This window comes from Sebastes fasciatus, chromosome 11 (genome assembly GCF_043250625.1).
Source record: "Sebastes fasciatus isolate fSebFas1 chromosome 11, fSebFas1.pri, whole genome shotgun sequence".
Lineage (NCBI taxonomy): Eukaryota > Metazoa > Chordata > Actinopteri > Perciformes > Sebastidae > Sebastes > Sebastes fasciatus.
In genome coordinates, this window is record NC_133805.1 from 8,706,793 (window position 1) to 8,994,806 (window position 288,014).

General features: G+C 42.8%; 11 protein-coding genes across 20 annotated transcripts; 6 read left to right on the forward strand and 5 right to left on the reverse strand.

Annotated features, from left to right (window-relative positions):
- Positions 1-8,151: 8,151 nt before the first annotated feature.
- Positions 8,152-163,419, reverse strand: cdh24b (cadherin 24, type 2b). Of its 5 annotated transcripts, none has more exons than XM_074650329.1 (15): positions 163,133-163,419; positions 148,260-148,339; positions 104,803-106,635; positions 86,071-86,365; positions 75,306-75,425; positions 70,928-71,095; positions 44,483-44,664; positions 32,029-32,285; positions 30,139-30,275; positions 26,503-26,624; positions 23,967-24,084; positions 21,255-21,575; positions 18,353-18,560; positions 15,968-16,463; positions 8,152-14,379 (listed from the first exon to the last, which is right to left on the reverse strand). In XM_074650329.1, the coding sequence occupies exons 3-15, from the start codon at positions 106,330-106,332 to the stop codon at positions 13,330-13,332; spliced, it is 5,004 nt and encodes a 1,667-aa protein (XP_074506430.1). In that variant the 5' UTR covers positions 106,333-106,635; positions 148,260-148,339; positions 163,133-163,419; the 3' UTR covers positions 8,152-13,329. The 5 variants fall into 5 exon arrangements, with proteins under 5 accessions (XP_074506430.1, XP_074506429.1, XP_074506427.1 ...); XM_074650328.1 differs by lacking the exon at positions 148,260-148,339 and adding an exon at positions 162,907-163,041; XM_074650326.1 differs by lacking the exon at positions 148,260-148,339.
- Positions 163,420-208,590: 45,171 nt separating this feature from the next.
- Positions 208,591-217,040, reverse strand: psmb5 (proteasome 20S subunit beta 5). Its single transcript, XM_074650332.1, has 3 exons — positions 216,724-217,040; positions 213,757-214,063; positions 208,591-209,273 (listed from the first exon to the last, which is right to left on the reverse strand). The coding sequence occupies exons 1-3, from the start codon at positions 217,003-217,005 to the stop codon at positions 208,990-208,992; spliced, it is 873 nt and encodes a 290-aa protein (XP_074506433.1). The 5' UTR covers positions 217,006-217,040; the 3' UTR covers positions 208,591-208,989.
- Positions 217,041-217,801: 761 nt separating this feature from the next.
- Positions 217,802-218,842, reverse strand: psmb11a (proteasome 20S subunit beta 11a). Its single transcript, XM_074650765.1, has 2 exons — positions 218,214-218,842; positions 217,802-218,144 (listed from the first exon to the last, which is right to left on the reverse strand). Exons 1-2 carry the CDS (start codon positions 218,840-218,842, stop codon positions 217,802-217,804), a joined length of 972 nt encoding a protein of 323 aa, XP_074506866.1.
- A 1,627-nt stretch (positions 218,843-220,469) lies between these two features.
- Positions 220,470-229,119, forward strand: prmt5 (protein arginine methyltransferase 5). The gene is made up of 16 exons (XM_074650333.1): positions 220,470-220,650; positions 220,964-221,082; positions 222,734-222,819; positions 222,981-223,115; positions 223,200-223,309; positions 223,433-223,482; positions 223,597-223,760; positions 223,847-224,008; positions 224,107-224,184; positions 224,616-224,674; positions 225,469-225,591; positions 225,720-225,895; positions 226,117-226,320; positions 226,412-226,522; positions 226,608-226,672; positions 227,712-229,119. Exons 1-16 carry the CDS (start codon positions 220,553-220,555, stop codon positions 227,862-227,864), a joined length of 1,893 nt encoding a protein of 630 aa, XP_074506434.1. The 5' UTR covers positions 220,470-220,552; the 3' UTR covers positions 227,865-229,119.
- Positions 229,120-230,779: 1,660 nt separating this feature from the next.
- slc7a8b (solute carrier family 7 member 8b) lies at positions 230,780-240,480 on the forward strand. The gene is made up of 12 exons (XM_074650360.1): positions 230,780-230,922; positions 232,330-232,532; positions 232,934-233,138; positions 233,703-233,854; positions 234,962-235,087; positions 236,185-236,338; positions 237,407-237,530; positions 237,811-237,914; positions 238,389-238,485; positions 238,589-238,738; positions 239,092-239,269; positions 240,015-240,480. Exons 2-12 carry the CDS (start codon positions 232,364-232,366, stop codon positions 240,122-240,124), a joined length of 1,569 nt encoding a protein of 522 aa, XP_074506461.1. The 5' UTR covers positions 230,780-230,922; positions 232,330-232,363; the 3' UTR covers positions 240,125-240,480.
- Positions 240,481-244,202: 3,722 nt separating this feature from the next.
- Positions 244,203-262,240, forward strand: ap1g2 (adaptor related protein complex 1 subunit gamma 2). Its single transcript, XM_074650334.1, has 22 exons — positions 244,203-244,370; positions 245,265-245,467; positions 246,654-246,778; positions 247,439-247,580; positions 247,878-247,974; positions 248,065-248,141; positions 248,228-248,323; positions 248,782-248,862; positions 249,306-249,404; positions 250,364-250,419; positions 251,193-251,306; positions 252,024-252,164; positions 252,544-252,598; positions 253,203-253,325; positions 254,413-254,502; positions 254,869-254,996; positions 255,348-255,452; positions 255,672-255,819; positions 257,078-257,240; positions 257,614-257,765; positions 258,080-258,178; positions 259,869-262,240. The coding sequence occupies exons 2-22, from the start codon at positions 245,267-245,269 to the stop codon at positions 259,974-259,976; spliced, it is 2,400 nt and encodes a 799-aa protein (XP_074506435.1). The 5' UTR covers positions 244,203-244,370; positions 245,265-245,266; the 3' UTR covers positions 259,977-262,240.
- A 79-nt stretch (positions 262,241-262,319) lies between these two features.
- nedd8l (NEDD8 ubiquitin like modifier, like) lies at positions 262,320-265,798 on the reverse strand. The gene is made up of 4 exons (XM_074650338.1): positions 265,630-265,798; positions 263,057-263,104; positions 262,858-262,940; positions 262,320-262,758 (listed from the first exon to the last, which is right to left on the reverse strand). The coding sequence occupies exons 1-4, from the start codon at positions 265,645-265,647 to the stop codon at positions 262,635-262,637; spliced, it is 273 nt and encodes a 90-aa protein (XP_074506439.1). The 5' UTR covers positions 265,648-265,798; the 3' UTR covers positions 262,320-262,634.
- An 895-nt stretch (positions 265,799-266,693) lies between these two features.
- On the forward strand, positions 266,694-269,991 carry LOC141776622 (zona pellucida sperm-binding protein 3-like). Of its 5 annotated transcripts, none has more exons than XM_074650337.1 (10): positions 266,694-266,819; positions 266,953-267,137; positions 267,955-268,061; positions 268,145-268,236; positions 268,310-268,490; positions 268,566-268,671; positions 268,750-268,838; positions 269,448-269,536; positions 269,634-269,748; positions 269,826-269,991. In XM_074650337.1, exons 1-9 carry the CDS (start codon positions 266,798-266,800, stop codon positions 269,741-269,743), a joined length of 981 nt encoding a protein of 326 aa, XP_074506438.1. In that variant the 5' UTR covers positions 266,694-266,797; the 3' UTR covers positions 269,744-269,748; positions 269,826-269,991. The 5 variants fall into 5 exon arrangements, 3 of the variants coding, with proteins under 3 accessions (XP_074506438.1, XP_074506436.1, XP_074506437.1); XR_012595788.1 differs by lacking the exon at positions 269,826-269,991 and adding an exon at positions 269,055-269,133 and having other exon boundaries at positions 266,708-266,864; positions 269,634-269,743; XR_012595789.1 differs by lacking the exon at positions 269,826-269,991 and adding an exon at positions 269,058-269,133 and having other exon boundaries at positions 266,708-266,864; positions 269,634-269,743.
- Positions 269,992-271,500: 1,509 nt separating this feature from the next.
- On the forward strand, positions 271,501-273,909 carry zp3f.1 (zona pellucida glycoprotein 3f, tandem duplicate 1). Its single transcript, XM_074650339.1, has 10 exons — positions 271,501-271,659; positions 271,756-271,922; positions 271,994-272,097; positions 272,456-272,544; positions 272,630-272,810; positions 272,913-273,018; positions 273,159-273,244; positions 273,451-273,542; positions 273,616-273,691; positions 273,775-273,909. The coding sequence occupies exons 1-9, from the start codon at positions 271,593-271,595 to the stop codon at positions 273,678-273,680; spliced, it is 957 nt and encodes a 318-aa protein (XP_074506440.1). The 5' UTR covers positions 271,501-271,592; the 3' UTR covers positions 273,681-273,691; positions 273,775-273,909.
- Positions 273,910-275,730: 1,821 nt separating this feature from the next.
- LOC141776627 (uncharacterized) lies at positions 275,731-281,023 on the forward strand. 2 transcript variants are annotated; one of them, XM_074650343.1, is made up of 13 exons: positions 275,731-275,856; positions 277,437-277,549; positions 277,677-277,729; positions 277,836-277,910; positions 278,199-278,305; positions 278,397-278,499; positions 278,614-278,642; positions 278,726-278,766; positions 278,864-278,888; positions 279,011-279,077; positions 280,199-280,256; positions 280,378-280,408; positions 280,593-281,023. In XM_074650343.1, exons 1-13 carry the CDS (start codon positions 275,846-275,848, stop codon positions 280,666-280,668), a joined length of 789 nt encoding a protein of 262 aa, XP_074506444.1. In that variant the 5' UTR covers positions 275,731-275,845; the 3' UTR covers positions 280,669-281,023. The 2 variants fall into 2 exon arrangements, with proteins under 2 accessions (XP_074506444.1, XP_074506445.1); XM_074650344.1 differs by having other exon boundaries at positions 275,738-275,842.
- Positions 281,024-281,080: 57 nt separating this feature from the next.
- homeza (homeobox and leucine zipper encoding a) lies at positions 281,081-286,405 on the reverse strand. The gene is made up of 3 exons (XM_074650340.1): positions 285,902-286,405; positions 284,921-285,008; positions 281,081-284,515 (listed from the first exon to the last, which is right to left on the reverse strand). The coding sequence occupies exon 3, from the start codon at positions 284,486-284,488 to the stop codon at positions 282,491-282,493; it is 1,998 nt and encodes a 665-aa protein (XP_074506441.1). The 5' UTR covers positions 284,489-284,515; positions 284,921-285,008; positions 285,902-286,405; the 3' UTR covers positions 281,081-282,490.
- Positions 286,406-288,014: the final 1,609 nt, after the last annotated feature.

Below are 288,014 nucleotides of genomic sequence, written 5' to 3' on the forward strand. Positions count from 1 at the left end.
GCGGTGTGTTAATCTCCCAACAAGAAGGTTTGATTTCTCGGCCCAGCATTTTCTCTGTGGGATTACATTCCCCCCCTCCTCCTCCTCCCCACAATCCAAAGACGTGCAGGTCAACCTGACTGGAGGATTTTAATTGACCTAAAGGTGTGAACGTGAATGATAGTCTGCGCAAGTGAGTTATAGCTCTGTAATGAACAGATGATCTGTGAAGGGTGTTCCCTCTGTGCATGCTGGGAGAGGCTCCAGACACAGCCTCTGAATGAATATAAGCAAGGAGAGAAGTTTTTTTTTTAGAGGTTTATTATTCCAGCAGGTGGCAGCAGACACACATCAGTGTATGTAGCTGGCTGGCTGGCTGGGCCGGTTTATGTAAGCCTGGCTGGACATGCTGCGGTTTCAGTTTCAGTGGAACTGTCGATGCTTTAATAAAGTGCCCTACATTTACCACATCATGGAAGATCAGAGTTGGTCCATTATAGTAATTGTAATCATGAATATCAGGAACAGTGTGCTGCTGGAGGAGCCTTCACTCCTGCACGAATACACGCAGCTAAGCTTTATTCAACACTAACTTACAGTGATACCAGGCTGAGAAGTGCTGTTTCAAAAGCCCTATCTGATTGAAATGTTCAAGTCTGTTGCACCTTTGACCTTACCCAACTTCACTGATGGGTCAAGTTCAACAAAAACAAGATTTGATGAGGTGTTAAGTTGCTCCAGCTGTATATATGCCTTTCAAATTGTATCTTTGAATGGATTCAAGGTAGATTTTGACATTAAATCTTTGTTTTATAATGTCTAAATCCTGTCTGTCTTTTTTATTTATTTATTGTAATTGTCATTAAATGTTTTTTTTATAATGTCTAAATCTTGTCCGTCTCTTTTATTTATTTATTTATTTATTTATTGTAATTGTCATTAAATCTTTTTTTTATGTCTAAATCTTGTCTGTCTTTTTTTTATTTATTTATTTATTGTAATTTTCAAAACCCTGTGATAGTCTGGGGACCTGTCCAATGATATGCTTATTTACTTTATATTTTAATGATGACACTTGAAATTCGGTTCAGTCCATATGAATTAATTGAGACCCGATAGTGCTGTATATTATTTATAAGAATGGCAAAGTATGCTAAAGTCCTGTAGTCTCACCTCACTGTTAGACGTTACAATTCAGTCAGTTATTAGAGGAAAACAAAGTCACTAAAACAGCGACATCCTCACAGCTGCATGATCAGCACCATGGACAGCTCTCCACACCAGACAAGCAAGACTACGACAGCGTGCAGCTCAGGGGTCTTTTTATTCAACTCCCTCACACATCTATTAGTCCATATTGGCAAAAAAGACCCCAAATTTATAACCATCTAAAGGCTGGAATTCCAAATTAAATAAGCGGATCATAAAAATCAGATCTCATTGGAGCATCCGAAAGACAAAGAAGAAGGAGAAAGCACTTCTGAAGGTAAGACAATAGCCAGTTTTATGCCATTTCTTCTCAACGGGTTCTTTGCTGATGTGATGTTTGCAGATTTTTAATTGAAAAGTCTGATCTTTTTGTGTTGCCGCTGTGCACACAGGCGTACTTGGCTCAATAACCTAGCTTTGTCTTGACTTCTTGTTGATGTACTGTGTTATAATGATGAGTTACATATCCTGTTTACTGATTAGGAGTGCACTCTATTTACTGTTTGTTGCTGTCCATTGACGGGGGCTTCTGAATTAAAGTTGCCGTGGCATATTGTGAAGGGAGGGAACGTCCATAGCTCCAGGGCCTTATGTAATATTAAGGCGCTTCTGTTTGTACGAACTCACACTGTGCAGCAAATTACTGTAAGTTTTAATTCTAGTGGAGATCCAAAAGTTTACAAAGAAGTCGCATAAGTCGAGTTGAATTTGAGGGAAATTAGTATAAATGATTGATTCCTTTTGATAAATGCTGTAGGCATTAACATCATGGAGGCTGGGGAGGAAATATTTTTCTTAGCAAGATGGATTTATTATATTATATTTTATGAAATATGTCATGTGGTGTTTGGATGTTTGTTGTAAAATATATCAGCACAATGATTTGAGAATTATTGGTAATACCGGTGAAGTAATGGGCAGCATATTACATCACCACCAGAGAGGTCATGACTCTAGGAGCCATAATTTCAAAGGAGTCTACATCATTACAGCCTCTGAGCATTAAAAAGTCAGGATAGAAGGAGAGAAGAAATACAGAGGGAAAATAAATGGAAAATGTTGACAGTAATATATAAATTAAATAGACAGAAGTTGGATGCAATGGACAAAACAGCAAGATGTCTAGCCCTTACACCAAACCACTGTTTCATTTTTGATCATTCTAACTTTATGGAAGTACAATAATATATTGCTGGAGTGCCCTTTAAATGTCACATTGTACTGCACTCAATACATCAATTCAGAGTGAGGGCCTTTTTTTGACTTCCTTTTTTATTGTTACTATTTATTGTACTACAGACAATATATTTCAAGCTCAACCAGTACTGTGTTCACTCAGATATAATGTATCCTCATACAACAGTTCGTATGACGAAAGGTTATGTTGTTATTTTTCGTGCGTTTCTCTGTAAATGTCCAGCAACACGAGCGATCAGTGCACCTGCGCAAGTCCCTGCGGTGTTTAGGCAAAAAGAAATGACTTGGTCAGGTTGAGGAAAAAATAGTGGTTTAGTTAGGTTTAGGTAATTTGGGTTAAAATAAGTACATTTGAAATACTTGGCTGAGTTATGGCAAAAAATCTACTTGGTTAGGTTTAGGAAAATATTGTGGTTTGAGATAAATTAAATACGTTTGACATACTTGGTTGAGTGAGGGGGGAAAAAACTGCTTGGTTAGGTTTAGGAAAAGATCGTAAAATAAGTATGTTTAAAATATTTGGTTAAAGGCAGGGTTGACGATGTTATCCAGTATACACTATTTGTTATATTGGTTGAAATGGTTTTTACACCCCGACAGCGATCCATTACTGATGAGCTCTGAAAAAGGACCAGAATAGAGCCGTCATCTGTAGCTGCTGTAATCCTGTAAAAACGTCTACCAATCGCTGCCTCGCGGTCCGCTTGGAAAGAACCAATCAGATGCCTCCCTGCTCGTCCTATACCCTTGGCGTGCACCAACCTGAACTCAAAATACGACGCCGCCGCAAGTTTACTGGAGAATGGAAGAGAAAACAGCCAAATTTGCACTGCCGCGGTTACTTGTCATGAGGTAGCGTTGTTGAGTTGAGGTCCTCTCTCCACTCTGTGTCTGTGAAGTAGTTACGATGCGGCGGTGCTCGTGCATGTGTGTGGGGGGGCGTTGCCTTGGAAGGAGCCCTGAGGGGAGGGGTTGGGTTTAGACGGAGCTCCTGAGGCAAAGCTACTTTCAAATTATGCTAGTATTCCAACATCGTCGACCCTATCTATCAGTTTAGGCAAAAAAATGACTTGTTTAGGTTTAGGAAAAGATTGTGGGTTGTGTTAAAATAAGAACGTTTGAAATACTTGGTTGAGTTAGGGGAAAAAAACACATGGTTAGGTTTAGGAAAAGATCACAGTTTGGGTTAAAACAACTACGAAGTGGCATTACTTAAGTACGGAAGTTACGCGACAAATAAGTCAACGTTGACTTCTGGTTTACACGGGACAGAAACAGCGGTCTCCAGAGTGAAAGTCCAGTGTTTTTAGACCCTCCTGTCTACCCCGACCTCCTCCCTATACAGACTTTGTCGCTCTTTATACTACGTCACACTTCCTAGCTCATGATTGCGTAGGTTATATACGAAATATAGTGCATTTCTTTTCATAGGCATAGCTATGAACAGTGTATGAGCTCAGCCTCCAGATGGACAGATATGGTTTATTTGGCGAGGCTCTAGAGCTACATAGAAAAATTCAGCCGGATGACAGGGGAATTCTTAATGGTCAGACACACAGTTTGAGTGTCTGTTAGTATTTAATGAGTGGGCAGTTGATCAAACACTGGCTCTGCCTTTTCTGCAGCACTAAGCTGTTAACTTCCCTCCATGATCTATGTAGGACAATAAGAGGCACAGCTGATGAGAATAAATCCCCATGAACATTCCTCTAACGGCATAACATCCCCCTCAACTTATTATTCCACTCACTTCATTGAACAATTAACCAATCTGACACAGAGGGCTAATGAACGCACTTAACTCTCTCTCACCCTCTCTGTGTGTGTTTGTGTGTCTGTAATTGGTTATCATGTTCTATTTTTCTTTTTCCGCCTCTAATGTTCAGTTGTGTAAATGGAGTCTGTCACCTCCCAACACACGCACGCACTCACACATCCACAGACTTCTCTCCAGAGTCTTGAGCCGCCACAACAACATTACGGCAGATATGATCACCCTGCTCGGAGCAGTCGACCAGCTCAGCTCCCAGGAAACGGCGCGGAGCAGATAAATAAAACGAAGGTCCAGACACTATCTCCTGCCCTCGCCGTTTAGAAATATTCCGCGGCCACGTGTATCTGTATGTCCTCTGCAAATAAGGCAGCAGCTGGACAGCTGAACAAATAATCTATTCTGCAGGGGGGAAAAATACAGTTTCACTTATAGGCCAGGCTGCTTTTGTGGGCTTCCTGTCACAGGATTAGGTCCTGGGCTAGTCCTGGTTTCCCTTTGGGCAAAAAAAAAACCCTCTTCTCTTCAGCTCATTGCTTCCACAAAGAGGACTGCAGGAGGATTTTGATGGTTTCTGATAGGACAGCTAACTACAATAGAGCTACAGCGAGACAAGACATCAGTCACTGGAAGAATTGAAAAGAAGCGCTGCAAGAGACGTGAGTTCCCTGCATTCATTTTTATGAGTGGTATGCATATTTTAACTGTGCTGGAACATGATTGTTTTATTTACCACCCAATCCTTCCTCACAGAGGCTAAATAGTGTGTTATAGTATGCAAATGTGGATGAGAGAGGAAGCGTTGGCTGCATGCTTAGCAATGTCTTTGAATGATTACTGTCTGGTATTAGGCAAATGCTCTATGCTTATGGGAGCATGATAAGGGATTATGTCGCCTCATGTAACACCATGTCACCAAAAAGCAAGACAAGAAGCAAAGATTTCGGACTAATAATGGCCCCTTTAACCCCCGCTGCCCTCCCCCCATCCACTCCCGCTGAGCCCCGGTTTGCCAGCAATGCAGAAACGAGAACTGCACGGTCACCAACACCTCACACATGTTGGACTTTCATTCCAGCGTCTGCCAGCAGGCCGCTTAAATTATCCGCCTCCTCCATCCGTTCCCCCTGCCTCTGAAGTGTAAATACCTCTTGTGTAATTTACCCTGAAGTTCCCATTCACTAATTACCCCCTCTAATCCTCCCCCCACCTTGCCGAAACCAACTCCTGCTCCAGGTCTCCCCCTGTTACACTATGGATTCCCTGTCGGCTTGCTATGGGGAGATCGAACTCTAATTAAGATTGTTAATGAAGATTTAATTTTCCACTTCAAATGAGCCAGTGAACTCTCTGGGAGCGTCCCGAGCGAAACGCTTGAGCGAGAGAGCGCGAGACGAGAAAGACAAGAGGAAATGAAGAGGAGGAATGGGGACAGTATAAAAACCGCAGGGACAGGTGGAGTTAAATATTACTTAAACACATTTTCAAAAACCCACTAACACCCACTAACATCTGGCTTTTGTCTCTAGTGGGAAAGGTTACAATTCAGCGTTAATTCCCGAGACAAATGGCTCTGCAGTAGTGGTGGGTATTTATCGGCTCCAGCTCCGATTGGCAGTGATGGAAACATGAAACCCAGGTGGACAGGGATTTGGACAATTATTATAATGTATTAACGTACAAAACATACAGTTAATATGCTCTCCTCAAAGCCACCAGACTCCATTGACAGAAACAGTAATTTGACCTCACTGATCGTTGTAAAACACTCCTCAATCAAACTCGACAGAAACAAAATAAAACCATCTTTGTTAGTCTTTCCACTGTTCCAACATTCACCAACTCTGTTTTGGTTGAAATAAACCCATAATTCACTACGTTAGATGTGAAAAGAAACAGTTGTTATTATGCGCTCCTCAAAGCCACCAGACTCCATTGACAGAAACAGTAATTGTACCTCTCTGATTGCATAAAACAGACTTCATTCAAACCTCGACAGAAACTGAATAAAACCATCTTTGTTAGTCTTTCCACTGTTCCAACAATCACCAACTCTTGTGTAAGAGTTTGAAAGAGAGACTGAGTAAGTAACAGATATTTTCACTGTTTAATAACACCTTTTTCCGACGCGTTCGTGACATTGAGCGTGACACACCAGAAAAAAAATGAAAGGCACACTTGTCTACTGGCAATGGAAAGGTGTCTACTGCATATTTTTAGCAGGTTGTTTAAAAAAACCTGCTTATACAAGCACTAATTTTGGTAGAAAAGAGGTATTAGGAGGCTGTTAGACGTTTAACTAGGGGGCGGGAATTCGTCACGTCCACAAAGTTATACTTGCCTAGAGTTCCGCGGCTGTTGAAATTCACCTTCCCTTACACCTTTCTTCTGTTTCCGAGCTGCCTTTAAAGCCTATAGCGTATGCACTTGAAATGCAAAGATGCGCGAGCACGAGCTCACACACACACTGTGTGCACACACACACACACACACACACACACACACCTACCAACTTGTGTGTCCTGTGCACTCACACTGTGCTGAATCGCCAGAGGGATTCTGTGTCAGTAAGGTTCAAACAGAATGAGGAATCTCCATGAATTCACACACACTCACACACACACACACACACACACACACACACACACCAACTAGTGTGTCTCGTGATGCAATCCTGCAGCACACCGAGTGTGTATGTGACTCTCCAGTACAGTGCAGTTAGTCATTCCCCGGTGTACGGCGCTGAGAGCTCATTTTATCTCCAGCTCCGCCATTATACTATGATCAATTATGCATGCCGTAATTATTGACAGTGCCATGACAGCAGCAACTCACCTAGAATGCTGCATTGCGGTGTTGATGCTCAAGGCAGACTGATAAACGCACATATAGGAGTCGTAAATCGATAAGAATGTTGTGTCGGTTACAAGTTGATGTGTTTTATCAGCGTGTTGGCGGAGGGGTTAAAGCCAGTCAAAGCTGTTTTGCCTCCAACTGACTCCACATCCTCTTTAGATACAGGATGTTAGCTTCCGTAGGGGGCAAGTCAGCTCCATGAGTCTCATAATTATGAGTGCACACACACATACACACAAACAAGAAGAGACGGCGAGGGCTTTTTCCTCAGCGCTCAGCAGAATCGTCTCTAACCCAATCACAAATACAGATTCATATAATGCAACAGACTTGCATATTAACTGCTAATACGGTTCCCTCTCCCTCTCCTGACTTGAGGCGGGTATTATCATTGTAATCAAGCGGGGACCCGGCTAACACGATCATTCTCTAAACCATCGTGTAGAAATAATCCGTCTCCTTCATATTTGATTATTGTAATAAATCTTTTTAACCAGCTATTCAGTCACACAGCGACGGCGCGCGTCGCCCCGATCCCATCATTCAGCCGGGGCCGACGAAGGCTGCACACAATACGGGAGAGCTGCAAGGATCGGCGAAGGGGCCTCGTGTAATTTGGTCGCAGCTGTCAGGTCTGCTCTATTCGCCGCTGCTCTTGAGTTCAATATGTCCTTTTTCTTGCCTTTTCTCTTTTGCCGGCTAACAAACAGAGAACCCCCCTCCACCCCCAGCCCCCCTTCTCTGTCTGAGAGCGTGATTGCTCTGCAGAATTCTCCGTCTGTCCTCTATTACTGACCTCACATCCCCCCACCGGGCTGGATCCGACCAGACAAGGTGTTCCTTCATCCTGCAGTCAGACACACACACACACACACACACACACACACACACTGTCTGTGGTTTGGAAATTTCAAGGGGCCAATTTGACGAGGTACACCCACCTACTCACAACAAGACACATGCTCACAAGTTGTGCACACATTTGTATGCACCGCACAGAATATCTCTCAATCGCTCTCTCCCTCGGTCTCTTCCTCTCCCAGACACACACACACACTCACACACACACACGCAGCAGAAGTCTGATTATCCAGAAAGTCGGGAGACTGCAGGAAGGAGCACAGAGTAGGTCTGACTCATCTCTTTGAAATAGTTCCTTTTTTATTCAAATTTACAAAAAGAAAAAGTACAACAGAAATAAATACACTTTGTTCAGCACGCAATTGTGGAATTGTATCAACATCGTGCAGGAGCAATGAAGTCCTCGGAGAGGGGAGGTGGGCACAGAACCGATGGGGTCTATGGGTCAAGAGGACTCTTGGGGCCAGAGGTCATGACCTTCAACCTAAGCTATATATCTAAACGCTAAGATACCTGCTCTTATCCTTTGAGTGTGACTTTAGTATATAGTTTTTTTTTTTTTTTAGGACAGAGGACTTGACTAATGGCCTGACAGGACCACTTTCTTCCCTCGCTGTGGGTTGGTGCATCTGAGCTGGCTTTAAAGCGTGAAAAGAAGAGCTGTGAAGTGCTGCAGGGACTCGCAGGCTTTTATTTCTATTTAAAACAACTGATTCAACTAATCGCGCTGTTGATTGAACCGATTTGCCGGGGCTCAGGAGGTGGCATAATCAGCTCCGTCAAGTGGTTTAGTCGGCGCGGCACTCCAGAACTGAGGAATAAGACAAATCAGGAGAATCATCACTTTGATTTTGACCAATCAGCCGGAGACGAACTTTGAATTAGACCAATCAGCGGAGATGAAACACCTGGAGCCAATCAAGACGGTGGAATAAACCATATCATTGGCAAAGCAAGAGAGAGGTCACTTTTGGGTATACCGTGCTAATTGCTTTCGTGATTGGCTGCCCCAGAATTGGCGATACTGTTATGGAAATGAGGATAGTTTTGTTTTGTGTGTGTGTTGTTGAGAAACAGAGGGGCTCAGAGAGTTGGCACGTTCCATGTATATGCTAAAGAAAGCGTTGGCCAGATGATGCGTTGGCAAAGCAACACATTAGTGCTCTTTACAACGAGACTCATCTCATAACAAATTGGTTCCAAGCTCTTTGGCAGTCATTTCAGGTGTACCAGTGAAATTATCATTCCACACATCAATTCACTCTGTCTATTCTAAATCGTTTGACATTCTGGTCCGATAATATGAGGTTTAAAGGATCATTCTGGTTTCTTACAACTTTTGTCTTGTTTTTTTTGTGGTTTTGACCATCAATTCCATCAGTTATGATACACAGCTGCTGAGACTAAGGAACATGGCAACGTTGCTACAACAAAGTGAGATAAGGCAAGAAAGACAAGCGGTCAGACAAGCAGTTTATGAGATCTAAACCAGTTTATATGGAGGTAAACCAAAAGGGAACGCACCCCAAGTGTGTCAATTCGGTGGTTTTCAAAGTGGGGTCCGGGGACCCCGAGGGGTCCTTGAGGGAGTTCCAGGAGGTCCCCAGCAAAAAGGGGAATAATTTATTTTCACTATAATTCCATCCATATGATATTACTACACATATCATGTGCAATAATACTTTTAGTTTATATTTTTTCTAAATGTATCTTACTTTTATTGTTATTCTATTAGGGACTGGTGTTAATATTGCTTATATACACTATATTTATTACTCTGTTGTGCTTTTTACTGTTATGTTGTTCTAATTTTTGAGCAATCTCTGGCAAAAAATGTTTCCTCTGTATTAATAAAGTTCTATCTTATCTTACTGTGACTATTACTTACTTACTGTTATGACTATTCTGGTCATGGTTTCATTCACTTTCTGTAATAAAACATCTTAAAAGCAAAAATCTTATCAAATGGGGGTCCGTGGTCTAAGTTGTGTCAGTTTAGGGGTCCTTGATGTGAAAAGGTTTGGGAATAACTGGTCTAGAATACAAATCTGATAGCAATCCGTTTTGGTTAGGCTACAGGTCGGTCCTACTCCAGCACAGAAGGTGGTAGTGATGCAGATCATTTAAAGATTGAACTGATCAGGAATCAGATAAACACACTTTAATGTGACAGGGAAAACAATGGCTAATATCAGTTTAATACCAGAGTCAGAGGACAGACCCTGCAGAGGTTTTTTCCACAGACGGCTTAAAGAGAAGTAAAGATAACGTATGTGTCTTAAAGAGGCGAATATAAATAATGTAAGTAATTGCACCCTTTCAACATCTAGTTAGAATGTGGAGCAATGGGATTTCAGTCCATCTTGGATGCATTACTTATCTTTTTTGATATCCAATGGCTATCCAATTTCGCCCAAGACACATGAAATGACTCTGTGTAAATGGGGCCAAAGTGTTTGTAAAAATCCTGGAACACTACAGCAAGTACGGCAGATCAAATTTGAACCAGTAAGTTGTAAACTGTAAATAAGTTTGGGGTTTGTTATAGACCTGTAAGCTTGTGTTTCTTGCCCTATTGGACTTGAAACTATGAAAATAAGACACAAGTTGTAACAAACCAGAATGATCCTTTAAGGTTGGCACACAGTAAGTGTCTAATAGGCCATTCGCCTTGTCACTCTGGATTTAGATATCTGATGAAAGCTTTAAGTAGCTTTAGGGTGTTGAGGTAAAAATAACTTATAACTAGCTCAGATCCCCCGCTGAGGTTCTGCACCCCCACCCCCTCCACTCTTCTCCGGTTATTGTGCAGTATTTGTACATTGGACTCCTGACACCATCCAGTCTGCACAGTGGCACTGTATGGACAAAGCCTGTGGCTCAGGTAAAGGGTACAGAGGTGTATATGGGTTTCATTTCGGTCAGGCGTGTAGCCCGACTTCCTGATTGGTTAACTAGGTGTCGACAGAAGCAGACCTCGACAACAAGATTATGGGCGGACCAAACTGGCGGACAATAGCAAAGCTGGTTGACTCCATGTGGGTGGCTTTACAATGAACCAGTGACATTATGGCGACATTTCTGCGACGGCACACCAAAGACGTCCACATTCAGGTTTAGGTTATGTGGCAAAATTCCCCACGGGACTTCCAGAAAAGTCTGTTCCACAAAATGAGAGAATTTGCTTGACGTTCGCTCTATTCATTGGTCAAGGCAAAGCAAAATGCAATATTAATACGGAGTACGGAATACATTGGAGTTGCATTGCCTGAAATGCATCAAAGATGACATTTGATGGACAGTCACTCTCCCGTACTTTTATTAAAAACTCTTAAATGTACAGTTTATTATATTTCTAGAGATAAGTTAACTATCCATAAAACTTTGTTTCATATCTCTCGGGCAGTGCAACACTAATGACAGAGCTGTCCTCGAAAACTTATTACAAATTCCTTTTTTAGTGTTTCGTTCTACTTTTGCAGAATCCAGATTTTAGGGGATTTGTTTTGTTGTATGCCCGTTGGGGGAATTTCCCCTCATTCTATTGGATGTTCATCCTGCTGGGCTCCTCGCTGGGTCCAGCTAGTTCTGGGGCTTCCTGTTGCTAATATTTTGCACAACAAACTTCTGCCAGAGGCCACATGTATAATTAAATCCGCTGCTTGTCCATCTCAGACGAGACCTACCGCAAGCCAAACCTGTTTACTTATTACACAGGCGTAGAGTACATGGTGTTGTTTTCAGTCCAGGAGGCTGTTAAATCCAACTCAGTTAATCCATTTCTAATCTACAGTACATACAGATAGTCCCGACAGTGCTCCGTTTGGATTTTTTTTTTTCACTCATTTTTCATTTTATATACTCTCTTTTAGCAATACTATTCAGTGGTATTTACATTTGAAATGCTTTTACATACAGTCAAACATTGTATCTTTTTTTTTGTTTAATTGACATCTTATAAAACAACTGTAATCTTAGACATAATTCGTTATCTATTGATGAACATCACACAGTATAAAAGTGCATTCCAGCTGAAAACTCCAGCTCATTTGCATCCTGACCTTTAACAAGAACAAAAAGCCTGTCGCGGGAGTCTCTGCGGTGTTGTTCCCCCTATAATTTCATTACAGATCTATGGAAATTTTCATTTGGGGGAGTACGAGTGTTCAAAATGGAATTGATTGCCTTTTTAAGGTTCGTACATACAATCATGCATACTTTGTCCTAGAAGACGTGTCAATTGAGACTACAGTGGGGGATAAAAAATAGGAGACTTTCTTCCATAAAAAAACATTAAACAGATGAATAATAGAGTCGTCGTTACTCCACGTAGTAGATTTAATACTCGTGGATGGTTTTGCTTTTATAATTTACTGTAGTACAATCAAAGCCTTATGGTGTTTCTTTTGTGTCTGTGTGTGTGTGTTTGTGTGTGTGAATCTTTGTAAACATACCAACACTCGACTACAAAAAGCTGGAGGGATGAGAGGGGTGGTGGTGGCGGTGGTAGGGGAGTTTGGGGGGATCACATCCTTAAATCACTTAAATTTTTCACAATGTCTGTTTTCCTTGTGGGCTGAGAGGAGGGAGAATCTTTTGCAGGATTTAAATGATTCATCATTTTCATTTGGAATGAAGTAGTGAGCTGAATAATTCACTTTTTCTGCCACTGCAGATGGAATAAAAAGTAACAGTTTCTGTACAATCGTCTCACTTCCCTCCCCGACCGTTTCTCTCTCTATACATCCATCCCCTGTCCCGCTCACTTTATATTCAGACACATATATCATTCCCCCCGCGTGTTATCCCAGTTCCTAAACTTCCTCGTTAAATGTTTCTTCTTGCACATTGTCCCGGAAACTAATGCTGCAGCACATCAGTCTCATCTTTAAATTGTCTCTGGGTATCATGATTTTCTCCCTGCCGCTATTGCACCGTCTTTTGTTAAATATGCACAGGTATGCACTCACACGTACCAGCCCGCGCATCCCTCCCCTCACACAAACACACACACATGCGGACACAAAGAGCAGACCGACCGACACACACGACGAGAAAACGTCTTTCTTCTTGTTTCCCGCTGTTTCTCATTCCATACGTGAGAGTTGAATTAAATCGAGTCTTGGATGTTTGGGTTGTTTTTCTTTGTCCAAAGCGTTTAACAAATTGTTGCTGCCCCGAGCAGAAGCAGCCTCTGCATTGTCTCAGTATCTGTGCTCAACCATATCAGCGTTTCAACACTTATTGCTTTAAATTACATCAATCACTCCCTCCCCTGCCCTCGCACTCTCCGCCCTCCCTAGGCTCATTTTTCTCTGTCTCTTTTTATTACTTTGCCTCTTCATCTTTCTCTCCTTTAACTTCTCTTCACATTATTCTAGCTCTGGTTGCCTTTTCATCATCCTCCTATTCCCTCTTACCCCCTATGCCCCTATTTGTTTCATTTTTATCATTCCTCAGTCTTTCCCCTCTTCCCCAGCCTGCTCCCCTCCCTCTTTTTTCTCCGGCTTCACTGGCTCGACTTTCTTCTCATTCTCATTTTTGGCACCCGCTTCGTCTATTTCCTTCTCTTCCCTTTCTTTCTCCCTGTCTTTGAAGAGTTGAGCTAATTTATGGAACTGGGGACCCCACTCTTCCAGCCCCACTCCCCACTCTTCCTTCTCCGCATCCTTCTCTCCTTCGCTCTCCAGCGAGCTGAGGGATCCCGCCCGGGACCCTGTGCCCTCCAGGCCGTACACCTGCACAGAGTCGTACGGTGGCTGCGACGGATCAAAAGTGACCTGGGCGAGACGCAGGCGTAGGAACTCGCCGACCCTCAGCGCCAGGGAGGGACCCCCGGGCCCCGGAACTCCTCTCGCTGCCTCCATTCCTGGAACCCAGCCGCCCCCGAAGCCCATCACTCCGCTGTACGCTCCCCGAGGCTGCCCTGGGAAGGGAAAAAGCTGGGGGGATATATCCCTCCTACCTAAAACATACCCCCCCAGGCCCATCCGATCACGCCAGTCCCCAATGAAGCCAGCTGCTTCTGGGTAGACAGATGATATCCCTCTGCCCTCCCTGTCTGGCCTCGCCACCACAAAGTTGCTCCCCATCTCTAGTCCTCCTCTCCCCAAGCTGCCGGGGTAGTCCCTCTGTCCAGATATCTCCCCCTGCAGGACAGTAGCGTAGTTGCGTCCACTGGCATGTTGCTGTTGTCCATCTGTGGAGTTGCCCCCACTTCCATTTCCACTTCCCCCTCCTCCCCCTCCCCCTCCGCTGGAGTCAGATTCGGCCTGACCAGAGCCTGTGCGTTTTGGGGACAAGCCCGTGCGGGATGCCCTGCGTCCCGCCAGGGGGAGGGTAGCCGAGTCGCAAACCCAGGGTCCCGTGCCGTGACCCTGGCCCATCACGGAACCCGATCGGGTCATGACGAGGTGATGCTCCCGGGGTAACGTCTCCGACTGCACCTGGAGGGAACGTAGGCGAGCACGAGTGGTTTCAGTTCGGGGCTGGGGTAGGGTGTGGTACTGTTAGGTCGGGTTACAGTAACGTGAAATGGGATGAGGGGGATCGTTCAATGAGGGGCATAATAAAAGCAGAAAGATGGGGAGAGTGTGATGACGTAGTGCCCCAATGGAGGAACAGCAGGAGATGGCGATGATAAAAGAAAAAAAATGATTGAGATGAAGAAGAGACAGAATAGAGTGGAAGAAAGGCAGAGTTGGAAGAAGCCATAGATATTAATTGAACACTAGAATGAGCTAACACTGCACTGTGAGAGGGAGATGGAGAGGGAAGTGATCGAGAGATAAAATATTTGAAAATTAAATAAAGGCAGGGCCAGACAGCCTTTCTATGGCCTAATAAATAAAACAAAACACAGAAAAGATAATGAACATCAGGACATAAATGTGCTGATATGTCTGAATCATCGCGTTGTCCTAGACATTTCTGCTATCGTACAGAGATGAAATATATTAATATAGCCTTGCAATCATTACAATAAGATAGTTTATCAGGTTGACTGCAAGCTTAATAATTATTTTATATTTGCTTAATTACTTTCTTACTTACTCGTTTGCTTATTTCATTTAATAATGAAGCCATTCATTCAACTTTAATGCTTCTCAAACGCAGCCATCTATCATTAATCAAGTAATTCATTCAATTTGAATTCATTATTCAATGCGACGTCTATCACCTTTCCTCCTTCCTGAAACATCCATCCATCCATCCATCAAACTGTGCTTCGGTAAAGAATCCATTCATGTGCCAGTTCTACACCAAACGCGCATGTATGTATCGTTACCATTTAATATTTTCTTAATTACTTTCCTACTTACTTGTTTGCTTATTCAAATTAATAACTAAGTAGTTCATTTCACTTTAATGCTTTCTCCAATGGCGCCATCTATCATTAATCAAGTCATTTATTCAAGTTTAATTCATTATTCAATGCGACGTCTATCACCTTTTTCTCCTTCCTGAAACATCCATCCATCCATGTATTAAACTGTGTTGCAGTAACTAATCCAGTCATATGCCAGTTTCACACCAAACATGCATCAATGCATCAATGTTTGTACAATGTAGAATAAAGAACGTCATTACTTAAAGCATTACATCCTACTAAATAGTTAACTTGGATGCTACGGACAACATTGCTATGTAGACAATAACAATATAAAACAGTGTTGTCCTGAGTTCCCTGTTAAGACCTTCTGGGGCATTTATTTTGAAAAACTAGGTCCATCCCTAGTTTCCTGTTAACATACAGTGAGACTTGGGGGCTTTATTTTGAAAAAAACAAGCCTCTTGCTGAGCTTCTTTTTCAGATACAGTTACGCTATGGAGCCTTTATTTTGAAAAACAAGCCTCATCCTGAGCTTCCTGTTGAGATACATTAACTCTATGGGGTTTTTATTTTGAAGAGGGGGGATGGAGACATAATCGGATTGTCTGATGTCCGTAAGGAGGTTACTCCATAAGTGGAAACTGATATGTAATGTTTATATACATTTCTAATGCCTGCATTTGACTACATTTGACTACATTTGACTACATTTGACTACATTTGCACGTTTAGTGTGAAAGTGGAGTCACGGTGATCCTTACCCAGTCCACATCTTGATTGTGGTTCACTTTGTCCTCACAGCTCCCCTCTGTACAGTTGCTGGCGGTTCCTGTTCCTCCTCCTCTCTCCTGGCTGTCACTGGTCCTCGGTGTCCCTCCATCCGACGTGCTTACCCCACTTTGGGGCGCGGTCCCGTCACGGCTTCCCGTGCGACTCCCCGTCCGGCTTCCATTGCTGAGGTCTGTTGGAGCGATGTACACCGCCCCGGACTCCATGGCCCCCACCATGGCCCCCTGGTTCTGGATGACCAGAGAGTGGTCCGGCGGGCCTCCAGGATAGCGGTATCCCAGCTCTGCCAGGCCCGGCTCAAATACCTGTCCTCCGCCTGGTGCGCGGCGGAGGACAGGTAACGTGTGGCTGCTGTAACAGAGGCGACCATAGAGAGGGCCTCCTGGTCCTGAGTAGTTGTGCTCCACGCCTGGATTCTGAGCCCAGCTATAGGTGCGAGCTTTGTCTTGGTTTTGATGGGCGTAACGTCTGTAAGACAAAAGGCAAAGTCTCCAGTTAATTTATTATATTATTATTTGGTAAGTCGGGTGCCTTTTTTTACTTTATTTGACAGCAAACAATAGAGAGGGACAGGACATGAAGGTCTGTGGTGTGAATCAGACTGGGACATTGTACATAACTGGCATATATGTCTTAACTTTCTGGCTCACTAGGACACACCATCTCTGGTGATTTTGAGACCATGGTTTGTGGTGTGGTACGATATAGTACTATATCCAATAGCACCCTGCTGCAGAGCTCCAGGCTCGAGCACCTCCGGCGCTGGCACCTATCTCCATCGCCAGGACCCATTGGGAAAAATCACGTGCGTTTTCTTGTGTGTTAAACTGGAAATCAAGTGTGTTTATCACGCTTCCTTATCAATAAGGAATATAACTGTATTATATTGCGTAGTGTATTTTTTATTTTTTTTATTGGCCTTATCGTTAATAAATAAAGTCAAGTAGCAAAATAACTTGTACTAACATTAGCTAGCTGTGCTAATGTCGTTAGCAAACTAACGTTAAAGTTAGAACAAAAACAACAGGCATCATTTAATCATTTAATCATTTAATCATTTCAGCAAACAGTTTGCTAACAACATTAGCATAGTTAACAAACTCATAAAGTTAGTATGTAGTTATTTGCTGCTTAATGTTACATTAACTTTATAAGTTAGTCATTTCGAAATATTAAGGTTGTATTGTTTACGTTGGTATTATTGGTGGCTTATTCAAACTCATGAAGGCGTGCTATCGTATCCTGACGATCGTCTCTGGCGTACACAATTTCAGAATCACGTCCTTCTCCAAGCTCGGGACCAAAAAGGGTCTGCCGTAGGAGGTGGGCCTGAGCCTGGAGCTCTGCAGCTGGACCCTTCTCATTATGTCAACCTTGTAGGGTATTTGTCCACATTGGGGGAAAATATCTGGGAGGGAAAAATCTAATTCAAGGGGTACTACAGTGATTTAGTTTTCACTTTTGTTGTGGCACTTTTTTTTAAATGGTCAAAATCGATGCAGGCAAGGCCAAGATATCCTGACTTTTATCCTCTAGTATGAAGACAGAATTATACACAAGCATTCTGTTAAAAATTGTCGCCACTAAACCCAATCCAAGACAACATCATCAGGGTTACTTTCTCAAACTTAACAAAAGTTCCCTCCAGAGCCACAGTAAGCTCCGTAAGAGCTCGCATACAACACAACCACAATCTTCAAAGTTACCATAAAATTTAACTATCCGCCCCTCTGTGACACAGAGTCAAGAAAAATGAAACATTAAAAACATCACAAAGGTGGTGTTTATTGCGGGGATATTGCAACGGATTGCATTAGATTTAAAGGGCTTTTTCATGTTGTTGTGTCCACCTCCATGAATTGCGAGGAGCTATTTTTCGATAAACTAAATGCAGCCTTTGTACTTGTTTATGGCCTCTCCATATGGCTCGCCTGAATTCATCGGAGCTAATTATTAGTCCAAAGGCAATAACAATGTTTCGCAGAGACATCAAAGTGGGTGCAAACAACTCTCTGATGTAGCGGAACATAAACGAGCTTTAACAAAATGAGCACAACAAAGTGGTCTCTCAGGACTGCAGAGCTTGATAGCCTTCTGTCTCAGCATTTTGATCGGTGACTGATTTTGATCTGGGAGTTACGGCTCGATCAGTTACTTAAGTGGATCAATTAAGTGCTGGACTGAGATTAAAGCTTTTACTCTGAAGGGGGGTAAATTCGTTTCCTCCCTAAATTCCTTTCAGCATAAAATAAAAGGCCAGACGTGAGGTCTGATGTCATTAAACAACAAGAGTTAAATATGTGTTCATGTAAACACACACACACACACACACACACATACTCCCCCAGCCTACTTACACATTCCTGCTGTCAAGCGTGCGGTAGCCACGTGAGCGTGAGCTGTGCGGGGCGCTCTGGAGCGCGGCAATGTCAAAGGCAGCCGTGTCGGCCTCGCCCCCGCCCTCGTCGTCATACGTTATGATGTTCTCACGTACGTCGTCCTCCTCCAGCGGTGACAGGGAGTCGCGCTTCTGACGGCGCAGGGACAATGACAGGGCACTCACCGCTGCAGAGGGGTGGCGGTGTGGGAATAAAGGATATTGAGGCATAGGAGAGAAATTGGAAACAGAATGATTAACAAGGGAGGAGGGGGCAGAAGTCACAGGGGAAATAAAGGGAAGGAGGAAGAGGAGGGAGCGAGCAAGGGAGACATATTCAGACAGACAAAGAGTTGAGACACAGAGAGACAAAACAAATACAGAAGTGACCTTGGGTTAGAGGGCTGGTATATCATATCAGCAGGCTACATGCCTCCACTGTGTAATTGACTTTAAGCTCCAGTCAGGCAAATGGATGCTTTATTCCCCCCCCGACTCCATAGTCCCAAAAGCAGAGATCTCCATTTGACCCAGGGCTGTGGGCAAAGAACCAAGCTAGGGAAGCTCCTGTCCAACACCTGTGATAAAAGATGGATTTGTTCTGCTAGTCATGCACTAGTTGACAAGATTTTTTTTGTTAAACTCAATAAGTTCATCATGTAGAAAATTAAGGAAATATTATACTTGTATATATTCAATATAGGGAATACTTGTATAAAGACTCTCAGTCATCATGAATCCCGAATTTCGGACTCAGGACCTACCCGAATGTGACTTGCATAAATCCTTTTTTTAAAAAGACACCAGATCAAAAAGGGACCCTGAGGCCAAAAGACCTGAGAATAACTGACTGATCCCAGAGTTTCACTACACCCCAAATTTCTCAATTTGCAGTGCTTTTTCAAACAATGAGTCTTTGATTTGACACAAAAGTTAACAGCAGGCTGCTCATTTCCAGTCGTGGATTTTATCGGCTGAAAAGATGACTGGCGCTAGCAGATTTTATCAGCTGTAGCTAGAAAGGGTAAGTTGGCAATTTTATATATTTTTTTCACTTATTTCATCCTATTCTTTTATGTTTTTATGATCCGTTTGTATTTTATTTTATTGTTGTTTTTGTTTTTTACCTGCTGTATTTTTTCTGAAAACACTTACTATAGTACTATATAAATAAAATATAGTATATATAAGTTAATGCCAATGCTAAAAACTGTTGGGATACTGAGTAAGCCTTTCTCTCTTATTAGAGCTCCATGTAAACTTGATTGATTTCATTATGTAAAGCTTGTGTTTAAACGTTTAAATGGACTTGCTCCTCAGTCTTTCTGCAAATACATCAAGAGATTACAGAGCTTTAGCAGATCCACCGGAGCAGCTTCAAGTGGCAACTGTAAAGTTCCATTACGGAAAACCTCTTTTACTCAGACAGGTTTTTCTGTGAAAGGGATTACAGTCCTATATATACTGTATGTAAACCATAAATAAATATATAAACTGTTACATCATGTGGAGAAATCCAAACCTAGACAGGTCTATTGCTCTTAGTTACGGTTGCTAAGATATAATTGGACAATCGTTGTTTGGAGGAGGGGTTTAGCAAACAGTCAATAACAATGGATCCAGTTTGAAAGCCCTCTAGTTATATGTCTTTGTGTATGTGCATACTGTGCACACTATGTTCTTGTGTCTCTTATGTGGATGTACCCCAGGTGGTTAAGCTGCAGCAGTAAATACATTTACAGCCTTAATATTGTTGGATTTGCATGAAACTAATCTAATGATCCCTGAAAGAAGTGGGAAATCTCTAATCTTTCATAATAATTTGAGGGATCACCTTCATGCCATGACTAACATGTATTTCTGTCTTCATAGGAGCCACGGAGAGTGGTTACCAAATGGCTTCATATCCACCTTATGTATGCCAAGCCCCTTTTTTTAATCACCAGATGGGATCCTGATGGAGCTGTTGTCTGAGCTTCTGTAAGAACATTTGGCATTTTGTGGAGGGCCCAGTTATACTGTTCGGGATTAGCATGAACCTCTAATAGACAAGAAAAACCAAATTGTGCTGGCACAAAGCTCTCGCTCTATTTTAAGGCTACAAAACTTGAGGCTATAAAGTTGTGTGTGTATTTCCTGCTATAGTTTATGCCCTTGTTTCCACTTAGAGAACTGATTTCTAAACTCCACCAAAAGCCACTCTGCATGATCACCTTCACGCCATGTTGCGCTTCCTTCTTGATTGAACTGGTCTCTTCCAGAATGATAATGCCCCTATCAACAAGGCATGAGTAGTGATCCAACAGACTGAATAGAAATGACAATGATGCTGGCCACGTGCCAAAGCCTTCTCAGCACCTCCACATTATCCAATTGAGCATTTGAGAGATTCTGCAAAGGTGGCAGTGACATTTTATTATGCCGCTATCAAAAACCGGAGGGCCCAGATAATCACTCAGAATTGTTTTTTTTTAGCAGTGATTAGTGCTGACCTTGCCAGGGGAGATAACTGGACCAAAATTGCAAGGAAGAGTAAACCCCACTGTTGAGCAGCTGTGACTAAGAAAAATATTTACGCTGCTGCCTACATTATTTTTATATGCAGATTAAACATCCAGGGATGTAGTGGAGGGTAAACAGCCCTAAACACTATTTACTCTTCTTTTTTATTAGTAGATTAGCATTAAACTCCTTTATAGGCAGTAAATCTTAATGATACAACTTCATAAATAATGCTAAGTGCTGTAGTAAAAACATGAGGTTATATAAGTGAGGGTCTTTCCCCCACAAAAAAATATTCATGTTACACTTTTTTATCTTCACTGTTGTTATTGTCTTATGGTGATCTCATCACTATGTATCTGTATGTATAAACTATTTACCCAGCAGCGTGGCGACACAAGCCAGGATAGCCAGCAGGGCGGCGGTGCTGAGCCCAGGGGACGGTAGCGTGGACTGCTGAGGGAGACACACCGCCTCTCTCTCCCAGTCCCACTCGCCCTCCGTCTGTTTGTCCTTCTCTTTCTCCCCGGCCCGCGCCCCGCCTCTCAGGCAGGGACAGACGGACACTGTGACCGTCCCGGTGCTGGTGAGGCCCGACGTCCCGTCCCTCAGGACCAGCGGCACGTGGAGCGTCAGGGTGGAGGATGAGGAGCGGGACAGCGGCTGGATCTGGGACAGCAGCACCAGGCTCGCTGTGGGGCCTGGAGGAAGAGGATTCATCCATTGTTAACGGCATGGTTTTAATGAGATTTCATCAATAACGACGGGCTCACATGAAAAACGCTTTAGAAGGACAGACAGCAGCGACAACAAAAGAGCTCTGGCCTCTACTGGTCTGACTCCGACTGCGAGAGAGAGAGATTTCTAAATTAAATGTAAAAGACTACAAAAAAATAAAGGCCACAGATAAGAGAGCACACAAACATAGTAGTGTGGAGGATATTCAATCAGCATGAAAGGCGCTGCAAAGTCGTATAAACATGGCTCAATTATCAACCCAATCTTCTGCGAATCACAGATCGGAATCATTAGTGTTTTTTAACAAAGCAAATGCTGCAGCATGCCTTTGTCAGACAAGCTGTCCATATGGGAACAGAACATGTTCTTCTTTTTTCTCTGTTCTACGGTTGGGTGACGCATCAAAGAATCCTTTGATTCCACATGTCAGTGAGTTTATCCTCCAGATCCACAGTCTAGCAGGTTCACTCGTCGTGGTTTTGCCAAGATTAAGAACAATTAGCAGGCCGATGGTGCAAATGGTAGCCAATGAGTCCTTAGATCATCAGCTAGTGGAATTACGAATCACACCATGAATGTGACAGTGCTATCAGACGTTAGATATCAGATTTAAGACAAACTAGAATTGCCGCCTCGCAGTTGAATGCCTCCGCCAACCAGTCAAGTTGCAGTTTACATCCATGTCTGTCCAAAATGTCATCACTTCATCAGTTTATCCTGTTAGACATCTGTGTGAAATTGTCATAATTAGCAGTTGAATTCTTGAGTAATGGCTAAAAGCATGTTTTGTGAGGTCACAGTGACCTTTGACCACCAAATTATATTCAGTTCATTCTTGAGTCCAAGTGGATGTTTGTGCCAAATTTGAAGAAATTGTGCAGACAATGGACAGAATAGACATATCACGATACCTTGATTATCAACTTTTTCACCATTCATAAATAGTACAATTGGCTTAAACTTGCACTAGTCAATACTTTTATCTCAACAATAGGTCAAATAAGTGTTTGTAAAGTGAAAGGGGTCGCTCGTATTGCTTTTCAAACTGATAATGTGTCAATATTTTGTTTTGAAAAACATTGTATGAGAATTAAATATATATGGAACAAATAGACTTGCTACAAGCTTGATAGACATCTGACATCTCTACGCAAACATGAATTAAACCAACCAGATTAGACCACCGCTGGAGCAATGTCCTGATATGTAAAGTATTTCTGCCAGTAACGCAAATGTGACGTGCATGTGAGCCGTAAACCTCCGTCAGTTTCACTCTATTCCACTAAATGTGAGTCCTGTAATGCATCAAAAAGTGTAGCAAAACAGCAAAAAGGTGAAAAAAGGTGAGGACTGCTAGCTGATGTAATAAGAGAGGAACTGCACATTAAATGGTGCAGGTTTCAAAATATTCAAAAAACTTCAGCTTTGCAAATGTTTTATGTTTTATTCAAAATGTTTGTTCGGCCTCAAGGATATTAACAATGTGTTTTGGTGTGAAACACTGCAAACATTCCTCTGTTTGTTTACAAGGAAATTCCACGGGCAATATTGGTGGACAAATAATTTTTTCTTTGTGTACGAAAAAATTGAATGTGAATGCAAAATGGTTGTGAATGTAGCAGAGCGCATATTTGTTGGTGAATTCAGAAACTTTAATTACATTTTTGTATTTATTCAGCAAAAAATAACCACTAACGTCTATGATTTGATGCAAATAATCAGTAGTACATTACTTTCCTGACTAAACAAGCCAAAACATGTGTGAACGTGTATGTTTACATATATACGTCTATGTTAGTGTGTACTTGCGCTGGTTGTGTGTGTATTTGTGCAGGAAAATGGGCCAGAGAAAGCGGTACACACAGAGAGATTGTACTAGAAACAAATACTAAGTAGCTAAATTCGATTGAGCTGACGTGAATTAAATGAAGCAGCTCTGATTTCTTCAAAAGCTTTTCGTTGGAAACAGCGAGTATATGTGGTTGTGGGGAGGGGAAGATGGATGTAGAGGATATGGGAAGGCAAACAAGAGGGGCCGAATAAAAGAGAGGAGCATAACAAAGCAAAACAATGGGGCCACCGGAGTTGGGAGATGGATGGTAGAAGAGAGAGGCAGAGACAGAAAAAAAGGGAAGGGGGAGGTAGAGAGAGGAGGAAGAGGCAGAGGGCTTGAGAGGAGGGTAAAAGAAAGACAGAATCGGGGAAAAGACGAAGATGGAAAGAGAAAGGCGGAAAGAAAATGTGGGATTAAGAGCCTTAAAAAAAGTGGGGAAAAAAACAGTGTTTGTCTGCCAAGGGAACAGAAAAAAGGGAATTAAGAGATATACAGAGAGAAGAAAAGATTGAGTGCCTACCACCACTGTCCCTGACGCTGAAGTTGAGGGCAGCGCTGGACTCCGGAGGGATGCTGAAATACACAGTGCTGTCATTCCCTCCCTCATCTCTATCAATCGCCCGCAACACCTGCACCACCTGAAACCCAGAGATAGAGAGAGCAGAGGAGATTGGGTGAGGGGAGGGTGTGAGTATGTGTGTGTATGTTAGGAGGGGGGAGGAGGCACACTGGGGGGAGAAACAGTTACACAGAGAGTGCTTTTAGCCACAAACCATTAGCCGACGTCAGCAGGAACCAGCCAAACAATTAGTATAGAGACACAAGCGAACTGTGTCTGATACTCGCACCCAATAAATAACCTCGTCTGACGTGAATCGCCTTTCACAAATACAGTGCAGAGTGGCTTTCAATTTAGTAATAGCATATGCACCGAGCCTACAGTGGTAACGAAATTAATCTAAGAAAAAAAAAAAAAAAGAATCTCCCGCAGCCTAAGCTGATGGGTAATTTATTTTGAATGAAAAACTCTGGTCGTCATTATGCGAGACGTCCTCTTAGAGACGCTTTCGAGTGCTAGTTACGAGACTGGAATGCGCGGATGAAGGGGTGCCGCATGCTCTCTGAGTTAGTCAGTGTCTGCAGGCCTGGAGAACATTTGTTATGTACAGTCGCATTATGTTATCAGTTGCAGGGTGTGAATATTCAAACGCGTTTTGGCTAATGACTTGTCATGCAGAGAGAGAGAGAGACATACACACAACCCCAACACATTCGACGATATCATCATCTTTTCTTTCTTGAACCGTCTCCCCGCTCACTCACATAACGGCGTACACAAACACAAATACGAACATCACAAGGCAAAAACAAATCAACGTCGCCGCCACGGAATCACAGATTTTAGTGGCGAAAACAACAAAGGCACAAGCGGAGCGATGAAAAACACCAGCGAAAAACAACAGATGGGCCAAGACACCAAATTATGGCGACGGAGCCAGCGTGGAATACTGACGATGGAGGAGGGAAAAGAAGAGAGCAAAAGGGATGGTTTCCAGGGAGAGATTGAGGGGCACGGAGATGATTTCTATAATTGAGATAAGATCAAGTAAAGAACACCATGATGCAGAAAAATAGAAAAACAAATAAAGCAAGACGGATGGCAGGAAGGAAGGAGACAGTTTAAGAGCATACTCCAGTTTAATTACAATGTGAATAGCTGCTGCGCTCAGATAACAGGCCATGGAGGATTCACCTGCTTCCATGGTGAATGGGCACACTGTAGCTGTATGCTGCCATATCTGAATAGATATAGCTTAGTACTACTTAACTCTGTATGCTCCTACACTTGAATAGACATGGCTTTGTATGATATGCTTCCTTATATAAATGGAAACTGCTTTGAAGTGCTGAATATTTCTTTATAGGAGATTCACTGTGTGAGTTCACAGATTGGCCATGTTGTATTTATATGATTTGTTCAGGCTAGCAAGCTGATGTTTAGCATGTTAGCATGCACACAAAGTGCGTCCTAAAACCCAGAAATGATTTAGCATTTTAGCACTTCCGGCTCCCTTGTTTGGAAGTTTTGACTGTGTTTTTAGTTAGATGCCTGAAATAAGGTCTGTGGTCAATACAAGCTTAAAGGATTTTAACATTTTGTTCTACAACATAAAATACATCAATAAATACCCCACTTGTGAATTATGAAGCCTTTATCTGTCTTAAAAAAAGCAGTTTTGAGAAAATGAGACTACTAAACGTCATCACGTGTGCATAGTGTTTACTCGGCTACATTGTCATGTTATCGGTGCGCTGCACATAGCGTTGTTCATTATGTCATTCTTGTTTAGTTTCACCATGGCATCTCCCTGTTGCACTGTGGTTTGATGCGTTCCGTGATTTTTTTTCTCCCCCCGAGCCGCCGGATCAGCAGCCTCCCTGATTTACAAATTAAGCACTGGATGGACATATTGATTCACCCCACAACCCAATCCCCTCCACCCTGGATCCAACCTGGGGACACTGACATGAACGGCCTGAAAGCAACACATTCAGCCCTTTTCCAATTCAGGAACTTGACAACATGGGACTGCCCATAACCTGAACTTTTTAAAGAACCCTGTTAGGCTTTGTTTCTAGGTTCTTTTGTGCCTTCTTTTGAAATCACAATCTTCGGCACTACCGACCACTTGAAAGAACCTGGAACTTGCATTTAGTATCACCACATGAGCAGTGCCAAAATACAGTTCCAGGGACTTGTGCCCCCCCCACCCCCCGAAAGGCAGGTTGAGAACAAAAGCAGAACCCGTGACAATGGCTATACGTCAGATTAAGTTTTGTTATGTTCCTGCAGAGGAAAAAGGACGAATAGACTGCTCCAATGTTCACTGGGATTGTCCCATTTTCATACGAACAAAAGCTTGTTCCGACAGAAAATGAAAGATGCTATTAAAATTAAGTTTTACACACAGGGGCTTTAAAATGAGGTTATGGAACAGAACATCTTCATGCAGACAAATACGTTGACATCAGAGGTCACTTATACACATACTGACCTGCCCGATGGAGGATGAGTCGCACATGGCCGTCATGTATTGCCGGTCCAGCTCGGGCGCGTTGTCATTCAGGTCTAATGTCTCTATTGCGATCAGAACTCTGGACACCTGGCTGGGATTGTCTGAAAGAGCCAATCAGAAACAGGCAGCTTAAAATACAGCACTCTAAGATACCTGCAGACAGCTGTATTTGGAAAAAAAACATATGAATACAATTCCCCGATGCAACAAACACCAGTGTGTGCACACGTTTGCACTCTATTAAATCCATTCAATTGTCCTCATAGGCAAAGTCGAGCTTTTCTGTCTTTGTCCAGAAACTTCAACAGCACTCAGATCACATTAGCGAGCACACAATTGGCTAAATATACAGTAGTACATTCGCTTTCATTTGGCTTGTGTTACAGCTCACAGGCTCCCAGCTGGAGTACGACTGATGCTTCCATAACAGTCAAATAACTCCATTCTGAGCCAAAGCATCTCACAGCGTCAAGTGTGTGTTTCTAAGAAAGAGAGAGAGAGAGGGAGCCGAGGAGGGATGTAGAAAGCAGTCAATCTGCATGCAGTTACACAAGGGCGCAGTTTAAATGGATTGGCAGAGGGTCTCCCACACCCCATTCACTTGGATATATGCACACACTCGAACATGAAGTTCTCGCGGCCACGCTTGGAACGTCACACTCCGAGCTGAACATCCGCCGTAACATTTTGGGCTGCTCTTGTGTAGGGACACACAACCCGGGCTCACCAGCACACATCTTCACCAATTTATCTAAGCAGTGAACCCTGCAACACGGTGGGCCACACTTTCTGTAAATTAACACAAACACACACACACACGCACATATACTCCCACACGTCTCAAACCAGAGCAGTAACACTGTGTCACGGATGACAGCGACTGCTTCCCATCGCTGAAAAGCTGAAAATGAGCTCTTGCTGTAATGCCACTGGGTGAGCTGGCCTGCCCGTGGCCATGGCAGGGCTCCTACTGTGGTTTGTGTCAACACAGCCTCCGACAGTCTGTTTATTAGATAGAGCTCATTATTCAAGACAGGCACTCGCTGTGCTGCCTTCGCAGTCCTACCAACACTGCTGCCACAAGGAGCCCTGAGTAGATTTTAAGTAAAGATTAACTTTGTCCAGAGCAAGACTTGGCAGGAAAAACAACTTCCTCTCCTCGAACACAGCGGCCACTGGACAGCCTTCTCTTTCACTTTTACACCAACTAGTATGATTGAGTTTTTTTAAGGGCTGAGAAAGAGATAAAAATAATGGCTTGGTACCGGCCAAGAATGACTATTGGAAGGATTTAGCAGGTGTTAACAAGAAAAGAGGTTTGTCAATGCCATCCAAAATTACCCATACATGTATGAGCATTTGCTGATTTGGACCCACTATCAGAAGAAAGACATCATTTGTCAGTGCTTTCCTAAAACGCACATTACCCATTAAGATAATTCATAGGACGGTCAGCTCTGCTGCCACTATGATTAAGGTTTGGTTTGGTTTAGGATTGATTAAAGGCACAGTGTGTAGGATATGGTGGCATCTAGTGGTGTGATTGCAGGGAACTGAGAACCCCTCTGCTCACTCCTCCCTTTCTAAGACGGTAACGTGAGCCGCTGAGAGCAAAACTAGTAACGCCGTTCGCCTCGCTCAGAGGTCATCCTTAGCACGGCTGTAGCAGGGAGATGCAGCTCAAGTTACTGCAAGTGTGTCAGAGAACTACGGTGGCCTTCAGGTAACGTAAAAACGTGAAAGGTTCTCTCTAGTGCCAGTGTTTGGTTTGTCCGTTCTGGGCTACTGTAGCGTTGAGAGGACTTGCTCCCTTTGTATATATAAACGGCTCATTCTAAGCTAACGAAAACGAAAACAATTCTTAGTTTCAGGCGATTATACACTAATGAAAACATAGTTATGAATATTATATTCCATTTCTGCTAAATAGAGCCCCCCAAATGTTACACACTGTCCCTTTAAGGAAAGGTCATGGTTTGGATTAAATGAAAATAACTTAAAAATGTGATGCATACAGCAGTCCTCTGTGTCAAATTCAGATACTAAATCACTGCTAAGTGACACATTTCCACCTTCCGCTTTTAAGAGTCAACAGTCAGAATTTGCTGAGCCATGAGAAGTGTCTGTCAGGTAAACTGAAACATAGATTGTTTTAGAAACTTGAATTGACCAAGGCCTTCCTTGTCATCCAATGATTATCATAGCTGACTGACATTTTAGGGATATGTGATGGGGTGATATTATGTATCTTTTCTTGTTGTCAACAAACCATGAAAAGACCATAATTAACAATGAATTGATCCTGTTAATAAGTATTGTCCGTCTATCCATAGAGCTCCATTGTTGTACAAAAACTATTAAACATCAATGAGGCTGTGGTTTTTCAGTGGGTGATCTTTCCATATCATGAATATGGATCCTTTAGTGTATTCTGAGTCAGTCCCACATACACCTGCTGCCATGAATACTCACTAGAGCACCACATGTGTGTTAATCCGCAGCTGAAAAATAGCCCCCAACAAATGCACTATTTCTTGTTTGAGTGATGTTTGCTCAAAACTATATTTCCCAACTGTTTGAGGAGATTATTTAGCCATTTAAAAACAATGGGTTCGGGAATGAGTGCCACAGACAGATTAGGGAAATCGAAAAAGTATTGAGAGATGCACCTCCGCAGTTTTGCTCTTTTCATGGCATTTGTAGACAATAACAAAAATATACAATATTGCCGCCAGCTTTATCCTTTAAACCGAACCACATTATGTGTTTTGTTTCTCATGCTGTCACTGTAGAACTGTGCTCTCTGCCAACCCCCCGCTGTCAAGGCCACAGTTATAGGTCTCGAGGGGGATCTCCAAATGGCTTATAGGGTTTCACCGCGATGAATTGATGTACTTGACAGGGTCAACACCAACGCTTCTTGATTTATTAATATAAAGCATCTCTTTGTTTCAAAGTTCATTCTTGACCCTGGAAAACAGCAGCTGACAAAACAACATCACCTTGATGAATGGTTGAAAGCTCCAGAAGAGCTACTAAATGGACCTTGTGAATGTCCTTTCTAGCATCTTTGTTCATGTGTGGTGTCTTTCCCGATTGAAACACAGCCTGTGAAGTGCCTCACTGTTTGTCGAAATGGCTTGCTTGGAAACTCAAAGGGTGTTTACCGCTCTCCTTTTGCAGCCGCGGCACGCCTGTAAAGCACTGGTTGTGTTCGATTTGTTGCTTTAATTCTTTGTTTCCAGTTGAATCCTTATGAGAACAGATCTATCGCAGCATCAGATAACTCGCACAGTATAGATCAATTGATCCTCAGGCAGGCTGTAACAAACAATTTGCGGCGCCAAACAGCATTCCCCTCATGGCTTGATGATTCGAGTGCTAAGCCGCTTAGTGAACTGCATCACACTCTGGATACTGTGCTTTTCAGATACCGTACCATTTACGGTTTACGCTTCCTTAAACCTCTTACACCCTCATGCTCATCAGCGGGTGCAGGTGTCAGCGGTGGTAAAATGTTGGGTTTCATTGAAGAGTTTTAGCTCTAAATAGAAGAAATGATCCGATGTACAAGCTCTAATGATGTTAGGCGGTGAACAAAGAGTAATCTCTGACCTCTCTGGGTGGCGATGACAGTAATATTGTGCCAGTGGTCGCGTTCCCGGTCCAGCTCCATGGCTGTGGTGATGAGGCCGGTGTCTGGGGTGATACGAAACAGAGATTCTGGGTCTGACTGAGGATCAATGGAGAACCTGGAGAAGAGAAAGTAGGGTGGGAGGAGGGAGATAGTTGTGTTGAGAATAGGAAGTTGAATGAAAGTGAAATGAGGGAAGTGGCAGAGAGAAATAAGAATAAGTGAAGGGAAGAAGCAAGCCGAGATGGCAGCGGGGTGCAGAGTGAAAGAAGCACACAGGGCAAGTGTGTGAGGGAGCGATAAGGAAGTCTGCATTCAAATGGCCAAAGAATTAATATAGGGAGATTATCGCAGCTGATAGGAGCTCTTTTGAAGTGCCACCGATTATCTAAATATCTCTATGAATATACCAACTATCATTCCTCCCCACACGCTCACTCTTAGCCCTTTCGCCGGTGCTAATTGGGACACGGTTTTCTGTGGTTGTTAACAGGCAAATCACTCGCCTCCCAGACAAAACCTACTGCAAACACAAGTGAAAGGATTGGACCTGAAAAAACGTATGTGGTTACTGTCGGCTCAGGGGAACACTAAGTGGGCATTTGGTAGGCTTATATTTATTTGGTTAGCTTTTTACTCTTGTGTTTTTGTTTGTTTTAGTTGAAGAGTTTGAATTTCGATCAAAAAAACTGTGTACCCCTCTCTTAAAACAATCAATATTAAAAAAACAAACCCAAATCCTAGCCTCTTAAAACATTAAATAAACTAAGAAAATACATCTCTCAGCACCAGCGTGTGCTTGATTCTTCAATTAGCAGTGAAGCTCCTCTGTTGTATAAAAAAACAGTATTGAGTGTTTGATTTACTTAAAAGAATATCTGGGGAATTGTGCTTCTTTGCCTTCTCCCTCAGAGTTAGATGAGAAGATTGATACCACTCTCATGTTCAATGTAAAGCTACAGCCAGCAGCCGGTTAGCTTAGCTTAGCAGAAAGACTGGGAGCAGGGGAAGCAGCTAGCCTAGCTCTGTCCAAAGGTAATAAAATCCACCTACAGTGCCTCTAAAGCTCACTAATTCTCACATTGTCTCATTGTTTAGCATGTACAAAAAGAGCCAGCTAACTAGCTAGCTAACTCTCAGCAAGAAAACTAATTAGCATATTTTCCTAAAGTATTTGATTAATACATACAGGACTGTACATAAACCTCAATAAAGAGTATAATTAAGGACACAAAGGTCGACCAGCTTTATCTGTGTTCACCCTCATACATGTTAGCTACATTTATTAGAAAAAAAACATTGGTTTGTAGACTACAGTTCTGAAGCCTTGAGTTGGGCATTTTGGCCGTCGCCATGTTGGTTTTTTGCAACCAGAAGTGACGCGAGAGGGTGGAGCTAAGTACAAGCGAACGTTGAATCATGGCGAACTCAAAACTCACTGTGAAAGGGTTAAAAGTTCTACGACAAAAACAGACCGGACAACCCCCAGACCAGACAACACCGTGGTAACGGCCTGTCAATCACAAGGTAGCCACGCCCTAAAGCATCCCCTGCTTTATGGTCTATTTGACTCTAACTGGGACCATAATTTACTAAATGAACATCATGCTGTATTGAAGAAGACTTGAAACTAGCGATTGAGACCATAAACTCATGTTTACAATGTTTACTGAGGTAATAAATCGAGAGAGAAGTAGGCTCATTTTCTCATAGACCTCTATACAATCAGACTTCTTTTTGCAACCAGAGGAGTCGCCCCCTGCTGGATATTGGAAAGCATGCAAGTTTAAGGCTCTTCAGCATTGGCTTCACTTTTCAGAAGCAGAGGTCGCCACCTGATGCTATATGAGGACAGAGACCTGTTACTCTACCTGATATTATTGGTAAGACCAGTATCCGGGTCTACAGCGCTGACCCTGCCCACAGTGCATGCCGGCGGGCAGTTTTCAGATACGTCCATGTGATATCGGGCTCGGGAGAACCTCGGAGGCTCGTCTGCATCCAGCACCGCTACTCTGATGGAGGCCCGGTCCTTGAAGGGGCCTCGACGTAAGAAGCGAGGGTCCACTATGGGGTTGAGGACCTCCACAGAGAAGGAGTAGGAGCTCCGGCTCTCATAGTCGACCGCCTGCAGAAACACAACAGAGAGGGGTTAGTTGGTAGGGTTAAACACATTTAATGTAGAAGCATATAATCATCCAAGGTTTAGATGTGCACTTACTGTGAAATGAGTAATGGTGACACAGTTTAGTAGCAAGAAATTATGCAAATGTCAGTGTTACTGTCTTGTGCTTTCATTTGGTCCAATTCTCACACTAAATTTTCCCACAGATGACTGATAAATTACATATCAAAAGCGGAGAGATGGCAAATAATGAATTATTCCAACAGATAACAGCTCGCAGAGGCTAGAGAATGGTCACATCCAAAATCAGTTAAGAACGATTTGGAGTAAATATTACCATGGATACCTTGTATGGTGTGGCGTTTGGAGTTTTTTAAGTGAAACTTTGAAGGTTGTTGTGGGTGGATGCTTAGATGGTGGGTTTGTGTGAAGTAGGAAAAGGCATTCATGAGGTGTTGATGTTACAGCATTGCCAATGAGATTCCCGCCGCTCAAAGAGTTGAAAGGATTCGTGAGCGCTCTGAGATTGAAGTAACTACATGTTTGGATGTCGGTTTGATATTGCTTCGAGTTGATGTCGGGATATTCTTGACATGCGAAGACTAGCGGATATATAGCTGTAGGGTTCGCTGCCAGGGAGTTGAATGTTGCTGCCGTATTCGTAGGAGTTGTGTAAGATTAGTGCTGCTATCTACATGCAGCACAGATGGATGTAAGCATGAGGTACTTGGGATACATTTTTATCCAGCTCCAGCATTGTTTGGTTGCTGCGTTTGTTGGCAACACACTTGGAACTGTGTTGGTGGATACCTGGCAGGTAGTGTGTTTTGTTAGAATGTTACAAACATGTTGGTAGGAGTAGTTTCAGACCCTGTGAAAACATTGTGGGTGTGAAACTTGGGCAAACTTGTATTTTGTGAACAGAATGGATTTGGGAGTTCAGGCAAGAGCTGCCGTGTCGACAAAATTGCTGCCGTGAGCAATAGATTTTCCTACGTTGAAATTGAAAACAGAAACACACATAAAAACGCCCTTGTTTAGAGGATCATCTCCATCACCATGGCGACTCTACTATCACCATGGAGACTCGTACCTGGCTATGAGAAGCGTGGAAAAATTCCTTTGTATCCCCGCATCTACACAGGTAGAAGAGATTTCATTTGGGATAAAGGCTTGGGCTCTAGTGATTGTTTGTTACGGGGAAGTTATGAAGCCTATTTGTCTGAGGTGTCCGTGTGATTATGCGCCGCACTCCCACCAGCGGGGCCGCCTCTGAAGCGAAGAGATAGCCTCTGATTGGGTTTGCAGAGTTGATTGTTAGCGAGGGCAGAGCCACACACAGGTAATCACATACATCCACTGTCTCACACACATCCTAACGTACACCTGCTGTTGATTACATTTCAGAAGTGCAACATGTTTGGGCCTGGGTTCATAATACCTGTTTGGTGCGTGGGCTTGTGTGCAAGTACAAGTGGTTCTCTTTTGAGCCGGCGTGTCCTCAGATCCTCTGTCAGTATGCGGGTGTCCTTAAATTAAGTGTGCATATGAATCCTCTCAGTGTGATTGGCACAGAGAACCATGTTGGACAGAGGATAAATGGGCTCCCTGGCTATGCAGAATATTCGCTGTCAGATTCAAACAGGAGAAAAAAAAAAAAATCATTCTGAGGATCCCAGCGGCGGTGGGAATATTGATATCCTCTCGCTCGCGCTCTCTCCTTCCGTTCTGATCTCTCTTTTTCTATTTCTCCGTCTCTTTACTTCAATTCTCTGAGCTGTAAACCAGAGTAAACTGCTTTGCAGAAAATCAGCAGTTTTAGAAGATTGATTAAAGATTATGCAGAGAAAAGGGCGAATTGAAAGACAGCAAAATGTAGGCAATTTAGGGGGAATATCTCTGCAGAAAAGATAAATAAACAAGAAGAATTGTCTGCGGAGACGAAGATGTGTGTGTGCAGACGGGGTTTAGGTGGGTAGACGGAGGGAAAAGGTTCTTTAACGGGGTCCCCATTACGGGGGAGAGAGAGACAATCTGTCTGAGGAGGAGAGGTGTCACTTACACCGTGAGCACACACTCATCACCACCCGCCCTCCCTCCCTCCTGCACTCCATCACTGCGCTCCCCCTCCCTTCGCCACCTCACACACTCCATCACCCACCCCGCTACGCACCACCCACCCCGCTACGCACCACCCACCCCCCCTACGCCCCTTTTTTCCCCCTCTAGTGTGTGCGACAGAGGCCAGCTCTGACAAACCGCAAAGCACACACTCATCCTTCTCTCTCATTCGCGCGTACAGGAAGCACTTATCACACAGCGACCCGACTGTTTTTCTATGTTTTGGTGTTTTTTCTGTCTGCCGCACACGTGTGAACAGATGTGGACGTTCCTCACCAATGTTTGCACACACACAAGTGCTGCAGAATGAGTAGGATTTGTCAGTTGCGGTTTGTAAACACAACAGCTCCGCCTCCCCGGCTCAACAACACCAGAAGCGGACCCCCCTGACCACGGTGCACGCCAGCGGGTGAAAGCCGACCCTAGATTCACTCATTTTCTAACCATCTTTTCCGCTTGGCGTTTTGCCTCGATATTTGCCTGTGTCCACCAATTTTGTAGCTTCGGCCAGCTTTGGATGCGTGCTTACGATCTGGCACCTGGTCACTACGTTTTTATGGAGGTTAACGCCCAGAAGAGTCCTGAACACAACAAAATGAACAGACAAGAGGGTAGGGGCTCTGCCGATACAGACACCGCCACACACTTCCAGTGGGTCACACGTGATGACTGAGAGGGATTTGTTTTTTAGGAAAATCCTACTCCTTCTGCCTTTAAAGGCGCAGTGTGTAGGATTTAGGACATGTAGGATGTTGGACATCTAGCTGTGAAGTTGCAGATTGCAACCAACTGAAACTCCAATGTGCCAAGCGTGTAGTAGAACTACAGTGGCCGATGCAAAAACATGAATGGCCCTATCTAAAGCCAGTGTTTGGTTTGTCCGTTCTGGGCTACTGTAGAAACATGGCAGCCGGCTCTGTGAAGAGGACCCGCTGCGTATGTAATAAAAACAGCTTATTCTAAGCTAACGAAAACACAAGGATTCTTATTTTTATACACATACTAAAACATACTTATCAATATTATATTCCATTTTTGCCAATAGATCCCCCCAATAGTTACACACTGGTCCTTTTAAAAGAACTTAACACCCTGTTTTAGCTTGAACAGGCTCTCTCACAAACTCTTAAAATGCATTTGAACCCTGACAAACACACCACCACCCACATCACCCCGTGATGGCTGACACTCCTAGCCCCCTTATACCTCTGTCATATCATCGCTCTCGTCTGCTGTCTAACCGCAGAGTTTTAGCCATTTTAATGCCTAGATATTATATCTGATGGTCGAGAATTTATAGAATGGTGGATAGATATATAACTCTCATTATAACGGCTCACATTTTAATAGCGTAACCCAATGTGTCTTTCTTACCGGCTGAAATTGACGGTGACAGTGACCTCAGTCCTCCACCTGCACTAACAGCCAAGACTGTGGTTCAGAGCCGTTTGAACTGCTAGTTAACTTAGCAAGGCTTCAGCAGAGGTAGCAGAGGCAGTGGAGGGTGACAGTAAAGTGGATGTGAATGAGTGGTCGGGTCTGGAGGGTGTAAATTTACCACAAACATGGTAACACAGGTCAACACTGTATACGAGAGGGAGAGGCAGTATTTCTACTACTGTTCTATTCTCAGTTGCAGCTCTCAATCTTTCATACTCCACACTATACAAACTGCTGAGAGTTGACTGCTGTATTTATGTCGGGGTGGAGAGTGTGAGGAGAATGTGATGTTGCCTTATAATACGGGGGCGGAGTGTCCCAGGGGACGTCATAGATTTTTCACAAAGTTTAGTGTAGAGGACAGAATTACTGGATTTTTCTATGGAAAAGGGAAAATAACTTCCATTGTGCTGAACACTATAAAACAGGGTCAGGAAAGTGAAAGATGGTGCAATAAAGTGACTCTAAAAAGTTAACAAGTGTTAAGTTACTTTTTCTCTTCTTGTGACATCTTCCACCTCTTTTACACGTTTTCAAATGCTGAAGATATGTGTACATGTAAGTCCTGAAAGTGGCAGTAGGCAGAATGTTTTTGGCATCATTTGGCAAAAAATCCATAATGACCTTTCAGCATATTGTAATTGAGGCGTAACACCCAGGCCGCAACAGCGCTGTAGGTCGGGGTGGCGTTATCAGCTGTAACTGCCGAATGAGCGCAGTGCGGAGTGGCGGCCGTGAGCTAGCCAGTGGGGCACGCTCACATGGACTCACATGCACACACGGTTAGCTACGTAAACAAAGCACAGAGAAGCTCGGATTACAGCACACACAGAGGGAGAGTGACTTCATTCTCTGCTCAGGTAGACATTACTCCTCTATATCTTTACATAGACATAGTTGTTTGCTGCGATATTAATGCATTAGATATCGAATTTAGCATCTTTGAATGACAGCTGATTATTTGTTTGGTTCGTTAACAGAAAATTAATCAACAACAACTTTTAGATTTGATTAAACATTTAAATGATTAAGCAAAAATGCCAAAAATTCACTGGTTCCAGCTTCTCAAATTGCTGATTTTCTCAGTTTTATGTCATTGTATATTGAATATCTTTCTGTTGTCTTTCTGACAAAATGAGCAATTTGAAGACTTAATTTTGTGCTCTAGAAAATTGTGACGGGCATTTTTTAAACTATTATCTGACCTATTACACTGAAAACAAGATAGTTTCACCCGTATAATACATACTGACACACTCCCTTATCTCTAGTTAATGTTGCCTTCCTCTTACACACCCACACGCTCTACAAGTGTAACCTTCTCTTGTCCTGCGAAGCTCCAGATGTCCTTTTTTGAAATTCTAATTTTCTCTGCACAATTTCCCTTTCAAATTTGCTTCACAGTTAGCAGAAATTAATTAGCTAACCTGCATGCTAGACTGGCGATACATAATACATCTCTTCCCAGAGAGGCCGACCCATGGGCATGCATGCATGCTGTGGCGGAGTGCATGCATTACAATAAATGTTCATTACCGCAGGGCGAGGCTTCAAATCTCAGAGGTGGTGCCTCTCCCTGACTCTTCAATACATGATGTAAAATAAGAAGATTGCACACTTGGAGTGTGTGTGTGTGTGTGTGTGTGTGCGCTGGAGTGGTGTGTGTTCAGCACCCTGCTGTCCCTGGCAGCTTGAGTTCTTTCTTGATTTTGTGCATTCTAAATCAAGATCACACATCACATTTGTCTGATGACAAACGCAGCTTTGGACATTTCTGCCAACAATCACAACTGCAGAGTTGAGGGAACAAAGGCTCTTCTAAATCTCCCTTTTGACTTTGTTCTTCCTCTGCCGCCATCCCTTCCCTCTGTCACTCGTCTCTTGTCTTCTGTCTTATTTCACTCTCAGATGTCCCATGTCTTCTTCTTTTTTGTTGTTGTACAATTTATGAGCAATACATTGGTCTCTCTGTTTCTCTCTCTCTCTCCTTTTTTCCCTCCGAGGAGATTAACACAATCTCTCCTCGGCGTGAGAAAACAAACACAGATAATCCTGGGCGCGCTGCTGGCGTGTGACCGAGGATTAGCCAGCCGTTTTTAAGTGAGAGCATATGGAAATAATAACGGCGAACTGACACATTCGCGAGCTCCCTTGTCCCCCAGGTAAGGGGAATGAAAGGCGCACAAATAGCAGGCTTACACAGCTCGCAGCACCCCGAAAAACAGACCTCAAAAGGGAACCTCCTGTATTGGGATACTGCTGGATTTCGTATTAATGATGTTGTGAAATGCCTTGTGCCGCGTCTGGTGATCCCACGTTATTATATCCACGCTGTTAAATTCAGTGTACATGTGTAATGAGGTGTTGTGAGATCGGGGCATTATGTTTGTTTCTAAAGTTTCTGTGATGCATCGGTGCCTACAAACGCTCTCACAATCACGCTGAGCCTTTATTAAATCATCACATGTCTGATTTGCATGTTAAATACCTGCGTCCATCACCTAGACTACAAGACTTTCTGTGTCTTTCCCTTTTCTTCTAATTGCCCCTTCATTGTAGCAGCTGATTAGCTTTTGATTAGCCGATTGATTTCAGGGAAACCTCACACCATCAGCCACCAGTTGAGGCTTCCATGAGTGTTAGCCTCTGGCCATTAGGGGGCACTGCAGCAGAGCAATGTCAAGGAGCTACTGTACTGGAGAGTGTTATGCAAATTCTTCAATTACCTGCTACTTACACTGTGGCCTTGCTCACATGCTGTATCAAAAATCTATTAGCGGCAATATGTACGTTCATTATGAGCAATATGTCGCGAGTAAATAACAGAGCTGACCGGTCGGTGGGGGAGAAAAAGAAGAATGAACGACCATGAACTAACAGAGAGGAGAAACTATGTGGAGGAATTCAATTTAAAATGAATGGACGAATAGTCCGTGTCTTATTATGTGGCTGATTCTGTGTTCATGTATCTTCCTGGATATGTGTCTTCATATATGTGTGTGTGTTTGTGTGTGTGTGTGTGTGTGTGTGTGTGTGTGTGTGTGTGTGTGTGTGTGTGTGTGTGTGTGTGTGTGTGAATTTGAATGAGGCAGACCTGGGCTGAGTCACAGACAAACAACACACTGTCTGACATGGCCTCCAGACACAAACCAGAGCGAGGACGAGGCGAGGGAGGGAGCCGGGGAGCGAGGGAGCGATGGGGTGGGGAGGCTCTCTGTGTGTGTGTGTGTGTGTGTGTGTGTGTGTTTGTGTGCGTGTGTGTGTGTGTGTGTGTGTGTGTGTGTGTGTGTGTGTGTGTGTGTGTGTGTGTGTGTGTGTGTGTGTGTGTGTGTGTGTGTGTGAGTGTGTGTTTGTTTGCATCTACTTGCATTTTTAGCTTGTGTGTCTCCCTGCCCTGCATATTTGGACATGTGTGGGGGAGATCAGAGAGAGTAATGAAATGCAGAGAGACAGCGGCTGATGATGAGAGGAGGAGGAGGAGGAGGAGGGTGAGGAGGAGGAAGAAGAGGAGGAGGAGGAGGAGGAGGAGGAGGAGGAGGAGGGTGAGGGTGAGGGTGAGGGTGAGGGTGAGGATGGGGGTGAGGGTGGGGGAGATAGAGGGAGAATGGGAGAAATCTTTTTATTGCTGGGGGTCTCTCTGGGACTGACAGTAAATAAGCAGTGATAAGCAGCAGGCAGCTTCAGTCGGCACCCTGACTCGCAGGCTGTTAATGACCCGTGCTTCTCTCGCATGTCCCCGCCTAACCCTCCCCTCTCTCTCTCTCTCTTTCGCTCTCTCTCTCCGCGCGTCCTCTTCCTCTCCTCTGCTCAATCAGCACGTCTTCCACAGTCTTCCTCTGTCTGATTCATTCTGTCTGCATTCTCCTCCATTTTGTCATCACGTATTCTCTCTCGGTCTCATTTTAACGAACTCCTAACTCCTTCCTCCAGCTCCCTCTATTGACTCTATTTCTTCCTAATCTGCCGTTAAACCCTCCCTCTCTCCCCCACCCCACCCTCAGCTCCAACCCACCTCCCATCTGACACATCACTCTGGAGGTGAGGACGAGCGCCGCAGCATCCCTCTCCCGTCTCTGAATGTGCATTCGCTCCTCTTTGCAGCTTTTTTTTTTTTTTTCCTCCGTTCCCCACAGTTTAAACACGGAGCCGCAAGGTCAAGTGTGTTATATTGATGTGTGCCTCCGTACATCTCTCTCTCTCTCTCTCTATGTGGTTTATTGCTGCTTGTGTAGGTGTGCGTCTCCCGTTCTGTGTGTGTGTGTGTGTGAGGGAGTGTGCATCTTTAGATCAACGGTTAAAGAGATACAGCCCACAGCAGCGAGATGACCAGCAAGGTCAAGGCCGACTCTGTGGCAACACAAATTGTTCCGCTCAGAAATCCTTCCTCCTCCGGGGGCGCACAGATCATCTCTTCCCCTGTTCAAATTCATCACACTTTGAAAGCCTTCTGACTCCGGAAAAATGGACGCCGGGGCGTGTTCATTAATAACAAACCCTAAACATATGCATGCATGCATAACAAAAAAAACAAAAAGGTTTTTTTTGTTGGTTTAACGAAGTGGAAACTGAGGGGGGGGGGGAGCTTAGCGCTAATTTAACGCTTTGCTTGTTTTTAATTCTATTAGTTGCAGCCTATCTTACATGTTTTTCATTAGATGTGCGTGGATACACTGCGGGCCTAAATCCCTTTTAACCTATTCAAGTCAGATCTGGGTTTTTTTGTTTTTTTTATTGGTGTGAAGAGTTTACTGGAGCACACCCACCTTGACGCGAAATCCCAATACTTTCAGGGCTACAACTGACTTCAGAAAACGTTGCCTCGCGGCATCTGTAAATACTCGATACATGTTCCACTTAGCTCGCGAGTGTTCAAAATGAATCCGCATGTAACCTCTGAGTCTTACTTAATATTTCACCCGTAGCAGCAATGCTGGTCTAATCTATTTCTCTGCCTCTCTCGGTGCCTTTGTAGAGGGATTAAAGCGGCATAAAACAGCATGGAGGAGGCCACGTTGAAATACTAATTGTACGTTTTGTTTCCGTCTTTGAGATCGCTGAGGCTGAATCCAGTGGGAGGAATGCAGCGGGTGGGAGGTGTTTATTTGTTTGCATGTAATTTTCCTGCCTGTTTTCGCCGGTCGCCCGGCACATGTTGAATTTAACGAGTCTTCTTTTACGCACAGCAGGTTGCTCTTTTTCCCCCCTCTTCCCTCCCTTCCTGCTCTCACTTCGTCATTCCGTCTTGTTGTTGCCATGCTGCTTCCCTCCCTATCTCCAAGTTTTTTTCCCCTCGCTTTCACTCCTTTTTATTATTTATTTTTCTCATTTTTACCTGCTTGTCTTACTGGATTCTTCCTCCCTGTGCCTCAGTCTCTAGCTGAGCTAATTTCTCTCTGTGGCTGTCACTGATTTTGCAGCTCTTGCTGTCTCTGCATCTCTCTCTTTGCATGTTTCGCTCTGGTTCCTTCATACTCTTACTCCCTTGTTATACTGCACTCTCTGCTGTCACTGCCTCTCAGGACCTCATTTTAACACCCTCCTCAGTGCTTCTCCCTCCTTCTCCATCCCTTCTCTTTTTTCCTCGTTCCTGGGTCCTTGCCTTCGATTTCTTTCTTCTTGCATCTCCAGTCCTCTCCCTGCCTCTCTGCTGCTCTTCAAAAGGAGCTCATAGCGGGCTTGGAAATCCTGCTTCTACACACCACCTCCAGGTGCGGATTGTTTTTAACGAATCCTACAGACCCAAAGGCTGAGAACTGACACGGTGACGAATTCAAACGCGCTCTCTCTGCGTGCACACATATCACTAGTACGGGCTTTTCAATGCAAATAGCAATGTTTTGCCCAAATAACTGTTATTTTTTTGTGCAGATTCTCTGAAAAACAAGCAAAACGGAAACATTTCAGAAACTCCGGCAACATTTTTGATGAGTTTTAAAAGAATTTCATACGAGTTTGGAGACTTTTCTTCAACTTCCAAGTTATCTGAACAATTTAAAACTGCCAAGTTTTAAAGATATATTTTCCACTATGCAGTGGGTTCTAGGAAGTCTATAAGACGGGGATGACTGACAACACTTGGTGCTGAAACTATCGATTAGGCGATTGACTTTTAAAGTCCTGCTGCACTCAAAAATGTGTTTTGCTCATTGTTACTTCACTCAGATGTTTGACCTTCACAGGGATGTTTGTGTAGAATTGCTGGGGAAAGTTCCTCTGAGCTCACTTCAAATCTGAGTTTTCACAGTCTAATATGCAGTGTGAGGTGGAAACTCAAAGCCTCCAGTGCACAATGAGAACGGACTTTTTAGTGCAGTAGATATCATGTGCCCGGCAGTTAAACTTTAGCAATGAACAATATTTGCATATTAATAGATTCTGGATTTTTCAATGAAGGAGGAAAAGATCTCCTTTTTAATCAATACCTCATTAAAGAACCTCACTAAAGAACTTTTTATGAGGTAACTGACCTTTTTTGGAGTATTTTTATATGACTGGAAGGTGCTGAATGCGAGATTGGGAGCACTCCTACTGCCTCGGCACGGCTCTCAACACGGCAACGGGTGAGTCGGCGGCTCGCAGCTAACAGTGAAAACAACGGCAACAGTCCCGACAGAGCTAACGGTGTTAACCGGGGGGGGGGAAACGGAGGGTGGGTGCTACGCTCCTGCAACAGTCCAGTACATAGCAAATGGTTGTTTCATGCTATATTAATGCTCTGGATATCATATATGAAGTACTTCCTGACTTCCCTACCCTGCCTGTTGCCCCAAGCCCATGTGTCAACTAGGGATTTGACGGTGAGGAAATTTTCCTACCGGTTATTAAACTTGTGACGACACCGGTGTTACCGATTACACCAGACATTTTACAAGAAAAGACAGCGTCGGATGGCTGTGTGTCTGGCCTCTCCGGTCCAACTTTCGCTGCGAGGCAGCAGGTTTCGAACTGGAGCCGCTGCGCCGTTCACACCGACTCTGACCGCTCCGTCCTCTACACGGCGATTGCCTCATTAACGTTATGGTTCCCTTATAGCGTCGGGTTTAAAATAAAAGTATTGCCAAATAGGTGCTTTTGCTTTTCGCTTTGACACCAAATCCTCCGCCATCGTGAAATCTGACTCCTGCTACTCTGAGCTGAGACTCCATACAGAGCAGACACTTTCACTTACAGATTGTAGCGTCCGTCGTCCGACTATGTATTGATAACACGCCGCTGATACGCCAAAATGAACTAAATGGGTTCTATTTCTATAAAGAAAAAGCTAAACGACGGTGGGCAGGTATTGTAATTGTGTATGCCCAAACACCGTGTAACACCGGTAACACAGACTACCGCGGCAAGCCTAGAATCAACAGCCTGATTCTTTAATAAAGTCAAGTAGATCAACTTCATCATAATACACATACATGTTCTTGATATATAAGCATACACACGTGCATGAACACACTCTCAACTCTTGCATTCGAATGCATATAAGAGCCTGTGTGGTGCACATTACACAGGATACAAAACAAGCACTCATGACTGACATCCCACAGATCAGAGAGGACGCTGACAGCATTAATAGAGACACGCGTGTATTTTTACTGCAGTGTCTGTAGGGCTCATTTGAAATGAAAGCATCATGTTTCAGATGTGCCTCCCACACAGGGCCCTTCTCCCCATTAAGTAGACATTACATGTGAGCACAGAGGCTCCCGGTCCTTCTCCTGAGACAGACACGTACTGTATGTACTGTTACAAGCCGTGCTGGTAATGACTGGGTGTCAGCACTCTTCACCCCCTCCCCTACCGTGCACACGCATCTTCATAAGGATGTGATTATTGGAGATGACAGGCGGCTTAGGGGATGTCTGAAATTGAAATCATCTAGTATTACTCTAAAGGGGACTATTAGCCAGCTGAACTCAGGATGGAAAGGCGGCGCCTCATTGATCCTCCAGTGCGCGTAAAACGCTCCGCACGGAAAAAACTGAACGGCGGCAGTCAAAACACCTCGACAATGGTCAAAACATTCCTGCTGCAAATTACACTCAACTCAGCCGCTGCAAAACATTTGCATCTGGATGCGTCACGCTTCGATTGAGTATGGTACGGATGCTTCATTATGTTTGCTGTAGACAGATGGAAATATTGATAAAAAAAAAAGGAGGATGGTTCACAGTGAATCAAGCAGGAAATTCTTTTGTCAGAAACCCATCAAACAACTCTCATCTGGTGGGAGTCAAAAAAAGGAGAAAAAGGTGAGATGAATATAGATCACCTGTTTAAAAATCCCCAGTGAAAAGGCTGCTGAGAGATGGATCATGACAAATCGTATAGGCTTATACAGTGTCTTTGTGTGTATCCAGGTAATTCCAGGTTAATGGGCTTAGGCAACATATTGTTAGGTTTGCTTTGACTCTCAGGCAAAACAAAACTCCTCCCTCCTCACAATACCTGTGTCATCGCCTCTCCTCCTCCTCATCATCTGCTCTTCTTCTCCTCCTCTTCTCTCCAGCCCCTTCTTCGCATGTTTACAAACAGACACCTCTCTATACGTCATCATTTCTCCCTCATGACATCCTCTTCCTCCCCTCGAACACGCTCTTTTTTCAACCCCTCCCCTCCCATCTGTCCTCCCCTCATCCATCCCTCACCTTGTTGAGCGTGATGACCGCCTCTTGGTTCACTCCGGTGATGTTGAACGTCTCCCCCGTCTCCCCCTCCAGGATGGTATACTCCAGCTTGGCGTTCTCGCCGAGGTCGGCGTCGGTTGCCGAGATACGCCCTATCTCCGCCCCCGGGATGGCCAGCTCGGAAACTGAGAAGGACCACATACCTGGGAGAAAGAGAGAGAGCGAGAGATAGAGAGAGAGAGAGAGAGAGAGAGAGAGACACGACGGCACACGTTAGGGGAAGCCGTCTCTGTCGTTTCATAAAACCCTTAATTTTAAACTGTTTTTCAAATTGCTGTTCCCCACCTGCGCTGAGGCAATATTTGCAATATTTCAGACAGATAAGACAGCATTTAATTAAACACAACTGCGAGGATGAAGGATAGAGATAAAAGCAGAGAAAGGAAGAGTATGCGTTTGAACGCTCGGCATTGAGGCATTATTAAAAGCTAGGTAAAATATGGCCGGAAAACCTGCCGGAAAAAAAATAAGAAAAAATTACTTAAATTAAAAGAAGCTAGGATTAAAAAAGAAAAACAGAAGGAACAGAGGAGATAAAGAAAAAGCAAAGATTACAGGTAAGAAAAGCTGCTCTGTCTCCCTCAGAGCATTTGAACTTGATGGCACGAGCTAACTATTCATCACAAACATCCACTTTTTAGTCTCCGAGTCGTCCGTTCCTTCCTCCTGCTAACAGGAATTAATCAAGATAACAGGCTCTTTCATGTGCATCGCCATCATGTTTAAACATGCTGGTTTTACTTTTAGTGCCGGGCCCATTAAAGCAGCACATTATTAGAGTCCTTCTGCTGGCTTTGCAGTTTACATACACACGGTGCATTTCTCTTACGATTCACCCGCTGCACCTATCTGATGAAAATGTGTGGTACATCTGTGAACTCGCATTACTGCATAAAAAGCACACATGCACATATAAATTCAAATATCCGCCTACCACTTTATTTCAATCCAACACACACACACACAGAGAAAGAGAGACATAGTGGCCACCAGCTGCACTGACAAGAATAAGTGTGGTAGGAAAGATAGAAACTGAGCGAGGGAAAAGGTAAGATATCACTATTTGGCTCTCACACACAGAACAGACAGGCTCATTCAAACAGAGCTGTTATCTGCTCAGCTAAAGCTAAGGGAATCAGATAGAGCCGTAAATGTGAGCGGGAACAACATCGCACAAACACATTGGGTTGACAGAATAAAAGATAGCCAGCACTTCAACAAGACGGTATCTGGGCCAACGCGCAGCCAGATGAATTCTGTAAATCTGACAACATCACAGCGAGACAAAAAATGTTAGGTTATTTTGCTTTGAGGATCAGGATTACAGTTCAGACATCAGAGTGGCATCGGCAAACCAAAGCTATCACCCGGGGTGTTTGATTGTTGTCTTTTTAAATATTTTTTTAAAAGCACACGGGGGGGTTTCTCACTCCAACAAGTCCTCCAACCTGAACGACAAAAAACGGTGCCTTCCAAAATATACACGACCATCACAAAAGATGATTCAGTTTTCTGCTTCTTCTGATCGGTCACCTCAACCTGATCTCGTGGTAAGAGGTATAAATAGCACGCCATTCTAAGGACATTCCGCGTGTCATGATAATGCATTTTAGGCTTTTCGCTTGTCATTTCACACCACGGGGTTAACAGTGTGAAATGGCTTTTCGCCTGACATTTAACATCACATCGGTACCGTGAAACAGTTGCGGTTATCTTTAGCCAACAAAACCACTTAGGTAGGGTTAGGAAAGACATCATGGCTGGGCTTCAAATAAGTACGTAAACTAAGTAAAATATGTACAATGTGTAACATACAGTAAGTACGGAAACACGTCACGAACGGCACTAAAAACATGTCGCAAATGTCACTAACGTTACTTCAAAATAACATAATAATAAAAAACCTAATATTAATAATAGCCTACCTGGTAAAGCTGGCATCCCTAGTACCAAGGCTTAGTCCCTACCGCAACGCCCAAAGTTCGAATCCGACCCGCAGCCCTTTGCTGCATATCAACCCTCTCTCTCTCTCCCCCCCTTTCGTAACTGTCGCTGTCACCATCATTAAAGGCATAAAAGCCCCAAAAAAATATAGGATGATCATTGTCATGGTTAAACATTGTAGGAAACGGGATGCAAACAGTGGCTTCCGGTGTCAAAGTCAACCCAACCTGTTCCCTAAAGGCTTGTCTACACAGTATCTGATGGAACAGATACACCTCTGTTCACATTTTACTCACGTTTTACCGTGACCCAAAGCGCATGTTTACATTTCAAGTCTATTTTCCTCCGTTTTACACGCACAACTTCAGCACCTGTGAGCTCTGACTGCTGCCAAAACACAGGTGACCTACTCTCACAACTGTGCCTGAACACATCCAGTGACAAAGGACTGAAGCGGCTGATCTGCTCACACAGAGATCTCACTACACCATCTGCGAAGACAGGCTGTAAGATGTGTTGCAGCTATACGAGAACATGAAGCTATTTGTTTGGCCAAAAGAGGTCACTAGTCAGGAAAACAAACATTGGTCTTTCAGAGACCAACGCTGTCGTTTCTCTGGCGAGGACACAGTCTTCATCACCTTGCTAGTTTTACACACACTTTCTTCTTATTGTTTGGGGCAAATCACCTGTGATTCTTGTAAAGGTTAAATTACCTGTTAGACAACCACTTTTTACAATATGACATGTAGAGTAGGGCTGTCAAAGTTAACGCGATAATAACACGTTAACGCAAATTCGTTTTAACGCCACTAATTTCTTTAACGCATTAACACAATTCGATCTTTTGGAGGTTGCAGTTTGAAGTGAGAGATACTGGCATCATATAAAACTAGTAAACCTAATGAATCCATTGGTACCAACTATGTCACACTAATTTGTCGCGAAGGAGGCTAAATAACGCTCCAAACTTGCGCTAAATTTTAGCTTTAGTTCCCACAAGTCTCCCCTTTACAGACATGCCCACTCTATGATAATCACATGCAGTTTGGGGCAAGTCATAGTCAAGTCAGCACACTGACACACTGACAGCTGTTGTTGCCTGTTGGGCTGCTGTTTGCCATGTTATGATTTGAGCATATTTTTTCTGCTAAATGCAGTACCTGTGAGGGTTTCTGGACAATATTTGTCATTGTTTTGTGTTGTTTACTGATTTCCAGTAATAAAAATATACATCCATTTGCAAAAAGGAGCATATTTGCCCACTCCCATGTTGATAAGAGCATTAAATACTTAACAAATCTCCCTTTAAGGTACATTCTGAACAGATAAAAACTGTGCGATTAATTGCGATTTAGTTTCCTGCTATCCATGATTAATTTGTTTATTTTCTACACACTGATGACGGCTTATAGCTGTAACCGCGTTCGTTTACGTTTGATTGCCCAGAATAAACCAAAAAAGACACTTTATCTGTGAGTGCCGGTGATTTGTTTCTTCTGTTCTTATCACCACATGGCACCCGATACTGTTCAAGATTTGGAGACGCGCTCGCTGTTATTTTCTATTTTATTTTCTAGAAAACACTTCCAGTTATTGACTCTATTGTCTGTACAGAACAGGGACTCTGTCTCTCTGCAGAAACTGAACACCACTTCAAGTTCCCACTGACGAAACAAAGTGTCACCCTCGCAATAAGGACATCCATCTGTGAGATAAGTACTAAATACTGAACAGGATCAGCAGAGGGGGGATGGTTTTTTGATATCCAAAGATGGAACACTACGGTGCAGAGATCAATAGACATGACAGAAAGAAAAATATCAGTAACCGTGTCATTTCCTCAGCTGACAAACGGGTATCAAACTAACAATCAGCATGGAATTGCTGCGGTAATAACAGTCAGTATATTTGTGTGGACAACTCTCTAGAAAATACAACAGCCAAGATGGATTTGATGGGATTAGTACGCAAATTCCCTCTTGGTCGAGATGAAACCGCAGTGAATCTAATAGTTTCTTCATTCTTCAACGAGCCGCCCTTTATGATAACGCTGTTTCCCAGCCTGCTGTGATCTCCGTGTTTACCTGATCGCCTTCTATTAATTGCTGTTTTATTGTCGGAGAGAAATGCTCTTCTGAAAAACACAACACAAATCAAATGTATTATTCGTTCATTAGTCCCTCTGTGGCTGCCGCTGTAATGGCTGTGAGATGGGGATTACATAACAGCACAAATAATGACACGTATTTACCACTGACATTGGAATGGGATTTGTTTTTCATAGTTAAATATGCTTAAATGTGTATCTACTAGCTGGCTAATGCCGCAGCCTTTCCTCTGCACACATTACAAGCAGTGAGAGTGACAGTAGCATTACGCTCACTGCTGGCCTTATGGCTCTAAAGGGCCTTGAATTGGCCCCATTACCATATGCCGCTCTCCAGGCTGCTCTTTACCCACTCCTGTTTTTTTTTCTTACTTTACTTCATTTACCTCCTGGTGAACAACTGCTTCCTCCCCCTCAACCTCCTCTCCCTCTTCAGCAATTTACTCAAGGTGCTACCCTAGATGCTGCCGAGTGTGTCTCCCACTGCGTAAAGTGTAATGTACAGGACATAATGGCTAGTTTCACTGTACTTACCATAACTTACAGACTAATAGCTACTTTTTGAAAAGGAAAAAAAAAACAGGAACAAGTTATTTAAGTTCACAGTGAGAGACAAAATTAACTCCCACAGTGCTTTTATTTATAAAAAAGGAATGCATCAATCATCGTTCAACAGCCCTGACGTCCCAGAATTAATGTTTTTCATTATTATTATTATTATTATATTAGTGAATACTCTTACCCTTCATTCTTTTTTTTCTCTTCCAGTCACCAAAACTGTCAATTTCCCTACATTTGTATATTTTTTAATTCTTTAAATCTCCAGTTCTTGAGAGAAATCACAAACACTAAATGGTGTTTTTCATCTTGAATCTTGATATTGCTATATCTCTGAGAGAAAAGAAAGAAAGAAAAAGAATCAAGACATGGTGGTTATAGTGTTGCTTTTGGAATATTTAATAATCTGATATTTAGGTGTTGAGGTTGAAATCAGGAAAAAACTTAATAATATATAATAGTAATATTAAAATGACATAATATATATAAAAGTACGTGGACAGACTTTTGGCTGTTTTCAATAAAAGGAAATCTTGATGCTACATCATACGATGATATTCTAGACAACAGTTTGTGTTTGGCTCTTTCCTGTTTCAACATGTCAATACTCCTGTACACAAAGCCAGGTCTATAAAGAAATGGTTTTCTGGATTTGGTGTGGAACCTGACTGCTCTGTGCAAAGCCCTGACCTCATCTCCTTGCAACACCTTTGGGATGAATTAGAACACCGAGTTGCGAGCCAGACCAGTGTCAGTCAGTGTCCGACCTCACTGATGCTCTTGTGGCTGAATGGGAGAGAATCTCTGCAGTCATGGGTTCCAACATCTGAGATGTTCACATCTGGGTGCCCAAATACTTTTGTTTATTTGTTGTACCACAAGGAGACATTATTGGACCCAAGCATGTTATCACATCAAACTAGTTCATGTGACAAAATATGATAAAACATAAGAAAGCATGTGTCACACAACAAGTATGCCAACGCCCACGTGGCCCTGCAGGGGTCTGCCCACTGGAAGGGACAGCATGTGCCAATGAATCAACACTAAATGCCATTTTATGCGGCGTGACTACCATGCCTACCATCTGGGACTGACACAGCACCAGAAGGCTGAGACGAAGACAACTCGAACATAAACCGGGATGCTGCTAATGAGACAGCAAATTAGGAAAGTTATTTACAAGTCGGGGACTGCGGTTTCTGTTGCTCTGTGCTGCTGTTGTACGGTTAAAACGGGGAAACGCACGCCTACGCCGGCACAACGGCTCCTGTCACGGGTCCTCTCTCGCTCACACACACACACACACACAGGCATGACGGCAGAGTGAAGAGCTCCAGCCTCGCTCTCCCTCTCTCATACACACTTGTCACATACAGCACACAGGGAGCGCTCGCGAGGAGAGTGACAAAGGGGGGTGTGATGCCGGCAAAGTAGGCTAGACTTAGTCATTATCAGCTTTCCGCTCACACAGGAGAGCAGCTGGCAACACAAGTCATACATCATTTCCACCTGTGATGGACTGGGGGAAAAGAATAAGAGGGATGCAGCAGGGTAGGCTGTGAGTGGAGAGAGGATAGTGAAAAGGTGAGTGGCGGGGAGAGATTCCCAGCTCATAAAGGAGCGCAGGTTTGATATAATCACACATCAGATGAAAATAGAGAGTGACTGGGATCTGTCCTCTGCCTTTGTTCGCACAGGTAAAGTCATTAGAGCGGGTTGTGAGGAAACAGCATGGGCTCGCCGGTTCAATGCTTCATGTCTCGCTAATGTAGGTGCTCTCCGCTGAGCTGGCCATAATTGCGCCACGGAGAGAAGATCGAAAGCCCCCCGTGCTGTATTCGGGCACTACTTCACAGACAAGGAGACACTCTCTTCACGTCTCTTTCTAAGCTAGTTCATATCGGCCCGCTCTGATTCCCCATGACAAACTAAGGAACGATTATTTGAACAATTGGCCGGGGACTGCCAGATTTTTTTGCAGGTGATTGGATGAATAGTGCCGTGCTGGCAGGGGGATTATTTGGAAATGAAGTGAAGTGACAGGTGGTGAGTGTTAATTAGGGGAGGGTGTAGTTTAATACAGGTTTAAAAGTGCAAAAGAAAAAGCTTAAATTGACAAACTGCTGGTTGGAGAGGGGAGGGGGAGGGGGGATGATCTAAAAGAAAAGGGGGCGACTGTAAAAGGACAGATAAATGTGAAATGAAAGATTCAACACGAGAGGGACGCAGAGGGTGAAAAAAACCCAGCGGGGAACCACTTTTTGAAGACAAGTGTGGTCTCAGTAAAAGCACTCAGAGATGAGAGAGAAAGGAGGGGGGGGGGGGGGGGGGGGGGGGGGGGGGGTAAGTGGGAATAAAAAAAAAAATAAGTGTGTGTCACTCCGCCGCGTCTTATCTGGCGTCTGAGTGTTTCTCGCAGTGGCAGTGGCGGTGGCGGCGGTGGTGGTGATGGTGGAAGGCGTCGGGTTGGAGTCATTAAAAAAATGTCTAGCTGGCTAAAGCGCACGCACCGGTTTTGAAAATAGCCTGAATAAAATCTGCATCCGTTTAGGGGAAGGAGTCCATCACACAGGCACTCATACTCAAGAGGGCTTAAGGGAAAAAGGCCAGAGACGGAAGGGAGGATCAACGAGGAGAGAGTGTGATTTAGGCATCATCACGAGTGTTAGAGACACGGAGAGGGCGGGGGGGGGGTGATAGCTGAGGCAGGGACAGAGATGGAAACACGCGGACACTGCATTTGCTGTATAAGCGGAATTTGTTATTCTCCCTGAGCCACTACAGGGTTAAATTAGACTGCATGCGGTGGAAGTGAAAGTGAAAGTGACGCCTTCTATCTCGGCGCTAATGGGGTTAATAATGAAACTGTGTAGATATTTTCCTCCACAGGCTCCAGGGCAAGCGGTATAAAACACTGCATGTTGCTGTTTAACTTGCCTTGTGCAGAGAGAGGCAGGCCATTAGCCATTACTGAGCTCTGTTCTAATGTCATATAGAGTGGGAGGATGCCTGTGTGTGTGTGTGTGTGTGTGTGTGTGTGTGTGTGTGTGTGTGTGTGTGTGCGCACGCGTGTGTCCATTAGTCCATTAGTAGGTGAATGTACTTGCATGCTGGTGTGGGCAGGTGCCTAAGTGCAAACACTGCTTTAACAATGTGGAGTCCGCCGCCCCGCGTCAATCCTGAAGCGACGGCGGCTCCTTTCAGGGGCAGGATAAAGTGAAGCAGAAATATACTCGTAACTTATATAATGGAGCTTTTCCGCGACGGCTCCATTGAAATATTCTTAGATATCGCATACTGTATATTCAATTTGAATGAATTCCAGAAGCAAGGTTGCGAAGAGAATGCGTGCCTTTCCGTGATATCAAGTGGCTAAAAAGCTTTACATCGACAGAACTCTTGAGCGCAATGACAAAATGATAAAATGACAAAGTGGCAGGACGGCTGGCTGGCTGGTTGGCTGAGTGACTGACTGATGTGACGGAGAGAAGGGGGGAAGTAGAGTTTGCGGCCGGCTCGAACCAGTCGGACTCGCCGCTGACATTCGCTTCCACCTGCGAGGTATTGTGAGAGAGAGAGACGGAGAAATGAGCGGCGAGAGCTCAAGGGGAAGAAAAAAAAAAAAATGGACTGCGAGTGAGAAGGAGAGAAAAGAGAGAGAGAGAGAGAGAGAGATGTGACTGAAAGCAATGTTTCCAGCAGTGATTTTACTGTCTATTGAAGCAGAAAGCACTGAACTTTAGATGAAATATTAATACAGAGCGAGAGAAACAGAGGGATAGGGGGGAAATAAAAGGATAAAAAGCACGCGGGTATTAGCCACCTCCATTTTAATTAGTTCCTCCTTTCATTTCATTTCCTCCATCTCTTTATTTGGGCTCCGAAGATGTAAAACTCAATTAGAGAATAACAATTATTGGAAATTATTGCCTATTACCTAATTGTTTAAGTTATCACCGTAATCATTATTACTCTTTGCAACCACAGCCGAGCTTTGGAGCCAGATGGAATTAGTCAAACCGCTTTAGGAATCAAACACTCAATTTTCCCCCAGAATGTGGCGGCGCAGAGCGGAGTAGAGCGGGCGAATCCAGAGGTCGGGTTTAATTAACACAAGGTGTTGTCGCAGCCTGAAGGCAGGCTGCAGACTGGACATGAGACACGCTTTTCTCTCGAGACGAAGAGCATCAATTTATGAGATTTTTTAAAGCAGGAGAAGCTGGAGGAGACGAACCAAAGAGAATTCAACGAGAGCTAAATTGAATATTCCTGCAGGCTTGTTTGTCTAAAGTGATTAACACTGATTGAATACATTATGTGATGCCAGTGGGTTTGGGTAATACAATCAGGGCTCGTATTTATCAAGCGTCTGCTTTCACACCTGTAGTGCGGTTCATTTGGTCCAGACCAAGGGCAGAATATATACATTGACTACATTTACATGCACACTAATATTCTACTATTATTACAAATAGGACTATATTCTGAATTTGATACGGGTCATGTTCTGCATTTGAGTTTTCCGCATTGACGACTATGCACACCAGTTCCAGCATGAATTATCCGTGTTGCCGTGTTCCATTTTCGTCAATGAGGCCCAATGAGTTTCCTCCTTGTTCTATTTCTATACAGATCAATTCTAAGATCACTTCCTGAACAGATTTCACGATCAGCAAATGTAGCTTTTGAAATCATGCTAAAATTACATATCTACTATCATAAAATCCTGTGGTTGGTTTGTTTGCTTTCACACCACAAACGATCTTCACCAGAGTCAGCTTGGAAGCGGACCGAGACCCGGCTTTTCAAGTGGTCTCGGTTCGGTTGTTTGGTCCGCACCAGGGTTCAACTGACAGCTTTCACACCAGCCCAGATGAAGAGTATTAACCGAGCGAATGGACCCGAGCTGGTTATAACTGAACTGTTAGGTGTGAAAGCAGCCTCAGAGTCACTCCCAGGAATGGTGCTGAAAGTTAACCTAGGGAATAAAAACACTCCTCCCTCATAGGAGACTTATTTATGAAGCTTCCTACATTTTCCTCAGCGAGACGGACTACTCTACTCTCTAAGGACTACCGTCTGAGCTGCACAATAGAATTTATGATGGCGTGTACTTTCCCTGACAGTTGCAGTTTGACATATTAAACAGTTGGGAAAATTCAAAATGCGGGATATAGCAACATTTTTGTATGTGTTGGCTTAGTAAGTTAGTAACTAGAAAACTAACCCTGTGATCTGCCACATAGAGACAGACAACCATTCACACTCACATTAGAGAGTCACAAATAACCTGCATGTCTTTGGACTGTGGGAGGAAACCAGAAGCCCACCAAGCACGGAGAGGTCATGCAAACTCCAAACAGAAAGGCCCAAAACGGCCAGCGGGTTCAAACTCAGAATGTTGTTGCGGTGAAGCGACAGTACTAAACACTGTGTATGCAAAAACATGATGCAACACTGAATAAATAGCTTAAATATCATAGTGACATTTACCAATAAGCCAATTCATGCTGTAAGTAAACACTGGCAAGACTCTTGTGTGGCTTAAACAATCAAAGAATACGTAAGCTGTGTCTTCTTTGTTTTACAATGCCTATATTAGAGCCACATCTCGCCTGTATCGTGCAATATTAAGCACTCAGCAATGATATTGCTCTACACCTCCTGTTATGTGCCCTTACAGGTGGTTCTCACAGATGATTAATTCCTGTAATGTCACAGTGTTGAGAAATGTATTTCTTAAATATAATGCTGCTTGCTTTTCCATAACTTCACACTGAGTGGCGGTGAAATGAATAAATCATTATCTGAGACGCTGCAGTGATCAAAGTTTGATTTTTTTTTTTCTGTGCAGAAATTGTTGCTTATCGTTGAGATATTTTTCCTGTCGCCACGAGGTTGCAACGTCCAAGGTTTTCTCTTGAATCGACCAAAATCAGTCAAAAGATGTATTAAAATTTGCAACAACGGTTATCTGTGAATAATCTCTCTGTCATCCATCATTATCTGTCCTGAATGTCTCGGCCTAAAGGCCAACTCCTGGCAGCTCCTAACAGGTTACGACACCTCTGGAGCTCTCCTTAAGATCAGCAGAGATAGAAGTCTTTTCCTAAGTTGAGGAAATGCTTTTCATCTTAGTCCTAAAAGTACAGCCAAAAATGCATCACCCAGAAGTTTTGGCCGGTTAAAAATTATGTCTTTCTCTGAGACACCTAAATGACGGGTCCATCTGCGTTCTGTTCTGTGTTTTTCAAAAGGAAATGCCCACTCAACCGTTGCAAAAAGCAGTGACATCGGTTACCAAGGTAAGCTAACCGAGGCTAATCAATAAGGTTATGAATAATGTGAACGCTAGCACTAGCTGAGTCAATATTAGCTGTGCTAAGTTTGGAAATAACTGTGGGGTTGTATGTACAGTATACTCCCGCGTTCTGCACGGAAAAATGCAGAAATGCAGAATCCAGCGGCTGTGGGCGGGAGCAGCAGAAAAAAGTATTTTAGCCACCTAAAAAAAAAGAAAACAGTATTAATTTAAGCTGAGGTGGTTCGGGCATCTGGTAAGGATGCCCCCTGGGTGCCTCCCTAGGGAGGTGTTCCAGGCACGACCAGCTGGGAGGAGGCCACGGGGAAGACCCAGGACTAGGTGGAGAGATTATATCTCCACACCTGGCCAGGGAACGCCTCGGGATCCCCAGTCAGAGCTGGTTAATGTGGCCCGGGAAAGGGAAGTTTGGGGTCCCCTGCTGGAGCTGTTGCCCACCAAACCCGACCCCGGATAAGCAGTTGAAGATGAGTGATGAGGGAATATTAGTTTAAGTGTAGATATATTCAGAGTATTTTCACAGCTTTACCTCGCCATCAGACGGCCCTTTCCGACAGGGAACTGAAGCTGTTATATCACTGTCTTCAAAGCCACCAGACTACATTCACAAAAACAGTAATTTTACCTTGCAGAACATGGGAGTTGCTGGTCTACCGCAGCATCGATCGGTTAGTTTGTTTGTGTTATTGTGTGACTTTCGGATCCGAACTAACATGGCGTCCACAGCAGAACATTGCTTAGCTTCCGTGCCGGTACTACGGTCTGCTTTTCCAAACTGGGAGCATGCCGACTGCCATCTAAGTTACTGTATTTGACTTGAATGCACTGACTATAAGGATGGTTATATATTGTATGTGCAGCAGCACATCATGCTGAAACCTACGTCAGGTCACATGGGAAAAAGTTTTTAGAAGGGCTTGGAAAAATAACATTTTGACTCTAAAATATAAATGCTTTGACCAAAGTTTGAATATTTGGATTTGAATACACAGGGAAGACCACTGGGAAGCTACACAGTATAAATATATAAAAACCTAAAAGATATATATATATAAATAATGGACCCACACTTTAAATACGGGCCCAGATCTACAATGTGTCAGAGAAGAAAGAGAAGAGAAGAGAAAGATCAGTTCTACAGAGAATAAAATGTACGACTGTAGAAGCATGATTGATATTACATTAATCTGATCTTTGTAAAATAGCAGCTGCAATGCATTGTGGTTACAGTGATAGGTCTTCAGATAAGTCAAATAGAACTGGAAGATAATTGTCTGTTGCACTACCCAGGAGAGTTAAGTCATACTGGTGTTTTCATTGCAATTATCATCATTTCATACATCTTAAACTAACATCAGATAAAGTGGCAGATGTTGATAACACTATGAATATAAATGCACAGATTGCGAGCTGAATAAATATGTCATTTGCATTGATATACTGTACATAAATAGATTTGAAGGAGTTTATGTGTAACAGATTACTTTTTGGATTCTAGCCTTCCCCCCTCTCTGTGCCGTTTAGCGTGTTTTATGCAAAGCAGCGTGCTCTGCATTCATGCACTGTAGCAAAATGAGCCTGGTGAGGATTGAACCCATAATTGCAAGTGCAGCAGTTACAACGTGCTAAACCACACGGGAGCCGTCGTACAGCTCTGGAAAAAACAATGGCAGTGCAGGTGCACAGCTTTTTCGACAATGTTAGCGGGGAGAAAAACACTACTTACAGGGATAAAAATTGAGACAGATTTTTATTTGAAGCCGGAGTGTAGATGTTTCCTCTTTCCCCCCTTCAAGTCTGTGCAACAATGAATAGTTTGGAGCTGTGATAACAGTTTGTTTACTCCTCCGAGCGACTACGTGAGGTTATATTCAGGACAGGCCTTCTGTCTTCATCGAATCTAAACACTTGCTTTTCTCGCCAGCATCCGTCCCTCCTCTCGCAGCGCTCATTCCGGGGAGAAAAGCAGTTCGTTTACATCGAACAACGAGCCACTCGTGCTCATTTGTAACCTATTTAGAAACAGCTGGAAGCCACAGATTCCCACAAGGCCCAGCGGGGTCCATCTGTCTCTCCGCATCCCCGAAGTTTACTTTATACTAGTTTGGCTCACAGGATGATCATCTGTTTACCCAATATGTTGAGGTATATTTATGATTTATAAGAATGCCATAGACTTTCGGAGCAGCACTCAGTTTGGCCTTGCCAGCCTTTATGTATAAGGGATGAGAGTGCAGGGCTGAGGCGATTCATTTTGCACCCCTGCAGCAGAGTAGTTTACCCACCGCCGTTTTTTCTGACAGAGACCGCATAGTGGATGGAACCACTGAGCATATCTCAGGGGAGATGACGTGCTGGCCCATTTCCAGCCTTGTTTTTTGATGGAGCCCAGGGAGAATAGGGTCAAGAGTGCGGAGAGGGCAGGAGGGGCTGGCAAAGACCTCAGGGAGCATGTTCAGTTGGCTGCTCAGGGATCCTCACAGGGTTAGGTGGGGATTGTACATGTTCAGCCGAGTGGACATCAGTGTAGTTCCTCAGCGGCGGGGGATAAGGGATTTTGAGAGACTCTCAAAGAGTGTTCTTTTTTCTGTCCCGATCCATTTTGACGGGCTCGCGTTTCAAACAGGATTTGCACTTGTGTACACCGACACGAGAGGCAGGCTGAAGTGAAAGAAAATTCCCCAAAAAACACCCAAACACACACACAGCGATGTGAGACAGCCAGCGATGGCCCGCCACACCCCGTTGAGGATGTGCCGCTCACAGTCCAGCGACTCCATTCATCAAGCTAGACAAGAGAGAAAAGAGAGCGCGCGAGAGGAGAGGAGAGGAAGAAAGGAGAAGTAAACAGAGGCTGAGGGGTGAAAAGTAGCGTCGCAAGACAACGGCAGGAGGATTGAGTGCTCGGGGACGACAGCAGGTAAAGGTAGATATGCACAAAACAGACAGGGAAGCGAGGAAGGAGTGATGGAAGGAAAGGGAAAGAAGAGAGGTTTAGACGCTGCTGGGAAGGTTCCCATTAACATGGAAATCACTTCCTCTTCCCCGGCTCTCCATGGCTCACTGATGGCTCGGCAAAAAGAGAATGGCTTTAGCTCCTATTATTCTGCGTGAGGGGGCACACTGCCAGGTCAGATGAAAAAGTAACGCAAAAAAAATAAAAAATTGTCAAGACAGTCTCTTTGCGGCCTGTCTCACTGCCTTCCCTGTGTGTTCTCCACAAGAAAAAGGACCCAGGCATTGCCGCAGAAAGTGTGATGGATTCACCTAATTTCCACAGTAGCCCGAGCTTATACGCTGGGAAGAGAAAAAGAAACGGGGATAGAAATGGCCCTATTTGGGCAGGTTTAATGAAGTTTTAAATTTCCCTGTTTTCCCTCCGTAATGGCAGGTAAAGTTGCGAGAATGGAAAATTCTCCGAGCGTGGAGAATTTAAGACCCTCTTGGGTTTCCGTAAAGCTGGATTGCCTGCATGTAGGTCTATTGGAAACCTTGTGTTGTATGGGGCGATTACCGCGCGATGAATCTCTCCTCACAGGCTCCTTTGGCTGCACAGGATTGTGGAAGAAAAGCCCATCAGGGGGAAGAGCTGCCTGCGGATTTCTCACGGGAGCCGCCAATTTGATGTGGCTCGAATGTTGGCGTGAAGCCTCATTTGGTTGCTTATGTATATGTGAAGAAGTACAAGAAGAGAGGGAGAGAGAGGAAGAGAACAAAAAAAAGAAACCGCAGGAGGCTGACTGACCCTGCTACTTCGACACTCGTGGACCCACGACACACACAATACAGTTAGTGGGCTGCAGCAGCATCCATACCCACGCAGGGTAAACGCCTGGAGGAATCTATCCAAGCAGAGCTCTGTGCTGTGCTACCATTGACTCCAGGGCAAAGGCGCTGCAATGGCAAGCCTAATTGTGCGGTGTGATATGAGGGAGCAATTTCAGGGGAAGGCTTTTTATGCCTCAGCGCTATCTCCCGCCCTTGAGATTGGCTGCGTATAGAGATTTTGCATATTATTACTGTATGTTTTAGTGTGCTAGTGGAATCTCAAAGGATGTCTTTAAACATACAGAGCCAGCCACGTTTGTAGTAATAAATCACATAGAGTCCACCCGGCCTTAGATTCATTCCCTTTCATGGTAAGTATACATGATATAAACACATCTGCCTGCGTCACGGCCTCGAAACACAGAAAAAAACCTGCTTCATTCCATTTTCCCAGCATCCCTTCAGCTCTGTGTGAGATGAAGTGATTTTCAGCTAGCCCGATTATCACTGTCGCCACAAAGCCATTAGCTTTTACTCCTCTCCTTTCTTTCCCGTTTCCCCCCTTCATCTCTATCCCTCCATCCTGTCGTCTCCCTCCTCCCTCCTTCACGCATTGCTGAACTTGCCCCCAGGACTCGCTTTCATGCATTCTAAAAGAGTGTGCCGGCTTCACGTCTTTATCGTGCCAGTCCAAACAATGGGAGACGTCAGCGCGTGGGTGGCGATCATTGGACGGGGCGACAGGACGTGGGCGGACGAGCTGGACCGGATCGGCCTACGCGCGTGTCCCCTTAACTCCGATGAGCCCATTTACTAGTCCGCAAATGCACATTAGTCATGCCATTTAACTAAATTCATTATCGATGCCCTATTGAAGAGGACACAAGTTATTTTCGATATGCATTAGATGTTATTGAATGTGATGAGACTGCTAAATAGGACCTAACAGAAGATGATGTACGGTAGGCTGATGCCAGCGGTGGTGGCTGTATAGGCAATATTATTCCACTTCCATTCTCTGTCATGTCTAAGTGTGCCATTGCTATATAGAAAGAACTATGAAAACACAGAAGAAGGCAACTTTCAGTGCGCTCCTCATGTTCTATTAACATTATTTTAATCATTAATATTGCATAACCCGTTATTTATAATTGAAGAGCAGTATTTGAAGAAACTTCGATGGCCGATATTAACCCCAGGAATGGGAGCTGGCGCTTGGCAGCGAACACAAAATGTTCATTAACAATAGCTGCAGTAGTTTATGGCGGGATATGTGAAAGTGGACGGCTTGACAAATGGGATTTCAGCAGCACAGACACTTTCTGCCACACTGACTAAAAATGATTGTGCACTGAGGGTGTTTTAAAACAGGAACAGATGGGAGAGAGTGTGATAAGGGACACGAGGGTACCGGGTGTGTGAAGAGCACACACTGAGAGAGTGGGAGTCAGGAGTGTGTGTGTGAGAGTGTGCGTGTGCATGTGTGTGTGTTTGAGGAAGAATATATGTGTGTCTATGGGCCTGACAAGAGATGACAAAGCCTGTCAGCTCTCTGTCTCCTCAACTCTGACTGATCATGCAAGTGTGCACGAATGTGTGCATGTGACCCAAATGTCACAAGAAATGATACTTCGGTACAAAGTGGATGCCAAAATTCTAAAAACGTGACAGTACCCGTTTTTCTTTTACGGTACCACAGGTACCATAAGTACCCTAAGGGCTTGAGACTAACGTCGTCCCGTCATCCGGGGGGACGATAGAAAATGTGTTTGGGACGCAGTAAACTCGCTATCGACGCGTCAAGGGTATGCACCTATTTGTCCCGATAGTGCTACATTGCGAACAACAAATCTGTGTTGAAATCCGCAGGAGGATAGTTAGTTAGCTGTCAGCAACCGGTAGGCAGCACAGTACAGCATGGAGCTAACAGCTAACGTTAAAGTTAACAGCTAACGTTAACATTAACAGCTAACGTTAACGTTAGACTCTTGCCTCGGAGCCTCTTTCTCACCCACTCCCAAGGTTAAGTCAAGTTAACAGCTAACGTTACAGTTAACGGTAACATTAACATTATGATGCGTTCAGGCTCTATTCAGTAAAAATTCGTATTGGGCAAATTTGTTATCATGATGTGTTCAAATGTAATCTTGTAAAATTACGTTTTTGGCGAGAAACTGAAATAAATCCTGTTGTTTGAAGGAGATTCTTTCACAGCAATATAAAATAGATAATAGAGAGGGGTTTATGACTTGTTTAATTTCCTAACAAAAACCAGTATGCAAAATATAATAAAGGTATCCAGAATCGTGGATTTTCACTGGTATTGGTATGACTATTACATTTCTGACAACATGACATCCCTACGTGTGATCCAAATGCGTGCGCACGTATTAAAAAAACATAAACGTGGATTCCAACGGGTGAAGAAGAAGCTCGTGCAACAGATAGGTTAAGTCATCATGCCAATCTGTGAGTACTCTTTTAGCTCACCCACCCATCCCTCTTTGTTGTTTGTACTCCTCTTCGCCTTTTTTTTTTTTGGCATCTCATTCTCACTAAAGGACATAATACCCTGATTATCCCTCCTGACTTCCTCCATTTCATTCACTCCCCCGCACCCTTTCTTGTACGTTTGTCTCCTCGTCTCCTCCGCTGCCTCTATGTTCTCGGAGCCTCTTTCTCACCCACTCCCTCTTTGCGTCTTCCCTTTGTCTCACTCTTCTGACAACTTTATCGCACCTTTTTTGGCGACTCCGTCTTCTTTTTTTCTTTCAGGAAAAAAAATAAAAATACACACACATATAGAAAGACTTGCACACACCTCCTCTTTCTCTCATTCCATCTCCTCCCATTCACACTCTCTCTGTTACAGCCTCGCTCTCCGGGGAAATGAATTAGTAATATTTATGATGAGGCCCTACTCCGAACTACTCCCTCTATCTCTCCCCCTCTCTGTTTCATCTCCCCGGCGTATAAAAATGACACTGATCTTATCGGCGCTACCTATGTAGTCATCTGTCAGCCCATCTATCTTTCCATCCATCAAACCGCTGGGAGAGTGATGGCTCCCTCAACGTTTTTATGTGGCACCGTTGGCAAGCCAAGGTTGTTTGGAAACCACATAAAAACGGGAACCAGCACCTGCGCCTCCGTCTGCGGACTTGTCACCGAGCAGAGTTGTAGCTATTCAAACAGCTCTTGCAGGCAGAGCAGAAAGAAGTGTTCAGGGAGCACGAGTTACGAGTCTCCGGATGCGTCTGGGAGTTTCTGTGTGTGTAGTTAAAACTATAACAAAGTGCTGCTCCAACTGTCACAAGGCAATGAATGAATGTTTTGCCCTTTGACAGCCTACAGATTCATTTGAGCTCCATAAAGGAGGTGCAGTTGGTGTACAGATCCCGGGGATTGTGGCCAGATCACTCATCAAATGTTGACATTTCACTGAGAAGAAGCATACGAAGAGTGACATTTCACTTTCCGATATTTCAGATAGAAGAATGTGGTTGTGAATCATCGCTAGAAAGTTGTAACTTTTGAGGATTTAGATTAAAGCCTAGGTCGTTTTTGTACATATTGAATATATGAAGGCAGTATTTTGGTGTGTGTTTTTTTAATTATTCTCTTTATACTTCTTCTATAATTCTTCTACCCTACAGCACTGAAGATCGTGTTTTTATCTGTTAGAATTATGCATGAAATGTTGTTATATGGTATGAAATAAATACAGCATGTGGATCAATAAGGAGTACATCATAATCTCTTATCCGAATCTCACACTTCTAAACTGCTTGATCTGCTGAATAGGCGTGATGGGAATAAACTGCAGCAGCGTAGACAAAGTACTTCAGGTTTGTTAACAATCCTTAGGACTCTGCTGAGTGTATTTCAACAGCAAAAAAGAAAACAACTTCAAGGACTGTTCCAATATTGTATTTGAGGATGAGTAAGACTCAAAGGTTTTGTGAAGAGGTAACAAATCACGCCTGGTTTTATTCATGTAACTTCAGTCTTGGCCTTGGAAACACAGTCGTAGTTTGAGAAAACAAAACCATCTTATGATTTGTTTTCTGAAGCCTTCAATATCACGTGGTCTTCGATTTTGTTCAGTTGTCATGGAGATGTATCTGTTGTGAGCTAAGTAGCTTTTACCCATAAAACTTGTAGGACTTCTCCACTGAGCACTCCACTGCTGAACAATGGGCAATGTGGTTGAAAAGCTCCTTGAAAAGGAAAGTAAATGGATGTTGGATCGGGACTGTTCTCTCAAACACGATTAAAGGCCTTTACACACCGGGGGCGTTTCTTTCATGTGATTAATTTGCACGTCAATATATTTTTTTCAAACTGTTCTTTTCGTCATGAATACTTTCACACAGAACGTGAATATTATACGGCAAAAAAGCGCAGTACTTTTTTTTCAGAACGAGGTTGATTTTCTGAGCTTTCACACCACGAATAAAGGCATCAGCCAATCACGTTGTGCAGAACGGGTTGAGTTGCATCCATATAATGAAACAAACAACACGGAGGCTCTGTAGTAGGAACCCTGACGGCAAACGTTATTAATCCTTTTCACCTTGACAAAGGTAACGTAGACCAGATCCTTCTGTTCTTAACTTGCACAATAAAAGCCCTAGCCAGGCGAGTATTTCGCATTATCGTGATGTTTTGTATTCGGCTTTACATACTGGGGACGGTGTGTAAAGGCCTTAGATGAGAAAGAAATAAGAACTTTATCGGGATAAACTTCAAGGTTTGTTGCATTTGTTATCTTTCTGCTGCTATTCGATGTACAATTTACTTGAAATGTTTGTGCATAAACTAACGAACCAACTAACTATACTCACCTAACTCGTAGGGGTGTAAGAAAATATTGAAAAAGGTTAGGGTAAGGGTTAGTATTGCGATATTACATTTTGTAATTTTTTTACCGTGTCGATTCTCAAAAGCACTGTACTGATTTTTAATTAATAGCTTACATGCAAAGATTAACTCAGTCAATACTTTATTTCATTTTCAAAGAGATGCGCCCTCTCAGTGTATGAGTCCTCTCAAAGTAGTGCTTGGATGCTGGATGTTACAGGGACTGTGATAAATGCATATCCCACTGTTCTGATTGCATAAAAACTTACACTTTTTTACTCAGATTGTATGCATATGGTGTTCTCTATACGAGTTTTCCTAAAATTAGATTTAAAAAATCACAATATATCCCCTTACTTACAGTATTGCAATACATCGCAATATATTGAATCGTTACCCCTGTAATGTGTCGCATCGCCAGATTCTTACCAATACACAGCCTTACAACAATATGTGTTAAGTAAGTAAACTGACTGTCCTAAACTGGAAGAATAATGATAAAGTCAACATTGGTGCTTGTGTTTATAATATGGCACACTGTTTTTTGGATACGTTGCAATATTGGGAATGTTCTCATGCATCAGGAAGAACTGGGTCATGTATATTTTTATGTTTTTTTAGATATAAAAAGTATGTTTTTCCCCCTTTGTTTTTGTTTTGTTTGAGCTGCCTCGCATATCGTTTCCTCAGTTGTCAATGCAGAAATTGCTGAAACTACGAGACAATGTTTGTGTCTAATTTTGGCACTGTACTGTATATAAGAGGTGAGGAAACTAAGGTAGAAAGAATACATTATATGGTAATGTTGGATGCCATGTTTGCTGCTTTTGTTGATACAATATTTAATGGAAGATCTAATCTGTGATACGATGGAAAATCCATTTTAAAAAAAGACTTTCAAATAAGACAGTGTGTGTATTTTCATCATATGAATACTGCTTGTTTTTTAATAATGTCAATATTCTCCATGCATTTTTGTATTCCAGACAAGTTATCCTCCTAAATAACCTACTTTCCAGAGTGGTTAGAATAAAGAACGTGTTCTTTGTATTACATTAAGTGGTCAACTTATTTTTAGGTACACTTCCAGCCGATGCCCCAGCCTCTATTTCAATTTATCCCGAAGAGAATTCAGCTGTGGAGTACATACACACAGCCATAAATTATTCAGCTACACTAAACATGAAAAAAAAAAACATGTCTAAATAAATGACTACATGAAAACAAGGGTATGAAATTTCCCATCAGCCCAACAACGACACTATGGCAGTATGACTACAAAGCTCTATGATGCTGTGGAAGTCCCATCATCTTAATTTCCCTATGGATTACCAGAGGAGTAAGAAATCATCTACTGTGTCTATCCTGGAGCTTTGTAACAGGAAGTTGATCATTTCAGATGCAATTTGATACCCAACACCCTTGTTTACTCGCAGACAATTAGCCAACCATGTATTCCACCCAGCACTACCATAATTAAGAGCTTAATCAGGCAAGGACGTGATGTGGAATGAGACGCTAACAGCAACTCCCCCTTTAGCACAATTTTTTACATCCGTCTGCCTTGTTAGCTTCCAGTTTTAAGGCAGCGGTGGGACACTGTTCACAATCTGACATGTGTCTTGTGGAAAACAGGTACAGAGAGAAGTATGCAGTCCAGTGAGTATTAATGCAAATACAGCAGGAAAATATAGCCCGATGATATTTCTGGGATAGAGACTTCAAAATAATCTTTTCAGCAAGACACTGAAAATGATTACTTTGTCGACAGTGTGTCTAAATATTTGTCACCTTGAAATGTTCAAAAAGCGCCGCCACCCTTAAAAGAAGTTCATTTGATATGGATGAAACTAAAATTAAAGCTTCAAGCTGCCGAGCTAGAACATAAAAAAAAGTGTTGCTGTCCAAATACATTTGGAGCACGGTGTATGCCATTTGATAATGAGACCCAAAGGAAAGTGTGGTTAGAGCGTTGTGTTTGCCAAATGAAGCGTCTGAAAATATCCCACATTTTCCACTTCCATCATTTAACCAAACAACAGCTCCAATCTGTACGGTAGCCTACTTTCCCTCTGCTATACTGCTTCCTCCGGGCATATGAAGTCCCCTGACAGCGTTAAAAACCGTACACATAACAAACACGCTTTGTTCCTGGAATCATGTTTTTGGATTGGGAGAAATTCTGTGAGAAGACAAGCCCACATAGCAGAACGTGTTTTTTCCCCTCTTGTTAAGGCTATAATGTGCAGCCGACACCTGGTTCGTACACTCCACTGTAATCCTCTCTCTCTGGTAAATGCCACAAGGAATAAGCAGTGTTGACCTTGGGAGACGCGGGGGCTGGATTTGAGGGTGTCTTTTTAAAAGCTTGGGTGTGTAATTGAGTCGAGCGGCGGGGTGGCTCGCTTTGATGGTGTTCGCGCGAGCACAAGGGAGCATGTGAGGGAACGCTGGAAAAAAAAGAAAGGCAAGCAGAGAGATCAGGGATGCACCCACACACATACAATAACACACAAATTGCGGGCGTAGGCTAACATCAAGCAGTCATCGGCAGAACAAGTAGAGGCAACAGACGGGAGGTTGTGAGGTTTCACAGCAGACGTTGGTGCCACGAGGCTCTTCATCACCCAGACAGATTAGAATGAGGCCAGTTTTCCTCCAAGAAGCCCTCCAGTCCTCAAAGCAGCCCGGTCCAAAACACCAGCTTTGATGAGGGTTCATCTCGACCAACAAATCTCCCTCCCCAGGACATCATTAGTTCAATTTTGGCATTAAAGCCAGTGGTCTATTGGATTAAGCCCTCATCACACGTCAATACAGCTCCTGACAGCTCTTTTCTTGCATCCACCTGCATTCTGCTACGCTATGTTATGTTCACCTGCTACTGCAACTGTCAGATGAGAAGAGTTTATTTCATATTACTTTTAGGGCTGTCAATCGATTAAAACATTTAATCACAATCGCATGATTGTCCATAGTTAATCGCAAATTAATCTCACATTTTTTATCTGTTCAAAATTAACCTTAAAGGGAGATTTGTCAAGTATTTAATACTCTTATCAACATAGGGGTGGGCAAATATGCTGCTTTATGCAAATGCATGTATATCTTTTTTTATATTAATTTATCAATAGGCATCATAAAACAATGACAAATCTTGTCCAGAAACCCTCACAGGTACTGCATTTAGCATAAAAATATATGCCCAAAACTGCATGTGATTATCATAAAGTGGGCATGTCTGTAAAGGGGAGACTCGTGGGTACCCATAGAACCCATTTACATTCACATATCTTGAGGTCAGAGGTCAAGGGACCCCTTTGAAAATGGCCATGCCAGTTTTTCATCCCCAAAATCCAATGGTCCCAATGGATTCCTTATGTTTTCTATGATGCCAGTATCTTCACTCTAGCTTTAAAACTCATCCTGCTAAAACCTAAAACCACTAATTGTTAAAGAAATTAGTGGCGTTAAAACAAATGTGTCAACGCATTATTATCGCTAGAACTTTGACAGCCCAAATTACTTTAAACATGCTTGTGTGTGTGTTTCATTTTACAGTTTTTCTTTATTACACTTAGACGTATGTGTGAAAAGATTCATTCTGTACTACTGCACTTGTTATATCAAAAGTGCATCTTAAAGAGTGTGATTATCAAACTGCAAACTGAGCTATCATTTACATAATTAACAGTGTCTTAACAAGCAGTAGGAGGTGAAAGTTTCAGTTGCCAAGCATTCATTTGGCCAGCTAGAATGACTGTGAACTGTTGCTGATACATTTACCCAGCTGATTAACATTAATTCTGAGTTGGCCAAACAACTAGAGGAAATTCTTAGGTTCATACAATATGCAGAGGGAGAGATGTGAGGCTAAGATACTGCGTGAGCTGGAAGGGACAGGTGCACGCCAGTGATCTAAAATCAACTGGAAGTTAGTTATTGTAGTTTGGCTGCTGACTTGGCCCGCTAATCCACACAGTCAGCAGTTGGAGCAACAGCAGCGGCTGTGACACACAGATCATGGAGGCTATTAAGGTACTTTAAAACCATTAGCGCCCGCTTGCCACAATTTGCATCATAATTCACACATCTTGGAGTCGTAACTCAGTCAAATCTTAACACACAAAGATGCACAGTTTGTAGTGTGAGTTACACTTTACGAGGATATCATTATCTCCAAAGTCCATCGCCAACAAATAACAATAAATTCACTTACAAATAATAGATGCTGCCTGAGAATCATCACGTTTTGAAGTTGTCTTCAGTATCAAAGTAATCCAGTGAAAGCTGTCTATACAGTCTATGGTACATTACAAACAGGAACTAATAATACATAATACTTTTGATGGTGCTAATTTGAGAGCGGTCTCACAGTGTCAAACTTTGAAAATCCCTGATCTAAGTGATTGCCTCATGTTAGTTTTGGACAGGTAGCTAGCAGCTAAGCTCTGTAGTTCTTGGGTGTAAATGACAGACAGTTGGCTGACAGAGTTGTGTGAAACTCATGTTAAACTTTAAAGCAACTGATATCACTATTCAAAGCTGACCATCTTCAAAGAAACTGGGACTCCTCTGGGATTCAGGAAATGTGAATGAACTGGAAATGTGTCTGTTTGGTCAGACTGTGAAGCTAACGTCAACGGTATCATTAGGGGTTGTAAGTCAGATGTCATATTTTTCAGACATGATTTAGATTAGTTAGTCATAAAACAATGTAGGTTACTGTACAAGACAATATAACGGACTATGTTAATAATGAACTACAATTATAGCCAAAACGTGCTTTGTGAGGTTACATTGACCTTTGATCACCACATTTGAAGACATTCCCTCCAGGCGTTCCTGAGATATCGTGTTCACAAGAATGGGACGGATGTGAAGTCACATTGACCTTGACCTTTGACCATTAAATTCTTATCGATCAAACTTGAGTCCAAGTGGATGTTTGTACCACATTTGAAGAAATTCCCTCCAGGCGTTCTTGAGATATGTTCACGAGAATGGACCGGACGGACGGACAACCCGAAAACATAATACCTGTGGCTGCGGATATAGCCGGCACAAAGAATATTATCAAGTAATTTCAAGTACACTACGAATATGTGGGCTAAATTGGTAGATTTTTCAATAGAAAACAAGCCAAGTCTCATTACAAGTTTACTTTTCTGACTGGATGGTATGAACCTTGGGAGGTTGTCAACAACAAGCAACTGCTTTATCTTATCTGGTTCTATTAATGTGAAACAAACTTGTCTTGTTTAAAACTAAGTGAACCACAACTAAAAAGTCCTTGAGTTTCATTCATTGAAAATAATTAACAAATTTTAATTTGCAGTTGTATTGTTGCTCAGAAAAATCACAACTCGATATTTTCCTCAAACTGTCCAGCCCTTGAAATAAATTACTACTTTCCCCTGAAAGAAGTGATAGATCTCTTATTATCTCAATTTCAGTAATACTTTAATGGAAAAGTGAGTTATCTTTTCCATCAGCTGCTCAAAAAATCCAAATGAAATGTAATTGTACAAAAGCAATATAGCGTCAACGCTTTTCACTTTAATTGGAATAAGGTCAGCAATTATCTTGCTTAGATGAGAAACAAGGGAAAGGATGACATTAAGTAAAGGGTGACAAGAACACTAGTGGCCATCAAGGCCGTTTGGTTCTTCTATTCATTCACATTCATTAGGAGGACTGACTGGCTGGCTTGTCCTTTTGAAGGTAATAAAGGACGCACCGGTCAATTGCGGAGGCATAACAAAAACGGAATTGATTAATACAAGACACATCAGTGTACTCCATCCGACAACAGAGGCGAACAAATACAGAGACGCCGGAGCAGAGCTGCAAAGGGACCAACTACGCAGCCTCCTTCTGGATAGCTAAATGAATGATTTACAATATAACGTCCAACTCGTCGACAATACTGTCCAATAATTCACCTCGATTACAAAATCTTCACGCCGACCAGCGGCCATTATTATATTACTAATTTCGATCAAATTTAGTTTACACTAATGCAACAGCAGACTAGACCACAGGATAATTCAATTTAATTTATCAACAATATAAGTCACACAGCTACACGGGACGTAGACCTTTTCCATCTATCCTTTGCACTAAATAACAAACGGTGAAATTAAGCTATCAAAGAGTTATTTATGAAGCCAATTAGGGCGGCCTGAACAGAGGTGATGTTGGAATATTTCCTATAATGCGAAAGTACAACTGGAGTTGGCAATAGCAGCTGATCTATCATTGCAGAGGCGGATGAAATCCATGACTGAATGTTTGATGAGGTACTTTGCAGCCCTGCAGGAGTCTCCTCTGCCTGACTGCTGCTGTGAAAATCCTGACAGGACCCGCAGGTCAAAAAGGTCTGAGAAGTCTTCGGCTTTTCCGGTGCAAAACAAACACTGTGTTTATGCTGTTATGCAGCCCGGTGTTTGTTTTCTCACAGCGTTTTCCATATAATGAGTACTAGAAAGTTAATACAAGCACAACAAAGTCATTAAAAGTAATTTTCTGTTAGTATACGGTGACTGACGGCTCACTTGATGCTGCGTGCATTCTTCTAATGAGGTGCAGCCACAGCGATTTGGAGCTCTGAGCTGGGTAAAGCAAACCGTAATGAAGTATTTGCAAGCAGCATGGTGAGTGCATGTGTGTGCGCAAGGGGATGAGGTGGGAGGTAGTACATACAATTACTGAACATATGTGTGCATACAGAGAGCGCAGCCTGTAAACACGCGGTCATTTAGTGCTATTAGGTTGTGCTGCCTGTCTATTCCTGGTAGGCGTTCATTCCCTGTGCGTGAGCTGCTGGGTTACTCACTCTGGGTGAAGCGTGGAGGGTTGTCGTTGACGTCCGAGAGCTTGACGGTGACGGTGGTGGTCCCGGATAATCCGCCCAGGTGGCCCCCCATGTCCTTGGCTTGGAGCAAAACCAGGAACTGGTCCTGGGTCTCCCTGTCCATGTCGGGCACAGCGGTACGCAGAATACCTAGCCAACAAACAAACACACATTATCATCAGGGTGGCCACGATGAAGCATTTAAATGGAGGGAAAATAAGGTTTTTACTGTGGCGAAACGGCACCAAATGACCATAATATATCTGTGTGGGACTAAAAGGGTTTTTTGATCAATATTTATGACTCGATGATTACCAGGCGCTGAACCTCCTGGCTTCCAAAATACACTTTCTGGCCTGGGCTCTGTTTTGGAACAAAAGCTGCACATTGGGATCTCATCCAGCTCTACTCTCAGCGTTACAAGAGTGGGATCACAACATCCTTTGTATTATGATAGCTCATCTACTCACCAAGCATGTGTAGGTATCACTTTTTAATGAGGCATACTTCATAATAGGTTTACAAGCTGTAACTAATTACCTTATTAATGGTTAGTAAATAATGTATCAATGCTTTGTGGCTCTGTAACATGTCATTTGGGATAATTACTTTTGGTCCAACATGCCTTGCTTTGTCTCTTAGTCCAGCTCTTTAACCCTCTCAGACATGCATAGACCCGTTAGGGGAAGATAGCAGGTCAACAGTGGATGTCACTTATAATTGGTGTACATACTCTGAATGCCCTAGGTCTCTGGTTTGTGGTTGTGCAGTTTCATGAGGCTGTGATTATCCTAGAGGTCACCACAGGACCTCTAGGATAATCACCAGAGGACTACAATGGGGCTCATCGGATTCACAAGAGTCTTTACAGTGAGCCCCAATTTATGTAATTCCAAGACTGTTTAGGGACCCCCAGTATGCAGAAATATTCAAATACACTATTTTAGAATAGACAAAAATAACACATTTATACTGCATGCAAAAAACACATGCATTGTTTTTGCCCAAAAATGCATGTGATTATCATAAAGTGGGCATATTTGTAAAGGGGAGACTCGTGGGTACCCATAGAACCCATTTTCATTCACATATCTTGAGGTCAGAGGTCAAGGGACCCCTGTGAACATGGCCATGCCAGTTTTTCCTCGCCAAAATACTAACTCTGGACCGTTATTTATCCTCCTTCCCGACAAGCTAGGTTGGTACCAATGGATTCCTTAGATATTTCCTTAGATATAGGATACCAGTACCTTCACTCGAACTGAAACTGAGCCTGCTACAGCCTCTGAAAGACAGCAAAGTCGGGCGGGAATCGACGGGTCTCAGAGGGTTAATTTTTCAGCAATGTAATGTACAGTTTATTTGTTAACTGGATGCTAGATTTGATGGATTATTGTAAGTTAAAAAGCCTTTATTAATTACTTACATGTGTAACTGTACACCTGATGGCTGATTGTATTGTGACAAACCTCTGACCTTTATCAGACACAGCTGGATTAACTGTGCTCCAGCTGTAAAACAGCAAATCCAGCTGACTTTAACTGGACACCCTATAAAACGGTGGACGGAGAATCCTAATAGACACACTGACCTTTTATTAATGACTTATTAACTTTTATTACAAGTCGATCTGATTGCTTATTATGAACTGAGAAAGTCATGACCCCTTATGAAAGGCTTCATCAATGCTGCAGTTACACATGTTCGTAAGTCATTAATAAAAGGTCAGGGGTTTCTTGCTTTCCAATAAGCCGTTTAGCCTGCAGTTATAAATGAAGGAGTTAATACATTGTTATTTCATGGAGGTTGGTCCAGATGCTCTGCGGCTCCTCTCTAAAGGGTAACTGGTAAAACGATTCATTGGAGGGCTCTGCCCGGTGATTAAAGAGATACAAAGGCAGAGTAAGCTACGCTGCAGCCAAATGGATTTTCTTACAACCCAAAAGTTTAAACTCTGAAATATCAATATTGTCTCAGCCTCAGAAATCCAGCATGAGTCGGGGCTATAATTACTGATTAATGAAGGAATAATAAATCATTTAGCAGCCATTAGTCAGAACTAGTAAACCTCTATAACGTATGCCTGATTAGAAAGTGGTGCCCGCTTCTATTACTGTAGTTTACTCATACTTCATTAATTCATGTAAACACAAACAGGCTGTGCCATAAACCTGTCAGTGTTGTTAGCAGTTCCTCGATCATTATCAACAATAAAGTCATCAAGTTGTTGTTGTGGGAAAAAAAAAACATAGCTTCAGTTACAGTAATTAAAATGCTTTCACTCTAATTGACAGATCAAGTTCTTCATACAACTCTTGGGCTTTTGAAGCCCTTTCAAAACCTATTGGACGATGTCAAGCCGCCTTGTCATCATGCTGAAGACATGACTGCTTTTCCTGACAATATGACAGCTATTTGGAGACATCCAGTTTCCATTTGACAGCGACAATATATTACTTAATGTCCCGTTAAAAGGCGCACAGAAACACACACACACGCACATATATAAACACAGATATGTGAAGAAGCTCATATGGGAAAAGATAAATCACCCACCAACCCGACAGCCAGACATGCTGACGGAGCGTAAAATCTCGTTCTGTATCTCACACTCTTTAACGGCACACCGAGACACATCGCTTACCAGCATTCGACATCGATCACTCCCCTCTGTGTAAATGACCTCATTCTGCTACATATGATTGGATGTTGCACATCAAGTGCTGGCTGCTCTCGCCCAAAAACATCAGCCAAAAAAACACCGGTGCCTGGATGACTTGGCAGCTCAAGGTGAATCACATTCAACGCGGTGCTGCTTTGAATGCTAACAAACAAGCAGGAATGTGTCGAGGTTTTTCTGAGCGGAATTCATAAGCAAACAAACTGAATATATGAGCAAATGTGGTTCGCCTTCGGAGTGCACGTTTTGAATAAGACCTTCGGTGATGGCGAGCCGACGAGGAACGGAGGTGATTGAAAAAGGGAGATAGAGGGCGGAGAGAAGAGAGCGGACGCGTCCAGAATACTAAAGCTCGTCTAATAGCACAGTGTCACGGCTAATACACACGAGGTGGAATTAGGTTTATATTCCCCAATTAGCATTTCAAAAAGCGCTGCAGCCCTACTTCACTTGTTGCACAGGTCGTCACATGTCAAAGCAATCAATTACTAAACATTGACATTCAATGAGCAAAACACAAGTATCGGTCGCCTGTGACCCGACGCGTGGGCAAAATAATCGCTCGCATGCAGACACACGCTCCCACGCGCAGACAAAAACTACTTCAGCAGCCTCAGCGTGAGCTAAATGCTAATGTTTATGTGTGCGCTGTCAATCAAACCGGCATCTGAAGCATCAGACAGTTAGAGCTCCACTTCTGAGTCAACCGAGCAATGATTTCCCTCCAAGGTACGATGCTAAAAAAAGTAATCATAATAAAATAAGATAAATAAATAAAGCAACCTCCACGGAACAAAAAACTTTTTGCCCTTGGGTGACATGCGAGACATGAAGGCATATCGAGAGACACACACACAGCAGACAGGTCCTTTGAGCCTCCTGTAATCTGTCCCTGTGTAATAGTTCACAAACCTTTGCTGACACCTCTCTTTGAACACACGTCTTTTTGTTTTTGCTTCATCCAGAAATAATAACATTAGGCTGCTGCTGTGTTTTGTTGCGCGCACACAGGTCCCTGGCAGCATGAATACATTTCTGCCAACTCATACTGGAGCAAACCGAGGAGGGGGGGTTAACACTGGGAGAGTGGGGGAGATGCGTCGGCGTGTGTGTGTGTGTGTGTGTGTGTGTGTGTGTGTGTGTTTGAGAGGCGGGTGTGTGAGGCCGAGGGAAAAGGGAAGTGGGAAAGATGGATGACTAAGTGTGACAAGAGAGCGAGGGATGCACAACAGGGAAAAGTGTTGGTTTGAATGTGTGTGAGTAACCGAGTGAAAGAGAGCAGAAAAAAAAAAAGAGAGAGAGATGTGTTTCTCCATTTGTGCATGCAGCTCCACGCATTATCGGATGCTTAGCTCCACCTGCACGCTCGTGCACGCCTGCGCGTGCGCGTTTGTGTGTCATCGTGTTCGTTCGTTCTGCCTGTGTGTTCACGACTCGGGGCCTAAATCCACTTGTTTGCTCATACAGTTATGTGTGTTTGCGTTTCAACATCTTGAGTATATTTGCTTTTCTGCAGCGATCGTGTGTGTGTGTGTGTGTGTGTGTGTGTGTGTGTGTGTGTGTGTGTGTTTGCTTTCTGACATCTGTGCATCTTTTTACATTTCTCCGCCCATGTGTGTTGTGATGGGAACACACACACTCACACACATACATAGCTCACAGATATATAAACACACTCACCTGTCTGGGGATCGACGGAGAAGTACTGTTGGCCCTGCACCAGTGTGTACACTAGCTTGGCGCTGTTCCCATAAGTCGGGTCATCAGCATCTGTCGCTGTCACCTGGATTATAGACGTGCCTGCAGGGAGGAGAGACAAGGAAGGAGGGAAAGGGGGGGGGATGAAAAGAGAAAGAAAGGAGAACAAGGAAGCAAAGAGGAAAAGGAGGGGAGAGAGAAAAGGGAGGAAAGGAGAGAGTCAAGCTAAGTGGGCAGAATACAGCAGCACTTTGAGAGCATGAGAAAGCCTTATATCAAGACAACCTCCACTCTCCTCTCTCACTCCTTCTTTTTCAATCTCCTTCCGACGGCAGTGTGACAAATACTTTATTCGCCCCCCCCCCCCCACCGTACGCACCCTCTCCCTCCTCTCCTCTGCCCCCCACCCTCCCTCAATCCCCTCTGTCTCACTTCATTTCTCTTCATCTCCGTCTCCAATTCCCTTTAGCTCCCTCTCTCAATCGGACCGTCTGTCTCTTCAACGGCCTCCTTCTCTCCCTCGCTCCCTTAAATCTTCTTTCCACGGCTCATGGAGTGTCAGTTAGGAAGGAACGCTTTCGAAATTGTTGGCAAAATAGAAAAAAAAATGGAAATATATACTAAATACAGTAAACACATTTCATATGTGGCGTATTGGTATACGTCTATATTTAGACAAGTGCAGTGAGAGAACGGCTCTTTCCCCAGCGGGACTCGAGCCAGACAAGATATGAGGTAGAAGAGGATTTGTGGGAGCAGCTGCTACTTTATTTCTGATCAAAGTCATGACAGTATCACTGTGGGGAAGATAGGTGGAGTGTGTGTGTGTGTGTCTGTGTGTGTGTGTGTGTGTGTGTGTGTGTGTGTGTGTGTGTGTGTGTGTGTGTGTGTGTGTGTGTCTGTGTGTGTGTGAGAGGTGTGTAGGGAAGGCGGGGAGCAGGGCTTGAGCTCATCTGGTTGATGATCCACTGCAGGTAGTTGAAAATGAGATGAGTTATTGACAGATGGCAGATGTAAAATTTGCAAAGATTGCACCAGAGAGCGTTCGAGAAGGAGAACGAGAGATTGAGTGTGTATGAGAGAGATTACATATTATATACTAGTTCTAGCAGGTTTTGTTCATACTGGAAAAGTGATTAAATTAAAGGATAATTGCGGTTTATTACAACTTGGGTCTTTTTTTTGTAGCTTTAACCATCTGCAGAGTACTTTTACTTTTGAAAGTACATTTGCTGGTCCAATAAAACGTTAAGAAGTGGACGTAGCCACCGTGACGTCACCCATTGGTTTGTGAGCCGCTGTTTTGAAGCCTTGAGTTTGGCATTTTGGCAATCGCCAACTTGTTTTTTGGTCGTCAGCCGGGTGGAGCTAAGTACAATCGAACGCTGAATAAGACATTTTTATTAACTTGAACTGAAACCTTACTGTGAAAGGTTTAAAGTTGTAAGACGAAAACACGGACAACCGGTCAACGCCGACCTGTCAATCACAAGGTGGCCACTCCTTAAAGCTTCCCCTGCTTTATGATCTATTTGACCCTAAATGGGACCATAATTTAAATTTAACTAAATGGACATCATGCTGTATTGAAGAAGACTTGAAACTAGCGATTGAGACCATAAACTCATGTTTACAATGTTTACTGAGGTAATAAATCAAGTGAGAAGTAGGCTCATTTTCTCATAGACTTCTATATCAGACTTCTTTTTGAAACCAGAGGAGTCGCCCCCTGCTGGCTGTTAGAAAGAATGCAAGTTTAAGGCACTTCACCATTGACTTCACTTTTCAGACCCCGGAGGTAGCCGTCTGTTAAGACATCAATCATACAAACCACTTTATTTGAAACCAACGCGAGCTTACCTACAATATAAACCTTCAGCCTTGATTTCTTGTTTGCTGATTGCAAAAAACAGCAAACTATGACTATTAATACACAGTACATCACGATATGGAACTGAGACAGAGTGACCAGGAAGAGTTAAACAGAGATTGAAATAGAACAAGTTGCACTGAAGGCCCTTCAGTAGAACAAGAACAGTTTTATATCTATGGTAGGCACCTCATTGTTTTTACCTTTGTTTTCAGATGTTAGGCCATTATTTTTAATCCACGCTCAGTTTTGATTTCTTTCTCCATTTCACACACTTTCTTACCAGCTAGAAGAAAAAAAAAACCTATTACAGCACTATCTGCACTTTCTGTTTTTATTTCAAAGCACTCCTTAACCAAACCAGACTGACACAGACTACAAAGTGTCTGCTATTGAATCCCATTATGTTTCAGGCTTTTTTTTTTTACTATAGATATTGTAGATAAGTGGAGGGGGGCATAAGTAGATAAGTAGACAGAAATGTTTCTTTTGACAGCAGTAAAAACTAATCAGACTTAAGGATCAAACAGTTTGGCTCTTGAGGTTGATGCAACAAGTGTAAGGCGGAGGCAAAACCTATTGGTATGCAGCCTGTCAGCCATGCTGTACAGCCAGTCACACTCCACAAGGATCAAATATTCACACTGCCATGCATCCAACTGGAACGCATGTTCTTGCCATAAGACGTCTGTTCTCTCGGGAAAAGGAATAGGAGTCCCTAGTTTGTTTGTTTATTTATATATATATATACAGTATATATATATATATTAGGGCTGTCAAAAGTTAAAGTTAATGTGATAATACCATGTTAACGCAAATTTGTTTTAACACCACTAATTTCTTTAACGCATTAACACAACTTGCGATTTTTAGGTTGTAGTGGGCTCAGTTATAAAGCTCCAATAACGCTCCAAACTTATGCTAAATTTTGGTGAGGAAACTGGCATGGTCATTTTCAAAGGGGTCTCTTGACCTCTGACCTCAAGATATGTGAATGAAAATGGGTTCTATGGGTACCCACGAGTCTCCCCTTTACAGACATGCCCACTTTATGATAATCACATGCAGTTTGGGGCAAGTCATAGTCAAGTCAGCACACTGACACACTGACAGCTGTTGTTGCCTGTGGGGCTGCTGTTTGCCATGTTATGATTTGAGCATATTTTGTATGCTAAATGCAGTACCTGTGAGGGTTTCTGGACAATAGCTGTCATTGTTTTGAGTTGTTAATTGACTTCCAATGATAAATATATACATGTGTTGCATAAAGTAAGCATATTTGCCCAAAATCATGTTGATAAGAGTATTAAATACTTGACAAATCTCCCTTTAAGGTACATTTTGAACAGATAAAAAATGTGCGATTATTCACGATGAACTATGGACAATCATATTATTAATCGCGATTGACAGCCCTAATATATATAAATATATATATATATAAATACTATTTATACTCAAGGTTAAACTTGATATTCGAGTCATTCTCCCAGAATGCAGATACACATCTGGCAAAGAGATGTTTCAACCCAGTCGAGTGAAACCAACAAAAAACACTTTGCAGACACAAGCAGGGAACTGGCTCAGTTCCAGCGCACCTTTCATCAGTGTCTCATTGCCGTAGACGAGACGCCGACTCCCTCCCCCGTCTCCCCCCCACCCTCACCCTTAAATATCTCATGTAACGAGTCTTTGATAGGATCCTCACAGCAGAGCTATCTCCACAGTCAAGCGTGCTGGAAAGCGCCTTGGTAAATATTGAATCGTCAAGTAAATATTGAATCCATGATTGACTGAACAACTCAATCTGAAGACTGAGCTGCTATGAGGAGCAGACACTCATAAGGCAGCTGATAGGATTAATAAATAGTGCTCGTCTCCATCGCTCCCCCCCCCCGCTGTCTCCCTGGGCCTTGCCCCGGCAGGCTGCTGGCAGAGTCATTATTCTAATCTGAATTAAACAATTCAGTGCGGGAGCAGCCTCGATTGTTTGGAAACAACCTTTAAGGGGCAGACGACGACGACCTCAGGCCACATTTGCTGAACTTTTCCAAACAAACCAGTTTAGGGGTGAATTATTTAAAAATAATACCCTCTTTTTCTGGCAAATTCTGAAGTTTTCGTGAAAGCAATTCTCCCTGCTTTTAAAAGGCAGGAGTGCTCCTCAAAGTGGAACCCATTTTCGAGGGGCAGAGCGGAGTTTAAATGGAGATTAGAGTACTTTTTGTACATACAAACTGTTTCCTACAGGCACTCTGCAGACAGCATGCTCTGAATTACAATCTCAGACAGTTATTGTCACTCCAATATCTCGCTGGAAATATGAGCGCAAAAGTCCCCCCCCTCCGTCTCTGCCCCTACCTCTTATTTCATTCTTATTCCAAGCATTCCTGTCGCACTGTACATGATCTCTCTTCAGTCACGGGAAATATTATCAGGTCACTGCGGCTGTGACATGCACTCTGTCACAGCTTTTCAAGAGAAAATGAAATGAAAATGATTGCTTTCAAAGAGGAAGATAATTTTGTAATCCTCTATAATTTCTTATTAAATTGGAAAAAGGGTTATTTCTCGTATACGAGACGCTAATCTCGCACAACGGTTTCTCTGTTTTCGAAGAATGACTCCACTCTGCCCTCATGAATTTAGTTGATAAACTGTATTGTGTTTTTTTTGGGGGGTAAACATTATCTGAATCACGGACTCTGCCATACATCAATGCCAACAGGAAACAGAACAGAGTTTGAACAGGAATATCTAAACTGTACACGCAGACGTACTGTAGATTTTCATGTTCTACCGACTGAAGCATCCAGGATCGACTTTTGATGGATTTAAAAGTGTTTGCCCCAGAAACCCACTTTTCCTTTTCCACCATGACTGTCGTGGCGGCTGAATTTCATCATTTTTGAAGAATCCACCAATTCTGCTCCAGCAGAAAGCATTTCACAGAGTATTGCCTCACAAACTGAGGGCTCTATTTTCCTGAAACCGGCTGCAAGTGCAGGAGGGTGTGACCAACTAATTCTTGGTTCGCATTGCAATGTGCAAAAAAGAGGATGGAAGTGTATGAATACGTGATTGGTAGGCGGAATAGATTATTCTCAGGTGGAGTCAGGGTGGGATTCAGTTTTGGCCAATTGCATCAGCTCCTCGTCCCGTTTAAAAGCGGCCGTTGGTTTCCTAATGAGGCGAGAGGAAACTGCTTCTCTCTGCAAAGAGCAGATCCCAAAGCAGCGACATGGTATACATGACTTGAATATGAATACCTAGCATCCCTAATGGGCAGATTATGTCTTCTTTTCATGTATTACAATAGCAGCTGTTTCTATTTGTACTGGACTTGGCTCATACTTTTTATGCTCAAATGATTAAATATGCAGTTACTTATATCTGTGTACTATACATTTACAAGTCACAAATGCAAATATTGTGATAAAAACAATAGTCTGTTTAAGACATTTACACGGTTACATAACCTGGGAGCTCCCCATAACAATAATAATCACCACATTATTATTATTATTATTATTATTATTATTATTATTATTATTATAAGAACCCAAACTGCTCGGCCTGTGCATAATTACAAGCTCCACGTCTCTTAAATTAGAGGCTGTAGATGGAGCGAATGCACTGTATCATTCCTTCTGCTGTACAGTGTGATGTCTACAGGTATTTAATCAACAAAAGGGGGAAAATACCTCATACATCCTACTAGCAGCTGTGGTGACAGTATTATTAAAAATCACCCATTAATCTAACCCATTACAGATCCTGCCTGCATTGCATTTAAATTGTTTTTCCATTTGCATTTTGATTTTTTTTGTGGGGTTTGGGAGAGGTCTGTGTGTGTGTGTGTGCAAAGCCTCCAACTCCAGCCATGAAATTCCCTCTGTCTGGTCTGAGCAGGCGGAAACAGAGATGCAATTTCATGCCAAAAGAGTAATAAAATTGAACAGCACCGCCTGACCTACCTGCTCCCAACAAAAAGTGCATTTGAGTACTCGCATAAAACTTCTACAAAAGGATGATGTAAGATGTTTAATGTATGTTTGTGTTTCATAAAAGTTGGTTTAATGTTGTATATTTATATTAAACTCTTGTACAAAACATTTTTATGAGACCGGAGACTGTAAAAGGGGAGGTAAAGCATGTGGCCTACATATACGGAAAATGTAGCAGTGCAAATGCCCTTCACTTTGTGCTGCTTTTAGCTCGCAACTGCACTGAAGGCCCTTCGGAAACTATATCTATGTGTTACAATCTGAAAAGGGCAGATCCTTGTATTCTGACTCGTGCTACACGGACACAAAGCTGTGCTGAAACCATACAGAGGGGAATATTTCCTCCCCCTTGCACCTGCCTGCCAGTTTGCCTGATTTCTTACTGTACATTAGTAAATGTTTGCACAGTTGCTCTCAGAGTGCATTTGACTTTGCAAAAAGTCTTCACGCCTAAAGGGAAACACGGCAAAGATCAAATAGGCCTCTTATTAACATATCATGTGGACACGCGTCACCGAGTTGTTCATTCATTAGACCTAGTGCAGGTTAAACTGTTTTTACTTAATTATATTTCAGTATATTGAGTGCCATAATTTCAAAAATCGCCCGAGGCATACGATGCTGCTTGTTTTGAATACACTATCAGTTCGGCTCGATAAAATGAATCTGTCAACACTACAGTATGAAGCTGAGCTGAATTGCACTGAATAGTTGAAATGTCCCGTTTCAACTATTCAGTGCCCGTTTCATTTTACAGATGAATTCTCACTTTGTGTGTATAACCTCACCTTGAATATAAGACATAGTGCTGCTGATGAAAATGTACTCAATGCCACATTGTGTTTGCAATCTGTACGTGCTCGTGATTATTTTTCCTAGAGTTTAGCAATGGGAGAATAGAAGGCATCGTGTCTATTGTCTCTTTACATGAATGAGCATATCCTTCTATTTATGTTTATGTGTTGCATTCCTGAAAACTTGAACAGAACTTGTCAGTGTGGCTGTGGTTTGATAACATTTGACTGACAGCAAAGATGCTCTAAAACAAAGATGACTCATTACAAGCTCTGCTAATGGTTTGAAATGGTACTTCCTGTCTCCTAAGAGGGCGCGGTCATGGCGTGTTCGCCTCTCCCCCCACCTCGTTTGGAAGAGTCGTGAAGGCCATGTGGATGGATGAAAGCATATATTGGATTACACTTGCATAATGTATTTATATTTTCTTTTGCTAACATTACATATTTGCATGTTAAAAGCCATATTTAGCATTCCGAAAATTAGTTTTCACAGCGCCCAAGCTGACTGAACAAAAAAAAAATACGCCGCTATGTTTTGGTTTCATTCAAGGGCACGCTGCTTCTCTCCTCTGCTCTGTGTCGGCGTTTCACCGAGAGCGAGCTCAGCCCCCGCTCACACACACACACACACACACAGTCATATCAAAAACGCCCTCTCAGACGACTAGCGTAGTTCACACGACTTGACTTCAACCCTGATTTTCCGCTCGCCAACAGTTTTTGGAGCTTCCTGACAAAAGCCCCAGATCAGAGGCAAATTTAGCGTCGGCTCGGCGCTCACTGTTCAAAGACGTGAGCCGAGTGCTCCCCGATGCATCACCAGCAGGCTAAATGTCTGACCTGTCAGGGAGCTACAGCCAATGAGAGCGCAAGAAACGGGTTGAGGGGAATTCAACACTGGCAGCTACAATTAGAGCACTTCATTTTACAAAAAGACGGAATGTTTTATAGCTGTATTGAAGCACTTTCATTGATAACAAATAAAATAGTGCAATGTTGTGCTACATAAGTTTTTAATATTTTCTTATGAATTATTGACATTTTATTCATCCACTACATTATTAGGAGCTTTTTCTGGTGAAAAATGTGCTTAAATCCTAAAATAAAGAATTTGGAAGAAAAATAAATGGAATCTGGAAAAAATAAAACATATTTCATAAGGCCCTAAAAACCAATAAGTTTGGTCAATCAAAATCAGGAATTTTATTTATCAGCTGCAGTAAGCTCTGCAAAGTTGTGTTGATGTTAGATGGAGTATTCAGACTGAATAGTTGTATCATCAGTTGTAAATGTCACTCAACTTTGTATTCTGGAAAATATCAATGTGTTGAACTTATTGAACCGTATTGAACCTGCTAAAGTGCAGCAGGTTTTCCCACCATACAACAGGATGAAGGCTAAAACGGGCTGTGTACAAAATGTGAATTCATTGTGGAAGGAATCCAGCAGGCAGTATTATTAAGTCAGTGTTGTATAATGGCTGTATAGCTGCAGCTGTCAAAACCTCACACTGAAGACATCTATGGCTACATTTACATGCTCATTGTATTTCAAATATTAGTTCACGTCACACTCTGAGTGCTTTTCATAACAAGTGTTTATATTAAAATTCATTTAATAGAGGTTTTAAACGTTTCCAACGCTGAGTCAATTATTGGTGTAATTTAGCTGGCAATAAATGATATTTTTCAATATTTCACGTTCTTCTCAGTGCGAGGGAAGCGTTTGTGCAGACTATACAGACTACCGATTCAAAGCTGTTGAATAGAATACCTTCAGACAATTCTCCCCTCTGAGATAGAGATAATAAAACACGCTGTCTAGCCGTGGTCAAGGGGGACATCCATCATTCTGAAGCTTGACAGCAGTAGTACTTTATTCTGATTAAACAGCAAACCAATAAAAAGCCTACAGCCTTAGTTTGTGTACAGAATGTCTCTTCAATAACCCGCTCAATCAGAGTAAGTTCTTAATCCAGCTATTAAGATGATTTTTTATCGTTTTTGCTCTCATTACTCAATCACAGGGGAGAAGGGACATGAAAGATGAGATAGAGAAATGTATGCGGAGGACAGATTTTGATCCGTCGGCCAAATGAGCAACCAGGAAAAATCTCAAAATCCAGGATTGTAATGATGTTACCTCATGTTCAGCTTTGCACAGAGGTTACCTGATCAAACTATAATAACGGTACCTCCATGTGGTGTTATGGTCTAAAGATTAAAATCATCTTTCTGTCATGAAAAAAATGTAACTATTCACTGCTGTCTGGATGGCAGATGGCGTTGCGATAGCAATTTATTCATGTAATGCAACAAATTGGGTTTCTGTGGACTACTGAGCGAGTCAGATCACAGCAGAGAGTTCAGATGATCGTATTACGGGACAGCTCTGAGCAGCTTTCCTTGTAGATAAAACTAGTTTATGTACAACAATTAATTCCTTGTGGGTACAAGGAGACAGGAATTAGAAAACTATCTGAATCTATAAAGTGTGTTCTATGGAGCCCCAAAGTGTTCAATATTAAATAAGTGAATAAGACATAAAGTAATCATATGAATACATCAAATAAAATATATTACAAAACCAATAAATCCGTACATTTTCAAAACTCAATTTTCAATTTCATCATTCATATTTTCAAATGAACTATTGTTTGACATTTTGAAAATATTTCTATTCACTATCAATCCCAAAATGGAATTTACCACTCATTATACAGTAAACGACTTTCGGGAGAAGTGGATGAGTGAACAAGGGAGTGATAGTCACACAGCTAACACTGAATTGAGCAGCTAGCCGCTGCTGCTATCACTGGTACTTCACTTTAGTGCTAAGTGATAAATACAAGCTCACAAGCCAACCAAGCTAGTTAGCGGGCTAGTTAGGTAGCATGCATAGACTGTATATAAAGATGGACGACATGACAGATCCCCAAAAGTGAAGCCAAAACATCTCCATCGCCCCCTGGTGGCTGGCTGCAGTATAGGTCATAAAGCCCGCCCCCTCCATGTTAGTGGATGGGACATGGGCCAAACTAAAAAGTCAAAGTACTCGTCAAATCAAATTTTCCCAAAGATTGTTTCTGTCATTTTAGGTAGCTCTTATCACGCTGATGTATGTTCAAGTGTTCATTTTTCTTTCTGATTTGATGCTATAAAAAGGGGATGAGACGTCATGATTGACAGCTGTGATTGACAGCTGCTCTGAGTGAAGTAGTCGCAGCCGGAGGCTCGGGAATTGTACGAGAGAGGAGATGTAACTTTAACTTTCCATAACCGTCACGACTCTGTGTAATAGAACATGTGTCAGTTTAATCATAAATATAGTTGTAGAGATATTATGGTTAGTTGTTGTGTCTTTCTAGCCAAACTACTACTGCGCAGACTCTGGCTCCAAATGACGTCAAAATCTCAAGATGACAGCTCCCTTATCTGGGATATTTTGGCTTCACTTTTGTACAGTGGGAGGAAGTGGAGACGCGTCGTCCATCTATATATATATATACAGTCAATGGTAGCATGTGTAGCGTTGAGATGCTAGATAAAAGGAGAGTTTAGTTATTGTACTCTAACTGTGCACTGTGTTTAATTACAGCGGCAGCTTCTAGTTAGTTGATTCAGAATGAATTCAGTATGTTGTTGCCCTCGCTAACAAGAGCTGGTTGGCCTGCTCAGAGGCTGGGGGCACATGTTGATTGGCTGAAAGGTGTCGGAGGCGGGCACAGGTGACAACTCCAATCATTAAAAGTGGCATTATGAAATAAAAGTTCCATCGGGAAAAATGCCATAATTAAATAAAAACAGCCTATTAAAAAAAAGACTTTCTGAAATAAACATTCTATAATTAAAGAAAAAATAATTAATATTTAATAATACAGAGCTTAGTTTTCAGTTTAGCAGTTTTAAATTAAAGTTGAATTTATTAAATCAGTTCACATTATTGGGTCATTTATATTTTCTAATTTATTTATTCGTATGAGTCATTATTGCCTAATGTCTTATTTATTTAACATTAAACACTTTGAGCTCCATACTCCCCCCTCCCTCCACTAACAACCCTACTTCCAGTACCTATATTTGCCATCTCAGGCACGGTGGCGATGTAGGGGCCTTCGTCAAAGATAGGCGGGTTGTCGTTGATGTCCTGCACCCGAATTATGAACTGCGACGACGGCTCCAGGGCCCGGTCCGTCTGCCTGTCGGTGGCCGTGGCGATGAGACGGTACTCGTCCTTCTCCTCGCGGTCCAGTGGCTTGGTGACGTGGATGTTACCCGTCTTCTCGTCTATCACAAAGACGGAGCCGGCCCCCTCGCCTCGCAGGACATATTTAGTGCGTCCATCATTCCTGTCCATGTCGGTGTGGAGCTAGGATGAGAGAGGATGGGAAGAGGGGCGGATAAAAGGAGGAAAATAGAAGCAAGGACGAAAAAGAAAAAGAGTGGAAATAGAAAGTGAAAGATGCGAGAGGTAAGGACAGACAGGGACAGAAAGGGTGGGAAAGAAAGACAAGAGTAAACACCAGTTAAAAATTAAGTTTGTTTTTTCGAGACAGGCATTGAAGACAAAACAAACAGATTATCCTCTGCATGCCTCCGGGTTATAATGAATTTAAACAGAGGCAGACAAAAGAAATCGGCACAATACCTCCCTCACTCACTCTCTCTCTCTCTCTCTCTCTCTCTCTCTCTCTCACTCACACACACACACAGTTTTCTCTCAATGTGCTGCGTCTCATCTCTCTCTTCCTGCAGTATGAGCAGTTATGAACCATCTCCTTGATCTCCTATGATATCCAGAATACATACTCTCCTGCTCACTCTTAAAGCCTCTATTCACCTCCCAGCAGCTGTGAACGGCAAGAGCTTACTAGTCAGCGCACATGCAGTGCCCTGGCTATTTAATGAAAGCACCAAATCAAAGGAATAATGAACAGTAGGCCAATCAATTATTCCCTAACTAATAGGTGTGTATGAGGGAGAGTAGAGGGCTGCATGGGAGTGGGACATGCCGTATCGATCACAGCCTTGTGTTGAGCTTTATTGGATCAGCGCCTGGCGGGATGGCAGAGCAGCGGAGCGACCAGCGTCCTCTCATGCAGGGAGAGGTAATATCAGGGAAGGCTCCACACTGTCCTCCGTCCCCGACGAGAGAGACACGCCAGCGGGATGCACCCAGCACATCAAGATTCAATCTCATTACCCCCGCAACTACGTGGATCGAATAGCAACTGTGACCAGAAAAAAAAAAAAGGGCGCTATATTAGCCGCCACTCGCAAGAAAGTGTGACATTGTGACTTTAGACGGGGAGATGAGCGGAGAGCCGGCTGGGGAGAGGGACGGGTGGGTTAGCTCAGGAGAGCATTGTTGCATGGCAACAGCTAAGCACATTTGCTAAACGAAATGAGAATGGATACTGTGAATCGAAATGTTCATTTACTTTGAGGATCGCCATTTTTCAAGGGGGGAAATAGCGTGGATACGCCGGCTTCCCGGGGGGTAAACGATAAGTACGGATGTTGACAAGGTTGTTTATGGCTAAGAAAGCAATCACAAGTTCAGACTGTCTAAAAAAGTTGAAAAACTGTGTGAACAATTTAGCACAAAGTCAAAAGTTAAACAGCACTTCACCTTCAAAAGATCCCCTTTATTTAAATGACGACGCAAATTGGGAAATCTGAAAGCACTCTAGCCAACATAGAGGGTGTTGTGTGAGAGCAGTATGCACTTAGGGAACTAGAAATAGACTTAATGCTGTTCTGAAGTCTTTTCTCATGCACCTTGTAGTGGAACTGAAGGGGGATAGCTTTGACTGGCTTTAGCATGTTCATGCAACTGTGTTTCTGAAGTTAGGAACTATTGTGACCATAACAAAAGTGACCATGTGTTCAAGTTACACCTAAAATCTTTTACTGTTAGTAACAACACTCACAACTGTATGCTTTAAAATTAGCTGTGAAAACTTTGCAGTTTGCTTTGACCAGCTTGGATTCATGGCGCTTTTAGCTGTATCAAATAGAGTGGTGCAGGGATGACGGATTTTTGTAGGCCAACACGGAAGTTAGAATCGCACGGGTTCCTTTGATACTAATTTACTAATTTGTTCCGTAAAATAATCTCCACAAATGAACACCACTTTGATGATTTTTGAAGTGTGAATGCCAGAAGTAATGCACAACTCTACCGAGCTCATGAGCAGGTGTGTGTGTGTGCATTGGTCAGATCGTAGAGCGAGAGCTTTTCTAAGGAAACATTGCATTTATCCATTGTGGTAAAACACACTGAGCATGCAGCCATAGAGGACTGAATTATGATGCAGAGGTGCTTTGAAAATTTCCTCTTGACATTTTTATATTGCATTTTTTCCAGTGAGAAGACTCTCACAGACAGATTTTGAGCAGCGAATCATTTCAATGTGTCATCACATAACTTTTCTCAATATAGACTTGTCATGGCAACAGCAGCATCTCATTTTATTTTTGCACTTTTTTTTTTGCACATTTTCAATCCCCACCAGTTCAAACAGTCTTTGTCATCAGGCTCCCTTTTCCCAGTAGACATTTCGACTTGCAATAGTAGGAAAAGTACAGGTGATACTAATAAACATTGATGATGGCTCTGTTCTATTCAAGTGCCCCAGTACAGTAAGTCATGACAGTGTGACAGTGAGCCAGCATGCACAATACCGGGACCCTGAAACTGAAGCACCTGTGCTTTTCCAAATGTGGCATGTCAAAATGTATTCTATGAAAAAGGCTGACCCAGACCTCGCCATAGTCATCCTGTCCAGCAGCTGTCCCCGGCTCTTCATACCTTCTTGAGTCATATAAGCAGCCACTCCTTACATTTACCTGTCCAGTCCTCATGGAGCCTTTGCCGTTGAACTCCAGACATTTGCTCCTGCCTGATTTCACTTGTCTACCTATATGTTCTGAACTTTAACTAAGCAAACCTCACTGTTTACCTGCTGTAGTTTTCAGCCCATACAACACCTACCAGAACTGTGACAAGGCTTCATAATTATGGCACAATTAAGGCCTGCTCTGTGAATTAAAATACAGTTAAGAGTCTATCTAAGGAAGACTGGTGCACCAGCTATAGTTAACCTCCTAAAACCCACCTGCCCGTCAGCAGGTTAGACTTCTGGGTTTAGGGTTAAATGAGGAGCAACAATGTTTTCAATGATGGTAAAAGGTTTTTATAGTCATCAAAATGCAGTATGTGCCAATCGCTTTTACTCACTGACACTGGAAAACATACTGACGCATTTTGACTATAAAACCGTTTACCATCATTCAAAACATTGTGGATCATCACTCAACCCCTTTTAAGGGGTTATGTAAGTAAAGTAAACAAAATGACCTCCACATGGACCTCTTACAGGTAGCTCTGGTAGCTGGCAGAAGCAGTGCTGCAAACGCTCAGGCAAACTGGTATATGCCTCAATTTCAACATACTTTAAAATGATACAAGGAAATGGAGTCCAATCAGTGCAGAGCGAGCAAAACTGTGTGAACTTGACCACCTGAAAGTACCAGTGAGGCAAGAAAAAAAAAAAACACACACACACACACACGCCTTACCCGGCCATCACTATCCATAGAAAAATCTACATGCGCACTGCCGACAATGGGCCAATATCTATAGGCCTGTCCTCAACCAAAGAAATTCTTAGTCCACATCCATTATCTGTAACCGCTTATCCTATTCAGGGTCGCGGGGGGGCTTGAGCCGTTCCCAGCTGACATTGGGCGAAGGCTTGGTACACCCTGGACAGGTCGCCAGACTATCACAGGGCTGACACATAGTGACAGACATTCACGCTCACATTCACACCTACGGGCAATTTAGAGTCAATAATTCTTTGGTAAGTGGGAGGAAACCAGAGAACCCGGAGAAAACCCACACTAACACAGGGAGAACATGCAAACTCCACACGGAAGGGCCCCAAGCCGGGTTTGAACCTGTCATGCTCTTACTGTGAGGTGACAGTACTAACCACTGCACCACCATGCAGCCCGAAATTCTTAGTCGACCAACACAAATAAGATTTTTCGACTAATCGATTTGTTGATATAATTAAAACATCAGGGAAACTCAGTTTCTCTACAAAGAATCACACAAGCATCACTTTAAATCAAGTGTTTACAAGAGATGTGCTCATAAGTTTCTTGGAAATAAGTCATTTAGCATGAAAAAAGCCATCAAAGAAATCTTAGTCTACTAAGACTGATAAAAGGACTAAGATGGGGCAGCCTTAATCTACTGCAGGTAAGTGATAAGCGATACCATGTCTGCTTTTTTGTTTGTTTTTGTACTAAATAGTACAGTTTAGTGGTATAAAGAGGTATATAAACTGAGGACAACCAGTGGTTGGACCTACCACATGTATATTGTCACAGCCAGGGTCACACAAGTTCACTGTAAAGTATTACATTTAAACTACACTGAGTTTAGACTTGCTTACATCCTCCATCTTCTGAGGGGCGCAACTGGGACCAATTGGCCAAAACACCCGGCCGGTCAGGCCCACCATGGGAGGCTGGGTCCTCACTCGTCTTAACGAAGAGCCATTAACAATCAAAGTCTTAACGGCCCTGCAGCTTAACGAGGGGACTTAACGAGCTTCTTAATGAAGCCCCGGCCATCATTACCACAGTGAGCGGTGGCGGCGCTGATTGAAAGCACAGCTCAGAGTCATTCTGGAGCAGGAGAGCCCAGCCGAAGGAAACCAAATCAATTTAAGGCTGACCTCTCACCCTTATCTGTCCCTCCTAGATTAATAGGAAAGTATAATAAGGAAAACGCACTTAAGCAGATATAATGGCTACGGATGTTTTATGGCGACAGAGGTGGCACGGCTTCGGAATATCTTTAAGCAACCTGTCAGTGTGCAAGAATACCCAAACAATATTATACACTAACAACAACTGGATATCACCATTTTTCACATCCGCTTAACTTGAATAATATGACATCTCATAACTCCTGCGTTTCATATCCCCCTGATATACCATCAAATATATCAGGAGCCAAACAATATGAAGCCACTGGCCACAAAAGCCAAATTTACTGATGTGTCACCTCTGCTTGGAGAGTGATTTCAGCCTGATAAGCTGCCATTTCCATTTTCCCTGGTGCCAGTTGTGTATGCAACACCCAGCCTCCCCAGACTCCTAAATCTCTTCAATTACTTATATTATCATAAGGTAATATGCTTATACTCATATACTCAATTTCACATTTTTGCAATAACCATAAATCAAGAAGCGAGGAGGAAAAGTACTCTCTGCCAACCCCTAAATCATTTAAATAACTAATACCCCATATACACAATTTCACATTTCTGCTGCACAATAAATCATAAAAACACCAGGAAAATGTGTTTTTTTTCCCACCGCCGTACATTAGCCTAATGAATGTGGATGTCTTCCCCCACACATCCAGCGTGTGTGTGTGGCCGCTGCGCTTGTGTGAGGCTGAAAAAGGGGGGGTGAGGTTACAGTAGCAGGAAAAATTACAAACTGTGGAAAAGCGGCTGGCAGCTCACATGAAACGCCAATACGCGTACAGCGGCACCGCTGAGCCCTGCGATTGGCAGCGAGGTTCAATTCCCCGAACACATCAGGGAGAGTTTGCAAGGGCACACAGGCAGGTGTGAGAATATCCCCCCCCAATCTCCTCTGCAAAGTGGAGCGGAAGCTATTCATCTTCTGTGTGGCGACTTCAAAAGAACCGCAGGCCTATAGGACGACCGCGAGCCCCACCGGCCAGTCGAATTCCACAACAAGGCTCGGTGGTGGCACCGCCGCGGGCTGGGGCTGAGCCAGCTCTTTCATATCAGCCAGGGAGTGTCAAGCGGGGCAGAGGGGAGAGGGTCAGCCAATCGATTTGGAGCAGGCCCACCAATTCAGAGAGATGTCTGAAGAAACGGCCGAGCCGATCAGGGAAAACGGCAGCAAAATTAATTTGGGACAAGGCCCACATGAGTTCAGAGAGCCCGTTTGAAATGAAACTGTGCCTTGTGGCCAATACCTACCGCTGAGATATCATTAGTTTTGCTTGAGGGTATGTGTAAGTTTAAGTGTTTGTGTGTGTGTGTGTGTGTGTGTGTGTGTGTGTGTGTGTGCATGTGTGTCTTATACTATACGTGACTATTTTAACAACTATCTTTCCAGGTGAATGTGTGTGGTGGCCCCAGTAGCTTTAAAGAAAGAGGTGTAATGACTCCGAGTCTCCTTCTGCCCTGGCTGGACCTCCACTTGGCACAGTCATTGCACAGAGTGGACAAGGAGCCAAGGCGTGACGAAGAATACGTGTGTGTGCACTTTGTGCGTACCTGTGAGTGTGACCTGGAGAGAGAAGAAACAGTTTAGAGCAGGCCAGGAAGTGTGGAGCGGTTAATAGAGCACAGCACAAAGCTGAGGCCAACATCTACACGGCGACTAGTAATTAAAGTCAACAACTCTCTGGGCTGGCTGTGATCAGATCTGCCATCATCAGATGTCTTCGCTCTCTCTCCCATCTGGAGAGCAATGGATCCCCATCTGGGCCTCAGGAGAGCGAGATACACACAACACACACCTACGCCTATATCTAAACGCAAACAAGTGTGTAGACACAGGGAGGGTAGACTGACTCCCGTGATGTCTCTCAAATTCAAGGTTGGGATTAACTGCATCAGTGTGATTTGCATTTAACAGGGAAGGGACTATATGAAAATGATTGGGGTTGGGAAAGCTGTATGTTTCACTTTTGAAAAAAGCGAGACCCCCACAGTATTATTAATATTTTCCTTTTCTTTCACAAAAAAACACAATGTCTCAACTTTATTTTATGTTTAGTATGTAAATAGAACAAATTAAGTTTGACATTTCCACCAAATCGCACATTAGAAGTGAAATAAGAGGCACTTTATCTTAGTTACAGGTCCAAATTTAGGAATAATTTGAAGTTGAATGAGATATTTCCTGACATGACTCATGTTATTTAGTACTAGTTTGGGGGAAATGCTTGAAAGAAAAGCTTGTTGAATGGATTCATTGGAAATTAATGTACCAATACAACACTGTGATTTTATTTTTCCTCTAATTGCTAACTAATTACAGTTTTAAAAAATTACAAACCCATGAAATATAGCGTTACCAAATTAGCCTTTGCCAAAATATAACACACTAAAAATGTGTTTTAAATCAAGAGCTACTAAATCAACAGTTATTAACACTGTTACTAATTAAGCACACCAGGCACATTTAATAATACATACAGTCCATAATAAGCCACTGATTATATTAACCCTTAGAGACCCACTTAGACACGTTTTTGTCTTTTGTAGGGGGGGCAGGGGGTCTTTCGGGGGAGATAGCAGGTCAGTAGTATATGTCATTTTATGCAGTGAGGTCAAGTTTCAAAAACTGGTCTCACTGTATGAAATGGTTACTATGGGGACTAACAGCTTTCCATCCATCAATCCATCCATCACCTGTAACCATTTATCCTATTCAGGGTCGCGGGGGGGCTGGAGCCGATCCCAGCTGACATTGGGCGAAGGCAGGGTAGACTATCACAGGGCTGACACATAGAGACAGACAACCAATCACTCTCACATGCACACCTACGGACAATTTAGAGTCTAACAGCTTTCCAGTTAAAGCCAATTTATGCAATTCCAAGACTGCTTGGGGACCCCAATATGCAGAAATATTCAAACACATCATTATTAGAATAGGCAAAAATAACACATTTATACTGCATGCAAAAAATTGCATGGTTTTTGCCCCAAACTGCATGGGGTTAGCATAAAGTGGGCATGTCTGTAAAGGGGAAACTCGTGGGTACCCATAGAGTTCATTTTCATTCACATATCTTGAGGTCAGAGGTCAAGGGAACCCTTTCAAAATGACCATGAGTTTTTCCCCTCGCCAAAATGTAGCCTAACTTTTGAGCATAATTTATCCTCCTTCCTGACAAGCGTCAACCATGACATGGTTGGTACCTGTAACTCCAAAACTGAGCCTGCTACAGCCTCTGAAAGACAGTAAAGTCAGATCCCGCGGGTCTCAAGAGGGTTAAAGGAAATAAATTATAATTTGGGTGTTATTATTGGCCATCATTTCTGTTGGTGATAATAACATTAAACTCACCAATTTCACAGCTGAGATCTGGAAACGCTTCGAAAAATAAGTCCCCACTTACCTAACTTATTTGAAAGAGAAAAAAAGGTGAACAGTGAAAGTTATTACCAAAATTGTCCATCATAAACATCCATTACAGTTTACATACCAGCGCGCCTGGTTCAACTTTGACCCACTGTACTTGCCATAGCTGTGCACACAGTTTTCCAGCGCAATGAGGGATTTATTACCAACATTACGTATGCACACACTTGCGATTTTACCTCCAAATAAAGTGAATTAGATCATTTAGAAACTATTTGCTTATTTACATGCTGTCTGATCATCTGGCTGATTGTTTCTCGCCCAGCCAGTCTAGAAGTGATTATTTGGGCGAGTATAATGTTTAAGTTAATGTTATAATTATGCCAAAACGATGAGAATAAGAACAAAGTTATGCTTTAACTTTCAAATTCTTTCACCACGATTCCTATAAAGATAATTGCCATGATGTGAAAACACTCCCTGCTAGACTAAAACAAACCATTATAACCACATAAAAGCCTAACCACAAAAAGTATGCAAATAAGCGTTTCTCACAGGTGTGACACACACATGGATGCAAATGTTGCTCGCTCTACTTCGACTGCTCGTCTCTCGTCTCTAATCAATGCAGACACACATAACGAAAACACCTTCCAATTATGCAGAGGCACTCGAACATAAACCCCCCACAGAAACAGAAGCAGAAACCAGTCAGCCTCTGAGGAGCACTTGTGACTTCAGAAGACAGACCTTTGTACTGTGACAAGTTTTAAATCCCGTCTGAACTTTCAATCAAACCCATTCTCGCTGCGAATGTGGGGGGGAGAAATTCACTTTTGTTCTGTGCTCACTCACAGGAAAATGTCAGACTGTATTGAAAACAGTCTCCTGTCGCTCCCTGTCTGTTTGACTTACAGTGAGACGCGGCTTAAATACGTCATGAGGATCAGCAGCTAATTGTTTAGCATTGATCCGCCATTGATTCATCATTGAAGTTCGGTTAGCGTCGATCGCCTCTTTAATTCAGTTGTGGTTTGGACATGTTGGCCTGTTCTCGTTTGATCTAATTCAGTCTGTCTCTGGAGGGCACATTGTGTGGCCTTCACTTCAACACACACACACACTGCAAAGTCCCTCTCTGTCACACCCACACACAGACTTCCTCCCACTCACACACACTTCCTAATAGAACATTCATTATTCATCATTATTAGACTTTTCCTTTAGCACCATAAGCTGTTCAATGCATCTCGCCACTGTTCCCTTCCTCCGCAATACATTATTCAGGACAAAACTGTGCTTTTAGCCTCAGAGTATGCAAATCCCACTTTTGATTATCATAATCAGCTGATGTATTAGAGGGAGTGTGTGTATGTGTGGCGGCTCGTCGGGCGATTGTTTGTGTTTTATTGCTTCACTGCTCCACTCTGGTGGCGTATACTTCACATCATATTTTTAGCCGAAGGAGACGAGCTCGGAAAAGGCCACTGGAGGCTTAACTCACTGCTGTACATTTAAAGGGCAAATCGCCCACATACATGCCACCGCGTGCCACTGCCAAGAGGAATGGCTTTTGCTATTGGGAGCCAAAAGTCTGTGTGTGTTTGTGTGTAAAGGAAAAAGAGCAATGTGCATTAATGAAAGGGAATTTCAAGCACTGTTTATCTTTTTAATTTTTTTTGTTATTAGCATTGTGAAAAGGGGGCACGGTTGAATTTTTTTTTCCTTTCTTGCCACAAATGCACAGGTTGTTTAAGACTCTGTGTGATGATGTGAACAATGGTACGTCACGGCCGGGCCAGACCGCCCGTGTGCGTCGCGGAACCTCTTGCTTTTTATTTCGCCGTCCATGTTAACAGGTTAGAGCAGCCACACTGCCCGCGTGAGCAGCGCGGATCAGGTGCGGTTCGGCTGCGGCATGGCTCGGCTGCGTGTCAGCTGCGTCTTTTCTAGATATTCAAGATCTCACCTATTTTTACCGCGAGCCACACGTGGTTCATAGCAACAACAGAGAGTGAAAATGATCGTTTGACAGTATATTGACTTCATACCAGCAACATTACTACAGTTTCAATGTCTGTATCTGTAGAATATGTCACAGACAGTGAAAGTGATCGTTTGACAGTATATTGACATCATACCAGCAACATTACTACAGTTTCAATGTCTGTATCTGTAGAATATGTCACAGATATGAAAAACAGTAAAGATTTATTTTGAAATCAACGCTTCCTGCTTCTGTTTCGAAATAAAAAGCTCTCTAGTGTATTTTCTGTGGATAGAATTCCTTCATTTGTTAATACAAGGCTTACATTCTGAAATATTTACAGGACAGTGTTGTAGAAAATGCAGTGACTTGCACGGCTCCATGAATGAATAAAGTACTGGGTTTTAATTGAGGATTGTTACTATTGTTTACAAATGAGCACATGCTTCTTAACTTTTTTCTCTCTAAAATAAATACAGTATAAATGACATTTATAATGAAGTGAAATGGCCATTATGAAAGGCAAACTATGTAGAAAGAAAGGGCTGGCAGCAGCAGCCCAGACACTGCTGGTATGGACACCATGAGACACGCAGCAATTCAGAGAGGAAGCTGTCACGCACGGATCACGGGGGCAGTATGTCCCCGCTGTAATGTATTAAAAAATCTATAAAACACAACCTACAGTGTTGTACTGTTGCAAATTGTCTTTGGAGTCCCTGCACATTATCACGCAGACTTTTAATATATTACATAACAAGATGTATGGACAGTATTTATGCTTTATTAATACTGTGTGTCACTGTAGTTTAATTAGCTCAGCGTGTGTGTGTGTTTGCCCTGGCAGGCCCGCTCAGGATGCATTAAAATATTAACCTGTGTGTGTGCATCTGTCAGCTAAAGAGAAAATTCCCTCCTCCTGCTCTTCGTCTCCCATCATCCTCCTCCTACTTCTTCACCTCTGTCACCACCACCCCTCCCATCAGGTGCCACCTATCACCCGCTCACTCTGCTCTCCCCTGGCCTGCTGCTCATCTAATCCTGACCCTGCTCTCTTCTTCTGACCTGCCCTCGCCGTGCTGCTGCACCTCCTCCCCTCTCTGTGGCCGAGCCTCTTCCCTCACTGCTGTGGCCTCCGCTACTCACACCAGCTGTTGGCCACAAATACCTGCCCAGTTTACACAAGTGATAAGTGTTCAAAGAAATGTAAGCAAAAGTTGATGTTTAAATTACAATACTAGATGCTGTAATCCATATTTTTATATTAACAATAATTGAAATAACTCAGTATTTCAGCATCTTTATGATCATTATTTTGGTTTCACAGTTTTACAATTTGGTCATAGCTTTTATCAGCCTTAGTTTTCAGCCTTAGCACCAAACAGCAGACTAGCTGTGGAACAGAGGGGGGCAGTTAGCAATTAAAGAGACACATATTCTGCTCAGGAGTTAGTGGAGACCAAACAGAAGTACAAGAGAGTGAATATTGGATTTACATTTGCCAGGTGGCCAGAAACACGACTTCAAATGAATGATAATGTTGCTCCGTGTCTACATGTTCACCATAACAAACACAATTTGAGTAATTCAGGTTGAAAAACAAAAAAGCAACGAACCATAGCAGCCAAAAGAAGTTTGCTGATTTAGTTTTACAGAAGTTGCTGCTGGAAAGCGCGAGTTTCGTTTCGTGCACGCACATATGAACTCATAATTTGGCATATTCACGCGCATGGCGGTTATGTTTTCAGAGCTAACACTACAGTTTGTAAAAAAAAACGTTGCCCGTTGGCTGTTATCAAACGTAATAAATAGGTGTATTTCACTCTCACTTTTGTCAGACACAAGTCACACAATCATGGAAATGGCTGACAAGCAAGACACAGAAGGACCAAGAGACGCACGGCCGTAGTTATGAGGTATAAAAAATGACTCATACCATTTTCAGTAGAGGGGGGTTTTCATGAGGAAACAGGCTACATTTTACTAAAACAACAATAAATACAATGCTTATTTTAGTTTTTTTAATAAGTAATGGTGATATTTTAGTCCAAAATAGAATTTGGTTTACATTACTTATATTTAGAATGAATATGATTATTGTTGGCACTCATTGACCCCCCCTAGCGGGTGAACCCCAGAAAGCTTTCCCCTTTTTGCCCCCATAGACCATGCCATAGACATACAGTATAGATGAGCAGGCCTGTATGTGTCATATTATGATTGAAGTGTGGCATGTTATGTGACTTTAGGAGCACAGCCATGTTATAATAGTTAAAAAAAAATCATGTTCTGGAAGTAGATTTATAACCATATTTAGATTTCCAACTTTGCTGCCTTTAGTGCTGGAATCCAGTCCAAGAAAACTAAAGCTCAGAAGCTTACCCAACAACCTAATTTACCACAGCATCAATGTTAACATGAGAGCACTCCAGACAGATTAAAGCAAAATATTCATGTCTTGAATTTAATACTTTGATTTTGATAATGTCAAGCTGAGATTGGCTGAAAAAAACATGCCACAAGGTTCATCCACGGGTAAACTGGTATAAGCTAAAGTTCAAATCAGACGTGTTTAGCAACAGTGATGATTAACTGATCAGACGCTATGATTAGCTGCAACTCTCTGCTCGACTGTGGCTGCCTGAGGGGGAGTTGTGTCACCTTACAGCTCTCGCCTTCATTCCTCTCTCTCTCTCTCTCTCTCTCTCTCTCTCTCTCTCTCTCTCTCTCTCTATCTCTTTCTGTCATGCGACTTTTCTTCTTCTTCTTCTTCTTCGGCCTCCTCTGCCCTCCTCTCCCGCCGTGCCCTTCGCTCCCTGACTCACGCCTCCTTCAGGGCCACGGGCAGAAGTGGAGTGCGCGGTCCAGGCCAACGCATGAATATTAGCTCAAGGTCACAGAGCTCACGCTGGGCTATGCATAATCATGAATCCAACTCCTTCACTTCACATGTTCCCTATGACACATTACTTGCACACTAGCCAACTGTGTCTCACCATTGACACTGCTGACCTTGAAGGGTTAACCTCAAGCGAGGAACCAGCTACAATTTGTGCTTTATTTTACCATAGTTTGTTATGGTTGCACACATACTAACCCAAATTTCCAGGGTTATCTACAAGTAGATTTTTTGTATTAAGTTGAAAATGGTGTAGATGTATTCTAAGTGGTTCATATACCCTGGGAGATAAATTACTGCCATTCTCACATCCGGGAGAACGGTGCTTTAAATTCAGATGCTCGCTTTGCTGATTTGTTCGACATTATCCCGAGATGAAACACGGGCTATAAAGAGAGAGAGGGGAGATTGGAAGTAAAGAAGAGAAAGGCAGTGCTGTGTTTCCTTTGAATTCCATCTTTAATAGACTCCACAGTCTCTCCTCTTTTCTTCCTCCTCTTTTCTCTTCGTAGCCTTATTCCCTCAGTCATCCCGTCTATTATTTTCTCTATGTGATCCTGCACCCACTCAGCACAGAGACACAGATTTGAATGTGGCCTCCATGGAGGCTCGCAATAAAATGGTATTTAACTGCGTTCTCCATTCTGTCATTCTCTCTCCCTCCTGCTCTCTTGTATTTCCCTCCACGTGAAGAACCCTTCCTGTCCCCGGCGCCGATGCCCTGGATTCCCCGCTGCCTCTTTTCATAACCCTCTCGTCCTTTCTCCTGTCTGTGTTTCTGCTGCTCGCTTCGGGCTTCGTCGGGCCGAGAGGTCAGCTCTAGAAACACGTGTGATCTCTCGCTCCTCTCTTTTTTCTTAAACTGCCTCACACGTTCTACCCCTCCGCCGGTTGTAAGCTATTAACCTTTCCTCACTTTCCACCACTCTCACTTTTTTTCCTCTACCCCTCCGCTCTGTGTGTCCACATGCCATTAACGCCGCCCTTAATGTGCCGTACATCCCCCTTATTTTTTAACCTCTCTCCGGTTTCACACCCTTTCTTCGTCCTGCACGGTAATCTCGCTCTCCTCTGTCTCGTTATCTCCTCCCTCTCCTCCCTCTCCTCCAACACTGTAGTCACTCTCTAATTGCTGTCTCACCCCTGCTGTGCTCGGACCCGGAGGCTAAATGATTTCTACTGGGAGTGTAAGAGTGGAAGCACACAGACACAGACAGTTTTTTTTATCATTATTGATGAGTTCCTTGTCAGGAGGTGTGTGTTTACAGTTAGTGTTGGACCTCCTATTGGCACCATCACACACTCTTCTTATTTTTACATGTTTTGTCTGCATGACTCCCTCCTCTCTCCTTCAGTTTCATAAAGGACCCTTTTATCTGAGTAGTGTTATTCATGACTTTGAAGCAGAACTTACAAGCGTTCTGTGTTTTGTGATGTGTTTGTGTCACAAATATGTGTTTAGAATCTACAAGTACTTGTGTGTTCATGTCAGCCTCCCTTCAGGTCAGGGGAGGGAATTAAGCATGTGCATACAGCAGCAGTGAAGTATTTAGCAAAAGTAGCAATACTACAGTGTGAACATACTCAGTATGTACCAAGTAAAGGTTCTGCATTCAAAGTATTCAAAGTTTCTCAAGTGAGGGTACAGAAAGTGTTATCTGCAGCATGAACTCAAAGGTACGATATCTATACGATACGATATATATCTGTGTAAAAGGGACAGCCGGCATGGCAGGACCATAGTTGGCGTTATCAGCTGTATCCGCCATATGAGAGCAGTGCAGAGCAGCGGCCGTGAGTTAGCAAGCAGGGCATGCTCACATGCACTAACATGCACTAAAAGGCACGTGCGGCCGGCCCAGCTATGTCAACAAAGCAAGGAGAAACTCTGATTGCAACACATATAGAGGGAGAGCGACTTCATTCTCTGCTCAGGTAGACATTACTCCTCTTTATCTTTACATAGCAAATAGCTGTTTGATGCTACTTTAATGCTCCGGATATCGAATTTTGCACATTTAATAATAAAAGTCCCAGAGTTCCATATGAAATTTAACATTTATTGATGACTGGAGGCAGGAAACACGCTTTTATCACACAGTTAATAATCATGTGTGAAATCTGTGACTATGAGCAGAATGACCCCTTTAAGAGAACTTTATTATATATGGTATTATTGGATTATCATTACAAATGCATCCACATGTAAGCGGAAGGCCAAAGCGGAGTTTTAGCTGATTTAACCACTTTAGTGTGGAAGCTTCATCGACAGCAACTCATCATATGTTGATCATACATATAAAAAAAGAGTAGCTGAGAAAATAAATGTGAAATAAAGAGTTCAACATTCCCCTCTGAAATGTAACATGAAATATAAATCATTAATTAAAAGCACTTTACCTCAAAATTGCATGTGAGTGAATGTACTTAGTTACTTTTCCAACACTGGCTTGTGGCTAATGACTAAAAGGGCTTTGCAAGAGTGAGCATCAAAGAAAAACATAATGTGCACGCACACGTATGCAGTCTCAAACACCAGCACTTAACTTCCTGTTACAGCCCCCTTCTCGCCCCTTGCATCGCACCACTAGCTTCCCACGAGCGCTTTATTTCGCAATATCATGGGTGCGCACGTTGCACCCGGAGGCGCAGGAGAACGGTCAATAACTGTGTCATTCATATATCTTTGGATGCCTTCGGGCTGAAGGAATCTCTTAACTGCATTTTGCCGAGCAATTTTCAGCGGTGACTGTTAATGAATGATTCAACGTAATACGAGAGTTAAGTATCATCACCTTGGGGAACTGGTCTGTATTGTTTGGCGTGCCTGAATCTGATTTAATTACTGCTTCACAGTGATGTCTGCATGTTTGATGTTCATACTGTGCTGCAGTGTGAGTATCATACGTGGCAAAGACAATCATGTTAATTGTGTAACACAGGCATATTTCACTAACTATGAATTATGTATATGCATGCTGATGTTAATGATATGCTAATGATGGTGATAGCCTCGGTCCATTTGCCGTCGCGCTGTTGGATTACATATGCGCGTTCGCCGACTTGCCAGGTAGCGAATGCACCTCAGATGTTATAAAGGTGAAACAGGGCAAGATGGAGATGTTGGAATTTCCTCCCAAAGAGGGAGAAACTATTATATCATGTCACGTTGGCTCCCCACACGAGGTGTTAGGGAGTTTGCATTTCAAGAGGAGAGGAAGAGAGGAAGAAAAGCTAATCAGAAAGTGGTGTTTTTTGTTTTTTTTCTTAATCCCAGCTCTGCTGAGGCGCCTTTTCTCCTCAAGAAAAATCTGTGTTTCTTTCACACTGCCTCTGCAATCACTTGAAACCCCATTACAGACCATGTGACAGCATCAATTAAATTCACAATTATCATGGGGCAGACACTCCAGCGTGAGAAAATATAGTAACATGGCATCGTCTGCATGTGTGCACGAATATGTGCATGTTTGTGCGTGTGTGTGTGAGAGATGTGTTTTTATTGCCCTATTTGGCAACCTGACGACTCCCCAAAAAGAAGATACTACACTAAATAAAAACTTAGATCTTTGATGGTGTTAAGAGATTTAAAGGGCCACTCAAACATAAGCGAATGGACAGCTGGTGACTCATTGGCTGCTTCTTTTAGATTCAATACCAGCTGTTTTTTTTATAGCGCTTCTAACAAAAGTGCTTATAAATATCCAGGCAAAATGACTGGGTGATGTCACAGTGTCCACAAAGTTGGCCCCTTAATTCATTATCACTTTAGCAGCAGAGCCTTTGTCTCACATTGACATCACAGATTAGAGTCTTGGCTCTTGTTTCCAGCTTTAGTAGCGATTTATCACAGAAAAAAAAAATCACAGCATGAATCAGTGTTAGGGGGCGGATTTTTTTAAGTCCACAATTAAATACAGAATCACACCTTCAGATGAACACGTTTTGTGTGTCTGAGTGTGCGGACGCGGTGTATAGCCGACTGAAGGAGAGACACGTGTTGTGAGTCACAGGCGAGAGTGTTTGCAGCTGATTGAGCCTGGATTTGGACCGTGTTGGATCTGGCAGGTGGAGCTTTACAGTCAATTTCTTCACGCTCTCTATCACGGCTCTCTCTCTCCGTTAAAGCGCAATCAGGTCCCTGATAGAGGAGGGAAAAAAACAAGGCAGCGTGTCCGCATTGATCCCTCTACCTATAGCGTCGGCCTGCGCTGGAGCAGAGCGGAGGATTAAAGATTCATAAGCGTATTATGATCTATAAGAGCATTATGCATGTGTGCCGTCACTGTCTAATACAGTAGGGTACTAATCATGCACATCTCTGGCCCAGCACACACACACACACACAAACACACAGTCACAATAGCGTTCTGGGCGTACTCCAAGTGTCAGCGCTATCATACGGGCATGTGTGTGGCCTGGCGGTGTTCCCTTCTTGAGTGCCATACAATGTGCTGGCATAAATACCTGCTTGACACAGCAGATTGGCACTAATGGCTTTACACGCGGTGCCATCTGTAAGCTGGACCGTTAGCTCGAGCATCTTCTCCACGGCCACTAACAGTGCTTCATAGTATCCGGCTCGGGCTGTCATCAGTCATAGTGTAAAGGCAAAAACAGCCAAATTAAATGTTGGCTAATCTCAGTGCACGAGGGCTGCAGAGCCCCTGTCCATCTGTGCGCACCTGGATATTAACATCTAAAACACACAAAGCAGTTTAGGCCTTTTTTTGTCTATATCGAGTGTGAGACGCCCCCCCCCCCGCTGAGCCGGAGCTCTTAACCACCAGCGCAACCACAAGCACTCGCACACATGCACGCGCCAGCTTCCAACTCTGTGGCTTCCAGCAGCCTGCAGCAGTCACACAGGGATCATTACTATTCATTTGCTCAGCAAACTGGCCACACAGGCTTATAAATTAGCTCATCTACCACAGCTGGGTACTGAGACAGTTGGCGCATGCTGAGGACCGAGAGCGCAGCCATTTACAGAGCGGGGCTCCGAGACACCTTCTGTCCAGTCCACGTGACCTCCTCCACGCTCATCTGCTCACCCGCTCAAAGGAGGGAGGAGGGAGCGTGGCGCCAGGGCGCCGGGGCCCAGTCGATGATTCCAATAAATTACGGAGCAGAGCGATAGGACTGCGCCCCTGTGTGCATTGTGCCGAGGGTGAACGCGATGATAAATCCTGTCAAACCAAGAGTAAATCAGTCTGAATGGAATAGCATTAGCAGGACCTTGCAGACCTCTGACCATGAGGGAGGAGAGCTGACAGGCCTGACCTACAGGGAAATGAGGGAACACTCGGACTACTCTTGCTTTCTGCCTTGGGGTGAGGATCAATGTTGGAAGGGAAAAGTAAAGCTATTAATTCTCCTGGATATGTCAATTTCCATTGGCGGGTGCAGATTGGTCGTGATCATGACCAGCCCCTTGGGCACCCAGGGATCTGGGGGCTTTTGTTGCGCCTCAGTAAACCATTGATTCATTGAAGTTTTTACTGCTACCTGGAAGGCACTGAATCGCTCTGGAGCAATGTAAATCAATTCCAATTGCGGGTTTATAACAATGCACAGAAAAACTGGGAGCGTGACCGTTGGGGTTAAATCACGCTAAGCGCTTCTTGTATGAGATGTGTACCTGAGAGAAGGACCTGGGGTGAACTAAGCCATGTAAGTGACTTGTAACGATGTCTTAAATATTCATAAAACAGTTCACAGCCCTTCTGAATGATGAATGAAGTTTTTTCTTTTTCCTTACCCGTCCGATGAGCACAGGTTCAGGCCCGGCGTATTCTTCGATCACAAAGAACTGGTTCCAGATCCAGCTCCTCCTGCTGCGAGAGCGCGACCCCCTCACTTCCATGCGGTCGTGCACCTCCTCTTCCACCTCCGACTCCTCCGCCTCCTCGAACACGAGGCCCTTCCCGTTATCCGGATCGACAGCTTGCGTCCCGGCGTCTTTTGTGTCTCGGCTCCATTCGGAGGCTGGGTGGAGCCTCAGGACATGACTGCTGTTGACAAGTTGGTTGTCTTCATCTGCGGGGTACTGAGCTGTGCTGAGTTCTGTTTGAGCTGTGTGAGCTGACTCTGTTAATGGGTCTCTGTGGGGATCTGCGGCTCTGTTCCCCGGTTGCACTCCCAGGGGTCGCATTGTCAGCACAGACGGCGGAGAGTCATTTGTTTCAGAGGGAACATACAGCGGGAGATGTTTTGTCGATGTAAATGGCCGCTCTGTTTGGCTGATTATTACTTCTTTCTCGGGGCTGAGACTAACCTCGCTGCGAGGCGTTGACAGTAAACGTACGAGGTGTTTGCTCTTGCTATCGCCGCTCTCTGAACCCTGCGTTCCCGAGCTGCCCTGCCCTTTACTTAAAGCCGGGTTGACTTCGCTTAGTGGATTAACACGAGTGTTGGCTCCCTGGTCACGATTAAGATCCGGTGTGGTGACTGGGCTTAAATAGGGAAGTGCAGTCTGATTATCAAATCCAGTGTGGAGCTGAGTGACAGCCATATCTTGTCTCGGCGCTTTCTGAGCCTCTAACTGTCTGTGATTAACGTCAATCAAATCTCTCTTCCTGCTCCGGCTGCCCTTGCTCGGAAAGCTCAGGCTGGGAACGCTCTGCATTTGGGAATTGACGATCCTAACTAGGTTCTCTTTCGACAGCAGCTTCAGAACCCCGTAGCTGCCGGTGAGGTTCAGCTTTCGGTTCGAATCTATGCTGAATCCTTTCCCTGGCACGCCTGTAGTGTGGACACTCAGATCAGGTCTGCTCCGGGATCTGGAGCCTGATTTAAACCTGGTTTTATTGGCGTGTAGATCTGGCTTATGGTGGATCGTGAATGCCTTCCCTCTGTTGGTAGAAGTCTCAGCGTTCTTGGTGTTGTTCTTGACTTTCTTCACTTCCTGGTTTAGCTCCTTGTTATTGGCTAACATATGCGAAGTCGCTTCTTTTTTATTGACAGAGTCGACTTCGCGTTTGGGCTTGAAAGCTTGCCTCTCCTTGTTAGCGACTGACGGAGCGGCACGATTCTGCAATATTTTGGAATGAGAAAAAGATCCAGTGTCACCCGCCTGCTCGTGACTAATAACGTTTCTGAGAGTCACCACGGGCATTGCATTGGCGTCCACGCTTGCGTCCCATTGGTCCACAGGTCTGCTCTCTCCTAGCTTCAGCATGTGCGATGCGCCCACTCCTCTCCTCCGCACGATCTTACTGGCCGAAGCGCCTCCCGCGGGCCCCTCCCACAGGCACAGGGAGACCAATAGGAGCAGATTTCTTGTAATCATCTTATCTTGTGGCGAGACGTCCTAATTTGAGCGAGGTTTGCTGTGAGGCAGGCCTTGTTTTCCGGTTGTCTTCATTCTGTCCTCTGTTTTCCCTCTTTTCATGCCCCTCCTCTTCACTCTCTCGTTCCGTGCCCTTCACACTGAGCTGGAGGGCAGGTGTCACTCACTCCTTCTCCTTTTTTTTTTTTTTTTTTTTCACGCTGCCTAATATCTTCCTCTATCTCACCAAGCCTCGCTCTGCTGTTTTTTTCCCACTCCTCTTGCGAGGCGTCTCATTCAGTCTCCCACGGAGAGTTGGACACCCTGAGAATAAAGATAAAGATAATTAAGTTAAAACTTTAATCATTGCACTGCATTAATTAAAAGTGAAGCGGCGTAGACAGGTAGGAGAAAAGCGGGTAGGACAGAGCTTTTAACAGAGCAGCAATCACATTTTCACAAGCACAGAGGGCTTTTCAGGCCCAAAACACATATCCATTTATACCTCCATAATGACCCAAGTGTTCTTTCTCACATCTCTTAGATAGACGGAGACAAAGCTATCATCTTGCTATTCTACATGGGGAAAAAAGATAGGATAACACGCTCTGAGCAGCTATTAATGGGAACAACTGTCAAGGATTTTTGGACTGCAGTGCAAAAAAGGGACCAGCGAGCTTCATATCACTTTGATGCCTGATTAATTAGCTGGATTAATAACGTGCTTTGATCAGTCAGTTAGAATCCCAACACAAGCATCCGAGATGCAGATGCACTTTGTTGTACGCGGCGCCTTGAGCGATGTAAAAGGTTCCTCGCGCTCTCAACGTGCCTCTCATGCACTCGAGCCTCAAATGGAAATCCTACGCCAAATCAAAATGTCAGATATCAATCAGTGCGTTTGTTTTCAGATAAGAGGGAGCACACTTCAGTAGTATTTCAGTAACATCAGCCTACGCGTCTGACAAATAATGTCAATCATGTGGCTGTTTGCCAGATTGAATCAACATTAAAAACTGTTTATTATTACTGTGTAAAGAAAAAGACAGGCACATGTAATTAAAAAAGTAACAATTTAAAGAGACACTCCAGCAATTTGGCATTGCATTTCCATAACATTGAAGGACTCAGAAGACACTGATTTTTTAAAAAAATGGTCAAATTGGAAGTAGCAGAGGCTGTTATATGACTTTTAGTCTCTAGCATGGGTCAAGCTCCAAAAAGACTGGATCCTACATTTCCCATAATGCAATTCTATAGCATTTAGCCTGCGTTCACACCAAATCTGGCGGTAAGTTGAAAACGGCGGGCCTCCTATTCGTTTTGAATGCGGGTAGTGAGTTTGGGCAGCAAGTTGAAACAGATCAACTTTTGGAGAAACGCAACCCAACGTCACACTGCGGCGGCCAATGACGTAACCAGAGATCCAGAGCTGCACATACCAGCCATGAGGCAACAAACGACGTTAATCATCGTCGATTCCCGATCCTCCGTCGAAGTGATAGCTGTGCCATAGGTGTGTGAATGAGTATTTAGATTAGATCCTGATGAGCAGGTTGCATGGCAGCCTTTGCCATCAGTGTATGACAGTGTGTGAATGGGTGAATGCTGACATGTTGTGTAAAGCGCTTTGTGTAGTCAGAAGACTAGAAAAGCGCTATATAAGTCCATTTACCATTTAATGACATCATCAGGGTTATTTTCTCAGACTTTAGAAAGCTCTAAGACATAATGCATAGTTTAGTTTAGCGGAAGTTCAGTCAGGGAGACTCTCTTTACACTCTCATTCATTCACAGATCTCTCTGTCTCTCTGACGAGAGTCACCGTTAGTTAACCAAACACGATCTCCCTGAGCCAATCGTATCGTTGCTATCAAATTAAAACGGTTCTCCTCTCTGCTGCTGTCAGTTGTCATCGCAGTACGAACCGATGTGACCCGCCTCCACCCCTTCAGCTCCAGTCTTCATCATATCCAGTGCTAAATCCTGCTCCTCATCCCTTCAGCAACTCCCGTCAACACCACCACCAGTGTCTAGACTCCGCTGGGGGATATTACGAATCTCACCACGGCATCACTGCCCCCTTTTAAGAAACTACCTCACGATGGAGTCTAAAGACTTTACACTATTCATCCAATCATGCACCGTGTAATAAATTATTGTTCATTTGAAATGGAGTCTCTTCTGATTGAGCTGTTTGAATGTTGAATAGTAGTATTCATGATTAGCAGGCTGACCTTCATGTGTTAAATCGGTGGAGTGTGTTTTTAAATTTAATTTTTCCGTAGACAAAACTAGCAAAGTCTGTAAAACTGTATTTAACGTTGATATATTTGGTGAAACTTGTGTGCTGTGGGTTAAGCAGTTCCAGTTTCATCTTGTCCTGTGCAGCGCGGTGTGGTTTGTCAGAGTGTGTGACACTTGCTCCGCTGTGGCGCAGACAGACCCTGTCAGCACATTCGCTGGGGCATGACTGAAGTTGGGACGTTCCTCCTGGAATACTTTTCACCCTTTTCCTCTCTCTCATCTTCTCCTCAACGTCCTCAGCCTCCTCTCTCTCAGTCTCTCTTTCACTAAGAAAAAAGCCTTTTGATGAACAGTAAAAAAAAAAAATGTAAAAAAAAGATTATCCGCCCCCTCCTCCGCGTTCTCTTTTCCCACCTCTCCCACTCACCACCTGTCTCATCCTCGGCCTATCTATCTCCCTAAATCTCCCTCTGTCCCCTCTCTTTAACTGGCTATTGTTTTAGTATCCTGTCCTCTAACCGACGCTCGCTCCTATCCTCTTTTCCTCTCTCATCTGTGTCAATCACATGGCTGTCACCGCGTCCCTCACCCTCTGTGCTCTCCGAGGCTTCAATCAATCAGCCAATCTCCTTCCTCGGCCTTGCCACATTGGGAGTGACAGGTGTCTCGCTGGCTACCATCTTGACGACAATGCCATAATTGTGCGGATAAATCTAGTCATCAAATCATAAAATAGGAAACATCCGCTAGTTATATATAAGACGAGTTGAGAACATGCTGAGCAGAAATGCACGGAATAATTTCTATATAAACATCACCGAGGCCATTACGGCGGATGCAAGGCTGGGTTTGGCTGCGTGTTATCTCGAACGTACAGCATGAGGAGGCGATCGGGGTGAATTCAATGACAGAGCTCCTCTCTCTCCCAGAGGAACTTATCAGCTGGGAGTTTGATGGCCAGGCAATCATTGCCACGGGCACCTTGTTAACAAGCCTGGGGCAGGTGGCGGGATGCAGGGCAGAATATCAACATGGCACTGTCGCCCAGCTGAGCACAAATTTAAAATGCAGGACGTTTTGTCAATGCGAGGTTTTTTTCTTTGAAGCGTCGAAGCAGGGAAAAAAAAAAAAAAAACTTTTTATTCTTCGATCCTTTTTATCTTTTTACACCATTTTCAAGGCCAAAATTCCACTCGGAGCCGAGTCGAGGCATTTCTGTAACGTATTGATCCGTGTCACAGCCCTTCACATTGTGCCGGGCACCTTTGGGCAGAGCTATTGTTATGCCATTACCCTGGACGCATCGGCCTGTGCAGCAGTAAGTGAAGATAATTGGGTGCTCCGGTTTGAAGCGCAAGGGAGCTCATATTTCCTCATTAGAGTTTTATATAATGTAACACGGCAAAAAGTGTTGTTTTCATGCTCGTGGAACCGGCGAGCATCAGGATGGGGATTTCACCTGGAGCCTTTCCATACGGTGCCATGATTTCTAGTAGAGCAAATAGAGATGATAGGGTGTTACAGAGTTGGTATCTCCAGGGAGTTCCCTAATTAGAGCTTTAGAGAATGTATGGCTGCGGTATATTCTCAAAGAGTTTAAAACTATGTGAATCCAGCTGTTTTTTTGCAAGTTCTTCACACAAGTTTCTTAGTGGCCTGATAAATCAGGACTGTAAATATCTTAATGAATTCCCCCATACTGGTCCCATTCCCCCTTAAATTCAAATGGTCTTTTCAATCATTAGTATTGGAGGAAGATCCTCACCATCGATCGTGAGCTGTCACCAGCTTAAAGCTGCAGTGGGTGGAAATGGAGTAAATATGATTAAAAAAAGTTATTTTTATAAAACGGTCAGTATATCCTGACAGTAGTGCATGAGACAGGTAATCTGAAAAAAAAAAAATCATGTGTCTCTGTGTCCTCCGGTGTTCTCTGGTGCTCCTAATGGCATCTGCAAGATTTCACAGACCGGAGGAAAACAACCAATCAGAGCCGAGCTGGAGCCTTGCCATCGCTGAGCAGCTGTCAATCACTCGCAAACTCCGATCAAACGGTCAAACTAGGCAGCGCTGATCAAATATGAATCAATATTCTGATACTGTAATGCCTATTTCTCTCCTCAAATATTTTCAGAAACATATTGTAGTGTACTGTACAGCCATGTTGAGATCAGTTGAGGAAATACCAAGCACCGCCCACCAGCCGGAGCAAACTCTCTCATTTTACAGCTAAACAGTACACTACAAGATGTTTCTGAAAACATTTGATGCGAGAAATAGGCATTACAGTAACAGAGTATTAATTCATATTTTATCAGCACTGCCTAGTTTGACCGTTTGATCAGAGTCCGCGAGTGATTGACAGCTGCCTCCACTGAATGAACAGCCAATAGGAATGCTCTCTGTCTGAAATGACCTGGCCTTGAAAACAGAGCCATGAGGAGGTGCAGAAGTCTAGTTTTCTCTCAGAACACTTGAATTACAATATGCTGAAAGGTTATTATGGAATTTTTGCCCAATGATGCTCAAAACATAATGCCTACTGCAGGTTTAATTGGGGCCGTAAATATCTTAATGGATTCCCCCTATCTGGTCACATTCCCCGTTAAATTCAAATGGCCTTCTCAATCGTTAGTATTGGAGGAAGATCCTCGCCATCGATCGCGAGCTGTCACCAACTGAACGGGACTGAACATTTTTAATTGCGATTCACCACCTCGCCTGACTGTCAATCTTCTTTTTCTCTCGGTAACCCTCCTGTCGAACCGGCACACGGCGGCGGCGGCGGCAGCATGCCCACGCTGCGCACCCTTTCCTCAACAATGAACACAAAGTGGGACTTCAAGCCCTGTTGACAAAACATTCTCCAGGGGAAAAACATTTATTTATGCGTAAAAAAAAAAAGAAGCCTAGACAAAGCCACATTCATCCACCCTCACGAGGACACGCACAAAAACTTGAATACTCCTCATATTCCTGAGGACGCGCAGAAGTCCTCATCTTACCCCTTATATCTAAGGAAAGCTCCAGGGACTGCCTCTCTGGACGCAGTGAAGTCAAAGAGAAGAAAGGGAGCGCTCTCTCACACTAGGAGGGAAGAGAAAAAAGCAGCCACCCCCTAAAAGAATTATGCATGGAGCAACAAAGGTGAGCTTGAGATGGAGTATGAGGAAGTGCATGGGAATGGTTGTGGGTGTCGGTGAGAAGAGGACAGCGGCGGCGGCGGCAGGAGGAGGAGGGGGGGTCCTCCTTGGAAGACCGAGCGGGTAGTTTTAAGTGCAAAGCGCCATAAAGCAGCTCCGTCCTCGCCTTGAACCTCGGCAGATAAAAGCCGACCTGTCAGCGTGTGAGGAGGTGAAAAAAGCAGCGGGGGCTTTCGGCTGTTAATGTATGAGAGCGCCGTCTTCGCCTCTGTCCCCGGCCTTGTCTCTGTCACAGCCTCACTGATATACTGACAGCAGGTGCTAACCTCCCTTGGGATAGTAGGCCACATAGTGCCAGCCTATATGGACATATGATAATCCCCCAGAGGTTTGTGGGGGACGAGTGGAGCAACAGCAGCAAGTAAACAAAGTGACACTGACGGCTTTACGGTAAAAAAACAACAACAACAAAAAAACAGTGGAATGAATTTACAGTTTTTTGCATGGTGTAAGAGCTGTGAAATTCAGCCCGTTTATGGGTGGCTGTTTGCCTATTGGTGAGATTAAGACTAAAAAGACTCAGTGTAACAGAGCTGTGACAGGGGGCTTTGGATTTGCTTGGCTCTCAGCTAGATCAATGGGGTTACATTAAATGGCAAGAGTCAGAGGCTTGTAGAGCATCCGGCAAGAACACTGCAGCGTGTGCAATGAAAAGAGCAAACATGAGAGATGAGAGAGTTCAAGCTTGTTAAAAGCATTTTTTTTCAATAAGATACAGGACTGGGCTGCACCAGCTTTGTGTAAAGCCATCCAAAGTTCATACTGATCACAAACCTAGTGTTTTATTAAAGTGGGTTGCACCATTAAAGCTTGCTAGCTAGTTAAAGGTTTGCATTAGCAGTCATTTGATGTAGCTCTGATACAGCTGTAGCAGTAAAACAGTGAGGATAATATCAATGAGATAAAGTACAAACAGTAATGCATGAATATTTTCCTGAATCCATTGTACATGTCAAGGAAATTTTAATCCATGTGGCGGACTCTAAACTACCATATAAAGAGGTATTATAGAAAATATATTGAAAGGCTATTTCTGAAAAATGCATGAATAGTATATAATATATTTAATTTCGTTAAATATTTAAGGATAAGAACTTTAAAACTGCCAAATACTTTATAAAGTAAAGTAGTATAAAAACAATCTCCACCTCGACCAACTACGACAAAAATGCAGCTCACGCATTAAAGGGACAGTGTGCAGGATTTGGCGGCATCTAGTGGTGTGGTTGCAGATTGCAACCGACTGACTTGCAACCGACTCTACTCACTCTTTCCTCTCCGAGACTGCGGTAACGTGAGCCGCTGAGTGCAAAACCGTGATAACGTCGTTCATCTCCCTCAGAGGTCACCTTTACCATAATAACACAACTTTAGGAGCAACGGAAGTCAGACGGCGGCTGGCGGTAACACGGTTTTGCACTCTGCGGCTCACGTGTCCGCCGTTACTGGGCTACCGTAGAAACATGGCAGAGCAACATGGCGGACTGTGTGAAGAGGACGCGCTCCCTATGGAGATATAAACGGCTCATTCTAAGATAATTAAAACATGATTCTCAGTTTCAGGTGATTATATACTGATGAAAACATAGTTATGAATATTATATTACATTTCGGCTAATAGAATATAATGCTAGACACTGTACCTGTAAGACTCAGATTTAGTAGTGCAGTGTAGTCGTGGGAAATATCTGGTTATGCTCTCCAGCTGATGTCATTTGGTCATTTAGCTAAATTTTATTGCCGTTTTGTAATTGTACCAACATTTTGGACGTCCAAAGAGCCCCGTGCAACTGGCTCCAGCTCTACTGTGTACTGCAAGCTCCTCAGCTGCTGTTTTATCTTAGGCTACAGTATATAAACTGTGAGAGGTGCCATAAAGATCAAATAAATCTTGACAGTAGACGGTCCGGAGAATCACAATGCCAGGAGACGTGCCAGTAGGTCACGACAGGGACAACATTTGTTGCCCATATCTTACTGCCTTGGCGCAGGTTCAAGAAGTCCTCAGTCTGATCCGTCTGGTCGTAAGTTAAAGTGCTGGCTAAGAGTGTGTGGATATACCAACAGTGACAGCGCTGACCCACTGAGCGCCTGTGATTTACTGCTAAATTCTGCTCGTCATTCAGGCCTTTTAAAGTTATAAATCATGCATAAGTAGCCGTACACAAAACTACTTAATTTGATCATAAATTGTCTCTTTAACTAACTATTGTAGCATGGCAACAGTAAAGCAGTACGAATCTCTGCAGGTGGAGCAGGAGGGTAGTGAACTTCATAAAAGTGAGGTGAATCTCAGCACTGCACTGTTTTACCGTTTTCTCGCATGGGACGTTGTTTTATTAATATTGCTCCAAGGGATGCACCAATCCAACATTTTCTCTCCTGATACTGTTTTCCCAACCCTGTCTCCTGGAAATTACGTTATATATTACTAAATTGTTTTCCCGATCACGTTGTGCTGACAAATGCAATCGCTGTAAACCCTGGATTATACTACATTTAGTCTGACACCAATCCTGAGTCCTGTCTGGGGTTAGGTTTAGACAACAAAAGCACTTAAAGTTAACTTTAAGGTTAGGGAAAGATCTTGGTTAATTATTAATAATAATTGTCTTGTGATTCAAGTCACTGCTGACTTTTTCTGTATTAAACTAAGACCACAATATTTCTCTAACCTTAACCAATGCTGTGAGTGCCTAAACACAACCATAACAAAGTTTAAAGGTGCTAAATACAAGATTGGGAGCATTTCCATTGCCTCTTAACGACTCTCAACATGGCGACGGCGAGCCAACGCTGCTAATGCTGCTAACAGTGGAAACTAAAGCGAATGCACTAACAGAGCTAACAGTGTTAACCTGAGGGTGGGTGTTACGTTTCGGCGTTATCAGCTGTAACCACCATATTAGCGCAGTGCAGAGCAGTGTCGTGAGCTAGCCAACGGGGCTCGCTCACATGCACAAACATGCACTAAAAGGAACGCTCGGCCGAACCAGCTATGTCAACAAAGCGAGGAGAAACTCTGATTACAACACACAGAGAAGGAGAGAGACTTCAATCTCTGCTCAGGTAGACATTACTCCTCTGTATCTTTACATAGCAAATAGTTGTTTGCTGCTATATTACTGCTCTGGTTATTGAATTCAGCACCTTTAATAGTGCTGAGCGTATTTGCTGTTGGAAATTAGTTGTCCATAAATGTCATTTCTATGACGACAGGGTTGCAAATTTAAGATATGTGTACCTCACTGCGTGGAACTCATGGGAATGTTTTATAAGGCAACATAAGGCCAGGGATTTCTGAGGCACTAAAGCTGTATTTAATGCGTATTGGTCACGTTATGGCCGATACCTGATTTGCTTAATAAGGTCTGTATCTTAATGAGAATGACGGACAACAACTTGACCATAAGGCAAACAAACACAATCCATGAAGACCACGCACTGTAAAACTAAAGCTCACATAGAACAGTAAGGTTGATTTAATCTCAAATGTGGTCTTGCTCATTTCTATGATTTATGAACACCACTTCTGAGGTGAAATCTTTTCTATCCTTTATTAAAAAAAACACGATGTTCTTTTCATGGTGGATGATCTTGCTTCTGACTACATCATATAGCCACCGAAAATGATTATGATGTTACTGAACTACAACTGCATCTCTCCACCTTTAGGCCCCCGTACAGTTTCTCCGCCAGAGAAGTTGACGGAGCCGATCGGCTTCGATGATCTTCATGCACAAAGGTCAGCGGATGTTTCTTGCATCGGGCAGCTCATCTGGTCTGAGTCTTTCTAGGCAGGTGCTCAGCCTGCGTTTTCTGAATGGTGAGTCATCAGCTGCCAAAGCAGTTACCAAAATTACACCTGATGCCTATCAAGCCTGTCTCTCGTCTGCTTCTGCCTGACTGCATGTGCAACATCAAAAAGCTATCTGATCCTTTCAACACACTGGCTGACATTTCAGCAAAAAGTCCTTGGGAATTGCGGATGGACTCGTCTCCCCCAAAGCTCTGTGTGTGTGTGTGTGTGTGTGTGTGTGTGTGTGTGTGTGTGTGTGTGTGTGTGTGTGTGTGTGTGCGTGCGTGCGTGCGTGCGTGCGTGCGTGCGTGCGTGTGAATACTATGTATATCAAGATTTGTGCAAAAGAAAGTGAAAAGACAGAATATTTCATGCAAGCTGTCAGGGACAGATTGTAAGAAAATTACGTACTAAAAGGACCTTCTGGCATGAGCTCAGAGTACGCTCACCTGTCGTCTCTGTTAGCCACAAAGCATCATAGATCAGGTTAATAAAGTAAGTCCTTTATTGGAAAGAGAGGCACTTTACTGCCACGCACTTGAAGAGGTTTTGTCTTGGGTTTAATTCACGACACACACACACACACATACACCTCTGCTGTTTACCTTTCAAGGGTGTTGCTTTCAAGAGGCACTGAGGCTGGACAAAAGGCTGGTGGAGAGGACACAGGGAGGTGAGAGAGGGTCGTTTCAGAGATGAATAAACACAACACGCCCAAGGTTGCCGGTGATAATATGTGATGGATTGCCAGGGATATGGCACATTGTAGGAAGGCACCAAGGCTATTGGCCAAGAGGGAGAGTGAGTGATGACAGTTAATATTCCGCCTTAATCGGCCCGACTCTCTCTCTTCAATTTACATTGAAGGATCTTTTTCATGTTTATCTCCCATCCAGGCGGGCGGCGATGGAAGAGAGGCGAGATCGAGCTTTTAATGGGCGTCTGATAGAATCAATAAGCCTCCGCTGTGCACCGAAAACTTTCTCTGAATGTGTTCTCAACAGGTGTTCAGGGTTTAAGGGTAATCTGCTACTATTCCCCCCGGTGGGGCTGGATGCAAAAACAGGTGTGTGATAATTTGATGGTGAAAGGGTGTTTGTTCAGTTTGTAGTAGCATCAGAGGGATGAGCTAAATGCAAACATCAGCATGGCAACATGTTTTTCATGATTATGGTAGCATGCTGATGTTTTTGCAGGTATAATGTTTTGACCTGATGATGGTGCAAGATGAAAGTTCAGTTGAGATATTACAATTCATCCTGTGAGGGACATGGATGTCTGTACCAAACTTCACTTTAGGGCAATCCATCCGATAGAACTTTTACAGTGAACCAAAAATGTAAACCTGTTGTTCGTATTATAGTAAAAAGTCAGGAGACCGCCAAAGTCATTAGGATAAATCTTCTACAGTAGGAACTACGAATGATTGCCAATTTTAACTCGTTGGTTAGGGCTGTGCAATTAATCGATTATAGCTTCCAACGATTATGGAAACAAGATAATAAACCATTATTGTGCCGCGTGCTATTTTGCAATGATGTCTTGTGTTATGAATCCAGCTCAACAGCGGAAATGACATTGGGCGAGTCAAGGACGGGCGCTCGGTGTGGGAGTATCCCCTCGTGGGAACTCTCCCCGGCGCTGGATGGCCCTCGCCGGGCGTATTTCTTCTGTGGTGGTGCACAACGACCGGTTCTATGCCGGCTTGGGAAGGATTTACAGCACCCCCCGCTTGGACCTCGCCGCTTAGTGCTCGCTGTGCCCTCTCTCCCTGCGGGGAGGGACGGAGCTCCCTGCTCCCGGCCCGACTGTCAACCGGGGCGGACTGTCCTCTGTGCGGCGATGTCGGCAACCCACCTGACCCGTCTTGAAACACGGACCCCATCTCATTTACCATGGTTTGCAGGTGTGACTTTTTTGCTGTGACATCACCATTCATATCTATACAACCAATATGTTTATGATTAAATAGTTTACTAGAGCACAAAGTTCCTCATAGATCTAGCCTCTTAAATAATCATGATCTCAATCGTGATTATGATTTTTTGTCATAATCAAGCTACTGCTGGTGGTGCTAGATGAAACGACAGGAGATCATCGGAGTCATTGTATCATCCTCTGGGGACCATTAATGTCTGTATAAAGTTTAATGGTCATCCATCCATTACTTGTCCAGATATTTCAGTTTGGACGAAAGTAGCCAACCGACTTACCCACTTACTGACTAACACCACAACTGACTGACTAAATGAGCGACCTGACCGAGCCCTGCTGCTAGCATATAGATACAACAGGAAGAGATATCTTCTGTTTGGAATCACTTCCCCCCCTGAACCAGAACTGTTTTTTGAAAAGCATAACACTACAGCCCAGCCTTCTACTTCAGATTATACAGTATAGCAGAGGCCCCCAGCCTGGGAGTTGGGACCACACACAGGACCACAGGATGAATCTAAGAAGCCTCTAAAATCGAATAAATAAAGTAAGGAATCTCTGTCTTCCCGTATGTCCTTTACATATCTCAAGAATCGCTCATCCGATCTACTTCACACTTGGCGGGTGTATTGCTGGGGACCCTATGGATTGCTTTGTCGAATTTGGTGCATGAGCCCCTGACAAAGCTGTAAGCAGCAATACTGGGAAGCTACCGTGAGCCAAGCAATCGATCCCGTTCCGACCAGACACACGCTCCGTATTTAAATGGACAAGCCGCCTGAGATGAGGAGTCCCAAATAGACATTGCTTGACTGAGTAGTCACCATCCGAAATGGTTGGGATACACCGATAGGCCTACATAACATTCATCCATGTAATTCATTCATTAAATCATAATTTTCGCTCATGTCCCCTGGTACCCACTCTAGGACCCCTTGAGGTACCGTCAATGAAACTCAACAATTCCTCTGTCACATTAAAATCCTCCCTACAGCTCAAAGTGCATAATCACCTTTCCTTAGAGGCTTTTAATGTGAAACATCTGCAGGAAGTGTAGTTTTATTGATAGTAGTTAACAGCGGATGAAAGAACAGAGAAATAATCGGAAGAAATTATCGACCAGTCTTTATTTGGTTGTGCCGGCCATGCTCTCGCTCCACCAAATCAAAGATGGAACCCTGCTTGCTCGCATAACACTGACTCGTTATCTGTGTTTTGTCTGAACCATCTATCCCAAGGATGTTGTTGTGTCCTGCTGCCTTATCGTAGCCTGCTGCGCTGGTTGAACGTTGTGTGAACACGTGGGCCTGGAAGCCTGTACTGTCACAGCTTTTAATCCCCCTCGTTGAAGTCACTAAATCCTAGCCTTATTAGCATATACACCCCCCCCCCCCCTTCCCCTTTTAGTGTGACTTTCATGCTCCCTGGGTCTTCTCCTGCTTCTGCATCGTAACTGACAGTATATTTTTGTAATTCTAATGACGTGGCCCCAATCTCAAATTCATTTCGCTTTTGTCTCTCTCTATTTGGGTCACTTTGTTGTTTTGTTTATTTTCCAGCGGCTCAGGGAGACAGAGCAGATTGCGGCATGTTTAAGTCGCTATCTCTGGCAGGTTAGAGCGCGGGGGCCACCTTGGGTGAGGATCGGATAAAGGATGTGGAAATTAAAACCGAGCGCTTTGTGCAGCAAGATGTTGTGCAATATCCAGCGAAGCATCGGCGGTGCAACAGCAGCTTCCTTTTCAGCGGGGCGGCCGTCAGCTGAAACGACAGCCTCTCTGCTACGTGGGCATGCGGTTCACTATCCTCCCTTTTTTTTTTGCTTTCCAACAATATTTGCGGCGGTGTTGTTTTTAGTAGGACCTTCTTCCATGCTAGTTCAAACAAGACCAACGAGTCTGTGGGTGTATGTTGAAGGAAGATTTCCAAGCTGAGTTCGCCCGTCTCAGTGATGTGTTGCAGGGCGGTGTAGGAGATCAAAGTTTGGCAGTGTTATATTTTTCAGGGGGATTTTTTTTCTGCGGGGTGCACGCATGCTGTGTAATGTTTGGGATGTTCTGGCGCCGCTCCAGCGCTGGGACTATAAATTCTATTTAAGATGCGGGGGGGCAGACACACACACACTACAAGACACACACAGGCAGAAATATCCTCTCAAAAGCACCACTTCACACCAATCCCAGCATCAAAAAGAAGCAGAGCTGCGAGTCTCTTGCTGCCTTCCAAGGTCACCTCTTCCTCGGCGTTTAGGTGCGGTAATGATCCCGCCTCCGGCGTGTGAGGGCGCCGAGGTGGGAGCCCAGGTCGCCCTCCAACCTGCCCCCTGGAAAGCCCTTTCTCCCTGCGTCGGGGATGGAGATAGCAGCCGTCAGACGGCGAAGACCGCAGGGGGAGAATCCCCTCCACCCTCCTCCGCCCTCGTGCCTTTGTCTCTAATATGGAGCAGGGATAGCAGGGGCCGCTGCGTTTAGAAAAGCCTTGTGTTTCTCCCATAAAAACCACATCTATGGCCGTGGAGAAGCTTACACTGTAATCCTGCATGACGGATTGAGTCTGCCACTGCAGCACTCTCCCTCTCTTTTTCCCCCTCTCTTTCTTTCCCTCCTTGTCCAACAGAAACTTCTCTGGTAGCAGGCGTGTGTGGACACATACATTCGTCAAACACATCGTGATGTGTGCGCGGGCGCGTTCGCATAATGCGCCCCGCGAGTTTCTATGTGTGCTTTTTTTTTTTTTTTTGCATTCATTCCGCCTCCCCACTTCTCCTTAAAAAATATATGGCAGCCTATAGCTAGTTTCTGTTGAAATTTTTGCACCAACAGTCAAGAGAGTGAATAAATAGATGTCAGTGGCGGGGAATGGAAAATAGGTTTCCCTTTTTTGCAAGTGAAAGAACAGAATGTAAGAGATACCGTCACACAGACTTGCACAGTACAAGAAGAGAATGAATCCCAATGGGAAGTCTCGGTGAAAGCGGAGCGCTGGAGAGGTATATAGATGACCTGGATTTTGTATCCGTGCTCCCATGGCATGGATTACTGCGCACTGGTAGAAAAGGCTTCTAATATACAGGACATTTATACGCTCACGGATCACTACCATTAGGACCCCTCTGAGCCTGATTTGCTGCTGTCCTTATCTATCCATCCTCTTGTCACTCCAGCTCTTTCTCTCTCTCCTCCGTCTTCCCTGCGCATCCACTCTGTTGTTGTTTTTTTACCTCTCACTCTGTTTCATAATCTCCCCCCCCTCTCTCTCTCTCCCATTCTCTGTCTCTCTCTCTGGGTATTAGGCATTCAAAGATCTTTCTGTGGCATGTGGTAGAAGTTATCACCCCATCTCTCTCTCTCTCCCTCCCTCATTCTATCTCTCTAATCTTCCTTAATCTTCCAGCCCAGAGTGAAGTGAGAATTAGTTTCTCACTCTCACTCATCAATCTCTTGCACCTCCTCTCCTTCTACCTCCTTCTTTCTCCTCTCTCTCTCTCCTCTGGATCATCCTCACCAGCTGCTTTCTTAATCCTCCGTCTTGCTCAGTTCGTCTCCCCCTCTTCTCCCTCTCCTCTCTCCTCTCATCCTGCTTCATGTCATCAACAAAACTGCAGAGGTCATTTCTGCTTTGCACTCGTGTCTGTCTTTTCTCTTTCCATTTCCACCTCTAGCTCTTGGTTGGATTTTTTTTTTTCTTTTTTGGTCTGGCTCTCACTTCAAAAGGCGTCGGGGGACTTTCGCATTCAGCCCGGGCCTGTTAACCCTGAGCCGTGTCCTTACCTGCTCGCTGTCTATCGTGCGCGCGAGCTCCGAGGCAAAGCAGATGTTAACACCCGCAATCCGACACTCGAAGGCGTCAGGAGGCACAAGAACACTTGTAGCTAAGGTCAGATTCAATTCAGCATAAAAAAACAAAACAAAAAAAGCTTCCTGTTGAAAAAAGCATTTATTATGCACCCGATCATGTCCCAGTTTTCATAAAGCAGCTTTTCATTCTTAACCTTTCCAGGATTCGAGTTTTGATGAATTTTGCAGATTGTGCTCGATTGCGCTCAGACTCCCCCTCTACCCTTCAGAAAGCACTCATCTCAACCATCAACAGAGGCGCCACTAGTGTACACTGTTGGCAGACTACAGCACCACAGAGAGGAATTAATAAACTGCAAAGTCAAAGGCCAGGAGTGGATACTGTCCCCTTCAGCATATCAACCTCACAAATCCAAAAATATTTCTCTCTCCTTCGCTCCGACGCGGCACATCCAAATCATGTTGTCATTAGAAACACATTATGTACGATTTTGTGTTCTAATTTTCCACCATGCACAAGGCTCCGTGTCAGAGCTGAGTGTGTGTGTATGGTGGGGGGGAACATTAATTTTATCCAATGCACACCTGATGTTATTTTCAACTTCAAACCCCCGGTGGAACATTTTACTTAAAAGCACAGACTGAGCTCAGGAGAAGCACGGCAACAAACGCAACGCATGAGCAACCACCAGTATAATTAGGTGCAGTTTCAAAAATCTAAATATGTTGCTTTTTTTCTCCAAGTTGTGCCAATAAAAGTCATTTGTGACTCTAAAAAAAAAGCCCTTAATTAGCTAAACGCCTTGGCCACAAGTGCTAAAGAGGGAAAATAACATCCCTGTGCGCTAAATGCTCCTCATGCTGGATTGTCTCTACAGCGCTGCATTATTTTGACTTCCAGGTCTTGCTAATAAATACAGTGTTACATTCAACAAGAATAAAGGTCACCGAGCTACACGGTTGACTGGCTCGCTAAGTTTCAAAGTAGCACCACGCACTTTCGCTTTGAATCACACTTAGATTGCACATAAGCCGCCGTGCCACGAGAGAGGACAGCCATTTACATTTTACAGTCCCAGTGGATGGAGAGCCACAAATGAATATTAATTCCACTATTTCTCATTATCAGGGGCGGCATAATCATGATGAATGCCATCCCGCGTCGAGTGAGCCTTTAGGATGAAAAAAAACAAAAAGGATGGAAAAACTGTGCATCAAGTAATTTGTCCAAGTCGACAAGAAAAAAAGCAATTCTGGAGAAAAAAAATGCTTTTTAAATCCTCCTGACGTTAACATTAAGCGTGCATTTAAATTACATTCATTGCTGAACTGTGAGCTGCTGCATTTTAAACGAGTCTACACATCTGTGAGTCTACACTATAGACAGTATGTAAAGATTGACGACATGACAGCTCCCAAAAAGTGAAGCCAAAATATCTCCAGCTCCCCCTGGTGGCTGGCTGCAGTATAGGTCATAAAGCCTGCCCCCTCCATGGGACACGGGACAAACTAAAAAAGCCAAAGTACACGTCAAATACATTTTTCCCAAAGATGGTTTCTGTCATTTTAGGTAGTTCTTATCACGCTGATGTTCAAGTGTTAATTTTTCTGATGTTTGCTTTTAATTAGTTATTTGATGCTATAAAAAGGGGATGAGATGTCACGATTGACAGCTGTGATTGACAGCTGCCCTGAGTGAAGTAGTCACGCAATGGATATATTTATTATTGGAAATCAATTAACAACACAAAACAAAGACAAATATTGTCCAGAAACCCTCACAGGTACTGCATTTAGCATAAAACAATATGCTCAAATCATAACATGGCAAACTGAAGACCAACAGGCAACAACAGCTGTCAGTGTGTCAGTGTGCTGACTTGACTATGACTTGCCCCAAAACTGCATGTGATTATCATAAAGTGGGCATGTCTGTAAAGGGGAGACTCGTGGGTACCCATAGAGCTCATTTTCATTCACATATCTTGAGGTCAGAGGTCAATGGACCCCTTTGAATATGGCCATGCCAGTTTGTCCTCGCCAAAATGTATAAGTTTGGAGCGTTATTTAGCCTCCTTCCCGACAAGCTGGTATGATTTGGTTTTCTAGTTTCATATGATACCAGTATCTTCAGACAGAGACAAAGACATTAGTGGTAATGTGTTATTATTGCATTAACTCTGACAGCCCTACTAAAAACACAACATAGGCATAAAGGTTACAGCTATAGCCTATAGCAAAAAGAAGTGTGCTTGTGCTGCTTGTTGAACAAAACAATCTTACCATATTCCAATCTCCTCACAATAATAGGACATATTCCTCTTGTAAACCGGCCCCAGAGACCTTACTACGGTATGCCAGATCTAGCTAGCTACAAGCCAAAATGTATCTCTTACTAGTTCCCTATGCACTCAATCTGCTCTCCAAAGAACATACTTAATGTACAATTGAAGAGAAACCTCCGGCAAAGCCAAGGAACTCATGAGAGTGGGAGAGATGTTAAGAGTCAGATAAAGGCAACAAAAGGCATTAATGCAGAGAGCAAGGGATGGTAGCGGGTAAAAAAAATATAGAAAGATTAGCGAGAGTGGGATAAACAGATAAGGAGAGCGCACACGTGATGAAAAGCAACAAAGTTAAAAAGATATAAGGATGAGGGGAGAGATTGGCATATAGTAATCCCAACTCCTCCTCCTCCTCTTTCCTGCCCTTTACGGGGGGTGGAAAGGAGATACGGGGGGAAATGAGATGAGAGAAAGATGGATTGAGAGATGAGGATCTCACTGAGCTAAAATGGATAAGGGCTGATTACGACGTAGATGAATGCTGGGTCAGGTTGTCGCCTTAATCAGGAGTGGATTAATACAGTAGAGCTTGAGGAGTCGGGTTAAGCTGTGGATGGTTTTGTAGTGCTGAAAGGAGAAGGGAGCCGAGTGCTATCGTCATTAGCATGCACGCAACAAAGCATGAGAAATCACATTAATCGCGGGGAATGCTAATGACAGTGATTGGCGTAATCACAGCAACACGGGCGGAAGGGGTGAGACAACAGGAGGTCAGCCATTTCTCTAGTTATTATTCTTTCGTGTTATTCCGCCCCTGCTGATGTGGCTCCTCGAAAAACAACAGCACTTTTTTGACTCACATCCGACTAACGCTTTGTGGAAGTTACGTCAATGGGGATGATTGGCAAATATTGTGTTCTTATATTCTAATTTTAACAAATTTGTCATCAAGTCAAAACCGGATCACCGCATCATGACTCAGCATCCAAAACTCCCCGCGTCATTGTTGCCTCTCAGCTGGTTATCACTTTTCCATCCTCCCTTATTTATGTAAAGACTGGCTTTTTTCATGGAGGATGTGTATGTATGTAGGCGTGAAAAGGCGTGCGCGATCGCTAACAGCTACCGCAATAACAAATGGACTGCAGGTTGCATTCCCGGCGGTATGGTGGAGCTGTATCCACAATCAAGGCAATTAACCTGTATACGTCTGCAGGGACCTCCAGCTGTGGGGGAGACCGAGTTTAACACTGTAACCTACCAAAGTCTAGCTGGTAGAGGGCATCTGTTCGACAAATCAGCAAAGCTACAGTATGTAATCACGTTTCACACCACGCTAATCACTTCAGCCTAATTTATCACTGCTATGAAAACATTCTTATGCGCTATTAAGGGGAGAGCAGACGAGGAGGAGGAGGAGGAGAGGAGAGGAGACAGAGACGGAGGGGAGGGTGCGACGAAGCTGTGTGACAGAGAGAGGGAAGAAAAGAGGGGAAATGGAGAAAGCAACATTGTGAACATGTCCAAAAGGGCTCTGATTTGTCTAAAGCTCACTAATTCAATCTTGGAAATCCGATGGAGTGACTGAGCCGTCCTCCCCTTTTGCCCTCACTCGCTCCTTCTTCCTCCCCACCCACAGGCCTCATCTTCACCATTTGAGAGCAGAGCTCTCACAGTCCCTAATCCGGCTTCTGATAGAAACACCCTGCAAGGAGGGAGACATCAACACCATCCAGGGTGTGGGAGGGACAGAGAGATAGATGAGTGGCAGGAGATGGAAGGCTGCTAAACAGGAGGGGAAAGGCAGGCAGATAGGAAGAAAGACGAAGGGGTTGAGGGAGAATAACAGGGGATTGTGTGGCAATAGAACTCAGTCTGTTGGTCGCATCAAATTCCTCTTTAATTAAAAGTCTAAATCCTGCTCACATTAAAGCCCTTACTTTATAATTAACACTCTGATCTCGTCCCGTATCCCCCCCCCCCACTTCCACACCTCCCCTCAATCGAAAAAGAAAAACAATTAAAAACTTTTGCGATTTTTACTTCAAAACCCATTAATTAAAAATCGCCAATGAACAATGGTGCAATATTGAGGCAGACCCCCACTTTGCTCATTAGCCGCTGGTTAATTGATCCTAGCGGCAATGTTTACCAATGGGACGCTAAAGTCGAAAACATTATCATTTTACCTCGCCTAATTGCAGTGTTTAAAGGAGGAGGGGGGGGGGACCGAAAGGGAATTTGTGGATGTTTGAGATCACAGGGAAAGTGGATTTCAGAGGCTCCTCTGTGGTTTGGTCTCTGAGGGGTTTGCAGTCGTTTTTATAACACTTATAAAAGGTTATGGGATATTCAATATTACACACCTAAACAATTTAGCTGGAGAATTAAACACGGCGGGCGGAGAGCGCTGGGAGCAGGAGATGCCATAATTTCTGGTGGTCACATATCAGTGTAGTGGAGTCAGTCGTGCCCGCCCTCCACTCAGACCTCAGCACCGGCCAGACACCGCTCATCCATCAAAACTCCATTACCCAAGATCCATCATAACTGCTCCCAACAGCAAAGGTTTTTATTTTTCAGAGGACCATAAATACACTCACAACTTCCTCAGTATTAACTTTCTTTTTGGCCCTGCCTTTGTCTCAAAACAATTTCGACTTTTATTTCCTCCTGACTTTGTCTCCCCCGCCGCTCTCACCTCGGGTCGGGGGGACGGCTAATGAAAGGCTGCTCTCGGAGGAACGCGGGTGAGACGTATCATGGCGTTTCTCGGCAGTATCGCCGTGAAGCAAGCTATGAAAAATTCAGGGCAGCTGCTGCTGTCGCCACCGGAGAGCTTCCCTCTGTCATTAAGCCACCTTCGGGTGCAGGCCGATGCACCTGGAAGTCTTTTTGCTGCTCTCTGTTTTTCTCCCTTTCTTCAGTTCCAGATATTATCGCCGTCTTATCAATATTCAGCCCCCTACCTCCAGCCCGGTTTCCTTTCATCAGGGCCCTATTCTGCTTACTCTCCTCTTCCTTACATCCTCATTTCCATTTCCTTCTCTCCTTCCTGTTTTATGTCAGGCAGAGCGTGATTTGACCCTGATTAATAAATTCCTTCTCCCACGACGGAGCGGAAACAAGGTGCAGATTCAAAAATTGATTTTTCCTCAGTTATGTTTTTTTTAATGCCAGCAGAGAGAGAAAGGGCATCGGAAAAGCACGTTGTGTTATTAACATGAGTGATGGTGTCGTTAGCGTGATCCCTGGACCTGTCTCATTGCGCTGTTAGCATGTTTGCGGCGCGCCGTGACAATTTGATTAGCGGCTTTGGATGTGGAGCGATTACACTGCTAAATCAAGTCTGTCAAAAGGGGGGAAAGGCGCAGATTGACTGCCATCTCTCGTTGACTCACAAATTCACAGAGATAAATAGAGCCATAAACACACTGAGACGCAGATCCCTACCTGCACAAGCACTAAATTAGTTCACACTTATCACGTTACACACACAATCTGTCCTAATAGCAGTTTAAAGTTGTCTTTTGTAATGTTCTTGCTTGTTAAAAATGCCTTCATCATACATCACCCGATTCACCTGCTTCCTTTTAAAGGATCTGTTCACTGAAATACTGGATTACCCAGAGTAAAAGCCCCGTCTCAGAAGCCAATGGGACTATTTATACCCGGGTGTATATAGCATGGCAGAGACAAGCACCGTCCGTAGCAAACAATGCTATTTGCACCCGACCTGGGCACACAATACTCTATGTCCTAAACCTAACTAAGTAGTTTTGTTGCCTAAACCTTACAAAGTAGTTTTGTTGCCTAAACCTAACTAAGTAGTTTTGTTGCCTAAACCTAACTAAGTAGTTTTGTTGCCTAAACCTAACCAAGTAGTTTTGTTGTCTAAACCTTATAAAGTAGTTTTGTTGCCTAAACCTAACTAAGTAGTTTTGTTGCCTAAACCTTGCCAAGTGGTTTTGTTGCCTAAACCTAACTTAGTACTTTGTTGCCTAAACCTAACTAAGTAGTTTTGTTGCCTAAACCTTACCAAGTAGTTTTGTTGCCTTAACCTAACTAGGTAGTTTTGTTGCCTTAACCTAACCAAGTAGTTTTGTTGCCTAAACCTAACTAAGTAGTTTTGTTGCCTAAACCTTATAAAGTAGTTTTGTTGCCTAAACCTAACTAAGTAGTTTTGTTGCCTAAACCTAACCAAGTAGTTTTGTTGCCTAAACCTAACTAAGTAGTTTTGTTGCCTAAACCTTATAAAGTAGTTTTGTTGCCTAAACCTTACCAAGTAGTTTTGTTGCCTTAACCTAACTAGGTAGTTTTGTTACCTAAACCTTACCAAGTCATTTTTGATGCCTAAACCTAACCAAACTGGGACTGAAAACTGAAAATAATAAATCAACTGAGTGTAAAATCGGATTGGACACGAACCCTGGCCTCCTGGGTGAAACTCCTGAGTTTGACCCATTAGTCCACCACAACCTACTCCTTGCACATACTTTGTTGTTGTTTATACTACTACCACTACTACTACTATTAAATCTTTCTGTCAGAAAGCCATTCAGCCAGCTTACTATTGTTAAATTAAGTGGCATATAACTTGGCTGGGTGTAAATAGCCGATTAGCTGCCGTGTGACTATTCTCACGGGTGCAAATGGAAACTCTGTTTTTTTGTTTTTTTTCCAACGCCAGAACACTTTCAGACAAAATGTAAAACCACATATTTATACCTAACCTACCTTTGTAGAATCCCCATCCTGATCTAAGCATCAAGATCCCAAAATGAATTAACCAACATGAAAAAGAATAAAAAAAAAAAAAACAGAGCTTTGCTGTGAGCACCACAAATTAAATTCTGTTCACCTCCACTGTATTTGGATGGAAACTCTCTGTGCCTGTATTTCCCTCCCTGTGCCTGTATTTCCCTCTCTGTCTGTATTTCCCTCTCTGTGCTTCCCTCTCCTCTCTTGGCAGCCCCCTCTCTGCTTTATAACCCTCATTTCTCCCTTCTTCGCCACTCAAACAGTAATGTCGTCAATTATTTATTAATCTCTCCACTCAATAATAATGTCCTAATTGTCCACGCTTCTCTTGCGCGCCTCGTCACGCTCATTCCAGAGCACTCTCTGGGCCACTGCCTTTCACACTTTCCACTTCACCTCATGTTTTTCCTTCTCCATCTCTCTTTCTCTGTGCATTTACACTCCCTCCCTCCCTCCCACACTGTAGGCATCACCCCTCCGCCCCCCAGCTTCACTGTCATCATCTTTTTTTTCCTTTCTACCTCTCTTTCCGTCACTCCCACCCCCTGTCCATCCTTCCACCTCCACATCGTGAGGCTGGCTGCCATCGCCGGCGCCCCTTTTTCATTCAATTATGGCCCGAGTGTTGCTGTTATTGTTACCACTAATAATGAAGGCCCTACGTCTAGCTTGCTGCCAGGCTGTCACAGGCACGATCATCAATAGGCGCCATCCCTCATCTCCATCTCCGGCAATCACCGGCCTTATTACTATCATCTGAGAGGAGAGGAGGGCACACGCGCACTGAGACCCACACACACACATACATACAGTATAGGCAGCAGTATAAGTGTGTGTGAGTGTGTGCAGACAGAATGAGACAAGTAGGGGGTGGATGGATGGATGGAGAGCCCGAGGAGAAGAGAGTGAGAGAAATGGAATTGGAAGACAGTGGAGGGAAGTGACAGAGGAGATTTGTGTGTGCCGAATTGTGTGTGTTAGTGGATGCTGGGTGGGAATGTGTTTGGCTGGCTGGTAGGTGGGTGTGTGAGCGAGTGTGTGTGTGTGTGTGGGTGACAAAGAGAGACAAAGCTAGAGGGAGTGATGAGATTATTATGTGTGCGAGTGTGATATGTGCATGCACAGCGTCTGCGCGTGTGGGTGGGCGGATGTGTGTGTGTGTGTGTGTGTGTGTGGCAAAGAGAGCTGGAGTGGCAGGCAGGGAGAGTTGTTGAGTGTGTGTACCAGGAGAGTGAAGACCCCTCTAGGCTGTTGTTGCATTTTGAATCCAGGACGCACACTGACATGAATGTAATTGGTGGAAACTAGCTCGGTTTGTGGCTCCGTGGAAAATGGAGACATAGTAGTCCTCTTACTCCCTTGTCTCTCTTACTTTGTCTCTCTTTATCTCCCTCCGTCCCGCCCCGCCTCCGTCCACTCTCTGGCTATTTCCATCCAGCTAGGACCCCAACCAAACTCACACCCACAAAGTCTGCCCGAAGTCTGGGTGTCATGATTGACAACCAGCTAAGGTTACGTGGCCTCTATTGCTCGGTCGTGTCAATTTGCCCTGTACAACATCAGGAAGATCAGACCCTACCTGTCAGAGCATGCAACACAACTCCTGGTACAGGCTCTTGTAATATCACGTATTAACTACTGCAATTCCCTACTGACAGGCCTCCCTGCATGCACATTCAAACCTGTGCAGATGATCCAGAACGCAGCAGCGCGACTGGTCTTCAACCAACCCAAAACAGCACACGCCACTCCGCTGTACATATCCCTCCACTGGCTCCCTGTTGCCGCTCGCATCAAATTCAAAACCCTGTTGCTCGCTTACAAAACGGCAACAAAAACGGCTCCCTCCTACCTGAACTCCCTCATCCAGGTCTACACTCCCTCCCGCCCACTACGCTCGGCCAAGGAAAGGCGCCTGGTACTCCCATCACAACAGGGCCCTAAGTCGCTAGCTAGACTCTTCTCCTCTGTAGGTAACGAGTTACCGAACTCCACTCGATCCGCAGAGTCCCTTTCCATCTTTAAGAAAAAGCTAAAGATCCAGCTCTTTCATGAACACCTCTGCACCTAATGACACTGATGCTATTGATGATGTTGAGGATGTTGTTGATGTTGATTAGGATATTCATGATGATGATGATGACATTGATGACGTTGTTGATGTTGTTAATGATGACGATGACAAAAAAAATGTATATATATCTGCTTCTATACACCCTGTGCATTGCCTCTGTGCACTGCCTGTCTGCACCGGTGTCTGATCGGACTTGATCGGACTCACGTTTGTTGTTGTCGCTTTGGACAAAAGTGTCTGCTAAATGAAATTGTAGAATTGTACTCATCCCTCCTCCCGTCTTGTCGTCTTGTTGATTTTGCTTCATGTGTTGTCGAACCTGTTCATGTGTGAGACAAACTCCCTTTGGAGCAATTAGAGTGCTTTACTTCCTCTCTCATTCACAGCGCCGCCTCCTCCTCCCTACCTTTTTTTTTGTTTCTATTTCGGTCCTCGTCGTCTCAAAGATTTGCGTTTACCCTCGCAGTGAATTTTCATATCTTTCCTTTGACCTCGGTCGACTATGTATACTCTCCTCCCTCTACTGGTTGACCTCAGCTCATGCCGTCTTGACCCTCCTCTTTATTATGCTCTAAAACCAATTACTGGCGAAATGTATGGCCGCCTCTGACATCTCCGTCGGGACGACAATCCGCCCATGTCTCTCCCCATACCAGCGTGACCTTGCGGGAACCACGCGGTGCCGTTAAGGTTCACAAAGTTTTGGAGCCAAAAAAGAAAGAAGAAGAAGAAAAAGAATCAAGATTTGAAATGCTTGCAGAATACTGAAAAGATCCTGACCTTAGCATGATAAGGTTATATCTGCTTTTCCCTGTCAGATTCAATGTTAGAATAAATAACGGTTGTGAAATGGGTTCAAGTCAAGACCGCTGCACTAAATGTCAGCATGCTGTATCATTATGGACGAGATTTAATCCAACATCTGCACTTTTGTTTTTTATTATTTTCACATCTCTTCCTTCCAAATAATGAAATCTCTCCAGAAAGAAGAAGAAGAAAAAAGAACAGGAATGAATTGCCGGCGCTTGTTTCTGTCTTTTTCAGAAAAGACCTCGAGTAAGCACCCAGTTGGCTTCCTAACTGTGGGTAATAAGACAGCTCCATTGCTCACGCAGAAAGGTGTTGAGTTTTTTCACTTCCCCACCCGTCACTCATGATAAATAGCAATGAACTGAGTTCAGCTATGGCGGTCTCACAGGCCCCAAACTCTAAATATTTCCAGACCAGCACAACAACTTCCCTCTCACCGAGGGGGGGAAGCCGCTCAGTTAGCCGAACTTCAACCGGCCTCCTTTACCAGGGGCTTGGTTGAGAGAGCAGAGGTGCGAGGGGTTAATCCCCCCACGCTAAACTGTTGCGCTGTTACTTCTACATTCAATTACCTCCGCTTAATACGCCCGTTCAACCTTCCCTGTCAGCTGCGGCAGAGAAGCCATTTTCCTCTTAATTCTGTTCGAAGGAGTGTGTCCTCGAAGGGAAGCCAGGTATATAACTGCTCCGCGTGTTTCTGGGACTGGCGGGGCATTAGGAAATTATTTCGTTTCATAAACATGTTCCGCGCAGCGGATTCACGCTGATTGGTGTCAAGCTGATTGATGGAGTGGGAGGGCAAGTTAATATACGAAGCCGCGAGGAGGCAAACTGTGAAGGTGCATAAAGAGCTGCAGCGTGAGGGCGTCTGCCGGTTGAATGCGATGCTCTCGTGGGCGTGCGTGCGTGCGTGCGCATACACAAGCGGCTTAAATTGAGTGCCCCCCACCTTTTACGACAATGCACATTCGAACTCAAGTGCAAATGACTCAGAGCGTATACTATGTCTTCTCGCACAAATATAATCACATGCGCACACAACACTATGTCTGTGTGTTTGCGGGCTGTATCTCTGGGAAAAGTGATAGGTCCCTGTCTGAGCTGGAATGAACCCAGAGTTATAAATACACACTGGGAAATATATCCCTGAAATAAAGCGCTGATACAGAAGCAAGTGCAATGCTTCCATTTATTGCTAAACTTCCTTTCACTGTTTATGGTGCCAGGCGTCGCAACTGAAAACCCTCTTTAAAGCCCTTCACTTGTTGGAAAATAACTCAACGCCTGCCCGGGAAGGATAACAAGGGGCTGTCTGCTGCATGACCGAATGACCCATCAATAGATTGTGATTTGAAACTGACACAATCTGGAGTGATGACAACAGCTTCTGACCCTGTATTATTCATCCGGGGCAGCTTTCTGCTGAGCGTGCACGCTCTTTTTTTAGTAATACCCTGCTTCGCATTCATACAATTCCATACATTCATGCCCGGCACAACCACAGACACCCACTGTTGGCCACTCAGCAGCTTCACCGGAGCATTACTCATTCCATCCTCCCTCCCCCTCTTCACTGCCTCGCCAATAGCCTTTCTTTCACTATACGGATCTCTCTATTTCAAAAAATCATCTTGTTCACATTCAAAACTTGTGAGGCGGTCATACATCAAACAGGCAGCGGCGGTGGCGGAGGTGGCTTATTGGGCCGATTGCGCAGTGCGGCTTCGCGGAGTCACAGAGCATCACGGCGCCGGTTCCATTAATTGGAAAAGTGTCTCCTATTCGGGGGGCATGATTAAAATGTGGTGTGCTGTGTTTTTGCGATAAAGACTCAGGGAGATGGAGCGATACGAGGGGAGCGCGCTCAGAGGAAGGAGAAGAGAGGAGAGGCCCCGGAGGCCCGGCGTGCTGGGTCGCAATCCAGCGCCGGTGGGGGAGGGGGTCACCGGCGGGAGGCGGATCCAGCTTCATCCAGCTGTGTGAAAGTGGACTAAAACAGCGGTTCCCAACCTATTTCCCTTGAAGCCCCCCTTATTTGTGTCTAAGAAAAGCTGAGCCCTTCCCAGATGTCTCCCTCCCTTTGTGTGCGGCAAGCAGGAGAGCAAATACGTTTTTAACCGCAGTGAAAATGTTGTTTTTGAAAGGCTAAACGCCAACAAATATGAAATGAAGCGGAATATTTCGTATGCAGCCACCACTGGACTCTAATTCTACAAATAATATAATTCTAATTATATTAGTGTAGCATGAGCTTTATCTGCAACTGTGCAGAAATACTGGGTTTAAACAGAATGTGGCCTACTAGGTAGCAAAAAATATATCTTTTTAAATAGTTTTATATACAGACTTTCCTAAATTATTCAGTAAGCATGTTTTTATGATTCTAGTTATACGGACCCCAGGTTGGGATCCAACCAGCCTGCGTTTTGCCCTGAGCTCAAAAAGGGGCTTCACAAAGCCACCAGTTCAGGAGAAAGTGTCCTCACGGCACATGATGATTACAGATTTGACCTGTAGTTACACGGATGATATTTCTAACTGTAGTGGAGCAAATGATCCGACACCATAATACTCCGTTTCACAGCAGTGAGGATATAAAAAAGAAAATCTCAGTTTTCTCCTCTGAGATCTTTCGCTGCTTCTCCTCCACACTGCTGCTCACCGACTGATGAATATTTATACTGTTCACACTTTAACACAGCCTGATCTCGGCTCTGCCATTTTACACTGCCGCTGATGCTCTACATGTGAATGTGAGAAGAAAAGCTGCAAAGTTTGGGACGTTGTATCTCTTAATGGGGAAACGTGTGTGTGTTTTGTCCCTGATTCCATGGTTTGATGGTGTGACAGGCCCCGGGGTTTACAGAGGCGGTGTGGAAACAGGCTTGGCTGGTTGTACACCTCCAGGGGGGCCTTTGCTACCCCTCTCCCACACATTGCACCTCAAGGTGGGCTTTACCCCTGGATGGTTATCCATCCATGCTCCACAGCTCTCGGCTCCCCCAAGGCCGGGCTGGCTGCGTGCGGAGGCCAAGACCGGGCTGCTTTGGGGAATGGAAGCAGCAGAACCGGGCTGGAGGTCCTCCTCTGGGGGGCTCAGCGGGAACTGAACTGCAGCCAGGTAGTGTGGATAGATCGCTGGCAACCACGGGCTTGGTTATAGAGACACACAGGCTGAGCACAGCCAGCCTTCCCTGTGTGTCTACCTCGTCTTCAGCTGCCTCACAATCAGCTGCACACCTCAGCAGCCATTGTCAAAATAAAAATGGGTTCCATTTTCACTGCAACTTTGTTCAGGAGCAGCGAGCTGAACAGAGGAGGTAGAGCAATTATAGGAGCCAGAATGAGCTGTCTGATTGCAAAATAATGTTTCAGGGAAGAATTTTATAACAATAAGAAACAGCAGGGGGGGGGGAGCGGTGGAGGGGACTTTGTTGGCAAAAAAAGAAAACAATTTTGTGTTCTTTATACCCACGAATGTGCTATGTAGTTAAATGGAGTACATTTCTGGAACCATGGATTTTCATGTGTGCTTTTTCTTTTTGCAGTTTTCTGTGGTGTGAACTCCACTCCAACCTGTCTCTCTTCCACTAAAACTGACATGTCCCCAGCTGGTTCCAGTCCAGCTTCAGAAAAAAGCTCAAACTACGTCGTCGGTCGTCCATTTCCCGTCCACAGGGGACCTGACGACCGAGCGGTGGCAACAAATCGAAAAGCGTCTTCACCTGGTGTGTGGACTTCACCTCCCGTGTCTGGAGACGCGCAGACACACGCAGTACCTCGACGCCGCTCTCCGCCAGTCATCGATCTGAGGCTCGGAGACTTGGCCAAAGAGCTATCAACCTTTTAAAGTGTCACATTCAGAGGTGAATGGATTGCCGCGGTGGGAGGGGGAGGAGGAGAGAGACGGAGAGGGTAAGATATCCGAGGACAAACAACCGACGTAATGAAATCACTCCCATCAGAAGCTCATCATTCATCGTGACTAAACAGGTCACTTCACTATATTACTGTGTATATATATATAAATATATATGTGTGTGTGTGTTTGTGTGTGATCACATTAAGTGTCCTATCCTGTGTGCTTAGTGTCGTAAGTAATGGTGTGCATGTTTTAATAATGGCCTGTCAAGGGACTGCAGATGCAAAGCTTTAAGCAGCTTTAAGCTTTAAGATAAGGAATATTTGATTGATACCAATCTCATGTCTGTGTGTTAAGTAACGTTACAGAGCTGGAGTCAGGACTAGTTTAGTGTCTAGAGACTGGAGGCAGGGGAGAAAGAGTCGCCTACCGACACCTTTAAAGGCCTTCACACACCGGGGACGCTTTTTTCATGTGATTAATTCGCATATCAATCAATCTTTTTTAGGGATGTCAAAGTTAACGTGATAATAACGCGTTAGCGCAAATTTGTTTAAACGCCACTGATTTCTTTAACACATTAACACAGTTGTTAAAGCTAGAGTGAAGGTACTGGTATCATATGAAACTATAAAAACCTAAGAATCCATTGGTATCAACCATGCCAAACTAGCTTGTCACAAAGGAGGCTAAATAACGCTCCAATTTACGCTAAATTTTGGCGAGGAAAAACTGGCCATTTTGAAAGGGGTCCCTTGACCTCTGACCTCAAGATATGTGAACGAAAATGGGTTCTATGGGTACGCATGAGTCTCCCCTTTACAGACATGAGCATTTTATGATAATCGCATGCAGTTTGGGGCAAGTCATAGTCAAGTCAGCACACTGACACACTGACAGCTGTTGTTGCCTGTTGGACTTGAGTTTGCCATATTTTTTTTGCTAAATGAGGGTTTCTGCAAAATATTTGTCGTAGGTTTGTGTTGTTAATTGATTTCTTGATAAATATATACATACATTTGCATAAAGCAATGTTGATAAGAGTATTAAATACTTGACAAATCTCCCTTTAAGGTACATTTTGAACAGATAGAAAAAGTGTGATTAATTTGCAATTTATTGTAATTAACTATGGACAATCATGCGATTAATCACGATTAAATATTTTAATTGATTGACAGCCCTAGTAAAAACGTGAAAGTCTCTCTCTACAGTCAGTGTTTGGTTCGTCTGTTCTGGGCTACTGTAGAGACATGGTGGACTCCATGAAGAGGACCCGCTCCCTACGTAGAAATGAAGGACTCATTCTAAGCATACAAAAACACAATGATTCTTAGTTTCAGGTGATTATACACTAATGAAAACATATTTATGAATTTTATATTCCATTTATGCCAATAGATCCCCCCTAAATGCTACACCTATAAACCACAACACACAACAACATTTGCCATTATTTCAGCCTAAACTTCAAAACTGATAAATAAATGAATACTATATTAAGACTTGTACTCTTTAGTCTAACTGAAAAGCTCCGTCCAAAGGATCACTTTGTAATACAGATGCACACACACACACACACACACGGTCAGAAACATAAAAGTACAGCAGTTTCTAAAAGAAGCAGAGATTGAAGCGTCTATTTTTTTTTTTATCGGCCCAGAACCCCATCTCGCCTTTTGACAACTCTTCCACTACTTGATGAAACGCCTCAAGCTATCTGTAGGGTAAGAAGTTACTTTAGCCAGTGGATATCCGAATGCAATTAAGCGAAAAATAGTTTTCATCTCCGAGCAGTGCTTGTTTCCCCCCCGACACGAGAACCAGCTCAGAAGTGAAATCTAACAGCGCAGAACAACATACTACAGTTTTGTCGTACTGTAGCCCTCATGCAGGTGCATGTGGGCGTTTGACAGCTGACATTAAAATACCGTTTCCACTTCTTATTATACGCAGCTTTAGGGGACGTTTACAGACATGAAAGTGTAGACTACTGCAGCCTTCAGCACATGCTGTTTAAAGTAAAAGGAGACCACTTTCGGCTGAATGTGCACATGCACACGCATGTGAGTGTATACAGTATGCAAATGCCTACATTATAGGAGTTAGTTTGGAGCTATCTACTGTGTGTCTTTGAACTATTAACCCATATGTTGAAAACTGGAATAATTCAAAAAGCCCGAGTGGGCTTTCTGCCTCTATGCCTCATTTATACACTCTTTTATGTACACAACCGTTTGACAGCGCAGACCTTAGACCTGTCCTTATGTTCTGCTTTTTGTGCCTCCTAGCATAGCTTCTACACGCTTCAGCACAACAACACAAGTCCACCAAGAAGTTTATTCACTTTATGAAGGAGAAAGGAGTAGGTGGGAGACGAGAAGGACACACTTCTTCTTATAGTGGAGGGGTCAAATCTTAGCAAGCACATGTCACATTCTGCATTCACCGCCAAAAAGAAGTCGTTAAGGTGTGTAATAGGAAACGTTAACACATCGGGGATTTGGCAATTGACCCTCAAACGCATGACTGGCCAATCATAGCGTAGCGTTGGCCAGCTCCAACCAGGCTCCAACAACCATACAGCTCCGCTCCATAGACTCTCATGCAATCCTTTCAGACTTTCTTCATTTTCAGGCTGGTTTTGTGGATTTCGAGCTAGTTATGGTTAAACTTGGTGCCTGGGGAACGTGTAATAGTGGTATTCGTTACCCAGAGAGGTTGGAAAGACCGAGGGCTGGGAGGTGGGGTTAAAGGAAACAGTGTGTTTGCTCTATGGGCCCAATGGAGGCGGAGGATAACCGAGGGTTGCGGGTAATTTTATACCATGAAGTCATACTTTTTGGAGGTCAGCCCTACATGCAAAAATCTGTCAACTGAGTGAGTGACTGAGTGAGTTATGAAGTTACACGATTGGACGGCCGAGTGTTGGAGTTTCCTCATTGGCCGTTGCTCTTTCAAAATGAAAAGGCGGAGATCAGTCCTTTATGCAAATGAGTCCGTCCAGCGCGACATGCTTGGACCAAGCTGTCTAATCTATCGTTCTAGTTCTGAAATGAAACGAGATTCAGCAGTGGCATCGCCTATTTCTCGCTTACAATGTTTTCTGAAGTACATTTTGGTGGATTGTTTAGACGGAATAACGGCCAATTGAGTGGAGCAGCGAGTCCCTTAGTGTCATCGCCAGACACTCTGGGACGTACCTGGTGGACATGTACCGCTGGATTTAACATTATAGACATGACCACTGATGATTTTTGTAACAATTTAGCCACAAATTCACAGACTGACCATACACGGTCCAGACATTCACTCGGTTTTGACCGAGTTTTGTTTTGCTTCATGCGCCACTGTGCAACTTTCATAGGAATAAACGGGGCCCGGCCTCCAACGCTGTATCCAGTCCATTTTATAATATAATAATGTAAGCACATCATTAACTAGCATCAGCACTTCTATGAAGCTATACTGAACACATACTGCTTTTGTTTTTTAATGATAGTAACAGTAAATACAGTAAAGACCTGCCCGGCTTTACAGGAACGGTGTTGTTCCTTCATTTCATTGTCTTCTGTCTCTATCACCAGGTGATGGTGGTTCACTTTTACACTGTGATCTGTAGGCTTTAGCTTCTAGGTTAATCTTTTCTACCTGTTTTCGCTGTTGAATCAGTTTGACATCCTTGATATATCCTTTATAGTGTAGACCTTCTGTCTACTTTTTTCTGAAATTGCTTTTTTCCAAAAAATTAGATCATATTTATTCAGGGCGTGCGGTTGTGAGCTCAGTGATAGCTCCGACAGCTTGACGGAGTAGCAGCGGGGGGCGGGGGGTGAATTCAGAAATGGGTGAATTCAGAAATGTTGGCATGGAGAGAAATAAAGTTTTTAAAGTGAAGAGGGAGAATCAAGGTTGCTCAGCTGGCTTGGCTAATGGAAGAGGATATTAAAGAAGGCCTTCGTTTTAAGCACTTCTGTCGTGCTTTTTTTCAAAAGGTGGAGTTGTGGCTGAAGAGAAAAGATCCTCTGGCCATGGGAACCAGGAAAGGACCTAAGAAACACCCACACATGCACACACACACGGCAGCAGCAGCAGCATCAATCTCGCCTCTCAAACTCGGGCTCGTACACAGACTCACACACGGCCACAAGCAATGAGGCCTGTACTGCATGAACACACACACGATATATCTCTAGAGGTAAGACAGGAATCCAAAGACCTGACAAGACAAGTCAAAGGGATCCAACGCCTTGAGGCAGCAGAGAAGAGAGGATGAGGAGAGGATGAAGGGAGGAGAGATATTCACGGGGGGAAAGAGAGTGACACCGGACGAGATGAAAAGAGAAGGGGAGGCGGAGGAAGAAGAGGCGATGTGGGAGGAGAGAAAGCGGACGGAGAGGTGGAGGTATGAGGAACGAACGGAGTGTGGGAGGAGTGGGAAAGACAGAAACACAAAGTGCAAAAAAAAAAAAAAAGGAGAGAAACGAGTGAAAGCGGAGCTGCATTTTGGAGGTACTAAGTGACTCTGAGGACAGGGAGGAGAAAGAGAGATGTGTTCTGTATGCCGCCCCGGATGAGAGCGAAAGAGACAAGGAGATAAACTGTCAAGAGAAGCCGGGGAATCCAGAGCGACAGAGAAGGGAGCATGTATGCATTTAGATGTTAGTGCTGCATGTGCGGAAGGCCCGAGCGAGGCTAAAATACCCGGCGAGAGATGTCTGAACGAGAGGGAGAGGAGCAAAGAGGGACAGAGTGAGTGAGAGAGATGGTGGCGGTGATTCGTTGATGCTATCTGGGTACAGGGAGATGTGTGTGACACAATCTCAAATTGGAAATCGCTGTTTCAATCTCGCCTCACTCCGTGGCTACCCGCTCCACTGATAACAAGAGCAGCCTAATTCTATTAAAAATATCCCGTGAGTGCAGTGGTGGCTGAGACGAAGGCGGCGAGAAAGAGAAAGGGGAGAGAGGAGGAGGAGGAGGAGGAGGAGGAGGGTGAGTGACGGTAGGAGACGGAGGCCAAACGGGGGAGGGAGGAGGCTGACTGACTGGCGAAACAAACCCGAAAGACAACAGTGAGCCTTGAAGCGCTCGCACAGGGAGAAAGTTTCGCCTGTCTTCTTCCGTATCTCTTTACCCTATCTGCCCATCATCTCTTTCAACCTCTCCATCTCAGCAAATCAGCCCTCTCCATCTATCTAACTACCCATCTGTCTATTTATCGCTCCATCCATCTGCCAGCTCTTATCGCTCCCCACAGGTGACTGTTCTCATTTAGGACAGCTCTCTCTCCGCTCCGCTCGTTTTTTGACTCTTCAAATCCATTTGCTCCGCTCGCTTTTCGTGCGCCAAGTTAGCTAACCTCGAGACGGAAACAGCCGGTTGCTCTTTCATCTCGCTCTTCAAACTCCTTGGCCAACTGGAGTGCTCTGAAAAGTACTTTGTTTTCCGGGGTTTGACTAAAGATAGAATTAAGTGGCCGGCTAATCACCAATCAGCCGTGCTGATCAATCTGAATTCAAAGAGGGCTGCGAGGAAGTAGGTCCTGGTTTATCTCGTCCGCGGCCAAAATAAGACTTTATAAAGTCAAAGCCTCCAGTAACAGTCGGCCAGCGGAGACCAGAGACTGTCAGTAAGACAAAGGGATTTGATGGAGATGAGGAAAAACTAGACTCTGAGAGCAGGCCGAAGAGCGCTCCAAGACTGTATCATCTTGCTCCGGCCGGCTAAAAACATCATTATTTTTGCTATTATTTCTCAGGCTGTGGAGACGAAAGTGAAAAAGAAAAGCAAGAGAGAGAGAGTCGGGAGCGGACTGTGTACATGAGGTCGGTCTGTAATAAAAAAGTAAACAACAATGACTCCAGCAGCCAGGCAATAAAGTGTCAGGCTAATGAATTAATCAGACAGTCATTAGTTTCTATCTGCTGAGGTCCGAGCCAGCCTCTTTTTCTCCTTCCCTCTTCCTTTACAGACAAGAGAGAACGGCGCACGCAGGGAGTGAATGCTCATTCAGCCGTGAAAGAGACTGTGTGTGTGTGTGTGTGTGTGTGTGTGTGTGCGTGTGTGTATGTGTGTGTGTGTGTGTGTGTGTGTGTGTTCGCCCGCGTGCTTTTTTTATGCTCAGCTACGGATGCCAGCGTGCGTGCGTGCACCCATTATGCTTTGTAGCTTCTGTTGATGATCGCCTGTCATACCAATAAACTGAATCTGAGGCCCTAAATGTGAAAAGAGGGGGGAGAGACGGGGTGGTGTAGAGAGCACAGAGGCAAAGTCAAGGAAGACGGAGACAGAGAGAGAGAGAGTCGGAGAGAGAGAGAGAGAGAAGAAGAATTAGGTGGACAGTTGGGAGACAGTCAGAGCTGAGAGATAAGATACTTGGATTAGCAAAGAGAGAGCTGGAGAGTGAGAGATGAAGAGGTTGAGATACGAAAGAAGGGCATGTGTGTAATCTCAGGGTTTTAAAATGAGTCGGCGACTGCGGTGGTCAGAGAGGCTCTAAATTGAGATTATAACGGAGGGATTGACGGAGAAAATAGGTAGCGATACGGAGACACTAATAATGACAAAGATAAAGGGCTCCGGCGAGCCGAGGATCAAGACAATAGCTGTTTATGAATCTGCACGCCGGCTGATACTTAATCCCCCCCCCACTCCCCCCTTTCAAATATCACTTCATTTAGCTCAAGTGGAACAAACCGTACACAAGACACAAACTCACAGAAAAAAATGCATAAATAAGAATGTTTGTCTCTCAGATAAAAGTCCCTCTCTCTGTAGCTGCCTTTGTGCAAAAGCAGCCTCGGAGTTGTAACCTGTAATACGTACCTCGGTAAACGACACACACTACACAGGCTGTGTCAATGATGTATGCAAATTGAATAGAAATGAGGGAAAATAGGCTACAGATCCCAAAATAGCAAAACAAATAAGACGGAATAATGAATTTAAATTGTTATGGGTGCAACCGCCGCAGAGACGATTATTTAAACAAGAGAGCAGCCACTTAACACACAGCAGTCTGGGTCTGACCAATAATGGTTGTTTTAGCCAGAGCGCTCACAATCAATCGATGGACTAATAACCGAGGATATGGAGCTGGGTAAATTACTCCACTCAGGTAATATTAGCAGGAAAGAGGTCAGCCACCTTTTAAAACTGACTCAAACTTTTAATCTTTATCTTTAAAGGGGCAGTGTGTGACATTTCTGGGGGATCTATGGATGAAATGGAATATAGTATTCATAACTATGTTTTCATTAGTGTATAATCACCTGATAATAAGAACATACATACATGGGGAGCAGGTCCTCTTCACAGAGTCCGCCACGTGGCCCAAACCAAACACTGGCTAATCTAAGCAAGAGCCTTTTGTGTTTTTACATTACCTGAAGGCCACCATAGTTCTCTGACACACTTGTGAAACTGAGTGCTAAACCGTGATACCGTCAGTTGCTGTCTGACATCGGTTGCTCCAAGAGTAGTGTTATCAAGGTAACGCGTTACCACGGTTTTTGCACTCGGTGGCTCACGTTACCGCAGTCTTGGAAAGGGAGGAGTGAGCGGTACATCTTGTACTGTAAACCTGCAACCGATCTGCAACCACACCAGAAGATGCCGGCAAATCCTACACACTGTCCCTTCAAAGGTGCTAAATGCAAGATTGGAAGCATTTGCCTCCGCTCTCATCATGGCGACGGCTGATCCGGCGGCTCGCAGTTAATGGTGCTAACGGTGCCAACAGTGAAAACAACTGCAACAGTGCTAACAGTGTTAACCTATATGCTTTCGCAATGGCATGGTTGGTTGGGACGGCGTTGTCAGCTGTAACTGCCATATGAGCACACTGTGGAGCTAGCCAGTGCATGCTCACATGCACTAAAAGGCAAGCGTGGCCGGCCCAGCTATGTCAACAAAGCAAGGAGAAGCTCTGTTTACAACACACACAGAGGGAGAGTGATTTCATTCTCTGCTCAGGTAGACATTACTCCTCTATATCTTTACATAGCAAATAGTTGTTTGCTGCTATATTAATGCTCTGGATATCCTATAGAGAACCTTTCAGGGTGCTTTCACACCTAACCTGTTTGGTCGGTTCAAACAAACATTTGTCCGTGTGGTTGGGTTCATTTAGTCCGATGTGAAGGCTGTCAATCACACTCTGCCAGGGGCTACATAACCAGGCTAAGGTCACTTTCACACCTGCAGTTCAGTTCATTTGGTCCGGTTCAAGGTAAAGAAAATACACATTGTTGCCTCATAGTGCTGGTCTGGTTTATGTTCACACTGACTTATTTCAAAGAGTTTCTAAGCATGGCGTTAAATGGACCAAAGTGTTACTCACAGTTTGGGTGACTGTCATCCTGCATCAAATTCTGGTGGTTGACAGCAAATTATGCTGGACGCTACTGAACCTGATATTTTTATTTTTCTTCTGTGAGCTCACCAAGAAATAATAGATTATAGGTTGGGCGTGCAGCTGGACCACCATCATAAATAGTGATGAACAGTCAAAACACAAAAGATGCATTGTGTACAGGAGGATAGTTGCTGTGTGGTCGCTCTATTTCACTCACTTTTTATGAGGGAGATGCTGAGTAGGACACAAGCTGAACACACATCTGGTTTAACTCCTTTCCACTGTCCGACTGATCGGGGAAAATCCCTGCACTGTATAAAATAATCTTGTATAAATAAAGGCTGAACGTCCCTGTATACAGATCGTGAGTCAATCAAAACCTGGTGCAGACTAACCAACTGGGCCGTCACCTCCTGAAAAGGCTTGTTTCAGTCCGATTCCAGGCAAACTCTGCATGGTGTTTGTGGTGTGAAACCATTAAAGCAGACCAACTGCAGGGTTTGCTGATAGCAGATATGTGCTTTAAACATGAATTCAAAGGATAAACTACTATCAAGTTTACAGTACAAGATGCTTCGTTTTCGCCTTTATCATTCCATCCTGTTCATAATTATTTATAACACGTGGCCAAGTAGCAGTCTAGACTATTGATGCTCATAATCAGTTATTTCTTTATGCTCTCGGTTACACCAGAGAGTGTTTATATACACATAAGAAGCAGTTTGATCAGACACACTTGTGTCAAGGAGTTGACCACTTTAATGATTATAAAGTTAGATGTGCCAGAAAAAGGCTCTGCTCTTTGAGGGATCTCTTAGAATCAGAGAAGCAACGAGCGTTCTGCTGAGAGAGCTAATTCCCCTTAATAAACACACAAGAGCATTAGATCTAACTTAAATCAGCAATACCAAAAAATGTACACACATACTGCAGGGAGGAGGCTGGGACGGTGGAGTTGGGATGGCAGCAGCAGACCGCGTTGGCACAAGAGTATCTGCCGAGCAATGACTGGACGCTGCTCGCCAAACAGCTGATGAATGAGCCAGTGATTGTGAAGCTTGTATGAAACAGCTGATGCTAATCAGCTAACACAAGCTTGACTTAAAGGGATAATTTGTATGAGGTACTTATCCATAGTCGGTGTATAACCTACAGTAGATGACAGTCGGCACACCCCCAGTTTGAAGAAGCAGAACAGGAGTTACCGCACGGGGGCAAAGCAATGTACTGCTGTTGACGGGGCCGTATTTTTGCCACCTAAAAGAAAGGCCCATATAAAAAAATCAATATCAGTTTAAGTGTGCGCTATATTTAGAGTATTTTCACTGCTTTACCTTGCCTTCATAGAGCCCTTTCCGACGGGGAACTGAAGCCGTTGTATCCATATATGCTTTCACCAGTGTCACCAGACTCCATTGAAAAAAAACAGTAATTTTACCTTGCAGAACACAGGGGTAGCTGGTTTACTGCATCCTCAATCGGTAAGTTTGTTTGTGTTATTGTGTGACTTTGGTTAGTTCAGATTCACCAAAGTCACAGACCAACAACTCCTGTGTTCTGCGAGGTAAAATTACTGTTTTTTTTAATGGAGTCTGCTTTCGAGAGCACAGATAACGGCTTCAGTCCCTGTCTAGCTGTCTTTTAAGTGCTCTGCCTGAACGCAAGGGCTGTCAGTCCATAACTTTATGTTCTTGGTTTGTTTGTAAAAAGCCAGGGAGAACACAAAATGGTCTTTAACCAGTTTCACAATCTAAAACTAACATCTAAAGCCAAGCTTGAGAAGATGTTGACATTGACAGGAAGCGCTTTCTCTTTCCGATCGATGGCCGGACCAGCAAAGGAAAGGATGATTGGCGGTTGCCATGGATTTGATCTATCTGGTCTTCTCCACACCTGTCCCCCGACTACGTATCGCAAAGAGAAAAAAAAGCTGATCAATGCATCAGATCGATGGCTTCATAGATTTAGCCTATAAGCTCTGCTCCGTTGTCAACGGGCTGTCATTCACCCCCGGCTGCCCAAACACATCTTATTCCAACAGGAGACAGCTATTCACTTCCTGGCTTTCAGCTGTCTGTGGAAAGTAAAGCACTCCCTGTCGTCCATTCTGAAGGATTCTGACAAGAGCCGATGGTGTGTTATTCGGGGGGTGGGGGACTGAGCGCAGAGATCGGAGCTTGCGATCGAGAGGGAAGAAAAGACGGGGAGGTGGGGGGGTGGGGGCGGAGGTGGCGCCGTGGAGTGGCCTGCTTGTGAAAACAGACGCTTGCAGAGGCTCCGCTCAGGAAATCATCAAACAGCAGTTGGTTAAGGGTCTCTCTTGTTCCACGAGCAGTAAAGGCTGATGATGTGACACCAGGCTGAGCAAATGAATGTGACTTTTGGCTGGTTATAGATAGTCCCATTTTGTTCGACACGGCCCGCCTTTCTTCCACTGGCAGCCGGCTGAATGGAGGCTTGGCATTTGAAAGGAAGCCGAGAGATTTGCTGGCGGATTAATCCTTTCATTAGGGAAAGTGAGAAGTTAATTGCGGCAACAGCTGCATCTCTCATGTTTACACGACTGACGGTTTAAACGCCGTCCCTTTAAACGGAAAAAAGCAATTATCAATAAATGCAGGGCAATCTTGCCATGATGAATTGAGCTCAAATTAGGCTTTCTTTCTTCTCCGCAAACCGCACATTCGGGGGCGCAAACAGCCGTGTTGGCTGGCAGCACGTGGTCTTTTTTTCCCCCGAGTTGAATTGTCACACAACAAAGATAAAACACTTGACACTTTCTGCAATGAAGAGTTCCCAGGGAGAGTGATCAAAGGTGAGTCGTGATTTCTGGCTGATGAGGAGAGGGGAGATGGAGGAGAGAGCGCGGGGAGGCAGGGGAAGGAGGGGGAAGAGTTGTGTTGATACACAGGGGAACAACAACTTCAACAGAAGAAGAGCTTGCCAGAAAACTAGAAGTCAAATTATTCTGGTAATTGAGAAACTGAGAAAGCGTGGCTGCCTGCGTCCTAAAGTTTCACTTAGAAAAATGAGAATCAAGAGTAAGAAGACCAAAAAAAACAAGAGGGGAGGAAGTGGGACAGGCATGGAGGTTGGGAGATGAAAGAGAGGACCGAAGGCAAAAAAAGAAACCGGATGACTGAAAACAAGGGCAGCGGGGAGTCCGACAGCGAGAAGGAAGGGATGGATGGAGGACAAAACAACGCAGGGAGCTCAGCGGTAGAGAGAGGAGACGGAGGTGCTGAGGAAGGCAGGGTAACATTCACCGTTAGAGCCGATCAATTTCCCGTCCCCTCAATAATAGATGTGACGAGCGCTGTGGTCTGTTATCTGTCAGGCTTGACCGACCGGAATACAATCCCCACCGGGACACAAGCACATACACACATTATGCAAGCTCACGCACAGTCAAAAAGATTTCAACACATACTCGACTTATTATAAACTGACCTTGAAGCACATGGTGGCAAAAGAAACAGAGAAATGGAGTTTAACACGAAATGGAAATCGTTTGTGTTCGCCAAGGCCTTCGGTGTCGTCTCCATGGTCACGCGCTGATGCGCTGATGTCACCGACGCTGTCATTTATCAACTTAACTTTCTGTCCATTTCGCACACAGACACATAAAGCCGCTCCCACGCCCTTGTGTTGCGTCCTTTTAATCTCTCGCCCTCCATCCTTCACAGGATCTAATGTCACGTCACACACACACGCACACACACACACAAACACACTTTCCGAGGCCACGCTGCACTGACGCTGGTGCTTTTAACCGGGAGGGTGTGATGGTATCAACGCACACACTGGCATCATGTTACCTAACAGCTAAGCGGAAGCGTCAGGCGGGCATGTGGAAGAAGCCTCAGCGTGACAGAGCACAACAGGAACAGGCTCTCACTCAGCCCATATCTGTCAGGACCCCCTCGTGCTGCTTTACCCAGATGTGTCACACCAGAACTCACACACTCCCTACACATTTGGTTACCTCCAGCTGTTCCCCTTTGCATATGTAGAGGGTGGGGGAGGCACCTACAGATCAGAGGAGTATCTGTTCGTGTGCGTACTCTTGTCTTTGCTGACATTTGCCATATTGGGTATGTCGCAGCACATTTGCGTGGATGCAAGCAAAGAGAGGGTGACAAAAGTAGAACAGTGCAATATGTTAATGTGTATGGAGTTGGGGCAACACAGGAACAAATCAACAATTGTAAACATGTCAGCCTGACACACTGAAAGCACATCAAACACAGTCAAGAAGTGGAAGAACCTAGCTGATACATCGCATATTCAATCCAATATCAGGGGGGGTACCAGGGCAAAACAAATATCATTAGGCATTCAGAGGCTTTTCCACTGCCCGATCCAGAACAAAGAAATACAATTTGGAAAGTATTCAGTCATAAATGGCCGTAAAATGTACGAGCCAATTTATTGGAGTCGGCTTAACGTCAGCAGTATAATCACCATCACTGCCTGTGATCATGACAACAATGAAAAGCATCTATAGCACACAAGCGCTGGCAACAGGTGAGCAAACGCCTCAGTCATCAAGCACACAATACCTATATGTTGGAATACAACTGTGATGTATTTACTCCTGGATGAGGAGAAATGTCAAGCAGCTATAGGAACAATCTGTTCCTGCTGTGCTATGCTGGAATTTATGCTCGCTGCAGGCTTTCAGATGATGCACCATTCGTGGTTTTTAAACAGAGGGGAGCCACAGGAGAGCTGAGCTCTACTGACAAAGACCTGCACTGACATGCACGTCTTTTTCAATAAAAAATAATAGGAGGTATATTCAACGTATTCTCACCCCCAACTGTCAAATACCGCTGCTTGGTCACTGCCCCTCGGCATCGGAGACCGACGCACGGGGTAGCCCTCTCAGGGTTCCTGTTGGACGGACCAAGGACGTTGTGTCAATAAATGCTCATTACATGCATAGTGTCCTTTCAAAATAAACTTCCATTTTCACAGGAAGTTAGGTTTAGGCAACGCAACCACTTAGTTAGGTTTAAGAAACGGTCATGGTAGACGTTAACTGTTCACTGACTAACGACTCACGGGACTCACAGGATTAACGATAGACGTGACAAAATGAGTCAACACGGGACACGAACAGCGGCCTCCTTGTTGAAAGTCCTGTGTTTGTTCCACCCCTGCCAACCTCCTAAAAGTATTTTTTATTTGCTGACCCCTCAAATGTGTGAACAGTTGCCATGCCATGTTTAAAACATGGGAACACCAACTAACCCTTTCCATTTCACAGAGAATCTCATGACCGTTGTCCGGGTAGCTCATAACAAAATATTTTTTGGTAAATTGAAAATGGCCATAAGCTTTGTACCATTCCCTGACATCTCCTGTCCTCTCTTGGACCTCCATGGATTCAGCAGCCTTGGGTCCAGGAGGCACGGACAGAGGTTCAAAATGATATGGCTCCGGACCTCCGTTATGGTCGTGTCTACAAGGTAACCCCCAAGTTGCAAAACTCTCGCAAGATGGTTAAGTTTAGACATTGACTAAGAATGGTTAAGGTTAGGCATTGACCTGGAATGGTTAAAGTTAGACATTGACCTTAAATTGCTAAGGTTAGGCATTGACCTTGAATGGTTAAAGTTAGGCATTGATCTCTAATGATTAAGGTTAGACATTGACCTCGAATGGTTAAGGTTAGGCATTGACCTCGAATGGTTAAGGTTAGGCATTGACCTCGAATGGTTAAGGTTAGGCATTGACCTCGAATGGTTAAGGTTAGGCATTGACCTGGAATGGTTAAAGTTAGACATTGACCTTAAATTGCTAAGGTTAGGCATTGACCTTGAATAGTTAAGGTTAGGATAGGTTGTCGGGCAGCGAGTCTTGCGAGAGGTTTCGCACGTTTTCGCAACTTGGGGGTTACCTTCAAGACACAACCCTTTCTTATCTTCTGGCTCATTATTGACCCCTACAATGCCTTTTTAAAATATTCTGGCTGGGAGAAATCAAGGGTGTACATACATATTACTGACTGCAATTTGCATCGTATGACCTTTGCAACAAGATTAAATATATTGCTGGCATCCAGCGTGGGGTGATACACAGTCGACCCCTCTCCAACCAGAAATAGATCTGTCAGTGTGCATTAAGTATTAATGCATCTGATGGTGGCACTGAGTAATAACACTGATATTCAGCTGTTTTGCACAGCAACATTAGCCTCTACCACCCTGCACACCCACACAGGTGTTTTCACTTAATGTGGCTGATTAGATTAGAGGTAGGCGGAGCTCTGCTGGGAGACTGCTGAGGTCACTAAACAACACTTCCTAAATGTCCTAAAGGTGTAAAGATGTAACAGGTGCATCAAGACTAACAGAGAGATGTCAATCAAACCTGTGGAAAGCCACACCAAACGGCATATTTAATAGGCAGACATTTTGACTTGTCATAGCAGGAAAAGCACAAGTGTCTCTAATAACACTTACAATGTCTCGTCTCTCTATTCAAGTGCTCCAGTGAGAGTGACAGTGAGCCAGCATGCACGATACCAAGAACCAGAAATCAAAGCAGCTAAATGAAATGCAGCCACCATTAATTTCATTATTTATACCTGTCCTCAGCCGACTGTGACAAAATGTCAAAATGTCTTGAAAAAGGCCTATAAATCACTTGCAAGGAGAACAACAGGATCAAACGCAGTGGGATATGTTTTGTATTCAGTGTCGACAAATTGCAGCTTATTATTTTATTGCAAAACACACCGATAGATTTCACAGTTAAATGCAAGGATGGATCAGCCCATAGGCAGCTGATGGTGGGAGATATTAAACTGAATTACTGTTTTCGTTTTGTTTTGTTTTGCAGTAAAAAGTGCTCTCTCACCACTCATTTTCAGTGCACCTCTGTGGTATCTAGCAGAAGAAGGTTTTTATTTTACATTGATTAAGAAAAAAATTGAATTAAAGGTACTGTTTGTAACTTCTTACACGTATAAATCGGGTCGGACGCGTGTGGCTACGCTGTTCCAACACAAACTAAAGGAAGCACCAAAACCGCAAAGTTATATCTAGTGAATCCCATTTTGCAAAACAGTGTCAACTCTTCCTGCTCCAGCCCCCCGACCGCGGCCAGAAGACACAGGGGAACTTTGGTCTCCAGGGTCGGAGTTGACGCTGCTCTGCTCCTCTGCCTGCCTGCTCGCCTTCACTCACACGTTTATAATACTTACACATTTTGTTCAGCAAGATAATTTTCACAAATGAACACCACTTTTATGATTTTGAAAGTGTGAGTGAAATCGCCAGAAGTAAAAAGCTAACGTTAGGCTATAAACAAACTACACCACGATGAGTGCGAGTATACACAACGAGGACGTGTCGGACGTGATGACGTTTAGTAGTCTCATTTAGCCACTTGTTAGCAACAGCCTTTTTAAAGACACATAAAGGCTTCAAAATTCACAAGTGGGGTATTTACTGTTGTATTTTATATCGTAGAACAAAACGTTAAAATCTCTAAAGCTTGTGTTAACCACAGACCTTATTACAGGCATCTAACTAAAAACCCATTCAAAAAACCCATTGACTTTCAGACAAGGGAACCGGAAGTGCTAAAATGCTAACTCATTAGCTCACTTCCTGTATCACTCTATAGAGGAAGAGGATGTCCGTGTTCTTACCAAACTGATGGTCGAATGTTTCTCCAACAGACGTGGATGGGCACAACACCAGAGCTATTTGCATCTGAACAAATCTGAGACGTGGGTGGTGGATCAGAAGTCTGCAACCAGGCTAGGTAGAGGACTGCATTCACTCTGTCTAAAAGCTGAGGGGGACCAGGTCTAATCAGCCAACTGAGTGGAAACACCTGTGTGGGTTTACAGTGGATGAGTAGGGGTTACAATGTTGGTGTGTTATACAAGGCCTTTTAGCTTCTATTCATTTATAGCCTGTTTAGTTGTTGTCTTCACTACAATGCCATGTTTCCATGTTTTACGCCCTGCATGTAAAAAAAAGAAAATCATTGACTCATAGACATAAAACCAAAATTTTATTTTTAGGGACTCCACTGAAAGCACCATAGTTCAAACACTGCCTCCGTTATTGGTGGATTAATGTGTTTGTGTGTCTTTGTGTGCTTGTCTGTCTGTTCTCACCCTGCGATAGACCTGGCAACCTGCCCGGGATGTGTCCAGCCTTCTGCCCAGTGCATGCTGGGATAGGCTCTGGTGAACGTGTGACCCCAGACTGGAATAAGATGTTGGCATGTTAAGTGAATGTTTTTGTTTTTGTAGATTGTTAAAATACTTTTTTTGAAAATAGGATCAGCTAAGCATCCCTAAACAATATGATAGTCTGAAATGTTTCACAGATACATAAAACATATTTAAATGCTTTCCACACAACATAGAAATATACTAAAAGATAAATCATCTTTATGCAGTACCTGTGAGGGTTTCTGGACAATATTTGTCATTGTTTTGTTTTGTTAATTGATTTCCAATAATAAATATATACATACATTTGCATAAAGCCGCATATTTGCCCACTCCCATGTTGATAAGAGTATTAAAAACTTGACAAATCTCCCTTTAAGGTACATTTTGAACAGATAAAAAAATTTAATTAATTTGCATTAATCATGATGAACTATGGACAATCATGTGATTAATAACGATTAAATGTTTTAATTGATTGACAGCCCTAATAATAAAAGATCGATACGTGACGTCCGTGTATCGATACAAAATCGTGATACTTTGCTGTATCAATTTTTCCCCCACCCCTATCAATTATACATCAATTACTAAGAGATCCCTTGAATTTTCAGCTCCTCTTTCGTGTACCATTTCCATTTTTCAGACCAACATTTCTCTGGCTTTTATTAATAGTCTTGCAGTAGGTATAAAAATAGCTGGAATCAGTGTACAGAAACAATATGCTGGGGGGAAAAGTATTATGATAATAAAAAAAAAGTATAAAGGCAGTTCTAGGCCAAGAGAGGGAAAACTGCTTCCCAAGAATCGAGCATGACTCCCCAGTGAGCGGCTCGTACTGTGTGCAGCAGCCCTCCTCGTACGAGAGGGGAAGAGAATTACAGTCCACTTGAGGAGAGACGAGTGACAAGACTGCAAAGAACAAACAACCTTTCTGCCGAACACTACGTAACAACAATGAACAGACTCTCCGTCCAAAGCGTGCTCTGTCAAGCTCCAGACATGATTCCAGCATTGTAGCGCTGTGAAGTCCCTGCCACGTAGGCCAAGCCAAAACAAATGTGATGTCAATGCAATAATAAACGAGCTTTGTGTTTGAGTGCGACCATGATAATTAGTCTCAAGACGGTATGTTAGTAGAGAGAAGGCTCATAAAAAATAGAGGCCATTTGGCATGCACTCAAGAACAAATCTGTATTCTAAGAGTGTGGGCTGTTACACTAATGTTCTACATAGTTTATATCTGGCAGAGGCACAGTCAGAAAACTTTGTTTGGAGGAAAAGATGCTGACGGTTTCAAGCAGTGAGATATTACTGAGTCAGCGCACGTATACGTGGTCGTGCGCACCCCGCTCTCCGGCGCACATAACACGCATGCAGACATGCCACACAATCCCCTCGCAAAAAAAAAAAAGAAAATCCTTTTTGTTGACTCGATTGCCCGTGCGCCCGAGAGACCGCACGCATCGCCATTCAAGGTTTCTGACAAAATTGGGGTCGCCGCTGAACAGCGCAGCGACTCAAGGTCAGGGAGATGATAATGATGTTTATGAAGTCTAAATCCGCAAAATAAGATTCCCTCTGTATCTTCCCAAGAGCCTACCTGCCGAGCACGCCTCCATTGTGACCGAGAGTGAAAGGTCTGGTTCGCAATTTTCAGCTGGAAAAGGCGCATCACAATGTGCGGTGGAGCCGGGGACGGAGGCTGAGGGAGAGCAGCAACACATACAAACCTGAGAGAGAGGGCCATTCGCAGCCAGGCAGGAAGAAGAGACACATTTCTACAGTTTTCATGCAGTGAATTATAAGATTATTGTCCCAGGCCTCCAGCGTCAGCGGGGGGATGCGGTGACATTTTGACAACACTAATCACCTCATTCTGAACCTGTTCTGTTTGCTCGGCTAGGCGAAGAAGTCTCCAGCGGCTGAGCCCCGGGAAAACATCGCAGCGAAAAATAAAAGCTCCTGGTGGGGCTCTTTGGTTCAAGATGCTAGCTGCTCGCTCAAATTGTTACACGGTGTGTTTTCACAGCTTCGGTTCAAACAAACACCCTCTCCTGCCATGGCACCCCCCTCGGAGAAAACAGCAAACACATCTCGGCCATCTCCAGAGGAACCGGCAAATAGAGAAGAAAAGAGACCTTGTATTTCTTTTGAAAGTTTAAGGCTGTTTTTTCACTCTCGTCTTTTCATTTCTGTAGCCTTAATTATGAATATAAAATGAGACTTCTTCTTTTTTTTTGATTAAGGCATCAAAAACACAGCAGCGCAGTTTAAGCATGGATTTTCGGATAGGGAAACTTGCAACGCCTAATTGAAGTGTGCTTTAATAGCAATCAAACACCAAAAAAAACTGTGACAATGAGACTCGATTGGTGTTGTTGTAAGCAGCACACAGCTGGGCTGCAGCGTTCGTACTCGAGCGTTGAAATGTACATTTATAGAAGGATAAAGATGAGCGCACACAACCAGTGAATTACATATAATGCCTCGGAAAAGCAGCCATGTGGATCAGAGCACGACTGGGACTGACCACCATTACCGCAAAAGTGCTCTCGCACACGCTCCTACATACACCAGCCAGGCACAGCCTCGACCCCAAAGTGCTGCTACACACCCAATTACAGTTAAATTCTGCGCTCGGTGCTCCTCGGGGGCCAGGGTATCGATGATTCATTTTGCGTTTTATCAAAGAAACAGGAGTGCCATTAAAAAGAGATCAGTCAGCCACCAGGCTTGAGGAGTCTGCTCCTAATTGGCCATTCATCAAAAAGCCCTTCTCGAGTAGATCACAGCGCTGAAATATCACGCATGACAACTGAACCGCGCTACATTAATTACACCGCTGATGAACCTCGTGCTCTGCGGCTCGCCCCCTTGTGATTCTAGAGAGGCTGGGAAAAACGCACAGAGATGCACACACACACCTGGACACATGTTGACATGAGTTCATATGAGAGAGGAAAAGCAGGATCAGGCTCTGGTTTGAACACATCACACCAAAACTAAAAAAAAAATCATGGTATTTATCAATGTAATTTGACACTGGGATCAGCATGAACAAACATTCCCTCTGTATTTTTAGCTTCAAAAAGCCCTCCCCGAGGTGCTGCCATTTCATCTGCTCAATATCATCAGTCAACCTTTAAAAAGACGCTTTCAACCGTGGCTCTTCGCAGCATGTCCGGCATGTTTTTTGATGGAGACGGAGCACTGGTTTAAAAGAAAGGTATTGTAGTCACTGTCTCTCGGTTGTCTTTGTTCAACTCTAAGCAGCCATCAGGACACACGCAGATGAAGCATTTTGAGCTCCATTTCTCTCCTCTCGCCACGTGCGGGGAATTCTCCCTTTCATCCATTTCCTGATGCGCTCTAACTAGACAGTTTTCGGTCATGTCCCAGAATATGCGTGCTATAGCTCTCTAGATTCCCTCACACACACACACACACACACTCACGCAGACATGAACAGCTGCACATCTGCTGACAATTCATCCATCTCTGAATCTCTCATTTTCTGGTTTGAGCATTTTGGTGCTTTTTTTCTAACCCCCCCGCCCCTTCTGAGCTGCTGGATCAGCTGGGGCCGGGTTCATTACTAAGCAGTTGCCCAGAGGCCAAGAAACAACCGCTGTTAGTGTGGTTACTGAGCAACTACGGGGTTAAAACGGGCATGAAAAAGAGCCACATGTAAGCTCGTTTGCATGTGCGTGCGCTCACACACTCGCTATCTGCTGCGTTTCCTTTAGGCGCAGGACTGATGAGGAAGGGATCTTCAAAGTAGCGGGAGTGAAACCCAGATGGCGTCTGATGTGTTGGGTAATGATTTAGGTAAGGCTGAGCAACACTTTCTCCACATCCAGGCTCAATAGAAGCCTGGAACTGTTGTGTACAGTAGACTTGAGCAATGACAACCAGAAACTAAGAGCTTTACGAGGCATGGAAAATGTAGCTGTGAAGTCTCGGATGCGCAGATTGTTCCTAAACAAGCACGTCTGTGTTCTTTTCCTACATCAAGCAGGAACAATACATACAGTATAAGAGGGGGCACCCTGTGGGAATCAAAGTCCTGCCCTTGCAGACACTTGTGCACGTCAGTCCCTGCACAGGAGCTGTGAGCTTCGCACTGCAGCTATCAGTTCATCATTGTCATACAGTAATTCAGTATGTAATGTGCCTCTAAGTCCCTAAGAAGCAGAGGAGCAGGCACACTGTCTACACGGAGCATGCTAAGCCCAGCAAGTGTCCTGTAGGACCGGCTATTTAACACAGGAATAAGCCAATTATCTTCATGGAGTAGGCAAATTTACAATAGGATTTACTCTATTCCTACAGGACTCCTATGTCAGGGGTGGCAGCTTATAGGGTAGGTTTCTTTCTGTCACGGCCACACACACACACACACACACACATACACATGTCTACAGCTGACGTGATACATCCAGCCGTGCAGATGCACATTACCAGCAGCCCAAGCAAACACCCACACACTCACTCCTACCTTTCCCAGAATTACTGTCAGCCTTAATAAAGATGAGCCAAAAACACAGACGTGATAAATAACAGCAACAAAAAAAAAAGAGCTACCATCTGCACAAGCAAATTCAATTCAAAAGCAATTGTTCAGGAAAAATAGTTAATTTCCCCGAGTATGATAAATTTAATTCCAAATCGCTGGTTCCAGTCATTGACACCTTTTGTCACAAAGCTTATTAAAGTCCTCCTAAATTGTGTTAAACCACGGTGAAATTATTTAAGTAGCAGCAGTTACTGCCGTTCAATTTCATGTGTGCTTATGAATTGAGAAATAGGGACAAGGAAATGTGGAAACCAATGAAAATTGTCAAATTGAAAACCGCTGTTCCATCACGTATTTTAGATTCGCACCAAAATGAATCACTCCAATGTGATGTACGAATAGAGAAAATCAAATTTCACATTAAATATCCTGATTTCAGAACCCCAAAAAAGTGCAAATCGTAGCCTCCTTCCATTTCACAGCAGCTAAATGGAGACATGACCCGTCATTAACCTTGAACATATAAGTAATGCAAGCTGGGCTGTGTGTCTGATACGCATGTTCTCTGATCTGTTCTTCACTTGTACACCTCAGTCCTCCCACCAACACCATGACTCATGATTTAAAGGAACGTTATGAGCAAGCAAAGTTTCCGGGCAGATCTCCACACAGAAAAATCAACCAAAATTCAACTTTTTAAAAAAAAAAACTTTGAGCTTAACTTGAGTTATATATGGATTTTATCAGCTACTGTTATGTAGAGGACAGCAGGTCAACAAGTCAACCACTATGCATCTGAGTGCTGTGCAGGCGTACATTCCTTCTGCTGAGAAGTTAAGGTGAAATAAGAGCTTCACGAGGCTGTTTTGAAGGACAAAAATTGTCTTGATAAATGGGTTTTAAGCAACGTTGGACAAATTACTTAATGAATTTAATTGATTTATTACATAGCACTCATTGAAAAAAGTAATTACACTTAAAAGCAAATTAAATTTACTTATTATATTCCTTTCACCATCAAAAGTGCCTTTAAAATATGAAATTCAGAGCATTTCTATTGCCTCCACACAGCTCTCAACATGGCAACTGCTTACCTGGGGTGAACCGGAGGGTGGACGCTATAAGCTTCTGCGATGACGACATCCGTCGAGATGGCGTTATCAAGCTGCCACATCCTCACATCTAATCTTCTGTATTTAACACACGTAGAAACAGCAAACACGACATGTGGTTTGACAAACAGCTAGCTTACAATTATTAAGACTGACCACATGTAGAACTGTCTGGGGCTAAAATACGCTAAAATCAGCTATCTGAAGGTTTACCAGCCAAATGTAGGCAAAGCTACTGGTCGCTAATGTTAGCTGGTGTCTAAAAAGACACAACATGTCGGTAAAAGACTCACCATGCAGGAGGAGAAGAGTCTGCAGTCTTTCAGGATACACGACACACCCACTGAGATAACTTCCAGTCTAACTTACTTACTTAACCAAGTAGGTAAGTTTGCATTGTTTACAAATTTAAAATAAAGTCTATTGAAAAAAAAAAAAAAGGGAGCGAGAGAGAGCAGTGTAGAGGGTCGTGCCTAGAAAGTAACCCGCAAATTGCAAAATCTGATTGAAGATCTGCAAAAACTCTTGTGCGATTCACTACCCAACGACCTATTCTGACCTTAACTATTCAAGATCAAGGCCCAACTATCTCGCAAGAGTTTCCCCAACATGCAGGTTCCCTTCTAGACATTACCAGTTCAGAGCGACAGCCGTGATCTAGCCAGTAGGGCATGTACAAATAACGCACTAAAAGGCCCGCTCGGCCGGCCCGGCTATGTCAACAAAGCACAGAGAAGCTCTGATTACAACACACACAGAGAGACGTCATTCTCTGCTCAAGTAGACATTACTCCTCTATATCTTTACATAGTGGTTTGTTGCCTTATTAATGCTCTGGATATTGAATTTAGCACCTTTAAAGTCATTCTTAGCTGCTGATTTCATTTAACTTCAGGGATCCTGGGAATCTAACCATTTACACAGTGTTCTTCTTCCTCCTATACTTGCATACACTTAACATTTGTGCACCTGACATGTGCAAATAGGATTTGACAGAAATACAAAGAAATGCTCGGGATCATTATCCAGCACCTCGAATTCAACTTAAATTTCATCAGAAATAACTAGAGAAAAGATTATTTTTAGCTCACTACTCCAATGCTTACTACACTCCAATACAATCCAGTGGCAGCAAGTCTATAACCAAGCTTTCTCGCTCTGTCAACGTCTGACTCTCTTGCCCCCTCCCTCTGTCATTTCCACACAGCGAGGTATAAATGTAAATACACAGAAAACACACACACTCGACACACACATTGAGCCCGGAGCAGCCTCCCGTCTATCTGTATAATAATGTCTCCGGTGGAGTTGGCTGCTGTACTTTTTTTTTTCACTAGAGTCCTCCTTCATCCTATCCACCACGAGCTGGGAGTTGCCTCCACCAATCTAACATCCCACTCTGAAATTCAGTCCACTACAGACCCCCTGCTGACAGCAGAAAGAGGAATGCGCCTCCATACTTTCAATTCTCGTCGAAAGGGAGAAGACAATGATTATGTATGAGTTTCTCTAAGTCGCAAGACAAGTGTGTGTCTTCTCTGGAATAGGTGCTCGCACAAGCACCTCCACCTGCCTGCATTACCGCGCGCACGCGAGTAAACAGCGATGTTGGTCTGAGAACAATCAGACCGTGACAGACTCTGCAGCACCATCCCACAGGCCTCCACAGAGGGAAAAACACTGCACCGCTAGACATGGCGATTTCCTCTAAATGACCGCCCTCCTCCTCCTCCTTTCCTCCGCCATCACCACCAGGGAGAGAATGGCTCCGTGTCTCGGCATAGCTCTTCTCAGACTGGGGTCAGCATGTCCTGCTCTAACCTCAGTCTGGGGACGCTGGGGGAAACGGCGCTGCAATCGAGGGGGACGATGGAGGGGGGGGTAAAGCGTGAAGGATGTTCAAGCTAATTCACACACTTTTCCTGGGAGATGCGAGCCTGTGAAACCCTTAGCGAATTCCCCCATCTTAAAAAGTCAGCATCAGCAATCATGTGTCTTCACCTCCTTTGATGCACGATCACCATCAAAGGGCACTGAGGGAAGGTACAGTACATCATCCGTCACATCTATCCCGAGTTTAAAGGGAGCATCACATATGGATGAAAAATTGTTCGTCAGTCACTCGCCTTGAGTGGGTAATTGGAGATGATATAGTCGAGATTCGGTTCCGCATAAAGTCACCGCAGAGTCACAGGCTTTTTCACTCCCCCTTCAAAAGACTGACACCAGAGGAAAAGTACTCCGCTGAAAGGTTTTGCACAGCTCATTCCATTTTCTCCCCCCACCCCATGTCTGGAAAGCAAGATGAGGAACGAGAACATGCGGAGATCTTAGGCGACTTTAGATCCTAGAAGCTCCTTGTTTCCCGTTTGAAACAATCGGAAAGGGAATTCTGCCATTACATTATCTCTGTGCGCGAGGGGGCCCTAGGGAATGTTCACGTCTTGAGCACTAAGCATTCATTTCCTTGTTCTCCAACGAGGATCCCTGCGAGGCCGTGTTGTCTGATTCATTTCAGTGAATTGTCAGCTAATGAATGGTACGCGTCCGTCGACTGCCACACACTCTGTCGGAAGAGAAAAGCCCCCATGGGTGCACATCTTGGGGATTCACCCATTCTCATTAGGAGCGAATCAAAAGGAAACAGAAGCTCACTGATCGTTTACCATGTTCCCTGTGTGTGTCTCCCATAGGGGGACGGGGACGGGTGCATATGAAGCCATTATTTCTCGCCATAGAAGGGTGATCAGCATGTTTGGAGGCGCCTCTAACATCTTCTGGGGGCACGCCATGGATGGGGTTTGATTGAGTCTTTAAAGAAAGACAGCCAGTGGAGTCTCTGGAACATAATTAGTAAGTAATCTGTCTTCCTGGCAAAACTTTACAAGGCACTCCAGGCAGGAGAGGCAACAAGGTTATGTAACATTATAGAACGAGGAAGAAATCTTCATTCATTCAAGACCTGAATTCAAATCCCGTTCCCCAATGCATCCTCGACTCTCTAGTCTCTTTTCTTTGAACGCACCTTGAATACACCTTTTTTTTTTATACGTCCTTGGTGTTTTTTCCCTGAGTCTGCCGGTGCTGCTCCATCCTCCCTTCTCTCTCTCTCTCTCTCTCCCACCATCTATATCCCGAACCCCTTCCTTATCGTCAGCCATAATGCACAATAACGTCCGCTAATGGGATTCGGTGTGTCCCTCGCTTGTCACAACTACAGCACCTTTTCTCTCCAGCTTCTATTCTTCAGGCAGTTTTATCGCCAGCGTAAGTCACCGACTCTGTCTGTTTCCACCTCCACCACCATCTCCTCTCCCCACCTCTCCTCTTCCTCCTCTTCTCCACTCATTTTCCAGTCTTTTCTTCTAATCATGTTCTGCCCCACCCCTTACCTCTGTTCACCTTTCATCTACTCCCTCTTTCTCCATCTAGCTACCCCTCCCCTTGATGTCTCCTATAACCTCCCCTCTCCCCATTCTCTCTCTATACCCTCCTTCACGTTTCCTTATCGCTCTTCGGTCCTCACCCGGGTAAATGCAAGAGACATCCGCTGTAAACAATCACTAAATGAATGCTGACACACAGATTGCCGCGCTCTTTCTCTGTCTCTCAACCATCTCAGAAGAGGGGGGAAAAGTGCGAGTCCAATCACTAGTCTCCCTCGTCCTGTTTTTCTCCGACAACATAAAGAACCTTCGCGATACGGCGGCTGATCCGGAGAAAATTGTGCTGCTCATGCAATCAAAGATATACACATAGAGGAAGATACTCAGAGATAAACACATGCACACACACATCACACCAGATACGCGTAAACAAATATAACCATGGCGTTCACACACATTGAACTGATTGTACCATAAACCCTGGTGGGACAGTGATGTATAATACATGAGCTTTCCACATACATAAACATGTCTCACACTGATCAGAGCCATTACTGCCGCTTAAGGCCCATCATGTGGGTGTGTGTGTGTGTGTGTGGGAGTCATTGGTGTATCACATTAGTTGCTATGTATATGTGCACAACAAGGGGCTATAAAAGCACAGATTTTTCCACTTGAGAATTGACCCAGCTGCAAAGATGACTGTATCAAAAGCTCCCCTTGCTCTCTACATCATCAAGGAAATTATATATAGATGTGGCAGACCCACTTTTCTTGCTCTTACAAAAAAATATATAGTACACAGCATGGCTGCAATAATCGATATAACCTGGGAAGGCAGGTCGTAAATCCAAAGCAAATACATTTCCCAGAAGGGCCATGGATGCTTAAGGTTTTCACACAAACATTATTACTATTTGTGCGTAAGAAGCATAAAAAAAAAATAGATAAATAAGAGCATTTTGCACAAGCGCAATCACCGCTGGATATGAAGCCAGCAGCCGGCCAATAGAGGGCGCTACAAAAAAACATTACTACTACTACTACTAATAATAATAATAATAATACAAATTATACAAATTGTCAATATTTGTGTGTTTTAAATATGGAATGCATCCAGTAATGTGTGTAATTTGATTGTAATGTGACTATATTTTGTATTAATAATCTGAATCTGTAAAGTAACTAAAGTTATCAGATAAAGATAGTGGAGTAAAAAAGTCTAATATTTCCCTCTGAGATGTAGTGGAGTAGAAGTAGAAAGTAGCAGAACATGGAAATACTCAAGTAAAGTAGAAGAACCTCAAAATTGTATTTAAGTACTTAGTTACATTCCACCACTACTGAGTACATTTTATACTGTTGTGTTTTTTTTAAAAGCATTATTTACTCTTCCTGATGGAATAATATAATTGTTAATTATTTAACTGCAAATTAGTAATGTGTTTTTGATACCTTCATTAAATCCTACCGGGATGTTTGCTGAAATTGATTGGATGTGGCACCACAGCTCCATCAAGAAACATTTCCACCAGCAGCCACTGAAGCCAAATACTTATTATCGCATGCAGACTTATAGGGTCACGTAATAAATGGACGCAATTAAGGAGGAGCTTTTTGGAGCGACTCGGAGCCGATCAACCTCATTAGAGACGCGCTGAACCGAGGAGAGATTGCGCATACGGACGGCGAGCAGGTACAATATTTGCCCCCGAGGCTGTCGGTGCAAAGACAGTCTGGAAATGGCTGCAAACGTGCGTCCTTTGGTGACGGATGCGTGCACAGATGGACAGGAGTGCGCACACCACACGCACGCTGTCTGCTCGGCATCTACTCGCACGCGTAAAGATATTGCGCCGGTCCGTCCAATTTTGCACAAAACAAAAAGTGACAGCTACCTTGTGTTGTGGGAGAAAACTACAAATCTGGCAGAATCGATAAATGGATCAATAAAAGGAATCTATCAGTGTATACAACAGTTATTATGGCACTGGGATAAAAAAACACACAGACAGGTCTTCAATCTCTCCCTGACCAAAAGGGCTCCCAATTAGGACTCCATGTTCAATGACATGAAGCTTTAATGGATTTACTTTTATGATGATAACAAAAATCCCTGCACAAATCCCTCCGGAGTCTCGCAAATACGCACGGAGTCGATCCATTTCGGAGCATATCTATAAACCACATGAACCAATTGAAGGAAAGCACGACTTGACATTGGAAGTATTTTAAGTGCAACGTACCGTCATTTCAATTTAAAGACGTGAGCTTCTGGTGGTGGATGTCAAAAGAGCAGAGCAGAGAGGAGAGAGGAGAGAAACGCAATTCCCAAATATAACCAAGCCAGAGGAGGAAACTAGGTCTGATCTTCAGTCAGCCTGGCCGCCGTAATAAAAAAAGAAAAAAGAAAAAATCATCATCACAATGACAGGATTATCTGGTGTCAGTCAGATGGGATGTGTATTTTACCTCTGGATGTCGGATCTCGGTGGTGATTGTCTCAAGTTTCTTCCGTCCGTTCAGCCCGTCAGCCAGCCGGTCACACAACTGAGTCCACAAGAAGGACAAACGCTGCTATCGCTCCTCTCTCTCTCTCTCTCTCTCTCTCTCTCTCTCTCTCTCTAACGTGACTCTTGAGAATCACTCGGCACGTTTTATTTCTACCTCTAATTTCTCGGTTTTGTCTCCTTTTCCTCTCCTGATCTCTTCATCATCAACGCTCTCTATCTATTTCTATCTCTCTATTTCTCTCTCTCTCTCTTTCTCTCTCCCTCTCTCTCTCTCCCTCTCTCTCTCTCTCTCTTTCTCTCTCCCTCTCTCTCTCTCTCTATTTCTATCTCTCTCTCTCTCTCTATATTTCTCTCTATTTCTATCTCTATCTCTCTCTCTCTTTCTCTCTCTCTATTTCTATCTCTCTATTCCTCTCTCTATTTCTCTCTCTCTCTCTATTTATCTCTCTCTCCCTCTATCTCTCCCTCTATCTCTCTCTCTCTCTCTCTCTCCCTCCCTCTCTCTCTCCTCTCTCTCTATTTCTATCTCTCTCTCTATATCTCTCTCTCTTTCTCTCCATCTCTCTCTTTCTCTCTGTCTCTCTCTCTCTCTCCCTCTATCTCTCTCTCTCTATCTACCTCTATCTCTCTCTCCCTCTCTATCTCTCTCTCTCTCTTTCTCTATCTTTATCTCTCTGTCTCTATCTATCTCTCTCCCTCTCCCTCTCTCTCTCTCCCTCTCTATCTCTCTATCTCTCTCTCTCTCCTCTCTCTCTCTTTCTCTCTCTCTCTATCTATCTCTCCCTTTCACTCTCTCTTTCTCTCTATCTCTGTCTCTCTCTCCCTCTCTCCCTCTCACCCTCTCTCTCCCTCTCTCTCTCTCGGAAGTGATTATTATTGGTATGATGTCCATCATCACTCACAATCCCCACTACCTCCTCCTCCTCCTCCTCATCCACCAGCACCATCATCATCAACATGATCATCATCATCATGCCATCCAAAAATCAATACAGCATACTCATTTGCATAATATTAATGCGTTAAAGTGTCCTGTGTGTCGTGTGAGGAGGCTATCTCTGTCATTTACCAATTACTTACATTTATGACTGTCTTTATCATAGTTCATTATGTTCACTTTCTACTTTATAAAGGGTTTATATGTTGTAACTATAACGCCTTAATTAACCGCGAATAAATAATATACTGCATAGATCAGCTATAAGAATTGATGAGATAAGCAATACATTACGCAGCTTTGGGATGGCAGGCTCTTTAGAAACTGAATCATTAGTTATTTATTCATACTCATCATACAGTGTACTGCAAGCTCTTACAGGAACACACGTTTCTACTAAAATAAAGGGTTTATAAGTTGCAACTAATGCTTTAATATAATGGTTAATAATCATATTCTAATGCTATATAAGTTATAAGCATTAAAGGTGCAGTGTGTGGGACTGGCGACATCTAGCGGTGAGGTAGCAGATTGCAACTGAAACTTCTCACATGTGCTAGTGTGTAGGAGAACTACAGTGTGAAAACGTGACGTCCCTCTCTAGAGACAGAGTTTGGTTTGTCCATTCTGGGCTACTGTAGAAACATGGCGGCCGGCTCCGTGAAGAGGACCCGCTCCGTATGTAGATATAAACGTCTCATTCTAAGCTAACGAAAACACAACGATTCTTATTTTCAGGTGATTAAACACTAAAGAAAACATACTTATAAATATGATATTCCATTTCTGCTAATAGATCCCCCTAAATGATACACACCTTTAATAAGTTGAGAAGCATGTTAGTAAGTTTTGGGTTAAAAGGCTTATTAGAATGGAGAAACTAATGAGTATTTATCATCAAATATTAATAAAAACAATGTGTTTCTTATCTTCTCAATGGATAATAACTAATGTATTAAAGGATTCATGAACATTAATCTTTGAAACGTTATAAAGGGGGTCCTTTTATGTTCATACACTGACCTCTCTTACTATCACAAGTATTTATTATTTTACTTTCTGGTAACCCAAAACTTGTTAATGGCTTATAATAGAGCTATAAAGAATTAGTAAATCATTTATTAATCATTCATTAAGCGATTTCTTTAAAAGACAAAAACCTTTCATTAAGTGTACTTTGTTAGAATTAGGAGTTTTCTTGTAGTAACTTGTTGTAGATGTCATTCAGCTATCATAAAGTGACCTCTTCCTACAGTATAGTGTTTCTTACAGCCTGTTATTATTATTCTATTACCACAATATTTAAAGATACAGTGGTGTGGTAGCAGATTGCAACCAACTGAATAACCCTCTGCACACTCCCCCCAATCCAAGACTGCTTTAGGAGCAATGGAAGTCAGACGGTGACTGGCGGTGCCATGATGCCACATGGCCCCTTACATTGGGAAAGAGACGTTTGTAACTCAGCGGATAATTTTTTTTGAGGTGAATCAACTTCCCAGTACGAACACTCTAATAACCCTTATTTAAATCATTAGGTTTTAAAGTTGTAAAACGCGCGAAAAGCCGAATCCAGAGTTATTTTCTTTCCTCCGTTCATGTGAATGAGACCCAGACCGAGGCTGGAACGAGGGCTGGGAGGTGGAGTTAGCAAGCCGTGACGACAGCTTGACGGCTGTGCATCCGTGACCGAGCCATGTGACCGAGTGGACACTACAGCGCCAGCTCCATGGGCCCAATGGATGCGGAAGATTGCCGGAAGATCCGGGTACTTTTCCAGTCGGAAGTCGAGCCATTTTGGCTTCATGCGCCACTGAGCAACTTTCATAGGAATGAACGGGGCCCCGCCTCCAACGCTGTATCCGGTTCTCTTTATACATTGTAATGGAAAATTACATTGTATGTAGCAATGTCTCTTCATGCAACAGTGGAAAGTTACTGTCTGTGTGCTCTTTGTCTCATGTAGTGGGAAAGTACTGAGTGTTGACTTTTACTGGGAAACTGTCTCAGTAAAACAACTCCTTTTCTCACAGTCCCTGTTGTTGATTTCTATATAATCACATTGTAATAATCTCCTGCAGTGCACTCTTCTGCAGACTTTGTGTGACTCTGTGACACTTCTTGCAAGAATAAAATACAACAAAGACATTTCATCTGTTTGAGATCTTTATTTCAGCGTTCATTAGGACTCATCTTGGAATATTGACAGAATTTCCATTACAACATCCATGAAGAGGACCCGCTCCCCATGTAGATATGAAGGGCTCATTCTAAGCTAACGAAAAGCACAACTATTCTTAGATTCAGGTGATTATACACTAATGAAAATATAATTATGAATATTATATTCCATTTCTACTGCTGGTAGATCCCCCGAAATAATACACAGTGTTCCTTTGAAGGTGGGAATTTTTGACCATATTAGTGCACTAAAAGGGAGCAATGTTGTTACGAGTGGTTCCTCGTTTTGTTTGTATACTGTAGTGCACACGCACAAGGACGCATGAGGACGCACAAGCACGCGGTTTCACACTGTTCAGAGGATTGACAGTCAGTGGTGGTAATGTGCCAAGAAAAGCGGTAATGTGCCAGCAAAACCAGTGAAGAAGAAGACAGCAAGATAGTAAACATGGATGTAAACACTGTATGATTAGAAATATCTTTATTTCAAAAATTGGCTTTGCAAATGTGGATTTAACACGTTTGTTAGACCCTACGGATACACACAACGCGTTTACTGAATGTAAACATCACTTTTGTTTGTTGACAAGAAAACTCCCACAGGGCATCTTTAACATACTTCCTCTAACAAAAATGAGGGTTTTTTTGTGTAGCCTAGTTACTGCATACTAATCTCGTGCCTTTTGTACGGGGGCACCATCATCATCATCATTAGCATCATCATTATCAACACTAAGCCATCGCCTGATTACGGGCCAAAGATAACATTATTATACTCATGTTAATCAGACCACCTTCATCATCGTCGCGGCCCTATTTCAAAAAGCTATTACCTCCATCCTTATCACTTAAGAGCAAATTATACCTCGCCGTCTTCACACCCATACACACATTTCATTAGGCTGATACACTGTATCCTCCTCAGCCGTCGCACATGCTGTACAGTAAGTCCCATATCTTCAGTCTTCAGTGTACTTGTAGATTGACTCCAGCAGAAGCCCTTTGAAGAACAGAGAGAGGGGAGGGAAGAGGAAGATGTATGTGTGAATAGTAAAAGAGAGGGACTGCTCCTTCTCTATTATAGAAACACTGTAGAACAGGGCCAGCCAGACGACAGAGCATGAAAGGACTGATTTATCCACCAGGGAGAGACTCGTGTGTGTGTGTGTGTGTGTGTGTGTGTGTGTGTGTGTGTGTGTGTGTGTGTGTGTGTGTGTGTGTGTGAGGAAGAGAGAGAGAGAGGGATGAAGAGAGAAAGAAATAGAAGGAGCAGTGTGTACCGAACTGTTTTGCTCTCTTTATTATTGAAAGATAGAGCGTATGCGTACATTATGAAATTGAAAGTATACATTTGTCTGTGGGCTTTGGCTGCTTCTTCTTCTTCTTCTTCTTCTTCTTCATCATCTCTTTCCTTCCCAGGGCCAGGGAGCACGTCTGCCTGGATGTGCTGCATTTTCCTGCAGCCCTGCAGGGGAGTTGGTTTTTGCCATACATGTGTTTGGCAGGCAAAGTCAGTTGGCCAGGCAGCAGAACCCGGTTGGATGTACTGTACACAGTACCAGAAAATAGGCTTTTAGGCTTGTAGGGTGCTTTCACACCTGTAGTTTGGTTCATTTGGACCGGACCAAGGGGAACAAATTATATATTGTTGCATCTTAGTTTTGGTCCGGTTCCTGTTCCCAACGACTTTCTACAAATTCCGATGACTGACAGAAGTTTATGTTGCACTTTAAAGGTGCTAAATGCACCTTTAAATGGAATGTAATGGAAAAATGGCCATGCCAGTTTTTCCTCGCGAAAATTTAGCGCAAGTTGTGAGCTATTTACCCTCCTTCCCACCAAGCTAGCATGACACCAATGGTACCAGTGTATTCCGTAGGTTTTCTAGTTTCAGATGATGCCAGTATCTTCACTCTTGCTTTAAAAGTGAGCCTGCTATGACCTAAAAATCGCAAGTTGCGTTAATGCATTACAGAAATGACTGCGTTAAAACGAATCCACGTTAATGCGTTATTATCGCGTTAACTTTGACAGCCCTAGTCTCAATACATAGTATGTCAAATATAGTATGCCAAAAATACCAGGATGTCCTACTACATCCGGTCGCATTTTGCAGTATGCAAGCCAGCATGCTTTTATGGTTATTCTGACCCACAATCCTATAGATATAAGATATATGAGCGGTCAAAGTTCAAGGTGCAATATTATGACGATGTCCCTATTGTATGCATACTGCGTGCAACAGTACGCAGTATGCATACAATAGGAACATCGTATGCATACTGCGTGCAACAGTACGTACTTTGTAAGGGCAGCTGCAGTCTGTACTAAAAGTAAAAAGAAAAAGTATGATTTGGAACGTAGCCTTAGTCTTGTTGGAACTACTTTCTACTGAAAAAATAATTCCTATCAAATAGTCAACAGGGAGGTCTGTGGATGAACAGGAAACCTGCCAACGCCTCAACTATGGATACTGAATGTATCCTGCACTACACACTACGTTATGTTTTGTAGTGTTTTGTCTTTCGTTTTATACAAAAATGATTTTCTGCCGATCAGCTTGTTAAAAAATGTCTAGACAGTACGTCAGGTTGTTCTTCCTCTCTAAAGCCAGAGGCCATCTTTGATCATACATAATTATAGGCTCTTCTCATGTTCATCAAAAACACACTCAGAATTCATCATTACCTGTGTGCCAAAGCGATTTACCACAGGAACGACCTAGTAGCGAATGTAAAAGCTTTAACTGAACCGGGAGAGGGATGAATCATTTTGGTGACATGCTAATCAGTGTTTGGGTAACAAAACTGATATTTATTTAAAAGACCGTATCAGGGATAATTATTTAATGAGTTGTTTTAACTCCGAACGGCTATCAGATGAAGCTGGTGTGAGGCTGGAATCTCAATTTCTGTGTTTTCTGTGTCGATCTGCCCGCAGTTAAACGCTAAGCTACTCTTGAACCCCCGCAGGGATCTAAAACAAACCACGGAAAAATCAAACAAACCTTCACACATACATTCATGCTCAAACACACGTGCACACTTGATTTATTAACTGCCCTCTCTATCCCGTGACTGCTTCCAGGCACTTCATTTTTGTGCATGCCGGCGAGTGTGTACGCGTAGTGTGTATATGTGTGTGCAGGCTGACAGCATGTGTGTTTTGAAGGCCACTGTCATGTGCTAGGAAGTAGGGAGGAGGGGGGGGAGCATCCCTGCAGCAAATAAGGAGCTCTGATCCCAGTATATCTTCCAGTCATCTATCAGTATATGAGCTCCACAGGGAACGGTGAGACAGAGCATGCCGGCATACGCACAGGATATGTGGAAAGCCAGTGAATGATATGCAGAATGACAGGAAGCCAGCGCAGCTATGGATGCAGCATCAGATTGCCAAGCAGGTGGGCAAATAGACAGAAAAGTGTTCTCGCTGCAATGGGAACACGCAGCTTTGCTTCATTGATGGACGGACACAGGGATGGACAGGCAGAGTGACAGATAGCATGAGCATAGCAGACGGCTGGACAGATGCATGATGGTACTCCAGATCTACAGCGAGACACTGGCAAGGTATAGCGTTTAATAGCACGGCACTCAGACAGACACGGACAGCTGCCGCACGCTATAGTCCGAGTCGAGCAGAGACGGACAGATGCCCTTCTCCCGGCTGGAGAGACGCCGCACCTCTGCACATAAACACACACACACACACACACACATACGCTGCTCCGCTCGTCCTCCCTTCTCCACCTGTCTGCTCCTTGCTGTCAGGGAGCCAGACAGGAGGTGATGTTTGCTCCCTCAGGCACTGTCATCTTCTCTTTTTCTCCCCTCCTCCCTCATGTCTCCTTTCCTTTTTCCCTTCTTTCCTTTCCTTTCTGTTTTTTTTTTTGTGTGTGTGTTTGGCATTTGCCATTTAGAGTGCCGCTGCCCTCAAAAGAATACCACGGACAGACAGCACCGAGTGGATTGTATGTTTGTGTGTCTGTTGGTGGTGGCGAGCGTCCAGGTATGAATATGAAAGGGGGCTTTGTGCCAGAGAGGGTGCACGAGGCGATTGTCTGAATGCAAATGACCATATATGGATGCATTGTTATTTAGCTTTTTTTCTTTCTGCCTCTTTCTTTTCTCTCTGTCACTCATCCAACTGGCAAAGATTCATTTAGCAAATTATATCAGCCTTTAAATGGCTGTTGACAATCGGTGAAAGAGAGGGATATATGGATTGAGAAAAGAGGCAGGGGAAAAGAACAACCGTCCTTCAACACAGGCTTCTTGGAAAATATCCATAGAATAGCATCTCAGTGTGTCTGATATAGCAGGTTTCAGCAGTCCAGATGGCCACATACAGGATTGTTGAGTTCAAATGGCAATTGTATTTTACAGCATGAAGCCAAACATTCATATACCTGATAATATTTGCTAGAAAAATTGAAATTTGTATAAGTTGGAGCTGACATTATCTCACACCAGCAACACATTTAAACTAGTGATAGTGATGCGAAGTGAGAAGCCTCCTACCTTTCCATATGTCTAGTAACTTATCAAACAAAGCAAAAAAAGATAAAAGATTCAATAAAGCATTTTTAGCTTAGAGTGAAAACAACAATAAAAGGACTGACAGAGCTAACTACGGTGGCCATGAGACGCAAAACACAACAACATTTCACAAAACACTAACGTCTTAGCAAACAGTTGCCTATTTATACATCAAGAAGACACAGAGCAATATAAGCAATTATTTTCCTTGTTATCTGACAAATATCCAACATGTCATTCTCTTTTTAGCTCTGTTTTTGGTCTCCCCCATGGATGTATAAAGAGAACTGGATACAGCGTTGGAGGCAGGCTCTTGTTCATTCCTATGAGAGTTGATCAGTGGCGCATGAAGTCAAAATGGCTCGACTGCCGAGTGATAAAGTACCAGGATATTCCGGCGAGCTTCTTCATCCACTGGGCCCGTAGAGCAGGCACTGTAACGTTTCCCTTTAAGAAGAAGTAAAAGAAGAAAGGCACTTTATTGATCCCGGAGGGGAAATTAAATTGTTTCACTCTGTTATTTTACATAGTACATAGTACACACAGGCCCGAAATACACAAACACATGCACAAACAGGACCTATATACATGCATTAATGGAGAGATGTCAGAGCGAGGGGGCTGCCCCGAGCAGTTGGGGGTTTGGTGCCTTGCTCAAGGGCACCTCGGCAGTGCCCAAGAGTCAAACTGGCATTTCGCCAGCTACCAGTACACCCTCAGTACTTGGTCAGAGCGGTGACTTCAACTGGCAACCCTCCGGTTCCCAAGCCAAGTCCCTATGGACTGAGCTACTGCCGCCTCCCAGCCCTCACCGTTTGGCCACTACGGAAATTTGCTTCAAAGCCTGCCGCTCTTCCTAAGGCCTTGGTCTCCGTCAACTCCTGAGGGAAATGCTGGTTTGAAAGCTGTTAAATGCTCCACCATGTTCACCAGCTGCAGTTACGTTGTATGTGTGAATTAGAAGACTCTAAAATGATCCGCAGAGCTGAGGGGAACAGCAGAGTCGGGTGAAAATTGATAATTATGATCAGTTGGCGATTTGTTAATTTTTAACAGGAGGGGGGACGGACCCGGTTCGTTTCGTTCATCCGCGACTAACTGCCTAACAACTACCAACTGCCCCATGAACGACTCTTTTGGTTCATTTGGTCGCAGTTACAAATCCGTCTGTTACTTCAGCACCACGGACAGCGCCATGGATTTATCAATACACAGCACAGTTAGGCTGCTGGTATTTCTGAGCCGTGGTCGGGGCAAACCTCAGTCAGACAAAGGATCAATGTGTCAGGCAGACTAGACTAACATAGTCAACTAAACCACCCCTCTACTCTCTGCTACGAGGGGATGGAGAGGGGGGGGGGAGGGGTGGCAGGTTAACAAGGTGGATGCATTCTGGTCATTTTGCTAACAAGGGGGATAATTGCCTAGTGATTATGATCATTCTTAGAGTGACCCTTTTCCCATTACATCCATCCATCCATTATCTGTAACCACTTATCCTATTCAGGGTCGTGTGGGGGGGCTGGAGCCAATCCCAGCTGACATCGGGCAAGGCGGGGTACACCCTTTATTAAACTGGAACCGGATCCAAAATGGAACCGGCTTTTGACACACAACCCTAGTTGTTGCGTTCTCCATAATATACTTTGCCAAAAAGCCAAAACGTAACTTGGCTCATTCCATTGCATTACTGTGTTCTCTGCAGCCTGGTGTCTGTATTCGGCCAAAGATTGTTTGTTAGAGATAGAAGTACCGCTCTGTAACACCACGCTAAAATCAGGAGTTCAAGGTGAGTCTTCTCTAATGAAACAATAAAAAACGATAACGGAACATCAAGTGAGCTCATCAACTAAATGGTTCTGAAGCAGGAACAATAAAGTGTGCAAATGTCAGCAGACTATACCTGTTATTTCAGATACATGTAACCAATATGTTATGCTGTGTATGTAGCTCATCTCATTTTCAGGTTGTAGCTACAGGGTGTGTTCAGGTGTTTTTGCCACAAACAACAAAAGGTGACGTCAACTGAATCTTTGAATTTCAGATATTTGAACTTTTGTTACTTACTAAATTTAAAGCTAGGGTCGGTAATGTTGAGGAACTAGCAAGACTACGCTAGATTTGAAAAATGATGCAACTGAAATACCCAGCCAAGAGTCGCCAACTCTTTTACAATGAAAGTAGCAGCACTAGCTCCAAAAGTTCCTAAAGCTAGCGAGAAAGTCGCCAAGTCGGCAACACTGACAGTCTGTCCGTTCAGGCCTCCCTCCAAAGCCTGGCTGGTCTTATACACTGTTTGTAGCTATACCTACGAAAAGTAATGCACTGTAATTCGCATATATACACCATGAAATCAATTCGTGGGTAATTAACATAATCGTGAACCGTGAAATATAAAGAGCGGCAAAACACCACGTCGGGTTGGATGGGTGGGTCAAAAAAACACCAGACTTTTCACCAAGGAGACGTCGGTGTTCGTGTCTCGTGTGAAACCAGAAGTCAATGACGATTTATTTGTCACGTAAGTTACATACTTAAGTTACACCACTTCCAGTGTTATTATAAGACAAACCACGATATTTTCTTAAACCTAACTAAGTAGTTTTGTTGCCTAAACCTAACCAAGTTGATCTTTTTCTAAACCTAACTAAGTATTTTTGTTGCTTAAACGTCAGGAAGTTGTTTCCTGTGAAGACGGAAGTTTATTTTGAAAAGACTGTATGCATATAATGAGTGGAATTTGACACGTGTTGCTGGATATTTGTTCGGAGAATGAACGGAAAAGGAGGAATAACTCTTCGTAGGATATCATATGAACTGTTTTGATGAGAATACATTGAGCAGCTTGTGGAAGACTACGGTGACGAGCAATGAGTTATTTCTTTCTCTTTTTTTTGCCAGCGCATTTGATTTACTGATTGCTGTCGGGATGTAATGAGTTTTTCAACAAATATAACACAAAAGGTTTTTGAAGAACACTACTAAGCCTACCTTTAAGGCTAAACTTAAGTAGAATCAATGGTAGTTTTGACGAAATTCTGACTCATTAAGTGGATCCGGTAACCTAAATTCAAATTTGATAAAACGCTATTGAACCCGAACTCTATCGTCATGTACCTGTACTTTGTGTCATCATGAAACAGAAGATGAAAAAAATACTGATTTGCTTTCTGGATTGCTGATAAATACAGTATTTAGTGAAGGTTGGCTCCCTTTTAACAGCATCTGAATCACACAAATCTAATGGATGCCAAGTGCAGATGGAGTGTTCAGGGTCATCTCGGAAATATTCAAAGGCAACCTTTCATGCGTTTTGCGTATCTATCTGCTACATGTAAAAAGACAGATAAATTAAAGTAAAATTGAAATAAAGTGTGTTTGATTTGCACGTTAATTTGTCATACGTAGACTTTGATTATGTTATTTTGGTTTCATTATTCGGCTGGATAATTTACTTCTCATTTAATCCTTGGAATAAAAAACATCCTCTGTGCAGTTATATCTTTCTAGACTGTAAAAAAGGTGATTCTGAGTTCATTCCAGATGTCTCTTCTTTTGCACTACTCCTACCCGACACTGTATGGAAGAAATATATTTCTTCTTTACAAATCATACCCTTACATATCTGCATGAGTTGGGGAAAATGTGCCGTGTGTCAATTAAACAGGACCTTGATGGGATTTATGCTGCCTCACGACCCATGGTTGAAGGCCCCATAAACTTCAAGTACACCGCATATTTATAAGCAGTCTAGGAATGCTTGCTCAGGATAATTTCAGTGTGATAGTGAACATCTGTTTAGGCAGAACTTAAATGACCCCGTTTTTCGACTGAGCTGCAGGAAGCTAAGATGCAATTTCTGGTCCTTTTTTTTTTGCTTCACACCCTCAAACTGCACAAAACTACCTTTCCTTTATAATGAAATCTCAAAAAATCATTTATGCTAATGACAATAACAAAACCCATAATAATACAGCACCTTGCAGTAATAGCCTATTGACTACTGCTTGTTTGCTCTCTTCATCAAAGAGAAGCTCACAACACACACACTTATCTGAATCGGCCGGTAGAGAATCAGTCAAAATGAATATCTGGTCACTTTATTACCATCACGTTGATGTTAAAACAGGACAACTTGGTCAATAAATGACATAGATAATTGCTTGATGAATATTAGCAGTGACATATTTAATTGCAGTGTGCATGCTGGAGAGCAAATATGCACATGCACCCAGATGCTCGCTGCCTACCAGCTGGATCTCAGATGCAAAATAACCCGACAAAAGTCAAACAGAGCCTACGAGCAGAAGATGTTGTCAACATCAGCAGCAGCTCCAGTGGAGCACAAAAAAAAAACAGGTAAAATACCCTGGCCGCTGGCTAAATCAACCTAATTTAAGCCGCTGCAGCAAGCGTAACATTTCCCCAACACCTTAAGGGGCTACAGAGAGCTCTTTTAACTCGCCTTGTAAGTTGATTTTATGGCAGGTTAAATACCCTCTTTCATCGATCATGCATGGAATGAATCTAATCCATCAAAATCCGTCTTTAATCTTAATCTCATGACTTGACTGTGGCGACAATTTATTGTGTGCAGCCCCGGACTGAAATTGAATGAGAATGAAAAAGTGCACATTCGCTCCGGGGACTGATGTATCAGAGACCCTGCTGGCTAAGTTTCTCTGTTTCCATTCATTTTTAATTATTACCTGTGATCAGTTTTTACATTGAATCAGTTCATGATCACATCAGTTCAGACAAGCTGTGTTTCAAGGTTGTCCAATTTTATACGGAAACAAACCGAGTTAATGATTTTTTAAATGGAGTGTTGACTGTTGGCATCAAGTATGCAGTGTTCCTCAGCACCTAGTCCTGTTGCTGGGCACATTTCTTTCAGCATATAATAATAATAATGACTTTATTTATTAAGCTCTTTTCAAAAACATGTTACAAAGTGCTTTAAAAAGCAAGAGAAACAGATAGTAGCCTAAAAAATCAAAATAGAGTTGAGTAAGTAGTAATAATGACACGAGAGGTAAGAATTACTAAAACACAGTAGCAACAAGTAGAGTAAAAGCAGAGGAATAACCAATTAAGAGAAAGCAATTCTGAAAAAGTGTGTTTTTAAGACAGATTTGGTTTTTAGCCTTGACCTAGGAATTACTAATAAACCTCTGCCGGAAGATTTCAGGCTGCATTCAGGCTTGTAATGGGTTAGTAAAAGTCAGTGATATAATGAGGGCCACCTCCAACTTTGCTCTAAAAGTAATCATTAAAATTTTGAAATCTATTCTAAAACATACAAGTGTAGAAATGTTAAAATAGGTGTTATGTGGACTATTCTGCTGGATTTTGTGAGTAGTCTTGCTGCAGCATTTTGAACTAGTTGAAGTATGGAGAGGTTGTATTGGGTGAGACAGGAATACAATATGAGTTAAGCGGGATGTAATGAAAGTGTTTATGACAGTTTCTAGATTCTGAGCACAAAAAAAAAGATATAATTTTCGAGATATTACTGCAAAAAGCACAATTGAATGACAGACTTCACCTGTTGGTCAAAGTTAACACCCAGATTTCTGCACTGGGTTTTGATGCAGCAGGATAGAGAACCTAAGCGAGAGGAGAAGTGGTCGCTGGAGGGGTCTGGACCTTTGATAATGGCTTTATCTGAGTTTAAAGGTGCAGTGAAGAGGACTGTGAAGAGGACCCGCTCCCTATGTAGATATAAACGGCTCATTCTGAGGTAACGATTCTTATTTTCAGGTAAAGTTCTGAAAAAGCCAGTTTTTAACATCTGTAAGACAGAATAGTATTTTGACTTTTCGTGTTGGAGTCAAACGAGAAATAGATGTGGGAGTCGTCTGCATAAAAATGGAAACTGATGTTGACCTAGAGGTAACATGTAAATGGAGAATAATAAGCCTTGAGGCACTGGGAGGAGGGAGGAGGGAGGAGGTGGATTTAAAGTCACCAATGGTCACACAGAATCAGTGACGTAAATATCGACGGTGCTCCGGGGCCCAGAAGCTGTCATCGACCCATAAATTACCTTCCTACACCATATCCACACTGAATCTGTTATATGTACTTCTGTTACGTCGTGTTAACAAACCACGTAGGCAGCCTATCAGCTGTGCGCTCGAGTTCAGAGTGGAGACGTAACCACTAATCTTCCTTTGTTTGTTCTTTTTAAACAGGAAACACACGTTTAATATTGTGATATTTAACCGGAAATTACATAAATTATAGCCAACAACAGTAGGAAACTTTCAGCTCTCGGGCAATCTCCCTCCATCCAGCAGCTACTTTCTGCGTCGCTCACGGCCAGGACATTTCAATAAAAAAGGGACATGGTTCTTAAGCAGTGTTGTTAATGACTTTGTGGAGCACAAGACCTGTCGGATAAACTTCTAATGGATGAGTACTGGTTTCTTTTTGTTATTATGGAGTGGGATCAGGGATTTAAATCTATAGCACTGTAATTGTCTCGTATGTTGGAAAATGTGCACTTACTGTAATCTGTGTCTGTGAGAACAATGGGTGGCTGAGTCCAGGGCAGGCTGTTGAATTAGCGTTGATAAATTTGGCACTCCGGCTGCTCTCCGTGTTGCTGATCTAAGGCTGGTTTGCAGTATGGGAGTAGCATAGTGAGCCTCTCCATGGTGGCATAGCAATTGTCTGCTTTGCAATTGTCTGGAGTGGTTGTGTGTGTGCGCTTGTGTTTTGCGGCGATGGCCCAAGAAAAAAAATTTGCACCGAGGCCAATCACAATTATGTTACGCTGCTGCACAGAATGTCCTATTAGGTAGAAAGGAATAAAACCAATCTAAAACTACCTGATATGCCAACCCAATGCTAAAGACGTTCAGTTAAAATCAGCTGTATCAAAAGCTGCAGTAAGATCATCTCACATCATGGTGAGCTACATCAGTGTCATAAAGATGTCATTCAATTCTTAAAGGTGCTAAATGCAAGATTGGGAGCATTTCTATTGCCTCCGCATGGCTCTCAACATGGTGGCGGCTGAACCAGCAGCTTGTAGCTAACGGTGCTAACAGCGCTAACGGTGAAAACAAAGGCAACACTGCTAACAAAGCTAACAGTGTTTACCGGAGGCGGTCCAACGATGTCAACACAGCACGAAGAAACTCAGATTATAATTACAACACACACAGAGGGAGAGCGACTTCATTCTCTGCTCAGGTAGACATTATTCCTTTATATCTCACTACATAGCAAATAGTTGTTATAGTTGCTGCTATATTTATGCTCTGGATATTGTAGAGAACACCTTTAAAACTCTGGGTGTGCATAACAAGTAATGATAATAACCTACTTTAACTTTCATTCAAACCTGCACCAGGAGCTACACGTATACTCAAGGACCAGCTCAGTTGAAATGAAAGCTCAGTTTTCTTTACTCCAAGGTTCCTCAATGAGGCAATTAATCTGCACTTGCTTATTATCAGATACTTACTATTTTGTTAAGTAGCGGGTTGACAAGGTTATTGGAAACATAAGCCTTCCAAACATCCCCATTACACAGGGCTACAGTTGATGAATAAAACGCTATCGCAGATAGTGATGGTACATTCCAGAAACCTCATTTTTAGACTGACCTTGTCCGTTATCATCTCAGGATTGCAACATCAGAGATTGAATACACTCTTCTGGTCTCATTCTCTGCTGTCAAATATCCGCCACGCTCTGGCATGCCTTCAATTCTGGGTTGCTGGGCTCCTTCGAAGGCCACCTGTGCTGCGTCTTCCAGCAGCTCCAGGCCAGTGGCTGTGCAGGAGCCATGCCAGAGACTGTGGCTTCTGTTGCCTCTGTCCTGGCCAGCTCACAAGCAGCTCCCTGTGGTGAGAAAGGCTTCACAGTCTGGCCTCAAGGACCGCTGCCCAAACAACAGGAGAGATTCCCTGTCAAATGAGCCCGAGCCTGTGGAGATGCAGCTGCAGTTTTTTGGCCCGGTGGAGCTGAAAGAGGGAAGACGGTCAACTTTAACCTTGTTTCACTTTATTTAAAGGTGCAACAATACATTTGAGACTTTAATGTAGAGTCATCTGTGTTGTAAGCAGAAATAAACAAGCTGCCACTACTGCCGACGCATCTGCAATCCTGTACAATAATGCTGTTTCACTTTTTTTTCACTTTTTCACTTTTTGTTTCCTGGCCACAGCTTAGTATTTTACAGATCTTTATTAAAGGTTTAGTGGGAAGGATTTGGTAGGAACAGGGTAAGCTTACAACAATTCTTAGTTTCAGGTGGTTTTACACTAATGAAAACATTGTTATGAATATTATATTCCATTTCTGCAAATAGATCCCCCAAAATCTTAAGCACTGTTCCTTTAAATGGCCAAGCTGTGTTTGTAATATGATTACAATGCAAGAAATCACAGCTTCCACATTTGTTGATTCATAAACCTAAATCTGTTGATTCTGAAGAGTAGTGCTGACAAGTGTCTTCTGACTACATCTGAAGGACATAAAGTGTTTGTAGCTGTTCCAAATGGCCACACTTACAGGCGGGTCAAAAAGTCTGCTGTCACAGAAAGGTGCGAGACACAATAATCTTTTAAATGGGGATAAGAGCGTGTACACTTTCTCAGTCTTTTCTCTGAGGCATTCGTGGCGTTGCACTCATTTGGTACGAAGTGACAGGTATAGTTGTGTAAAGAATGCAAAAAAACCTCAGCAGCCTACTTTCTCACGCCGAGCACTGCGTGTAGTGGGTGCGCTTGTCGGTTTCAGAAATACACAGAAATTGTCGGACTCAGCTCCTCTAATTCTGAAGTCAGGGAGGTGAGGGGGGGGGGGTTTGTGATCCGACAAGCACTTCGCCTGAAGCACACTGACACCTTAACTGCTATCATGTGGAGGTTGGACAAAAGTGGTACATCGTTGTAATTTTGCCTCCCAAAGCCTTTGTCAGAAAAAACAACAACATTTCAGGCTTGTGTTTTGACACTGAGTAACATCCACATTCACACAGAGGTGTCAGTAAAACTGTGTGTTCAGCTTGACTGACAGAAGAATGCAACACAGAAAACAGCCAGCGTTGTTCTCTAATTATTGTATACCACCCATCATTCCAAAAACTGGAAGCCTCTAGTTACTAATTATCAAATGTTAATAGATAATAATAACCATTAACTTTGACATTATCATTAAAGGAACCGTGTGTAGTATTTTGGGGGATCTATCAACAGACATGCAATATAATATTCATAACTATGTTTTTATTAGTGTATAATCACCTGAAAATAAGAAGGCTGTTCTCCTACACCGTTCGTAGCTATACCTAAGAAAAGTAATGCACTGTAATTTGTATACATCAGACGAAATCAATTTGTGTGTAATGCACTTAATTGTGAACCAGGAAATATAAAGAGCAGCAAATGCCTCGTAGGGAGGAGGTCGGGGTGGATGTATGGGTCTAAAAATACCGTATTTTTGCCCAGGAGACCGGCGTTCGTCTCTGTGTGAAACCAGAAGTCAATCTTGATGAGTCATTTAACTTATGTACTTAAGTAACACCACTTCCGGAGTTATTTTCAGCCAAACCACGATCTTTTCCTAAACCTAACTAAATAGTTTTATTGCCTAAACCTAAGGAAGTTGTTTCCTGTGACGACAGAAGTTTATTTTGAAAAGACTGTATGCACATAACAAACAGAAATTGACACATGTTGCTGGTCATTTGTAGGAAAACAAACAAAAAAGGAGGAATAACCTTTTTGTAAGATTTCATACAAACCGCTTTGTTAGCTTAGAATGAGCCCTTCATATCGGGAGAGGGACCTCTTCACAGAGTCCGCCAGACCACCATGTTGCTCTGCCATTTTTCTATTTTTGCCATTTGTGTAGCATTTAGGGGGGATCTATTGACAGAAATGATTTTCTTTTGTGTATAATCACCTGAAAATAAAAATCGTTGTTTTCATTATCTTAGAATGAGCCGTTTATATCTACATAGTCCTCTTCACGAAGCCGTCTGCCATGTTTCTACAGTAGCCCAGAACGGACAATACAAACACTGGCTCTAGAGAAAGCTTTTCGCATTTTTACGTTACCTGAAGACCACCGTAGTTCTTCGACACGCTTGTGAAACTGCGGTAACGTGAGCCGCAGAGTGTAAAACCGTGGTACCACCAGCCGCCATTTGACTTCCGTTGCTCCTAAAGTAGTGTTATTATGGTAAGGATGGCCTCTGAGCGCGGCGAACGGCGTTACCACGATTTTGCATTCGACGGCTCACGTTACAGCAGTCATGGAAAGGGAGGAGTGAGCGGAGGGGTACTCAGTTGGTTGCAATCTGCAACCACACCGCTAGATGCCGCCAAATCCTACACACTGTCCCTTTAAAATGGCTATTATATACAAGGCTGGAATGAGTGAGTGAAATGTGTCTCAGCCAATTTAGCCGTAGTGATGGAGAATATTGTTTCAGATATTTGACATTTCCTTATTATCTAAAATTTACATCATCAAAACATCTAAAGAATTATTTTTCCATACTGCATGAGGCTCTGATAAAGACCTTATAAACTTTAAGAAAAACAAGTCAAGCGAATACCTTTAGAGAAACTCTTTCATCCACTATAAATAAATGAACAGGTTCCTCCAAATTTCAAACTGAATTTTGTAGAATTGTCTCACTATGCATTGTTAATGTGTGAAGTGTCTGGAAATGTATCTAGCTGCTGTCTGAAAATGTGTGATTTGAATATGAGTGTGAGAGTGTGTATGTGTGTGGTGTCATCTTTCATCTGCGAGAGTACAGGCTCAATGTCAAGCTGCCAGCTGATAGATGGCTTCTGGTGTGTCCCCCCTTCCTACCCCTCTTTCTAGTCTCCGTTCTCCGAGTAAAGACTCTGCATCAGTGTGTCCCTGGAGGCAAACGACCACACTGGAATACTAAGACAACAAAGAGTCCACACACCTGCGTAAACATCATAAGAGTTATAATATGAGGGAGGGAGTGGGGGAAAAAAACAAACTGCAATACATCTGCACAATCACTCGGGACGAGCGTGCGAGACATGACGCGAACAACAAACAACAACGAGAGCCAAGTGAGTGATTATCACAATAATGATGATAATCACCGGCCGTCCAAGCAGAGAGAAAATAAAGTTCGAGCAAATTACATGCTGGTTAATTTTTCCTCCACAAAGCACACACAGAGAATTGAGTTGGCAGTGGCTGAGCAGCTAACAATGATAAATCATCCATACCTGCGATCATATTAACAATAATTATTGCATTAGTGTATTTCGTACAGTGATGAAAGTGGACTCCGTGAGCCGCATACAAAGTTGTCCCCCCACCACCCCACTGAAGGTGGGACGTGAAAGTGGAATCTTTGTCATCCCTCCGTGTAAAGTCATTTCCCATCATGTTCGCTTTCTCTTTCATCAGGGGCCGGCATTGTTTCGGCAGCGCTCCGGCTGACAGAGTGTAATTTACAGGTGGCGCCAGGCTTCCTGCCATCCACAATAAATTGGTCTCCATTTTCTGACATCTGGGCTTTTTGGAAGTCTGATTTCTTTGATCTTTTCAGCCCTATCAGACGTTTTCTGGTATTCCATTTTACATCATCACCCTCTCTCTTTCTTCTTGTCCTGTCTATCTCTCTTTCTGTCTCATCAAACCGTCTGCCTCCCATATTCTCTTTTTTTTTTTTCTTCAATCCTGTCACTTATCTTTTCTTTATCGCTCGTCTTACTTATCTCCCGGTTTCATCTTCTTTTACTTTTCGTTCTTGCTGCGCCGCTGTCATTATCTGCAACATACCATGTCATGCCTTTGGTTGCATCTTAGTAACCATCACAAGTTTTGTATGTTTTTGTAGTCAATGCATATGTGTATTTCTGCAAATATATAAGCATATAAAGACACATAGTCTATATAAAAGGCATGTACGCATTTGTATTTCGGTCCTGACACTCCTGTGTGTGTGTATTATTGTAGCAGTATTATTTGGGAATGTTTGTGGAAAATTGTGAAACTATCTCAATCTGTAATTCTGGAATTGAAAGAGTATCTGAATGTCATGCTCAAGTGAAAGTAAAAGTGCTTGTGATAAAGGTGACTTATTATGTATTTGTGCTTTTCCCTTTCCTTTAATGTGTTATATAGGTTTTTGTGCATGTAAAAGGTCTGCAAAGTTACAAAGCCCAAAGTCCACGCCAAAGGGAGTTACTCTCCCTCACAGAAACACTGCTCCTGAACTGCCTGAAACGCCTCGATTGAAGTACCGCCTTTTCTTCCGTAACGTGGTGATGTCACCAAGTAACACATCTGCATTATTCCTGCCACGCGGCTAGTTTGGCATGCCCTCAAACAAAGTTAGTTAGAGCGGAGCTGGAGTGGAGTCCGAAGAATTTGGTTCAGTTGACCAATCACAACAGAGTGGGCCAGCTGACCAATCAGAGCAGACTGGGCTTTTCAGGAGGGTTAGGAGCTCAAACAGAGCGTTTCAGACGGAGGGTGAAAAGAGGTGCAGCAGCACAGCCGGTATGAGAAAAATAAAGTGTTTTTTGAATATTAAAGCATGTAAACATGTTCTAGTAGAAACCCAAGATACAAGCATGAACCTGAAAATAAAAAGCACGATAGGTCCTCTTTAAAATATACTTAAATAAAAGTAAAAAAGTAGGTTAGTTCAGATATACTCTGAGTAATCGTTACTACATTACATTTTTTCATAAAAAAGGGGAGGGTGTTTATAATGATATACCTTTAGGCCACAAAATACTCTACATTAAATGTCAATGTGTGGAGCGCAAGGCAGAGCAACAGACAGATGTCACACAGCCAACTATAGCATCCTTTACCCAGACAGTGCAGGCCTACTATTGTCAAGGCAACAAGCCATCAGTGAAGCCATTATCCCAGATTTGATAATTGGGTGTCGTCTGCCTCTGTCACATTTGGCTATTTTAAACTCTTTCTTGACATTACGGATAGTAAGAACACACCAATCTCTAAAAGTACAATTTCTGAGAAACTGATACCAGTGTTGGTGAGGAAGGTCAAGGAAACTGTTTTGTAGAAGCTGCAGGAGACCCAGCCATCTGTGTCATTAGCAACTGATCTCTGGTCCGATCGCAGGCTACGCTCCTTCCTCGGAGTGACTGCCCATGTGTGCTACAAATCTCTTGAATCCTTCTCGCAGGCCTGTAGGCGTTTTACAAGCAAGGGAATTGCTTCTTCCTTTAAGGGAGATCACAGGGGAATACGGTATCCGTCAGAAGATAAGTTAAATCATCACAGATAATGCTGCCAATATGAAATGTGCTTTCAAAATTCACATGCCACAACGTTTCAAGTCGGATGACAGTGTGAGTGAGGAGGAGAATCTAGAGGACGGAGCACGAGTGGGAGGACATGTGTTCAGTGGAAGACACAGAATTACCCCGGTCATCAGGTGAGCGTCTTTCTTTCTCTGCCCACTCTCTGCAGTTAGTTGTGAATGAAGGAGGTGAGGGCCGTCCCCTGCACCGTAGCCAAAACATCACGGTTCACAACTCTGTTACACAGCAGCTCACAATTCAGAGACAGGCCATGTTTGACACTTTAATAAGACCGTTCCAGCAGCAAACACCACTTGCTGGAACAAACAAGTACAGGCCTACACAGGTCTGGTCCACAAAGCGCTGAACGAAATGTGCAGCAAGGACTATGAGGATGTGGTGTTTAATACTCTTGAGTGGAACCAGCTGAAGGAACTGATTGCAGTTCTTGCACAATTTTTGCAAAAAAAAATCGGTTACCATGAGCATGGTGGTTCCAACTGTCCTGGATTTGAATCAGGCTTTTTTCATACAACGTTCGTAGCTATACCTACGAAAAGCAATGCACTGTAATTTATGTATAGCCCACAAAATCATGTATGTAATCCATGTAATTGTGAAACAGGAAGTATAAAGAGCGACAAACAGGGTGGATGTGTGGGTCAAAAAACACTTTCGTTTTCGCCTAGGAACGAGGTTATGTTTTCACCGGCGTTGGTTTGTTGGTTTGGAGGATAACTCCAAAACTCTGAGATGGATTTGAGTGAAATATTTTGGAGGGGTGGGGTTTGGCACAATGAACAAACCATTAGATTTTGGTGGCGATCCGGCCTGTGCATTAACACCACAGGCTTTAAGACATGCGCAGTGAAACTGATGACGCGTTCATGACGCTGGGGAGCAGCGATGTACATGAAACCTGCCTTGGCGGAGGTCTGCGCTCTCCGAGTGCACTTCTAGTTTGTCATGTAATTTCCGTACTTAGGTTGCTTCACTTCCAAAAGTTATTTTAGCCCAAACCACGACCTTTTCCTAAACTTATCTATGTAGTTTTGTAAAACTAACCCAAGTTGTTTCCTGTGAAGATGAAAGTTTATTTTGAAAAGACACATGTTGCTGCACATTCATCACGTGTTGCTGGACATTTGTAGGAAAACTCACAAAAAAATGAGGAATAACTTTGCACAAGATATCATACGAACCGTTGTATGAGGATACGTTGCTTGAATACACACCTCCTCATGGTGGAAGAGCCCCGAATGCAGTGCCGGCCATCATAGTCAAGGCCCTTCGGCAATCTCTGGTGAAAACATTGTCTGGAATCTTTACAAAAACAAACAAGGCCAGAGAGAGCAGAAAAGAGGGACCTTTTAACCACAATGTGTACTTTTTGACAACCATGCTGGATCCACAGTTTGACCTAAGAAGGGTGGATCTGGATGTTACCAACGGGGGACATATGTAACACATGCCTCTTGCATGTTACATTAGATACATAATAAATTGTAACTCTTGTTACTGTTAATATTTTTAGTAATTTAACCTTTATTTGATAATCATTAGGTGTACATATTTGTGTTATTTGCATATTTTTATGCAGTTATTTTATATTTAGAATCTAATACTACAGTATCCATGGTAACCATGGAGCTATAAAAGCTCATCACTGGGGGAACGAGTCTAGGCTTGTATCTCCCAGGTGAACGTGTGTATGTGTAAACTTTAATCTGTAAATATGAATGTATAGTCTATGTATAATGTATAATCTAAGAGACCGGGCTTGTGTCTCCCAGGTGAGTGTGTGTGTGTGTGTGTGTGTGTGTGTGTGTAAACTTTAATCTGTAAATATGAATGTATAGTCTATGTATAATGTATAATCTAAGAGAGGCTTGTGTCTCCCAGGTGAACGTGTGTCCCGAAGTGCTAGTAAGCAAAATTAATATATGTTGAATCGACATCGGATGCTGTCTGTGGTTCGTTGCAGTGAAACGTTAACCGTCAGCCGTTGGTCTACAAACAAACAGAACGCAGAGACTGTTGGCTGCCACCGCTATCAGCGGTAAAATACAAAGTTAACGGGCCGTCATGAACTGTTTATAGAGGAAGTAAACAGAAGAAGAGACCCCCGTTACACATGCAACATCAATGAAGAAGTTCAGAGATGAACTGAGGAAGACACAGACAGGTTAGTATTATCTGGTAAAAGAAATAGCCTTGTTATTTGCAAAACTACGACTCTTGTCTTAAAGGGGACATATTATGCTCATTTCCAAATGCATACTTGTATTTTGGGTTTGTACTAGAACATGTTTACATGCTTTAATGTTTAAAAAGGACATTATCTTTCTCATACTGTCTGTCTGAATACACCTGTATTCACCTTCTGTCTGAAACGCTCCGTTTTAGCTCCTGTCTTTTTAAGACCCCCTCCTGAAAAAGCCCAGTCTGCTCGGATTGGCTTGTGAGAAAAATATGGGACGCATAGGAAGGGGAGCCAAATCTGAATGTCTTGTTGAATCATGTTTTCTGATCCAGGCAGCCCACAAAAAACTGACTGGATCATCTTATTTCACAGTTTGTGGGTTGAAAGGCTCTCCAGATACCCAATGTATGAGCATAAGCACTGAAAAAGTGAGTTTTTTATATGTCCCCTTTAAATTTTATAAATAGAAGGCCTTAAAAACTTGAATTTATGGGGTTTTAATTTGTCATAAAAATGTTATCAAACTCTAGGTCTACTGAAGCTGACACTGTCTTTATATTTAACCTGCTGGGAACATGACTATGGTAGATGAAGCAGACTAACTTTATATTTACTGAACGTCATTCTGTGAGTCTTGTGTACCACGCAGTCGTGACTTGTTTATAGCAGCCGAAGTGTAATTAATTCATCATACATGCAACCAACCGTCACGTTGACACTAAAGTCTGTCACATCATTACTCATTGTATGGGAGCACTTTTGTAAGAATGACGTGCAAAACTACCAGTTACGTTATAATAATTATTATTCATTTATTTGGAACATTTGGGCCAGAGTGAGGCAGAGCAGTGGTGGTGGCCCGAGCCAATATATCCAATATGTGTATGTTCCTGGGCAGAAGGTCTGAGCCGCCGCTCTGATGTCTTCAATCTGCAGGTTGCCATGGCTCTGATGGAGCTGACTCGATGGCCAGATGGAGCAGCAATTACTCTCACTTCCGTTGGTCAGTTCCATTTCATATTACGGAAGTCAAAATGTAAATTTAAGATGTAATTCCCATGAAAAGTACATCTACTGGGGAAGTGTTGCCGTTAGAGAGCCTACCTGAGTGTTATTACATCCCATCTAGGCTTCGACCTCTCCGTCCTTCCACATTCACTCTCAACATTTAACTTTTTCCTGTCTTTAAGACATTAATAACATATTAATTAATTAGATTAGTTTAGATTACAGTTCCAGACATGGTTGTGTGATGATTCAGATAAGTTCTGAATTATAAAGAGCCCTCAAGGTTTGGGAATGATGAACACACTGAATTTAGATTTATAACAAACAAAATAGCAAAATTAAAATGAAGCCATCGTGAAAACTACAACAGATGTGAGTTAACAATAAACAATATAGCTATTTATTACACGGCTTTGCTGAATACTCAATTCTGATTGGTCAATCACAGCGTTTTACGGTCTGATATTTCTTTATAACGGACCGTTGCTATGGACACAGTTCTGATGTCGGACTCTGGAGCACCATTTTTGTGTCAAATTATTGATTTCTTAAGTAAGTAGTTGTGTAATCAGTGGAATAATGTACAGCTAGCAGGTCATTGTTGTGAAATAAACCCAAATGCAAAGCCCTTACTTAAACCCTTTACAATTATAGGGCTACATATTGTTTTCAGTAACAATAGAGTGCTCCAGGGATGACGTATTTTTATAGACCAACCAGGAAGTTAGCATCGCCCTGGCTCCCTGGACAAAAAGCCAATGGGATTTTGCTATTGGGTTTTGGATTATTGCAGAAAATAAAACTCTGTGACAAACAAACGTTTATGATACTTACACGTTTTGTTCCATAAAATAATCTCCACAAATGAACACCACTTTTGTGATGTTTGAAGTGTGAATGCAATCGCCAGAAGTAAAAAGCTATAGGCTATAAACTAACTACAACACGGTCGCATGAGCGCGGGTATACACAACGAGGCTGTTAACGGCGGACGAGTCGGCGTTTAGAAGTAGTCTCATTTAGCCACTTGTTCGCAACCGCCTTTTTTAAGACACATAAAAGCTTCAAAATAATTCACAAGTCGAATATTTACTGACGTATTTTATGTCTTAGAATAAAACGTTAAAATCTCTTCAGCTTGTGTTGACCACAGATCTTATTTCAGGCTTCTAACTAAAAACCCATTGACTTCCAGACGAGAGAACCAGAAGTGTTAACATGCAACTCATATCCAGGTTTTAGTGCTCATTCCTGCAGCACTCTACAAAGTCTCTTTAGCATGAACCCACATTAACCTTAACTAACAACAGCAACAGCTGCGTTAAAGCAAACCTATGTAAATGTCTAAAAGAAGAGATGACACAATCTTAATCACAGTACGTGGTGCTATAATGTGGGTGGCTTAATATAATGAGTGGCTTTGTCGGTGACGGCCACGTCTCTCGTAAATGGGAGTAAATAGTGCATTTATTTTCTGCCATGTATTAATACACATTTGGTGCTCTAGTGAGTAGTACTGAGCTGGCAGCAGGAGAGTGTATGTGGGAATGACTCAAAATAGTGTGTGTGTGTGTGTGTGTGTGTGTGTGTGTGTGTGTCACGGTAGTGAAGAACATGTCATCCGTTGCAACAGTGTGACTCACTGATGTATTTTTAATAGTTTTTGGACAACAATGGAGCTCTTTGGCACAAAGGGATAAGCTGTGACGAGCTCTAACTACACAGCCAACAGTTGTATAGTACGATCAATGAGATTGGGATTTGATCATTACATTTTTCTAGGTAAGATATATGTTGTGTGCATTCATGTTTGAAAGCAGATTCTTGTGTGTGTCTGTAGAGTTCTAGTTACCATCCATGTGTTTGTGTGTGTGTGGTGACATAAGTGTATTCAACAGCGTGCCAGAGTAGCTCAACTGCACTGTCCGCTGGCACCTGAGTCTCAGCTGACCGGCTCTGCTGCACACATAAACAGTCCCACGCAAACACACTCACTCCTTCTCCATTCACACACACATGGATATTTCCCATGAACCCCCCCTCCCCTCTCCTCCTCACACATCCCTCCATCTCTCTCCCTCCATCTCTCTCTCTCTCCAGCGCACCCTCCCTCTTCTTTTCATCTCCCTCGCTTTTCCTCCATCAACCAGATGGCTGACCCATCTGCTCCCCCTCTTTCCCTCACTCTCCACCTCCGTCTCTCTCTCTCTCTCTCTCTCTCTCTCCCTCCCTCGCCGCTCTGTGCTTCATGTGGTCCAGATCCAAGTTTTTGATACACACAGGACCCCTCGGTTCCCCCCTCAGACGCCGTGCGTTCACAGGGAGGACTCGCTACCCCCCTCTTTGCATTGATTGCGTGTTTGCACGCATCTGTTTGGTCGCCCACGTTTTGAAGCCATTTCTGACGACGGCTCTTCTTGAAACTTGTGTTTCCTTGTGTGTGTGTGTGTGTGTGTGTGTGTGTATGTGTGTGCGTTTGTGCACACATCTGCTTTGGTAGCCAAATTTGTCAGCGTGTGTATACAGCACACCCACCATCTGTTAGTGTATTCCTGCATTTTGGGTGGGTGTTTGCCTGATTATAGATGAAAATGTGTTTTGCTTGAATGTAAAGTGTACATGTGATATTTGTGTAAGCATCACTTTATCTCCACACAGCTACGTCCATCTTTGCTTGGCCATCGCTTAAAGGAATAGTTTGCCGTTATGGGAAATATACACTTATTCGCTTTGTTGCCCAGCATTAGATGAGAAGACTGATACCACTCTCATGTCTGTACAGTCAATATGAAGCTGCCACCAGCAGCTGGTAGCTTAGCTTAGCATAGAAACTGAAAACAGGAGTAAACAGCTTGCCTGGTTGTGTCCAAAGGTAGAAAAAATACACCTACAATCCACCCAAAAAGCAAAGTGTAAACACAACACACTGTGGAAGTCTAAATTACTTCTCTTGGCCAAGAAATAGTGTGTAAAATCACAATTTATTGATGTTACATTAAGGATTTTGTACAGATTTTAAAAAAGAAAACAGAATTAGTGTGTTAATTAGTGAGCTTTAGAGGTTCTGGTAGAAGGGCTGTCGTGGTTTAGGCTGGCTCAACAGCGCAATATGTAAGCGGTATTAGCGGCACTTTTTTAATTCAAATTACTTAATTTATTCCATAGACTGTATATTAGAAGTCGCCGTAGTCATTGTGACGTCACCTATTGGTTTGTGGACTACTGTTTTGAAGCCTCGAGTTCGGCATTTTGGCCGTCGCCGTCTTGTTTTTTTGCAACCAGAAGTGACCCGAGAGAGAGGGTGGAGCTAAGTACAACCGAACGCTGAATAAGACATTTTTAGGCAACCAAAATGTTACAACTAACTTTCATGAAGTGAAAACACACTGTGAAAGGGTTAAAGTTGCCAGACGAAAACACGGACAACTCCCAGACCGGTCAACGCCGTGGTAGCGACCTGTCAATCACAAGGTAGCCACGCCCTAAAGCATCCCCTGCTTTATGGTCTATTTGACTCTAAATGGGACCATCATTTACTAAATGAACATCATGCTGTATTGAAGAAGACTTGAAACTAGTGATTGAGACCATAAACTCATGTTTATAATGTTTACTGAGGTAATAAATCAAGTGAGAAGTAGGCTCATTTTCTCATAGACTTCTTTTTGCAACCAGAGGAGTCGCCCCCTGCTGGCTGTTAGACAGAATGCAAGTTTAAGACACTTCCTCATTGGCTTCACTTCTCAGAACCGGAGGTTGCTCACTGATTTATCCTGATTTTAGTGTTATATAAATAAGCTATATTGTTAGGATATTATTAGGTATATTGTTGCTTTTTAAATGACAAAGATGTGTCATTTAAGAAGACACTTCCCTGTTGTTTCCATTTCCAATTTCCAATTTTCTTCGGATTTCTACAATGGAAAAAACAGAATTAGGGCTGAAAGATCTATTAACAACCACGAAAAGCAAGCAAGGCTGAACCGAAGTGATGAGTTCTGTCTCTCTTCAGCTCCATTCAGTACCATGGACAGCTCTGCACAGCCCTATGCAAATAACCTTAATGTATCTGTATCTGACAGCTATACTGTATATCACATCGTGTCAAATCTAAGCTATCTAATAAATCAATCTCTTGACAATACACAACAAACAGCGCTGTCCATGGTTCTGAAATAATAGCCTCTATGCTTCAGAACTATCTTGTGGCGCCGGGCGATAGTGGTTGTGGGGGTTGCTTGCCATCCCCAGCGGTCGGTTGAAGATACTTTTAATCAAAGAAAAGGTCTTACAGGTGTGCTGCTCTGCTCACATTAGATGTATTATTTGTCTCAATCACGCTGCTCTTTCTCCTCACATCTGTCTGCCATTTGATTTTTTTCCTCCATCAAAATGATGGTATATAGTGCTCAGTTAGTGACCATCAATGTACATTTCTTTTCATGATGCATTGTGAGATACTTTGAGTCCATTATATGGGGTATAATAACTCTCACTATACAGTCGGACAGCACTACATAATGGCAAAACTAGAATAGAGGACTATATAGTGAGTAGTGAATGATTTCAGACACAGCCTAAATACACAAGTAAAGGAGGGAGATAACGAGATACAGGTGACAGCAGGGCTGATGAGGAACAAGTGAAACGCATCAGGGCGGGAAACCAACAAAGGCAGGAAGTAAAACAAGACAAGACACAAGAGGAGAGGACTTTCGAACTAAAGCAGGAAACAAACTATAACAAAAACCCTATAAGACCATGACAGTAGGTGATTTTTGTCACCATTGCACAGAGCCTAGAAGGTAACCCACAAATTGCGAAATCTGATCTGAGATCTGCAAAAACTCTTGTGAGACTAACTGCCCGAAAACCAAGAAAGCAAATAAGCGCTTTTCCTATAATGTCATACAATTACTTTAAAATCAGTTTTATTAAAACCTCACCCTTGTTTTTGTAGCTTTGATCATCATTTCAATCAGTTGACTAACACTGAACTCACCAAGTTAATTGCTGAGATATGGAAGCCCAACTCATACTCCGTTTGTAGTTATACTTACAAAAAGTAATGCACTGTAATTCGTATATATCCCACAAAATCAATTTGTATGTAATCCACGGAATCGTGATCTAGGAAGTATAAAGAGCAACAAACGCTGCATAGGGAGGAGGCCAGGGTGGATGGGTGGGTAAAAAAACTGACTTTCGCCCAGGAAACCGGTGTTCATACCCCGTGTGAAACCAGAAGTCAATGTTAATGTATTTGTCACGTAACTGTCGTACTGAAGTTACACCACTTCTGTAGTTATTTTAACCCAAACCACGATCTCTTCGTAAACCTAACCAAGTAGTTTTGTTGCCTAAACCTAACCTGTATGCATGTAACAAGTAGAAATTGACGCGTGTCGCTGCACATTCGTCACATGTTGCTGGACATTTGTAGGAAAATGCACAACAAATGTTTCAAATATTTTTATTAAGAAGCATGTGCATGTCAGTGATACAGACTTCTGTGGGCTGTGTATCATGCCTCATTTTTTATATATATCAACAAAAACAGACAATACTAGGAACTAAGGGCAAACAAAAATGGAGACAAGCAAATACAAAAAACATAAATAGTGAAAGGAAAACAAAACAAAACAAAAAAAACAAAAAAATACATGAATAGATAAATAAAACACAGACAACACCCTAAGGCACACAAATCAGGGAGACATTGGCGACATACAGTATATACATAAATATGTGTAACCCCCCCACCCCCCATGAAAATGCACAAAAAATGAGGAATAACTTTTCGTAAGGTATCATACGAACGAACGTTGTATGCGGATGTGTTGCATTATTTGTAGGAAAAACCTACAATGAGTGTACCCAAAGCGTCTGCAATAATCTGTCATTGCACAGGAAAACTGCGTGTGCACAAAAACAGGTATGTGAGATCAAGGTTGAACCATGAAGTAGGTCTGTAAAACTGTAATGGATGTTTTCTTTACAGCTTCCTCATTCGGAGAAAGGAATGAAGACTACTACCGCTGCCTCGAAGGCTCGGCGGCGGCTCTACCTGCTTCTGCGTGCCTCGAGTCACCTTGACCTTGCCTTTACAGATAGCTAATACCCTGCCGCGAGACGTTTTGACTGACAGGTGGGCACTCGGCAGCCTTACACAAACAGCGAGATTGACGCGCAAACATGCAGACACACACATATCCTGAGCCCGCATGTGAATGGACGGACACAAACACATGTACGCACGCACGCGAGCTGTGAGACAAAATTCGGGCGCAGAGAGGGGGAGATAAACAGCCTAAGCCTGAGGAGTGGAGTGATTGCTTCAGACACATGTGGCAAGAGTCAACTAGGAGAATAACAGAGAGGGGGGAAAAATGGCAAAGCAGACAGTCTGACAGGCTGGACAATCGCACAGATGGGCAGAATGACAGACGGACAGACAGACAGCAGGCAGACTGATATTTTGCTATGCAAGCCCCGGCTGCCTTTACCCTGATATGAATATCTAAGCAGAAGCACGGAAACGGCGAGAAAAAAAAATGAAAAGCAAACAGAATTTTGACATTTTCAAAAAGAAAACACATACACATAACCTTCACCGGCACAAAGCCTGCACGTCTCAGATGCGGAGGAGACAGTGATATTTGGTTTAGAGATGGAAGACTTATGTCACGAATGTGATCACAGTCTTCTGAGGAAGAAAAGAGAGAATATAGAGAGCGCGGCTGGCAGGACACTTCTTCAGACGGTTCTGCTTGTTCAAATATTCAATAAAGGACAGAAAACAATGTGAAATACATGCATGGGATGAGAATCACACTGGTGCACACTCTCAGGTGTGTGTTTGTGTGTCTCAGTTGGTATTAGGGACACACCTGGCAGAGGCGGTCTGCGCCTGGAGACCTCAGGTGTGGCGAGACAATGCAGAGGGCGGATGGAGGGAGGGAGAGAAACAAGGAGGTCACAGGGGTCGCTACGGGCACCAGGCCAACTGTATTCAAGTGGAAGACCATGAGAAACCCGAGTCCCCGGACGCACAGGATGAAACCACACGGAAAATAGGGAACGGCGGCCTTGATGTCGTCCACTTGTACGCACACAGCATGCACAGATGCTCCCCTGCACATGCACACTCACACAACATCCACCAGATACAAACAAATTACAGAAAACCACCACAGGCGAAGACAAGTGAGCAAAATGCATCCCACATGTTAACAAGCATAATAATGCTCAAACTGTGTAGCCCCGCAGTCGCCACCAACTCCTCTCCGTTGCTTAGGCTCTAGCGCCGGGAGCCTTGGCAGCAGACGGCAGAGGAGAAGAGGAAGAAGAGGAGCAGTTGGGTCAGACCTCCTGCCCTCCCCTGTCATCTGCTGCTTTAACCCTTCATTAATCCCACGCAGTGCGTTTTAACCCCCTCATCGTCTGCGCCTGGCGAGCGCCGCAGCATCTCTCTCTCTCCTGAAATTCCCTGCAGAGGCCATCAGAAGCAATTAGGCAAGATGAAAGCCTACGCCGGAGCTGGGCCCGCCAGATCACAGGCAGAGAGAGGAGAGATTATCAAGACTCAGGTGAGCATAACAATCAGGCGTTTGCTGTGGAAACAAACAAATTTAATTTAAGGCTGCAAATCATTGTGATATCAGATTGCAGATCGAGAGGAGGGACAGGCTCAACACAGAGGGCTCGGTTCAACACAGAGCTTACATTTATTTACGAGAACGAGACAAAGAACAATAACGAGTAAAAGGTTAAGATAAAGAATGAGAACATAAAAGGGTTTATATCCGTTTTGACGATGGATAACTATATTTATGAAGGGACCAACTACACAAACAGAAGTGTTTCCACACTGAGAGGTGAGAAAAACACTTTAATGTTTTATGTTCTGGGAACGGCGGCACCAGCGCTTACCGTGGAGGAGACACTGTATAAATACACCTGAACAGTTTTACAAGGCTGTGTTGGAGAACAACAATGCGTGGCAGGCAGCGGCGGCAGCAGCGAGAGAGTAGTAAATATCCACAACGAGCATCGGTACCGGAAGACCCTCCCAATGCAATAAGAAACCCCCACCACTGAATAGTTAGATGAAGGGTATTGTAGTAACAAGAACTACAGGGATTACAGGCAAAGGCGAAGCAAAGACGAGGCTTACTCTGATATGTTTTAACAAGAGAAGAAAGGGAAGAAAAATAGTGGAGCTGGCTTGGAGGAAACAGATGGGACGTGGAGGAAACGGTGCACAGACACAGCGAGAATTTTAACATCTGGTAAAGACCACGCTACCGTCTCAAACACAAATACACAATTAGATACGCTCAGATCAAATGTATTACTATTAACAAGCAATGTTATTTTGTAAAAAATAAAAAATGATTTGCTTTTAATAAACATCAGAGACATGCCCCATCATCAAAAATACAACCTACATCTTTGCTGCACTGCAAAATCAAAGGTGTAAATAATGAAATTAATGATGATTGAAAGCATTTCTTTTGCCTCCGCACGGCTCTCAACATGGCAACAGCTGAGCTGGCAGCTTGTAGCTAACGGTGATGAAAGAGCTAACAGTGTTTACCTGGGGGGTGAACCGGAGGGGGGGTTGCTACGCTTCCGCGACGGCGTTATCAGCTTTAACTGCCATATGAGAGCAGTGCAGAGCGGCGTCTGTGAGCTAGCCAGTGGGGCACGCTCACATGCACCAACACGCTTGAGACCACTATTGGTGGAGTAATAGGCAAAGAACGTATATTTGCTAAGAAGTGAAAGTCAATTGTTCGTTCTATTGCAACGTCAGCGCTCAGCAGCAGAGCTACGCCTCTGCCATTTTGGACTGAAAGCAACTATCGGACACCGGTAAAAAATCTGCCTACAAAGTGAAGTACAAAAGGAAAACAAAATTATTCCTATTCTGTCGTCATATTTTTAATGTGTCTACCAAAATGTCCTGTGTTGAATAATAAAATATGATAAATATGCATTCTTATAACTACTTAGATTCTTACTTACTTACTTACTTATTTATTAAACTTTTTTTGCCCGGCCGCTTCCCAGAGGAACATAAAGTGAGCGATGGACATAAATTGAAGTTAGAAAAATCCAGCATACAAATTTTGAGAGGAATCTCAAACTTTTTTATTGTCAAGGACCTCCAAAATCGATGTCCTATAGACCACAGGCCATGGATGTATAAGAGGCTGTGTCCTGTGTTTTTGCCCTGCCTGTTAGTAAATAGCCTAGAACTACATTAAATTCTGTTTATGTCGTGCTACTAGCACTACTAGCTACTGGCCGATAGCCGGTTGTTTGGGAACAGAGACGTCAATACATCCACCACGGTACAGGCTTAAAGCATACAGCCCATGGGTGTATTATAAGATAATAAAAGTGATGAATTACAGCCAATATATCCATTATTACATCCACATACAGCCAGCAGGAAGCCGGCAGAACCAGACATGGAAATTAAGTGTGCAGTCTGATGTTCGTTCATTATGCCGAAGAAAATAACTCTGGATTCAGCTATTAGTGAATTTTACAACTTTTAGGACATAATGATTTAAATAAGGGATATTTAAGTGTTCGTACTGGGAAGTTGATTTACCTAAAAAAACATTATCCTCTGATTTACAGATGTCTCTTTATACATTCATGGCTATGGACTCATTGGCGTTGTCAGTCCAAAATGGCGGCAGCGCTACCGCAGCACCATCTAGCGGCTGTTGTAAAAAAAGTATCAGGGTATCGCCTCTTTGCTGATATACTCTTTGTAATAGACCTTTTTCACAGAAGACAAGTCACAGTATGTTACATTTTTACATGTAGGAAAATCCCAGGTGTAAATAATGAAATTAATGACGGCTGAATTCCATTTAGTTGCCTTGATTTCAGGATCCCGGTATTGCGCGTGCTGGCTCACTGTCTCTCTCACTGGGACACTTGAATAGAACAGAGACATCGTTAGTGTTATTAGTAACACCTGTGATTTTTCCACAATGACAAGTCTAAATGTCCGCTGTGAAAAAGGTCTATTGGCATCTCTGTGTCTTCTATACCTGTATAATGCATATCAGTGTAAAATGGTGAGTCCAGACAGAAGCCCGCAATCTGATTCTGAGGGACCGACACCCAAATGAGATGTCTATGTTTGATGTTACAGAGAGCTGGACTTTTTTTTTTTTGCAGTATCTAGGTCCGCCCACTTATCAACAGAAACAAGAAAAAGACACCAGTAGAACTAATACATACAGCCAGAAATCAAAGGGCATTGCAAACAGCCCTTTTTTTCCCCCCACACACACAGTAGACGTTTTGACGAGTCGGAGCATGAGAAGAACAGGTGGAACTAATCTCATTAATAATGGCTCTGTTCCATTGAGGTGTCCCAGTAAGCCACTGGCAGTGAGTCAGCACGCTCAATACCAGGACACTGGAACTGGCACACCTGAATGGAATGCAAGCTATTATTAATATTATTAGTTACACCTGTGTTTTCCCTGCAGCGACAAAAAAGGCCTTCAGACCCCTCTCAGACTGGACATTATCACACACAGGCATAACTAATAACATTAACGGCAGCTGAATACCACTCATGTGTTCCGGTTCCAGGGATCTGCTATTGTGCATGTTGGCTCTCCATCACTGACACAGTTAAATCAAATGAAGACATTGATCGTGTAATTAGATACACCTGTGCTTTTCCTGCTATGACAACAGTGAGGTGTGTGAAGTTTTAAATATGTTTTAGGGTGGCTTTTACCGTACAAATAGGGTCAGTAATCTTGAGAAACTAGCAAGAGTACATTAGATTTTTAAAAATGATCCAACCTAAAAACCCAGCCCAGTGTTGCCAACTCTTTTCCAATGAAAGTAGCAGCACTAGCTCCAAAAGTCCCTAAATCTAGAGAGAAAGTCGCCAAGTCAGCAACACCGCCAGTCCGTCCCTCCAGGTCTCCCTCCAAAGACACTCCCCCAAAATTAGCATTAAACAAGGAACATGTTGTTAGTTCTCACAACTGTCAAGCTAGCAGCTTCTGGAAGACTCCAGTGACATGCAGGTAGGTAGGCAAGCAGGTAGGCCATCCAATCATTTCATTAGGGCTAATGAAATGATTGGATGGGCTTATTACAGTCCTGTGACAGCCACAAATACCAGATTCTTTTACTTTTTTGTCAAAGTATTTGATTTATCCATTGCTGTCAGGCTGTAAAGAGAATTACCAACCCTACTGTTAAAATTGCTCTAATCAATATTTTTACACAAGCATTGGCTGAAATGACTATACTTTTAATGTGAAAGGGGTTGCTTGTAGTGACAATCCCACAGAGTTATGACCAAGCACTGCAGTTCCCCTCAGCTCTACGGAGACTCTTAGTGTCTTTTAGCTCATTTTATGGATGCACATTTACTGTTTTGATTCAATCCCAACGCTCTCACCAGCATCATTTCCAGCCTCTGGCAGCTGTTTTGAGTGGAAACGTCTGATAAACTTACTGTACACTACCTGCCCAGCATCAAATGGCAGACAAAGTTAGCTAGCAAGTAGCTGGTGAACACAGGGGAGCATTTTAGCAGCTAAAGAGGCACATGAGTTGGTGGAGACCAAAACAGAGCTAAAAGGAGAGTGAATATTGGACTTACATTCATCAGGTGGCCAGAAACCCAACTCCATATAAATGCTACTGTAGCATTTCTATTGCCTCCACATGGCTCTTGACATAGCGAACAGGTGAGCCGGCAGCTGGTAGCTAACGGCGCCAACAGTGAAAACAATGGCAACAGTGCTGACGGAGCTAACAGCTTTTACCTGAGGGAGAAGTGGAGGGTGGGTGCTACGTATGCTGTATCTGCCGTATGAGAGCAGTGCAAAGCAGCAGCCATGAGCTAGTCCGTGGGGCACGCTCACATGCACTAAAAGGCATGTGCAACCGGCCCGGCTATGTCAACAAAGCACAGATAATCTTCGATTACAACACACACAGAGGGAGAGTGACTTCATACTCTGCTCAGGTAGACATTACTGCTCTATATCTTTACATAGCAAATAGTTGTTTGCTGCTATATTAATGCTCTGAATATCGTCTAGGGAACCTTTAACTTAAAAGATGATAATATCAGTGTTGTGTTTAAAGCTTGTTTCTACCACTGAAAATGTTTAAATGCTGATTTGTGTCATGAGTTGTGACCCAATTCTACTAATTCTAACATAGTTTGAGTTGCTGCATTCACACTGAAAGACTTAATTATGTATTCTGAAATGTATCAGTATGCATATTAAATGTGCTTTTTGAGTGTGCTGGTGATGGACACTATTAATGAAATGCACAAAGGAAACAGAGGAGCCGCTCGCAACTGGAAAGAACTTTAAACAAATTGCAGATGATGCGGAGACGGCTCCAGGAGAATCACAGTAAACAAACAAAAAACTATTAAAATCTCTGCTTTAGTTTAATTGGCTATACATTTCTGTGAAGTTGCATTTTGACTGATGTCGGTTGTTTTTTGCCTGACTAATTGCAGCAGTACAGTACAGTGTAGTACACAAGTGTAGCCAACCACGTGCTGCAGGTTTTCATCCTAACCAAAGAGTCACTAATTAGCACTCCGTCAGGTGGAGGGGAGAGTCATCAGCACACTCGCCTGCTGAGGAGATCTGCTGGAATGAAAACCTGCAGACTTTTGTCTCTCCATGGCATATGGTCGACCACCCCTGTGACAGTACATATCACTGTATGGTATCAGTCTGTAATGGGCTTTGTCCCAGTACTCACCCTCATTTCAAAGTCACCTTGCTTTGGAGTGGCACCCCATAAAGACTTGGACTTGTGACCGACACGTATAATATATCTCCTCCGTGTCTAAATAGTAAAAATAAAGACTAAATTGTGCAGCATATTCGGTGCACTTACATTTGCTTCTGAATGGGCTCCTTTTCACAGAGCTGTCATATTGTGGGAAACACAGCTGCAGCGAATAAAAATTAATTATAGGTAAGTTTGATTGAGTTTATATATTCAGTATGGTCTCGGGGCATGCTCACTGACTCACCTAACACTTACCTGTAGTTAATTTTATAACATGCAGCTGTGCCGGAGTAGAACTGCCATCATTACGAAATTATTTCTCATATTTTGTTCATATAAAAATAAAGTTAGAAGAAGTTTTGCAGCAGTTTTACTGCAGGAATGAACAAGTAAGAGTTGAATTACGGGACAAATGTTGCTCTTGTGTTCAGCAATATATGCATGAATCTTGTCTTATCTGCGGCTTTGTTGCGGGGGGAATTTTGCTTTCACTTCGGCTAACTAAGGAGGTCATTCAAGATTTTGCATTATTTCTTTTGGGACAGCTTGTTCTCTCATCTTCTGCCTAACTTTCAGCCAGCAGTGAAGTCTCTTTATAACTGTGGATAAAGTCTTGCATTAAGAATCTTGCTTTTGTGAGAAAACCCTCCAGTCATAAAGAGAGAGCATTGACATTATAACAAGATGCTTTGACAATTATTGCTTTTTTTTTCTCGCCGTGGCAGCTCTGCATCGTGGTATCCTTGATACTACGCTGTGAAAAGGTCTGTGTCAAGTGTAGAAGAGAAGGGAATGTAGTGACATCACTTCCAATCAATGCTCTCTGCTTTTTTACAGTGGGGACTTTACTCGGTTAGACATCAAGTGCAGTGGAGCGATCGTGGCTTTGGAAAATAGCCGACTCTCTGGGCAGTTCACTTACTGAACCGAACAATGGACTTCACTTCTTGGACGTATAGTAGTTTCACTGGGACTGTTTCTTCTGTAGGATGTAGTTCCAATGGAAATTGTTCACAGTGAGGTCTGCACATAATACCGTGTAATCATGACAGACTATTTTTTATTGCTTTAGTAGGACAACCAACCTTTCATGCAACACTGCTGTAGTGGGACGACAGTATAAGGTCTGTCTCAGATCATCAGCAGAGGATGGACTGACCCTTTAATAGCCAAAGACATCCAGTTTAATGTTACACTACCAACATCTACTCTACGGTCATTAAAAATTCATGCTGTGCAGCCGAGCACCCACACTACTTTATTTCTAGCTGACATCCCAAAGTTTTCAAATATACCAAATATATCAGGCTAAATTTGGGGGGGAAATGTGTATGAAATGATGCACAAGATTTTGTGAATATTTCCATTTGATGGAATGGTGCAGCCAACGTGGAGTCATGGGGTTTAAATATTTAACTCTGTAGATACCGTATACAGTAGTTTCAATGAAGAGTTGGAGCAAATCAATACAGAATATCTGATACTGTCAGGCTGTGTGGAATAAAATTATGTTTTCAACCTTAAATTGGGAACTCCACTGAGTTCACACATCAAAGGCTGTTTACTTGGGGGGGGGGTGGGGTTACGACATGTGAAAAAAATATATATAAAGCCCTTAGCGGCTCCAGAGGGAGCAGCGGGAAATCGCCTAGAGTGATGTCACTGGAGTCAGACTAGAAGACTGCAAGTTTGAAAATGAGTGCGTTATCATATTAGGTACATTTAACTCTTACCGTGCCCGAGTACAAACGAGGAGACCGGTGGCGTTGAGAAAAGCCTTCCCTTTCAAAACTACTCACTGACTGCAACTCGAGGTAAATAGCAGTCCACTTCTGTGTTTTGGTACAGTTGTTTTTCACACCTAATGCGAACCGTACCCCAGTACACATGAACAGTACTCGAGACCACCTTTTCAAGTGGACCCGGGGACGGTTGGTCAATCCGAGTACGGTATACAGTGTTCACACCAATCAAACGTACTGGACTTTGGGGTCAAGTGTACTCGGATCCGGGCCCGGGGTCCCTGATGTGAAAACCGCCTGAAAACAATCTGGGGGTGTGGAGTTAGAAAGAAGTGAGCTTGAGGCTACATTAGCCACTACTAGCATAACACACCTGAATCATCGACCAAACTGTCTGCAATCTAATTGCATTGTGGGTAATGTAGGCGGAAGGAGGAAGACTGCATAGAGTAAAAAAGACAATATCTCACAATGTCAGTGGAGTACTCTTTTAAAGTAACTTAAAGGAACAGTGTGTAGCATTTAGGAGGATCTATTGACAGAAATGGAATATAATATTAATAAGTAGGTTTTCTTTAGTGTATAATCACCTGAAAATAAGAATCGTTGTGTTTTTGTTCCCTTAGAATGAGACGTTTATATCTACATAGGGAGTGGGTCCTCTTCACGGAGCCAGCTGCCATGTTTGTAACCCCAGAACGGACAAACTAAACACTGGCTCTAGATGCGGCCATTCACGTTTTTGCATCAGCCACCGTAGTTCTCTTACACGCTTGGCACACGGGAGAACTTTCAGTTGGCTTCAATCTGCAAGTTCACCACTGGATCCTTTAAGGAGAGCTAAAAGGGGGAAAGTGGCTATTAAGGGGTGAAACTAGGCTGTGATATAAGTGCTGCTTCAAAGGAGAGGAGGAGGGGTTAAGCAGCCACCTCACAACATTAAGTTATGTATCGGAATAACATTACATTTCACATGAATGTACATCCAGATGGGGAAGCAGAGGGAAAAAATTGGGACAGATTGAGCCTGCACCATTTGCATTTCAGCAAGAAATGTAGTGGTAGCAGCGAGAGTCGCTTGGAGTGGAAGCGAACCACAGTCAGCTGCAGTGCAGGTAATTCCGAATGTGTGAAACATGCGCCTTGAGAAATGAATAATAGAGGGTGGTTGTGGTTCGGGTAGCGTGCGGTGCCGGCACTCACCGGCTAAAGCCAAAATCAAAGGAGAAGTCTAACACCTGAGATCTGAAATAGACTGGTTCAGTGTGAGAAACATGAACAGGTTAAACAAAAAGAAACACATCCGCCTTATTAAATACCCACACAGTTATACCCAAACATGCTTGCCTGCACATGTACACTCCCACACAACAAGTACCTGGCTGTTCCTCTCTGCATCTCGCTGTTTGATCTTCTTACTCCTACAACATTTACACCTGGAGAGCCCTAGTTAAATAAAACACACTCATCTCCCCCCCTGACCTATATGATAATATCAAGAGGTCACGGGGCTGAGTAGCAGGTGTCACGCTGCCATTGTGCCCCCGGAGAAAGAGCCGAGGCTGCTGTCACCGCTGAGTGCTGCTGCATGAGCAGGCTGCAGAGAATGGGCCTTGGAGAGGCACCGGGGAGAGAGTGCACCATTCAACTGAATCATCAGGGCCATCAATGTAATGAGAGCAGATCGGTTCTGAGCAAAGAAAAGGCAAGGAGTGGGGGATGAGAGGGAGAAAGGGTAAGAGGGAGGGATAATGGGGGAAGGCAAAGAGAGAAGGAGGATGGTGGAAAGCGGTGGGGCAGAGAGAAAGAGATATAGATATAGAATATAACATGGGAGGATAAGGAAAAGTTGCTGATGGAGGGATAGGTAGTAAACGGACTATGGCAAAACAAATGGGGAATGCTTGAGGAGAGCCTCGGCTCGGCAAATAAACATTTATTTTTCCACCGCAGTGCTTACATGAAAACATCAGAGGCTGAATTACACAATGGAGGCCAACTGCTGAGCACTCAAAACGTCGGCACTCAAACTGTCAAGAATAAAAACATAACACAAAAGGGCAGGGAGAGGAAAGGATGACGAGATATGACTAGGCAAACCGAAAGAGGGACGAAAGAAAGAACCATAATATTCTTTGTACCGCAACTATAGGAACAATATCGACCATGTGAGGACGTCTCTAATTTCCAAAATGTTGTTTCATAGCAGGGTCCTGATGCTTAATTAAACTGCCATTTCCATGATTTAGTCCATTAGCTCCTCATTCTCATAACACCATCAACTCTGTCATTCCCACAGCAGTGACAACCTGGGCTATTGTTTGCGATCAGAGAAGCCGAACTTCCGAGAGGTCATTACTCATTTCTGGCGTTCGTCTCGGCTACGGAAGAGAAAGTCATAAATTATTTCCCTCACACATAATCCCATTGCCAAAGCTGTGTGTCAATCACTTTCGGAGTCACTCTCAACCCCCCATACCCCCCTTTCCCACACGTCAGTTCCGTCACGTCCGGACCAGCAGATCATCTATCAGTGGGCGATCGTCCGTTTGGACGGGTACCCTCTGTTATTACCCTCACGTCTTGGGCCCGCAGCTGAATCACAATTGCAGAGTCAGTGAAGAGCCAGGAAGCTGAAAGGGCTGAGCCTGGGTAACGAGCTCTGGGGTGGATAATTAATGCCTCCATTTCCCCGTTGGTATCGTCGGGGGGGGGATGTGGCATTGATTGGAGTGGGCTCAGGCCGCAGGGAAGTGGGCAGCGGGCCGAGGGCACCACAGGGGGGATTAAGTCAAAATGTGGAACAGAAAAAGGGATGGACGGATGGAGAGGTGAAAGAGAGGGAGGAAAAAGCAGAGGACGGGGGCTCCAAGGCTGGCAGAGCCGTTCCTCTTGAGATGGGTCTTCCGTTGGGGCCGGCTACTCTGTCAGAAAGCCTGCAGCTCTGAGTGACACTTCAAACCAATGAAAAACACACTGTAGTTTTGTACTCTTCTATCAGAATTGTAAAGCAGAGGCATCCCGAGGGAAAATAATGTGGAATCCAAAGCATTTCAGAGGAGATGTACATCGTATTCGTCAATGATTTACAAAAACGTCAACCTCCTCGACCCTGGATTAAAAAATTTCACCAAATAAGGTTATAGAGGCAGAAAAGCAAAGTATAGCGTATCAGCCACTGTGCGAGGTCAGTCAAAAGAAACACCCCGTAATGGTGCGTCACCTAAACAAATGTAAGTGCTCACATAACCAGAACTGAACTGCCACTAGTCGGGTGAAAAAAAGCCAATTGATACCGTGAAACAACAAGATCCGCAATTCACTTTTCCCCACCCCGAGGGACTTAGTCACCACGTATTAAAGGACGCAGTGCAATAGAAAAAAAAAAAAAGCCAGGAGCCACATGGGAGTAAGTGGAGTGACCGTGGCAGCCACCATCGCTCTTGCTGCCACGTCTTTAGCTGTAGTCTGCCTGACCCTGTCTGTGTTTGCCTGGGAGGCGAGGCCTGGCGCTGTTGACGATAAAACAAACAGACAGGCCCCATTTATACAGTCAGGTGTCATGACAAGGGATAAACAGCCGAGCGCTTCGGGCCTCTCGAGGCCCAGTCCGCGCTAATAGTAGTGGGCTATCATCATCCTCATCCTCACCCTCATGATCATCATCATCAAGAGCAGCAATAGCGGTTGGCAGGAGCTCCTAGGTGCCTGCTGGGAAGTGGACGACTCAGATTGGACAAAACTCAAGGGCTGCACTGTTTACTTTGCCGGGCTGTATTCATTCGTGTCACTGAATTAATCGAGTCAAAAAACAAAAAGCAATTGCCAAAAACATTGCTGGGGAAAGAGGGGGTGTGCAAGAAAAAAAAAAAAAAAGGAACAGTCGCGAGTAGAGCAAGGCGGCAGTGGCAAGCACGCGGCGGGAATGACAAGAGTGTTGCTGTCATCGCGAGGGATGAAAAACAGCACCTCTGTGACGAGGCGAGGCAGCGGCTGCCTCTTGCGCCAGCGAGGAAGGGGGGATGCGCGGGGACCACAAACGCAATTATCTTCACGCCAGCTTTGTTGTTTGTCAGAAACTGGCATGCATTTAAGGACTTGGGTGTACTGATTATATGACACCCGGAGAGCCTTTGGGGTGGACAAGAGGCAGCCAGCCGGGAGTCATTACCCAAACCAAATAGACTTCTCATTTATTTTTCCGTCGGGGTAGAGCATCAACAGGAATAAACAATGGCTGATAGATACTCAATCACCAAAGGCGTGTGCCCTTGCAGTCGGTGTTTTTCCTTTTGAAGATCCAATTACAAAGCATCAAATCATGGCAAATCACGCCTCAAATGTGAGGTGTGTGTGAATCCCAGAAAGGTTGTCAGGCTGCCCTTAGGACTGTGTTCAGATATGATCTGGTGTCTGGGACTGAAAACACATATGACCACCTGACAGATGGCATAATGTGGGCAGAGGGGTTATTTTCTGACAGTGTGAAAATCATCGTGCTGGCACCTTTCAATAACGCCAGCTGGTCTTTTTCATAGCATTCCGTCTAATTTAGGCGAAAAGAGGAAAGCTATTTTCTTCATTTTGTCATGCCTCCCCAGAGTGTCACCATCTTGCCCCCGAGTGTAAAGCTTTGTGAAAGTATTCTGAAAGCCGGTACTTACTAGCAGCTATACCTGTTGACAACCTGCAATCTCCGTGCCAGACATAGACGACCGCCGACACCGGCAGCCCCGCTGCCTACTGTCTGCTGGTCCAATGCCAAGGTCACGCTTGCAGACAGGATGGCTGAGTCCAAACACGGTGGAAAACCACAGGTGAGAAGTGTTTCCTCTTTACATGAGTAGACGGGCCAAAAGGGCAGACAGGAACATCCACACCAGTAACTACAGGTTTATGAATATAAATCCTTAAACACAATCGTGTCACCAAAATAAGAGCTACTTAAAGAGGACCTATCATGCTTTTTCCCTTTCCTGTTTTTTTGTGTGCACGTAAAAGATCTGCAAAGTTACAAAGCCCATGATCCACACCAAAGGGAGTTACTCTCTCCTATGCCTTGATTGAAGTCCCGCCTTTTCTTCCGTAACATGGTGATGTCACAAAGTAACACATTTGCATAATACCTATACCTGCCTATAGCTAGTTTGGCACACTCTCAAACAAAGCTAGTTAGAGTGGAGCTGGAGCAAGTCCGAAGAGTTTGGTTCGGTTGACCAATAACAACAGAGGTCCAACTGACCAATCAGAGCTGACTGCTATGAGAAAAATAAATATCATACAAGTATGCACACATGAAAATAAGCATAAAAGATCCTCTTTAAGAGTTCAGTATGCTTCAGAGTGAGGCAAACGGATTATTAATTAAACACTGGTATCGGATCGGTTCTCGGTGTCAGCTGATCCAAAGCCCAGGTATCGCTATCAATACCGGGACTTAAAAAGTCAGATCGATGCATCCTTAGTCTTATCCCAATTATACCCACATTCAATTGATTGATCAATCATCCATCCGTCTTATACTGTAGCTGTTTAGTGGGGATGTGGTACAAATGGGTACACTGGAATAAAAATAGGATTTTCAGTCTGCTTCATGTGCACACGTTCCACTATGCTGCAGCTCAAATGGCATCTCATTGCAATTATAGTAAGACTAAAATTGCAGCCTCTAAAAGCTGGCTTTTCTTTATCGTGGTAACGCTTCCTACACTATACTTAAATGACAAAGCAACGTGTCGGATATTTAATGGTGCTCCAGGACTAACCTTTATCTAACATTCGGATGTTATAATTTAGTCATTTTCAGTCCATTTGTGAAAAAAAAAGAAAGAAAAATCACTCCTTTAACCCCTGAACCCAGGAGAACGGTTAAAAGGTTAAATGCCTTTATCCACATTTTCTCCCTTTATAGCATATCTCCATGGGCACATGCACGGCCACTCTGTCAGTTACTGCTCCTACCGATGGCGCTATTCCCCCAATCACTTAATTTACTAAGAGCAGCATCGCAGACGAGACCCCGCTCATTTCCATTTATCGAAATCCCATTTCCATTCCATCTGCAAACTAGTCACCTGTGAAACTAGTTTTTAACCATGATTTGAAAGTGCACTGGCTTCAGATGTCTACCCCATCCCCTTTATTAGTGTTTATTCTCGACCATAAAAACCGCTGGAGGGGCACACACTGCCAGCGCAGGTCGTTACATTGTAAAACACCATGGCAGCGGTGGCACACAACATTGCGCATTGAGAAGCTAAGTGTGTCGGGGAGGAATCAAAGAATAAATTTCCCCCTTCCAATTAAAAGACGTATTTCTGCAACGTGAGCTGAGGGAAGGGAGCATTATCAATGAGGGGAAGAAAACACACTGTTACAACTCAGGAGGCACAATTAACTGAGGCTGGTGGTATGCAATTAAATAGTGCTATTTAGACAGTGCTACTCCCCGCTAATAAACGCAGAACGTATATAGAGGAGACAAACAGGCTTTGGATGTACCTCCAAATCCCAACAGCTGGGGGAACAGATGACTGAAATGTAAACACACGCAGCGGCAAAATGACTACATCAAAGGAAGATGAGGCGACAAGACTGTGTTTACATAAAGGATAAATTCAGAGGATTATTATTCACCATCTTGAAACCTAAAAGGTAAAATAGAAAAACAAGGCTCTTGGAAAAAAGACAGGTTTTATTGAGAAAGATGTAGTTTCCGAGGGTATGATCCGAATTAAATGTATGTAGAGCAAGCGCCACACTACTCCCACACTGTATTAGAGCCCGTTTGAGTCATCGGCCCCTTCTATGCTGCTCCTCATATCACACTGTGTGCAGGGTGAGTGGAGCTCACTGGTGTTGTTAAAAATGTACAATATAAAGGTATAAGCTGGCAACAAGTCAAAATGGGTCACAGAAGTAAAGCAAGTGGAAATCAATCGGCAGATGAGTCCTTTTTTTTTTTATTTGTTTGTTTGTCAACCCTACTGACATTGAGAACATCTTGAACATACTAAACTCCTAACGCTCCCTACTCTCTCTCCCCACTTCCTGGACCCCTCTTGATTTTTTATGACTATGCTTGACCCTTGTACTGCTGGTGCAGCATGAGCACGTCTTCCTGGGAGACCCGGGTCCATCCCTCGCTGTGGACGTGGTACAGGTTGACCTGCCCTCCGCTGTAAGCGTCGCGGAATGTGGCCTGGTAGATGGCGCGGCGGCCTAGCTCGCAGGCTTCCTCCACGGTCATGTCCTGTCGGAGGCCGCTGTCAATCACGCCGTAGGCGTACATGGAGCCCGAGCCCACCGCAAACAGGTCGCCGCACACCCGGTTCCCCTCTGAGTCGACGTAGTAGAGCCCTATGAAGGACAAAAAGGCAGGTCAAGAAGGTGAGTGGAGGAGGGGGGCAAAGGGAGTAGTGTTCGATGCAAAAAAGCATCCTCCGTTCTCCTGACTCAGGTGTTGAGCTTTGTCAGGAAAGCTGAGATGGTGTACATCTAATACCGCCGCTCTCGCACAAACAAACACACAAACTTGTTAGCAACACACACACACACACACACGTCATGTCCTCAAGAGAGAGAATATGAACAGCTGCAACCTCTCCAAGTGAAGTAAGGCTGGCAGATATGAACAGCTGCATCCTCTTCAAGTAAAACGAAGCCGGCCGCGGAACCTGCTGACGAGGCGCGGGCCACATCGCTGTCTGTCCAGGGGCCCTGCTCCGGGTCTTATTGATCCCTGCGAACACGCCAAAAATTAACTATCGACCCGCAACCCGAGCCGCGCAGGTAACGGCACCTCGCACCTCGAGGGGGGGGGGGGACAAACAGCGCGCTCACATCCTGCGGACACGAGACGAGTACAGCACATTCATATCCTTCCACACACAGAGAGACATTTCCTTCACCTCCACACGTACGCGCGCTTGAATAACACATGGAGGCGCGCGCTCACCCCACACAAAAAACTGACAAACGTGTGATCCAACTGCAGACCCACAATGCTCTGATGGACCTGTGAGGGACAGTTTGCTCCACACCACGCTTCGTGGACACATGCGAGACATTTTGTTCCGCGCCATGACACACTCGCTAGGCCCGATCCCAGAGAGTGACGTGGAACGGGTGACTAGCGCCAGCCTGCGAGCTCGCCCACAGCCAGTCCCCGCAGATGGTGAAAAGACAGCATGCGAAAAAAAAGGCATGTTTTTCATGGCGCTTCACAAAGCGAAACCTGTGAAAATGATACTCGCGCGGAGAAACGCAGGGACACGTGCGTATGAAACTGTCTAATATCCACCGCCATCACTCATCTCCCACATTAAAAAACACTTCAAAATGCCCTCAGATTGCACATCCTCGCTTGCAGAGTTCCTCAGCTAAACTAGTGACAGTCTATTAGGGATAGAGAGCCACTTGCTTTTCTGAAAAAAGGGGAGCTTACCATTTCTTTCAACTGGCAAATTGCAGCTTCCTCAGCCTGTCGTTAGCTTGCCATGATAATCATCCAGTGCCTGTCTATGCACGGTGGTAATTTGCCATTCTGAGACCTGTCTGTTCCTCTTGAAAACTGTAAGGGACTCGTTAAAGCCATAACGGGCAGGGAGAGAGAGTTGTAAAGGCAGGCCTCTTGTGTTGAGTAGCGCAGTTGACGAAGGTGGATGAGGACTCTTTAGGAGGTCCAAGTATAGAAGCGGAGCGGCACCAAAAAACACTTCCCACATTCACATGCCTTTTCCAAACACACCTGGGTCTTTGTAGAGCCATATCGCTTAACTGTCTCCGCACCTCAAACAGTGACGCAGAAAAGGCGGCGATGAGTGATCAGAAAAGAGAGGGTGAAATTCATGAGTTAAAGCGGAAGCGTAGGGGGGGGATGGTGCCTGGATGGTGGAGCATTGCCAGCCAAGAGAGACTCCTTCCACTCCGTCAATCCACTGACAGGTGCTTAAGGAGCCTCTTTTTTTTTTTTAAACAGCGGCCGGTGCTGCTAGCTGGACTGACAGCTTTTAGAGGTGGGGTGAGGAGCACGGTGCAACGGATGGGTGGCTAGCATCAAATGGGTCAGTGTCTGTCCGTCATCTGTCCTTCCCACTACAATTCACCGCTGGATCAGGAGTAGAAAGAGAGCAGCAGTTGAACAGAGGGGGGGGAAACACTATTACATCACCCTCTGGGGAGTGGCTGTAAAACTGACTGCCACATGGGTCTTCTCTGACGAGGCCTCATATCACGAGGGCTGCATCCCATTTAAATCACCTTATTGCAAACCCGTCATGTCCTTGTGGGGAGAAGTAGAGGGGGGCTACGCAGAGATTTCACTGTCGAAAGCAAAGCCTCAACTGAGTTATCAAGCAGTAACTATACACTGATTACAAGTGTCATAACATTTGATGTTATTACAGAGTCGTATTCGACAAGCTCCTCTACATAGGTTTTATTTGATTTATTTAGCATGCAGCTTAAGACACTCCATCAAGGGAATAAGTGCTCTTGACATGATTGTAGCCGGCTAATGAGCTTCCCGCCTAATCGCGATTGATTTAATTTACATGACATTTACCTCTCCATTCAATCATTGGCATTGTGGGGGCCATGGCAGAGCTCCCACACCTATTGAACTTATGCAGGGATCATTATTACCTCAATTGATTCTCTGGGATTTAACACGTGTCATTTAGGTTTGTTGGCATGCAGGCAGGCCGTCATTGTTCACACGGCCCTCTCTGCTCTCCAGACAAAGCCGGCATCGATTCTCGGCGGGGTGTACCGGGCATTATGCATGCGACCCAATTGTCCGGGGCTGAGACCCAACGTCCATCATACCGCCGCGCTCTCGCTGGCCCGCAGTCCCCGGCTTCATCGATTTCCCATTACTGTGTCACCGCGGCGGCCTCTTTAAGCACACCTTCTGTGATGTACGGCCTCACACTGCGTGGCATCCAAAAAGCCACAGCTTCAAATACAAAAGAGGGGCAAGAGCATAAGAGAGGCTGCAGTACCATCTAGTGGGGAACTCTGGGAACTACACGTGTTTACACTTCTATGAAACAGTATATGTAACTGGAAAACCACATGAATTGACCATTCTGTGCACAAAGGATCGTTACATTTTACGGCTGACAAGAAAAACTGCAGAATCTCCTTAAAATTGTCTAATAATTAAGCATCAGTTCATATCAAGGAAGATTAACTGCTAACCCTACACTGCAACAAAAGACCTGCATTTCAGGCTCAGCTAACCACTAAAGTTGAACCTCAGTTTGGGAAGTAATAAATCATCAAATAAACTCCTTGGGACTTAAGCACGCGGCTGATTGGTCATGACTAATAACACTGACATTGTGTATTTAAATGAGTGGGCTATTTTGATCATCGCATGAGCTGTAAATCTAAATTAATTAGTGAATATCTCATGCCAAGAGTGGGCAGTTAATGTGCGCTTCAGTAATTCTGTGTGTCATTCAGACCCAAAATACATTGAATATTCAAAGAAATGTGCAGTGTTGGTTTTAGGATGCTTGGAGTAAAATACATTTCTGGTAATAACAAAGACTGACTAACGAATATAAAAACATGCTGAAAAGTAGGGGTGAAAGAAAATATCGAAAAAATCGAATATCGCAACATTATGTTTTGTGATACTGTATCGATTCTCAAAAACTTTTATTTAATAGTTTACATGCAAAGATGAACTCAGTCAATCATTTATTTAATTTGCAAAGAGATGCGTCCTCTCAGTGTATGTGCCCTCTCAAAGTAGTGTTGATGATATTGGATGTTACAGCGACTGTGATAAATGCAAATGCAAATCCCACAGATCTGATTGCACTAAAAAAAGTAAACTTTACTCAGACTTTATGTATATGGTGGTGTGTTCTTCATACTATGACAGTATTCCTAAAATTAGATTTAAAAAATGGCAATATATTGCCTTAGTTACAGTCTAGCAATATACTGACTCATAACCCCAGTATCATGATACGTATCGTATCGCCAGATTCTTGCCAGTACACAGTCCTACTGAAAAGTTTTATATAAAAACAACTGACTATGGAAAATTCTAAATAGCTTGAGGTTGGAGTAAAACAACAGACCCTTATGAGAGTGAAAAGAAATATAAATCCATACTGCCTCATTTTCAGAATCTAAAATCTTAATTCAAACTAATTAGAACAAGTAGATTAATTGAGTAGATTAATGGATTCGTCAGGCAGAAAATTAATCTGCAACTCTTTGGAGTTGAAGTCCTTTTTCAAGCAAAAAAAGGAAAACATTTGATGTGAGGATTTGCTGCTTTTCTTTGTTTTATATTTTTGTAAAATAACTGTTGGTTGGACAAAACAAGACATTTGAAGAGGTCACCTTGGGGTCTGGGATATTGTGATGGCCCTTTTTCACTGTTTTCTGATGTTTATAGACCAATCGATTAATCGAGAAAATAATCAGCAGATTAATCGATAATGAAAATAATCATTAGTTGCAACAAATATGAAAAAAAGTATTTTTTTCTAGAACAAAAAGTTATATTTAGTTATATGTCAAGTTCTAAATCTGATATTACATTGCAAACCCCACCTATCTGTCAACAGTACAACAAAAACAGAATAAAAAAAATAAAGATACTATATATTCACTTTGGAAAAATGTTGCTACCTGAAATTTATCAGTCTATTTTTCAAAATAAAAAGGTGTTTAAATATTTATTGAAATGGCTCCTTACCTCAACACTAAACCATAATGATCAACTTTGTTGGCAGCTGTAGTTTTTTACTGGAAGAAATCATATTTTGGACCATAACCTAACATAGGCCATATGTACATGTGCTGTTGTATTTACCTGGACCTCTCTTGTCCCAGCCACACACCATGGTTCCCATGCTGAGTCCCATGCCCTTGTACTGGTACACCATGTTAGCGAGCAGCTTGGAGGCGGCTGCCACCGAGATGCGCTCCTTGTTGCGCAGCTCGTAGATGCGGCACTGGCGGGCCAGCAGGCGCTCCCAGAAGCTACAGTCTGCGGCTCCTCCGGCCATGGTACCCAGCAGGTAGGGGTTGATCTCAATCACTTTCTTCACTGTCTGCGAGGCGATGTAGGAGCCCGCTGTGGCCCGAGAGTCCACCGCTACAATGACACCATGCTGGAACTGAAAGAGGCAACGGCAGGGGGTGAACACATTAGTGGAGCACAGTGCAGCAGGAGGGGAACACACACAGAGCAATCACTGATTGATCAGTGATCAGAACAGTTTAATTACCTATTAGATACTTCTTATTTCTGTCAGGACAAAGCAGAAATGTGCTGCTGTTCTATAACTGTCAGACAGACAATATATGGCTCAGCTCTGCCAGAAAGCTGCTGGATAAAAGGGACGACCTCTGCTCTCCCTCCAGAATCCTCTATCAGTGAAGTGACAGTAACAGCTGTGTAGTACCAAAGTGAAGACAACAGATTTGGCCAGTCGGAGGGAGACGTCTGCTGGGGAGGTTTTCATCTACCACCCGCCCTCTTCCACTCAGGGATTAAGGGATGAAGTTGGCGTTATTTTATCTTTTCTTTTTTATCAACAAATCCCCTGAAGAGAGCGAAACCAACTGCGGGGATGTGGTTCAGTGTTTACAGGGCTCTGCTCGTTTGACGGAGTGAGAGGGAAAAGCTGGCTATTTCATTGTAATGACAGCATATGTCACCATAATGCAATAGTATGGCTCTTTTATGCGTTTTTAATAGTTTTTTTTGGACAACAATGTGTTCTGTGGCAGAGAGGCAGAGGCTATTATCTTGTTAGTAGCATGAATCCATTGTTGGGTTCAGTGTTTTCACAGGACTTGTTGATAATTACAGAATAACAGCACCCACCTATTCTTTGAGTGGAATGTATCTGGACTCACTTTAATCATCTTTTAAGCCTTGCTTAAATCTTTGTAGCACAGATTGAATTTTAGAAACCCCATTCCCTCTTTTGTTGACATTCATTAAGCTTTAGGGGATCCTACTTTGTTCCTCACTCCTACCACATCCAATGAGCATTCCCACAATAGTGTTTTTGTTGCTGTTTTTTGTGAGACTCCTGAGACTCATGGTGTGTTACTGTTATGACTCACCAGTTTTTAAAATGCTGGTGAATATTTTTTTATATTTACATCTCCAAGTTTGAACATTACTTGGGAAATGGAAGCAACATTCAATATTTCACCATCAGAATAGTATGTCTGCTTCTGAAATAGATCATCAGCTATGGAAACAACTGTCTTAAAATGAACAACATTTACAGAACGTATGATAGTATAATTAACTGAATAAATAATGGTTGTGAAAAAATAAATTGTAAATAAAAATTGTACAGGCTCTTTCTTCCTACCATAGATGTTTAAAAGCCTGGCAAGGCATATCATCACTGAAAACATTAACTTACATTTTGACCCATTAGATCCTCTGGTGTGGTTAAATAGCCTTATAAAAAGGGTTTAAATTGTTTATTTAGGTTGAAATAACATTGTACCAAATGCCGGATTGTAAATGATATACAACACATCTAACCAAATGTGTTTTAATGCCCCAGTCCTCTTTCACTTCATGGACGTGACATGTTAAACTTGGAAACAATAAGACTTTAAGACAGCTCTTTATTGTATTTGACTGTTATTCAGCAATACAAAAAGATAAAACTTGTACTATTAAAAGCACACAAGCTGATATAACATTAGGTAAAATACAAATTGAGGTCATTCTTATATTAATGTGTTGAGAAATGATGGAAGAGCATAAACAAAAGGGGTGGGATTAAATAAGTTTGTACTTCTTCTCACTCCTTTTCGAAATCTAAATCAAGGCATGAAGTGTTTGACAATTTATTTTTCTTATGCTTTTCATTGTATGTAAATACTACTTCTTTTTGACTGACCACTTGTTGGTATGATCATTCTCTTTTTCTTTATTTTTTATTTCATTTTTTTGTATTCTACATGTTCGAAATAAATATTGAAATGAAAATGAAATGAATGACATAGGCCTAGTTATTTTGTGATTTACCAAATTAAGCCAGACAAAAAGCCATGTGTGGATGCTGCACCAGTGCTGTTGACATCTCCATTCCCATTCATGCAGGTGCAAATAAAGCCGAATAGCTAACGTTATCGGTACTGACCTGTGACACCTAAACAGTAAGTAGGCTTATGGTCATAATGGCTGTCAAAACAACACACATAGAACTGCTTTTGAAGGCAGAAATGTTTAACAAAGTTATTTAAGTTATTCCTTAATACAAAAATATAAAACCTGTACTATTAGAAGCACACAAGCTGATATAACATTATGTAAAATACAATTTGTGGTCATATTTATATTATTGTGTAGAGAAGTTATTGAAAAGCATAAACATAAGCCTAGATATTTTGTTATTTATCTAATTAAACCAGGAGAAAAAGCCATGTGTGTGTGGATGCTGCACCAGGGCTGTTGACATCTCGTTTCCCATTCATGCAGGTGCAAATAAAGTCGAATAGCTACTGTTATAGGTAATAACTTGTGACATTTATACAGTAAGTAATGTCAAGACTGTCAAAACCACACATATAGAACTGCTTCTGAAGGCAGAAGTGTCTCACACAAAGCTCACGTGAACATCTGCAATGATAAAGCGGTTTGTAGCCATGTTAGCATGCTAACGTTCAAGACGTTATATAAACCCTCAAAGCATGCTGTACAGACTCTAAATGATTTATTAAACCCTTAAGTTGACAACTATTACATTTCGTTAGAGTTAAACGACCCCAGCTGTCTGTAATTAGAGACTAATGGACTCACTTTGAATGCTAACGTGGTGGTCCCGTGCAGGAACTCGATCTTCCTCTCGACGCCGTCATCCTCTCCACTCAGCGCGTTCTTAACGGAGAAACTGAGCCCGTCTCCCGGCGTGGAGTCGAACCCCACACCGCTCTGTTCCGATCCACAGCCGAAACCAAAAGGTTGACGATTATTATCGAAAGAAAAATCCGCATAATCATTGTTTAACACACTAGCGAGAGCCATCTTTGAAACTGTCTGATGGGGATGAGCAAGCAACTTCCGGCGGGTATATTGAGTCATGGTGGTAAAAATTTCACAGCGCCCCCCTGTGTTTGTGGAGGACTGCATGTACTGCAGGTACAGGTCAATATACAGCTGTGTTAAACCTGCAGTAGGCAGAATGTTTTGGGTATAATTGGGGAAAAAAATTCTATAATAACCTTTCAGCATATTGTAATTCAAGTGTTCTGAGAGAAAACTAGACTTCTGCTCCTCCTCATGGCTCTGTTTTCAGGCTTTGAAAAATCTAGCCAGTGACGGAGACTTTGGCCAATCACAGGTCATTTCAGAGAAAGAGAGTGTACCTATTGGCTGTTCATTCAACGGAGGTAGCTGTCAATCACTGGTGAACTCTTATCAAACGCTCAAACTAGGCAGCGCTGTTCAAATGCCTAGTTTGACCGCTTGATCGAAGTTCACGAGTGATTGACAGCTGCTTAGAGACGGCAAGAATCCAGCTCAGCTCTGATTGGTTGTTTTCCTTCAGATCGAGATGCCATTAGGAGCACCTGAAGACACCGGAGGAACATGATTTTTTTTCAGATTACCTGTCTCATGCACTACTGTCAGGATATAGTGACCGTTTTACAAAAACTTTTTTTAATCATATTTGCTCCAATTTTCCTACTGCAGCTTTAACTGTGCAGTTGTGACCCAAATAATCACCAAGATAAACATCTACTTCATACTACTTCTGTGCTAGGGCAGCCTACATGAAGTAAAGTTAGCTGACAAAAGTGAATAAACTCTGAAGAAGGTTGACTTAATACACTCCTATTTCTACATTGTATACCCCCTAAACCACCGGCATTTCGCTTCATCCTGAAGCATCTAATTCAGTCACTCTTTTTCTTTCCTCCACCATCTTCGCCCTCCTCTCCATTTCTCTGTAATATTCCTCTTTCAGGTCCTCTCTCTTTCTTCGGCTCCATCCCTGCTCTGTGATGTGGAAGAGGTCCACATTGTTTCCTGAGTAGGCGTCCCGGTGAGTGGCTCTGAACACTGCTTCTCTTGCCAAGGAGATGGCCTCTTCTTTACTCAGGCTCCACCTCAGCTCTCTATCCAGGACTCCATAAGCATAAGGAGAGCCTGACCCCACAGAAAAGACGTCCCCCTGCAGTCGGGCTCCATCGCTGCACACATATATCAGCTTTGGGCCACTGTTAGAGGATGCAGAATGTGCCATCGCAGCAACATCTTGGCTGCTAACAACAGCTGTCTCTTCTGACCTCTTTGCACAGTCAGTGTTACCGGCTTCCTTATCCCAGCCGCACAGCGTAAGAGCCACACACACTTCAGTCCCTTTAAAGGGGTGCAGCATAAATGAGAGGAGCTTGGCAGTGCCACGTATTGACAGGCGACGTCTGTGCCGCAGTTGGTAGAGTCTGATCTCTCTGATCAGGATTCGCTCCCACAGCATGCAGTCTGCACCGCTCCCAGAGGAGGTGCAGACCAAATGGGAGTGAAGAGGGGTAATCTTGTCAACAGATGGACAGGCAACAAGTCCCCCAGCACTGGCACGTGTGTCTGCAGCTGCAATGACCCCACCTTGGAAGATGAAACTCAAGGTCGTCGTTCCATGACTTAGAGGGAAAGGCCTGCGGGCCGCCACTGAGCGGTTGGCTGGGGAAAAAGGGATTGGATGTCTGCGGTTGAAAGAGGCAGAGGTCGGCAAAGTTGGTATGAAGAATTGCAGCGGGGTCCCACTATTTGTCCCAGATTTCTTTAGTCTCCTTAATCCAAAATTGTAATCGTCAGTCGTATGAAAAGATGTGACTGTATCTTCGAAATGAGAGGCAGGAAACCACTTGTGATGCACGGGAGTGTCTCTGAAGCCACAAATATCTTCCAAAGCCATAACTGTGTAATGAAGCAGATCCCAAGGATAGGCAGGCAAAAAGTACTCCTTAAACACAGATCAAAGCAGAGTCCATTAGGAAAACGTGCTAAACAAAGTCATAAAACAAAGGTAAATCCCACTATGTTTCGTAATGGTGACTGCTGCCACTTAGTCTCACTCTCTCATCTCACATCTCGTCTGAAAGACCAGGGTTTTTACCCTTTTATAGCCCTCCCAAATATGACACTTTGCACAAAAGCACACACGTACGCCTATATTCAAAACCATTTGAGTTGACATAAGTGATATTTGATCTTACCTGCTGTGAATGTAATATCCAGAGAAGCCCTTTTCTGCCAACCGTATATGTTTTGCTGAGTGTCAGAGTCATCTTGCTAGTTGTGTGCAAGTTCATACATATCTTTTTCATCATTTTCAGTTTGTTGCTAAAGAAAGGCAGCAACCACCAACAGCAGGATCTTCTGGCAACCTGCTTTACTGTACACTGTAAATTATTTCACAGTACGGTACTATATCATTTTTATAGTGAGGTGTTGTGAAATGAAAGCTGTATACTGTGACCTTGCAGTAGTTATGCCAGTATATTACTGTGATTTAGCAGTATGCTGCTGTAGAGTTACTGTATTTAACTGTAATTTCACAGTAAATGTTTACATTACTGTGATTTAGCAGTAGGCTTACAATGTAAACTGTACAGTGTAAAATATTTGACTGACAGTAAATTACTGTAATTTGCTGTAAATTTACACTAAACCAGTGTAAAATACTGAAAAACAGTTATATCTGTTAACCCATCAATTACTTAAAACATTGAAAAATAGGTTAAAGTCAAATAAACTATAATTTTTACACATTTATTTAGCATATAGAGAAACCTCTCCTGATGAATTCACAGAAGCTTGCAGTAATCACGGCTGTAAAAGCCATGACTTGCATTAATTTCACAATAAAAATTATGAATACTGTATTACATTGTGAATATCTTATATCTTAATATATTATAATGTAATTTATTGTGAATTATTACAGTTGCATCTTGTGAAATCCTGGTAATAATTTACAGTGTAGCTGTGTCTACAACAGAATTAGTTATAAAGGAATTGAAGTAGGCCTTATAATTCATCTAATGAAATAAATAAAATAAATAAAAATAAACATATTTATAAAAATAAATAAATAAATAATTCTGACAATAAATTTTATTTTTATGACTGTTACTTTATTTTATTTTACAGTAGTGTGTCTACAACAACAAAATTAGTTATAAAGCAATTGAAGTAGGCCTTATAATTCATCTAATGGAATAAATTAAATAAATATGAATAAATATATTTATAAAAATTAATTAATTAATTATTCTGACAATAAATTTGATTATGTTACTTTCGTTTATTTTACAGTAGGCTATAAAAAAAATACTTGTCTTGCAAAAACATGTCAGTAGAACGACAAAAACAATGACGTTATAAAAGCTTTGACATCAAAACATCAACTGTTGAGTTCAATATTTCATGAACAAAAGAACGTGGATGCGCAGTTATCGCGATAACTTACGAAACATGCAACTGCAACTACTTACGAAGCCATTTTGGGTCTACATTATCTTGCTACCCAATGAGCGCGGACGTCCTTGCAGAGCCAAGATGGCGTCAGTTTCCTCGTTAGACAGAGATAGGTCCCAGTGATTCCATTCAGTCGGCTAAAACCATGGCGTCTGGCAGTACTGGGAGCAGGGTGTCCTGCGGGAGAGACTTGAATTGTGTGCCGGAGGTAGCAGACACGTTAGCTGCGGTCGCCAAACTCGGGTGAGGAGAGTTGCAACACTCTGAAAGTTATTTTATTTAGTAGAAATGAGCTAGTTAGCTTGTTAGCTTCTGTTAGCATGATGCGCGGGTTAGCTAGTGATGCTAAGCTAGCCGGTGAATTACCAACACGTGCCCAATCACAATGCTTGATACTGGGGTGAAGTGTTTATTTATACTCACACAGGCTGCTCTGTTAGTATGTTGTTAGCCAGCTGGGTGATAGTTAAGTCAACAGTTCCAATGCTACTTGACATTATAAATCATGACAGTGTTATAATGATGTGCTTTCTTTCTTTCTCTCTCTGGTGTCCAGGTTTGACTTCCTGTGCATGCCTCTGTTCCACTCGAGGTTCAGGAGAGAGTTTGAGTTGGAGCCCGCTAAATCCAGATCAGGTGCTCATACCCGGTCAGACCTGCTGCTGTGTGGAAGAGGTTTGTCCTTCTAACGTTGCACACTTTATCTTCTATATAGTATCAGGCGTTAGTAGAGAAAGAAGATAACTATACCCCTGTATGCTGGAACAGGCCCCTGATGGATGGATGGATTGATGGGTGATTACTACATGATGTCAACAGGGGTTTAATATCTGACATTAGGAATGTTAGAAAATAGGGAACATCAAAGCGAGACAATGTAATCATATGAACAAACAATCAACTTAAAATAATTTTTAATGAGGCAGACATGGTATCATAGACACTCAAAAAAGAAATTACATAAGAGATGATGGTTGTATGACATAGCTCAAGATAAGATAAGATATTCCTTTATTAGTCCCGAAATTTGCAGTGTACAGCAGCAAAGGACAAGATGCATCAGCTAACACAGTAAAAAGGAGCTTAACAAAATATGAACCATTTAAATAGAAGGAAGTATAAAAATAGGAGCAGTATATGCAGTATTGACAATAAACAGACTATTAACAAAATTGCACAAGTAGAAAATGATATTGCACAGTGAGAATGAAATGAAATTCCACCTGAAAATATCAGGTTATTGTCAGTTTTTGGTGTGTAAGTGGTCTACTGGGAGCAGTGCTGGTTGTGGAGTCTGACAGCTGCAGGAAGGAAGGACCTATGATAGCGCTCCTTCACACATTTTGATGGATGGATGGATGGATGGATGGAAGAATTGATGGCTGATTACTACATGATGTCAACAGGGATTCAATATCTGACATCAGGAATGTTAGAAAATAAGAAACCTCAAAGCTAGAAAATGTAATCATATGAACAAACAATCAACTTAAAATAGTTTTTAATGAAGCAGACAAGGTATCACAGACACTAAAAAAAGGAATTACATAAGAGATCATGGTTGCATGATATAGCTCAAGATGCAAATATCATTTTAGTGATTAGTATACTAAGTATAGTATTTATGTATGACTTCACTCACACTCACTTTTTCCCTATTGGTCTGTCTATTGCAGCATCACTAACAAAAATGATTTTAGTTTTAGGGCTGCACACTTAATCTAAATTTTATTGAAATCGCAATGCTGCAATTTTCAGATCACAGGATGAGGAGGAAATCGCATTATTTGTTTGTTTTTTTGTGAACATCTTTTTATTAGTTCATGTTGATGTATACATATACAGATGTAGTTCCAAAACAATTAAACCTAAATCGATTCATGGTATATTATGCATGTAAATAACTATACCTAGCGTAAAAATAGTAGTATGGAAACATGCATATCGATATACAATATAGCTTAACATAAATTGGTATGTCTGCACAAACCGATACAAGCGTACCTTGCCCCTATGTCCACATGACCTAAATCATATACTTACGCATGCACCATGCACGTACATACACACACACAAACACATGTGTCTACATGTCAGCAATTTGTTTTATAACTATATTCAACCCCACCCATTTCCCTGAGTGATCTCTATATTTTTCATAATCGCGCAGCTGTAGTTAGTTTCAGCCAAAAAGTGGTTTGCAAAAAGTGGGGCCTGTAAAATCTATATGTTATTATTGAGATCTTGGATGACTCAAGGGATTGATAAGAAACTAATAAGTCAGTTGATCTTTTTTTTTTTTAACTATCCATTGTGCTTTGTCTAGATTGGAATACTCTCATTGTTGGGAAGCTCTCACCATGGATCGACGCCGATTCAGAAATCGAGATCGAACGCAGAAACTCAGAGTCTGTAAGTTCCTCAACTTGGATGTTGATGCTAAAAAGAGTTCTTTGATCTCAAGATTTTATGGCATGAGTGAACTTATCTTATCTCTACTCCTCTGAATCTGTCTCCTCGTATCGTCCCGTCATGCTCTCATCATTCCTTTTCTCTGCTGTATTTCTCTCCAGGCTCTGGCACAGGAGTTAAATTTCTCAGCCTACCTGGGTCTGCCCGTCTTCATGATCCCCCTGAAGGGCCCTCACTGTGCCAACTTAGCCCGTCTGCTGCTAAACCACATCCACACTGGACACCACACCTCAAATGTAAGACACAACATTAAAAAGAACACCTAACATGCACGTGTAGATTTTGAATTCTAACTGTTGTTGTCCTCCGTGTCCGATTAGTTCTGGATACGTGTCCCGCTGATGGCATCGGAGGACATGCGGGAAGACCTGATTGAGAACGAACCGAGCACTAGCGTCGATGACAGTGTTGATGAGAAGACCTGGAGCTGGTTAGTGTCACGCCACCAGTCCACTTCCTGAGCAGTAGAGTGCCGTCTGCATGCTAAAATAGCCGCCATTGATTTCCTTTAAAACCGTGACTCATTTTGTTTACTTGCCTCTGCTCCTTTTAGGTGGCACTCATTTAGAACCCTTTGTGATTACAACAAGAGGATCTGTCTCGGTGAGAAAGCACACTGTGAAGCACCAGCCCCGGGGCTAAAGTCAGTGCATTAAGAAGAAATAATTATGTCCGTGTCTGCTACTGAAAATGCACTCTTTCTTTGTATTCCTGAAGCTATTGAAGTTGCAGCAGACATGCCGTCAGACACTGTGATCGATAAGTGGCTCGGGGAGCCCATCAAAGCAGCCATACTGCCCACCAACATCTTCCTAACTAATAAGAAGGGCTTCCCTGTTCTGTCAAAAGCCCATCAGCGAATAATCTTCAGTCTTTTCAAGGTATAGTTCCACAGATTCAACAGAAATTAAACACCAGCCAATACTTTGGAAGTGTTGTTTTAATAGAAAACAATCTCTTTTCTTAGTTGGAGGCCCAGTTCATCTTCACAGGCACCAGTCGCCACACTGAGAAGGACTTCCGGTCCTACCTGCAGTACCTGGAATACCTCAACCAGAACCGGCCCGCACCCAACGCTTACGAGCTCTTTGCCAAAGGCTATGAAGACTACCTGCAGTCTCCCCTCCAGGTGAGGAAGTGCTCATTTGTTTTCACATATTAGGAAAAAAAAATGTTTTCTTAACCTTTTGATGATGAAGGCTAAAGGTATTTTCTTCCACCCTTTAGCCACTCATGGACAACCTGGAGTCTCAGACCTATGAAGTGTTTGAGAAGGATCCTATTAAATATTCCCAGTACCAACAGGTAAGACCAACTAAGCCTAAAAATAGCTGTTCAAATCACCCATATCTTTACTCTGTATATGCTGTGAATTTGGAAACAATATCTACAACGTGGGAGTGTATATCTTTAAGTTGCAGGCTCATTGTGTAGTCTACTGAAAAGTGTATTTTATTTGTAGAGCACCCATTGGTTTGGTATCAGATTCAAGACAAAAATATAATAATATAGCAAAGTTATCTTGCCCGTTCTTACACTGAGCTTTCGTTTAAAATGTTTAATTTGCTCTCCAGTGAATGTTTGCATTTGTAACTGAATGGAGAGCTTGTACTGACAGGACAGATTATCACTTGTGAAACGCTCTCACACCACTGACATGTCTCTGTTTGTGTGAAGTTGGCGTTAGACAAGACTCACAACATATTGATGCTCCTGCTTTGTCCTTGTGTCTACAGGCTGTATATAAATGTCTACTTGACAGAGTTCCAGAAGAGCAGAAAGACACAAATGTTCAGTGAGTACCTCTACCTAAATCTGTATTTAAACAATAACAATATAGTGTGAAATCTTCAATTGCTGTTAGTGTCTGGATAATGATTTATACCTTGAGATTACATTTTGCAACCAACAGACTCCTGATAAAGCTCCGTAGGGGCTGTTCACATGTTGCATTTTTTGCGCCCTCAAATCCATTGTTGTCAATATAGACATGCGGAAGGCGCGCTAAAATGAGAGAACAATGCCGTCGCGGCACACAAGCGTTCCCAAGCCCCTATTTTTCAGGGTGTGACGGCAGCGCCCCGAGATAAATATCAGTCTACTGTAAATATGGAGGACAGGGTAATCATTCTAGTAGCTACCCAGAGCTTTATGATCTGTCCCATGGACTATTTTACTTGCTTCACCGTTTCCATCCAAGGACGTCACAACATCCGGTTGAAAGGTCCGCCAACTTTACACAGAGAAATCGAGCAGCAAAGCTAGTGTGAGGCATTTACAGTGCTGGAAATCCATTTCTTTGTTTTGACTTTGTTTAGCCAGTGAGGCTTTCTCCTAAATCACCATCATCGTCATCGCAGCATGCAGGTTTTGGTTGCTTAGTAACGGCAGGTGTGACAGGAGCACAACCTCCTAAGCACCTTGAAATAAAATGAAAGCAGCACGGCTGGCATTTTCCACACGTTTTCAGAAGCAACATGTGAACGGCCCCTTATACTACCTCTAGTCGTTAAACATGGTAACATGCTTGAGAAAATAGTGAGTGATATACAACTCCAGTTGTGAGAAGTCTTGTCATCTTTCTCACAGGGTGTTGATGGTGTTGGGAGCAGGTCGGGGTCCCCTGGTCAACGCGTCCCTGCGTGCTGCCAGACAGGCAGACAGGAAGCTGAAGGTGTACGCTGTGGAGAAAAATCCCAATGCTGTAATCACGTGAGTGGAATATATGCATTTGCCTTTTCAGTTTAACTTTTATCATCAATCTGTAGAGCCTTTAAATGTGAAATGATGGTAGTATTGATTCCATGCACAAACATTTGAACCGGTCCATACCTGTACAGGCTGGAGAACTGGCGCTTTGAGGAGTGGGGTGATCAGGTGACAGTGGTGTCATGTGACATGAGGGATTGGGCAGCACCCGAGAAAGCCGACATCATCGTCAGCGAGCTGCTGGGATCGTTTGGTGACAACGAGCTTTCCCCTGAGTGCTTGGATGGAGCGCAGCACTTTCTCAAAGGTACTTCAATGTTGTGGTTAAAGTGAACTCTCTCGGTTGCTCTTTTTTCTTCTTTTTTTTAAATGATCAACTACAAATGTAGAGGCGGCGTCATTGAACGCACCCTCGGTTGTTTGCCACATGAAACACGAGGAAAGCATTTGTCATCCTCCATTACCTCCCATGCTTCCTCGCATCTCAAATCACTTTCTCTTTTCCTCGTCTGGTCACGTCAATCTCAGATGGCGGAGTGAGCATCCCCTGTTCCTACACGTCCTTCCTGGCTCCCCTGTCCTCCTCCAAGCTGTACAACGAAGTGCGGGGATGCCGGGAACGCGACAAGGACCCAGAGTGCCATTTCGAGACGCCCTACGTGGTGCGCCTGCATAACTTCCACCAGTTGGCCGAGCCCAAGCCGTGCTTCACCTTCAGACACCCCACAAAAGGTAGACACAAACGCACTAAACTCATATTGTACGCCAAGTAACACTTTGACATGATGCGTTTTGAATATGTTTGCTTTGTTTCTTCTTTCAGATATGAACAATAACCGGTATCAGTGCCTCAGATTCCCAGTGGGCTGCAACACCGTGCTCCACGGTTTTGCTGGCTACTTTGAGACCACGCTGTACAAAGATGTCACACTCAGTAAGTCATTTTAATAAAGAGGAAGTCATGTTCTGCTTTTAGATCAAAAATATTCATGTTTATATTGTGTGTGTGTTTGTGACAGGTATAAAACCGGACACACATTCACCTGGAATGTTCTCCTGGTTCCCGATCCTCTTCCCACTCAAAGTAAGTCATACAGTCAGTACTTAAAGAAATCCTCTAAAGCTATGTTTCCACCGCAGGAACTTTCCCTCGGTACTAAGAACCTTTTGAGGAACTAATTGCGTTTCCATCACAGGAATCAGAGTCTAAATTAAGTGCAGGGGACATTTAAGGGGCCTTTTTACCCCTGAAAAAGGCCCTGTTCGTGGGGTAGTACTTTCTGAAAGTACAGGAACTTTCGGGGTGGATTTTGCAGGGATGATCGGATGATCTGATTGGTCAAACACACATACAGCGCCGCTGCTTCAACTGTACTCGTGTATTGCTTCATTCTCAAACAAGGAAGTACTCTAGTATCGATTTAGGACTATTTTAGGAAGAGGGAAGAGCATTTTTCTTTTTTTAACAACATTAAAAGTAGAGTTAGGCTCTGCTGTTGGCTTTCTGACTTATTTTAAAAAAAGACAGAGAGAGAGAGATCGTGCGTGCGAGCGAGCAAGCGGTAAACAAGTGAGAGACAGCACGGCGGTGCTGTGAATGAGAAAAAAAGCTATTTTCTGTTTCATGGCGTTAATGTTCTGAAGCACAAATAAATAACCTTAAATCGCTCAACAGATGATTTACTGTGGAGACAGATGCTCTTAGTTTCATTTTCCTCCGCTGCATTCATTACATCTAATGTGCTTCAGTAAATATATGTCGCAGTGAGACAAATCCTAATGTTTATTTTCCAGCTTGTTTTTATAGATGAAACTGGCGGACACACTGAACTGCAGGCTGCAGAGCGTGTTTTTACAGCTGCGACCACCAGCAGCCCTCGACCCATGTCATGTTGCTTTTCATACGTCAGCGGACTAATTTGCCTGATCTTCGCAGGTCTTTAGACCGCGGTGGAAACGCAGACAACAGTGGGCTGAAGGAACCTTTTAGTTCCTTAAAAGCAGTTCTAGATACTAAGAAGTCAAGGAACTTTTGGTGGAAACCCGGCTTGTATGTAACAGTATACGTCATTGCATTCACATATTAATCCTTCACTTCTTACTCAAATTCTCCCTTCCAATAGCAACCCATCGCCATATCCCGGGACGAGGACGTCACAGTGCGATTCTGGCGCTGCAACAACGGGAAGAAGGTGTGGTACGAATGGGCCGTGACCGAGCCCTCCTGCTCCGCCATCCACAATCCATCAGGACGCTCCTACACCATCGGCCTGTGAAGATGACACGTCAGCGTCTCGGTGGCAGTTGGAGTGGATGTGGCCCGGCTCTTTTTATACACGCAGTTAAAACCTGGACTTGTGGTGCAAAACCCCCCCTAAAGTGCGGTATGGGTTTTAAAATGACCAGTGGTAGGCACTTTTTGAGCCGGCGATGGAAAATGTTGAAACCAGATTTTTCAGTCTGTGTCTCAGCGGGCGTGGCCTGTCACCTGTACACAAAGTGTGTTATTGCTGTGAGATTGGCTCATTCACATTAGGTCAAACACCTCACCACTGGTTTTGTTTCTTAAAGTCTTTTTTTTCCTCTACTGTTCTGAACAGGCGTTGAAGACATACACACTCAATCCAACAGAACCTTTGCCTTATCAAACAAACACATATTTCATACCGATACAGTGGAAACCGCTTATAGTGATCACGGTTACAGTCATCAAAACGCTTCTATGGATCAAAAAAGCTTGGGACAGAATCATTCCTATACTAATGCTGGTTAAATAATTTGGTTATAGTAATCAAGTAGTCTGCTTCCAGTGTTCATTTTGGGTCTTTTCATACATGACAACATATGGAAAAACAATATTTTTTGCTTTACTCGCTTGATACTTTGCCTCGCGGTAACCCGTCTCTGTTCCAGCTGGTTACCCGAGGCTTGTGCCGCGTGCACATTGAAATCATGACGGAAAATTTTTAATTTTCTTTCATTGAAACAAGATGTAGCAGCAAAACTCAGTGTTCCTCAACTACCTTACAGAAAACGAATGTGCTCGGGGAAAGCACCTGTGGTTGAAGCCGCCCTCGTCAGGTGGATTGATAATGCCCGGTCACGTAATGCCCCCTTAGGGTGAAACTCTGCCGATCCTCAACCAACCGGCAAAGCCTCACCCCAAGCGGGTCCTCGGTGAGGGAAAAGGCAGAAGAATTAGCAGCAAGCCAGTAAATAGAGAAGCTGTCTTTTTCATTACTTTATATTCATGCAATTAAGATACACGTGTCAATTAGATGGTAATCTGTATGGGAAATAATAATCATCCGCTTATAGAGATCAATTTGACCCGAACAGATGTAATCACTGTAAGAGGTTTCCACTGTAATTAAATGCTGATGAATCACTCTTCTCCTCAACACAAGAGGGTCAGAGGAAGGTTATTCACGTCACATACCATATTGTTCCGGGGTCGTCTCTTCATATATTTTTGTTATTTTGTCTCTGTATGTTTGAACCATGTCAATAAAAACACTGCAATGTTCTCCACATGCTCTGCCGTTTGTTTGGTATCAATGCGCTCTGCAAGTTTTTGGGATCGGTGTGTAAATCTTTATGAATAAGCAGGAGCAGTGTTTATAGTTTGTTTAAAATGGCAAGCTGAGCTGCAAAGATGTTGCAGTAGTTGTCCAGTAGGTGTCACCCCCCCAGATGACAGTCTGCTGCACCACAAGAAATCAATGTCTTGGCTCACGCTAACCTAATGTGTGTTGACCAATAGAGTCTGTTTAAATTGACTTGTGCTTTGAGTGGAAATTCATTATTTCAGGAGCCTTGTACCTCTTTAGCACAAGTTCAAACACTTAACAGACCTGTCGGGTGTAACAACACTTAGTCACCACTTCTAAACTTGACACAATAATGTATTGTACAAGTGTGTTTCTGCATCAGTGCAGCTGTCGAGATCAATTTAACTCAGACGCTTCAAAAGCACTTAAATATGCTCTTCAATCACAGCCGTCACAGTAATCCAGTTCTCTAAAGCCTGACACCTTCCACCTCCTGACACCCGTCTAGTCTGTACACCCCCATTCACCATGTTTTACTTGGAACTTTACCACAAGTCTATGAGTGTCAGCCTACAAACACTTCCTGTGTGGTCTTATGCTGCATGCACTCGTTTGTACATATCTTAGAAGCTGCAGTAGACACGCACACAACTGGGGGCAAAAGAGGATTGAAGTGTTTTGCCTGCTTGAGAAATTCTAAATTGAAGTAGTGATATCATGCACTGTATTAAGCATAATTATTTTATGCAGGCAAGTCTAATTATAAGTAGTTTCCCATAAGCTATAATTTGACCTATTTTTTTTAAAGTGCTGCTTAGACATCTTGTTTAATTATCATTTGAGCAACTCAAATTTAGTTTTATCATTTAATTTTTTTTAAAGAAAATTATAATAAAAGTCTATCTAGGCCTTTAATACATTTAAAAGCAAGCATAAACTGGGAGTGTGTATTTTGCCAATGGGAAAAAACGGAGCATGGGTATGGAGGACCACATGAGTCACGGAAATAGTAATAAAGCAATTTAATTTAATTGATTAATAACTAATTATACAATTAAAAAAAAGGCATAAGTGTGCTTACAAATATATTCATTAAATGAACTAAATTACAAAGTAATTATTTGACATTTTTTATGGCCAATAAAAAGAAGAAATGTAGTACATCATTTAAAAATACTTTAGTGAACTCATAAATAAATAATGGAATTTAAAATTCTATTTGAAAATGCAGTTGAAAAAGAGAAATAAATAAAAATACATTTTCAAATAGATTTTTGAATTCCATTATTTATTTAGGAATTAATTAATGTATTTAAAATGATGTATTTATTGAAAGTTTTATGGTGTTTTTGTAAATCACTTTTTAATTTGAACTATTTATTGATGGATTAATTATTTTAATTGCCAATTAAAATGTCAAATAATAAATTACTTTGTAATTGAATCCATTTATTCATAGATTAATGAATCAATTTGTAAACAAATGTATTAAAGCCTATATTTATAGTACAATTAGATATTAATCAATTAAATGCTTTACTACTATTTCCATGACTCCTGTGGTCCTCCTTACCCAGAGTCCTCACTATAGGGGGCGGGGCCTGAGGCGTGTTGACAGTTTGCGCTGCGCTGATTGGTTGAAAATACCCAGCTTTTTCATTTATCGAGGCTGTCAGCTGGAGGTCTTTTGTTATCAGCCGACAGGAAGAGTTTACCCAACATGAAGTCTGTCACTTAACAGGGAGCTTTCAAGGGGTTTCAAGTCACTGCAGCTGCCGAAAAGGTGAGTCCTCACTTTTATTTATCAGCTGTTTCTGCAGGTTTATACAGCAAAACACAGAGCATGAGGTTAGTGGTGCTGATCAGGTGCTGATGGGCTAATTGCTAATTCCGGTTAGTGGTGACACAGGAACTCAGGTTGGTCCTGCAGAAATTAAATATCTTATAATTTACCAGTTTTTTTAAATTAAAGTTATGTCTCTCATTTTACTTAAACAAATTATTAAAAGTCTGTTTGTGGTCACTAGTAAATCTAACAGACTATTAGGGCCACATTGAGGGGAGAAAAAATCGGAGATTTCGACAAATAAAATCATAATATTACCAGAAAAAAAAGTAAGAATATAATGAGAATAAAGTCATACTATTTCAAGAAAAAAAGTAGTAATATATATAACGAGAAAAAAAGTCATATCCTCCTCCACAGAAGAGGTGATTTCCCCATCAGGTCTGTGTGGTTCTTTCTTGCACAATCTTTTCAAGGTCCTCATACTGATGATAATGTGGTGCTGATGTGCCAGAAGATTAAGTATTTCGTTATTTGTGAAACTTATACTAAAGTATAACTCATTTTCCTCATTTGCTCTATTTCCCCTCTAAAATAACACATCAAATTATTGCTTTATAATACTATGATTTGTTTTCTCTAAAAATATGACTTTATTCTAATAATATAACAACTTTTTTCTCCTAAACTTATGACTTTATTCTCATAATACTTGGACTTTTTTCTTCTAAATTTATGACTTTATGCTCATATTCCAACTTTTTTCTCGTAAACTTCTGACTTTATTCTCATAAAAAAAAAAAAAATTCTTAAACTTCTGACTTTATTCTCATAATACTATGACTTTTTTCTCTTAAACTTCTGACTTTATTCTCATAATACTATGACTTTTTCTCTTAAACTTATTACCTTATTCTCATAATAATACAACTTTTTTCCTCTTAAACTCCTGACTTTATTCTCATAATATTAAGACTTTTTTTCTCGTAATATTATGACTATATTCTCATATTATTACGACTTTTTTTCTTGTAAACCTAGGACTTTATTCTCATAATATTACGACTTTTTTCTCTTAAACTTATGACTTTATTCTCATAATATTATGACTTCTTTTCTTCAAATAGTAGGACATTATTCTCATAATACTACAACTTTTTTTCTGGTAAACTTATGACTTTATTCTCGTAATATTACGACTTTATTCTCGAAATCGCAGATTTTTTTTTTCCTCAATGTGGCCCTAATACTCCGTCGTAAGATGGAAACCAAAGGCATCAGCATTGTTGACATCTAATGCTCCATATAGGAAAGTGGTGGAGAAATGACTCTGCAGTTCTATATCCTGGACGTTTGCTGAGTTGTTCATCTTTTTTTAAACAACTCTACCTTCATTATGTGCAGGCTTAGTAGGGAGGAGCTGGACAGAAACTTCAGGATGACCCAGGGTCCCAAGAAGCGGAGCAGCAGCAGTGGGGGCGGTGGTGGTGGCAGTCACTCGGAGCCCCCAGACTCCCAGTCCGGTGTGGGGAACGATGCAGGAGGAGGCTCCGGGGTGGCTCTGAAAAAACAGATCGGCCTAGTCAGCGCCTGTGCCATTATAATCGGTAAGTACATCCATGTGCTGTTTGTTTCCCTTCACTCATGAACTGTATGAGTGTATCCCAAATGAAGCATATTACCCTCAGGCAGTGAAGCTCCCACCAGTTTATAAGAAAAGGACAATTTGCATAAACAATCCATTGCATATAACAGTTGAGTTGGCTTTTATACAGAATGTATCATCAGTGCAGACACAAATAGCCAAAGTGTAGTAAAATAAACACCTAAATATGTATTTTGGATGTTTTCTTTTCACTAGTCTGAAAGAAGACGTGTTATGGAGGCAAAATAGCCCAAAAATCAAAAAAATAGTTTAGCCTGGAGTGTCTCCCCTTCAAAGATAACACTGATAGAACATCCAACCCTGTTTCGGATTTCTTTAATCTGTCCTCTGTGACTCCCTCAGGCAACATCATTGGATCAGGGATTTTTGTGAGTCCTAAGGGGGTCCTGGAGAACGCCGGCTCGGTCGGTGTGTCCATCATTGTGTGGGTTTCCACTGGAGTTATCACAGCCATCGGTGCTCTCTGTTATGCAGAGTTAGGTGTGACCATCCCCAAGTCAGGGGGAGACTACTCCTACGTCAAGGACATCTTTGGAGGACTGGCTGGGTGAGAACAAAATGCTATTTGTCTGATTATCATGCTCAGATTAAAGCCCCTATGTGTATCTAAAAATCTGATTAAGGTGACTTCTCTTGGAAGTATCAAAAGTAGTATTAGACACAGATCTGATGTGAGGATGCTGAGAATAAAGGGCTGAAAGCAACACACACTGAACTCATGTTAACTGGGACATTTTTCTATGAACAAAAACTTCAGAGACCTTACACAGCAAGAATGAAGCAAGCCTTTTGAAATGAATGAGAATTTGCAGTAACCCCCTTGCCCTCATCCCTCCCCCCTCCACAACCATGATCACCACATCATTAAAGCCACTACTAATGTACCGTGTTTTGTGTGACCAGCATCCCAGAATGCCGCTGACCCAGTTCCACTCATTTCTCTTGTCTTTAACAACAACGCCCCAGTGCATTTCTATAATGCACCTCTTAATTTCCTTGTTTTCCATTTACATTCTGCGGTAACGAGGGCCAGCTTGCTCACACAGTGTATGTGGTTGTGTGCACTCACTGGTGTCTCATTAACCGAGTCCTGCCTGTGTCGTCCCACCAGGTTTCTGCGTCTGTGGATTGCGGTGTTGGTCATGTACCCCACTAACCAGGCTGTGATCGCTCTCACCTTCTCCAACTACATCCTGCAGCCCCTCTTCCCCTCCTGCCTCCCCCCAGAGAGCGCCCTACGCCTGCTGGCCGCCGTCTGCCTGCGTGAGTCATGAAATTAAACTGAAGATTACATGGCTGTTGGTTGACGCAGGTGCATTAACACACACAGAACATGACGCAGCATTCGAAGCTCACGTTGAAGAATAATTTCAGGCATGGTGAATTTATTTGATTTTTATCAAGACTGTAGACCGTTTGTTAAAGAAAGACACCCAACTCCTATTAAAAAAAAAACATTATAGGTGGCAGGTTTAATTGTTGGTGAGGGTATACTGTGGATGTGCAAAAACTACGTGGCTTGGCAGCGAATGCACACCAAATGCAGCACCCACAACAGTAGGCCTACAACACAGTGTGTAAAACAGTTTTATTATGTCTTCTGTATCTGGAGGAGCTCTGTCAAGTCTTAAAAAAATAACTTGAGTGAGATAATTTGAGTAATCTCATCTTGAGTTTGACAACCAGCTTGGTGCAAATTTTGAACAAAAAGCCTGAAAATCAATGTACCAGGCAATAAAAGATGCTGCATTAACAATGCATGAGCTGCATTATGTGGCAATGTAGGAGATTGAGCCATACTAGGGACCAAAAGTCAGGATTTCTCAACCCATGCTGCATCGATGGCTCTTGTGATGGCAATGTCTATCTGTCAGTCGGCCCACCGCCTTGGTCCAGACTGAAATATAGTAAAAACAGTGTGAAGGATTAAGATGATCACATTTAGAATGAGTTAACATGCTAATACACTAATATGTTAGCATTAAGCTCAAAGCACCACTGTGCTAAACACAGCCAGAGCCTAAGAACCACAGAGATGCTAGCATGGCTGTAGACTCTAAGAAACTTGTGAATGACAGATTAAACAAATCTAATTTAATGGAAGAGCAATACTTTAAGATGCAGTGTGCCTGTTCCTAGTACATTCTTGCAGCTCCCAAGAGCAGTCTTTCATATTCAGATAACATGACAAATATCAAAACACAATGTAGTGGGCGGTGGGTGAAATCAACACTTGAGTTGCACGAGCGTCATTTTTCACATTCTAGATGGCGTCATAATATTTGCAGAAAAACGTACTGTATGTCAGTGGAATAGTATTTATCACACGACAACAGATATCATGCTGACTTTCCTCTTGCTGTCCTGTAGTGTTGTTGACATGGGTGAACTGCTACAGTGTGCGTTGGGCCACGTGTGTCCAAGATGTCTTCACTGCTGGCAAGCTTTTGGCCTTGGGTCTCATCATAATCACGGGCTTCGTCCAAATATGCAAAGGTAGTATTCAGTCAGTCTCTTCCACTCAGACTAATATTCTTTTATATTCTTGCTGTCCATGTCTCTCTCTTACGGCAGTGGTTTAAAATCTTTTTGTCTTTTAGCCTTTTTAATGTGAAGCAGTGTCAACTCAGACTGCTGGATGTCAGAGTTGGGAGCAGTTTAACCAAAGAGAGATGTTCTTTTCTCAGAGTGTTTCATTTGAATAGTATTTAGAGGTCTGAAGAGGTAAAACTATCCAGTATTTTACAATAAATATGTATTTTTACTCTTATTTCTTCTTAATCATCTTGCGACCTCATCCTCCCCCCTAGGATTCAGGGGAACCTACCCTTTCTTTTCAGTGTAGTGTAAAGTCACCATCATGCATTACCTTTGTGTGAGCATACTATATTTGACATAAAAAAACTTTTGTTGAATAAATATTTTTTAGTTTTTTCAATGTGAAAAGTTGTATTTAGCACAGCATCGATGCTACGCTACGCTTTTAAGATTAAAGGTGTGATGCCAAAAGAGGGGGAAACCGTTTTTTGAAGCAGCAACGCTTTAGCTACCATCACAATATAGTCCCCTTGTGCCTCTCACGGGATTTGTGATTCCAAAGTGAAAGAGGGATTATGGTCCCTCATAGCTCTTCATCCTACTCCTAATCCACAGCACACACACAAACTCATTCATGTGACCGAGCACCCTCATATCCCACTTTGTGTGACATAGAAGTCAGAGATGTAGCCTAATTAACGTCTCTCTTGTGCAGACCTTTATGTTGACTAAAACTATCTCTGGATTTCAACAAATGAAATACTTTATAAGGCATTCTTAATATTGTTTGGGTAAAAACCTGAAGAACAAAACACCAGACCTCTCTGAATATAAGTCTTTCATAACCACAAGGATGACATGTATCGTAAAACCACATTATTAGATCTCTGCATCCGTAATCAAAAGGCAGGAGTGAACTATGTACAACATGGAACAGAAAGACCTTTAAACGTCCTTTTAAAAGCATCTTATGTTGTGTCTGGTGACCTCTGCTGATCAGATTGTGGTAGTGAAAATCTGCTCACATCAACTTCACTTTGCTTTTTGGTTCACAGGTCACTATTACTGGTTGCAGCCAGCACACGCCTTTGAGAACTTCCGAGACTACGACGTCGGTCACATAGCTCTGTCCTTCCTGCAAGGCTCCTTCGCTTATGGAGGCTGGAACTTCCTCAACTATGTCACAGAGGAGCTGGTCGACCCATACAAGTAACACAAGCACATTTGCACAAACAACAAGCCCCCCAAAAATTAAAAAAAATAATTGTGCAATTGAGATAAAAAATTTATGGTTTTATAAGGACATTTCAACAAAAAATAAATAAAACGATGACAATTTAAGATTTTATCAATGAGAAAAAAAAGTTCTGAAATAAATCAGCGCAACATACTGAAGGAGATGGCAAAACGAAAAACAAATAATTTTGCCAAGAATAACATAAACATGAGATATATGTTAACATTTGTGACAGAGGACGATGTGTTGCAACATGATAGCACTTATCCCACAATCTGTACCTGATAGAGAATTTACAGAGTTGTTCTAAATCTTGGAAAAAGCAAAAGATTTACATGTCTGGTGTTGTATGTATGGATTACTGAATGTGTCTGCAAACATCTAGTAATTGTTAGGGGTACCTAATGCATCCCACGCACACACACATTTGTATAAAAATGCATGTTAAATACACAATATGTGGTCACTTTATTAGGTACACCTGTACAATCTAATGCAATCAAAGAGTTATATCCATTGTAAAGGCAAGAATTAGATTCACCGTACTTTGTTTTGGGCAGTAAATATGAAATTAGATTCATTAACATTAAAGGAACAGTGTGTAACAATTAGGGGGATCTATTGGTAGAAATGGAATATAATTAGTGTTTTCTTTAGTGCATAATAACCTGAAAATAAGAACTTTCATTACCTCAGAATGGGCTGTTTATATCTACAGTACATACGGAGCGGGTCCTCTTCACAGAAACGACCGCCATGTTACTACGGTACCCCAGAACGGACAAACCAAACTCTGGCTCTAGAGAGGGCCATTCATGTTTTCGCGTCAGCCACTGTAGTTCTCCTACACGCTTGGCACACGGGAGAAGCTTCAATTGTTTGCAATCTGCAACCTCACCACTAGATGCCGCCAGATCCCACACACTGCACCCTTTTAAATGTTTGTTCAATTTAAACCACTTTAGAAATGTTGATCCCAGACACCACAGGCAACTTCATATACCATGAACCGCTATCTTTTTCTTTCATCCTCCTCCCAGGAATCTACCGCGTGCGATCTTCATCTCCATCCCCGTGGTCACCTTCGTTTACGTGTTTGCCAACGTGGCCTACATCACGGCCATGAGCCCGCAGGAGCTGCTGGCCTCCAATGCTGTGGCAGTGGTGAGAAAACAGACCCACCACAATAACTCTGAATGTAGAGAAAGCAGGTAGCTAGAAGCTTATCAGAGCTTGAAATGGAGAAGTCGCATTGCCCAGCAACCGTTTACAGTGACCACATTGATCTGACTCATGCTCCCCATCATTAAGCTTGTAACGCTCAGTCTGTCGCCCTTTGGCTCTCCATTTTGAAATGTCTTGATTACTCGCTGTAATTCAAGTATGTGTTTTCAAGTGTGTACTCGTTCTCTCCTCTTCTCTCCACTCCTAATATTCCTCCCAGACATTTGGAGACAAATTGCTAGGAGTAATGTCGTGGATCATGCCCATCTCTGTGGCGCTCTCCACCTTCGGGGGGGTCAATGGCTCCCTCTTCACGTCATCGCGGTCAGTTTGTCCTCCGTTTCTGTCCTCTCTTTCTTCTTTTTTTAACTTCTGTGGTTGCCATGCCTTTTTTGTTGTTGTTGACGCTGATATCTGAGCCCATACCTGTAGATGGAGATGGAGAAACTGTGTAAGCAGGGTGAAAATGAGAAGCTAAACAGGAATAAAATGCATGAGCAGTGTAAATGTTCACCTCTGGGGTCACAGGCTGGGTTTCAGATTGTCGGGAAACAGCCTGAATAACAAAAATGTATTCCTCTGGTAAGATGACCCCACTTGACCAATAACCCAAAGTGCTGTGCCCGTTGTACTCCTGTTTTCACCCTCGACATGTGCAGTCTGTCTCTTAAGGGTTGCTTCCGTTATCACCTGAACTGTGTGTTTCCTGAGCTCTCAGCTGGCGAGTGCTCACGGTACACGAGCACCAGCTGGCTCAGCTCTCAGGACTCAACGCTCTTTGGTTCTTTGGTCTCTCAGGCTGTTTTTCGCCGGAGCGAGGGAAGGCCATCTCCCACGTCTGCTGGCCATGATTCACGTCAAAAGCTGCACTCCCATCCCAGCCTTACTGTTCACTGTGAGTCCTGACAAAAACACTTTTTTTTTTTCTCCTTTTGTGTGCTCTTTGTCCTCACCTTGTGCAGAAATGATGACTTTCCCCCCCCTCTCGCCACATTCAGTTGATGTCCACTCTGCTGATGCTGTGCACCAGCGACATTTACACCCTCATAAACTACGTGGGTTTCATCAACTACCTCTTCTATGGCGTCACTGTCGCCGGGCAGATTGTGCTGCGCATCAAGGAGCCTGACATATATCGACCCATCAAGGTAAAGACGTGGACAGAGCACTCAAGTGCCATGGCATAGTAGCAACACAAGGGCGTGATATCAAGTATACTGTATGTATTGTGTAGTATTCATCTAAATGGTTTTAAGCGGTCTATGGAAGGCTACAGAGACCACTTTTTAGCCAAACTTCTATCTAATTCTGGTTGATTCATAACAAACAATCCAATTCCAATCTGTTAAAACAATGACTCCGCACTGACTGATCAAAAGAGGTATCCATGTGGCACAGAAAAGGTGTCTAAAATGTATCAGTACTTGTTTAATGATAATAAGACCACATGTGATTTGAATTTTTTTCTCTTTCACAACACCGTCTGTCCCTCGTCCCCCAGGTGAGCCTGGTATGGCCAGTGATCTACCTGCTGTTCTGGGCCTTCCTGCTGGTGTTTTCACTCTACACTGAGCCTCTCGTCTGCGGTATTGGTCTGGCCATCATGATGACTGGTGTCCCCGTATATTTCCTGGGAGTCTACTGGGAAAACAAGCCACAGTGTTGTGATATTACTATGGGTAAGGCAACATCCTGGCGTATTAGATAAAAGACATCAAGACCTTGAAAGCGTTATTTGACCTCTTGAGATGCCCACAAACGTAAGTCTCTCCACTTAAAAGTGAACCGCAGTGTGGTTCATTATTAAAAGCAGCGGTTAACAGGTTAAAGTACGCAGATGTTCAGTTTTTTACAGCATTTGTCAGCATTAAAGGTGACTCTACTTCACTTGTAATCGGGCAATTTCACTTCCTGAGAGCATCCTTGCTGGTTTGAGACATGTAACCATGGTAACCCGTGCCAACCTCATGTGACCAAAACGACAACTCGTGGGAATCAAAGTCTGAATTAATTTTAAATATATATTACACCTAGCAAAGTAGAATCTTATACATACACTTAAATTGAAGTGCTATTGATGTTACAGCTGTCAACATCTATTATGAACGTTGTCAGTGCCGCATTGCATCGTGGGATATTTATGCCGCCGTAGTGTCCATGCAACTTATGTCATTCACTGCAACATGAAACCAACATACACATTTGGGATGTTTACGTTTACAACTGTGAAACGGTCTATAGGTGTAATTGTATCTCTATAAAGTAAAGGTACAGGATTCATTAAAGTTTGAAGGAGAACATAAAGCTAGAATGGTAAAGGGTTTATTAATCAGGATAAATGCCAACAGGTTTCATTGAAATGTCCATGTATGAACCATTAACACTAATATCTAAATTATTTCCATGGTCTCTTTCATCATCCAGGTAAAATAACTCATCTGTTCCAAAAGCTGTGTTCGGTGGTCTATCCAGTCATGGAGAAGACTGTGGAGGCCCATGAGCCTCAAAACAAAGATGGAGGTGACGAGGACTGAAGAAGCCCTCAAATGGCTGATTGAACATGTCCATAAACAAACGCTGACAAATGCCTCACACTTTTTTGGGGGAAAAACGCACTTGGGGGAAGACTCTCAGAAAGATTAGCACACATATTCACTTGTTGTTCGACAACACTGGACACTTACTTTGAATTTATGATGCACTGAAATTACGAAAGTCTTTTTTTCTTATGAGAATTTGAAACTTTGTCCTTTTTGTCTGTCTTTTGTGTCTTGTTCGAGTCTGGGAGGCAGCGGAGAAATATTAATATGCAAATTGTATGTATTGTTCAAGCTCTATGTGTTGTTTATATTCTCACCCTGCTATAGTAACACTAAAACGATATTTTTCAGCTGGTTTAATGGTTTTTATTCTCATTGCACCCATAGCATCGTCACATGCCAACACTGGGTAACACTTTATTTTATAGGTAAATTTCATGGTATGAGGTGATGAGGGAATTACTACCAAACTATCTTAATATTTAACTCAAAATGTATCGAAAATTACTTTATTATAAACATTATTTAATAATTATATGCTAAAATAGCATGTAATCGTTAAAATAGGGCCCTTAGGCTTGAGAAGCGGCTGTGCGTTGCTCTTCATGGAAAACCAAAACTAATAGACACTTCTGATCGGGCGCAATTCTCACCATCGTGTGACTTATTGTCTACACAAATGTAATCTGGTAGCTAATGTAATGATTCAGGGAGTTTTTAAAGAAATTTCAAATAATGTATTTCTTAACTATCATCTATTTATCAGCAGACATGGAAATAAAGCATATCCATTAATTTTGTATTCTTTTCCTGGAAATGTATTCAGCTATTGGGGAAATAGTGGAATGAAATTATTAAATGTTTCTAATAAAGTAATTTTCGATAAATTGAGGTAAATATTGGGGTAATTTGGCAGTAATTCCAAAAAAAATTCAATTAGGTTACTTTCTAATTATCACCTAATTACCATGGAATTTGCAGAACTGTAAAATGAAGTGTTACCCCAAATTGTATTAATAATTCATTCAAAAGCAGTTATATCAAAGGTGCCATTGATAACATTCAGCCACTAAATGTCTCATTCTCCCTCCCCCGTTCCGTTGCATTCACTTCACAACAAGTCGTTGCCAGGCACTTACCGTCAAAATCAGCCATTTATCCGTTTTTTCCACACTAGCTGCCGACCCAGAGATACCTACGTCGTTATACTATCGGCTCACAATTCTTGTTAGAAGTGGGAACCGAACGTCAGATATCATTACATTCATCAGATATCATTACATTAATTTTGGACCCGCCAAAATGTTTATTCACAATCATATTATTTTTTTTCAGGAAAATTCATTCTTTTATTCGGCACCTTTCTATAGGCTCTGTGGATGTTTTATTTTAAATTTGATTTTTTTTAAATATTCGACTACATACAAATTTTATCAATAAAACCTTTCATTTTCTAATTATTAAAATTTCTTGAGTTCTTAACAGAAATCTCATGGTAGAAATCAGATATTCCTGAAAGATTCCAACAGCTGCAATGCATATTTGGCATATGATGACCATATACTTAGTTTTTAAAAAATCTCAGGTATTTTTATCACCTGAATTATGTTTTTGCCACGTTTAGTACCTGTTAAACCTATCCTGTGATGCCTAGTTGTCTTATTAAGTCTCTCACTGTGTTGTATTGTGCTGCATACTCTATACTGCAGTAGTATTGGAACTGTGCTGCCTGCTGCACCTCCTCATTAATGTTTCATCCACCTGTTGGAACACCTGACGTAGGAAGGGGCGGAGTCCACGCACAATGAGCGATCAGATTGCGGAAGTCACGGTCGGCTATGACGAGCTGGCTCAAGCTCTCACATTGCCCGAATGAGAGGGGGATGTAGATGAACTGGCCTTCAAAATAAAAGCCCGAATCTCCTGGTATACCCAAATAATGCTGCATGGATTAGAAAATTTGGATGGATTATATCAAACCAGAACTTCTAATTCATGCATCCTAGGTCACATATTTAATTGCTTATACTTATAAATGCACATCCACCTAAAAGACTACATGTGAGAGATTGGTAATATTTTATCCAGAACCACCGTAAACAAATATATTTTCCAAATGCAGGTTAAAAACACTGACCCGCAGTAAACCGAGAGCTGTTGAGAGCTTTTGGGGTCTGTGGAAGTCTGGGGCACACGTTGCCAGTTTGGTAATCCAGTTTTAGCTCTACTTAGTGATTCGTAGTCTGCTGTCCTCTGTTGTCACTATATTATGGGTCAGTAGCACAATTAGAAGGTTATTCCTTTAAAGTTAGTTAGGAACCTCTTTCACCTCCTTTTAAGAACTTTAAGGGAATGAATAGGGTTTAATGTACTTTGAATGTATTTCTTTGTAAAGATTTTTTTTTATTAGCAAAAAAAGGCTTATTTTACAATTCAATTCCAACCTGTATTAACATTTCTTTTGTTATTAAAACAAATATTGAAACCAGAAAAAGAAATTAAAATAAAATAAAAAAAGAAATGAATAATTATAGAAAAAAACATGTGGTAATGATATATTATTGCTAATGAACCTATTCTTATATCAAATATACTCTAAATACATAATAATAATAATAATCATAATAATTATAATTATAATGAGTAAGTGAAAATATGAAAATATAAGATACATTCAAAGTAATGATTGACATAATAAAGAAAAATGATTAGAAAAAAACATGTAAAAAATATATATACATATTGAATAGAATTTATATGAATAATAAACACATATCTAGTGCACACGTTTATAACTCTGAATGTTTCAGTAGAGATCATGATTTGAAGAAATAATAATAGAAAATAAAACTGCATAAAATTGCCCCCCCCCCCCCCCCCCATCTCCCCCCGCCTCTCTTTAAATGTATTTCTTATTATGATATATAATACGAGATGTTTTACAAGAATTACAGTCTTCAATGGTTATAGTTGTAATTAAACAGTTTTCTACACAAGTAGGCTGAATCATTCTGTCCATCTCAAAGGGATTAAATTAATAAAAATTGGATATGAAACAGTATAGAGCCTTTCTCAGGCGGGTGGAGTCCTGCTGAGGGAATTTAAATGCATGACCTCAATATTTCTTAAGTCCTGGCTATGGCCCAATAAGTGTCCAAGTTAGCTCATACCAGTGAGGCAGCTACAACATTACACTACAACGCCCTAGAACTTGCATACCTAAATTAAATGTAATCATAATTATTATTAATTGCACCTATGCTTTTCCTGTTGTGACATGACACAAAATGTCTCAAATGAAAACGGCCTATTGTCTTCCTGAGAGTGATACACCAAACCGTGTGTAATGATCTCTCCAGCCAATTCCCTTACATTTTGTCTTATTTTAATAGTTATATAAATATATATTTGAATTCCTTATTTTTATTGCTTTTCCATTACAGAAAGACAACGTACACACAGAACAATAGAACAAAACATGAAAGGTTATAGATTGGCCTTTCTCTACGATGTTTTCTTATTGCTATGACATATTCAGTGGTTCATTTTTCTGCACACAATTTTAAACGTAAACATTCTAAATTTGTCCCAGTTTATTCCTGGTTGCAGTCAAGACCTATGGAAAGGAGGCTGGGTCACGGGCGGACATGGGTCCTGGGGTATGGGGTATAACACATGCGCAGTGTAACAGAAGCTGCGGTCGTGCGTAGCGATTGGCTCAATTTTGGCGAGTGCAGACCAGATACTGCGCATGTGTTATATATACCCCCAGAGATATGACGCGTGACCCAGCCTCCTTTAGGCCTTGGTTGCAGTGTATATGAATGTCATCAGCTGACAGGAATGCATGGACCCATTCTGTTGCAAATTCGTCAAAATGCGCTAAAACAGAGCGTTTCAGACAGAGGGTAAATACATGCATATTCAGGCCGACAGTATGAGGAAAATAAAAGTTTTTTTTTAACATTACAGTATGTAAACATGTTCTAGTAGAAACACAAAATACAAGTATGATCCTGAAAATGAGCACAATATGGGACCTTTAATCAAATGTGGGTTTTATTTTGAAAGTAGTGACAGGAAGTGGTGTGATGACGGTGGGAGCCGTTGACACATCGTTACATGGAGACATCAGTATTTTGGGTTTCCAGCCAACTGACTGCTGCCGTGTACTATTGGAGGAGGTTCGGTTGAACCGGTTTACTTCTTAAATACTGGCGTCTGTCCGTTCAGTGTTGAGGTACGTTGTTATTACGGAGCTTTAACCGGTTCACGTTAAACAAGACAGACTGCTAACATGCTAACTGAGCTAGCTCCTCTTTAGCTTCCAGGCTCTGACAGCAGCAGCATCTGCAAGGTTAGCTCCGTCTGGTCACTCTGCTAGCCTCTCTGCCTCGTTTCACTGACCTGCAGCAGCTTCTGGAGGACTGGCATGCTAACTTAGATATATATGTATATATATATGTAAATGTGTTTTTACAACATCAATGTGTGATATAGAGGGAGGTAATGGACAGTAAGCTTCTTTTAAAGCCAGCTACAGGAGTGAATAATGCTGTGTAGGTAGTTAAGAACTGTTAACTGTTTGAGATATACACACTTAAAACGTATGTTTTCGTCTAAAGATGTAGTTATTATAGTGTAGTAACAGCTTTGTCATTACCTTAATGTTACACACACACACCTGGGGGCTTTTCAGTAACAGGAAGTGAAATTAAGTACAGTTAAAACTGCATAGTAAAGTAGTTTCTCTGTTAATATTCTAATGTAATTTAACATTAACATGCACACATACCAACACACACATCCTCCCACATACTCACTCAAACAAACACACACACACACACACACACACACACACACACACTTTCTCACACTCACACAAACACACATGCTCACACATACTCAAACAAACAAACACACACACACACACACACACACTTGCATAAACACACACACACGCACACGCACACATACTCACACAAACACACATGCACACACACAACACACACACACACACACACACACATACTCACACATACTCAAACAAACAAACACACACACACATGCATACACACACATACACACATACTCACACAAACACACACACACACACACACACACACACACACAGCCATGTCTCCATCAGTACCCCTGCAGGAGATGATCCGGGCCATCAGGTCAGCGAGGACGCAGTGTGAGGAGCGAGGTGTCATCCAGAGGGAATGTGCAGCCATCCGGGCACAGTTCAGACAAGCCGACAATGGGGGGCGGTCGCACAACCTGGCCAAGCTGCTCTACGTGCACATGTTGGGCTACCCGGCTCACTTTGGTCAGGTGAGGGGATTTTGCTAATGCCTGTCATGGGGTTTGCTTTGGTGAAAGGGGGTTGGCTGGCTGGGTGAGGAAACCATCATCACGCAGCTGGAGGATTCTGGGTCCAATTCATCGCTGGAATTGTCCTCGAGGCCCAGAGACAATGTCCAACCACTATGTCCTAAGCACTCATCCCACACAGACATTATCTGTGTGGACTAGGGCTGACCCGAATGCTTCGAAGCTTCGACCGTTGCCATGGTAATCAACCTCCAAATCAGTATTCCATTGCTTTGTTTTTTTGTTTTTTTTATATAAGTACGGGATAATGTACAGCTAGCGGGTCATTGTTGTGAAAGAAACCCCGACGAATCCCGCTTATTACACAGGTACTTACTTAAGAAATCAATAATTTGACATAAAAACAGTCCGACATCAGAACTGTGCCCATAGCAACGGTCTGCTATACATAGGAACGGTCGTAGAACGCCGTGATTGACCAATCAGAATCAAGTATTCAACACAGTTGTGTAATAATAAAGTGTAAATCCCAAAATAGCTTATGAAATAAGGAATAATCCCACAACATTATTCATTATTCATATTTAACATTATTGCTATTAGTTATTCTCAGACGGACATCGCCGTTTCTTGTGTGTAGAGGTGTGTGTGTGTACAGCAGTGTGGCACTGAAACAGGAGATGGCGACAGAAAAGAAGAACATGTCAGCCTGCTGGGCTGCGCTGCACCGCGAAGCTTCGAATACCTTCGAATATTTCTCACCAAAGCTTCAAAGCCCCAAAAAATGGTATTCAGTTCACCTCTAGTGTGGACAAAGCTCAAAATACATGGTTGAAATGAGACAGAACACTGTAGAATCACATGCTGAATATAATAAGCCATGATGATATTAGTAATGTTGCTGCTATATAAATATTTAATTTTTGCTCTTTCAGACTTTCCGTGTCATTAGAACACTTTGAATTGTCGTTAATTCCCTCAAGCATAGTCTGCAGCAGCACGAACCCGCGTCGTCAATAAAACCAGGCCACTGAATCCCTCTCAGCTCCAGGGCTGCTGCTCTGAAGCCGACCTCCACTTGGAGTGGGCAAAGAGCAGAACATTTCCCCTGGGGCATCGGTAGTGTCATTATCTCAACTAGTCACTTCACGTTTAAAGGAGTTGTTGTTGTTGCTCTTCCTACTAGATGGAGTGTGTTCGGATGATAGCCAGCCCTCGCTACAGCGAGAAGCGTGTGGGATATCTTGGAGCCATGATGCTGCTGGATGAGAAGCAGGACGCCAGCTTGCTCATCACCAACTCAATCAAGAAGTAAGGACGGCCACTTGAGCTTGAAATCTGAAATCTCATCTAAAAGAATTAGTATTTATGGTAACACTTTATTTTAACTCCCGTATTAAGCATTCATATACAATTAAAGGGGAACTCCACCGATTTTACTCAACAAAGTCTGTTTTCAGGTCTTTGGGAGTACAACTGCATTTGTGAAAAAGTTACGTAAAGCTTTTTAAGTAGCTCCAGAGGGAGTCTGATAAATTGCCTCAAGTGATGTCACTTGAGTCAACGTCGGTTGGGTCTGAAGACTACAAGTTTGAAAATGAAAACAATCTGGGGGTGTGGAACAGTCCAACACTGTTATAGGAGTGCAATGCTAAATAATTGATCGAGTACTCGTTTAATACTCAGATATAGGCATATACTGTAAATACAGCTTATAAATGCTAAATGGTAGGATTAAAATTACAAGTTTACCAAGTTTTCTGTGTAATACGTTTTATTCTGGAAGGCAACTAATAGACGTCAGTACTCTTTCATTTTAATATAGTAATCGCAGTCGACAAAATGGGGAGCAAAACATCAGAGTCAAATAGTGTAAGGAGAGGAGGATAGGAGGATAATGCTTGAAATTTTTGCACTGTACAGAATGTACTGTCATTATTGTGTTTTTTTCTCCACATGCTTGTTTTCCAGTGACCTTGCTCACAGTAACCAGTATGTGCAGTCTCTGGCTCTGTGCACACTGGCCTGTATGGGTTCAGCTGAGATGTGCAGAGATCTGGCACCAGAGATCGACAGGCTGCTCCGAGCCTCCAACTCCTACATAAAGAAGAAGGTGGGGACCTTCATTTTAGTTTTTCTTCCAGCAGTACTTAACAATATTAGTATTACTACCACTGCTTTAGTGAAAACAAGAAATTAATCATTATTTTTTTTGTATTTTACAAGCAATGTTGGGCCTTTTCCCTTAAAAACGACATAACTAAAACATGTTGCTCATTTAATAGGTACTATGATTTATTATGATTATTATTGATTATTATTATTAGATTTCAATCCTTCTTCAGCACTAAAACTATCAACCAACATCCACATGCTCAACGTTGTAATGATGTATTGAATTGCCCCACAGGCTGCTCTGTGCGCTGTTCACATTGTGAGAAAAGTCCACGAACTGGGGGAGCTTTTTGCGCCCGCTGCTCGCTCCCTCCTCTCTGAGAAGAACCACGGTTAGTGGATCCTAATGACTCATATCTGTAAGCTCGTATCTCAAACTCTATTTCCAACTATTCTCAGTGGTTATTCCCATTTATCCCCAGGTGTGTTGCACGGTGCCGTGGTGCTCATCATTGAGCTGTGTGAGCGGAATCCAGAAACACTGGAGCGGTTCAGAAAGGTATGATGGACACACACACACACGTCTTGATTTGATGAGTATCTCTTCATGTATGCTGTAATGTGTTTGTGTCGTGTGTACTCCAGACAGTGCCAGATCTGGTTCAGATCATGAAAGGTCTGGTCCTCTCGGGTTATTCTCCAGAACACGACGTGGCAGGAATCAGCGATCCCTTCCTACAGGTCAGTCAGGACTTGTGGGATATCTCTCTATTTAATTTAGTTGAATACGTTAAATGGATGGCTTTATATTACATTGACTATAGAGCACTAACACTTAAATAACACTGGAGACATCTTATCTGTTTTTATAAATCATGAATCAAATCTGTGACAAGAATCAACAGATTTTATTTTATTTTATCTGAGTGTGAACGAGGAACTTTTGAGCACTTGGGTTAAGATTTAAAATGTGACATGTGCAAACATGTGACAAAAAGTCTCGCTCTTCTTTCTTTGTGGCTCAGATTCAGTCAGGGTACAGAGACTGCTAATAAATTGTTCATGTTTTTCTTACTTTCAGTTTCTTTCTTTCTCACTAACACACACAGATTTATCCTCTCATCCTATTTTTGCTGATTCCGTGCGCCAGAATAACTTGTAGTCCATCTGTTCACACTCTCTCCGGTCCCCATCCTCAGGTACGCATCTTGAGGCTGTTGAGAATCCTCGGTCGCAACAACGAAGGAGCCAGTGACGCTATGAACGACCTACTAGCTCAGGTACAATGTTTCACAAATAATTAATAACTATTACATGAAAATGTAGTTTTTTGTTATTTTTATGTCCTGCGTTCTTTCCTTGTAAGTCACAATAAAGAAGTTATCCAGTGTTGTTAACATCATGTACATCCCAATTGTTTTGGGTGAAGTTTCTGTAGGTGTCACTACTTTCTTTTTCCAGCCATCATGGGTATCACAACTCATGCTGACTACCCAGTGAGTCATCCAGTTTGTTTTAGTCCAAACACACTGGAACATGTAGAACACATCACGTCCTGTGTGACGGAGTATGTTCCCCAAACTGGGTGTTGAAAACAGCCAATTTAAAAGCTTGAAACACTTTTGTCACTTTATGGTAGAAGCAAAAATAATTCTTTATTAGATAGATGTCACAGAGCTTTAGTAGCTTACAAATATATGAATGTATGTGTGTTTGCATGCAGGTGGCGACCAACACTGACAGCACTAAGACTGTGGGCAACGCCGTGCTGTATGAGACTGTTCTCACCGTGCTGGACATCAAGTCAGAGAGCGGCCTCAGGGTGAGACACCAGCAGCACTTCTCACTGTGTTTAAAGGGATAGGTGTTTTGAAGTGGGGTTGTATGAGGTACTTATCTAGAGTCAGTGTATTACCTACAGTAGATGATGGTCGGCACGCCCCCAGATTGGAGAAGCAGACTGGAGCACCGGCACGGGAGCAAAGCAATGTACTGCTGTGGACGGGGCTGGAAGCAAAACATCAAAAGGCCCATCTAAAACAATCAATATCAGTTTTAGTGAACGCTATATTTAGAATATTTTCACCGGTTTACCTTGACGTCAGACAGCCCTTTCTGCCGGGGAACTATAGCCTTACATCCATCTATGCTCTCGCCAAAGCCACCAGACTCCATTGAAAAAAACTGTAATTTGACCTCGCAGAATACGTTGGTTGCTGGGCTACCGCCTCCTCGATCGGCTAGTTTGTTTGTGTTGTTCTGTGACTTTGGTTAGTTTGGATTCACCAAAGTCACACAATAACACAAACAAACTAACCGATCAAGGCAGCAGTAGATCAGCAACTCACATGTTCTGCGATGTAAAATTATAGTTTTTTTCAATGGAGTCTGGTGGCTTTGGCCAGAGCATAGATGGATACAACGGCTTCAGTTCCCTGTCGTAAAGAGCTGTCTCACAGCAAGGTAAAGCTGTGAAAATATTCTAAATATAGTGTACACTTAAACTGATGATGATTTTTTTAGGTGGGCCTTTCTTTTAGGTGGCTAAAATATGTTTTGCTGCCGGCCCCGTCCTCAGCAGTACATTGCTTTGTGTTCCGTGCGGTAACTCCTGTCTGCTTCTCCAAACTGTGGGCGTGTCGACGTCATCTACTGTAGATAATACACTGACTATGGATAATTACCTCATACAGCCCCACTTCAAACCACCTGAACTATTCCTTTAATACATAGGGAATAATGTTACCTAAGTAATTAATAAATTAATCACTTGTGCCACAGGTTCTGGCTGTGAACATCTTGGGAAGATTTCTCCTGAACAACGACAGGAACATTCGGTGAGTGTTGCTTTCCTTTCCCCTACGTACCTTATTCACCACATTCCTGTTTCTCTTTCCCTCTACGCCTCCTCCTCCATCCTTCCCTCCTTCCTCTCAGGCTCATTTTACTGTTTCCATTCCACAAGGCAAACGGCAAACTCATTGCAGCCAGAGAGAGAAACCTCCCAGCAGGCTGTTATCAGTCTGAGCTCACTAATCACTTTCCCTAGAGCCGTTCCTCTAGAGCCGCACCAGAAGGTCACTGTCTGTCTGTTAATGCTGAGCTCTCAATTTTTGGGCCGTGTAATTTTTCATCATGCAGTGTGGAGACCTGTTACAGGTTCCTTGGGGTTTTGTTATGCTACTATTTTTTGGGTTTGTCTCCATAGGGGTTGTGTAGTCAGGCAGGCCTGTCTGCTTTTTAGCTGCAGGGCCGCTGAATCTCTCTGTGGCTGTTTGACAGTAATAGGACTGGTTTATTCCTGCGAGACCTGCCTGGATAGATAACATCTCCTGTGCATACATAAATACTTGAATAGTCCATGAGACATTTCAAGTGGAAAGATGAATTATTTATGTAGCCAAGTTGAAAAAAGTTAAGTTTATACAGTGCTGTCAATTCCTCATGATTGTTAGCCGACGGTTAGAAATTATTTTTTAAAAGCTATTTATTTGTCAAATATATTCCGCTACACCACACACTGCAGTGTAAACCTCACTCACAGCACTTCATTATAATGCAGTATGAAGCCTAAAACATGACATCTTTGCTGTTCTGTATGCGTGTCCAGGTACATCGCCATGACATCTCTTCAGAAGATTGTTGGGACGGACCACAATGCAGTGCAGCGCCACCGGGGAACCATAGTGGACTGCCTGAAGGACCAGGACGCTTCTGTCAAGCGGTAACTTTCACCTCTTCTCCGCTTGTCAGGCACAGCTGTTACTCCACAGATGTTCAGTAAACTTGGAACTGTCATGCTTTCCCAATGTCACCCCCTAATGTGTGTTTCCCTCTTCTAACATGATTTGATATAATGTTTTTTCTAAATGTTCATGGATTAGTTAATTTAGTTTAGTTTTATTCCTAAATGTAAGAAACCTCTCTATAAGTATGTAATATCTTTATTTTATGTTTAGGACATTTTCTGATGCTCTCATCAAATGTAATAATTGATGATTTAGCATCACTTGGTCCCTCCTCTAGATACAACAATGCAAGATGCTAAAAGTGCTGTGTATAGTTGCTTTCAGACAGTGATGCCAATCAGTATTCTGTATTTTGATTGGGCATCAGCGGGGCACAACTGGCTATTTTTAGGTTGATGATATCTTATTGCTCTAAACCAGTGGACAACCTCCGGGCCTACCAAGTGAAGCCAATGCTGAATTGCCTTAAACTTGCATTCTTTCTAATAGCCAGCAGGGGGCGACTCCTCTGGTTGCAAAAAGAAGTTTAATTGTATAGAAGTCTATGAGAAAATGAGCCTACTTCTCACTGCATTTATTGGTGAATTGAAAGAGAAATGGAACCAGACTCACAGTTACGGTATTCTCAATTTAAAGGGGCCGGTACTTACATACATAATTAACATTAATCCTCTCTGGCCGACTCTCTCCAGCCGTTCGCTGGAGCTCTCCCTGGCGCTGGTGTCAGCCTCCAACATCCGCTCCATGATGAAGGAGCTGCTCCTCTTCCTCTCCTCCTGCCCCCCTGAGCTCAAGTCTAACGCTGCCAGCGGCATATTCTACGCTGCAGAGAGGTAAATGTGCACATACATATACATACTGTATCTATGCATGGAAGCACACATAAAGTACGTTCACGTGCATGTGAATACATTTAATGTGATTGCAGCTGTTTTAAGTGTTGAGGCTGTGACAAAAAAGTCTCTGTGCTTCTGTATACGTGGCTTCGTGTCTCACTCTGTGTCTGCCTCCGCTCTCAATGATACCCCTGTCTCTTTTTAGATGAATGGTCTTCTCTGTTTCTACTGTACACACTTGATGCACTTTGTTTTTGGAGATGGATTTGTGTGTGTGTGTGTGTGTGTGTGTGTGTGTGTGTGTGTGTGTGTGTGTGTGTGTGTGTGTGACTCACCCTCAAGCACCACTGAGTGTGTGTGTCTCTGTCTCTGTCAGGTATGCACCTTCCCAGCGCTGGCACATTGACACCATCCTGCATGTCCTCACCACGGTAAATACAGACCGAGCCTCTTACTCACCCTGCTGCCTCTTAAATAAGGGTTTCTCACTCACAGCTCATTTTAAGTTGTCTATGGCCATCATTAATGCACTATGCATTAGTGTAGATACCATATATATGCATTGAAATACTAAATTAGCATTTTATAAACAGTACATATGACAGTAGATGGTGTGTTCATCCTGAATAGGCCATTTATCCTGGACTAAAGCTTTCCATTTGTTACATCCCTACTTTTCATTTTTGTGCTCCATCTAGAAAAGGGAGTAAATAAAATCCACACGATTGGTGGAAAAGCTGATGCTTACCTAATCCTTTGCACTGTTCTCTCAAAAAGACAGAGTGTACTGAAAGGGTAATGGTTTGGGACGTGGTGTAAATTAAAGCTTAGTCCACATCGGTAAATGTCCTTTGTAATGTATATGAACTGTGATGGAAACGTCCCCCCTAGTGAGGTCATTGTGTCTGGGAAGAAATGTAGGGCGACCCAAATACTTGGGCCAGCTGTCTAGTTAATGGAGTTTTGTGTGTGTGTGTGTGTGTGTGTGTGTGTGGGTGTGTGCTCTTGTTTTTACTCTGATTTCCACTCTGCCAGGCAGGGGGCGACGTGAGAGATGAAACGGTGCCCAACTTGATCCAGCTCATCACCAACGCCTCCGAGCTGCACTGTTACACCGTCCACAAGCTCTACCGGGCGCTGCTCACTGACATCTCTCAGGTAATGTGAGTGTGAGTGTGAGTGTGTGTGTGTGTGTGTGTGTGTGTGTGTGTGTGTGTGTGTGTGTGTGTGTGTGTGTGTGTATGTGTGTGTGTGTTTGGGCATTTCCTGCTCTTAAAGGAACACTTCAAATTGGTTTCTTGGTCAGTTTACTCATTCAGTGAACCTAGGCAACAATATCTATAACATCTGTCAGTGGGTTGCTCCATGCTGATCCTTTATCAAATAATGAATAGTGATATGGGGTTAGATTCATCATAGGAAGACTACTTTAAGCCCTAGAGACGATGCCAAACTGTCATATTTCCTGGCTTTGAACCCATCTTAGATCCTAAAGATATCTATTGTCATCTTTTGTCTAAAAAGACAGTTACTATTTGAAATATTCATGTTCAAAACCTGATGCTACAACCGGTCGGAGATCAGAACGTTGTAAAGAGACAGGCACTAAAACGGAGCGTTTCAGACAGAGGGTGGATACAGGTATATTCAGACAGACAGCATGAGAAAAATAATGTGTTTTTTGAACATTAAACTATGGAAACATGTTCTAGTAGAAACCTAGAATACAAGTATGAACCTGAACCTGGAAATGAGCATGATATGTCCCCTTTAAATCACAGATTTCAGTTAAGCCACACTGACACAATGGATGCTCATAATTGTTCTCTCTGAATAATACCATATCCGAGAGAAAAATCATGTCATTTCAATTTAAGATAATTTTACAGCACAACATAATGTGCAAAACTCTGGAGATGTTCAGACATTTTCATTAAAAGAAATGCTGGTTTGGTTCCATCATGGCAGTGAGAATAATAGCTGGGCTTTCAGTTTGAAATTGGCTGATGCAGCCGGGTTTATTTTTGGAAGCAAGTCAGATGAGCAGCCATGTACTCGTCTGCAGTGTGGTGCAGTCTCCCATCTTCAACCACGACAACACCATCATCCATGAATTCAGGGAAAGGTGGCTCTGATGTTTTAAAGTGCTATGCTGACCAGCGAGCTAAAACACAAAGTATTACTCTGTGAATGTATTTTATTGTGGGTATGCAGCTGTGTGAGTGTAACATTTGTGTGTGTGCAGCCTTCCCTGGTGCAGGTGGCGTGCTGGTGTATAGGAGAGTATGGAGACCTGCTGCTGAGAGGAGACTGTCAGGAGACTGAGCCGGTTCAGGTACACGCTTTTGTAGAATAATACGAATAAATATCAGTAGTAGTGATTCAGCCTATTGCTAGATCATGGCAGGCTTTACATTTGCAACTCTGGTAGGACACAAAGAAGCATTTGACATTTTCTCCCACAATGGCAGCTGGTTTGGAAATAAGTTATCTTGAGAAGTAATAGCTCTACCCATAGCAACTCTTCAACATAAAATCCTCAGTCCTCAACTCAGTGTCTTTATTATTCAGCAAATGTGATGGATTATCCGCTAAATGATTACCACAAGCTAAAATGTGCCATTTGTATCCATAGTTTTAGTGTTATAATAAAAATTAGATGTCAGCTTTCAGACCCTGCATTGACGCGTTTCTCAATCAGGTCACCGAGGACGACGTCCTGGACGCCTTGGAAACGGTTCTGCAGTCCCACATGTCGGCCCCGGCGACCAGAGGCTTTGCTCTCACCGCCACCATGAAACTGAGCACACGCATCACCGACAACGTGGAGTAAGAGACACTTCTTCTGTCCCTCTCAGCACCAAACACTGACCGGATACAGTTAGAGCACAGCGACAGGCTGCTGTGGCTAATTTAAAATCTGATTTATTAATTGTATTTATTTGTCGCATAACTCCGAAGGATGCAGTACAGTATTTGAAAACAAAAACGGTGTTCATACACAGCCCTGGCTCTGTAAATTGGAAACAAACAAACCACATAAGTTTTTAGTACCTGTTTATAAAGTATAGGACAGATGATTGGACAAAAAGTTTCAAGGGTCTAACATACAATAGTTGCAGTAACGTCTCGGTAGTCCCCTAACTGCTTGTGTTTCTCTTCATCTCTTCACCCTGCCAGTCGCATCAGAAGCATCGTCAGCATCTATGGCAGCTGTATAGATGTGGAGCTCCAGCAGAGGGCAGTTGAATACAATGCTCTGTTCAAGAAATATGACCACATGAGGTATGCGGCAGCATTATGAAGCAGTCAATTTGTCCTGTTCTTTATAAAATCATGTAATACACTATGTTTCTGTTTTTTCCCCCTAGAAAATTAAAAGTGGAACTATTTCCCTCTATATTGTGATTACAGCATTAAGGATTTATGTGATTGATAGTAGAAGCAAACCTTTTTTTTTCTGGCCATAACGAGCTGAGACGTTCTCTCTCTCTCTCTCTGCAGGGCAGCGGTGCTGGAAAGGATGCCTGTGATTGAAAAGAACTCCCCGGGTCACACCAACGGGGAGTCAACAGGGGACGCCTTCAAGGACCTCCAACCAGCCAAAATCAAGCAGGCAGAGCCGCTGCTGACCCTGCAACCTGCTAACCAGGTACATCACGTTGACACAGATGCATTGTTATATGACAGCAGCTTAGTCAAGACTGGACCGATGACCTCTGTCTAGATGTGACAATTCAATGTCTCCGTATCTGACCTCTGTTTTTTCGTCGGATGACCTGATTGATTTTCAAGATTTTACTGATAACTTTTCAAGCATCATCGGGTCAGGCTCCAAGCTGTCTTATGACTGTTGAACATTATGAAGCAGTGTGTCAGCAGCACACGTCCTCAGGCAAAGCATTAGTTCACTACGTGCAGGCTTAAAATGAAAGTAACTGAGTTTCGCTTCACACACCTAATTTTGGAGCATTTCAACCAACTGGAAACAAAAATTAGCAGGTTTTGACCTGAAGTTTCATATTCTACAGATTGGAAAGAGAGGATAGAGAAGTTAAGCGAATAATCTTCTGGGAAAAAGAGCGTGCATTAGTCTCATTAATAGTTGGTCAATGCTTCTGTTATGGATAAAAACAAATATCTGTCAGAACAAAAGCTCAACATCTTGCTACTACTGTTTACATCCTATGTGCATCGTGCAACACCCTCCATTGATGACACATCCTTGATTATAATGGTTGCGGCTGGTTCAAAAACACCTCTCTGCAACCTGCAGAACAGGGTTGGGTTTGACATCGAACGTTTAATCCCAACCACCGTGATTTGACTGGTTTAACTGTTGAATTTGGGCGGAGTTAAACATTGATTTCATTGTTTTGGACTTGGGTTTGGGAGGGGTTAAACAACACTGTCAGTACATAAAATGAGTTGATCATGGCTCTCCACATTCCTCCACTGTAGTCACATAGTTTTAGATTAGATTTATAATTGGTTTATTTTGAACATGTAAAAAAAAAAACACTTCATTGATACTGGGCTTACATTAACAACAGGCTAACACATGGTATGCTAGATAGCACCATGTACCAAGAATCCCAAACAGAACCGGTTCAAGAACCAGAGCAGCTTTCATGCAAATCAAATTGGAAAGAATCCCAGCTAACCGGTTTAGCAGCAATGTTCTGGTGAAATACACAAAAATGAAATACGGGGGAAGATACAACTGAAGTTTCTTGTTAACAGCTACTCAGAGTCCTCTTCTTCTTTTTTCTAGTTTTATGTTTGTTGTTCAGATACGGGTGCATTCAAATACTGTTCACACAGCCTTACTCTCCTTTGAAGTATTTGCTTTGAATATGCAGAAAAATATGTTTTGTGTTGAGGTTAAGGTTCAGTTTCCTTCTCCTCAGGTGTGTGATCTCTTGGACCTGCTGGGAGGCTCTGAGGAGACTCTGCAGCCCAGCCCAGCAGTAGGCGGTACAGCACCCGGCCTGCCCATCACCACAGCCGGCACTGCTGGAGGAGACCTCCTGGATCTGCTGGGGGGGTTAGAGCCTGCACCCCTCGCACCAGGTGGGACCCTCACAAACACACATTTTAAACGATAGATGTATAGATGGACGACGCGTCTCAGATTCCTGGGGCAGGATTTATGAGCTTTACTGCAGCCAGCCACCAGGGGGCAATCCAGATGTTTTGGCTTCACTTCCGGGGAGCTGTCATGTCGTCGATCTTTATATACAGTCTGCGGTTTAGACTGAAAGAAACAAGAAAGAGGAATTGATTTTGAACATGAAACTAGAGAATGCAAAATTCAGCGGACTGAAACTTGTGTTCACTGATCTGAATCAGGCCATCAGATAATCTCCCTCAGTGTTTTTTGTTTGTTTAGTTTGGTTTTAAACTAATGCTCCATTTTATAACATCTGTTTTTTTCCCCCCATAGCTCCCACAGTGCCGGTGTACGAGAAAGACGGTTTGACTTTGACACTAAGTTGTGAGAAACAGTCAGACACGGGCCTGACCGTCACACTAACAGCCTCCAACTCCACTGACTCAGACATGAGCAGCTTCACCCTGCAGGCTGCGGTTCCCAAGGTTTGTCTATATGTTCTTTCACAAGCTTTCTCTGTTGCTGTAGATTTTCTGTCTGCCAAGGTTCACCAGAAAATTCAGCAGCTTGTGGCAGCATATCCATTTTTTGTACACATTTTCAATGCTGTAGTCACATACACAGATGTTTTGTTACACTTACTGTCTCTCTACATGTAACCAGTCACTGTTGCTTGCAGGGTGTAGGTTTTTAGACCCTGTCATGTTCTCAGTGGTAGCCATCAGAGCAGTAAATAGACCTGAACAACACGCATGTGTTTTCGTACTTCAAAGTTCCATTTGATCTCCTCCCCTCCCAGAGTGTCCAGTTACACATGAAGGCTCCCAGCGGGGACTCTCTTCCTGCACGAGGCACAGCTAAGGTGACCCAGATGGTAGTCCTCAACAACCCGAACAAGGTGGGTTTGACACACACACACACACACACACACACACACACACAAAAACTATAGCCGTGTTTCCACTGCATGGTTACGGCTCTGCTCGACTGGACTCATCTCACTTTTGGTACCAGGTCCTTTTCCTCTGTGCCGTGTTTCCACTGCAGATATTATATTACCCCCTCAGTGTAGGTGGGATTCTCAGCTGACCGCCGTAGCGACGGTGCATGAAACTGCCGTGACATCATCTTCAACAGAGGAACGTCTGCATTTCGGCAATCGTAAAAGTGTACACAGTGTGTACGGTGTAGTTTTGCAAGCTTCCATTTGTTAAAAATCTGGGTCGAGTGGATTAAAAGTTGCAGTCGTTATTGAAGGTAGCTTGGCTATTTAAATAAATTTGACTATTTTAAGGTACTGTATGATACAATTTGTATGTATTAATTGCTTTGTATTGCCAATGTGTGAACAGATTGTAATGTAACTTAAAAATTTAGATCTTCCCTGACTTTCTCGGTTGCCTATAACAGCCTATGGACTGATTTATATGTAAAGGACTCGGGACGGTTTTGCTTCGTAACATTAGCTGATGAAGTAATTTGCAAATGGCAAGCTATTTGGTATCATGGAGATTGGACATTACAGATAGTAACGGTGATATATGATTGTAATATAATGTCATGTCACGTCACTGTTTTTGGTCGATGCCAAGGATGATCGCACGCGCCTACAGAGTGCAAGCACGTACACAAGCAACAGGATACTGACTGCGGTTCACTCAACGGCCACCGGTGTGATTAATAACAAGGACCTTTAAAGGTCTTACTGCTAACATTTTTATGTAGACTAATATTTAAAAAATAATAATAATACATCCACAGAGATTTTAGAAAGGTGCTGAATTAAAGTATGGCTAAAAAATATATATTACAATTGTGAATTAATCATTTAAAAAATGTGTGTTTATCTCTGTGGAAGATATCTGACGTTGGTTCCCACTTCTAACAAGGCTTGTGAGCCAATAGTAAAACAACGTTGGTATCATGTGGTATCTCTGGGTCATCAGCGATCAAGTTGCCACTGGTTTGGAAAACAACTGGCAGAGTTTGGCAGTAAGTGCCTGGCAACCAATGTTGTGAAGTGAATGCGGAACGGGGGAGGGAGAATGCGACATCTAGCGGCTGAATGTTATCAATAGCACCTTCAAATATGGCGGGTTTGTGCAGGATGTCCCATGTCGCACTAGTGATGATTCTCTCTGACCAATCAGTGGTCCGCAGTGTTTTAACTCCACCTCCTATTATCTGCTCAGCTCGCTCGGAACCTCAACCGAGCTGGTACCAAGAATGGAGTTGTTCTAATTGGCACCATCCACAACTTTTACTAAAGTTAAAGCAAAAACAAAAGTTCTAATGTTTAACGAACTGGACCGAATCCCTGTTTTATATCAAGCTTTATCAGCAAGGGAGAACAAACGTTAAATCCGTTTTGAACATTTTAACAACAACATTAGAATTTTCACACTTTATACCCAAATGTTCACTAACTCCCACAAACCTGTTGTTGTATTTGGCAAGAACAATCGCCAAGTGTGTTTGTGTGTGTGCGCCATGGGCCAGTTCCAAATCCTGTTTTGTCGCTCCCATCCCAGTTGAAGCAGAGCCAGATCTAGCTGCATCGCACTACTAAGTCCTTCTTCCTCCTCCAGGTGAACCTGAAGATGAGGGTCCGCATATCTTACACCAGCCAAGGATCGGCCTTTCAGGACACAGTCCAGATCGACTCCTTCCCCGGACTCAATGCCGCCGGCCACTGACGGCGGCCGTCCGGTCCAGCAGGACAATGACAACAGTCTGTGGATGAGTCACACCCTCCTCACTACCGTACAAGCTGCTGTTTCTGAAAATGTTGTTGGTGTTTTTACAGCTGAAGAACGCTGTTCGTTCACAGGAAGTCGCAGCCTCATACATGAAGTTTCCCCCCTCCTCTGGAATCTAAGTGTAAATGTGACTGATGGCATTATTTAATATGGCACAAGCGTTGGAATTATGCCCGTATAATATGGAAAAATGAGTCATTTTTCTGGGATTTTTGCAATGACAACTGTCCGTAGAAACTTTACACCATCCAGGTTCTTTTTTTAAAGCTACTAAAGCTGATTGTAGTCGTTTCACTCCATAAATATGAACTTTCATGCGGCTCCTGTCAGCCAGTATGCGCCACTAGATCGACTGTCCTCACATAACACTTGTGTTTATTCCCTTTTGAAGTGATTATCTTTATGAAATATTTGCCTTTAGCATCTTCACTCTGTTGAAAAGCAGCTACTAATAATGACCCACTACGATTATGATAAAAGGCTCTAATCCAGTACACTTGATTTTACTGGAGAACGCACGGACATACATATGAGATCGAAAGGGTGTAGGGTTTTAAACACAACCTTTATGTGTTGCATATTTTTCATGCCTCATTCAGCTGAACAGCTCAGAGTATCCTCCTCCTAATTAATTCTCCTGTGCCTTTCATCCCCTCAAGAACTGAGGTTTTCTCATGTACAAAACAAAATGCAATTATATTTGGTTTCAGAGGCCAAGAAACGGTTTTGGTGTCGTCATATAAACATGTTTTTATCATTACCATTCAAGCATGCTTTTCCTGACCAATATCTCCTTCGTCTATTGTTTACAGAGGCTCCTGGGGTATTTTATTTTCTCAAGACGGTGTATAGTGATAAAAGAAGAATGGGCATGATACTGTGTACAGGATGTATATTTTAGATTTTAAGCACAATTAGAAGAGTTTTAAGTCTTTGGAAAATCTCTAATACAGCTCTTTGTTGTACAGTGGGCTGTAAAACACTCCTTTAGATGAAGCCAGTGGGTGCTTTTCATTATGCTAACTTGTACTTCCTCGCATCTTCTCTCCTCCCGTGTCCCGGAAATCGTTCCTCCTCCGCCATCATGAAGGATATTCCAATCTCCTTAAATGCATCTCGAGGAGACGAGGAGGCTTCTGGGGGGCCCTAGAGCGAGGGAACACAGGTGTATCCTACGCGGAATTCTTTTATCAAGTGGCGTGACGTGCAAGTACCACGCCTCTGCATGTGGCACACAGTTTGAAGCAACTGACGTCGCTTAAAGCCGGGGACACACCAAGCCGACATCAAAGAACTGACGGCGACGAAGGCCACCAGTTGCGTCGCCTCACGTCACCTTTGTCTTGGCCGACAAGTTGCATTTGAACACACCGCAAAAATTACAGCCGACGGCCAACTACCACGTACGTTCTGCGCCTGCGTGAGATGAAATAACTCTCCACACCAGCAGGCGGTGGAAGTCTGTATTTGTCATTCAAAAAGGGAAGCAGGAAGACCGAGGACGGCAGATATACCAGCCGTTGTTATGATACGTACATGACACAAAGCTGCGTCTGCCGACCATTGAGAGACCTCGAGATGAAGATGAAAAATGAGACGAGTCTTCTGTGTTTTTCCTCACGTCCATTTCTCTTCTCATGCTCTGATTCGTTTACGCTGAACTGCCAATCAGAGGGATTTCTCTCACCGACAGGCGGCGCCGGCGGTTCAACATGCTGAATCGGCCAAAAAAACTCAGACACAGGCAGACTAGAGCCGACGGTGCGGGACACACCGCAAAAACTAGGGCGGCAGATTGGTGTGCTTGGTGTGTCAGGGCCTTAAGACTGACGCTACGGAACCAAGGATTTCTCATTTGGCAGCTTCGGCTCCTCCGTCCTCGCTGGGAGGAGCGAAGACACGAGGAAAGGACACGAGCGAGGGAGGCGAGGAGACGCGTTAGCATAATGAGGAGCAGCCGGTGTATCACGTCAGTAATTTGATGACTCATCTCATAATCATCTATTAAAACCACTCTGGATACCGGATGTCAGCAATGGTGCTCTAAACGGACTTCAGTGCAATCTCTACCAGACTGTTTCAGATCACTACCTTAACTAAACTGTAAAGAAAAAGATCAGGAGTATTCTGTCAATTGCTTAAATTGTCTTTAAATCTTCTGTTTCATGTCATTTTCTAATAAAAACAAATTTTCAGAATCCTCAGCAGCGACTTCTCAGTGTCTGTGCTCAGTGTGTGTGCTCAGTGGGTGTGTGTGTGTATTAGAGGACGACGCTTAAATCAACTTCAGCATTTATTCACAAGCAAAAAAGACGACAGTGTTTTCAAACTGTCTTTTGTACTGCATGGGTGCCTGCATCAAATGGTCAAACTCAGAAAGCTAATGTGGGTTTACAAAAAAAACATCTACAAAGGAATCAGAAAGTCCTTTTTTTCTCTTTTGTTTTTTGTTGTTGCCGTTGTTGGTTGATTTTTTGGGGTTTTGTTTGCGTTGGCCCGGGAACGTGGGATTTCAGATCTCTGTGCTGAAACAAGGTTAGACGGTGACAGACACCTAAAGCGTTGGCACTCAGCTGGCCCCATGACAACAGCGACTCATGACGAGGAGGAGAGGTGTATGCAGGGCCTGTGGAGCGTTGAGCCGCCTCTTAGCGCCAACACAAGATGGAGCACCGATCCTCCCTGGATCTTGTAGTCTGCAGCGGTCTTCTCGTCATTCCTGGGATGCGAAAGAACACGAGAGAGAGCACGAGGAGGTTTAGAGAAGACTTGTGCAGCGACTACAGAGGAAGATAGTTCATGATGAAGGAGAACTCACATCTGTTTTCCACTGTAGATGAGTCTCTGTTGCTGTGGTGGGATCCCTTCCTTCTCCTCCACCCTTTCTTTAATTCGCTCCACCTGTGTTTACCCAAAAACAAAACATTTAGAAATGATATGGTTCCTTGAGGGTCAACAGTATAATATACAGATTAGTGTGTCGTGTTTCTTTCCTATTAGAAACAATTGAATTTCACCTTGTCTGTGGGCTCAATGTCGATCTCTATTTCTTTTCCAGTGAGAGTCTGAAACATAATATTTACATTATTTCACATAAAATCTGCAACAGAGCTTTTCAATCAACATAAGGCAGAAAAAAAAGACCTGTCCCTTTATATAGAGGTTAACGTGTGTTACATCAAATTCTGTGACCCGTCCGATTTGTGGCTTGATCAGAAAATTCTGCTTTATTGCCAGTGCAAATGTTTACAACATGGCCACACATTATATTTTAACAGTTGTGCGCAAAAGGGGGTGTCATCAGGGATATAGATAAGGGTTAACTGTGATAGCTGGGGCTGCAAATAATTATTTAAATAATAAATTATATATTTAAATTATTTTCATTATTGATTAATCAATCCAATTTGGTTTCTATTAATATATTAATTGTCTATAAAACATCAGAAAATTAACCAGAGCCCATAGTAACGTCTTGTTTTGTCCGACCTAACAATCCAAACAAAGATATTCAATTAACAAGGATATAAAACAGACAACAGCTGCAGATCTTCACAATGGAGAAGCTGGATCCAGAGAATATGTGGCATGTTGCCTAATAATCGCCCGAAATTACTGATCCATTATGTTTCTGTCGACCAACTATTAGATTAGGTTGAAAGATGTATCGTTCCAGCCAACTATCTGTAGGGCACTAACCCAGTTTCTAGTTTATTCTCAGGTGTCACAGAATCTCAAGGGACACACATTTTGTTGTAACACCGGCCCATGAATTAGCTAACCTGCTTTGGTTTTATTATTATTTTTATTTAAAAGGGACCATGTACAGTTTAAAACATAAATGTCACCATTTGATGCACCGTACCAGATTATAGCTTTAAGCTAATTCACATCTGTAGTCCACTTGGCACAGGTCAAAACAAAGAAACATACTACAGTCATACAAGAAAGAACATACAAAACGCACAATACACAGCTACACACAATAGCACATCACAAAGTATGCTTGTCAAGTAAAAGCAAGTCATGAAGACCATGGAATAAAGATCAGTGATTACAGAGCCGAGCAGCTTTCAGCAGACGTTTAAAAGATCCCATATTATTAAAAAGTGAGATTTTCATGTTTTTTTATGATAAAGCAGGCTTAAGTCCTATATAAATACTGTGAAAGTATCGAAACACTCAATCCATGGAGAAATACACACAGCCTGTATTCAGAAACTGCATTTGAAACCAGCTGTCAGGATTCCTGCCCATTCGCAATGTCACAAATATACAATATTTATACCCTTTACAAAATTTTAAAAGTAAACATTCTAAATGTGTCCCAGTTTATTCCTGGTTGCAATGTATATGTGATGGTACGTGTCCACAGGGGCGTTTTTTATCGCGAGGCGACGCAACGCTTCCCAACATTGGACGCTTGGTGGGCTGTCCCTAGAAACAAGGCACTCGGCTCCTGATTGGACGAACGCTTTCCCGCTGTTGGCTGCTGCTTCAAACCGGAACCAGTATGGAGGCTCGTTTGGAAACTTTCTTCTCTTATTTCACAAAAATAGTTCACTGAAATGTGTTTCTGAAAACATTTGAGGCGAGAAATAAGCCATGCAGTTGCTGAATCTGTCTTTATTTTGGATCGACAACGTTTATTTTAAAAGATCTTCGGGAGTTTCGAGAGGCGGCGAGTCGCGTCGGACGCCCGTGATTTGCATAAAGTAGCCAGGACTTCAACTTTATGCAAATGAGGAGCGGGCTTCCTGCACGCCTAGTCTCTCGAATCGCGACGCCACGCTACCGGAATGCATTGCGCGGCTGCTTGCATAGACAATGAATGGGGAGCGTGGAAAGCACGGAACCTGTGGACACGTACCATGAATGTCATCAGCTGACAGGAAGTACACATGGACCCAAGCTGTTGCTTAGCAACACAATTCTGTTGCAATTCCATCAAAATGCACTAAAACGGAGCGTTTTAAGACAGAGGATAAATACAGGCATATTCAGGCCGACAGCATGAGGAAAATATTTTTTTTAAACATTACAGCATGTAAACATGTTCTATAGTAGAAACACAAAATACAAATATGAACCTGACAATTAGCACAATATGGGACCTTTAAGTTGGTTTTGAAAATGCTGATAGAGCTGCAGCTCCTCACGTCGTCAGGCAGGCTGTTCCTCTGATCTGTGGCCTTAACAGAAACACCTGATTGCCCAAATGTAGTGTGGCGAAATGGTTCAATACAATCTAGCATAGTGATTGCATTTAAGTCAGCAAGCTATCAGATAGCATAGCTAACGTAACTGAATGGTGACAGTAGCATGTTGATAGCTAGCTGGTAGCTCCACTTAACAGTGAACCAAGAAAGCAGGCCTACATTTAGATTATCTTAGCACAGACTGAGATACGTGTAAGTTAGACTATAATAAATAAATGCCCTAAGGCCCCAAATATAAACTAGCTAACCGGTCAGTGGTGCTAGCATAGCATGCTAACAGTTAGCCTAGCATGCTAACAGCTAGCCTAGCATGCTAACAGCTAGCCTAGGAGCTAGTTATCGTGTTAACGTGAATAAAACAACATTCTTACCTTTACTTTGATCAGCATCTTGAATAAAAATGTACTACAATTCAAAAGGATAGCTTATATAATGTTTACTGATCAAATAACACTTAAAACGTTACTAGCGAATTACAAGCTACTTTACTGTCTGACTGGCTAACTTGGATTTACTTCCTGTGTACAAACCTAAACGCTCCGGACGTCAAACGGCAACGGAAAAGTGGTTCCGCTCTAAAAAAAACAACACGTTTTTTTTAGTTTTTTTAACTATATTCTTTCTTTTTGTCATTATTATTATTGTTATTTTTTTCTTGGTTTTGTTTCAGTTTTGAATGTTGAGGTCTTTTTCTCTATAAGTGTACTTGATGGGTTTGTCTGTAAACTCATCTACTTAAAAGTTGGTTTATAGACTGCTGTAATTACGAACAGTGGATTGCATATATGAAAACAGCCTTGAAAAAAGGGAAAAATAAAGTATAAAAAAAACAAAAAAAACAACACAAAACAAAAAAATATTTTATAAACTCACAGCATCTTTGATATAGACATACATAATTATATCCTTTACTAAGAAAAAAAATCCCTGTAAAAAATACTCATTACAAGTTAAAGTATAATTTTACTCAAGTATGCTAAAAGTATGAAAATATTAAATAAAAGTACACTTTCACAGTGCTATGACATTATTGGATTATTATTACTGATGCAGCAAAATATAAGCATTTTAATATTGTGGCTTTTTTCGAGGTGGAGATATTTTTAACTACATAACTTACAGTTTAGTATTTTCATCTGAATCTTTGTATTATTATTTTTTTAAACTGATCTTGTTTTGTAGTATTATTCTGTAAAAAATAATGAGTAACTGACTGTTAAATAAATGCAGTAGATGCATTTGTCTCTGAAATGTTGTAAAGTACAGGTGTAAAGTAAAATTAAAGCACAAATAAATAACATTTTTGCTTCAGTATAAAACTTGATTAAATGTACTTAGCTGCATCTCTGCATCTAGAAATTGTCAAAAATGAACACCCTGCCATATGTATGAAATTGTGAGAATGCACAAAAACATCCCAGTCTATGTTGACACTGACCAAAAGCTGCCCTGCCCACACACAGATGTTAATCAATCAGCTAATTTGGCAGGAAGTCTACAAATTGTAGTCACTTCCAATGGGATCTGGATCATTCAGTCATGGTGACTCATTTCTACCTAGGTGTGATAATCGTGGCTGTTTTTGCAAGGACTGTTGCTAATGCAGGTATTCTTTGCACATACATGTAGAAATGTGTCAACCTTATGTAGTTTTTTTAAAGTGTTTCATGTACAAAAACTGGTATCGTTTGCAGATGTCAAAGTAGTCTGTGCAAAGGACTCGGTAAGAATCACATGGAGGATCAGTGCGGAGTTGGTGCCACGTGCAGCTCGTTTCTTCCTTGGGAGCTGCATGCCATCTCGGCTGGATGTTCTGCCCACCGGGGAGGGGGACGCACACTTTGTCTACAAGTTGGATGAATGCAATTTTAAAAGACTGGTAATGTAAACGCTATATTTAAACCTGCAGTAGGCAGAACATTTTTGGCATCATTGGGCCAAAAAATCCATGAAAGCCTTTCAGCATATTGTAATTCAAGTGTTCTGAGAGAAAACTAGACTTCTGCACCTCCTCGTGGCTCTGTTTTCAGGCTTTAAAACATCTAGCACGTGACGGGAGACTTTGGCCAATCACAGGTCATTTCAGAGAGAGAGAGTGTTCCTATTGGCTGTTCATTGAAAGGAGGCAGCTGTCAATCACTCGCGAACTCTGATCAAACGATCAAACTAGTCAGCGCTGATCAAATATGAATCAATATTATGTTACTATAATGTCTATTTCTCTCCTCAAATGTTTTCAGAAACATCTTGTGTACTGTTTATCTGTAAAATGAGAAAGTTTGCTCCAGCTGGTGGGTGTTGCTTGGTATTTCCTCAACTGATTTCAACATGGCTGCCGGGTGACAAACTTTCTCAGTAAGAAATAGACATTACAGTAACAGAATATTGATTCATATTTGATCAGCGCTGCCTAGTTTGACCGTTTGATCGGAGTTACCGAGTGATTGACAGCTGCTCAGAGACGGCAAGGCTCCAGCTCGGCTCTGATCGGATGTTTTCCTCCGGTCTGATGCCATTAGGAGCACCAGAGGACACAGAGGCACATGATTTTTTTCTCATGTACTACTGTCAGGATATAGTGACTGTTTTATAAAAATAACTTTTTAAAATCATATTTGCTCCAATTCTGCCCACTGCAGCTTTAAGTAAAACACCCTTCAGTCTGTTCAGTGTCTTAACAAGCTGTTTTTCTACAGTTGAAAAGAAAGCATATCCTCTATCGAAACGAAATGACTTTCAGGCCATATGCAAAAAGGTTAAAGCCCGCTGCCATGGTGTATCCCATCGAGTGTGTTTATAAAAGGTAGGAGGTCCTTTTTATGAATTAAATTCCAGTTTGCAGCTGAAATGTGAGATGAGAAAATGTCCACACTATTTATATTTCAGACCCGAAGGGTGGATTCCCCCTTTCCTGAACCTCGGGTCAGGTGTTGCTGAAGGCCGAGGCACGTTGGTATTCCACATGGCGCTCCTCAATGGTGAGTTCTCACAGTTACACTATACCAAATACAACATGGAGACATTCCAAGTATTTTTTACCTCCCCCTACAGATCAATTAACAGGCATCGCAAAGACTAACGTCATCCCCCTGGGCTCGTCCATGCCGATATGGGCGGCGGTGGAGCAGAAGTCCCATCAACCCTTGCTGCTGCTCATGGAGGAATGTGTGGCGGCCACTACGCCAGAGCTGCAGCCTGGAAGCCAGGTTTACCCCATCATTGCCAATAAGGGGTAGGATTCACACACTGATCTGTCTTTCCAATGATGAATTGTTGCTAATCGGGTGAGATTTTTTGATTTCTTCAGGTGTCTTTTGGAAAGCGTGAGGGGAAACTCTGTGTTTCTCCCTCGGTACCACTCGTCTGCACTCATCCTTCATCTGCAGTCCTTCAAGTTTGGTCTTGGGGAAGAAGTGAGAGGCTGAATGGAAACCGCTATAAGGAATATTATGTCGATAATGGATTTTGACGAAGTTTCGTGTGCTCCTCAGGTGTACATTCACTGTAAACTGGTTGCATGGGACCCTGAAGATGTTGATCAAAGCAAGAAAACCTGCCACTATATAAAGGAAAATGAGAGGTAATCATGGATTAAAAGGACAGTGTGTAGCATTTGAATGAATGAACTAGAATGGCACTCGGAGAACGCAGACCTCCGCCAAGGTGCCTGACTTTAAAAACGTATCGGCGGATGCCTCTCTCGTTCAGCAGCCTTGTTATGTCTGTATAACGTTACACAACATTATCTCTCATCCCGTCATCTACTGTTTTTTTCTTTCTCACTGCGGACGGACAGCAGCTGCCCCCGCACCTCGGAGTCTCGCCACACATCCACACACGTATCTCTTATTTCAAGGCCTTTGGCCTTGGCGGAGGTAATGAGTGAATGAATGGTTTATTTCGAGCATACATCAAAAAGAACAAACCTTTGTTTTTGTTTGTACGCCCCCTGGCGTTTTGGAGCATATTGCAACGAACAATGTGCCATCTACAGAGGCCCGTGCCACGATGTCTCGCGCGAGTATAAACAAAGCTTAATAGGTCCTCTTTAAAACACCCCATCAGAATATAGAAGAGCAAATGTTAATGACTTCAACAGCATTTTTAGCTGAACACTTTTTGTATATAAATTATATTTTTATCAACACCATGCTGAAATAATGACCCTCTATGATTACTCCTCTCTCAGATGGGAACTACTCGATGACCCCTTCAGCCCCGTCTGCAGCTGCTGTGATTCAACCTGCAAGTCGCGCTCCAAAAGAGGAGTCGAATATGGTATCACTTTTCTGCCAACTTGGGTGTTTTCATTTAGATTGTGCTTTTTCCTCCACTAAATCGTTATAATCTTTGTTTTTTTTGTCCCTGTCCGAAGCCCACGGCTTTAGTCACAACTCTGTGTTGGGACCGCTGATCATAATGGATCCGTCTGACTCAAAAGCCCACAACGTTTCAGAGTTGTCTGTTACTGCTGCGGACTCTTAAGTTAAGTTTAAGGTCTTTGTCCTGAAACTGGATAAACACTCGCCATCAGGACTAAAGTTCTCAACATCTTCTCAACAGGAAGCCCAGAAGAAGCTGACGGAGACTCTATAGAGGAGCCAGTAGCCAATGACCTCAGATGTTGGGACGTCAGCTTTACATGATCTCAACATAAACTGTTTGCAGATTCATTTAATGTCATCCATCGATCTTAAGCCCTCTGTACAAATAAACCTGCTGTTGGGATTCTATTATGGCATTTGTTTTTTATGGCTGTGTCTTCACACGGTCATCACAACTCCAGGGAATGATAATAAAATACAAGTATCCAGACTTTATATCAATAAAGTCCACATAAGTTTTAATCTGAGCTGTAAACTCCTACACTACTGCCTGATGTCCATGTGGTAAATGTCACCCTGTAAACTCATAACCTCTCCCCTGGTTTATCACTAGTATTTTACAATTTGTTAGCGGTTTCAAGGCTCCCCTTAACGTTTTGGCTTTAAAGGAGCACCTGAATTATTTGTCTGTGTGAGACTAGACTATCTAATTCACCATCAATTATAATGTGGCCTTCAGACCCGTCTTTATAGGCCACGTGATTTACAGTCAAGGATCTAGCAGCTTAATTAGGACACAGACATTTTTCTTCTTCTGAATACCTCCCATTTTTCCTCGAGCTCTATCATGACAGGTCATATATCAGATTTAAAACCTATGAAAGGGCTCAGACTCCATATCAAAATTGGCAGTGTGTAATTTCTTTTATTAAACCTCATTAAAATGAAAATTCCGAGGGAGGAATCAGATGTTGGCCACTATTGCCTTCAATTGAATGTAACATAGGGTTTTACTTTCTGGCCATACATTTAAAATGCATAGAGACAGACCTGAGTGCAAGTGTTTAGTAAAAAGATGACACAACAGCAACTTCACACTGACGTAACACGTTTACTGCAGCTCTCTCTGTGGATAATATACTAGCTCCATAAGAAACAACTAAGTCTGAAGAAGAGCCTGGTGCTCGAAACGTTACGCAGCATTATAATCCTTCTAAAGGGAGCTACTTGGTGTGCAGATCTTTGTTTCAACACTGCTAGATATACTAGTTCACACCCTGTTTACAACTTAACCGGTTTGTGCCGCCTGCAGCATGGTTACAAAGATAGTGGTAAAGAAAAATAGTTTGAGGTTGTCTGGTTACTTGGGCTCGACCAACGTCCTCGACCAAAGAATTTGTTAGTCGACTAACACTTGTACGATTTTGTTGACCAATCGATTCATTGATTTAATCGATAGAACTGAGTTTCTCAACAAAGAATCACAAAAAAGCACCACTTTACATCTTGTGTTTACCAGAGATGTGCTCATAAGTTTCTTTTCAAGTCATTCAGCATGAAAAAGTATTTAAAAAATTACTAATCGACTAAAGAAATCTTTCTGGACTAAGACCAAAACAGCTGATTAGTCGACTAACGATTACTTTGCTTCCTGACCTTGCATATCTGTGGAATTCTTATATACTAATATAATGTAAATTATATCATAGACATGACATTTAAGAGTGGAATGTGTCTCTTCATTGTGTATTTTTATGTAAATTATGAAAAGTAAAAAATATTTCCACAAAACGTGATATCTGTTGACATGCCCTGATCAAGCTGCACCATATTAAACTGAAATGGGTCTACTGTGTGATGTAATAAGCTGCTTTCCGAGCTGTAATTAGTCTGCTGGCCGCTGCACCTGAGACTGTTGACACACACCAGGTGAAAGAGGTTCTCTTGATCAATGTCTCCCAGTCACAAGGAATAAAATCACCCACAGTGTCAGCAGCAAGCATTCAGTCATGATGGCTTTCTTTTGGCAAGGTGCACTGCTTTTGAGCCTGGCAGCTGCCATGTCGGTACATGCAGGTAAAAACTGTAGCCAAATACAGGACAGCCATGTTATTTTATCATTTTTAATACAAATTGTTTGAACTTGAGTTCTTTGTGTTGTATCCCTTACAGACATGACACTGGACTGCAGGCCGGATTTGGTGACGCTGGTGTGGACAGAGAGCAGAGCCCAGGCCGACATGTCGCTCTTTCGTCTGGGGAGCTGTCTCCCCACCAGCCTCTCGGTCGGGGAGGCTGTTTTCAGTGTGGATCTAAATGACTGTAACTTCAGGAGACTGGTGAGTAGCGTATTTATACCTGTGAGTCCACTGTGTTTCCTACAGCTTAGTGCCATTTGTCTCTCTCATAGGTTACTGGGAATCATCTCATGTACACCAACGATCTGACCTACCTTTCCTCTCCTGGTTCTCACATTGTGGGCTTCACTCACCCGGTTGTCTGTGCATATGAGAGGTGGGTGTTCATACTACTTCAACATCGAGTGTTAAAGGGCAAGTATGTAGGATTTTGGGGGATATATTAGCAGAAATGGAATATAATATTCAAAACTGTTTTCTTTAGTATATAATCACCTGAAACTAAGTCGTTGTGTTTTCGTTAACTTAGAATGAGCCCTTGATATATACATAGGGAGTGGGTCCTCTTCACAGAGTCCGCTATGTTGCTACAGTAGCCCAGAACGGACAAACCAAACACTGGCTCTAGAGAGAGCCTTTCAGATTTTTACGGTTCCTGAAGGCCACCGTAGTTCTCCGACATTTACAGTTCTACTGATGCATGTTTTTCAGTAATCTACTTAATTTATTTGCAGGCCCAAAGACTGGTACCCTTCGATTTATGACCCAGTGTTTCATACCTACGGTCTGGGAGCTCTAGTGTTCCACATTGGACTTATGAATGGTGGGTATAAAAACATGACCTCACAGGAAATGGCAGCTCTCGCAGTGACTCCTGTAACTTAATCCAATTTACTGCTGTACTCTAGATGACTTCTCAGGCCCCGCTGAATCTGCCAGCTTTCCTCTGGGCTCCTTTATCCCCATCATGGCTAGCGTGGCGCAGAAGACCCATCAGCCCTTGCTGCTGCTGCTTGAGGAATGCGTAGCGGCTACCACACCAGAGCTGCAGCCGGAAAGCATCATATACCCGATAATCACCAATAAGGGGTATTCTTGTGACACTGGCAATAAAACACTGATGTCCTTTTTTTTTTTTTTTTTTTTTCATCCAGACACTTGAAGTAATGAAAATGTTCTTTAACTTCACAGATGTCTTGTGGACAGTATGATATCGCGCTCAAAATTCGAACCAAGGCAAAAATCGTCGGAAATCCGCCTATCCCTTCAAGCCTTTAGGTTTGGTCTCGGAGAAGAGGTAACAACTAGTCTCATTCTATAGATGGTGCATGTTCATTTTTAGATGCACCATCTATTCTGTTTGTGAAAACTAATATAAAAATCTAAATAATGTAAACAAACTTTTATACCTTGCAACCCCACTTCTCCACTCAACAGGTGTTTATCCACTGCAAACTTGTGGCTTGGGATCCCAATGGTCTTGACAACACCAAGAAGGCCTGCCACTTTGTCAAAGAGCAAGGGTAAAAATGTCACTTAAAAAAAAAAAAAAAATGCATTAGTATATCTGAATTTAAAGATTTTTAAACTTTAGGCATGTCTAATTCAGCACTGGCTCAGTCTGCAGATGCTACAACAGTTCCTAGTTGTAACCATTCACAACATGTTGGACCTATATCATGGAATAATTTTACAACTCTTTTCCTCCAATCTTCATGAACCAACTAAGTTGGGAGCTGCTGGACAACACCGCACATAGTAATCTTTGCGACTGCTGTGAATCCAGCTGCAAGTCCAGGAGGATGAGGAGTATATCATCAGGTATTTGCACAACTTCTGCTATATCAAACTTGCCTCATTGTACTGTACTAAAACAATTTTTTTTCTTATATAGGGAAGCATGGAATGGTACAAAACGCAGTCCTTGGGCCACTTAAAATCACTGATGTGAATTCCTGAAGTATCTCAAGGTACATTTAACTTTACATTGCAAAATTATACTTATCCTCAACAGCTTTGTTAAACTTTTTTTTTTTTTTTTCTCCCCCAACAGGAATGAATCATCGTACAGACTGGTTCCTGCAATCTGAATTGGGTTTTTATTCTTGGTTTTGTAAGCTTCTAAAAGCTCGGTGCCTGTCTCTCTGCATTTCAGATCGTAATGAAGCCATTAAAGATGTTGCAAAACCATTTACTTGAAAGCTCTCAAATTTATTAAGTTTGTTGAGTGTGTAATGGTCTTAACGAAGATGTATTGCAATCTAGTATTTTCATGACGTCATATCTTGATGTCGACTGAAATCTTATTCCTGGGTAAATGCACATCTGGTCAGCAACTTCATATATACAAGAGGTGGGATTTATTTCAAGTAGTCTAAATGTAGATCTGTTTCAAACATGTCCGCAAAATGACCTGTGAATAACTTTATTCCTATGTTCGCACTATACACAAAGTATTTGTGTGAAAGGCCGTCATTGTGAACATCCATAATCACTGTCAGAGGAAAATATGGACTGTATAATATGCTGTACTTTAATGCACAAAACACACTGAAATGCAGTGAATGATCCCTAAAATATCTGCATTATGGTTTATTTATTTTCTTACAGCAGGTCTCACAATTCATATTTTGCTAAAAACATATGGGTTAAATAAGTTGCATTACCCAGAACTACAAAGAAATAATTTATGTAGCATGACTGGATTATCTAATGGTTTGTCTTAATCACCATAACAAGTTGACCTCTTCATATTACCTTCATTGTTCCAACAGGTTCAACATGCAGCTTACACTCCATCCACACCAGCACAAATGTTGATACTTTATTTTTTGATGACTAAAGAACCAGAGATTAATAATTAAGCCGTAAAGTGGAATATATCTTGAAACTGGAGACATAATGTGCAGGACATGGTGTGGTGCAACAGGTGTCCTTGGCTGTGTTTTTAGATGACAAGTATAAATAAGATAAGCATTCAAAGAGTAAGTCTATTTAATGAGGGGAAAAAAAAACTTTTTGTGCTGACCAGCTCAAGGCCATATTTTTTTAAATCCTATCCATCATATTCCTCCCCAAATTCCTTATACTTATTTCTGCAGAATTTTAAATATCTTGACAGAAATAACTAGTTTAAAAAAAGTTTAATTAACAATGACCTTGTACAATTATAACATCTAAACCAGGGGTCAGCAACCTTTACTATCAAAAGAGCCATTTTAGGCAAAAAAATAATAAATCTGTATGGAGCCGCAAAACATTTGAGCATTGTGATGAAGGTAACGCATCTTATAGTCTAAGTATATAAGTCTAATGCAGTGAGGGCCAAAGTGCACATGTACGACAGAGTATTAGGACCACATTGAGGGGAAAAAACATCTGAAATTTCCAGAATAAAGTCATAACTCTACGAGAAAAAAAGTTGTAATATTACGAGAATAAAGTCATAACTTAACATGAAAAACAGTCGTAATATTACGAGAATAAAATCATAACTTTACGAGAAAAAAGTTGTAATATTACGAAAATAAAGTCATAACTTTACGAGAAAAAAGTCGTAATATTACGAGAATAAAGTCATAACTTTACGAGAAAAAAGTCGTAATATTACGAGAATTAAGTCATAACTTTACGAGAAAAAAATTAAATAACACGAAAAATTACTACTTTATAATATGACTTTATTCTCGAAATCTCAGATTTATTTATTTTTTCCTCAGTGTGGCCCTAATACTCCGTCGTACCATAGACTTACAACAATGATAAATAAAAATGAAAATGTGAACAAAAAAAGTTTCCATTTTTTAAAATCCCAAACTAACAAGCTGACATATTTATTATGTTCTCATTGATTAAAAACCGTTGACATAATATTTTAACAGACACTGAGGAATGGGGTCTTCATACGTCCTTGGACCAATCAGAACAGAGGATGAGATCCGCTATTTGGTCACTCAGCCAATCAGAACAGAGGATGAGATCCGCTATTTGCTCACTTGGCCAATGAGAACAGAGAACGAGAACCGCTATTAGCGCGAGGGCGGGCGGGACTGCTGAGCCAAACTGACATAACTTCAGTCAGGATAAAACTTCTACTTACTTCCCTCTGAGCAGGGCAACAGGTAATGTTGGAAAGGTAACAAAAACGAGAGAGCGGATACCTTGTAGCCAAAGTGTTATGAAAGTTTAGAGTCAGTTTTTTACCCTCTTACCAAACAGAAGTGAATTTAAGCTAACGTTAGCTCGCTTGCTAACACTATTGGTAGCCAATAGCATAATAGCCTGTTAGCATTGTACTGTAGATGAGTAGCATCAGCTAACTTTAGACTGCTGTACCTAAATGTGTGTGGAGGTTGTGTCATTATGTGCTACAGGAATGAGTCCTAAAACCGAGCCATAACCAAACAATAAATCTGCAATATTAATACACTGAATGTGAAATACATTTATCTGTGCAATATATCCTTGATGCAGTATACACCTCAAGTTCAACTACCTTTGTTTACATTTTATTTATTACATCTACCCTAACTATTTTACAATTGCAATTACCTCTGTTTACATTACAATTACTTTTATATTTTATACTTCTAGTGTAACACTTGTGTTTATATTTATTTATTACATCTACCCTAACTATTTTACAATTGCAATTACCTCTGTTTACATTATATCTATTTTTATATTTTATACTTCTAGTGTAACACTTCTGTTTATATTTATTTATTACATCTACTTTAGCTGTTTTATTTGCTTTATAACTATGTGTGTTTTACCTGTTATATGTTTTTATCTGCCTCGTTTAGTCTTGTCAAGTATTTGTTTTAAAGCACTGACCAGAAGTGGCAACTGTGATTCTCGTTGTATTTAATACGATGACAACAAAGCTTTCTATTCTCTTCTCTATTCTATTGAAAGAGGCTGGGACATGGTTTTGAGCTATGGGGTATGACACATGCGCAGCCTATTATGAGTTTATTTTCTGTAATAATCCAAAACCCAATGGAAAAATCCCATTGGCTTTTGGTCGAGGAAAGTCGTGCGATTCTGATTTACGGGTTGGCCTACGAAAATACGACAACCCTGGAGCACTCTATATTGGTAACTTTGTTCATGAGTGTGGATGTGATGAATTTACATTGTGGTTGTGGGCAAAAAAATCCTGCCCCAATGTCATAAAAATCTTGATATTAAAACTTAACAGTGTAACTGTAAAATACACTACATGGCCAAAAGTATATGGACACCTAACACCTTTTGAACATGGCATTTTATAACCTTTGGCATTAATATGTTGCCAGAAGTCTCCACTCGTCTGGGCAGACTTTCCCCTAGATTTTGTACCCTAGCTGCAGGGATTTGCTCCCATTCAGCCTTGAGAGTGTTTGAGACGTGGGGGACTGATGTTGGGTAATAAGGCCTGGCTTGCAGCCGGCGTTCCACTTCATCCCTAAGGTGTTGTATGGGGGTGAGGTCAGGGCTCCGTACAGGCCAGTCAGGTTCTTCTACACCAGACTGGGAAAACCATGTCTTTATAGGCCTGGCTTTGTGCAGGGGGAAAGTCTCATGTTGAAACGTAAAAGGGCCAAAACAGTAAGTCCACACCAGGAAAAAAAAATCCAATACTAAAAGTTTGTGACCACATCCTTATGGTCAAATAGTGTAATATTTAATGTTACATAATCACATTTGTGTATTGTAATCTTGCGTTTGCAGAGGAGGACTAAAAATGGACTGGTTCCACTGTAATCAGTGCTTCACAAGGAGAGGGTCGAAGTTTGCCGTGTCCAGCTGTGGCCACATCTGCTGCGAAGCATGCATTAAATCGAGTAAGAAAATTATATACGCTAAGTCAATTTGCTTCCACTTTTTAACTATAATTATTTTAACATCATGGCTCAAATTTAGACAGTTTCTGACTAGTTATGCTTCTTATGATTATGTCTTTTCCCACAGAGCAGTGCAGTGTGTGTGGGGCCAGCTGCAGTTATCTGCCCATCACAGATGAGGTTGGTGAGTTTGACATCTCCACTACTGTCTGATGATGCCACCAACAGAGAATGACCTTATGTTACATAGCCAACTTATTATATCTGCACTCATTTTCTTTTTCAGATGAAGCCACAGGAAAAGGTGTTTTTCAAGGACCCTGTGAAGCTCATCCAGTCACGGCTGGAGCACATTTCACAGGTCTGTCTCCTCTGTGCAGCGCTCACCCAAGCTCCCTTGCTGCTGTCCTTTTTAATTGCTGTACAGGGATGTTAAATGTCAGAGCAGCGAGTCAATTTATAACAATTAATAAGATAGTCAGTGAGTCATTCAACTAGGGGTTTCTTCAGTTAGAGGGATATTTGACAGAATTAAAAGCATCCCAAATAATCATCACTTGGGAATCCCTTAGCAATAATCCAAAAGTTGATTTACATGTTTTAATTTCACTGAAAGAATATTTGATAGTGAGGTCTTCATGCTCCTCAGATTGCGCAATTTCAGCGGATACAAATGGAGAGAGTGACGGCGCACTTCAAGCATAAGTCTGTTGAACTGGAAAGGCGTCTGAAAGAAGTCACTGAGCAGGGTTACAGGTGATTTCCGTATCAGTTATTGTTCCTCAGTGGCTGTGTAAATAAACCTCCCTGATTGCAACGCTATTCTTCCCACGTCTGTCATCATAAGGCAACTCTCCGAGCTGAAAAGAGAGAACGCTGACTTAAAAAAGCAACTTTCAGAGCTGAGAAGAGAGACTGCTGATTTGAAAAAGCCACTTTCTCAGCGGAGGGTAAGTGTTCCAAAAGTCTAATAAAGAAAAAGTTTATGTTGCCAAAAATGGCAATGTTCAGGTAATAATGAGTTGCATATCTAATTAAGCCTGCACATTCTCTGTTTGCCACAGGTTTCTCCAGGACAGTTTCGTACAGATGGGTAAGACCAATTCACATTTCAGGACTATCCTGTTTAATAATAAAGGTTTCCAAAGTTTTTAACTTTTTTTGTCTCATGTATAGCACTCAAAGGATGTCACTCCCTGTGGCTGTCACCTCCCCAGGTAAACCCTGTGATTTATGTTGAATTGTTACAGTTAATGGTAATCAAATGTTTTGGTTCAAGTTGATGAGGAGTGTGTGCATGTTTTCTTTTACCAGTTACCCCTCGTTCAAGAACTACGAGGTATGTACTACATTGCCATGCTCTGGTGGATTTCATTCTGTATTTGCAACATCATCACATATCTACACTTAGTAAAAAGATTGCAAAATATTTTATGCTCAAATATGTTGTCTGGGTCTCAGTTACATAGGCTCAGCAGAGTCTCAGGGGTGGGCCAGAGACAGAGGTCGCAGTCTATCCTCCTTCACAGTAAGTCTCCTAGTTATATTGGCTGTGTGTAATGTTTTATAGACCTACTTTAAATTATTGTTATTATGTTGGAAACAAAAGTGTTTTCCAAGAAATACTGAAGAAAAATATATATCTCTTCTTAGATTATTCTGCAACTTTTAAAAAGGACCCTTTTCGACATAATAACAGTTGACAATAAAAAAAAAATCTTAATTCAGGGTCAACTTAATAACTTTTACCGAAGCTCTCCTGAAGCATCTCCATGACAACTCCATCCACTGATGAAAATTATGATATATGGTTGAAACCTCTGGAAGAGGCTAGTAAGTGAACCTTAAAAGAGCAACTTGCAAGTTAGAGCCTTCAGTGAAAAATTGAGTAGGAAAATTATGTAAACACTAGGTTTCAAAAAATATATACATACATATATATTCACTTTGGTGACATCTGGAGGCATTTCTGTAAGACCTTTTTTTTTTTTTTTCTGCATCAAAAAAGACAAACCGGAAGTGATGTGGGCTGAGGGAGAGCGGTCAGTTAAATATTAATAAATATGGATCACAATGCTAATAGAACTAACACTGAGGTTGAAAATGTATATTCATACGCATATGACGGTCCACGGTCTTATAATTATGAGCCAGTTAGGTGTCCAAGAGACCAGCAACAGACAGTGATGAGAAGAAATAAAGGATATTGGCGAGAAATTGAGTTTGAGAACAAGCTCAATTTCTCTGTGAGTGACTGGCGTTAGCTAACAATAGCCAACGCTGGTCACATCACAACATTACGTTTGCTATCATATATCGGGCTAAAACTAAAATAGTATTGGTAATATAGTGCTGTCAGGGTTACTGATACTTACCAAACAGTAACAGAAGCTAGATTGTTTTTGTCAGACTACATATTCCGAGGTCAAGTATTCATTTTCATGCTCAATAATAATTACACCTTCATATTTTCACTGTAAAGTGGCTGCTCGCTGCTACTAGGATGGGTTAAATGCAGAGATTCAATTTCACTGTGTACAATGTGTGACAATAGAATCTGATTTACATTTACATAGACCAGGTCCTCATTAGTACCAATTAAATATTCAACCATAAACTTAAATTTGAACTTCTTTCTGTTTTTGACAGACTCCTGGATCAGCTACCTCTATTTCGAGCCACAGCTCTCTTCACGAACATGTACACAGTAAGTGTCGTTGCGAAGACGCTTTTGTAGCTCTGCCACTGGATATATTATGTTTAATCAACTCAGAAATTAAATGCATTCTATCTTTAATCAAAATCCTTTCCCCTCTGTTTTAAAAAAGGAACACCCACATCCTTCAGCACTCCTACAAGGTAAGACATGCTTTCCAAATAACTTGCCGTTAAACATTGCATCACATTTCTTAATTTTCACGATGGGAAGACTTTCTTGTTATTGTCAGTCGAGATCTCAGATGATCCGCTGTGGCAAACCCTAATGGGAGCGGCCAAAAGATGAGCAACATTCGCTGAGTCAGTCTATTTGTGTCATCCTCAGAACTCAGCGTCAGACACCTAACGTCTTCCAGCTCCAGTTTATGAGTGGGTTATCAATACAGTCACCCAGGTATTAATGAAATGGCCCCTACAATAACATTTCTGGGGACATTTGTATCAGTTAAGGACTCTTTAGCCATATGTATGTGTTCATCAGGAGGGTCACGTCTTAGTTTGTGGGAGATACAAATATTTTTTGCCCAGTAACAGTTGATTGAATGTCTTGTACATTGAGGTATTTTATAATTGTTAAGTTTACGTGGATGTTGTACTGACGTGGTTCCTCTGTTGATTAATCAACCTGCCATATTGTCTTCTGGCAACACATTTTTTTTAAGCTTAATTTTATATTAGAACCATTTCTGCAGATTGCTTTTTCCTCACAACAGAGAATTTACACTGATGAAAAAATAAAAATTTGATCTGTCAGAATCAGTTGGAGTCATTACAGCACACACATAAAAAAAAAAACATTGCTTGCACACATGATTAGAAAGGCAAATCCTTTACTGGTTTCCAGTGACACAATTGTGCAAATGAGAAATTTTTCTAACAGGAGAAAATACATGGAAGACAAAATGCAAAGGAAGACACTAAGCGTTATGGACATTTTCCCCACAGCATGACACTTGCATTAACGTTTGATTACTAATAGAATAACAAAACACAGTGATGGACACTGCTTCATCAATATTCTGGTCATCTAAACTTTATCCAGACGCTTCTAATGAACTAAACTCTGACTCCATTTAAAACCCACTTCACCCCCTGTAGTCTAAGAAGTACTTTCAAGTGTGGAGAACTGATAACCTGAATGTATAATGCTTGTGCTATAATTCATAGTCTGAGTTAACAGAAAGGTATTTCTTCTTTGGATTCAAACCCGTTGCTACTTATACAGTACGTGGACTCCCATCCGTTATTTCATCTAGTTTGTCTAGATTATAAACCATCAAGTCACACCCTACAGCTATTAAGACAAAATTAGATATAAAAATACTGACTGAATTAATGAGTGCAAATCAGAATTGAAGTTCGCAATTCTGACATCTGCAAGATGTTCATGCGATTGCTGCTTTCTTAGTACGGTTATCCTTTACTGTTAAAAAATGTGCAGTTAAATGCAAATGACAAAGTATACAAATAGTACATCAAGTATTACAGCAGAGCGTCTAAAGGAGAATCGGGGAATGTGTCTCAGAAATATGCTGTAAAGACATTAGTAGAATTAGATGGACCATGCTGTTTTCAAAATATGATAATAGGTTTCAGTGTTAAGGGATCAATATGACATGGTTTAGTTAGGAACTCATATTTTGTGAAATAATTGGATTTATTGGAAATGACAGCAGGCTCTAAAACCAAAGTGCAAGATGTCAACTTAAAGTGTACATGTCCAGTGTGCTTTTCATGACAAGGAATTATTGGCTGTAAAGGAATGATTACACACAGTGATCAGTCTAAAGAAATTCATCAACAGAGACACTTTTCCGGAGCAGTTACTCGTCTGCTTTAGTCAGGTACCAAAAGTACAACCAGTTTAAATTATACTGCTACAATAGCATACTAAATATTCTGTAGTAGTGATATCTAAACAAAAATAATAAGCTCAAAAAAACATAAAAATAAAGCAAACCAGTGTACAAGTTACTGTCCTATTTACAGCAACACGGGCAGCACAATTATACTTCAAGTCCAAAATATATTAGGATAAGCAGGAAACGCAGCATATATAAAAACTCAAACCTCACTTTGGGCTTGTACTGGGAAGACCGGATGTTACAAACCTGCCGAATTAAAGCAATTTAAACCAAAGTAATAACTATGCTCGCTGGTGCAAAGGATGTGAGGAGCACCCAACCAACTTTCAGAAATGTTCTTAAGTCTGGTTCCAGGGTGTTATTCAGCAATAATCAGGTTTTGCTCAGTCTCCCCAACATCCTGAGCTGCAAACCAATCCCGCACTTGCTGGTAGCTCATTCTGGATTTCTTGCATAGAGAGTCAAGGTCTTTTTCATGTAGTGAGCCGGTTGAAAGGTGATATGCCATCAGTGGTTGGATATCGGGGGAATCTGCAGTTGTTGCATTTGCTTGAGATCTTCGTTTGCGGCTACCCCCGGCCCGAGTAGATGTCCCAGAGCCACTTCCGTTAGTCAAACCACTGCTACTCTGCTGGGCTGCAAGTTCTGCCAAGAACTGGTCGCGGACCCCCTTCACCCAGCGCAGCTGGCCATTTTTAACAGCATACCGTGTGTCCCCAAACCACTGAATAACATCTGCCCGGGGTAAACCTGTAAGCTTAACAAGTTCAGTGTAATCTTCACTCTTGGGCCACTGGCAGCGTAAGAAGTTCTGCTTTAACACATCCAATTGCTCCTTGGTCTTTCTTGGTCGCCCAGCCGGAGTGAGGGTAGGGGATGTGGACGCGGACGAGTTACCCTTTGGGACGCGCAAGGGTGTTCGTGAGGGACTGGCTTTGGCTGAGTGGGCTGACTTCTTTGATGTGCTGATGATGTTTGAAAGCGGTTTATTAGGCGAGGCAGTCAGTGGTGGGCTGCCAGAGGGGGAAGAGTAGGGAGAGGACTTTAAGATACCCGATGGTTCCTGTGGAACATCTGGCTCAATCTTGTAGGTCTTTGTCAGTTGTAAGGGTAGCTCTTCACTTTGTTCCTCGTCCTTCAAACTGTCCCCATCACCAGAAAGCTCCTCCATAACCTCATACCCTTCTGCCTCAAGGACCCTTTCCCCAAATGCCTCCAGGCTGTTCGTCAGAAAGGTCTGAAAGAAATGTGAGTTTCTAATCCCGTTGCCACGGGCTCCCTCCTGGACCTTCACCCCGTTTAGCTCACTAGTCTTTTGTGTAATAAGTGGGAGAGGTTGAATTTGTTGATCAAGTTTACCTCCAGTGTTTTGAGAGTAGTTCTGGGCCGCAGCAAGGCTTCCTCGGCCAACCCTAAGCTGGTACCGGCTGTCACTGAACCATTTGCGAATGTCGTTGCGGCTCAGCCCCGTTTCTTCCTGCAGACGTCTAAGCTCCGCCTCCGCTGGCCAGTTCTCTCTCAGAAAGCTCTTTCGAAGGGCAGCGAGCTGAGGTTTAGACTTTTTGTAGCGCCCATGACGGTGCTGTCGTGAGGATGACTCTGAAAGGTCGAGGGAGACGTCGGCTGCTGTACTTGCTGGCTTGTCCGCCGGCGTGTCCGCTGGTGGGCGGTAGAAGTATGAATCCTGAGGGGGTGGGAGGGTGGAGCTGAAACATGGGGCAGCGGGTTTGGCTGGTTTATAGGAATCTGGTGACTCACACTTTGGTTTCTTCTTCTGGGGGCTAGAGAGAGCACCCTCTACTTCATTGCTGTCCGTATCCTCAATTACCAATTCCTCACAACTTTTGCTCTTAATTTCGACTTCCTCATTCTTTTCAGTAGATTCATCACAGATCTCAGGCACTGCCAGCTTTCGCCGTGTCTCCTCTATCTCCTCCGATGACCAGCTGATGCCATATTTAATCCTCTGCACCATAAACCACACCTTAACTTTGTCCAGTGGCAAGGCACATACCCGGGCCAGGGTGCTAACCTCACGAGACGACGGGTATGGAAATAAGTTAAAGGCTTGGACCAGCTCTGAGATTGTGTCAAGTTCACGGGTCTGATCTGACTGTGTCCACACCAACTTCAGTCCCTCTGACACCAGAGGCAGGCACACAACGTTGTTGTGGTTAGTGGTGAAACTAGCCGCGCCACTCACGTTGCTGTCAGCTGAGCTTGCCGAGTGGCGCAAATCCTTGGAGGAGCGTTTAGCTTCAAGTTTTCCTTCACATTCTGTCTTTGTTACTTCAAAGTGCCCCTTCACGCCCATAAGTAGTCCATTTCTGCCATTATGTTCACTGTAGGTTGCCATCTGGGATATCAAAATAGGCTCTTTCACCTAGAAGAGAAATAAAAACACTGATTTAGTTGTTGTTTACTTGTCACGTCACAGATAAGATCACCGTAGGGAGAAGGAGAATTTGTTCTGTTCTGTACAGAGTATAGACTACGATGTTTTAAGAACTTTCAGTTCTCATTCAAAGTCATTTATCTGACAGCTGTTTCCCCTCCCCTCCTCCCCTCCCCCCCTCCCCCCTCTACTTTGCACTCCTTATTCTGAACTCTCCCAGTGAAACTAGTCGTATACTCTGTCCAGACTGGGTTCCCCTCCCCCAAAGCGTGGTGACTGACTTTTGTTTTGTGTGAGTGGGGGGAGATTGCTCGCAAAAGGGGTGGGTGTGGTGGGTGGGTATGCGTGGGGAATGGGGATCTATGAGAAATCCATCACGGTCTACTTTCTCACCCCGTCCCAGTCAGGCTTTGTTCCAGTCCCAAGTTCTCAGTCCCGATAGATGAGTGTAGCCTCTTCACAAAAGAGCCGAGAGAGAAACCTGTGGAAGGAGAAAATGAGATGCATTAGTCACACTCCAAGTCCAAGTCTAGGCACTCTTATAAAACAATATGAAAAATGGTTTGAAATGTAATTTTGTTATTAAGCAACAGGTGTTAAGCCAACAATTCAACACACCATGATGGGATATGTCAGTTTGGTAGTGATAAAAAAAATACTGTGATTCAGAAACACTTTTTCTTTTTTCAATAATTTTGTCCCATTGCAGTTATTGCCTACTTATATTGATAATATCTTTGCAACTACTTATTGGGCAGTGTCTTACAAGTAACTATTTTCATTTAGGAGGAATTGTTTTTTATTTGGGCCAACAGAGGAAATATTGTGCATTTAGTTTTGTTAAGTTGCTGCCATGGCCGACGATTAAGGTTGGGTAGTAGTAATAATAAATACTACTAATAATAATAAACTTTATTTGTATAGCACCTTTCAAAACATAGTTACAAAGTGCTTTACATAAGTTAAAATAGTGCAAACATCAAGATAAAAACAATACAGAATAAAAACATAGGACAAAATAAAATCTTGGTAGAAATGTTGAAATATACCAAAAAACATTAGCAAACAATTATGAAACCACCATATTAGTCATGGGTGACACATTAAACCCACAGGATGAGATCATGTGGTGGCCTCTCCTTGTCTTTGACGTCTTTCCTTTAATCTTTAATGCATTGGAAGAGTTTCTACGTTATATCTTTTGTTTTAATGTGAGAAAAAAGCTGTAAAAGTTGCTCTGGGTTGCCTCTCACAATAGCAGCCCCGGTGTGTGTTTCTCCCCCCTCTTTATGGCGTACTAACTAAAACGCTTCACACTGCACAGGCGCACTCCGCAGCCAGACACGCTTCACTGAAACATAAAAATAAACTTACCCGAAAATGCCGAAATAACCCAGTTATCCCTCCGAGGTCCGTCTGCGCGTAAAAGCGAACAAAAGGAGTTTCCACCTTCCGCCAGTGCGCCTTGTTTTATAGCCGAAGTTTAGAGGAAGATCAGGGGAAACAATACCGTCCGTCTGTCGGTTTGACCCTTGTCTTATTTATCAAGCACCTCGACGGATTACTGTCGGGATACAAAGATGCGAGGCGACCAAGTTTAGTCGCCTTTTTTTTACGCAGGAGTTCAGTCGTCCGGCTTTTTTAAGTCCCGTATTGAGCGCACAAATCTCTCAATCCGTGAGGTTCAGGTGTGGATTTGAGTCCGCCGTTACTTCGTCCTCCCTCGGTCCATCCGTTGTTGCTTTTGTTCTTGTAACTGTGAAGTGTTTTTTTCGCTGTCCGGTCAGATCGAGGCGAGGCGGAGCCGAGGACCAGGAAGCCCACAAGGCCCAAATGACTCTCCCACACACAGTGTGTGACGGTGGGGTGGGTGTGCCAGTCTGGGAGAGCAGGCCATGGATTGGAGGGAGGAGGCGCCTGTATAATAAATCCGAGGCAGTAGGCTCCACATTTTCACGTCAGCCACCCACTAGTCCCCCCCCCCCCCTAAAGCAGGCCCACAAACCTCTCATATGATCTTGTTGTTAAATGTAAACTCCTACTGTCCTAACTTAAAGCAGTAAATAACAGGAGTTTAATCACTTATAATTTACTTACAGGAAATTAGACTCCCCAAGATCCATGGAGGTCCTTGGACTTTAGTCAGGTGTGTCAAACTCAATTGCACTACTTGGAAATGAAAATCACACCTAGAGCCAGACATATGTAGTTTAATCGAAAACAATTAAATGTCTTTGTTTATTTTCTTCTCAAATACAATTTGAGAGAGCAAGGCCATGGATTGGAGGGAGAAGGCGCCTGTATAAGAAATCCGAGGCGGTATGGGCTCAACATTTTCACGTCAGCCACCCATCAGGCCCATGAACATATGATTTTCAAAGGAATCATCATCTTGTGGTTCAATTTAAACACCTACTGTCCTAACTTAAAGCAGTAAATAACAGGAGTTTTATCACTTATAATTTACTTACAGGAAATTAGCCTCCCCAAATCCCCTGGAGGTCCTTGGACCAAACTATAGTGCAGGTGTGTCAAACTCAATTGCGCAAAGGAGCACTAATGGGAAATGAAAATCACATCTAGGGCCAGACATATGTAGTTTATTGATATGCTTTCATTTAATCCAAAAAATAAAATGTCTTTGTTTATTTTCTTTTCACATACAATTTGGGAGAGCAGGCCATGGATTGGAGGGAGGAGGCGCTCGTATAATAAATCCGAGGCAGTAGGCTCCACATTTTCACGTCAGTTAAAGTTAAAAGAATAACTGTCAAATTTCATAAAAAAACTCTGAGAATCGCCTTCCACCGGCTTATAAATACTTATAAGTAGGTTCACAGTCTTGGTTGTAGATGCTACAACCTTTTCTTTGTGGTAGTTTCCATCATATTCCGCCTAAATCATCTAAATTTGTGGGATGTGGGACAAGGGATAAAAATACTGCGCAGTCCCTCGTGAAGTGGGACACCTGGTCACCCCACCCATATAGCCTTCTCACATACAATTTAATCAAAATAATCCCTAAAAAAGTCAACATAAAGTTGCTTAGAATTTACTCAAACAAAATAATGTATTCTTATTATATTTTCATAAGTAGGCAACCATACAACCAACTCACAACAACCTGTTTCCCAGGCCTGAATATGACAACTCAATGGTTGTGTCGGACATTTAATATAAAAAATTAAACTTTGATCATGTAGTTTACATGTCCCAAGCCTTTGTGCATACAATTGGTTGAACATAAAACCCTAAAAGCAAAACTCACATGTAGCCTTCAGCCTCAACTTTACTTTTTTTTGTGCCATTCTGTTTGCTAGCTTGCAAACAATGGAGACATACCTGTGTGTTTGGTGTACGGGGCAAGCGTTGCTGTGCAGACCACAACTAGGGGGGCCAAAATTTATGGAGAGCCTAAATTGATATAGATGGCCGGATCAAAATTTGCAAGGGGCCAGATTTGTCCCGCGGGCCTTGAGTTTGACAC

What these genes read in the sequence shown, in the direction of transcription:
- nedd8l (XM_074650338.1), bottom strand. An exon ending in ACATTGAGCCCACAGACAAG is followed by an intron (nt 262,941 to 263,056) that starts GTGAAATTCAAT and finishes GGGTAAACACAG; the next exon opens with GTGGAGCGAATTAAAGAAAG. An exon ending in ATCTACAGTGGAAAACAGAT is followed by an intron (nt 262,759 to 262,857) that starts GTGAGTTCTCCT and finishes TTCGCATCCCAG; the next exon opens with GAATGACGAGAAGACCGCTG.
- LOC141776627 (XM_074650343.1), top strand. An exon ending in GTCACTGAGCAGGGTTACAG is followed by an intron (nt 278,306 to 278,396) that starts GTGATTTCCGTA and finishes TGTCATCATAAG; the next exon opens with GCAACTCTCCGAGCTGAAAA. An exon ending in GGACAGTTTCGTACAGATGG is followed by an intron (nt 278,643 to 278,725) that starts GTAAGACCAATT and finishes TCTCATGTATAG; the next exon opens with CACTCAAAGGATGTCACTCC.
- psmb11a (XM_074650765.1), bottom strand. Translation starts at nt 218,842, where the DNA reads ATGGCTTTGGAAGATATTTGTGGCTTCAGAGACACTCCCGTGCATCAC. An exon ending in AACACTGACTGTGCAAAGAG is followed by an intron (nt 218,145 to 218,213) that starts GTCAGAAGAGAC and finishes ATCCTCTAACAG; the next exon opens with TGGCCCAAAGCTGATATATG.
- psmb5 (XM_074650332.1), bottom strand. Translation starts at nt 217,005, where the DNA reads ATGACTCAATATACCCGCCGGAAGTTGCTTGCTCATCCCCATCAGACA. An exon ending in CCACCACGTTAGCATTCAAA is followed by an intron (nt 214,064 to 216,723) that starts GTGAGTCCATTA and finishes TGCCTCTTTCAG; the next exon opens with TTCCAGCATGGTGTCATTGT. An exon ending in CTGGGACAAGAGAGGTCCAG is followed by an intron (nt 209,274 to 213,756) that starts GTAAATACAACA and finishes TGTCCTTCATAG; the next exon opens with GGCTCTACTACGTCGACTCA.
- prmt5 (XM_074650333.1), top strand. Translation starts at nt 220,553, where the DNA reads ATGGCGTCTGGCAGTACTGGGAGCAGGGTGTCCTGCGGGAGAGACTTG. An exon ending in CAACAAGAGGATCTGTCTCG is followed by an intron (nt 223,483 to 223,596) that starts GTGAGAAAGCAC and finishes GTATTCCTGAAG; the next exon opens with CTATTGAAGTTGCAGCAGAC. An exon ending in ACCTGCAGTCTCCCCTCCAG is followed by an intron (nt 224,009 to 224,106) that starts GTGAGGAAGTGC and finishes TCCACCCTTTAG; the next exon opens with CCACTCATGGACAACCTGGA.
- cdh24b (XM_074650326.1), bottom strand. Translation starts at nt 106,332, where the DNA reads ATGATTACAAGAAATCTGCTCCTATTGGTCTCCCTGTGCCTGTGGGAG. An exon ending in ACTCATCCTCCATCGGGCAG is followed by an intron (nt 24,085 to 26,502) that starts GTCAGTATGTGT and finishes TCTGGGTTTCAG; the next exon opens with GTGGTGCAGGTGTTGCGGGC. An exon ending in ACAATCAAGATGTGGACTGG is followed by an intron (nt 14,380 to 15,967) that starts GTAAGGATCACC and finishes CCGACCTAACAG; the next exon opens with TACCACACCCTACCCCAGCC.
- LOC141776622 (XM_074650335.1), top strand. Translation starts at nt 266,798, where the DNA reads ATGGTGACTCATTTCTACCTAGGTGTGATAATCGTGGCTGTTTTTGCA. An exon ending in AAGGACTGTTGCTAATGCAG is followed by an intron (nt 266,865 to 266,952) that starts GTATTCTTTGCA and finishes TATCGTTTGCAG; the next exon opens with ATGTCAAAGTAGTCTGTGCA. An exon ending in CAAAAGAGGAGTCGAATATG is followed by an intron (nt 269,537 to 269,633) that starts GTATCACTTTTC and finishes CCCTGTCCGAAG; the next exon opens with CCCACGGCTTTAGTCACAAC.
- slc7a8b (XM_074650360.1), top strand. Translation starts at nt 232,364, where the DNA reads ATGACCCAGGGTCCCAAGAAGCGGAGCAGCAGCAGTGGGGGCGGTGGT. An exon ending in ATCTTTGGAGGACTGGCTGG is followed by an intron (nt 233,139 to 233,702) that starts GTGAGAACAAAA and finishes TCGTCCCACCAG; the next exon opens with GTTTCTGCGTCTGTGGATTG. An exon ending in TCCCTCTTCACGTCATCGCG is followed by an intron (nt 237,915 to 238,388) that starts GTCAGTTTGTCC and finishes TTGGTCTCTCAG; the next exon opens with GCTGTTTTTCGCCGGAGCGA.
- zp3f.1 (XM_074650339.1), top strand. Translation starts at nt 271,593, where the DNA reads ATGATGGCTTTCTTTTGGCAAGGTGCACTGCTTTTGAGCCTGGCAGCT. An exon ending in ACTGTAACTTCAGGAGACTG is followed by an intron (nt 271,923 to 271,993) that starts GTGAGTAGCGTA and finishes TCTCTCTCATAG; the next exon opens with GTTACTGGGAATCATCTCAT. An exon ending in CCACATTGGACTTATGAATG is followed by an intron (nt 272,545 to 272,629) that starts GTGGGTATAAAA and finishes GCTGTACTCTAG; the next exon opens with ATGACTTCTCAGGCCCCGCT.
- ap1g2 (XM_074650334.1), top strand. Translation starts at nt 245,267, where the DNA reads ATGTCTCCATCAGTACCCCTGCAGGAGATGATCCGGGCCATCAGGTCA. An exon ending in CACTGGAGCGGTTCAGAAAG is followed by an intron (nt 248,142 to 248,227) that starts GTATGATGGACA and finishes TGTGTACTCCAG; the next exon opens with ACAGTGCCAGATCTGGTTCA. An exon ending in TCCTGCATGTCCTCACCACG is followed by an intron (nt 252,599 to 253,202) that starts GTAAATACAGAC and finishes CCACTCTGCCAG; the next exon opens with GCAGGGGGCGACGTGAGAGA.
- homeza (XM_074650340.1), bottom strand. Translation starts at nt 284,488, where the DNA reads ATGGCAACCTACAGTGAACATAATGGCAGAAATGGACTACTTATGGGC.